Below are 288,358 nucleotides of genomic sequence, written 5' to 3'. Positions count from 1 at the left end.
TTCCACTCCGCTGGCTCCATTCGGAGCCGGCATCCTCGTGGAAGGGGGTTTCCCGCTGGGCGGGCGGGCAGCCTTCTGGCGGTCGCCCGCCAGCCCAGCGGGAAACTCAGAATGACCGCCGCGGTCTTTTGACCGCGGTACGGTCTTCTGGCGGTTCCCGATTAGAATGACCCCCTTAATCTCTGTATGTCAAGTACAAATACAAGTCCAATTCTCACAGCAGATAACCAATGTTAGAAATGGGATCTCTGCTTGGCAGTCAGTTAGTGGGGGCCCTCACTCTAGTCAATGTAAGGGAGTTACACTCCTAAGACAACTTCCTCATACCCCCTTGGTAGCTTGGCACGAGCAGTCAGGCCTATCCCAAAGGCAATGTGCAAAGTATTTGCACCAACACACACAGTATGTAGGAAAGTACCATATTTCTTGGCATGGTACCCCCAATTTTTGGTGTATGTCAGTATGTTTTTGCCTGTCTCACTGGGATCTTGCTAGCCAGGACCCTAGTGCTCATAGGTTGTGGCCTGAATGTGTATACCTGTGTAGTGCCTGTGTCACTGAGGCTCTGCTAATCAGAACCTCAGTGTTTATGCTCTCTCTGCTTTTAAAATTGTCAATGCAGGCTAGTGGCTAATTTTACCAATACTGTTTGGCACACTGGCACACCCTTATAAGTCCCTAGTATATGGTACCTAGGTAACCAGGGTATTGGGGTTCCAGGAGATCCCTATGGGCTGCAGCATTTCTTTTGCCACCCATAGGGAGCTCAGACAAACCTTTACACAGGACTGCCATTGCAGCCTGAGTGAAACAACGCACATGTTATTTCACAGCCATCTTCACTGCACTTAAGTAACTTATAAGTCCCCTATATGTCTAACCTTCACTTGCTGAAGGTTAGGTGCAAAGTTACTAAGTGTGAGGGCACCCTTGCACTAGCAAAGGTGCCCCCACATAGTTCAGGGCCATTTCCCCAGAATTTGTGAGTGCGGGGACACCATTACATGCATGCACTACATATAGGTTAATACCTATATGTAGCTTCACAATGGTAACTCCAAATATGGCCATGTAACATGTCTATGATCATGGAATTGTCCCCCCATGCCAAATCGGATATTGGGGAGGCAATTCCATGCACCCTGGGGGCTCCTCTATGAACCCCCAGTACTGCCAAACCAGCTCTCTGGGGTTTTCTCTGCAGCTACAGCTGCTGCCACCCCACAGACAGGGTTCTGCCCTCCTGGGGTCTGAGCAGCCCAGTCTCAGGAAGGCAGAACAAAGCATTTCCTCTGAGAGCAAGGTGTTACACCCTTTCTCTTTGGAAATAGGCATTAAAGGCTGGGGAGGGGTAGCCTCTCCCAGCCTCTGGAAATGCTTTGAAGGGCACAGATGGTGCCCTCCTTGCATAAGCCAGTCTACATCGGTTTGGGGAACCCCAGTCCCTGCTCTGGTGCGAAACTGGACAAAGGAAAGGGGAGTAACCACTCCCCTGTCCATCACCACCACAGTGGTGCTGCCCAGAGCTCCTCCACTCTGGAGGACTCTGAGTGACCAGTGCCAGCAGGTGATGTCAGAGACCCCTCCTGATAGGTGCATACGTGACTAGGTGACCAATCCTACTCTGATGGCTATTTAGGGTCTCAGATTACAACTTGGAAGAATTCATCAGGGTTCCTCTGCATTTCTCTCTTCGACTTCTGCCAAGGATCGACCGATGACTGCTCCAGGACGCCGGCAAAAGTGCAACAAAGTAGCCAGAAGACTACCAGCGACATTGTAGCACCTAATCCTGCTGGCTTTCTTGACTGTTTTATGGTGGTGCATGCTCTGGGGCTGCCTGTCTTCACCCTGCACTGGAAGCCACAAAGAAATCTCATGTGGGTCGATGGAATCTTCCCTCTGCTCCAGTAGGCACCAAACTTCAGCTTCACTGGTACTCTGGGTCCCCTCTCATCCTGACGAGCGTGGCCCCTGGAACACAGGTGGTAAACCCAAGTTACCCAGACTGTCCAGTATTCCAACTGTCCAAATTTGGAGGAGGTAAGTCTTTGCCTCCCCTCCCCAGACAGTAATCCTGTGCACCATGTGATCTGCAGCTACAAGGGATTCTGTGCACTTTCAAAGAAATCCTGCATGCACAGCTGAGCCTAAGTCCCCAGCACTCTGTCCTGTGATGCTAAGCTCCCTGAGTGGATCTCTGGTGTTGTGGGACCTCTCTGTGCAGTGTTGAGATGACCACCATGTTCAGACTTCTTGAACCCGTGTTCAAGGACTTCTGAGGGTGTTTCCTTCCTGTCCAAGGGCTCTCTAAGTTGCTGAGGACCCCCTCTGTCTCCTCTGCCAAGTGGCGACATCCTGGTCCTTCCTGGGCCCAGGCAGCACCCTTTTTCTTCAACTGCAACTCTTGCAGCTAGCAAGGCTTGTTTGTGGTATTTTGCCAAGGAAACAACTCTACATACTTCAGCTCACTGTGGGACATCTTCTGCATGAAGAAGAAGTTCTTACCTTCTTTCGTTGTTGCAAAACCTGCAGCTTCTTCCAACCGGAGGCAGACATTTTGCTCCTTCATCCAGGGTTTAGTGGGCTCCTGCCCCCCCTGGACACTTTAGGCGCTCTTGGACTTGGTCTCCTTCCTTTGCAGGTCTTCAGGTCCAGGAATCGGTCTTCAGTGCTATGCAGTCTATTGTGGTCCTTGCAAAATCCTTTATCACGACTTAAGTGGGTTTCTGGGGAAATAGTAGTACTTTACTCCTACTTTTCAAGGTCTTGGGGTGGGGTCTCCTTTACACCCTTAGTGTTTTCTTACACTCCCAGCAACCCTCTACACACTACACTAGCCTAGGGGTCCACTCGTGGTTCGCATTTCACTTTCTTAGTATATGGTTTGTGTTGCCCCAGGCCTATTGCATCCTATTGTGTTTTACAGTCTTTGAACTACTTTCTGACTGTTTTACTTACCTGATTTGGTTAGTTGTGTATATTTTGTGTATGTTACTTACCTCCTAAGGGAGTTTATCCTCTGAGATATTTTTGGCACATTGTCACTAAAATAAAGTACCTTTATTTTAGTAACTATGGGTATCGTCTTTCTCATGACATAGTACCTATATGATATAAGTGGTGTTGCATGAGCTTTGCATGTCTCCTACTAGATCAGTCTTGGCTGCTCTGCTATAGCTACCTCTATCAGCCTAAGCTGCTAGAACACTACTACACTCTACTAATAAGGGATAACTGGATCTGGCATAAGGTGTAAGTACCATTGGTACCCACTACAAGCCAGGCCAGCCTCCTACACAGTAATACAGTGAAAACACTACAAAATGGACACCACACCAGTTTTGAAAGATTAGTAATATCTATCTAAATCAAACAAGAAAAATCCAACATACACAAGTCAAGATATGAATTTTCAAAAGAATATGACCCTCATTATGACATTAGCGGTCTGGTGAACTCCACACCGGCGATGGCAGTATTACCACTGCCAGGCCGGTTGTAATGACTACCAAATTATGACCATGGCTGTGATCCCTCCCATAGACAACCAATGTACCACCCCAACCACCAGAGCAGTACGACCACTGAACACAGTGGTAGCAATCTCCAGGCAGGCGGAAGACAAGGAACCACTCACCATACTGTGACATAGCACAGTGCAAGGATTTCCAGGGTGGTAGCAAATCCATCAAAAGCCTGGCAGAAACACATCATATAAGAGGGTACACTGACCTCCAGGGACACAGAGGAGTCCGCTGCCACCATGAAACCAGAACTAGAAGACTTCCTGATGCTGTACCATGCCATGGCCGTCCAGGAGCACCAACACCGATAAGGATGAAGACGGCGATGGTGAGTACAGTCAACTATCACACAAGGGAGGGAGGGGAGAGTGACACACGCACAACACACATTATACACACATCACACACTGAGAACAATCTGCAGTGCAAATTGACAGTAACAGAACCCAGGAGCAAAGAAAGCTAGGACACATACCTCTAGTCCAACCACTGTCATTATTGTAATCATGTTGGAGAAGGAGCGTAAAGTTTAAAAATGGTAAAGTGCATATGTAAAATCAGGCCCTTTGGCCAGTACAAAATCCACATATGGCCACAGGACAATGTCCAAGGGCCCAACTTGACTCCAGACAACAACGGGCCTCCACTAGGCAGGGGCATCATGTAGGAAATAAGCAGGCACCTTAGGGAGCAGGGAGTTGGGGTGGTGGGGGGGGCTTCTTTTTGGGAAGTGGGCTAGAGTTACACTCTTGGGCCCCTTAGTGAAGGGGCCCAGCTGAAGTCTTAGGGGGAGGAACAGGGCTTAATTCAGTGCTGGAGGGTGGGACTTACGGGCAGGGCAGGGGGGAGGGGAAGGTAAGAGGTCAAGGAGGGAAAGGAAAAGCTTCTTAGGATAAATGGGGTGGGTTGTGGGAAGAGGTGTGGTACTGGAGCTAAAGGGATTGGTTGTAGGAGGAGGAGGTGTGCTGGACTGGGGTACAGGTGCATGGACAGTGTGCGTGAGGTGGATGGCTGCTGGGGGTCTTAGAGGGAGCGTTTGTGTGTCTATGGAAGGGGAGGTCAAACAGGACGTGTGGATGGATGTTGTTGTGTTGTCTGCAAGTGAGGTGGGTGTGCTGCATGAGGTGGTGATGGTGGTGGTGGTGACTGCGCATGTGGTGTGTGGGGTGCATGTCTGCGGGTCTGCTGTTGTGATGACTGTAGGCAAGGCTGTGCCGGTGGCAGGATCTGGGACTGTTGATGCTGTGCATGCAGGTGTGAGTGCTGATGTGACTGTGAGGGAGGAGGAGGATGGGGGAGGCAGTGGCCATTGTTGTGCGTGAAACTGTGGGTTGGCTGTATGTGTGCTTGTTGACTGAAGTGTGCTGCCTGTTTTATCTGTGCAAGTCTTGTCTGTTGTTCTGGGTGCATACTTGTCAGAATGTGTCCGTGGGATGGGGTGGGGGTGTGGAGAATAGGACTGGGAAGAGGTAGTTGGAGGGGGGACGGAAGAAACAGGGACACTGGCTGCCGTCAGAGAGGAGGCCAGAGCCTGAAATGATCTCTGTAGGACCGCCAAGCCACTGTGGATGCCAACTAGGAAGGCATTGCATTGCTGCATCTGGGATGCCAGCCCCTAGATGGCATTCACCATGGTTGACTGCCCTACAGAGATGGATCTCAGGAGGTCAATAGCCTCCTCACTCAGGGCAGCAGGGCTGACTGGGCAGGGCCTGAGGTGCCTGGGGCGAAGGAGATGCCCACCCTGCTAGGTGAGCGGGCACAGGCAACTGGGTGGGGGGCTTCTGGAGGGCAGTGCTGGTCCGAGGGTGGCGGAAGATAAAGTAGCTGGGCTGGTCCCCCACCACTGTGAAGCTCCCATCGTAAGAGGAATCAGAGTCAGTAGTATCCGTTCCTTTCCCCCTGTGGTGCTCCCCTCACCAACTGTTCCACTGGTACCCTCGGCGTCAGTGGATTCTGCATCCTGGGTCTCTTGGGCTGCAGCTCCCACACTCGCCTTTGCCCCTGCTTCTTCGCCAGATGATGCTAATGCACACATGGACAGGATGACAAAAGTAGAAAAGTGGGGAGAAAGAAAAGGATCACAGGGGCAATCATAGCACCTACAGCACAGATGGCATACACATCACTATCACTCACTGGGATGTTGAATGGGCAGTAAGGACCACACTTGCATACCATTGGCTAGGTACTCCAACAGGTAGGAGCCAAGCACTGTCATCTGCACACCTACTGGGGCCAACTAAGCCCTGTATGCCATGGAAATCCAGCTATCTAGCAATTTGAAATATGCATAGCACCCAACATACCTAAGCTGGACCATGCAGCAATGTCTAAACTGCCATATTGGGGCATCCACTGACTATAGCCTTACACCCAAATCCCCTGCCAGGCAACAAATGATGAATGTCACACACTGTACTCACCCCATTGTGGCTGCTGTGCTTCCCTCAAGCACCCATCCAACTCATGATTGGCCACCACCAGTATGTGGGCCATTAGGGGCGGCAGGCTCCGATGGGAACCCCTCCCTTGTTGGGAGGCTGTCCCCAGCTTGGCCTCTGCGGGTCCAGCGTCTCAGGTCCTCTCTCTGTTTCCTGCAGTGGGTGCTCCTTCATAGGTCGTTCCACCTCTTCTGAATGTCATCCTTTGTGCATGGATGTTGTCCCACGGCATTCACCCTGTCCACAATTCTCCGCCACAGCTCTACCTTCTTGGCAATGGAGATCTGTTGTACCTGTGCTCCAGACAGCTGAGGCTCTACCCTGACTTTTTCCTCAACCATGACCCGCAACTCCTCATCAGTGAAACGGGGGCGCCTTTGTGAGAACATGGGTGCTGTGTGGTGTGTGTATTGTGCAGAGGGTGATGTGTGATGTGGTTGGGTGTGTGGTGCGTGACAGATGAATGGGTAGTTGTGGTATGTGTGTGTAGTTCTCTCTGAGATTGGCATGGCAAGGTGTCGCAGTCTTCTCATGTTTGCAAAGATTTGTGGGTGTTGTGGGTGTGTGTTTTATAGTGCTGTTGGTGGGTGTGTGGGGTGTGTGTATTTGTGTCAGGTGTGGGTTATTTTGTTCTGGCCAATGTTGTCTTGTTGTGTTTTAGATTGGCCATTTTTGCCACGGCGGTGTGCACCACCAGTGGTTTATGGCAGTTGACTGCCGCTGTGGTGATTTTTGGGTCATTATTATGAGGGCGTTGTTTTGGTGGCGTAACAGAATGGGTGGTCATTTATAGTATTCAGTGGGTCTGGCGGATTTGTGGTTGTGGTTGGTTTCTGTCAGTTTTGTGTGTATGTGTCATAATCTGGCAGACGGATGTTCACCTCCGCAGCAGTATGTTGGCGGCAGTCATCCCAGCGGTATTCAGTATTTACCGCCAATGTCATAATGAGGGCCTAAGTGTCTTACTCTATAAGAAACAATGGAAATGTTGATTTCACACAAAGTACCTGGTTTGCACCAAAAATAAAGCCGCACTTGTGAGTGTGCACTGGAAAAGTCAGCGATGCGTCAATCCCTTGCTCACAAGTGATGTTGTGTGTCGTTTCTTCTCCGATCAAGTAGGTGATATGTTGTTTTTCAGCTCTGCAAGGGAGTAAGGCGTCGTTTTCCGGACAGGGCACCTCAGAACCATGCAGGTTCATGATGACTTTGTTGCCCAGCGATGATGCGTGAGAAATCTGGGCGCACGGTGTTGGAAAACCACGCTGCATGGGGTTTGCGACGTTATCAGCAGCTGCAAGCGGGTGTTTCATCTTTTCTCCAGCCACAATGCAGGTGGAGCATCAATTTTTGCTACAAAGCGGGTGGCCCATAATTTTTCAGCCGCGTTGCAGGTGGTGCATCAAAACTTTCCCTGCAGAGTGTTCTGTGCGTGGATTTCAGTCCTTGTTCTTCCAACCTCACTGCTGAAGCGCCTAGGGACTGGATGGGGCACCACATGGCAGGGCAGGAGTCTCAACAGAGAGTCCAGGTGCTGGGAGAGGAAGTCTTTGATGGCCCTGAAACTTCAAAACAGGAGGCAAACTCAGTCCAAGCCCTTGGAGATTCTTCACAAGCAGGAATATACCACAAAGTCCAGTCTTTGTCCTCTTTCAGGCAGAAGCAGCAACTACAGGCCAACCCAGCGAAGCACAGTCACAGGCTAAGGGGCAGCACTCCTTCTACAGCTCTTCAGCTCTTCTTGACAGAGGTTTCTCTTCGTTCCTGAAGAAATCTAAAAATCTGGGGGTCCACTACTTATACCCCTTGCTGCCTTTGAAGTAGGCAAACTTCAAAGGAAAGTCACTGGATTCAAGCAAGCCCGTCTAATGAAGGGTGATACCCTGAAACAGGTCGCAGGATGCTTGAATCCGGTCCAGGGACGACCTGGCTTGGCAGTTTGGGCTGGACTGCTCCCATAGGGAACAGGGTCAAGACTGATTTGCATAAGGCTGGGTCCGAACTGAGGTGATGTGGCAAGCAAAATAACAATGGATTAAGCCCAGATCTGTGACTTGGGGTGAATGTTTGAAAAGTTCAACACTCCGTCCGACATTTTATTTTGTGATATTGCCCTATATTTAGTAAAATAACCAGCATTTTTAATGAATTTCAAATCAGATAATGAGTGTATGTGCATTTTGTCTGTGTATATGTAAAAATTATTTCTGAAATCCGACAGAAATCTTACCATAACTGACTGAAAGCACCCTTATCCATATATTTTCCATAAAATACATCTAGTTTGGGGATTTATCACCCCAAACACAATCCTGCACCCACGTCCCTGGTTGAGGGTGAAGCTGAAGAAGATGCCAGAGGAGGTGGTGGGGTAAGTTGCTCATGGAATTTTATGTGTTATCATCATTTGGCATATAGACAAGAATCAAGATATCTTGGAAAGGCTTTGTATACAAGTATGGATAGACTTTGTCTTCAGGATGCTAGCTTGACTGGAAGCCCTAAGCACAGCAATGAGGGGTAATGTGAGTCAGAGGTATGCTGATGAGGTAAGCTCAAGAGTTTTCTTTGACCTGCCTACCAGACTCCAGAGGACAAGGAGAAGTGGAAGAGAGTCAGGATCCCACTTAAACAGGGTATATCAGAAAATGGGGAGGTCTAGTCTAAGAAGTCATGTTAGAAGACACTGGCATCAGAGGGAAAATGAAGGGCAGGGGCAGATACCTGCTAAGGGAAGAAGCATAATCTTAGGCTTGAAGTAAGGAAATTGAGGGAACTGCTCATAAGCAATTATCCCTAGCAAAACAGTCTCAAAGAGCCAAAAAGTACACAAAGGGAATCTCAAAGTTTAGGATGTACTGGCAGCCTTACCAGTCTTGGGGAAACAAGAGCCAGATTAGAAAAGTGGAGAGGAAGAGGCAAAAGGAAAGCCATTAGCCCAAACATGTCCACCTTTTCTCCAAGGAATTAAGGTCCTCATTACATCCCTGTGGGTTGGTGATAAAGTGGCCGTAATACCGCCAACAGGCTGGCGGTAGCTACTGCCAAATTATGACCATGGTGGTGCGAACTTACATAGACAGACACTTTAACACACCGATCTCCAGGTGGAATCAACAGCCACCAAGGGGATAGCCGCCTACAGCCAGGCGGAAGTCAATGTTCCGCCCATCATATTAAGAGACACGAATCCGCCAACTTTTCTGGGGCGATACCAACAACATCAAAAGCCTGGTGGAAACAGACTCACCTTGGTAGACACAGGGAACAACCACGCCACCATGGAGCCTGAACTTCAGATTTTCCTAATGATATTCTGTGTCCTGCTCCACCTTGAACACCATCGTCAGCGAAGACGACAACAGTGAGTAGAGCTGCCTAGCACACAGGGGAGGGAGGGAGGAAAAAGAGAGTGTCAAACACACGCACAACACACCCACCCACCCCCAACACCATGCACACAATCAGATGGAGTAATAAAACAAACTTACCCCGTACCCTTCAGGAATAATGCAAGGATAACAGGAATTGATGAAAGTGAGTGTAATAAGATAAATACAGTAGAAATATGAAAAATCAATCTAATGGAGTATACAAATGTACAGTTCAAGGGACACTGCCCAGACCTCAATGTACGTGGGCCACAGGCCAAAGTCCAAGGCCCCACTTGTCACCTGCACCAACACGGAAAGAACACTGCAGGGGCATCAGTTGGAAAATAGGCAGACACCTCAAGGGGACGGGAATGTCCACATGCTCTGGAGGGGGAAACATGGTCTGTGCTTGGTCCTGGGGAGTGCTAGGTCACAGTCTTTCAAGTGGGTGACTTGCCCACTGGCTCTAGAGGGGGCAACATGCCCTGTTCTTGGTGCTGAGGAGTGTAAGGCCACAGTCTCTCAAGTGGGTGACTTGCCCACATGCACTGGAGGGGGCAACATGCCCTGTGCTTGGTCCTTGGGAGTGCAAGGGCACAGTCTCTCAAGTGGGTGACTTGCCCACTGGTTCTGGAGGGGGCATCATGCCCTGTGCTTCTGATCCTGGGGAGGATGGGGTGAGTGGGTGCCATACCCACTGGTTCTGGAGGGGGCATCATGCCCTATGCTTCTAATCCTGGGAGGATTGGGGAGTGGGTGTCATACCCACTGGTTCTGGAGGGTGCATTGTGCCCTGTGCTTCTGATCCTGGGGAGGATTGGGTGAGTGGGTGGCTTAGCTACTGGTTCTGGAGGGGACATCGTGCCCTGCGCTTCTGATCCTGGGGAGCGCAAGGTCACAGTCTCTCAGCTGGGTGTCATTCCCACAGGATTTGCGGGGGCAGGCTGCACAGGAGCCCAGGGAGGCAGGACTAGATACCGTCTGCCGGTGGTGACAGCTGCTCAGTGGTGGTAGTGGTGTTGCTGCAGCCTCTGGTGGGGGGAGGCTCCATCCCATCCCCTGCAGCCTCAAATGGCTGCTCACTGGTGGTGGTGCTGCTGCTACTGGTGGGGGAGGCTCCAGCTCATCCCCTGCAACCTCGGATGGCTGCTCACTGGTGGTGGTGCTGCTGTTGGTGGAGGGAAGCTCCAGCCCATCCCCTGCAGCATCGGACGGCTGCCCACTGCTGGTGGTGGCTGTGCAGCTGCTGCTTGTAGTATTGGGGGAAGCTCCAGCACATCCCCTGTAGCCTTGGATGGCTGCCTACTGGTGGTGGGGTTGCTGGTGCTGCTGGTGTTGGTGGGGGGAAGCTCCAGCCCATCCCCTCCAGCCTCGGATGACTGCCCACTGCTGGTGGTGGCAGTGCTGCTGCTGCTGGTGGTTGTGGGGGGAAGCTCCAGCCCATCCCCTGCAGCCTTGGATGGTTGCACAACCATGGTTGGTGGTGGGGGCTCCAACTGAGTCCCTGCACCAGGCCACTTGTCCTTCCTGCCTGCTGGTGCAGGCCCCTTGCCCTTCCTGACAGCACTTGGGGCAGGCTCCTTGCCCTTCCTTGCAGCACATGGGGCAGGCTCCTTGCCTTTCCGGGCAGCAGCCTTTGTGTATCTTGGGAAGGGAGGACAGACACAGTGGGAGAGGACACACAGGACGTGTGCATGGCTGTTGTAGTGGTGTCTGCAAGTGAGGTGTGTGTTCTACTAGGTGTGGTGGTGATGCTGGTAGTGGATGATGGTGTAGTGCATGCAGGTGTGAGTGTAGATGGAACTGGGAGGGAGTTGGAGGAGGAGAAGGAGAGGGACAGAATGGAGGCAGTGGCTGTTGGTATGTCTGCATCTGGATGGTGTTTGTGTGAGTGCCTGTGGGATGATGTGTGGTGCTTCTGTTCGCCTGTGCCACTCTTGTGTGTTGTTTTTTTGTGCATGCTTATCTGCCTGTGTACTTGGGATAGGTTGGGGATGAGGGGAATGGGATTGGGAAGAGGAAAGTTGGAGGGGGTCGAAACAGGAACAATGGCTGCCATCAGAATGGAGGCCAGAGCCTGGATTGATCTCTGTTGGGCCGCCAAGCCAGTGTGAATGCCCTCCAGGAATGCAGTCGTCTCTTGCATTGGGGCTGCCAGCCCCTGGATGGCATTCACAATGGTTAACTGCCCTACAGAGATGGATCACAGGAGCTCGATAGCCTCCTCACTCAGGGCTAACTGGGGCAGGGCCTGAGGTGCCTGGGGCGAAGGAGATGCCAACCCTCCTGGGTGAGCGGGCACAGGAAACTCGCTGAGAGGCTGCTGGGAGGGCGGTGCTGGTACAGGGGTGGTGGCTATACCTGTAGCTGGGGTGGTCACAGATGTGTCTGCCACCACCAGGGAGCTTCCATCGGAGGAGGTATCTGTGTCAGAACTGTCCCTTCCTGTCTCTGTCGTGGTGCTCCCCACGCCCTCCGGGCCACTGGTGCCCTCACCATCGGTGGACTCTGCCTCCTGGGTTTTGTGGGATGCAGCTCCCACCGTCACCCCTGCCTCTGCTCCTCTGCCAGATGATGCTAATGCACATTAGGAGAGGGTGACAAAAAAAATGGGGGAAGAGACAAAAGATACACTTGGTCAATGGCTGCACCAACACCACTGTTGACATCCACACCACTGTCACACACAGGGAAGAGCCCTAAGAACAAAGCAATGTACTACCAGTAATAATGCTAGCCACCAGGGCATGGGGAGAGGCACATACCACCAACTGCAGCACACCAAGCACCCAAACAGCCCTGACCAGTAGTGGATGCCTACAAGCTAGGTAGCAGGATTATCACTTCAGAACCCTGCCCAACATGGGACCTACTCTGCAAAGTCAGGCCCGGCCACTGACACACATCCCCCACCTGGATATGCCCCTACCATGTGTAAGTTGTAATGATGGGAACTGTACTCACCCCCTTGTGAGTGCTGTGATGCCCTCAAGCGCCCATTCAGCTCTGGATAGGCCACCACCAGTATGCAGGCCATCAGGGGCATCAGAGTTCGGCGGGCACCCCTTCCTCGTTGGGAGGCCATCCCCAGCCGGGCCTCTGCCATCTTCCGTGCCCAGCGTCTCAGGTCCTCCCACCGTTTCCGAAAGTGGGTGCTCCGCCTGCCATAGACTCCCAGGGTTCGCACATCCTTGGCGATGGCATGCCATATACCCTTCTTTTGATGGGCGCTAACCTGCAGAGAAATACACACAGGAAAAGGTATTAGTTAGAGCGTGCTGCCTGGTGCACTTATGGCCCACTATATCTCTTCACATCTCCATTTGCACACACAGGTCCCAGCACTCAAGCTGCATGCCGCAAAGGGGACATCCACCAACCCCCCCTACACAAGGCCTTCGCATACACCACTCCAAGCATTCATGCCCCATGCATCATGTTCACAATGTACTCACCTGTTGGTCTGCAGGCCCATACAGCAGTCCATATCGGGGTAGGACGCCATCCACCAGTCATTCCAACTCCACTGAGGTGAAGGCAGGGGCCCTTTCCTCAGTCACACAAGCCATGGTAGATTCCAGACACAGGTCACAGCAGCACATGCAGTGTAGGCCCTCTCCTGTTGAAGGTCAGATAGCAAGTGAGTGATCAGATAGAAAATGACGGTCACATCCGCGGCGGTGCATATCGTCACCGCCGGCCTACATCATGTTGGACCTGGCTCTTTTTGCAGGGTCATCCCCAAAGTTTTTGCCTCCTTTCTCCTTTTTTTCTGACCTGTTTTTGTTGGCTTTTTAACTCTGAGCACTTTACCACTGCTAACCAGTGCTAAAGTGCATATGCTCTCTGTGTAAATGTGCTGTTAATTGGTTTATCCATGACTGGCATATTTGATTTACTAGCAAGTCCCTAGTAAAGGGCACTAGAGGTGCCCAGGGCCTGTAAATCAAATGCTACTAGTGGGCCTGCAGCACTGATTGTGCCACCCACATAAGTAGCACTGTAATCATGTCTCAGACCTGCCACTGCAGTGTCTGTGTGTGCAGTTTTAAACTGTAAATTCAACTTACTAACCCTTCCCTCTTCCCACATATAAGACACCCCTAAGTTAGGCCCTAGTAGCCCCATGGGCAGGGTGCAGTGTATGGTTAAGGTAGGACATATACTATTGTGTTTTATCTGTCCTGACAGTAAAATATTGCCAAATTTGGTTTTCACTGTTGCAAGGCCTTTCTCTCTCACAGGTTAACCTGGGGGCTGCCTTTAAACATGATTAAAGCGTAGCTTCCTTTTGAGAGTAGATAGACATGTGGAGTTTGGGACCTCTGAAGTCTCAATTTAAAAATACATCTTTAAGTAAAGTTGGTTTTAAGATTGTGTGTTTGCAAATGCCACTTTTAGAAAGTGGGCATTTTCTTTCTTGAATCATTTTTGTGATTCTGCCTGTTTGTGGATTCCCTGTCTGGGTTAGTTTGACAGTTGGGCTGTTTTCACCTCTCTCCAGACAGTGACACAAAGGGGGCTGGGGTGTAGCCTGCATGTTCTGATGAGCCATCTGTGCTAGGAGGAAGGGGATGAGTGGATACTCGCACCTGAAAGGGCAGTGCCTGCCCTCACACGATGCAGACTCTAACCCCCTGGTGTATGTCTGCGGCCTGGCCTGGGCAAGGCAGGATTTCACAATCAAGAATCAAGTGAGACTTTTTCTTTGAAGTAAGCCTACTTCAAAGGCCAAAATGGGTATAAGAAAAGGACCCAAAACAACAGACTTTAGACACTTCTTGGGGCAGATACTCTATCTCATGGACACTTCCTGGGGAAGAAAACTGGAACCAGAACCTGCATCCTGCCAAGAAGAACTGCCTGGCTGCCCAAAGGACTTCTTTCTGTGAAGGACTGCTGCCTTGCTGTTGCCCTGCTGCCTTGCTGCTCTCTGGCTGTGGTGAAGAAGTGCTCTCCAAGGGCTTGGATAGAGCTTGCCTCCTGTTACCTGAAGTCTCAGGACCAAAAAGACTACTCTCTTGCAACTGGACTTCTTGTGCAGTGAAGATTTGACACAAAGCTTGATAAAATCAATGCACAGCATGCCCCACGGTGAGAAATTCATCGCACGCCGAACCAGAACGACGCAGTGCGACTTCGCAAGGAGAAGATCGACGCAGAACCTGTTTTGCAACTGGAACTTTGACGCACGGCCCACTGGATCGACACACAGCCAACCTGGGATGATGCAGCCTGACTTCCAGAGGGGAAACCGATGCAGCGCCTGCCATGCGGGAGAAAATTCCATGCAATGCCCACCGGATCGACGCAGCACTTGTGACTTCACTCTGCAAGCCCAGGATTCCACGCACAGACCTCGGGCTTCTGAATACCCCGCAACCTGAAGAGGAGCCACGACCGAGCACCGGAAATCGACACGCAGCCATCCCTGCATGGAAACTAAGCGATGCATCGCTGTGTGAGGCCCGAAAAAACAATGCACGCCCCTTTGTTTCCACGCTTCTCCTCCTCTGCAGCCCTTTGCAGAGATTTTTCACGCAAACCAGGTACTTTGTGCTTGAAAGAGACTTTGGCCCTCATTATTACTTTGGCGGTAACTGCCGCCTACTGCCATGGCAACGGTCGCCAACATGCTGCGGCTGTGGCTACCAGCCATCTACGTGCATTATGACCGTCAACGGTATTCCACCAGAAGGCTGGTGGAATATCGCCGATGGTCATGGCAGCGGAAGGCGGTAAGGCGGCTCTGTTGACAGCAGCAACGCCAGCAAAACACCACTGACCGTATCATGAGCAATGATACGGCCTGGCGGTATTTTGCTGGCGGACACTGCTGCAGACAGAAGCGCCACGCCCCATCTCCAGCCGGAGGACCCCTTGCAAGCAGGTAAGTCGGGTTCTCCGATAGGAGACTGGGGTGGGGGGTGTTGTGTGCATTTGGGGGTGGGGGTGTGTTTGTATATTTTGGTATGTGTGCATTTGGGTGTGAGTCGCATTGAATGAGTGCGTGAATGACTGAATGTGAGTATGTTGTGAATGCGTGTGTGCGACAAAGTATGTTTGTGTGTGTTGTGGAGTGTGGGTATGTATGTGGCATGCGTGGGTGGATGTGGGTATGCGTCTGTGCATGTGTGTATATGGGTGCGTGTGTGGGTGTGTACATGTGTGGGGGGGAGGGTGGGGGAGGACCCTGGGGAGGGAGAGGAGGGCTGAGGAGACCCCTATCAGTGCCAGGGAAGGGATTCCCTGGCATTGATAGTGCCTACTGCCATGGTTTTCATTGCAGTAAGATTGGCACGAAAACCATGGCAGTAGGCGGGGTCGTAATCCCGAAGGTGGGATTGTGACGGCTGCCGTGCTGGAGACCGAAGTCTCCAGCCCAGCAGCCATTACTCCCCTAGCAGTTTATGTGTTAAAGTGGCTGTCTGTGATGGCGGTTAGTGGCAGGGTCAGAATCCCATTTTTTTTACTGCCGGCCTGTTGGCGTTATTAACGCCGCTTTAACAGTGTCGTAATGAGGGCCTTTGTTTGCTTTAAAAAGACTTAAGACACTATGGCCCTCATTCTGACCCTGGCGGTTTGAAACCGCCAGGGTGGAGGGCAACGGAAGCACCGCCAACAGGCTGGCGGTGCTTCCAGGGCTGTTCTGACCGCGGCGGTAAAGCCGCGGTCAGAAAAGGGGAACCGGCGGTTTCCCGCCGGTTTTCCCCTGGCCCAGGGAATCCTCCATGGCGGCGCTGCTTGTAGCGCCGCCATGGGGATTCCGACCCCCTTCCCGCCAGCCTGTTCCTGGCGGTAAAACCCGCCAGGAACAGGATGGCGGGAACGGGTGTCCAGGGGCCCCCTAACAGGGCCCCACAAAGATTTTCACTGTCTGCTATGCAGACAGTGAAAATCGCGACGGGTGCTACTGCACCCGTCGCACCCCTGCAACTCCGCTGGCTCCATTCGGACCCGGCTTCATTGTCGCAGGGTCTTTCCCGCTGGGCCAGCGGGCGATCTTCTGGAGATCGCCCGCCGGCCCAGCGGGAAAGTCAAAATGACCCCCTCGGTCATTTGACCGTGGTGCGGTCTTTGGACGGTTTCCACCCGGTGGGCGGTGCCCGCCGCCCGCCGGACTCGGAATGAGCCCCTATATATCACTTTTCATTGATATCTCTACATTTACTTATTGAATCTTTGATCGTTTTGACCTGCAAATATCCAGATAAATATTATATATTTTTCTAAACACTGTGTGGTGTATTTTTGTGGTGCTATATTGTGTTATTGTATGATTTATTGCACAAATACTTTACACATTGCCTGACTGTTCAGTGCCAATCTACCAGAGGGTGGGCACAGGATAATTTGGATTGTGTGTGACTTACCCTGACTAGAGTGAGGTTCCTTGCTTGAACAGGGGGTAGCCTGACTGCCAGCCAAAAAACCAATTTCTAACACATCACCATTGGCCACTGTACCCCACAGGGCCGAATAATAACCAATGACGAGTTGCACGGCGGTTCCCGACCGCCAACCGCAACGGCGCACAACATCAGCGGAATTACCCCACTTCCACCTGTCCCTCCACACAGGACAGGGGGATGCCATTTCAAGGAGGGGGAAGGCCCTGGATAATAACTGCGCCACAGTTCAAAATTGGACCTACAGGACAAATGCCACTTATACATTCAAATTTAACATCATGCATTGTACTGTTGTGGCTACAATGCACTGTTTGTGACCTACTCCTCATTCTTTTGCCCCATGGATTGCTACCGCTGCAGATGAATAGGGAATGGAGACATACCCCTGTGTACAGACCCCGGGTGGACTTGGCAACAAGGGAGGACAAGCACATTATCCCCACCTATAGATTTGACAGGGCCACAATCACAGAGCTATGTGCACAATTGGAGTCTGACCTAATATCTGATAACCGTCACCCCACTGGGATCCCCCCTCTTGTGCAAGTCCTATCTGTGCTCCATTTCTTGGCAACTGGTTCTTCCCAAGTGACAGTGGGCTTGGCAGCAGGAATGTCACAGCCAATGTTTTCAATAGTGCTCACAAGAGTGTTGTCTGCCCTGATTAAACACATGTGCAGCTATATTGCTTTCCCCCAGGTTGAGGATTTGGCCACTGTGAAAGCTGACTTCTAAGCAATGGGACATATCCCCAACATCATTGGGGCAATTGATGGTACACATATTGCATTTGCTCCCCCCGCCCCTGCAAAATGAACAGATGTTCAGACATCAAAAGAGTTTTCACTTAGTGAATGTCCAGATAGTGTGCTAGGCAGACCAGTACATCTCCCATGTCAATGCTAAGTATCCAGGGTCGGTGAATGATGCCTTTGTCCTGAGGAATAGCAGCATCCCAAATGTGATGGGCCAACTACAGAGGCACAGGGTGTGGCTAATAGATGAGACTTGGTTCCCACCCAGTATATTTTGGGGGTATGGGTATGGTGTGGGCCATATGGGATAGTGTGTGGCTAAATGTTGTCCCTCGATATTGGCAGGTGACTCAGCTTACCCCAACCTATCATGGCTACTGACCCGTGTGAGGAATGCCAAAGCAAGGGCAGAAGAAAGTTACAATGAGGCACATGGGCGAACAAGGATTATCGAACGTACCTTTGGCCTCCTGAAGGCCAGGTTTCGGGGCCTCCATGTAACAGTTGGATCCCTGTGCTACTCACCCAAGAAGGTCTGCCACATAATCGTGGCATGCTGCATGTTACACAACCTAGCCCTCGGATGCCATGTGCCTTTTCTGCAGGAGGAGGAGGAGGCTGGAGGCGAAGGAGCCGTGTGGCAGCAGTGGACCCTGTGGACAGTGAGGATGAGGAGGCATAGGATGAGGATGAGGACAACCGAACTGCAGTGATTCAACAATACTTCCAATGACACACAGGTAAGACAGTGTTACTTCATATTTCATTGTGATTTTATGGTTTATCTTTGGAACTGGCATGTTGTTATTTCCCACGTCTATGCCCACTCACGTTACCCCTTTGGCAACTCATTTTGCAACTCATTTTGATGTTGGTGCTCTACTATCGCTCCTGGTGTGATCACTGCAGCCAACCACAGGTCTTTCCTATCTGAACATTACTGTACAGGTGAATTGCAATGTCTGAACCTGGTTATACGAATACATACTCCATACTTGTAATTTTTCAAAGGGTGTTTATTTAAGTGCTAAGAAGTAGAGGGGCAAGTGCAATGGGCTTGAGTGATGATGGAGGAAAGTCCAAGGGGACATATGAAGGGCAGCAATGGCAGTTCACGGTGGACAGGGTGATAGTGTAGGACACAAGGGTGACAATCAGGAGAGTCTTATTTCCTGGCGGGAGTCTTGGCAATAGTCTCTGGCTTCTGCCTGAATCGCAGGGAACGTTTGCGGGGTGGTTCTCCCTTTGCAGAAGGAGGGGTGCTGGTGGCCTGTTAGTCATGTGGCGGGGCCTCCTGTCCACTTGTGACAGAGGAGGTGGAAGGCAGTTCAGATGTCTGGCTCGTGGCATGGGCCCGCTGCTGTAAGACTGCCTCCCTCATGATGTTGGCCATGTCTACCAGCACCCCTGCAATGGAGACCAGGGTGGTGTTAATGGCCTGCAAGTCCTCCCTGATCCCCTGGTACTGTCCCTCCTGTAGCCGCCTGTTCTCCTGCACGTTGGCCAAGATCTGGCCCAGCGTATCCTGGGAATGTTGGTATGCTCTCAGGATCTCAGTGAGTGCCTCCTGGAGAGTCGGTTCCCTGGGCCTGTTCTCCCCCTTTCACACAGCAGTCCTCTCAGTGTCCCTGTTGTCCTGTGCCTCTGTCCCCTGAACCGTGTGCCCATTGCCACTGACCCCAGGTCCCTGATTGTCTTGGGTGCGAGTTGTAGCCTGAGGTCCCTGTAGTGGTGGACACACTGCTGATTGACGTGTCCTGGGGGCAGAGGTATGAGTATGTTAGGTGGGTGCAGTGGTGGTGTTTCCTGATGGCGGAGGCTCTGTGGTAGTGTGTGACTGGGCCTGGGTAACTGACTGTCCAGAGGTCCATGATGGGCCAGATTGGTCATCCAGATCCAGGTGACCAGAGTTGCTGTCATCACTGTGGGCCTCCTCTGTTAGGGTACTGGATAGTGCTGTCACCTCTTCGTCACTGACATTGGCTGGGGTGCCTGTGGGGATTTAAATGCAGTGTTTCTGTATGTGACATATTGTGCATCAGTGGGTTGCCCTGTTTGGTTGTATTTGCCCTGGCATCTTTCACTTGTGTAAGTTGGTATGAGGTGGGCTAGCTGATTCTCTCTAGTGTGCACGCTTTAGTGATAGGTGTCCATGCAGGTCTTTGAGTTGTATCCATGCATTGGTATGGCATGCAGGGCTTGGCATTGGGATGAGTGATATATGATGGTGGGGTGTGTGGGAGATGGTGGAGTGATGGGAGAGAGTGGGTGAGGTTGGGGCTATGAAATTGCATGCAGGTAGGTGGGTGATAGTATTAAAGAGTTGACTTACCAGAGGCCAGTCCACCTGCTACTCCAGCCAGGCCCTCAGGATGCATGATTGCCAAGACTTGATTCTCTCATGTTGTTAGTTGTGGGGGAGGAGGTGGGGTCCACCGTCAGTCCTCTGTACAGCGAGTTGGTGTCTTGCTACAATGGAACGTACCTTCCCCCGTAGGTCGTTCCACCTCTTCCTGATATCACCCCTGGTTCTTGGGTGCTGTCCCACAGTGTTAATCCTGTTCACAATCCTACACCATAGCTCCATCTTCCTTGCAATGGATATCTGCTGCACCTGTTCTCCAAATAGCTGTGGCTCTACCCGGATGATTTCCTCCACCATGACCCTTAACTTCTCCTCTGAGAATGAGGGGTGTCTTTGTGGTGGATTGGGTGTTGTGTTAGTTGTGTGGGTGAGGGTGTAGAGGAGATGTGTTGGGGTGTGTGATGTGGAGTGCGTGAGTGGTGTATAGGTGATGGTGGTGTGGCTCTGGTCTTGTCTGTGTTTGTGGTGTCGGTCTCGTGTCAATGTTTTGCAATTGTAAAGGGTTGTGGGTAATGTGGGTGTGTGTTTTATAGTGGAGTGGGTTTGTGGGTGTGGTGTGTGTATGGGTGTCAGGTTTGTGTTGTTTGAATTGTCCAATGTGGTGATGTTTTGTATGTGTGTGTGTGTGTGTATTTTGAGCGCAGCGGTATGTACCGCCAATGGTTTACCGCCATTGAATGTCCTCCATGGTGATTCGTGGGTCATAATGTGGTGGTTGTTGTTCTGTTGGAGTAACAGTGTGAGTTTTGATACCGCCAGTCTATCACTGATCTTTGGTGTGGCGGGATTGGGTGTGTGGCTGAATAGTGACTGTAGGAGGCTGGCCTGGCTTGTAGTGGGTACCAAAGGTACTTACACCTTGTGCCAGGTACAGTTATCCCTTATTAGTAGAATAGAGGTGTTTCTAGCAGCTTAGGCTGATAGAAGGTTGCTATGGCAAAGCAGCTTAGGCTGAACTAGGAGACATGCAAAGCTCCTACTATACCACTTATATCATATGCACAATATCATAAGAAAACACAATACACAGAGTTACTAAAAATAAAGGTACTTTATTTTTAGGACAATATGCCAAAAGTATCTCAGTGAGTACCCTCAGTAAGAAGGTAAGTAATGTACACAAGTTATATGTACACAAACCAAAAATAGATAAGTAAGAGTCAGAAAAGTAATGCAAACAGTGTAGAATTACAATAGGTTGCAATAGGTGAACATAGGTCTAGGGGCAACACAAACCATATACTCCAAAAGTGGAATGCGAATCACGAATGGACCCCAGACCTATGGGAGCTTGTAGAGGGTCGCTGGGACTGTAAGAAAACAGTCAGGGTGTCCAAGATACCCCACCCCAAGACCCTGAAAAGTAGAAGTAAAGTACACCTACTACCCCAAGAGAGCACAATAGTCGTGATAGGGGGATTCTGCAAGAACCACAAACACCAGCGGTGCACTGAAAACGGATTCCTGGACCTGATGACCTGCAAAGCAAGGGGACCAAGTCCAATAGTCACGACAGTGTCCAGAGGGGGCAGGAGCCCAGAAAACCCCAGATGAAGGTGCAAGGAAGCTGCCTCCAGATGGAAGAAGCTTGGAGTTCTGAAAGAAAGAAGAGGACTAGGAACTTCTCCTTTTGAGGAAAGATGTCCCACGTCGCGACGAAGCTTGCAGAGGTTTTCCCACACAGAAATACTACAAACAAGCCTTGCTAGCTGCAAGGGTTGCGGTAAACATTTTGGGTGCTACTGAGGACCAGAAAGGACCAGGATATTGCCACTTGGAGGAGGAGACAGAGGGGGCACTCAGCAACTCAGAGAGCTCTCACAGAAACAGGCAGCACCCACAAAAGTACCTGAACAGGCACTTGGAAGATTTGAGAACGGAGTCCACACAGAGTTACAAAAGAGAGTCTCACGACGTCGGAGGCCAACTCAGCGGGTTGTGCACTTCAGGACAGAGTGCTGGGGACCCAGGCTAGGCTGTGCATGAAGGAAATCCTGGAAGAGTGCACAGACGCCGGAGGAGCTGCAAATCACGCTGAACACAGCGCAGGTTTGCAGTCTAATGTGGGGAGGCAAGGACTTACCTCCACCAAACCTGGACTGAAGAGTCACTGGACTGTGGGAGTCACTTGGACAGAGTTGCTGTGTTCCAGGGACCAGGCTCGTCAGGATGAGAGGGGACCCAGAGGACCGGTGATGCAGTCTTTTGGTGCCTGCGTTAGCAGGGGGAAGATTCTGTCGACCCACAGGAGATTTCTTCAGAGCTTCTGTTGCAGGGTGAAGGCAGGCTACCCCCAGAGCATACACCACCTGGAAACAGTCGAGAAATCTGGCAGGATTAGGCGCTACAATGTTGCTAGTAGTCGTCTTGCTACTTTGTTGCAGTTTTGCAGGTGTCCTGGAGCAGTCAGCGGTCGATCCTTGGTAGAAGGCGAAGAGGGGGATGCAGAGGAACTCTGGTGAGCTCTTGCATTCGTTATCTGAAGAATTCCCCAAAGCAGAGACCCTAAATAGCCAGAAAAGGAGGGTTGGCTCCAAGGAAGGAGGATTGGCTACCAAGAGAGGTAAGAGCCTATCAGAGGGGGTCTCTGATGTCACCTGCTGGCACTGGCCACTCAGAGCAGTCCAGTGTGCCCCCAACACCTCTGTTTTCAAGATGGCAGAGGTCTGGGACACACTGGAGGAGCTCTGGGCACCTCCCCTGGGAGGTACTGGTCAGGGGAGTGGTCACTGCCCTTTCCTTTGTCCAGTTTCACGCCAGAGCAGGGCTGGGGATCCCTGAAATGGTGTAGACTGGCTTATGCAGAGATGGGCACCATCTGTGCCCACCAAAGCATTTCCAGAGGCTGGGAGAGGCTACTCCTCCCCAGCCCTTCACACCTATTTCCAAAGGGAGAGGTGTAACACCCTCTCTCAGAGGAAATCCTTTGTTCTGCCTTCCTGGGCCAGGGCTACCTGGACCCTAGGAGGGCAGAAACCTGTCTGAGGTGTTGGCAGCAGCAGCAGCTGCAGTGGAAACCCTGAAAAGGCAGTTTGGCAGTACCCGTGTTCTGTGCTAGAGACCCGGGGGATCATGGAATTGTCCCCCCAATACCAGAATGGTATTGGGGTGACAATTCCATGATCTTGGACATTTTACATGGCCATGTTCGGAGGTACCATTTTTACGCTATACATAGGTAGTGACCTATGTATAGTGCACACGTGTAATGGTGTCCCCGCACTCACAAAGTCCGGGGAATTTGCCATGAACGATGTGGGGGCACCTTGGCTAGTGCCAGGGTGCCCATACACTAAGTAACTTGGCACCCAACCTTCACCAGGTGAAGATTAGCCATATAGGTGACTTATAAGTTACTTATGTGCAGTGGTAAATGGCTGTGAAATGACGTGGACGTTATTTCACACAGGCTGCAGTGGCAGGCCTGTGTAAGAATTTTCTGAGCTCCCTATGGGTGGCAAAAGAAATGCTGCAGCCCATAGGGATCTCCTGGAACCCCAATACCCTGGGTACCTAAGTACCATATACAAGGGAATTATATGGGTGTACCAGTGTGTGAGCTTTTTTTCAAAAATTCTCCAATCTTTTCCAAACTTCTGGGGCTTCATCCAGATGTTCTTTTAAGGTTCTTTTGGGGTCCACAGCTCACCCCAAGGGTCCAGAAGTTCTGTGATGGTCCTTGGGGGTGCGGACTTCAACTCCCAGAATGCACCTGGCGCAAACTCCTTTTTGGCCACTGGACAGTGGTCAGCTGGTCACTTTTTCAGGAGTTGGTGCAGGGGACTCTGGTTAGCAATTTTTCACCTGTAGCAAACAGGGAGTCCCTCCTTGAACCAGTGGAAGCCAGGCAAAGTCCTTCTTGTGGTGAAGCCCAAGTGTGCAGCTGGTGCAGTCATTCTGAGTGCAGGGTCCAGGTGCAGGCCAGGGGTCCAGCAGGGCAGGTCCTTCTTCTTCTTGTAGTTCTTTCTTCTTGAAATTTGGTGGGGATCTGAGGCGTGGGTGCAGGTCTGCCAGTTTTATCCTTGCTCCTGGGTGAAAAGCAGAGGGGCCCTGGTTCTCCAATCAGGGACAGGGTCGTCCCCCTGTGATGACCACTTCCCAGTGTGGCAAAAATCCATCCCAGAAGGCAACAGTCTCTAAAAATCCAAAATGGATGAATCTGATTTTTGGAGGAGAGATCTGGCTGAGCCCACCCACTGGTGTGGCTAAAAATCATAAACACACCCCTCTCCTGCCCTCTCCTAATCTAATCAAGGGGGCACCTAGCTGTCTGTGGTTGCAGGATGTGGGGGTGTTGCTGGGTGCTCCAGATGTCCTTCTCTGCCTTTGAAGACCAGTTTGGCAGCCCTCCCCCTTCCTGCCTCACCATGTGCTGAGGGGAGATTCTCTCCCCCAAGCACATTCCTTTGTGTGAAGTCAGGCCACTTCACACCTCATTAAAGTAGCCTGGCAGAAGCTGCTGCAGGCTGGCCAATCAGAGCACAGGAGCAAAAACAATGCAGAGCTGAAATTGGCAACTTTTTAGGTAAAGTCTAAACTTTTTACCTGCACTAGTTATATTAAATCCAACAACTGGAAGTTGTGGGATTTATTATAACAATCAATTTGATACCAAATTCTTGGTATGTAACATTTAAGGAGACTTTAAAATTTAAAATAAAGTCTGCCCATTCTAGCCTATGAAGGCCATTTACTTCAATGAGGGAAAAACGAATTTGGCTGTTTTTACCTCACCAGGGCTTATAAATCCATTTTTATAAAGTCCCTGCTTATAGTTACATGGCACCCAGCCCTAGGGGCACATAGGGCACACCTTAGGGGTGACTTATATGTAAAAATAAGGTATTTTAAGACTTTGGAAGTACCTTTAATTCCAAAGTCGAATTTGCATATAACTTTAATTTAAAAGCAGCCAGCAAGGCAGGCTTGCTTTTAAAATGACACTGGGCACCTCAGCAATGCACCTAGGTGTGCACCACCTATGCTGTGGTCCCTAAACCTACATGCCCTACCATATACTAGGGACTTATAGGTAGGTTAACTTAGCCAATTATAATTAGCCTAATTTGCATATCCATTTTACACAGAGCACAGGCCCTGGGACTGGTTAGCAGTACCCAGGGCACCATCAGAGTCAGGAAAACACCAGCATAAAGTGGAAAATGGGGGCAAAAAGTTATGGGGCCTCTGCAATCAGCCCCAGTTTCTCACACAACCCCCCCCCAGCCCACACGCCCAGGAGACTCAGCCCAACCCTGGGAGAGTCTTCCTGGCTTGTTAGGCGAGGAAGACAGTGAAGAAAACTGGCTGTCCCTTTGCAGGGCCTACTCTGCCTTATATCCTCCTGTCAGGGTCACTCCCTCTGGGTAGTGAAGCCATCCCAACAGTAAAAGGACCCAACCCAAACTGAAACTTCCCTCTAGGGGGGTCTTCCTCCTCTCTCTCTGCCAACTTGGGTAGTGAGGTGCCCACCTCCCCTACTCCTAACTTTGCTAGGGTAAGACCTAGCTTACCCAAAGAGGTCACCCAACACTTGAGCAACCCCACCATGACCAACAGGGTCAGGGGGCCTACTTTGCTATTGGCCTTGGGGTCTGCCTCCCAGGCCAAGTACAGTGCTGCCAGGAAGGCTAGCACCCAGCAGAGGCTACTGACAGCTGTCAGTACCCAGTACCACACCCTAAGCTCTCCACTGACAGGTGGCTGAGCTGCTTTAGGGGCATCTTTGGGGTCCTGGCACCCCTCTTGCTGTCTAGAGTGGGGGGCTACCACCTCCTGTGGCAGACACCCTCCTTCCACTCTCCCTTCTGTCAGTGCAGGGGCAACACCTTGCATCTGGACAGCTGCCTGACTACTCAGGACTTCCTTGGGGTCAGGTGAGGCCTCACCAGTGCCAACTCTGGGCTCCCCCCCTACTGGGGCAGAAGGCCTTTGGCTCCCTGGAACTCTCTTTAAGAGTGGCCTACCCTTCCTTTTCTTCTTTCCTTTTCTTGGGGACCCCTGTCTCCTAACTGTAGGGACTGACTCCCCAGGACTTTGGGTTGGGGGGGCGCCCTGGGCAACCACCCCATCTGTGACCAGACTCACCTCTGGGAGGTCATTGCCCAGGATACAATCTAGGGGAAGGTCAGCACTGACTACCACCCTAATCCAGTCAAGGATACCCTCCCTCTCTAGGGGCACTATGGCTACAGGTTTGGAGGTGACCTCCCCTGTGGCTATCCTGACTTTCTTTGTCTTTCCTGGGACATACATGTCTGGGGTCACTAACCGGTCACTCACTACAGTGTGACTGGCACAGGTGTCTCTCAGGCCAGTGGTAGGGATCCCATTCACTTGAATGTGGTGGAAGTGCCTACTCCCACCCTCAGGGATCACCAGCTTACCATCTGGTCCTGTCTCCCAGCACAATGCTAGGAGGACTTCATCATCTGAGGAATCCTCCTCTATGGCTACACTGGACAGCCCAGTGCTAACCACTTTCTTTGGACAGGCTGCATCTCCTCTGAAGTGACCTGTCTGCTGACAGTCAAAGCAAGCCCTACTGTCCAAGAGCTTTTTTAACCCTGGGTCTCCCTGTCTCTGCATGTCAGAGTGGGAGTGGGATTTACTCTCCTCCTTCTTAGGGTTCTGGGGTACAGAGGGAGTCTCTGTGGTGGGCTTACCACCTCCCTCCTTAGGTTTTTGGGGACCTGTCCCCCCCTTCTTGGAGTCTCCCCCCTGGGACTTGACAACCACCCTGGTTCTCAACCACTCATCAGCTGCCTCCCCTAGCTCTCTAGGGTTGGTCTGCTTAGAGTCCACTAGATGCTGGCGTAACCTTTCTTGGATACAATTGGTCAAGATGTGCTCTCTCATGATCAGATTGTATAACCCCTCATAAGTATTTACTTTGTTGCCAATAATCCAGCCCTCTAGTGCCTTTAGTGAGGTGTCCACAAAGTCAACCCAAGACTGGGTACTGACCTTCTGGGTGTCCCTGAACTTCATTCTATATTGCTCTGGGGTCAGACCAAACTTCTTGGCTAAGCACCTTTTCATACTAGGGTATGAATCTGCCTTCTCCCCCCTTAAGGTCAGAAGCCTATCCCTCCCTGAGTTGGGGACCAACTCCCACAAAAGGGAACCCCAGTATTGAGGCCTAACCTTTCTCATTTGGAGTGCCCTCTCAAAGGCCTCCAGCCACTTATCTATGTCATCCCCCTCTACATAAGCAGGGACCACCCCCTTGGGTAATCTGGGGCAAACTCCCCCACCCATGGACACCTCAGCTTCTTTATCGCTGCTTCCATCTCTTTTTTCTTTGTATGCCCACTTTTTCTTTTCTAGGGCCAGCTTCTCTGCTTCCAAAGCTATGTAGGCTAGCTGGGCTTCCAGCTCTCTTTCCCTGATGGATGGGTTCTCTCCTCCTGAAAGGACCCTCTTCCTACCACTAGCTTTGGGTCTGCCCCTAGTGACTGTATCCAGTGAGGACCGTTCCTCCTCTTCCTCACTTGGGGTCTGATGCCTTCCCTCCCCTGAGTGGTTAGAGTTAGCATCTTCCTCTTTTTCTTCCCCCTCTGGAGCTTCCTCTGTGCCTAGCCCTTTGGCCTCAGCCCATGCTGTCAGGGATTTAATCAGGATTTGCTTCCTGAGATCAGTGGTTGCAGGCAACCCTCTCTCAATACACAACCCCCTAAGCTGGACTACTGTCAGTGTGGGTAGGTTAGCCAGATCAAGCTCCATGGTTCCCTAGTTTTGTGTCAACAAAAACTTTTTGCAAAAATTGGAAACAAGAATTTAGAAAAAATTACAAAAATTCAATAATTGAAATTAATCCAAATTAATTAAAAAAAAAAAAAAAAAAAAAAAAAAAATTAAAAACAATTTTTGCACTAGGACAATTTAAAGGATTTTTAATTTGTTTTATCTAAAACTGTAACGTGATATTGAACACAAGTACAGGATCCCGTCGCTGCTTCCAATTATGTTGGAAAATGGGTTATTGGTAGGGCAGGTAGGTACCTACACCTAGCAACAAGCCACAAACCTCCACAAAAGTACAGTTAGGTCTCAGTAAATTAATCCCAGCTCTACCCTTGGTAGCTTGGCATCGAGCGTCAAGGCTTAACTTAGGAGACAAAGTGTAAAGCATTCAGATATCACAAAACAGTAATTAAATAAAACACAGGAAACAGTTTAAAAATCCAAAACCAATTTATAAAAATAGCTTATATTTTTTATCTTTAAAATGACACAAAAACGATTAAAATCGGTTCAGGGGAACCGGAGATATGAATTTTTAAAGTATTATTATTTTCTAGCGCTTAGAAACAAAAAGCGCCAATCGGGTCATCTGGTTGCACCAGGACCGGGGCAAAGTCAAACTTTCAGGCCGACCGCGATGGAGCCCTGCTCGGCTACAGGTCGCGGGAGGCCTCGGTTAAAAAGTTACCTTCTGACTTAGTCTTTATTTTGAAGTTTTTCTTCACCGGGACGAACCTGCCAGTTGGATCCGACCTCCTGGAGCCCTTGTCCGGATACGCGAAGTCGGTTTCCTCGGTGGTGATTTTTACCTTCGGACTTAGTCGTTTTTTCGAGATGAAAATCCTTCGACCGGGGTAAACCTGGATCTTGATCCGACGTCCGTGGAGCCCTTCTCGGATACGATGGCTGGAAGGTCCCGGTCAACTTTTTACGTTCGGACTTAGTCTCTTTTTTGGATGTTTTTCTTTACCGGGACGAACCACGAAGTCAGGCCGGGTCGCGGTTGAGGCAAGCCGGCTAGAATTTCCGCGTCGGGTCGGTCACTTTATGGAGCTTTTTTTCAAAAATTCTCCAATCTTTTCCAAACTTCTGGGGCTTCACCCAGATGTTCTTTTAAGGTTCTTTTGGGGTCCACAGCTCACCCCAAGGGTCCAGAAGTTCTGTGATGGTCCTTGGGGGTGCGGACTTCAACTCCCAGAATGCACCTGGCGCAAACTCCTTTTTGGCCACTGGACAGTGGTCAGCTGGTCACTTTTTCAGGAGTTGGTGCAGGGGACTCTGGTTAGCAATTTTTCACCTGTAGCAAACAGGGAGTCCCTCCTTGAACCAGTGGAAGCCAGGCAAAGTCCTTCTTGTGGTGAAGCCCAAGTGTGCAGCTGGTGCAGTCTTTCTGAGTGCAGGGTCCAGGTGCAGGCCAGGGGTCCAGCAGGGCAGTCCTTCTTCTTCTTGTAGTTCTTTCTTCTTGAAATTTGGTGGGGATCTGAGGCGTGGGTGCAGGTCTGCCAGTTTTATCCTTGCTCCTGGGTGAAAAGCAGAGGGGCCCTGGTTCTCCAATCAGGGACAGGGTCGTCCCCCTGTGATGACCACTTCCTGGGAAGTGTGGCAAAAATCCATCCCAGAAGGCAACAGTCTCTAAAAATCCAAAATGGATGAATCTGATTTTTGGAGGAGAGATCTGGCTGAGCCCACCCACTGGTGTGGCTAAAAATCATAAACACACCCCTCTCCTGCCCTCTCCTAATCTAATCAAGGGGGCACCTAGCTGTCTGGGGTTGCAGGATGTGGGGGTGTTGCTGGGTGCTCCAGATGTCCTTCTCTGCCTTTGAAGACCAGTTTGGCAGCCCTCCCCCTTCCTGCCTCACCATGTGCTGAGGGGAGATTCTCTCCCCCAAGCACATTCCTTTGTGTGAAGTCAGGCCACTTCACACCTCATTAAAGTAGCCTGGCAGAAGCTGCTGCAGGCTGGCCAATCAGAGCACAGGAGCAAAAACAATGCAGAGCTGAAACTGGCAACTTTTTAGGTAAAGTCTAAACTTTTTACCTGCACTAGTTATATTAAATCCAACAACTGGAAGTTGTGGGATTTATTATAACAATCAATTTGATACCAAATTCTTGGTATGTAACATTTAAGGAGACTTTAAAATTTAAAATAAAGTCTGCCCATTCTAGCCTATGAAGGCCATTTACTTCAATGAGGGAAAAACGAATTTGGCTGTTTTTACCTCACCAGGGCTTATAAATCTATTTTTATAAAGTCCCTGCTTATAGTTACATGGCACCCAGCCCTAGGGGCACATAGGGCACACCTTAGGGGTGACTTATATGTAAAAATAAGGTAGTTTAAGACTTTGGAAGTACCTTTAATTCCCAAGTCGAATTTGCATATAACTTTAATTTAAAAGCAGCCAGCAAGACAGGCTTGCTTTTAAAATGACACTGGGCACCTCAGCAATGCACCTAGGTGTGCACCACCTATGCTGTGGTCCCTAAACCTACATGCCCTACCATATACTAGGGACTTATAGGTAGGTTAACTTAGCCAATTATAATTAGCCTAATTTGCATATCCATTTTACACAGAGCACAGGCCCTGGGACTGGTTAGCAGTACCCAGGGCACCATCAGAGTCAGGAAAACACCAGCATAAAGTGGAAAATGGGGGCAAAAAGTTATGGGGCCTCTGCAATCAGCCCCAGTTTCTCACACAGTGTGCCAATGAGAATTGGTAAATTTAGTCACTAGCCTGCAGTGACACATTTGGAAAGCAGAGAGAGCATAAACACTGAGGCTCTGGTTAGCACAGCCTCAGTGATACAGTTAGGCACCACACAGGGAACACATACAGGGCGCATACTATGAGCACTGGGGCCCTGCCTGGCTAAGACAACATACATACAGTGAAATATGGGGGTAACATGCCAGGCAAGATGGTACCTTCCTACAGTGACGGATTGGTGTGTGTGTGTCATAATATGGTGAACGGATGTCCGAGGCTGCGGCGGTATGTTGGCGGCAGTCAGTGGGATTTACCACCAATGTCATAATGAGGGCCTAAGTTCTCTGAGGGAGCCCTTTACTGAGTATAAGAGTGGGTCAACACAGGGTGTGGCTGAAACATCTATATCTGATTTCCCTCACCACAGCCTAAATCAATGTGCAAAATAGAGAAAAAGGAAGCTAGTCCTCGGTGGTGTATATCTTGTTATTTACCTCCAGTTAAAAATGTAGGCCCCGATTTAACACAAAGTGGCCCAGTGTGGTGCTGCGCCAAAAATAGCAGTGCCACGCTGCACCACTTTTGAAATTCAGGTATTCACCATATTCACATAAATATAGCACATCTCTGCGTTTCCCCACTGTCGGCGCTGATTTAAGCTGCCTATGCCAACACAGGCATCCTTGCACCATAGTGCCGGGGTGTCAGCGCTGAGGGGTTAGATTGTTTATGTTCAGGAAGGTGTTCCTTCCTGCACATAAACAATCTATAATGGTGATTTGGCACTTCTGTGTGTGTTGCAAAATACAGTGCAATATAAGAACCAAAGCTTCTAACTTTTGTAAACAGGACCTATTGTATGTAGTTTCTATGTCTTATCTTATGTACAAATCCGTCTTAGAATAGTTTATATGTTTTTAACAATTGATTCATATTATTTTAGCATTTAGCTTCTTGTATAGGGCAAGATCCAGACACTATTTTAAGAGTCTTGTCTTAATTATTTATGAAACTTTTTACGTAGTTTTATGAACCCTTTTTTTTATATAAGCAGTGTACTAATTGCCAATGTTTTTTTTTACCTGATGGTCTATGGTTTTTATCCTTCTGTATGTATGATTATTTTTTAATTTCTCAAATGATCCAAACCTGGACCGAATAAACTATTGATTGATTGAAGAACCAAAGCTTCATTTTGAAATGGTTGTTTATGTGTATGAAAGGACATGGTTAGAGCGGCAGACCCTGAAGCAGAGATCTGGCTCAAGACCAGGGTTCAAGTCCCGCTTCGGCAGATCTTGGGCTCAATTCCCTTGGACCAGATAATTCTCGCCTCGGTGCCTAATCTAATTAATGGGTCCCACTCTGCAACTCTGGGCATTAGCTTGCTTAATCTCCACAACGGCCCCACCAGCGCTTGGATGCCTGGCTTCACCCTGGGGGTGCCCAGGAGTGGGCACCTCACAGGGAAAAGCCAGGAGGGGTTCCATAGCGGTATGAGTACAGCGCCTTGAGACCCTAACGGGTGAGTAGTGCGCTATACAAGTGCAAAGTTTACAGTTTACATCTTCCTGGACATAAACAATCATCCATGGCATTTTGCTTCTTCTATGTGTGCTGCAGAATGCAGCACACATGGAAAAAGTAAAGACTAGGAGGAATAAAAGCAATCCTTCTTATTTTGTCATGCTAATGCCATCCATGGGAGGTGTTCGTTTTTGACACTGCCACACATTTACATTTTCTCATAAATCTGGGGCAACGTAAAAAAAAATGGGTGTTGCGATGCAATGGCCACTGCAACACCCATTGCACACCCCTTTGATGTGAAAACTGTGTCAGAGGGGCCCATATTTACAAGGACCACAAAAAGTGGAGTTACACCTCCTTGTAAATACGGAGCAGTGGTTAGCGCCACCGCTGCGTCCTGAAAAAGTGATGCTTCGGTGGCGATAGAGGCTCTTAAATATGCCCCTTAATTTCAGTATCATTGACGTTTTAGAGAGTGTGCCAAGAGAGTGGTCTCAGTTCTTACAGAAACAACACAAAGTATGTCACCTCAAAAGGTTATAGTAGTAAAACCTCAAGCAAGATACAGGAGATGGGAACCAAGAAGTAGGAGTTGGGTGCCACCTTTAAAAAAGAGAAGTGGCTGGTGAGAGATTACTCAATCCCAAACATCTCTGCCATACAGGTGCATATTGCCTTCATCCCTTTAGCAATTGTAGCAAGTGAGAGCTCTGCTAGGAAAAGACTCCCTCATAAGTCGGCAGAGAAGAAGATATGATGAGAGCCACGAGCAAGAGATTTTAACTAAGTTGAAGTCAGAGTAGTACCAATGAGTGCGCAGTGCATTTGATGATAATTTAGACAATCTGTATGCTAGGAATTCTAAGCTGGCTTCAAATGAGGTGGAGGATATGATCTAGAATAGCACACAAGCTACTGCTACAATTGAGGCTAGCAATTCTCTCCTTTCTGAAAAACTTGAAATGGTGGAAGATTGTGCTACATGGAATACGTTAAAGGCATCCCTGAAAACTCCTTAAGGGCAGATCTTAGGGATGGATGTATCAAGCTCCCAGTTTGCATTTCTTAGATAGTGCATTTTAAGAAAGAAATTACTATTTGAGAAATGCAAAATAGGATGTATGAAAATTGCGATTCGGTAATAGCGATTTCTTAAAAATCGCAATTGCTATTAGTGAATCGCAATTAGGGAATGGGACTCCATTTAACCCTATGGGCCTACAGGCCCACAGGTGTGAATGGTTTTGCATTTCTGAATTTGCGAATTCCTGTTAGGAATTTGCAAATTAGATAATGCAAATCCCAAGGTGCTGGGGGTCTAATGCGCCCCAAAAAAATATTTGTGGACATGTAAAGTGCACACATGCCTTATGGGCATGTGTGGGCTACATGTCATTTTTAAAAAGGCATTTGTAATGCATTTTTAAATATTGCACATGCTTACCATCAAACTTCAATTCATGATAATTGCATTTCCTAAATGCCAATGCGCATTTAGGAAATGCATGATACATGTGCACTGGTAATCACAAATAGGTATTCCCTATTTGAATTACCTGCGATTCCCTAAATGGAGTTGCAATTTCAGGGAATCGCTATTTTAGCAATTCCTTGAAATTTCACTGCAAATGCCTTTCATACATTCTGAAAGGCATTTTTGAATTAGCACCGTTTGCGAATGCAAAAACCTTTTATACATCTGCCTCTTAATTCGGTTGCTGTACAGCTGCTTTTGAAATTGGTGCTGAATGGTACTTCTAATGAAGAAATCAGGAAAGGGATACAGAGGGACCATAAAGATTCTTTTAAGTTAGATCCCACTAAAACTAAGCCTAGAAAAATGTATTAAACTTCATGACTAACACTCTGAAGGACTAAGGTTTGTAACTTTACCTTGCATTAAGACACTGGAGGTTGATGGAATTAGTGTTTCCATTTGGTCCAAACTCTCTGTGGTGAAGGGAGGTAAGAGATGGGAGCAGGCAATAGGTTAGAATTTTGCAAATTCCCTGCCACTTTCAAGGTCATGTGGAACAAAAAGATGTACAACCTAAAAAATACAGAGGAGAAGCAGATGAATGGCTGTGCAGAATGAAGGGTTTGAGTGCCTTTACACTGAGTAAAGATTAAATTGACAGTAGCGTTTAATTAGCTAAGTTTTGTTTCAAGAGGTTGGAGGTGCCACTAAGTTTGGCATTTTAGATTGTCACAGTTTCATTAGGTATTGCTTCTGCTTTCAGATAGAGTATTTCTAAGGAGAGTTTTCTTAGAGGTCTCCATGATGGAAGCCTTGATTCTTGGGGCGTTCCCAGGGGAGGATAGAGAGAGGCTTAACATTTCATCTGAGGGGCTGTGATGGAAGGGAAGAAGGTCATCATATCTTTGGGTACACAGAAAGTGGAGAGATAGTGGGGATCTCCCTTCTCCTAAAACTTGATCTTGGAATGTGAATGGGTTAAGGAGAAGTCGAAGACCAATAGACAGCTGGAGTATATGTTTCGAAAGGGGGCTATTATATGTTACAAGAAACATTTTTTACTGAGAGTGAGATAGCAAACTGGATAAAGAATGGATGAGTTATCTTATCATTTCTCTCCAGAATACTCTGACATGAGGACCCACCTTCTTAGTCAAAGTAGGCAACAGTACTTATTTGATCAGATCTCAGCTGGACGTCACTAACAGATTGGCTATCACATCCTTCTCTGTATAGGGGTCTGGTATGAGATTTGTTTTAGTGTATGGACAAAATGTGGCTGATCTAATAAGCTACTAACAGATATTTTTCAATGTAGCTCCTTTTCTCTCTCCTTTCCCGCACTTGTTATGGCAATTTTAATGCAATTTAATATGAGGAGTCAGATAGATTGAACCTATGTTCTTATTCTAAGGCTCATTAAAAAAATGAGCGAAACCAATATCGCTGTGCGCAAATTTGGACCTAAGTGATACCTGCAGAGAGTAAGGGCCAGATGTAGCAAATTCCCAAATTGCGACTTGCAATTTGCGAGTCCCTGCGACTCGCAAATTGCAAGTCACAATTTGGGATGCAGAAAGGTGTCTCAGACACCTTCTGCCAGTCGCTATGGGGTCGCAAAGACCCACCTAATTAATATTAATGAGGTGGGTCGCAATTTGCGACCCCAAAGCGAGTCAGGGCACTCACGTGGATGGAGGCCTGCTGTAGTCAGCAGACCTCCATGTCCGTGACTGCTTTTAAATGAAGCAGTTTTTCTTTTTTCAAAGTGCAACCCGTTTTCCTTAAAGGAAAACGAGCTGCACTTTGAAAAATAAACCGAAACCTTTTGTTTCGGTATTTTTCAGGGCAGGTAGTGGTCCATTGGACCACTGCCTGCTCTGAAAAATTATTTATTTTTTGGTCCAGTCACAAAGGGGAAGGGGTCCCATGGGGACCCCTTCCAGTTTGCGACTGGGTTACCATCCACTTCAAGTGGATGGTAACTGCACTTTCATTTGCGACCGAGATTAATTGCATACCAGTGCGACTCGCAAATAGGAAGGGAACACCCCATCCTATTTTCGACTCGGAAATGCATTTTGCCAGTCGGTTCCGACTCGCAAAATGCATTTCGCATAGCAAAGTGTCTTTAGCGACTCGCAAATGGCGATTTTCGCCGTTTGCGAGTCGCTAACGCTTTGCTACATCTGGCCCTAAGACACACCAATACTAGCTGTTCTTTTTATTCTGCCAGGCATAACTATTTTCTGAGGCCAACTAGTTTCTTATATGTACTAAGATATCAGCCGGAGTGTGAAAGATGTTTTATCTTATTACCCAGTTATGAGTCTCTGCTATGGTGGAGTTAGATTTTCAGCTTTTAATGGTGACCAAAAGTGGGATTGTGGTGGACACTGAGGCGATTAATAATATTTGAGCGAGAGGTGATGCAAAAGTTGGTCTCTGCAACCTAGGAGTATTTCCACTTTTACCAGTGCTCAACCTGTGGTGTGGGATTCTTGCAAAGTATATCGCAGCAGTTGCTTGATAACAGGAAATAAAAAATCAACTCAGGCTCCATATATTTCTCTTCTGTAATCACTACAGGCCTCCACAAAGGGTTCATACAACTAAGTATGGTTTCGGTGAGCAAAAATTTCCAATCCTGGTTAACAGAATAATAAATGCTGAAATCTGATGTCCATAAAAGATACTTGCAAAATATGGACATTTTGGCCAATATGGTAGAATTTACAAATGTTTGGTTATGGTTTTGTATACTATATATGGTTTTTGCTGATGAGCAACGAAAGCCTTTGGGAAAACCGCATTATAGAGCATAGCTATAAAGGAAAATGGTGCTAATGAAAAATGGCAAAACACAATGTAAAAATATGAAAAAATATTTGTATACTGAAAGTGCATTAAAAATGTTTTTGTATTGAATTGCTCTGTGCTGGACGACTGATTTGCCTGATTCCTGATTGAAGGCAGCACCTCCCTTTCTCCAAATGAGAAAATGGTGCAATTGGAAACTAATACGCATAGCGTTGCAAAGCATATTGATTTTAATGTACTGTAATATAGTATTATTTTAACCTTTCTAGAGACATCGTTCATTTTTGTTACATTTATCAGTGAATTGTTTAAATTTTTTGTTCTATGTAAGGCAGCTGATTACCTTGTACTTGTATTCACAATTGTTTCAGGCTCCTTCAATTCACAGGCCCGCGCCGTGATTTGTTCGAAATCTCAAATGGGCCTAGCAACTGGAGTTAATGGGTCACTTAGGAATTGTTGGTAGCAGGAAAGAATCCGACCTGGACATTTTCCCTCGAGGGCTGCGACTGCTCAAAGCTCCTGAATTATCGGTGCAAACCCTCAGTCAAATGGGGAATTACCAAATTTATTGGATGCAACAAAGCACATATGCTCATTCCCCTGGTTATTTTCCATTTCCTAGTAGGCCGCCAGAGTGCCTCTCATATGGTAGTGATTTTTGGTTCTTCTGACACTTCCCACTCCCACCTCAAAAGCCCCCTTCCTCCCACTCCTTTCTGACCCTGTTAACGGGTCACTCATGAAAAGGGACTCAAATGAGTAATACCCACATCACTCCAAAGATGCAAGCAAAAAAATGGATGCCCGGTGAATTTCTGAGGCAGAAAGAGACGTCTGACACGAGCTGGTTGTGGTTCCAAAGTTTTAAGCATTGACATGAATCTGTGAAAATGGATCGATTTAAAGACTTTAAAGGACCAAAGAAATCATCTGAGATGGCCGATTGCGAAATCATTGCGTATCGAAGTAACATGAAGAATGTTTATATTTGCATTATTAATGTTCAAACCACAGCCAGCATGTGTTCTTTACTGCATTTCTTTCCAGTAGCAATGATGCTATTTGGTGAAATGTAAGCAATAACTTACAGTCAACACAGGGAATTGCTTGTAGTTCACCCTTTGGACTGAAAACAAAGATGCAGATGGGAATGACCATTACTGAACTACCAGAACAGAATTCAATTGGTTAGGATAATTAATGACTTTGCATTAATGCACATTGTTAATATAGACTTTCACCTGATGTTGATTTTATTTGCAGGACCAATCAGAGTGCATTTCCATTCATTAACTCTGAAGAAAGGTTCAGATGGTGCAATCATGATGTACTTGCGTAGTTTTTCCAATAAGCAAACATTTTTTAGCTTTGTAAATAGAATAAAGGACTTTTAAGCTCACTACATGACTAATGACATTTTTTCTATGAATTCATTTTGTTTGCCTACAAATCTGACTGAGACGCACCCAAGGGAGATATAGAGCCAGATGTATGAAAGCATTTACTGGGAGCAACCCTGTGATTCTGTGACAAGGAGGGCTTGCGACCAGTAAATGTGTTTCTCGAATGTAGTAAGCCCATTTAGTAACTCAATAACAGGTTTCTGAATCACTAAATGGATTTAGAAACCCATACCGAACCAGTATATGGAAGAGGCGTGTTAAGGACGCCCTTCCAAATACCGTTTTCTAATGGCATTTAATAATGTTTATTAATGTTTTGCCACCGAAATCTGGTCGAAAAAATTACTATTTTACCAACACCTCAAAGAAGGTGGTAACCCATTCACAAAAGGGGAAGGGTCTGCAAGAGACCCTTTCACCTTTGTGAATATAGAAAATACATTTTTTTAGGAGTAGACAGTAGTATGTGGGACTATTGCTTACTCCAAAAAAAGGTTGTAAAAATGTTCATTTTTGGCAATGAATCATGTATGGAGCGAGAGCTGGCAGTAGATGCAGGCTTCTGAGAGGTAACTGGTGTGCTCTATTTTAAGAAGGTTGTTAGGCCTGTCTCAGAGCCTATTTTGCGGCAAGAATGGTGGTGTAATGTGGGGGATCCCAACTCATCCAAGAGGAGGCCTGCTAGCCAGCAAGATGGCCATTGTGCCGCCAACTAATAAAGTTCAAAACTGGGGCTCCCAATCCTCCCCTCACCACTGCAAGCTGGAGTTTATGCAACGCTACACGGAGTCTGCCTCCATTCTAGAGGAATGGCATGTGAGGTGCGGAATGTGTTACGGGGTATATACACTGGAAGGTTGTGGAAAAAATAGGGAAGTTGGGAGAACCTCCCCATCTTGGATAGTGATCCTCTGCCCTGAAAGATGAGTGTATGCGTGCTCCAGAATGTTAATTTGAGGCAGAGGGAGGCCAAGGTCCTAGTAAGATTGCCATTGAATAAGCCCTGCACAGTACAAAGATACAGATGCCCAGATACTAGAATGTGTTTCCTTCCCATTGTATAAGATGAATATCGATAGTTAAAAGCTTTGGTGGGCAGACTGGGCTGAGGGGAAACGGGCATGACTTAGTTCATTCCCGAGGTGGCCCAAAACTCCTCTAGGGTGGCTCCAATCTCTTCTATTCGATGACGGATGGTGTGAGAAAGTAGCCTCTTTCTAGCATGGTTACCCCCGCTTTTGGCCTGTTTGTGAGTGTCAGTGTGTTTTTCGACTGTGTCACTGGGATGCTGCTAGCCAGGACCCCAGTGCTCATAGATAAAAACCTATATGTCAGTGTGTTTTGACTGTCTCACTGGGGTCCTGCTAGCCAGGACCCCAGTGCTCATAGTTTGTGGCCTAATGTGTGTTGTCAGTAGTGCTTGACTGTGTCACTGAGGCTCTGCTAACCAGAACCTCAGTGCTTATGATCACTCTGCTTTTAAATTTGGCACTGTAGGCTAGTGACTTCATTTACCAATTTCAGTTGACACACTGGACCTCCCTCATAAGTCCCTTGTATATGGTACCTAGGTACTCAGGGCATTGGGGTTCCACGAGATCCTTAGGGGCTGCAGCATTTCTTTTGCCACCCATAGGGAGCTCGGACAAACCCTTGCACAGGCCTGCCATTGCAGCCTGCGTGAAATAACGAACACGTTACTTCACAGCCATTTTCACTGCACGTAAGTAACTTATAAGTCACCTATATGTCTCACCTTCACTTGCTGAAGGTTAGGTGCAAAGTTACTAAGTGTGAGGGCACCCTTTCGCTAGCAAATGTGTCCCCACATAGTTCAGGGCCATTTCCCAGGAATTTGTGAGTGTGGGGGTGTCATTACACGTATACACTACATATAGATCAATACTTATATGTAGCTTCACAATGGTAACCCCAAATATGGCCATGTAACATGTCTAAGATCATGGAATTGTCCCCCCATTCCAAATCTGGTATTGGGGAGCCAATACCATGCATCCTGGGGGCTCCACCATGGAACCCCAGTACTGCCAAACCAGCTCTCTGAGGCTTGCACTGCAGCTACAGCTGCTGCCACCTCAGAGACAGGGTTCTGCCCTCCTGGGATCTGAGCAGCTCAGTCCCAGGAAGGCAGAACAAAGCATTTCCTCTGACAGCAGGGTGTTACACCCTCTTCCTTTGGAAATACGTTTTACAGGCTGGGGAGGGTTAGGCTCCCCCAGCCTCTGGAAATGCTTTGAAGGGCACAGATTGTGCCCTCCTTGCATAAGCCAGCCTACACCAGTTCAGGGACCCCTTGTCCCCTGCCCTGGCACAAAACTGGGCAAAAGAAAGGGGAGTGACCACTCCCCTGTCCACCAACACCCCAGGGGTAGTGCCCAGAGCTCCTCCAGTGTATCCCAGACAACAGCCATGTTGCTTTGCAAGGTGTGGGGGCACTCTGGAGGGATCTGTGTGGCCAGTGCCAGAAGGTGACGAAAGAGACCCCCACTGATAGGTCCATACTTGCTAAGGTAGCCAATCCCCTCTGAGGGCTATTTAGGGTATCTCCTGTGGGTTCTCTTCAGATTCTGCTTGCAAGTTTCCTTCAGGAATCCTCTGCAACTACTACTTCATCCTCTGACCTCGGATCAACCACAGCCTGCTCCAGGAACCGCTGTAACAGCAACAAAGTGTATACAAGGGATACTTTTCTTCAGCAACTTCAGCTACAGCCAGCAACTGCAACAGTTTCCACGGTGTGCATGATCTGGGGACTCCCTGCCTTCATCCTGCACCAGAAGGACCGAAGAAATCTCCCGTGGGGTGACAGAGTCACTCTCCTGCTCATGCATGCACCTTCTAAGATGATGACCAGTACCCTTGGACTCCTCTCACAGCAACGAGCGTGCCCCTAAGGACACAGAGGGTTGGCACCTTTGACATAGATTGTTCTGAGGTCATGCTGACGCAATTTGGAGGAGGTAAGACCTTGCCTTCCCCTGAGACCGATGGTACCCCTGTATACTGCGTCTTCTTCACCTCCTGACATCTCTGTGCTCTATTTGCAAAATTGTTTCATGCTCAGCCTGGCCCAGGTCTCTAGCATTCCATCCTGTAATGCTCAACTCACTGAGTTGTTCTCCGGCTGCGTGGGACCTTCCTTTGTTGTGCTGCACCAACTGCATTTTGCACCTCTTGTGTCTCTGTGTCGTGGGACACCTGTGGGTGCTGCCTGGCATCTTGAGGGCTCTCTAAAGTGCTGAGAGCCCCCTTTTCCTCCTCACACAGAGTTGAGGCCCCCAGGTCCCTCCTGGGTCCAGCCAGTGCCATTTTGATGCAAAACGCATATTTGTTGTAACCAAGGCTTGTTGGTGACTTCCAACACGAAATCACATCTGCATCCATCTTCACATTGTAAGACATCTTTTGCATCATGCAGGAACCTGGTGGCATCTACCTAGGGTGCATTCCTGCAGTCTTCCACTAACCAGGGACTCTTTTTTTGTACCCTCTTCTGGGTTGGCAGGGGTTCCTATCCTTCCTGGAACTTCTTTCAACTTCTGGACTTTGTCCCCTTCTTTTGCAGGTCTTCAGGTCCAGGAATCCAGCAGTTGTTGTTTGCAGACTTGGTTAGTTACTGCAATAATCCATATCACGAGGTGTAGCGTGTCCTGAGAAACAGTACTTTACTCCTGCTTTTCTGGGCTCTGGGGTGGGGCAATTTACTTACCTTTACTGTATTCTCACTCTCCCAGCAATTCTGCACACACTACACTTGTCTAGGGGGGAATTTGTGATTCGCATTCTGCTTTCTTAGTATATGGTTTGTGTTTCCCCTAGACCTATTTTCTCCCATTGCATTCTATAGCATTTCCTATTGTTTGCACTGTTCTATGACTAATTACTTTTCTAATTTTGGTGTCTAGTGTATATATTGTGTATAATACTTAACTCCAGAAGGAGTATTGCCTAAGATATTTTTGGTACTGTGTCACCCAAATAAATACCTTTATTTTTGGTAACACTGAGTATTGTCTTTACTTGTGTATAAGTAATGTGCAACTATAAATGGCATTGCATGAGCTTTGCATGTCTCCTAGTTCAGCCTAAGCTGCTCTGCTATAGCTATCTCTATCAGCCTAAGCTGCTAGAACACTACTACTTCACTAAAAAGGGATAACTGGACCTGGTATAAGGTGTAAGTACCCAAGGTACCCACTACAAACCAGGCCAGCCTCCTACAGATGTCATGAACATAAATGAGCACATCACCTGCATAAAGTGAGATGGCATGTAACTCATGACCCAGTGGAATGCCCAATGCCCTCCCATCCTGTTGCAGCATTGTGCTATTGGCTCCATTGCTAGATCAAAAAGGAGTGGAGACAGAGGGCAACCCTGACACAATCTTCTTCTGATTTTTATAGGTTCGTCAATGAGCTGCCCAGTCTTTACACTGGCCACGGTGTCTGTGTAAAAAAGACATATTAGGTGTAAGAGCCAGCCTGTGATGGAAATTTTCGACAGCATTGCAAATGTAAACTCCCAATCCACCGTGTTGAATGCTTTCTCTAGGTCTAATGCTAGGAAAGCTGCATGAGGCCAGTGAGTCGGAGCTTGTTCCGTCACTCTGTGGAGTCTGCATATGGTTAGGCTGGTCGTGTGGTTTGGGATAAAGCCACATTGGTCCTTGTGAACTAGATGGGGTAAGCAATCTAGAATGTGCAGAGCAACGGTTTTACTAAGTATTTCATAGATGGTCCCTAGCATAGATAGGGGATCTTTATTTCCTTTCGGTAAGGAGAAAATCAAGGATTCTCAGAGAGCCTGGGTGACACTGTCTTTCTCTAGAGCACATTGATATAACTTAAGCAATGTGGGGGACAAAAGATCCTTATAGGCCTTGTAAAACTCAACGGGAGTCTATCTAGTCCCGGGGTCTTACAAGTAGCAGCCATTGGTTGGGGCCCTTGATCTCTTGCTCTGTGAGAGGTCAATGGAGGCCTTCATGAACCGTCGTAGTATGACTCTCTCAAGGAAGCTTAGCATATGGTATTTGCGATTAATGAGAGGAGGATTGTATAACAGTTTGTAATGGACTGTAAACATTGCATGAATGTCCGCCTGGGTGGTGATGAGGCTGGTCAGGGATTATCGAATTATGGTGATCAGGGCAGCTGGTGTCATGCTGCATAGGAGCCATGTCAGCAGTCAACCAGACTTATCTGCATACATCCTTGCCTGGTAAGCTCAAAAGTCAAGGCATCTAAGTTGCTCAAACAGGCGAGCGTGATGATCCCTGACCTCTTCCAGTGCATGCCATCAAAGGAGTCCCAGGGACCTTTGTCTTCAGGGCACCCAGAGACATTTCCAGCAGAAAGATCATTATGGAGGTCTGTCTCACTCCCACTACAGTGTTAAAACATTGACCACAAAGTACTACTTTTAGGGCTTCCCATTCAATGAGCCTTGTGTTGCCTATGCCCCAGTTCTCCTCAAGGTAGTGAGAGAGCACCTCCCTAGTCGTGTCTCAAAACGTACTGTTCTTCAACGCTGGCCTGCTGGAGTTGCTATGTGGGAAGGGGTGGGAAAGGTACACCTCACTCCAGGTGGAGCTGAAGTGGGCTGTGATCAGAGAAGGTCTTGCCTAAGTACTCTGCGCTGGTGACTTGTGAGTGGATAGTCAGATGGTAGAAAATGTAATCTAGGTGCACGTGTAGATCATGGGGGGGATGAATAATTGGAATAGTGTGGAATAGTGTGTTGTCTTAGGGTGAAGAGTGTGCCAGCTATCTAGGAGATACCAGTGTGTGAGGCACTGTGTGAGTCCTGCCACAATAGGAGAGGTTGGCAGTGGAGGGTGAGAGCAGTACAGGATGGGGTTTAGGATACAATTGAAATTGCCTCCAATAATCCAGAGGATGTGTGCCGATCTGGTGAGAACGACTGAGATGTGGGCGAGAAAGGGCTGCTGCGCTACATTGGGCATGTAAATGCCAAATAGGAGGAGGGAGTGACCATATAATCGTCCCTCCACCAGCACCTATCATCTCTCATAGTCTACCCTGTAGCAGGCAAAGGAAGGGGACTGTGGGTTCAGATCTTTACAAGGGCACCAAGGGGAAAGCCCAAATATGTAGTGCAGTAGCATTGGTTGTGACATCCCTTCTGTAGCCAGGAGGCATTTCCCCTCTTCAATGTGTGATTTTTGGAGGAATGCTATCTGTGTAGTGCAATGCTTAATGTATTGCTGTGTAATGTGTCACTTGTACGCTGTCCCCATAACTTTGGCATTCTACATGAGTATCTGCAACCTGGTCATGTGCCCGTAATACTATGGGAGGTATGCTTTGCCCAAGGCACGGGAGTGGTGCACTGTTTGACCTGTTGAAACTGTGAAATGAAACTCCCAACTCCCCTTCCAGAGCAGACGTGGGAACTGCAACTGCCAAAACTATCAACTAACAGACCCATAGGTGGGGAACACCAGCATACATAGCCGTGTAAGGGACTCTGGTAAGGGAGGACAATCTAGATGGTGACAGAGGTTCTCAATCTGTCACTAGTCAGCCGACAAGTGAGAAGAGGTGTAGACAGTTCCTGGGCCTAGCACTGTTATTCATTTTGACTTTGTGAGGTGTAGGATTCAGGAAAAAAAAGTTGCCACTTGGTGTAGCAAGGGTGGTCTGCAGAAGTACACCTGTAAGGACAATTAGGCAATTGTGTGCTGGCTGTTCATACTCTTCTGACTAATGTCTCGGCAGTTGGAGGGTAAACAGCTGGTAGGACCACCGATGGGGCACTACCAGTAAAGGTGTCAGAGCTGGTTTATGATTGGGAGTCATCAGTGATATGCACTGGGGGTGAACAACGTTCTGTGTCCGAACTGTTTACTGCTGACAATGCCTTGATCTGTTCCTCACAGGCCTGGGAGGCAGCACCATCTGCGTGTGTCCCTCCACCTCCACAGTTTTGTCGTTGTCTTCATCTGCCATGACCAGCAGGTCTAAAGCCTTGTGTAGGGGTGAAAGGGACGGAGGACTTATAGCAGCACTGTTCCACCCAGTTCCAGGCATCCGCAGGCTCTGTGAAGAAACAGATTGTCGGGATTGCCAGCACTTTTAGTTTAGCCAGAAGCAGGAGTGAGTATATGAGGCCCACCTGAAGTAGACTTTTCTTGACTCCCATAAAGGAAAACCTTGCTGCACCACCACCATGTAGTTGGAGAATAAAAAGATCCACGTGTTATCTTACAAAAGTGGGGCTGCTGTGTGCAATGCCCATAGGATAGTTTCCTTGTCTCTAAAGTTCAAAAGTCTGAACACAACCAGTCTGGGGCTGGCGACCCCAGTGGCAGCTAGATTGCGGTGGCTCAATGAGTGTGCTTAACCAAATAATGGGCAGGAAGCTTTATGGGGGCTATTGTTTTTTTTTTCAGCCACAACCCAAAGAATCTTACTGGGTCAGAGCCCTCCGCCCGTTCAGGCATTTCAACCATATGGAATTCGCTGCATTGGCAAGTTGCTTGCCCATTTCACAGTGCAGGACATGCTGCCCAGGTAAGGACCATGCAAGAGGAGGAGAGCAAGAGGAGCTTGTGGATGTGCAACAATGTCAAAATGTTGGCACCCTCCTGGCCTCTAGTACACCACAGGGAATCCTGTTCAGCAGCATGAGCAGTCTCAGCAGTATGGGCTGACAGATGTGTCTGCAAGTCTGGGGGTGTGGTCCAGTGAGGCAAAACAGGCAAAAACAGAGAGGTAATTGCAGCAGAAGGGAAGACCGAAGGGATAGGCTCTGAGGGTGCAGGTCCAGTACATACAGAGACCTGCAGCTCCTCCCCAGGTGCCATCCAGGAGGTGCCAGAGAGAGGAGAACAACCATTTCCAAGTATCTCTGCATGTCCAACAGAGTTGTAAAGGCAATAAAGCAGTGAGGAAGTTTTATTGTTCTGGGCCATCAGGAGGAGATATTAATGGGCCCTGTTCTCCTTACAGTGGTGCTGAATCACTTTGCTTACCAATGTCACTCCCCTTGCATGGGGGCTCACCTGGCTACCGTCTTTTTGGTGCAGGAGCTTATAGTATATGCAAATGACTCAACATGGGTAGTGGTCATTCGCAGGGGGAACCAACCCAGAGCATCAAGAACACTGCCCCCACTGCTCTCCTCGCTGGTCCATGCCCAGATGCAGAGCGCACTCCCCTGCCAGCAGATAGGCACACTCCCAGCTGGCAGATAGGCAAGCTTAATAATGCTCCACAGGAAGAGGCCCCACATCACAGTCCAGATGAGCAGAGGTCGTAGGAGTGTCACTCCTCACTGATGGAAGGGGTCACCTCGCAGCCTGGGGCTTAAGTAGCCACCAGGTTGCCCTCTGTAAAATAGGGGTTGCTGGCTCTGATTTGACATGCAGGCCCCAGGCCCAGGCTAAGAGCAAATTCGGGCAGACAGTCAGGCCTTTGGGCCAAGGAAACAGCCAGGGAAGTTGCTCAAGAGATGCAAGGGGGGGGGGGCAGCACCCCTCAGGCTGACATGAGCAGGGCCGTCATGGTCGGGACCAGGGAGGATGATGATGGATCTTGGGTAAGTGTGCAGAGCTGGGCTTGAATGTATCTGTAATCTTGACGCAGTTGCCCACGCCCTGTCTGAGAGTAATAATGTTCTATGTGCCACCTGCCTTGATGCATGTTAACTTAGTGTGTTGTGAACTGAAAGTAATTGAGTGTGTAATTCAGTAAGCATAGCTAGGTTTAATGTAGCCCTCTGTTATCATGAGTTTCTTAGCTTCATTTTTTGTGCAGGCCAGCAGAGTTTGACATGCTAACTTGTCACATATTTGCTGTTACTCAAGTTATAATAGTCAGAGAATACATTTTACATTCTCTGCTCCACTGTGCCTAAATAGCTGCTTGTATATTGATCTTTTCCAAATCAGATAGTCACAACACAGCAGATCACTATGCGCCTTAATGAACTAACAGAAGCATTGCTCTCTATACAATGTAACAAATGTATGAATCAAGTGGAAAAGGGCCACCTATTGCTTCATAGAATGTAATGCTAAGGAGAGAGACTAGAAACTGGGGTCTCTTTTTTTGAAGCCTACAGGCATGCAAGGGTGTTTAAATGCAAATATGATAGAATAATACATCAAGCTGTTAGTCAGCATTAATTAAATTAGGTAATGTGAAATGTACGATGTCTGAGGCATAGCTATTTCCATTTTTGATTTCTGAGGTGTTGCTGTTACTGTTACTCATACAGTAACACAGTGAAGACACCATAAAAGAACTCCACACCAGTTTAGGAAAACAGAAAATATTTATCAGAATAAAATAAGATCAAAACGACAAATATCCAATATTCACAAGTCAGGATATCATGTTCTAGAGGTTTAAATGCCTTTTAATCCACAAGAATAAGTGGTTATATCCTTTTAACACACAGTAAGTGGAATGCAACAAAAATAATGATGCAGAGGGCCACATAGGAGGAGATGTGCTGGAAAGTAAAGCAATGCATTGTTTTTTTCTGGCGCAGCAAAAGCGATGGGTTGATTATTTCCAAATAACAAGATAATGCATCTATTTTCAGGAGTCCAGCCTTGGCTCCTCACTGCAATACACGGATCTTTTGACACCCAGGGATGAGGTGTTAAAAATCCAGGATGTGCTAGTAGAGTGGAGCAGGCCCTGTATTAATCAGATAGGCAAGGCAGCAATTTTTCAGTGGTGAGATAGGTGCTGTGTCAATTTTTCCAGGCTTTGCATCGATTTTCTGATGTGCAGGATTTTCTCTTTTTGGGTGAAGTCCTTGATGTCCCTGAGACTTCAGAACAGGACGCAATCTCAGTCCAAGCCATTGGAGAGCACTTGTGGGGGAAGTAGGATTCCTTCCAACAGAGTCAGGGGTCAACAGGCAAGCAGAGAAACAAGCAGGAGAGCAGCCCTTCCCGAAAAGCAGTCCAAATGAGTTCTGGAAAGCAAGGCAGTCCCTCTGATAGAGACCAGTTGTAAGTCCAGAAGTGTCTGAATTAGGGGGTCCCAGGCTCAGTACATATGCCCACATGTGCATTTGAAGTGGAGGAAAACTTCAAAGAGTGGTTCTGAAGTGTACCAGTTCTCCTTTCAACACAATTGTGCCTGCCAGGAGATCTGTGGAGGGTTATGATCCCTGTTTCTGAGGTCAGGACACTAGCCTTTGAAGTGTAATGGAGAGACCCTCCACCCTTCCTGCCCAGGAAGATACATCAGTATGCAGATGAATGCAGATGCAGCTGAGTGCTCTGTGTTTATGGCTGTCTGGGTGGGATGCAAAAGGGAGCTTTAAGCCAGCACAAACCAGATGTTGATGGGAGACAGGTTACAAGGCACAGAGAGCAGTAGGTGCAAAGATATGCCTGCTTTAATAAAAGTGGCATTTGTAAAATAGTATTGTGAAATCCAACTTCACCAGTAAGCAGTATTTCTCATAACCAATCCAACCATTCCAAGCATGACAATGTAATTCCTCTAAGATCACAAATTGCCATGTAAAAGCATATCAGGGAATTTCTAGTGCTGGCCTATAAGAGGAACAGGCTTCACAGTAGTGGAAAACGAGTAGTGAACAACGACTTAGGGAGTTTTTCACTACTAGGACATGAAAAGCTTAGAAGTACATGTTCTGCCTTTTACTTACATAGCACCCTGTCCTTTGGGCTACCCAGGGCCTACCTTAGTGGTGACTTATATGTAATAAAAGGGGAGTGTAATGCTTGGCAAGTAGCTTTAAATTCCAAGTTGAAGTCTCAGTGAAAGTGCACACACAGGCCTTGCAATGGCAGGCCTGAGTCAAGGTTAAGGGGCTACTTATGTGGGTAGAAAAATCAGTGCTGCAGGTCCACCAGAAGCATTTAAATTACAGGCCCTGGGCACATGCAGTGCTCTTTACATAGGGACTTATAAGAACATTAAATATGCCAGTCAGGTGTGAGACAATGTTACCATGTTTAGGGGAGAGAACACAAGCACTTTAGCACAGGACAGCAGTGGTAAAGTGCACAGAGTCCTGAAACCAGCAAAAATGAGATCAGAAAATGTAGGGAAGCAGGTAAAAAATTGGTGGAGGACCAACCTAAGGCTTTCAAGTCTAACAACCTGATTTACATGAGTGCATTGAAGCAGTTTATTATTTGGAGTAATCATTAACTTGTCAGGGTGCACACCAATGTCACTAAATTAAAAATAACTCAACCTTCTGACAGCTATGGCACAAACCAGACAGGTTTAACTTAAGGCAATGTGTAAAGTATTTATGCAGCAGCAAAAGACTAATAAAGTCAAAACACCAAACAATAAAAATCTCAAACAAAATAAGGAAAACAGAGTAAAAATGTATAAATAAAAAGGGGATGTGGATTTTGTTACTTTTTAAGAGCCAATGATGGTCTATGGATGTAGTAGACTAGGAGCTAGGGATGATTTCAGGCAGACCATGATGGACAGTGGGTCAGATACACGACGTTTAGAAATGACCGCCAAGCAGGCGGTCATTTTCATGATCCACCATCAATGTGTTTCCTGTCAATGCATTTTACAGCTTGGTGAAAGCCTCTATCAACATGCCGGAGCCTTGCACCAATCTGTTTTCTTTTTCATTTTCAAAAAGAAAATCACAAAGCTGATTTTTGTTTTGAAAATAAAAAAGATAAGATCTCCCTTGGTGAGGGGGGCATTCTATGTCAACAAAATTGCAGATTAGTGTCATGTCACTAAGTAACTTTTGTCTAGGTGCAGATTAATGTATTGTCGGTAAGCAACGGTTGTCTATTAGCAATCATACCAGGAGAAAGTGAGAGTGAGTAGTGTCTCAGCTGATATTCCCCACAGCTCCAAGGAATCAGGGTTAGCTTGTGTAGTCCTTGGCACTTGCTAGAGAGATGGCTAGAGAGATGGCCTGAGGAACAATGACATTCTGCTTCAATAGACAATTGAAATCAAGCTCCTTTTCTCAACAATATGGCGATTGGTGTTTCTGTTTCAGAGAAGTGATCAATGAATTGTCAAGAGAAATTCTTTACCACAGAAAACTTTGGCTCATGCTCACAGTATTAGGAACCTTCCACATCTGAATTGCCTCCACTTTCTTGCCATCCATGGTGATACCAGTAGGTGTTATGATATAGCCAAGGAATTTTACTTGTGAAGGGGAAAATGCATTTTTCTAGCTTGGAATATTGTTGTTTTTGTCTAAGACATTATAATATGGGTTAATAATTATTGACGTGCTCTTCCAAAGTTTCAGAATTAATAAGAATGTTGTTTATGTCCGCTGCTGCCCTGACTTCCAGATACTGGCATTGATGAAGTATTGGAATGCTGCGGGGTGAGGCATGATAAGATACTCATAAAGACCAAACCTAGGGCCTCATTTACAAACATTTGGTGTAGGGCAGTGCCGAAGTCTTTTAGCTGTAGTGCCCTACGCCAAATCGAAAGGGCAGAAATGCACTGTATTTACATGTTACAGTGCATTTCTGTCTTTTCAGCCGGCACAGAAATTGCTGTCAATGCAGGCACCCTTGTACCATAGTGCAAGGGTGTTTGCATTGCTGGTAGAATTGTTTTGTGCAGGAAGGGACACCTTCATGAACAGAAACAATCAATGGAGGTGTTTTCCTATTTTTATGTGTGCCGCAGAAAGCAGAAATAAAGCTATTTCTCATTATTACGTCCACTTTGGAGATGCCCAGCTTTGATGCATTCCCAGATCTACTGATTTTTGGAAATCTGGCAAAGTCAAAACCCATGGGTGTTGCATGGTGAAACTCACTGTAACATCCATGGAGCACCTACTTGAAGTAGAGAAATGGCAACACAGTGTTTGCACTGCCTTGTTCCACATCTATGAGGCCATGCAAAGCCACACAGGGTGGCTTTGCATGGCCTCATAGAAATGATTGAGAGGCCTGCACCACCAAAGCATCATAGAAAATTGATGCCCTAGCGGTACAGGCCCCTTGTAAATGTGGCCCCCAGTCTGGAATACCGTCTTCCACTCACCCCTTTCATACCTGGTACTAGGTCTGAAATCTGAGAAGTTTCTGGAGTTTTGCCCTCACAGAGGTGTTTGGAATTTCCTACGTCCCCGTGCTGATCCCAGTCTGTCTGCTGTCACAATAGACTAGGGTGCCGTTCTTTGAGTGAGATCTTAGGTAGTGTCTTATAAGTTCTAGTGTTGCAGTGCACCGTTCTATCCCCCATTCTGCTTTGGATGGTCCATCCTACCAAAACTTAGCCCCTCTTTGTGTGGCTGCAGGAAAGTAGCCTCTTTCTAGCTTGGTTACCCCCACTTTTGACCCATATGTCAGTGTGTTTGACTGTGTCTCCTGGGATCCCGCTATCCAGGACCCCAGTAGTTATGCTCTCTCCCCTAAATTTTAGTTGTTGGTAACTGTTATCACTGTGTTTCACCCACAATTGGCACACTGGTGCCCAATTATACATCCCTAGACTATAGGGTACCTAGGTACCCAGGAAATTGGGGTTCACTGGAATCCCTATGGGCTGCAGCATATATTTTGCCACCTATAGGGACCCAAGCAAAGGGTACTGCAGGACTGCCATTGCAGCCTACGTGAAAAGGTGCAAGCACCCTTTCACTGCCACTCTTCACTGCACCAGGTCACTTATAAGTCACCCCTATTGCAAGCCTTCCAGCTCAGAGGGCAGGGTGCAAAGTACCTGTGTATGAGGACACCCCTGCACTAGCAGAGGTGCCCCATGAACTCCAGGCCCATTTTTTCCCAGACTTTGTGAGTGTGTGGACATAGGTCAATACCTATGAACATCTACATAATGGTAACTCCAAACATAGGCATGTTTGGTATCAAACATGTTGGAATCATAACCCAAAGCATTTGCAAGCATTGCTTGTATGATTCCATGTACTCTGGGGGCTCCTTAGAGGACCCCCAGTATTGCCATTACAGCCTACTGAGGGATTCCAGGCAGCCCAAGCTCCTGCCACCTCCCAGACAGGTTTCTGCCTTCCAGTTGCTTGAGAAGCTCGAGCCCAGGAAGGAAGAACAAAGGATTTCCTTAGGGAGAAGGGTGTTACACCCTCTCCCTTTGGAAATAGGTGTTTGAGGCTTGGGAGGGCTAGCATCCCCAAGCCACTAGAGATGCTTTGAAGGGCACATTTGGTGCCCTCCTTCCATAATCCAGTCTACACTGGTTCAGGGAAGCTGAGTCCCTGCTCTGGTGCAAAACTGGACAAATGAAAGGTGAGTAACCACTACCCTGTCCATCACCACCCCAGGGGTGGTTCTTAGAGCTCCTCCAGAGGGTCCATGGGTTTTGCCATCTTGAATTAGCTGAGTGGCCAGTGCCCGCAGGGGACGTTGGAGCCCCCTCCTGATAGGTGGTCACCCAGCTAGGTGACCAATACCTCTTTCAGGGTTATTGAGGGTCTCTCCTTTGGGTGGTTCCTCATATTTTGATTGGAAGACTCCAGCAGGAGTCGCCTACACCCTCCACTTCGACTTCTGACCAAAGAAACTGCATCTGGACTCTTCAGGACCCTACAAGCTGCATCAAAGAAGCAAGTCACCTTCTGAAATACTGTATCTCCAGCTCATTCTAGCAACTGCACCATTTTCCTGGTCATGTATCCTCTGAGGAGTGTCCATCTTCAGACTGCATTAGAAGCAAGATGGAATCTCGCTTGGAGTGAAGGAGTCACTCTCCTGTTTCTGCAGGCACCAACTGCGACAACGACCGGCTGCATGGATCCCCTCTCCTGCTGACCTGTGTGGATCCAGCATCACACGTGGTGGACTGAAGTGGTCCTGATGGTCCTTTCTTCCAACTTTCTAACTTTGATGGAGGTAAGACCTTGCCTCCCCACACAAGGCAGTACCCTTGTGCACAACGTCCTTTGCAGCTGCCAAGGCTTGTTGGCATCCTTCCTCCCAGATCTTCATGCATCTTGAAATTCCATCCCACAGCACTCTATCCTGCGATGCACAGTTCCCTGAGTGGTTCTCTGGCAACGTGGGAGCCTTTGTCGTAGTGCTGCATGGGCCTCTTCTGCGACTTTCCTGTCCCTGTCCTGTGGGACTCCTGTTCACGCTGCCTGGTCTTCTGTGGGCTCTCTGTGTTGAAGAGGGCCCCTCTGACTCCCCCTCCTGGGTAGAGTCCACCTGGTCCTTCCTGGTCCCCGGCAGCACCATTTTCCGCTAACTGAGAGCTTTCCGTGTGCCAAGGCTTGTTGGCAGACTCCGACAATGCAAACCCAACTGAAATCCTCCATCTGACGTGGGACATCACCTGCATCCTCCAGGAACCCGACTTTGCCTTCTTGGGTGCAGTGCTGACTCTTCTTCTTCACCTGTGGTTCACCTTTTGCACCTTCATCCTGGTGGGTAGGGGCTCCTGCCCTTCCTGGACTATTATGTTCTTCTTGGACTTCGTTCCCTTTTTCCATAGGTCCTCTGGTCCAGGAATCCACTGTTGGTGTGTTGCAGTCACTTCTGGGTTTTGCAATATTCTTCTTTACTTCTCTGTGTGTGCTCTGGGAAACATACTGCAATTTACTTCTGTTTTCCTGGTCGTTGGAGTGGATTGTGGTACTTACCTTTGGGCTTTTCTAGTCCTCCCAGCTCCCCTCTACACACTACACTTGCCTAGGTGGGGGACCGACTTTCACATTCCACTTTCTTAGTATATGGTTTGTGCTCCCCCAGGCCCATTTCTAACTATTGTGATTTTCAATAATTCCACTGTTTCTTAACTATTTCTATGCCTATTTCTGCATTATAGTGTATATAATTTGTGTATTACTTACCTAGTCTCTATGGTATTTTTGGTATTTGTGTCACCAAAATAAAGTACCTTTATTTTTGTAACACTGAGTGTTTTCTTTCATGTGTTTAAGTACTTTGGGGCATATTTATACTCTGTTTGCGCCGGAATTGCGTAATTTTTTTTGACGCAATTCCGACGCAAAACTAACTCCATATTTATACTTTGGCGTTAGACGCGTCTAACGCCAAAGTCCATGGAGTTTGCGTCATTTTTTAGCGTGGACACCTACTTTGCGTTAATGAGATGCAAGGTAGGCGTTCCCGTCTAAAAAATTGACTCCGAGGCATGTGCGCCGTATTTACACTCCCGGGCAAAATTCATGCCCGGGAGTGGGCGGGTCAAAAAAAATGACGTACGGCCGCTTTTGCGCCGTTTTTCAGCACCTGGAAAAGGCAGGCGTTAAGGGACCTGTGGGCTCGGAAGGAGCCCAGAGGTGCCCTCCCATGCCCCCAGGGACACCCCCTGTCACCCTTGCCCACCCCAGGAGGACACCCAAGGCTGGAGGGACCCATCCCAGGGACATTAAGGTAAGTTCCGGTAAGTATATATATATTATTTTTTTGTGGCATAGGGGGGCCTGATTTGTGCCCCCCTACATGCCACTATGCCCAATGACCATGCCCAGGGGACAGATGTCCCCTGGGCATGGCCATTGGGCAAGGGGGCATGACTCCTGTCTTTGCTAAGACAGGAGTCATTTCTATGGGGTTTGGGAGTCGAAAAAAATGGCGCAAATCGGGTTGAGGCGAAAAATTTGCCTCAGCCTGACTTGCCCCATTTTTTGACGCCCAAGCTCCATATCCCCCTACGCCGGCGCTGCCTGGTGTACGTCGTTTTTTCCACGCACACCAGGCAGCGCCGGCGGCTAACGCCGGCTAACGTCATTGATTAAATACGGCGCCCGCATGGCGCTTCAGAATGGCGTCAGCCGGCGCTAATTTTTTTGACGCAAAACTGCGTTAGCGCAGTTTTGCGTCAAAAAGTATAAATATGGCCCTAAGTGTGACTACAGTGGCATTGCATGAGCTTTGCATATCTCCTAGATAAGCCTTGGCTGCCCATCCACAGCTACCTCTAGAGAGCCTGGCTTCTAGACACTGACTATAATACACTAATAAGGGATACCTGGACCTGGTATGAGGTGTAAGTACCATATGTCCCCATCACACCCCACGCCAGCCTCCTACAGTGGCTCTCTGGGAGAAATAACCATACTTGTTTATTTTTTAAATAAAATGCACCCTTCCCTGTGGGATGTTTAGGGCCTACCCTAGAAATGACAGATATGCATTAAAAGGGATGTTTAGTCTTGGCAACAGGTGTGTTTTGCCAGGTCAAAATGGCAGTTTACAACTGCACACAGGCTCAATGTCAGACCTGAGACGTATTTAAAAAGGGCTACTTAAGTGGGCATCAAAATAAGTGCTGCAGGCCCACTAGTAGCATTTAATTTACAGGGCCTGAGTCCTTGTAGCACTGATTTACTAGGGGGTTATAAATAAATTGAATGTGCTAGTTGGGTTAATGCCAATTTTACTATATTTAAAGAAAAAGCACACGCACTTAAGCATTGGTTAGCAGTAGTAAAAAGCGGAGAGTCCTAAAAGCAACCAAAATATATTCAGCAAAACAGGAGGGGTGAAGGCAAAATGTTTGGGAGTGACCCTGCAAAGAGGGACAGTTCCAACAAGAAGATATTCCTAGACTCGTGACATAGGTAAGATCCATAAAATTCCCTATGGACCTCATAGTCTAGAAGTATATGAAGAGACTCTGTGAACAGCAAATAAAGTGAGGATGACTGGTACGTGAAAATTTGAATAGTTGTTCAGTTGCATGACAATAACTAAATGAACTATGGATTGTGCAGTAGTAAGTAGGAATCTACCATTACTTGAAGTAGCTTTGCTCTTCGCATGACCCTCTAGGGTCCCTGTGCAGGTCAGGACTGCTACTTTAGCTCTGTGTTATTCTCGCTTCTCCTTTGTATGCAACTCTACCAATCTGCATAGGCTCAGGATCCTGTATTGTTGCTTTTGCATTACCATCACTCATTTGTTCATTAAACAGTACTACGTTACCCTCACTTTTTCCTCTCTCAGACCATCTGTCTGAAAGTCTATTGTCTAGTTTGACCACTAGATCTATAACATCTTCGCAGACTTCAGATGAAGCAATGATCTGTGCTAGTAAGTCTATGAGCTATTCCATCAAGCCTTGATAAAATAGGAAAGTGCTTTATGACTCTGGCCAGTCTGCTTCTGCACCTTGATAGTTAAAATAAGTCAAGGTATTTTATCAAATTCATGTTCCTTTGTTTAAGCCTCACTAGTTCTGAGTCTACTGCTTGCGTGCCATATAAAATCAGCTGGCATTGGGTCATTAAGGTTTTGGATTTGTTAGGCTCTCTGCTAAACCTTTCTTGTGGTGCTAGAGGTGCCAGTGGGAGAAGGGTACCTACATGAACCACAGGGTCCCCTCTGGTAGCTGCTGTAACTGGCACACACAGAACTACGTTTGGCTGGGACCCCAGGAAGGTTGCTGGACTTAGTTGTGATCTGCCTCAAGGTTCTACTGGAGAGGGTAACCTCCATGGATCATCTCCCTCTCGTGCCATATTCTACATGTCCTGCAAGTAATGTACTGTCTGACTTAATTCCTGTATGGTTCCTTGTAACTGGGCTAAGACTCTCTTCATTTCCTTGCTGTCCTCATGTAAAGCAGTCAGCAAACTAGATCACCTAAAGTAATTCCCTATGGATCCATGTTGCCTGCCTGTCCAGCTTGGGGCTTGTTATCCTGTCAAGAGTCTGACACTAACTTCTGCTCTCTATCCTGGAGGATTAGCACCTATCTGCTGAAAAGCTTAGCGGCACTCCCCACTATCTTCCTAGACCAACCTTGTGTAATACCACATAAGCCGGTACTAGAAGTGTAGGGGAAGTGGGTAAGAGAACAATCAGAAGGGAGAAGAACATAGGGTGGGGTATCATCTCCACTAGGTTTGTTGCCGAGAACATGTTGTCACTCTAATGTAGAATAAGAGAATAATATCTTATAATATCCTATCCCTTGTGGATTGTGTCCAATACCCCCACTACTCTTGAGTAACCATTCAAATGTATTGACTGACCATGCAATTCTCCTTTTCCCCGCATTAACTTTTGTGGGGGTGCTGCATTTTGTGCTTGGTTTGCTGTGAAAGAGATCATAAACATTTAAGAACGACCACTAACTCTCCCTACACATCATTTAGGTATTCCCGCCTTCTCTTAGTGCAATCTTAGATACCTGTACTCCCTTCTAGGGAGTTTTAACTCCAATCCTTGGACTGCTCTATCACACCTTACATTTCCAAATACGTTCTGGACACTTTCACACTGAACTGCAACATAATACAGTACTAGTATGTCCCTGCATAATGTGCATTACTTGTGTTGCACAACTGTTTGATTGTATGCCTAGTTTCCACAGTAGTGCACTTGGTCTTTAACCTTTAATCATGTCTTTTATTTCCATAGAGTTCCTGGACAACATGACTTCCTCAGAGCGCTATCAAGGTAAGCTTCCAGTCTTAGTAACAATGTGTATGCAAATATGTGCCTGAACGTTACCTTCTATAAGTGGTTATAAGTCTTTAATGTTCCTTTTGTTCCTTAAAGGTGATGTAGCTGTATCCCCCCAAGGAGAAGTCAGTGTCTGCAAATAAAAGAGGTGAGTCATGCAGCAAGTGTTTCTTGGCAAGTACTGTGTTGGAAGCTGGACAGTTTTTGACACAGAGCTCCTGGCGAGACAGCAGGATAATGTGCACATGGTCGCGTGTTTGTGATAACTTCTTGTGAGACTGCGCAAGTATTAGGATGATGGCCTTGTTCTGGTGGAGGTGCATAAGCACTCCTTTCAGCATGCAGTGCTAGTGATCAGTTTGTGGGCAGCGTGTGTATGGTGCATGTTTGGAGGTATTTTGAGTGTCCTCACCTAGGTGTCTGCTGTATTTGGTGGCTTCCCAACATCAAGTCATTGCAGGAACATGCTAACTTTATTTTGCACTTGTTCACATTTAAATACCAGGTACCCCACCTTGTGGGCAACAAGATGTTCTTTGCGCTGACTAAATTATATTTACAAGCAGGATTTTTTAACCTGTCCAAAAATAATTATTGTGACAGGTTTGGCACCAGGTTTTATCCTGCTTCCATCAGGCTACACATGATAGGCCTGAATCCATGTTTTACATGCTCACTCTGAGGATGGCACCATAGGTGTTGCAGTCCACTGGTGGCACTTACCTTCCAGGTACTTTTTCTATACCATACATTAGGGACTTATGGGCAACTTAAATATGTCAATCACAGATAACCTGATTTTGACATTTTTAAAGGAGGAGTACAGGTACTTTACTCCTGTTAGTGCACAGAGTTTTCAGTCCAGCAAAAATATAGGGTTCAAGAAAAGGTATAAAATCACCGATGATCATGCAGAAAAGGCAGATTTTCTACAATAGAATACAACAAAATACATTATGAAATGACACTGTGTGTGTGTGTGTGTGCGTGTGTGTGTGAGTATATGCATGTGGCAGATGTAAGAGATTCCCTGAAACATATATCTCACTCTTATTTCATATTAGCATTGGTATAACCCTCAGAAATTCAGGAGTAAGTAACACTTACAGGAAAAACTTGTGAATTGAGTTGATGATAGCATTATCAATACTAGTAATATTTGTATTAATAAATATAACAAAAATTATAATTCCTATTGAAAAGGAACTTGAAGCACGCTTTTTCTTTTTTATAAGTCATGAATGCATTGCAGGTCATTTGTGTCATCCTATAAGTTGCATGACTATGTGCTGATATGGAACTGTACACATTAAATGTAATTTTTTTATATGCCATGTAACCTTGTCAGCTACATTTCGATAATCATTAATTAGATTTTTGTAGGAAATTGGCTACTGTTTGAGGGGAGTGAAGCTGTACTCAATCAGCAACCACAATTCTTGCCAAGGTGAAGCACAAGCAAAGCCTGAATTAACCTGTGCTCAGTTCTTTGTTCGTTTGGCACTAAAGCAGTCAGGTTTAACTTATTGGAAATGTCTAAACTAGTTATGCTGCACATAAACAGTAATAACATGAAAACACAACACAAGAAAAATCCCACACCAGTTTATAAACTTAGAGTGAAATGTAATAAATCATATGACACCAAAACAACATAAATCCAACAAGTGGAGAGATGCAATTTTAAGGATTTAGATTAAAAAAGTGTTTTATGCATGAAGTGTCAACCAGGAATATCTGGTCATTCAAGACTGGGACAAAGTCACAAGTTGACGTTGACTGTGATGGAGAGCAGGCCGGATACAGGAACCAAGCTGAACAAAGTACCTCCAATCCTGGTTGTGGAGAGTTGTGTCATTTGTGAGTGTGCTGAGGCAGAGCTTTTGTAATGTGCAGTTCTGGTAGATGACAGCTCCTCTTCCCTATCAAGTTAGAAAGGGCCCATCCTGCCAACACCCAACCCCCACCTTTGTCTCACTCTCTGGGAATAAAACACAAAGGCCAGCTACACATAGTCATGTGACCCAGGATACAGCTTACAGGCACCAGGGTCTGATGTATCATTTTTTTGAACAGCGATTATCTCATTGCGATTTTCTGCAAATCACAATTAGGTAATCGCTATTGGAATGTATGAAACTCCAGGAGTTTCATTTAGCATTTCCCAATGGCTTTAATCCCTTGGCCTTATGAAATGCGCAATGTTGTTTTACCTGACCTTATCCAAATAAATTCATTATAAAACAGCTTGTATGGTCACTGTCATACTACATATGAGACAACCTTTGTTTGTTTACCCTGAGAATGGCCTGTATGCCTTTAACATTGTTATGTAAATTAATTCAGTTCTTGCCTGCCTTAGCCCCAAATCCCTATATACACATTTCATAAACATCTTGACTTGTACATTCTTCAAGTATCTTGCTCCCCCTGTTTGGAAGTGTCCTCTTATTTGAAAATGTTACAAAAGAAATCATCCCCAGAAGTCCTGAAAAAAATAAACAAAGATTTTTTTTTTCTTTTTTCACCACAATTTCCAAAAGATGATTCCTGTCTGTTTTGTTCCTTTGCCCGGCTTCCAGTTTCCATTTCCTGCCCTGTATTCTTTAAATATATGTTTTCTGTAGGAAGCTGGCTGTCTATATGGTGCAATAAAAAGAAGTTCACTGTGCAGAGATTCCAGTGGATCCTGAATCGGTTTGCACAGTCCAAAGAAGATAGGACTAATGCTCTATTTTGTGGTAGTGTGGGCGAGCAGTTAGGCTTATAAGACGGTAGTGCAAAGCATTTGTTGTACTCACAGAGGCAATAAATGAGAAACACAGTCAAAAAATATATCTGAGACCAATTTAGAAAAATAATTATTTTTATATGTGTTTCAAACCCAAGAACTTTGTAATCAGGTAAGTAGACTTTTAAGCTTAAATATTTGCAATCTCAGAAATCCACACAGTACAATTTTCAGAGTTCTCTCAATGTTATCCTATTGAGGAAAACCGAGTTCAGTGAACACAGAGTTAATGACGACATATGATGGCGATCTCAGTAGGCAAAGGTAAGTATTGGGCACTGATCAAAACTAAACCAGCAGTTCACACTGGGCAGCACTGGGGGAGCCAGGATGCAGGGATGCAGTAAGGTATTGGATGCCCAATGGTCATCCATGGGAGTTGAACCTTGAGACAAACAGGCTGCATGCTCTGGCTAGGAAGCCAATCAGGGACAACAAGCATGTAGGTAGTAGACTTGTGGTGCTCGGCGACATAGGTACACCTTTGGTCCTTTATTTCTCCAGGGCCCAGGAGCAATGGATGCAGGGGTGTCTTTAGGTGGCAGCTTTCTTTGTCTTGGAGCACTTGAGTCAGGGGTACTGCATGTTGAGTCTTCAGGTGTTGTTGGGGAGTCCGGCGTAGGGGACCCATGGTGAACATAAGCTCAGAGGAGCTGGGGGACATTGTTGGCACCAGTGACCCACCTCAGATGGGGTCAGGGGCGACAGGTGCAGTGGTTGCTGGAGGTGTTGGATTTTCTCTCACCACAAGGATGCGGGAGAGGGGTCCTGTGTGCAGAGGCTGCAGGCGTCTCAGTGAGTCCAAGATGGATGAGACCACAATGGATTTGGTCTCTGGGCATTTGGGGACCCACGCTGGCACTGTTAATTGGCTTCACCTTGGGTCGTGGACGTCGGGTGCAGTGGTCAATTCAGGTGTTGGGTCTTTGGTGTTCCAGGAGCGACAGAGTCTTTTACTTGAGGTTTCTTGTTGCAGAGCAGGTCTGCTGCTCATGGGAGACTTGAGCCTTTATTGAAGGAAGGACGAGTTGGCTTCATTCTTAGAGGTCAACAGGCAGTACAGCATTGTCAGCTGCTCCTTCTTTTCCTCTTCTAGGGGTGCAACTCTTCTTTGTCCTTGTCTTCTTAGGTTGTCAGGATCGGAATTCTAGGGTTCCGGGGTGCCATTTAAATACTCAATTTAGGGGCATCACAGGGAGTGCCAGGCAGTAGCCAATGGCCTGCCCATCTTTAGAGTGACTAAAACCTTTCAATGACCACTTCCGCTTGGAAGTGGGCATAACCCTAACCCTAGTGGCCTAATTCCTTCCAAACAAGATGCAGGAATTTAAAAAGTAGTGTCCGTTTCAGCTCATCCATCTTAGGGGTGTGACTGGCATGAAGTGGCCACACTTCCTAACCTGCTTAATTTTTCTGCCTGTGCTACCGCCAAAATTGGGGTCAGGACAGTGGGGTCGGTCATCTCCACCATTTGCATTACAAAGGTGGCTAGGACTTTGAAGCTCCCCGCCCTGGAATGTCTACCCTGTCTGGGTGAGGTGATGACACCCCCACCCAGTGCAGGCTTTTGTCTCAGGTGCTCTAGAGCAATGGCTTTCACTTTGGCGGGCAGAAATGCATCTGTGGTGGCAAAACTGGTCAGGACCAGCCAGTCAGTATGCTAGTAGCTGTTAGGTTTTCGGTGGGCACCTCTAAGGTGCCCTCTGTGTGCATTTATTAATACATTCTCCACTGGATTCAGTGAGGGTTTACTATTCTGAGATGTTTGATACCAAACATCCCAGTGTCCAGAGAAGCCATCATGTAGCTGAGGAGCTCGCAATTACCAGTGTCCGGCACATGCATTCAAAATAGCTTTCCTGTTCACTTACTATGTCTCAGATTCGACAGAGACAGAGACATAGCAGGGGCATATCTGCTTGTGCATATATGCCCTCACATGTGTCCTGTTGCACCCTGTTTAAGGGGTGACTTAGACCTGGTACTTGCAGTGATAGTGGATCTGGCACACAGGGATGTGTGACAGGTCATATTTTCAATTTAGCCTGCACCAATGCACACAGTCTGCAATGGGAGAACTGTGTGGCTTTGGTGAGGGGTCCCGGGGGGTGGCACAATTGGTCCAGCAGCCCTCAGGGACCTTGCTTAGTACCTCAGGCCCTGGTTACCAAGGGTACCACTTACTATGGACTTACAGTGGGTGCTAAAGTGTGTGCCAATTGTGCAAAACATTTGTGCAGTTTTGGGGAAAGAGATCTGGCACTGGGGACCTGGTTAGCAGAAACCCAGTGCACTAATAGCCAAAGCCACAACAGAAACCAGACAAAAAGTGGGGGCTAGCCGTGACAAAAAGGGTGCTTCTATTTTCTCAAGTGGTTTGTTGTGTCCATAAGGTGATTTGGCAGCACTTTGCTACCTTTTGCTAAGTTTTGTATTCATGATGTATACTCAGTAGTGAAACATTTAGGTCTCAATTTACAAATCGTTCGCTGCAACTTTCTCTAGTGATGCAGCTTGACTCCGAAATTGCGAGAGTCAGTCATATCTAGGCGTACTTCTGACTTACTCCTGGAATTCAATAATCAACCAGCATTCTACAATAGTAAGTGACACCTACTTATAGCAAAGGTCGGTCGTAAAATTGAGCTTCTCTACTCATCAGCAGAGATGGAGGTCTATACTACAAACTAAAGGTATTCCCAGTTAATAATGTATCAAATAAATAAGATGCTAAACAACGTTGTGTATGGTCACAGGTGCATGTGAGGGTAAGAAAGCCAATTAGAAAAGTGAAAACTGGGGCTGTAGGTTTACAAAAACGGATCTTTAAAATGCTGTAGAATAAACATGAAGTCTCTGAATATTGAACACTACATCTAGACTGATTATTGGAAACAAAGGATTTCAGCATCTTGAAGCCAGCACGCTGAGACCTTTTAAAGGTTTTGTGCCATACTATTTAATAGTTTACTGTGTGTGACTTGGGAAGAAAGTTACTGTTCTGTGTGCAGAAGCATCAATATACATTATTTATAGAATAGAATATTGAAAGTCCTAAAGCACAAGCTGTTGCACGGTATATCCATGCGAGTTTTGAATAAAATACCAATTGGTTTCCATAGAAACTAGATAAAGTGAGGTATGGGAGATAATTATTCTTGAAATATTTGCAAACGATCGTACATTTTCTTTGTTTTAATCTGCGTCTTGAATAATGTAAGCTACAAAATGTCCAAAATGTACAGTAGCAAAAAGTTAGAGTTCTCCTTTTAAATTGGCCTGAGTGCTGCGCCTTTCTTAATTCTTAAGAAGAGCAAATCTATCCAATTGCAGCAACCCGCAGAAGGATCTCGGGGCTTCCAACATAGGTATATCTACAGAATCCATAGGGAACAGCAAAACATACAAAATATCTGCTGAAAATACACATACAGAGAAACACAAATATGTGTATGTTTATTCACGCACTAAAGTATATTTGCATTGATACTAAATATGTTTTTTTCTCTTTCTAGTGTGAGAAATAAAAATGGGAAAGCATACTGACTGCATTATCATGGAAAAAACGTTTCATAATAAATTGAAATTTCCTTCCAATCCAAAATGCTGTGAAATTGAGTTGCAGGAGAGAAGTGACCTAATACACAATTCTGTATAAATAAATATGTGTTTGCGAAATGTCTTGGTAAAAGTGAATGAAGTGGGGTGGGTGAATTGACGAAGTTTTAATTACACAATTTGCACAGGTTGTATGTCCCATGATAAATGCAACATTTTGCACTGTATTATGAAATGCGCCTTACATTTCAGGTGCTTATTAGGATGGGGAGTTTGTTTGCACGTAGTTTCAAACTTTTTTCTTGTCACATTTTCAATTTTTTGACAATTGTGAACAATTTAAAAAAAGTCATTCTTCATTTGTATGCTCATGTGCTAGTCATTGTAACAGATTAAACACAGGGGCCAGCCATAAAGAAGCTTTGAAAGAATCAAGAGCCTTTTCAACTCTTAAGGCTTGCACAGGCTTGTAGAGATTTATTGTAAATATTCAGACTTATTCCAAGCCTATTTTATGACTGTCTCTGATTGAAAATACATTGTATTCGGGAAACTTTCAGACCCACCGGATATGCCACAAATTTCCAAACACATGATGTAGATGTGAGGCACTTTGAAGTAAAGCATTTTGCTTCCCGGGAGCCATATTTTTTGTGAATTTAAATTGTATAGGAAGAACAAGACTCGGAACGGCGGACGGCTGTTTGAAGATTGGCATTCTGCACCTATCTGGTCCTCGACCCCCATGCTACAACAATATGATTTCGGTGACCTTAGGGCGACCTGCTCAGAGGTCGCTAATCGAAAGGTTGCATCGGATTCCACAAGCAAATAAAATCAAACTTGTTGAGTAAAGCTCGTTGGAGTGATGTGCCTTTTGTCCCCTGACTGATTCGTGAACTCAAGAAATATCCAGTTTCCAAGTTATTTAAAGAGCACTACCATAGAGAAAAAGTGAGAGTATCAAACTCTCATCCAGACCATGAATGAATTAATAATGGTCAGGATATTTATATAGCACACATCACTCAAACAAGAACATCCTGGCGCTAGCTCAAATACCCATTATTTAATTAATACATGTAAAATAATACAAAAGAATAGAACCAACAAAGGAAGGCATGATACAATAAGAGGAAATAAATGCAACCAATACCATTCAAATTGTTTTAGCCTCAGCTGGACCATATCAAAAGAACACATTTGAAGACACTGGTACATTGATCTGAGGACAGATTCAAGCTATGACAATACCTTCACAAACCTTGAGATTTTCACCAATTCATGCTGTCTATAGGGCATGCTCCCACTGAGCTATTCAGAGGACCTGTTTGAACATTGCCTCTGATATGCCCCTGCTTCATTGAACCTAGTTCTGAACAACCTCTGAAGTACGAAGGCTAACTTTCTCATTGATGTCAGCCTCCAACTTTGGACCTTATTTAGAATCTGGCAGATTTGATAGCCATCACAGTATCCTAATGTAATAGTAATAAGTCTTTTGAGATGGAGGTGGTGTCCACCAATCTCTAAATCATGCCCTTTGTCTCCTCAGGATCCAGCTTGTTTCTTAATGCAGCCCTTATTCAAAGAACCAAAAGAAGTAAGTGTGCTGTATCTAAATATGTATCTACCACAAAATACTTTATTGGGCCTTCACAATATCCTTAATTCACGAGGCAGTAATCCGAAACCATAAATCAAGATTTTCTTTATCTTTATCCCAATTACCACTCATCTTTTTAGGGTATTGATGGAACACAAGTGTGCTAATTTCATATCTACATTAGTCAGGACCTTAAATTGTTTTGCTTCTCCCTACTTTTTTGTGTTTTTTATTTTTTGTATGGTTCATGAAGTGTTAAGTTCTGAAACGTCCTGAGCTCCCTGATGGAGAACAAAGAAGTTTCTTAAAGCTATTGGTTTGCCCCTGTTTGTGAATAGCTGACACTGAGTGTTCTGGATAATCATTACAAAGCATTGTACTGTATTCTTAGTTAAATATGTATTTGCAGCTTTACCTGGTGCAAACAAGACCCAAGAGAGTGCCAGGATGCTGTACATAACTTTGGAAAAAAAGCAATCACATATAAGAAACATGCCATAGCATCATTCAATTAATAATTATTTAAAAGAAGAAGTCAGTAAGCAAATTGTTTTTCATTTGTGCAGAATTTACAAAGTTCAGTATGCTTCATGGTTGGGATAATGTATAGTATTAGCAACTATGTATGCCTAAATTGATAGTTCTATTAAGCATAGACAAGATGCAGAAAGGCAGGCTTAGTAAAGGAGAACAATGGGTGAAGTAGAGTTAGGTTTTGTCTCTGCCTGTTGAATAAAAGGATCTTTCGTTGTTTTTTTAATAGTGGGGATGTATGTGGTCCAGTATATAGGTATGGAGATCAAGAATTGTATTGATTTTAGGTCCACAGTCCAAGAATGACTGACAGTTTTCTTTATTTTATGAAGCTGCGATAGCCAAGTCAGTCAAGGTTTTGTTGCTTGAATCATGTTTTCCTCTTGCAACTGTCAATTTGCCTGACAATTTGTATATTGTATCTTGGTTGGATGGTTGCTTTAGGGCTTTCCGGCCCAGTTTGATATGCTCATAGTGATGCAAGATGCAGAAAACCTGGCTGCCACATGAAGGAGAAAATTCAAGGAGACAGTGCAATTTATGGGAGTCATTTAAGTAGAGGATTACTTTAGTCCACTCTTGACAGTACAAGGGCCTGAGCTACATTTTTTAAGCCATGCTATAGTATTGAATGTTTCATGTTGTAAGGAGGCACAGTTTTAGTGAAATCCTTGTGAGGTTCAAAGTTGAGTTTGCCATCTTTGCGAGAACATGGAGAATTTTTCTTATTTTACAGTCATGGTGGATACTATACAGGCGATCGGCCAAGTGATATGGAAGTGAAAGGTTCAAGTAATTTCAGGATGGAGAAGGAAGACCATGAGGAAGTTAGCAGGATAAAACCAATTTTATGCGGATTTCATTGGAGGCGGTATTGCAACATGCAGAAATGGGTCTCTTACTCTCTGTGCTACTGGAATGAAGCTAGGCTGGCTGATCAGGGGTGATACCCCGAAACCGGACCCAGGATGCTTGTTTTCAGTCCAGGGAGGACCTGGCCTTCCCATTTGGGAAGACTGTTCCCATAGGGAGCAGGGTCAAGAATGATTTGTATATGGTTTGGTCCAAACTGGGGTGGTATAGTGAGCAAAAAAACAATGAATTTAACCCAGATCTGAAACTGGGAGTGAATGTTTGAAAAGTTTTAGCACTATGTCCATCAACTTTTTGTTTTGCAATAGTCACACTAATTGGCGAGGGTATGCCAAGACGTGGGTCCCTTGCTCGCTGTGCCACTGGATTTAGGCTACGCTGGCTGATGAGGGGCAATGCCACAAAACTGGTCCCAGGATGCTTGGTTTTGATCCAGAAGGGACTGGCCTGGTAGTTCGTGCTGGACTGTTCCCTTTGGGATCAGATCAAGACTGATTTGCATATCGTTGGGTCCAAACTGGGGTGGCATGGTGAGCAAAAAAAGTTGGATTTAACCCAGATCCGTGACTGAGGGTGAGTGTTTGAAAATTTTCAGCACTCCTTCAACCATTTTTTTGTGTTGCTACAATATTAATTTTCTACCTGCCTTACTTTTAAATACCTTGGACCCAGCTTTGTGAGCTACACAACATACATATGTGTGACTTACTAATATTTAAACGGGAGGCCTTTACGTATCAAAAAAGGTATTTTGACTAATTGCGCTGCAGGTTTTTCACAACGGCGGCCAGAAAACACAGGGTAGTCCCATAGTGTTGTTTTCATTGCCACAGTAGTGGATGGCAAAATAGTTGCTCCAGTCCACAAATGGCATTTAACGTTCAGGCCCTGGGTACACTTTTTCCACTATATACTTGGCATTTACAGGCAAGTTAAGTGTGCCAATCAGGAATATGCAACATTTAACCGTCTTTAAAGAGGGGCGGGGCACAACAACTTTACTCCTGTTTAGAAGGGGTATAACGCACAGAGGTCTAAATCCGGCAAAAATAGAGTCCAGAAAAAGATGAAAATCTGGGGTGACCATGAAATAATGTGGATTTCCTACACAGGTCAACCCAGACAAGAGCTAGGTTAGACAACTCAATCCCTTGATGGGCTTCACTGCTCAGGTGATAGAAGGTGAACAATTCACTGCTTCATCAGTGCCACTTGTATGTTCTATGGCCCGCTGAACCTTTTGTATCCCTCTCTGAATCTCTGCCTCTAGCCATTCACTGCAAGGTCAAGAGGCCTGCCTGAGCCTTGCGTAGGCCTCACTTGTGGCCATGGACCGGGCAAGAAATTGCCCACCTGCTCTGGCTGTCTCTCTGGCCTCCTAGTTTTCTCTAAGCTCTTTCTCAATTTCAGGGGTGAGGCACTGAAACTGGTCTTTCAGGTAGGAGTCTGTATACCAAGACTAAATATGTGCCTGACAGACCAGGATTTCAGTGTATGTTAAAGGTGGAACATGTACTAATGTGTTTTACATGTCCTAACAGTGAAAGACTGCTAAATTCAGCTTTCACTGTTGCAAGGCCTATCTCTCTCATAGGTTAACATGGGCTCTGCCTTTAAATATCAGTAAAGCTCAGATTTCCTTTGGGAGCAGGTAGAAATGTGGAGTTTGGGATCTCTGAGCTCACAATTTAAAAATACATCTTTTAGTGAAGGTGGTTTTTGGATTGTTAGTTTGAAAATGGCACTTTTAGAAAGTAGGCATTTGCTTGCTTAAACCATTCCGTGACTCTGCCTGTTTATGGATACTTTGTCTGGGTCAGTGTGACAGTTGGGCTGTTTGTGAATCCCAGCTAGATAGTGAGAAAAGGGAGCTGGGGTGTAGCTTGCATATCCTGATGAGCCATCTGTGCTAGAGTGGAGGGAGAAGTGGTCACTTACACCTGAACGGGCTGTGTCTGCCCTCTTACAATGCAGTCTCCAACCCCCTGGTGTATGTCTGGGGCCTGACCTGGGCAAGGCAGAATCTTGTGAACAACAGAGATTTTCCATTATAGTAGGCCTACTTCAAAGGCAGAAAGGGGTATAACTATTGGACCCAAAAAACCCAAATTTTCAGATTTCTTCAAGGATTCAAGAGGAACCTCTGCCAAGGAGAAGAGCAGAAGAGCTGAGGAGAAGTGCTGCCCCTGCCTGTGACTGTGCTTTGTTGGGCTATCCTGCAGTTGCTGCTTCTGCCTTTGAAAGGGGGCAAAGACTGGACTTTGTTGTGCATTCCAGCTTGAGAAGAATCTCCATGGGCTTGCCTCCTGTTGTTGAAGTCTCAGGGCCATTAAAAACTTCCTCCGCCAGCACCTGGACTCTTTGGCGAGACTCTTGCCCTGCCAAGTGGTGCCTCATCCGGTCACTGGGCTCTTGAAATCGAAGCCGGTGGAAAAGGACTGAACTCCAAGCAAACACTGCAGTGTGGGGACATTTTCAACATTAAACGATGCACCGCCAGCCTTGCGGCTGAAATCAATGCTTCACCTGCATCGCAGCTGGATAATGGCGCAAACCCCACGCAGCACGGTTTCCTGACACTGTGCAACCGGATTTCAACAGAACATCGGTGGGGGTGAAAAATCAATGCAAAACCTTCCCGGACCCGAAGTGCCCATCTGGAAATCAACACATCGCTCTCTTGCGAGGGGCGGAAAAATTATGCATCGCCGGCCTAACTGGAGAAGGAAATGACACACAGCCTCACTTCCGAGTAAGGAATAAATGCATCGCTGAATTTTACTATGCACTTGCAGCTTTATTTTTTATGCAAACCAGATACTTTGTATAACAACATCATTCTCACAGTTTTCTAAGGATTAAGACTCTTATTTTTTTTAATTCATATCTTGACTTGTGTATGTTAGAATTTTGTTGTTTTGGTCTTGTTTCATTTAGATTAATATTACCTATTGTTCTAAACTGGTGTGGTGTCCATTTTGTAGTGTTTTCACTGTATTACTATGTGTGTTGGTACAAATACTTTACACATTGCTTCTGGGGTTAAGCCTTTCTGTTTGGGCCAAGCTACCAAAGGAGTGAGCGGGGGTTACCCAGGTGTGTTTCTCTTTTACCCTGAGTAGAATGAGGGTCCCTGCTTGGACAGAGTGCAAACTGATTGCCAACCGGAGACCACATTTCTAACGTTGGTGATCAGCGGTTGGGATTGGACTTGTATTTGTACTTGACATACAGTGGTTGAGTGTACACTACTGTTTTCAGTGCAGGCCATTATGTGACCACATACTACTTGTCTTGGTGATTTTTTCTTTTTCTCTTTTTTGGACTTATTCTTTCCTGCCTCCATATTTTTGGTGATGCTTTTGTTGTTTCTTGAACTTCTCATTGGGAACTCTTTTTTGCCTTGGAACTTTGCATCTTTGAGAGAACCATGCCATCATGGCTCAATCTGGGGATTCATCAGCTGTATCTGCTAAAGCTGTTTCTGATTTGGAGAAACTGGAGGGGTATACAGTGGCTCAACTGAAGCACTTTTAGAAGGATCTTGGCTGTCCCATTAGGAGCTCCACCAGGAAGGATAAGCTGCAAACAGCACTAAAATCCAGGGTGACAGCCAAGGATGCTGAGGGGAACACAGAGGAGGAGGATGAGGGTGGGGAGGTGCAGAGTGTTCACTATGGGGTAGTGGATGTGCCTGTTATACCTAGGGGGAGGGTCTCCAGGGCAGGTAGCAGTGTGTCATCCAAGGGTCTGACTACTGAAGAGTTGTAGGACAGACAGGCAGAGAGGGCTTACAAGCTAGAGTTGGAGATGCTCAAAATAGAGATGGAAGGGAGGAGACTGGCTATTAAAGAGAAAAAATTGCTTCTGGCTAATGAGCTCAGTTTGAGGGAGCTGGACCAGAGAAGCCAGTCTAGTAGTGATGGTGGCAACAGAACCTTAGTGTAGGTACACATTCTAAAGGACTTAGTGAAAGATTACAAGAGGGAGAATGGAATATATCTGTGGTTTAAGGGGTATGAGTCTGCTCTCCACATGAACATGGTCCCTAAGCACATTGGAGGGGGGTGGGACTGTGGAGCACTTTGAGGAAGAGGGGAGGGACACTCTGACATCCTTAGGGGATCCCCAAGGGCACCTACTCTATCATGAAGGATGCCCTACTCACCAGATATGGTCTCACCCCTGAGAGGTACAGGGATAAGTTTAGGTCCTACAAAAGGAAGAAATCCCAAACTTGGTTGAAATGTGTTGACTCTTTTTGCAGGTCCTTGGATGGTTGGGTGAAGGGCAGCAAGGTGACATGAGGGGCTGTACAATTTGATTGCTTGGGAGCATTTGTCCAGTCTTTCTTTTCCAGAGCTGCACCAGCACTTAATTGACAGCGAGCTGACTGACCCCACAAATTTTGTACAGGGAGTGGACCGGTGGGAGAGCACCAGGGTCCAGGAGAGGTGTGGGGAGACCATGCCAAGGGTGGACAGGGTCCCCATCAGAAGAAGTGGGCGGTAAGAGTAAATGGGAAATTCTCTAAAGGTCCACAACCTAGTTCCCAGGGTAAGGATTCCCAGCCCTCAGTAGAACAGAAACCATGGATCTCTACAGGGAAACCTGCAGAGAAGGGTCACCACAAGTGCTTTGCATGTGATCAGGTGGGCCACATCAGGGGTGACCACAATGTCCCAAGGGGACACAGGCGAGGAGTTGGTTCCAGGTGTGAGATGGCCCTTGTCTCACTAGGAGACAGTGAGATGGTCCATGATGTGGAGGATTCCCCTTGGAAGGAGGTGCAATGCAGGTCTCACTTGGAGATGTTGGTTCTGCATGGGTGGGGGTGTGTTTCCACCTGGTCCATGGCAGGCAATCAGGATGACCAGGCGACCCTGGAGCCTGAAAGAGTGGCTAAGGTGTCTGTCAGAAGGAGGAAGGGCAAGGAGTTTGGGAAACCAGTCCTAAAAGTTCCCATAGTCGAGGAGGAGGCTGAACCTGAGGGGGAGGCTCTTGAGCCTACAGGTGAACATGTGGACAAACTAGAGGCTGTCCCTGAGCTGACTCAGTGGCAGCAGGAAGGGGGACCCACTAGGGAAGCATTCTGTGAGGCACAGATGGTATGCCCTGCTCTGGAGCCTGGATCACATTTGATTTACTGGGAGGACACCCTCCTGTACAGTGAGCCTAAGGTTGCTGAGCCTGGGTCAGCCCATGTGCTAGTGGTACCCCAGTGATTCAGAGCCTTCCTACTGGGTCTGGCTCATGATGTGCCTTTGGTGGGACATTTGGGGCAGGACAAGACCTTTGAGAGGCTTGGCACCCACTTTTACTGGCCCCAAATCCGCAGGCACTCAGATGCTTACTGCAGGTCTTGCCAAACCTGTCAGGCCAGTGGCAAGAGTGGGGGGAAATGTAAGGCTCCCCTCCTACCTTTTCCAGTTGTCAGCATCCCCTTTGAGAGGGTGGGTATTGACATTGTGAGACCTTTGGACCACCAGGCAACCTTGCGAAACAGGTTTATCCTGGTCTTGGTGGACCATGCCACACGGTACCCAGAAGCCATTCCTGTGTGATCAATCACTACCCCTGTGGTGGGACGTGCGTTGATGGGTGTTTTTACCAGCATGGGGTTCCCCAAGAAAGTGGTATCTTATAGGGGTACCAACTTCATATCTACTTATATGAAGGCTCTGTAGAAGGAGTTTGGGGTGACATATAAGTTCAGCACTCCTTACCAACCCCAAAGTAATGGTCTGGTTGGGAGATTCAACCACACCTTGAAAGGCATAATTATGGGCCTGTCAGAGCCCATGAGGTGGATGTGGGACATCCTCTTGCTATGCCTTCTGTTCGCCTACAGGCACGTGCCTCATAAGAGTCTTGGTTTTAGTGTCTTTGAGTTCCTTTATGGCCACCCTGCCAGGGGACCTTTGAGTCTGGTGAGGGAGGGCTTGGTGAAAGTCTCCAGTAAGCCCCTCCAGGATATATTCAGTTACATGCTGGCTTTCAGAAACCAGACAGCCCACTTCCGGTGGCTTGCTCAGGAGAACCTGGAGGCAAGCCATGAAGACATGAAGTGCTGGTGTGATCAAAATGCCACTTTGGTTGGGTTCCAGCTGGGGCAAAATGTTTGGGTGATGACCACAGTGGAGCCTAGGTTGCTCCAAGATAAGTGGACTGGGCCTTTTGAGGTGGTGGAGTGCAAGAGCAATGTCACCTATCTGGTGAACTTGCGGACTCCCAGGAACCGTTTGAGGGCCTTGCATGTGAACCACCTCAAGCCTCACTTTGTACGATCTGAGGTAACCATGCTCCTGGCAACAGATGATGGGGTGGAGGAAGAGAGTTAGCGTCTTCCTGACCTCCTGTCTGCCAAGGAGAAGGATGGGTCTGTGAAGGGTGTGAACCTCTCCCCCTCACTGACCTCAGAGCAACAGAGAGACTGTCGCCAGGTGTTGGGACAGTTTTCCTCCTTGTTTTCCTTGACCCCAGGGGTCACTCACTTGAGTACACATTATGTGGACACCGGGGGCAGTCCTCCTATGAAACATAAAGGTTGCAGAGTGACTGACAAGGTCAGAGCTAGCATCAAAGATGAGGTATCTAAGAAGTCAGCATTAGGGATTATTGAGTTTTCCAGTGGCCTCTGGGCAAGCCCTTTGGTCTTGGTCCCAAAGTCTGCTGCTCCTGGTGCCACCACAGAACTCAGGTTCTGTGTGTATTACTGGGGACTCAATGCGGTCACTAAAACAGATGCGCACCTCATCTCCTGAGCTGATGAGCTCATTGACCAGTTAGGGCCTGCCAAGTATCAAAGTATTTTTGATTTGACTTCCGGGTATTGGCAGATTGCCCTAGCTGAGGGGGGTAAGGAGAGGTATGTATTCTCCACCCCAGATGAGCACTACCAGTTTAGGGTGATGTCCTTTGGGATGAAGAATGCCCCTGCCACCTTTTAGAGGTTGCTCAACCAGGTGTTTGCTGGGCTGGATGATTTTAGTGCAGCCTACCTGGATGACATTGCTGTGTTTAGCTCCACTTGGAAAGAGCACTTACAGCAGCTCTGTAAAGTGTTGGATGCCCTACAGAAGGCAGGCCTCACCATTAAAGCAAGTAAGTGCCAAATAGTGCAGGGTTCTGTGGTGTACCTGGGACAACTGGGAGTGGCCAGGTGGTACCCCTACAGGCAAAGATTCACACTATCCTAGCTTGGGAGCCTCCCAAGGCCCAGACTGAGGTGAGAGCCTTTTTAGCTCTCACACTATATTACAGGATGTTTGTCAAGGGGTATGGCACTATTGTTGATCCCTTAAATGAGCTGACTTACAAGAAGCAGCCCAGAAACGTGATCTGGACTGAAGCTTGCCAGACAGCTTTTGATGCCCTGAATGCAGCCATGTGCACAGCACCCATGCTGAAGGCCAGAGCTTAATTTGTGCTAGTTGTTCCCGGTGCGGAGCACCTGCACTTATTTTTGTGTGCCGGCGCATATTTTTCTGCCTCATGCAATTACTGCGAGCAAAAGACACAAATGGGAAAGACGGAGGAAGAGAAAAACAAAAAAGCGTCACAATGTGAGAAAGAAGAAAGCTGAAAGAGTGAGCTGAAGGGACAGAGAGTGCCTTTAAATGGATTGAGGATGCCCGAGAAGGCTTCAGAATGACTCTGCCTTAGTATTCCGTGTTCGCACATTTAATTGCAGCAGCCGTTTTTTAAGAGGAGGGCTTTGAGCACCAGCACCTTTTTATTTACAAATTAAGCACTGCTGAAGGCACCTGACTTCTCTAAGGAATTTGCTGTGCATACAGATGGTTGAGAGCATGTTGTAGGAACAGAACTATCACAGCTAAATGAAGAGGGCCTAGGCTAGCCTGTAGTAGCCTTCATTAGTAGGAGATTACTCCCACGGGAACGTAGGTGGAGCTTTTGCTGTGGTCTGGGTGCTGAAGAAACTTACACCCTACTTGTTTTGATTGTTAAAGCCAGCAAAAATGGGATCCAGGAATAAGGGAAACTCTGGGGAAAGGTAGTTTTCCTTCACTGATGATAACAAATTGCTCAGAGGAGAGATCATTTTTCAACTAAAGAGGATAAATGTTAAATAGCTTATAACAATATGGCAATTCAACCTTAATTCCTTTGGGAATTTGTGCATCAAGAGCCACAATCTTCAAAATCAGTCATTTAATAATAATATGTTGGATTTTTCTCAGATTAAGTTGCATAACAAAATATTCTGAAGGCTAGCTTTTACATTGTTAATTTATTAGTAATTGTAGTAATTTATTGTGATACACCATTAGTGTTGCATTTATGTAATATACATTAGTAAAGAATATACACAAATATAACCTGCACTATTTAATACTTACGTACGAACGTCAAAGCTTTTCTAATTGTGGAGCCCATATAATTTATTTTCATTTACATTATTTTCTATTTATTATTTAGTGGAGAGAGAGGAGCCTCATTCATGCTGCATTTTAAAGCCACAAAAAGATGAAATCCCTCCCTGCTGTTGTCAGACTTTAATTTTGAATGCCAGAAGTCATTTTAAAGAAACAATTGTTTGAAGGTGCACACAAAATCAGTGGGCACAATACAAATCGAGACCACTTACACACATACACACACCTACACAAACACGCGCTTTCTTTCTCTCCCTCGATCCAACATGTGATCTCAGAATTATGTTGGCTATCCTACTATACAACCCACTGCAAAAGAACATCTGAAGACGATCTGTATGCCGAGACATTAACTATAATGGTGATAAAGTATATTTGTGCCACATCTCCACAGGCTCGATTTCTGTCCAGGAATAAAATGTGTGCCCTTCAATGCTGGGCTTTGAGAAGCCAAAGAAAGATAAGGGTGTCAAATTTGAATGCATTGTTGATTCAATTCATTTGGTCTAAGGTATATATTAGAATGATTTTGCTGATCATGAACCAATGTTTGAAAGTTCTTAATTTACAATAAGGAAACTAACTAGAACAAGCATTTGCGTTGCAATGGGTCATTTGTTCGACTTAAAACTATTAGCGTTGTGAAGTTCTAAACTGACTTTTCTTGACACATAAATTGAAACTGAAAAGTAATACAGTTTTACATAGGTGAGCCAATTTAAAGCGCCACGCCATGATCATGAGCGTGAAGGAGCACACAAAAGGAAACAGAAGTTTGCTCGTAGTGAAATGTAGCGGCAATTATGCAATTCTCTATGTAACAGGGTCGATGTCATGCAAAGCGCTCTACTACTGCCCAGAGGGATCGTGATGCATAGGACATAAAAAGAAAAGGTAGTCCAGAACCCATGTGGAAAACATGGTTCCTCGTATGTTTTCAGTAGTTTATCGGTGCTGTCGAGGAGGGCAAACATGAGAAAAGGCATGACGTATGAAATCAAGCAAATTTTAAAAAGACAAGCCCAAAAAACAACTAAACTGATGGGCGTGACATAGGCATGGTTGAAAGCCCACAGAGAGATTACAACACTGGCCAGAGCGCTTACATGCTCTACCCTTAAAATATGGATATATTTAAAACTAAAGTGTAGAGGGTTTCAAATAGAAGTGGTAAGATTTTTAGTGGGCTGCCAAACGCCCCATGACTTCAGCTATTTGCTGCTTCATAGCCAAGAACAGTTTTTATACTGGATTGTTTACAGCAGTTTACAGACCATGACATTGCTCAATTTGATGCAATTTCTAATATTTATCTCATTACACGGACATAACTGCTTCGGTCTACTCCTGATGAAATGTCAAAGTGTCACACATATGGTATTGAAATGTCACACATAACCCCTCCAAAAACACTGGAAATGTCATACACAAATCCAAGAAGTGGCTGCCATGCTTCAAAAGTTCTTGACATGATGGCTCCACTGAATAACTTCTAAACCTTCAAGATACGAACCACGCTAACTAAAGGTTAATTGTTGGTACTCCGGAAGAAAAGGCCAATTCAATGACTTAGAAGAATACATTGAGGAACAATTAGCATGTTTGAGTCAAGTTTGTTTCTGAGTTTTTGCTAAAAATACAGGGCAGGACAGGCCTTTTATTTCACCCGGCATTTCTCCGGTGAGTAGGAGACCTTGGAGGTCGGTTTTGAAAGCCTAGGGCTGCTCTTGATGTCTCTGTTATTTTGCTTGCCTCCTGAAGGTTAATTACAGCAGGCATGGGAGGCATTAAGAAAGGAGGAAGGGGAAAGGTAAAGAGAAAGTGATTAGAGAGGGAGAAGAGAGAGAGAGGATGGATCGAAATCGAGAAATGATGCAAGGAGATGAGGTGAGGGGGGCTAGCTTGTGCAATTTTGCCAGGACTACTTTTGATTTTCTGGTCCACCCCTGCCCAAACAATTTCCTAATGTTAATTACCCTTTTAATGTGCATTAAGGATAGTGAATTTGGACTGGCTTAAATTCGATGCTTGTACTCACCCTAATTTAAAAACAGGTAAAGGTGAATAATAATGTATTGACTTTGTGCTTGGTTGTTTATTTTCACTTTACTGTTTTATACAGAAACACTATTGCTTGGCATACAAAAAATAAATACAATTGAAAGTAGTCCAAGAAGGCACCGGGAGTAGAGAGGAGCACAGTACAAACTTGGGTTGAGTGGAGTTATAGGAGGCAAATAGAAAGAGCATGGAAGATGAGGTAATTGGGGGGTGACATTGTATGGAATTCCTTTTAAGGTGTTTCCATCCATGAAATGCTATTCCAGCACAAACAGACAGCCCTTTTAGCAAGTGACTAAAAGCATTGGTACATTAGTAACCTGTAGCTGATGGGAACTGTTCAAAATCCCCTTCCTATATTAACATGTATGTGTACTTTGTGTAGTGCTCATGGTGTATGTTGTGTAGTATGAGTTGGTAAAGCTGTTGTAAGACATTGATTTTGTGGTTGCGAAGTGTAGAAGTCCCACTCAAAGAATAAAGACAATCTTTGTCAGGGTGAAGCACTGAAGTCACTAAATAATCCTGTGCTTAACTCCCTTGAATTTTGGCACAAAATCAATCAGGTTTAACTTCAAGGCAATGTGTAACGTGTCTGTGCTGCACTCAAACAGTAGGAATGAAAACACAACAATAGAGTAAAAAATGACACCAAAACGACAAAAATCCAATCAGTTTTTGTAATAGGTGAAATAGCACCAAAAAGCCCAAAGGGTCATTCGTGATTATTTGGTCGCACCGGCCCAGAGGAAAGTCATAAGTTTGGGCAGACTGATGATGGAATTCAAGTGGGATACAGGGACAAAGTTAGGCCTGTTGAAGAGTTACCTTCTCAAGTCTCCTGGAAAGAGCAACTGTTCACATTGGCATCGGCCGCGAGGAGGTCATTGTCGGCGCAAGGAGTGGGCCTGGGATTGTGGGTGGTCTCTGCTATATCTTGAAGAGCCACTTGTCACTGAAGCTTCTCATTGGTGGTCCACACAGGCTATCGCTGTCAGTATGAAGTGCAGGTCTTGCTGAAGCCTTGCATTGGCAGTCAAAGTGCAAAGGGCAGGTTCTGTTAGAGATTTGTGTTGGTAGTCATCAAGGGCAGACAATTTCAGCACAACAAGGTCACTTTGCGGTCACCATGAGACCAAAACATCTATATCTTCACATTTTCACTCTGATGCCAGTCAAGGGTCCCAGTCCTGGCGGACACCTCATGTGGCTTAAGACTCACAACATTTAAGATCAGTAGCAGGGCTAGGCAGGTCTAGACAGCCCTAGTTGGTGCTGGAGACTGGGCAGTTGCAGAGAAGCCTCTGGAAACTTGTTGTGTCCCTATAGCACAAGCCAGAGGTAAGCCAATTGACCCTTGGAGTCACTTCAGTGGGTCCTGGGTTCAAGGTGAACAGATCCAATCTTCTGCCTTCAAACAGCAAGGCTGTCCTTCTTTTGAATCTCCCATAGCTCCAACAATGTTCTGATGGGAGATTCTGAAGTTGCCACTTTTCTCCACAGTGCCAGCTGCATGTGAGGGAGGCCCCTTTTGTCTAACCTTCCCCCCTTCATGGATTTTGTGGGTTTGGTGCCAGATATTTTAGGGTAACAAAAGGTAGGTTGGCCTAGGAGTGAGCTGTACTTGTCAGTGGCAAGGCAAGTAGCCCTTAGTAGTCAGTAAGGGGGTTAGGAAGATCCAAGACCATTTGAATCTCAGGGTGGCTGAGTACATCCTGCTTAAAAGAGCAACACCCTGCCCTACAGCCAAGAGCCTTTTGTCTCCAGTTCTAAAAGAAATACACAAAACATCACAGGAGAGCCATTCACAGTCATGTGACCTGGACATTTGCAGAAAGACACTTTTGGTTCAGGCAGAAAAATGCCAACTTCCTAAAAGTGGCATTTTCAGAATAATAACTTAAAGTCCAATGTTACCATTGAAGAGAACTTTGAAAAAGAATTCATTTGAGAATACACAGTATATCTATAGCTGGTCCCAATCTGTAGTTATCACTCAATAAGTGTAATAAGGTAACCCAGTGTTTGGAGAGCTAGCTTACATCAGTGAAAAATGACTTTAAGTATTGTTCACTGCCAGGAAAGGTAAAACTTAAACATCTATGTCCTACTTTTTGAATTCCATGCACCTTGTTCTATTAACTTTTAGGGCCCATCATAGGGGTGATTTGTAAGTATTAAAAAGGAAGGTGTAGGCCTTGGAAAAGCTCTATTTTGCTAAGTCAGAATGGGAGCTTAAAACTGCATTACAGACTGCAGTGGCAGGCTTGAGATGTTTTACATAGGCTACTCTGTGGGTGGCAAAATGAGTTATGCAGCCCACTAATAGCATTTAATTTTCAGGCAATGGGGGGCATACATATGGGGATAGTGAGACAGTGACTATAGACATTTAAATAGTCATACACACACATTTGGCATTCAAAATGCACACAGTACAGCATTTTTAAAAATAGAGTGCACAAATAATACAAAACAACCTTGGACATTTCCAAAGTTTTTTTCTGCCAAAATATAGTGCCTGAAAGTGGGGAAGTTTTAGTTCTTTAGGCTCACAAACAAGTTTTGCAGACTCTCACAGGGGTACAAAAGCAGCCCAGGATTGTTTTCAGCTCGTGTTACTTCAATTTTACACAACACTGAACCAGAGGTATTGTTCAACAAATAAGACGGGTGAGCCGCATTGTTGTGGGATTTGCCAAATTAGGCTACAAATTTGATTTCAGAAAAACAAAAATAGCCTTCCTTAGTGTCCTATTTTTGGGATATGAATTAGCAGATGAAGGCAATAGCCTTCTGCCCATATTTCTAAACAAGTTGCACAATTGCAACCACTGAACACTAGCAAAAAACTCTAGACATTGTTGGGCTTTTTAAACTTTGGCAGAACTTACATTCCAGACTATGCACAACACATTGAACCATTATATGACTTAATACGTCCAGATTTTTCAAGTAAATTTTGGACAGTCGAACACACGTATTGTAACAAAACATGCTTGCAGGTAAACAATTACTTAAAAGAGACAACAAAACACATTTGGTCATCATAGAAATTGCTGGTGCCTTTGGTTTCACCAATGCAACATTCAATGAGGGTGATACTGTCCCCATAGCATACAAATCACATCTGTATTCCACAGCTGACCAATGTTTTGCTCCCACAGAAAAAATGCTGACTGCTGTTCAGATGGCTGTCATTAAAGAGAGACCGCTGGCCCAGGGGAAATGCATCATTGTTGTATCTCCGGTCCGACCCCTCGAGGCTGTCACAAAAGCCAGTATCCCCAATGCCAAGGCACTACATCCGCGCTGGATTCAATGGGCAACATCTCTGACAGCCACTAATGTTGGTTATGTTTTTAATCCTAAATTACAAACTCAAGAAATTCTCCAATATGAACTAGAATACCCAGTTCCAGCAAAGACATTGCCTATTGAACAATATCAAACAATTATGTACACTGATGGCTCAGCCCAACCAGCAATAGACACCAAACAACAATACTCCACCACTTGTGCGGTTGTGAGTGTCTACATGAAGGATGGTGAATTCCATCCACAATATACCTGCATGCAGTACTTAGGGGACTGCACTGCACAATTAGCAAAGCTAAAGGCTGTGTTGATGGCACTGGAACACACGGATCCAGGGCAGTTAATATTAATTGTCTGTGATTCGCACTACTGTGTCCACGCCTTCCATGATTATCTCCATTACTGGCACCAAAATGGTTTCAGAGATTCAAAATGCAACACCATCAAACACACACTCCTGTGGGGAAAAGTAGAGGATCTAAAAGAAAAGCTACCCAATATCCATGCAGTTCATACATTGGGACACCAACATGTTGGAATGCATGTTACAGGCAATACCTTGGCTGATGAAGCAGCCAAGTCAGCAGTAGCTATGTCTTCTGTTGCCGCAATAACTCTTTTACGGACGAGGTTGGATGATAAAACATTGGCTGCTTTGAAAGCTTTAACTGAAAGCAAGCCCAAGCCAAAGGCATATCCTGCCAAGTATTCCAACCGAACATCTAGCCTAAATACTGCCCTAGTAACAAAACCAGAGCTGGGTGATCTTGTGATCCCCAACCAAGATCAATGACCTGAGTTCACAAAAGCAGCCCATGAGGGAGTTCCTTCTGCCTATGCTGATGTGGCTGCTACTATTTCACTATTACAAGCGTGTTTCTGGTAGCCAAGTCTATATAAAAAGACCAAGCAGTGTGTCCTTTGCTGTGACATCTGTCAGCAAATGAAAAGGTCCACTGTCAAACACCTCTTAATTTCCAACAAACCTTTACAGTGTGTGCACCAGGATCGTTGTGGTCCCATGACACCCGATGGTGCATACAAATACATGCTTGTCGCTGTTAACTCATTCTCCGGATTTCTTTGGGTATGGCCACAAAGCTCTGCTGACGCTCAAACTGTTATTAAAGATTTGCAAGTCTTTTTCTGCGCACATGCAGTTGTGGCTTTCCACTAGGACCAGGGCCCTGCTTTTGCCTCCAAGAAATTCAGGGACACCATGGCTTTGTCAGGGGTCCAACTGTATTGTTCATCTCCGTATCATCCAGTGGGAAACAGTATTGTGGAGTGACGAAATCAGGACTTAAAGCAATCTTTAACAGCAAGAGTGTTAGGCAAAGGTCATAGTTTGCTTAATCACCTGTATGGAGCCTGGAGAGCACTTAATAATCTGCTCAGAAGGTCCCTGGGAAGGCGTACCCCATATGAATGCCTATTTGAAACATAAATGTATGTTCCAGACCTTGATGGTCCTGGCGCGGAGGTGCAGATACACCTTTTGCCATAAATAAATGTGTCTCTGTCTTGCTAGACTAACAACAGTTCTGTGACGCCTCCTTGGAAATAAGGGATGCACCAATAACACCAACTGGCTCGATTCCAAAAGTTGGGGATTTGGTACGTGAAAAGATTGCTGTGAAAAAGGAGTTTGGTCCTTCTTATCGTGCACTAGTTTCAGTCCTGGGAATGCCTGGTTCTAAAGAAAACTGCTTTGTCTCCATTGTCAATGTCAGGCTACACCATATGGCCATTCCTGCAAATCAGACCTAGACGGCTCCCTCTCACTACAGACCAGGATGTCCCTCTACAGGTTTTGAGCAGCAATGCTGACTCTTTGCTGAGCTGTGGAGGGTGGAAAATGATCTTTCATTAGTTCCAATAACTTCTTTTGTGACAAGCAACATCAACAATAATGAGCAATTGTTCTCAAATCCAACTCAAATGGATGGAATCATCTACTATGAACCACCAAGGGAGACTTCTGCCAGTTCTCCTTTTCTAGATATATTACATTCTACTGGTCATATAATAATGGAGAACATATACATATCTGCCAAAGAAATAGACCTAGTAGCGGTCTATATCTTTTGCACAATTTGACAAATCTTCACAAAATGTTCTAAAAAAAAGTGTGCCAGTGATTCATGTTGTGCACAGAAAAGTTTGGGGTGATCTGTCAGGCGGTGACGTGGGGGTCAAGAAAAAGGGGGTGGGAGGTCAAAAAAGTTGGGTTTCCTATGTTAACTCCCTTAGGACTTTTAGAAACAACTACAGCCTGATCCACTGGATGGAATTACACCAAATTTGCCAGAAAGCTAACTTTCGTCTGCAGATTACACATTCACTTATTTGCTGTAAAGCCATTCAGTAGTTTTTGAGAAATTTAAGGAAATCCAAATTTGTATATCTCAGGGTGGAACAACTTCATGATTAATGATGAGCTTATGCCGGGAAATGCAAAACTCTGATTGGCTCCCAACACTTCAAACCAGAAAGTGTTGGCAGTCATTGTGGTACTCAGCTTCAGTCAACTCCCACAAAAAAGTTTAACAAAAAAAAAAGACAAGGGGACCAAGGTGGAGTCACCCTAGCCCCTTAGCTCTGGTGCTGGGGTCCGAGGGACCCCCAAGAGCTAAAAAAACATTTTTCTTCTAAAACATTTTGCCATGAATTCAAGTAAAGATTGTTTTTTAAAAAGACAAGCGTGTACTCCTGTACTTGTTTTTGACAAGCCGCCGGGTGGGCCACTTCCCAGGGACATTCATATTCTGGACGCAGGGGGGCTGTCTGGGACTCCCACTGCAGCCCTGGGAACCACCACCTCCCTGGAGTGATTTACAAAACGGATGCAGTTGGCCCGCCTGACCCCCCCGCTGCCCTAGGGTCTGCCATCTCCCCAGGGCATTGATAAAATAATGAGAGGGCCAGTTTCAGACCTCTGCAGCCCCAAGGACCACCACCTCCCCAATGCTTTCATTAAATACAGTACAGAGGTGCCATGTGACCTCACCGCAGTCCTGGGGACCGCCCCCTTCTGAGGGCATGAATAAAATAATGAAGGGGGTCTGTTTTGGACCCATGCAGCCCCAGAGGGGCAGTACACTTTGGAGATTGGCTGTGCAGGTCCCATCGAGGAGCTATAGATGGCCCTGGGGACCGCCACCCCCCAGGGCTGGCTCCTGCTATATTCCATGGTGCTAACCCCCAGGACATAGCTATTTGCTCGGACTTGGTGGCAGCTTTGACAGCCGTCGCCAAGTCAGTGCACACGCTTCACTTTCTGAAAGTGAGAACTGTCAAATAGCTCTCAATTGCAGAAACTGACATTTTCATCTGTTTCCTTGCATGCACGTATGTGTCCAGGGAAACAGATGAAAACCTTGCTCCCACAAGCAGGGAGCTGCTATTGAAAGCAGCTCCCTGCTTGTGGGAGCATTGCCATCTCCCACAGGATGCAGGGATCCTGCTAGGACTGCGGAGGCCTTGAAGCACCCCCCTTGGTCCTCTCAGTCTCTCTTGCTCCCTTCCATCCCATAATGGGATGGAAGAGAGAGAAAGAGATGGCCACTCCAATGGTCTTTGCATGGAATGACTTCTAAAAGTTGAAGGTTCAAATCCTAGTATATCATGGCAGTTTGGCTGTTTATTTACTAGTGTCTTGACTGTTAAACCTTCCTAGTGATGGAACTCTCACATATTCAAGCTCTTTAGGTTGACTGTCATAGATTCATAGATATGTCTGGACACGGCAGAGGATGGAGTCAGCTGTGGCATAATGGATAAGGTATCAGACTCTTACACTGAAAGTTGAGGGATCTATTTTGTGTGTCTGTGGCATTTCCCTATTTTAATTTGTTTTCAACTTCAAATGTTTAAGGTTCAAAATGAAAGGACATTTCAATCATTTTAATTGACAAATACACTTGTCTTTTCAATTTGTCCTGCAATATCTCATTATAAATATATAATTCATCAAAGACTAAATTGTCCTCTCTCTCAATCTCTCACTTTCTCAGGGTTGGGTGGTCAGGGGGGTGGGCCACAGGGACTGGCCCTGCGAGCAACCATACTATGCATTGCCAAAGGCCATGTGTGGTGCAAGGATGGGTGGTTATAGAGCATTGTCCCAGGGCTTACCTGCTGAAGGAAATAGAAATTCACTGAAAAAACAAAGGTTACAGGGATGATAGTTAGGTTCACATTTTAAATGTACAAAACCATAGAAATTCACCTGTTAGCTTTTGCAAATAACTATAACTCGTGCACTAACGTAACTATAACTCATGCCCTTGCCATGCATTTCTAAGTACCCGTCAAATTACGGCACTCATGACATCTTTGATAAGAATACTGATAATACCAATGTAATAGTTACAGTGAAATTATGGACGAAAAAGCTGTGCATGGCACATTTCTAACATGCTTTCTTCCCTGAGGCACAGCACAAGAAATGTAATTACAAACAAAACATTGCTTCCAACAAAGTTTACATTAGGCCTTCCTAATCCCTGTGTGTTCTTTGGTTCCCGTGCTCAATTGTGAATATTGCCTAGTGATACATATGGTGAGCAGGAAAATTGAAGAATTTGCTTTTGCAAATTTGGTGCATGCTCAATGAGAAACATGTTTCTAAGCGCTCTGAGATGAGATGGTCTAAAAATAAAAATATTTCACACAGATACAATTTGGATGCAGGATTTATCAATATTGGCAGAGTAACCCTATACAATGTAAAATATTCTATAAATAGTTCATTGTAGAAATACTTAAGAATCTGGGAATAGAAAATTCAGTCATGAAAGCATGGGTTATGGTGGCCTGACAGGCAGACACTATTTGAAGAAAATGTAACTTTTACGTGAATTTGTTGTGACACAGGGTAGAACTGGGACACAAAATAGGGATGGCACTAAAATAAATGTGTCCCCATTAGGAAACCAGGGGCTGCATTACTAATAGTATGTGCCTGCTATTTGACACTGCCTGGTGCACTACGGTGTTACAGGAGCGGCTGCAGACACTTGTTCACCCCCTTCTGTATTACTGATACCACTAGCATGCATGTAGCACCAGTGCTGTCATGAGAAAGCAGTCTCTCATTTAGGTGCGTGACTCCATGTAATGCCCGCACCATATTACAGTAGTGGGCAAATACACAAACAGGCCCTTAGGAAGTACACTCACAATGTGCCCCAGAAAGGTGGCACACTGTGCATACACCTCGTGCACCTTGTGCCTGTCTGTTACATGCAAAGCTTAAGGTAATATCGGAGAATTCATAAGTAGAAACCAGTCTACCTGGTCACGAAATAGGCCCACAAACTGCTAAAAACTACCCCACGCACTGGCCTGGCAAATAAGCCCTTCAAGCACTGTCAGATTGCCATATAGGCTAGTATGATCCCGTGTGACCACAGAGAAAATCCAAAGCATAAAATAGTGAAGCATAAAATAGCAATTCCCTTTAGAGAAAAATGACAATTAAAAGGCTGGCATTCCAAGAAGGTCGGTAATTGGAATCAGGGGCAAATCTGAGCCTGCACCCAGATCGGGATTAAAAGTAGTGGTCACTTTTTCACTTTGTCTCCTGGACAAATTGCGGAAGGTAATTGATGCTGTATGTATTTTGAGTAGTGGTGCAATATTCTGTGATTCGCAAATTAGATCAGGTGAAAGTGTGGAATATTCCCACACTTTTTCCAGTCTGAGTTGAAAAATACAGAATGTGCAGCATCCATAATAATTCACAAGGTGCAGACTTCAAAAATGGTTTGTCATTGAGAATCATTGAAATCCCTTACTCATGACATAAATGATGACTCATCGCAGATCCTAAACATTGAGGGGGTCATTCTGACCCTGGCGGTCCATGACCGCCATGGCGGAGGGCGGCGGAAGCACCGCCAACAGGCTGGCGGTGCTTCCTGGGCGATTCTGACCGCGGCGGTAAAGCCGCGGTCAGAAAAGGGGAGCCGGCGGTTTCCTGCCGGTTTCCCGCTGGCCCAGGGTATCCACCATGGCGGCGCTGCTTGCAGCACCGCCATGGGGATTCCGACCGCCTTCCCGCCAGCCTGTTTCTGGCGGTGTCCGCCGCCAGAACCAGGATGGCGGGAACTGGTGCCGTGGGGCCCCTGGGGGCCCCTGCACTGCCCATGCTACTGGCATGGGCAGTGCAGGGGCTCCCTAACAGGGCCCCACAAAGATTTTCACTGTCTGCTTTGCAGACAATGAAAATCGCGACGGGTGCCACTGCACCCGTCGCACCCCTGCAACTCCGCCGGCTCCATTCCGAGCCGGCTTCATTGTTGAAGGGGCTTTCCCGCTGGGCCGGCCGGCGGTCTTCTGACGGTCGCCCGCCGGCCCCACGGGAAAGCCAGAATGGCCGCCGCGGTCTTTTGACCGCAGAGCGGTCTTTCGGCGGGAACCGCTTGGTGGGCGGCGACCGCCGACCGCCGCGGTCAGAATGACCGCCTGAATGACCACCCTCTACATTTTTATCACTTTCAATGGTTTTTGGTCAGGTTAAATGAGATGATATAGAATTAGGTCTGAGGGTGGCATTGGAATGTTTTATGGGCAAAATGCTGAGTTGTAAATAGCGGGAGACAGAAATATTGGAAATAAAATATTGTGATATAAAAAGTATTGTACTGTAAAAATATAATTGCCAAGGATATTAATTTTTAGGTAAGTAATATTGTTTTTAGAAATATTGTTGTTTTAATAGTTTTCTGGCCCTGCATAAGTACTTCAAGGAAGAACTACCAGCATGCACCTATCCACCAAGGTTAAGGTGAACCGCCTCCCACAACGATACAGTGCGAAGGTGAAAGAGAGCAAAACAGCATTGAGCCATGCCACTCACCAATAAAAACAAATTGGAAGTGAGGATCTTCATTACAAATGTGCTACAGCTAGAAAATTATACAACAGGGTTGTATGGCAGCACAAAATCTAACAACAAGATTTGCAATGGCTACTCCTATACAGATTCTTGAAAAACTGCAACTAGGCTCAATTCTGTCTGTATATTAACAATTTGAATGGTCACTCCCATGACACATGAAATGGAGTTCCCGCTGATATATGGATCATACATATTCAAGAACTGTACTGCATGTCTTTTATAAGGGTCACTTGTGTTAATCATCCTGACCCACTGGTTACTGCAGCACTTAATCAAATGGAAGTCAAAAACACATGATGGCACAGCATCAGCCCTTTACCAATTCGGACGCATGGGGACAACAGCCGCATGACCAAAATCCTCAGGAATATAAAGAAGGATGGGGCCCTCTGCCCAAATGGGCTGCCCCACCATTTACTCAAGGAGGACTACGCATTATGGGCATCTCTTCTGTCTCACTTTTACCAGCACTGCATTGCAACTACCACAGCCCCTGGCACTTGGAGAGGATTGATGCTTCAAAGCAATACATAAAAAGGGTTACAATACAGTTGTATCAAATTACAGAATTATTGTACTGCTGGACATTAAAGCCAAGGCCTATGCAAGTCTATTACTAACCGACTGAGGGCCTCATTATGAGTTTGGCAGACTGTTAACCACCATGGAAGTGGTGGAAGACTGACCGCCATCAGGTTGGCGGTTGGACCGCAAGATTACAAGCCATGTGGGCCTATGGAGCAAAGACCGCCACCGTCAGGCAGCACAGACTGCCATGGTCATGAGGCTGCACAAACAGGCTGGCAGCCTGTGTTGCCACCAGACACATTATGAGGTTGCATACTGCCAATGTGACCATGGACTATTAAGGGAGACACTCACCTGCAGGCAGCATTAAACGTCCGGTGCAGTCATGAAGCGCATCACGCACATCCTGCTGCTGATGATGATCATTGAAGGTTCACAAAATCTATGCAGCCATTTGAACAACCAACCATAAGTACACACACCTACCTGTGTCATTAACTGTTACAACAGATTGTTGCGCAGTCGTCCACATCATATAGGGGGTCATGCTATGGGCACCAAGTACATGTCTCATTGTGTATACAGTCAGAATCCTACATAAAGATGGACATATTCACAGTCATAATATGCCTCCTTTGGGCAGGTCACTCACAGTGCACTGCCACACTACACAAAACCACATGTCTGACCATCTAATGCACAGGGACAGTGAAGGGTACACAACATTGTCACAACATTGTCTCACACAACAACACACCAACATCACATCTACAAATACAACTCACACACTCACATTCCTCACATGCCGTGAACTGTCGTAACATTCAATACATATTTGTTTGGATGTGGCATGGAACACAAAGAAAACTACCACTAAACAACCCTGTAGTGGACACACACATCACACTCATTACAGCACACTGGAAGGACAATGGAATGCACAATAAACGGAGAGACAAATAGACAAACCTCACTATGCAAACAATACCTGCAAATTTGGGATGGGGCCAACAGGAACGCTCAGGAAAGGCGGCTGCACTGGGGCATATATCACATTGCACATGCCCATAAAACAACATTTGCACAGGAAATGGCCCTATGTGTAACTCAGGGACAAACAATACTAGAACCAAATGACATGCCTATCTGTACAGTGTGGAAGTGCAAGTCAACAAAGCACATACAACTCCAACTGCCTCCGATATACTTTTACAGGAACTAGCTGCAAGGTACACACAGCTAAATGGACATATGCACAGTCGATTGCAAACAAAGGTAGCACAGCTGAACACACCCCATGTCTGTACAAACAAAACTCAAGCTGACACACATCAGATGAATACATGATCCATTACAAGGAGACAAGTCTAACACCGTACATGCTCACATTGAACAAAACAAGTATGAAATGCTTACCATAACAAACAGTACACAATGCTATGATACCACCATTGCATTTACAAAAATATATCCATACACTCAACATACAACCTTGTCTTGGGAGACACCAGCACAGATACTTTAAACAACTGTAAAAGGAGCAGCAAGCAAGCTGAAACACATACAACTCCAGGCAGATGACACAAGTTACTCAGGAATAACAATAAGGTAGAAAAGGAATTGCAAGACCAATGTATACCCCAAAAAATAACAACTGTTTTGAGTTTATTTTTATGATACATGACCATTGGCCAGTCCATTGTATTGCCCATAGTAGCACAGTATTGTGCCAACACTTGACTCCTAACTGCCACGGAACCTCCACAGGAAGTGGCATCAAGTGGGCAGGCAGGCACCTCAGGGATCATCCCTGTGGGGGTGGGGGGTTTGGATTTGGGAGGAGGTGTTTGGTCTTGGGTTTTGGATGGGTAGTCTGCTTTTTGTGAGGAGTGGGCGGTATGGGTGCTTACAGGATTGTCAGTGAAGGCTGTAGAGTTGGAACGGAGGGGTTGAAAGGTAGGTAGGGGGGCTCTTGGGTGTGGGAGGGGGGTGGAGGGAACAGGGGAAAGGTTAAGGTCAAACATTAAAATATTCTTAGGGACACGGGAATGGTCATCAGAAGGGGATCGAGATTTGGAGGTTGAGGGAGTGGCTGTCTGCTGTGTTGGTGTGGATGTTGTGTGTGCATGCTCTGGGAGGTATGCTTATGTGTTGTGGGTGTCTGTTGGATGGATGACTGAGTGTGCTCATGTGTGGTGGAGGTGCTGGGGGATGGAGTGGTGGGTGTGTGTGTGTCTGTTGGGGTGGTGACTGCGGGCCTGCTGGATGTGGTGGACGACTATGCGTATGTTGTTGTGGTGTCTGCAGGTATGTGGTTTGTGGTAGATATCTCGGGGGTCTGTTGGGGTGGTGTCTGTGGGTATGATGCATGCGGTGGGTGTGTGACTGACTATTGGTGTAGTGCCCATGGGTATGCTGGATGCTGGATGTGTAATGCTGGTGGTGACTGTTGTGTCTGTGGGTGGCTGTTGTTTGTTTGTGTGCCAGTATGTTTTGTGGTGCTTGTGTTTGTGTGTGCTGCTCTTGTGTGTTGATGTTAATGCATGTGGATCTGTCTGTGTGCTTTGGGTAGTAGGGGGAGGGGGTTTTGAGGTTGGAAGATGGAGGTGTAAAGGGGGGTGACTGGCTGCCATCAGTGAGGAGGCCAGAGCCTGAAAAGATCTCTGTAGGCTAGCCTTGGCCGCATGAATGCCTTCCAGGAATGCATGTGTCTGTTGTAGCTGAGTTGTCAATCCCTGGATGGCTTTCACAGTGGCTGACTGACCCACAAAGATACTTCTCAGGAGGTCAATAGCCTACTTACTGAGGGCAACAGGGGTAACAGGGACTGAGGCAGAGGTGCCTGCGGCAAATAAGATGCCCACCCTCCTGAGTGAGCGGGCCCAGCCAACTGGTTGGGGCGCAACAGGGAGGGCGGTGATAGAACAGGAGTGGAGGACAAAGATGGTACAGGGGGATGCCCCAATGGGTCCACCACCATTAAGGAGTGTCCGTTTTTAGTAAGATTCCGATGATGAAGATGATGTCCCTGTCTAGCCCATGACCTCCCCTTGCCTTCCCGGATACAGAGTCCCTCTGTGCCTGTGGTGTCTTGACCTGAGGTCCCGTGACCAGATGCTTTCCCACTCAGCTGTGCTCTGTCTCCTTCGCTTGCCGATGCTGATGCTGCAAATACAATGGGAATTAGGGTCATCACATGTATATTATCACACTTGAAAAACAGCTCTGATTAGCAAACATTACAAGGCTATTAAGTAGGCCCCAGCAAAAAGCTCCACCTAAATGCCCCCTACATGTACCATACCATATACATGCATGCCATCTTAGCTGTCAACAATTGCCCACAGGAAAATCAGGATCTTAGGAGGGGTAGGTGGAGAGCTCAACTCCACTGGTGGAGCTAACGGAGTTTGTGTCACTCCGCGCTCGGCTAGGAGCATGTAGTTCACCCAAAAACTTCACTAGCCCCGCCAGCGGAGCAGAGCTCACCCGGTGCGTACTGAAGCCCAGTTAAGGGCTACACAGCGCAAATGCAGACAATTTGCACTTGCACTGTGTAGCCCATAACTGGGCTGCACTGTGCAGCAGTGATGGATCCAGGGCCAGGTTCCCCTCTGCCAGAAGCCCAAGAGCAGGGGGCACAGGGAGGTAGAGAGCCAGGCCGCTGCAGAGGATGACGAGGACCCCCTGGACGACCCAGGTAAGTCTTTGTGTCTTTTCTTTTTTTTCCCTGGTTTGTACACACTGGTGCACAAACAAGGACTGAAATGGCAGCTTTTGCTGCCTACAGCCCTAGCCTGAATTCAGGCCAGAGCCGTAGGCAGCAAAAGAACGCTGCAGTTTCAGGCCTTTTGGCTGGCCACGTGTTCAGTAAAAACAGGACAGACCAGTGCACAAGAGCCTGAAACAGCAGCTTTCACCACCTACGGCCTTCTCCTGAATGTGCCCGATCTTGGAAGCGCTAAGCAGTGTCAGGTCTGGCTAACCAGGCCCGACCCTGCTTAGCGCTTCTGAGATTGGGTACATTCTGGACTCCGTGGCTTACGGAACTCCACCCCTGCAGAATTCCACAGTTTTTAATCAATTCCATGGAATTCCACAGAGTGAAACTCTATGAACTCTGGTCAGGCCCAGATCCCAGACAGCTACAATTGCATGGCAGAAGTTGTGCAATCACAATAACCATTCACCATTCACCAAGTAGGAGACTCCATCACCCTCAAACCTTTGCCCCATGGAGTACACATCAGTTACTTGTAGGCGTACAATAGTAGGCCAATGCCAAATGCATTTTCACAGATCCCATTCAAGGTCAGGAACACATCTATTTGTCACATACATGATGACCCAACATTGAGAAATGATGATACAAAATCCTGCCATGTTGATGACAAAAGTCCAAAAGCCTGGAGGAGGTGACATGGAAATACCCATGTCACACTGGAAAGATTTCAACAATGCACACTTCACCAAGTGGTACTTGTCCAAAGAGAGTCATGGAGGTAGCATACATCTTGCTCACAGACTTCACATGTGACATGGATATAGATACTGTAGACATCATGTGCAATATGTCAGGAAAAGATGACCCAAAAATCAACAACACAGTGAATCAGCAAGCACCAGGGTAATTGCTCTACTGTATGGCACCCCTTACAATGGCATATTCTAAGTGCATCAGTAGATGCTATTAGTCCCTAGGATGTTGGAGAGTCCCAGAGATTTAAAACTACTTGTTGAAGGTCCTCAATATGGTGCTCAATTGGAAGCTACATCAATGTCTCCATTATGGTCATACAGACCCAGATGTCTGTCTGTGAATGCTTATCCCCATACACATGTGATTTCACCCTTAACTGTAAGTCACCCCATGATCCAGACCAACAGTCAGGGCACAAACATTACCCATTACATATGTGCAGTGCACCTTTCCACATGATGCCACCATCAAGGGCATATAATTCACATTAAACTCTAGGCCTACCTGTCATGTCCCTCATTGCTACTGTAGTTGTACATGCCAAATTACATGCTATGATGGGTGAGGGTATGTGTCAGCCTATAAACAATAATGACACACTCCTGTATGTGGCACATGAAATGTACCCCAATGTAAATGTACTATTCCACAAACAGTTTGCCATGCACATATATGTGAGGGAATACAGACATCATCCCATCAACATAGATAGTGTAAGCATGAAACAGCAGCTTAGAAATGTTTTTCAAAAGAGAGAGGGATACATGCTGACATGTAGGTACAAGGAATGTTGGCAACAGTGATGACACAAATCTTGTCAATTGATATTTCACCAAGGGAAAGTATTGACCTATAGCTGCTTTCAAAGAACAGTGTAAGCTCTTTCACATGTATGGTGGACATCTTCACATCACAGACTATATTGAGGAAGCAGCACCCATCATATACTGAAGGCAAATAGCCTCTGGGAGGCAGATGCCTTAATACACATTTACCCGGACACATGCTGAGGACAGTAATTCATCACCCTCTTACCTTTGGCCTATAACATTTAGGAGTAGTGGTCTCTTGAATAGAAATTACACACACTCTAACAACAAACAGTAGCTGTTTGATCAATTTACCCAGCCATATGTCATCCCTGCACAGCAAGTGGTTTGTGGATTCCAGCAGTTGTGTCCTAGGTCCCTGGGTCAATATGCAAGGCACATCAGTATACACCACATGACATGTCTACACAAACTGTCACTCATATATTGTGTGACACATGGCTCATCCCTAACTGTCAGGGGAGCTGTCAGAACCTAAGTCATTCTATGCAATGTGACAGGAAGGCATATACCCTGTTCTCACCCCCTTGTGGCTTTTGTGCTTCCCTCAAATGCCCATTAGGCTTTGGATATGCCACCACCAGAATGCAGGCCATTAGGAGGGTCATGGTCCAACGTGCACCCTGCCCACGTTGGGAGGACATCACGAGCTGGACCTCAGTGATCTTCTGGCCCAGCATCTCAGGTCCTCCCCCCTTTTCCTGCAGTGGGCGCTCCATCGGCTGTGGACCCCCAGGGTCCGCACCTTCTTGACGATGACGCTCCATAATCCTTTCATTTGATAGGCGTTGGCGTGCATGGATGCAAAAGACAAATCAAGAGATCATTATCACAGTTTCATCACAAATGTTTGAGGCACATACATAGCAGTACCGTCAAGATAGGACTTACCTTTTTGTCAATATTCCCAAGTGTGACACATGCAAGCCAATAGGTTCAGGGACATGACTACACACATACAATTCTCCATCTGCAGACAAACACATTACTCTGCTCAGGCCCTACAATGACTAGGCAAGTTTGCTAACATCATGTAGCCCATGATCTAGCAACCTGACTGTGATGAGAGCCACTATGAAACAGTACACACCTATGTGGCTTCTGAAGGGTAAACTCATTTGGCATGGATGGACCAACACATTCTCATTCTGTAAGAATGACTCTGTAAACATTCCCCAGAAGTAACAGCCAGAGTACAAACTCAAACATTACACAGGGGTAGCAATGAAGGGACTGGCATGGTGGGTACAGGAAGTTTCTTCCCTGTCCATGTGTGGACATGTGCCATAACAAATGGAGACTCATGCCACAGAGCACTCTTTTGGACATATGTGGCTATCTACAGAGATGGCATCCAACAAGCAAAGGCATGTGTTGTATAGTTTCTGCTATGTGACCAAGCTACTGAGTCACACGTCATTGACTCTCAGGAACCAACACACTGGCCCTCATTCCAACCCTGGCGGTCTATGACCGCCAGGGTGGAGGGCAACGGAAGCACCGCCAACAGGCTGGCGGTGCTTCCAGGGCCATTCTGACCGCGGTGGTAAAACCGCGGTCAGAAAAGGGGAACCGGCGGTTTCCCGCCGGTTTTCCCCTGGCCCAAGAAATCCTCCATGGCGGCGCTACTTGCAGCGCCGCCATGGGGATTCCGACCCCCTTCCCGCCAGCCTGTTTCTGGCGGTTTACACCGCCAGAACCAGGATGGCGGGAACGGGTGTCGTGGGGCCCCTGGGGGCCCCTCCACTGCCCATGCCACTGGCATGGGCAGTGCAGGGGCCCCCTAACAGGGCCCCATTAAGATTTTCACTGTCTGCTTTGCAGACACTGAAAATCGCGACGGGTGCTACTGCACCCGTCGCACCCCTGCAACTCCGCCGGCTCCATTCGGAGCCGGCTTCATTGTTGCAGGGTCTTTCCCGCTGGGCGGGCGGGCGCCCTTTTGGCGGTCGCCCGCCGGCCCAGCGGGAAAGTCGAAATGACCCTCGCGGTCTTTTGACCGCGGTGCGGTCTTTCGACGGGGTTACTTTGGCGGGCGAATGACCCCCACTGTCTGCACTGTAAGGCTGTCAGTTATCTGATAAGCCTGTATAAGATAAATATGACCTGTGTGAAGGTGACAACAGGGCTGTGGGAGTATGTATATGGGCATTTATAAAGCGCATTCCGGCCTTGGCATCGAAGCGCTAAGAGGACATAAAGGAGAAAAAGATGATTGAAGGCCAATAGCCCTATCGAGGAAACAACCAGGTTTTCACCCTCTTCCTAAACATCGAGAAGTTCTGTTCTTTCCGGATATCAAGCGGTAAACCATTCCAATATCTGGCAGCCGCTACTGTGAACGCTTTATCTCCCCACCTAACGCTGCACGTCCTACAAAGTAAGAGACCTGTCATGAGTCAAAGACACACATTCACAATGACACTAGGGACACATATGGACTGGATTAATAACTTACCTCTGTACCCATTCCCAATCTAATCAAAGGAATGAGGCATTCTGGGCAGGATTTGCCACCAGAGCCTCATAATGCCCACATGACAGGATCTGCTGGGGTGCAGAGAGTGGGTACAGTACCATAGTTGCATAGTCACAGTGACTCTACCCCAGCCTAGACTAGGACCCATACTGAGAGATGAATTTGACAGGCCCTGTTCTCTGCAGGCTGAGCTGACAGAACCTACATGATACTCCATTCCCATCACTTCCATGCATGACATTACATCATATAGTCAACAGCCATTTGGCAGGTGGTGTGTGTGGCAACCTGAAGGGCAAAGTGAGTCATGATATGCCTACCAAATAACAGTTTAGTAAGGGGAAATGTGTTAAGAAATTTCTATAGCACCATACACATTAGTCACATTACTCTCAACTGACTCATACAACATGCATACTCTGCTAATGCTGTCATGCACATAATTATTGTCTGACATTTAAAACAACCATTAGGATGAGAAATTAGTGGATGGCAGTAACGTCTCCTCACCTAGATATGTGCATCCAATTCAAGGAGGATCTAGGACCCCAAAAAACTTGCACAACACAATGTGACTGAACTTAACATAAGGCACTGGCCAACAATACCTGTACATTGTCCATCCCATTAATGCCTCAGAGACTGCGACTACAGGCACATGACTAGTCAAACTGGCAAACATGGCCACATTCTAGCCTGTGAGGGAAAGGAAGGTAAAGTACAGAGAAAAATGGGCACATGAGGTACTTACCTGCTCCTCTAGTGCACCATAGAGCTGTTCATACAAGGGTAGAACCTCATCTAATAGCCTCTCCATCTCCTCTGGAGAGAAGGCAGGGGCCCTATCACCTGCAAGATGTGCCATGATTGCTCCACAGCAGCTCAGGTAGTGGAAGTCTTGCTGGCAGCAGTGTCAGGAGTCAGTGACAGAATCTGTAGTTCATGGCGGTCACGTCCGCCACATATGTGGTCATCACCTCCAGCAGACACAGCCATTGGCCTGCGACCACCACTGGCAACAACATTGGCCAATGGCTGGGTATATTGCAGTTGCAACTGCTTACTGGCATGACGCCTTCTGCCAGCACTGCTCCTAATATCCAGTGGAGTAGTTCAGGCAGCTGCCATTTTGGAGGCATGAAATGCTGTACTAGGCTTCACAAACTGTGTCACACCCCCATAAATGTTGTTTTGAGCTTACAGACATGATTATCCTTATTTGGTATGTTGGCCATACTAATCAAACACCATTGTAGTATGTTGCAGGGAACAGAAGGCATCTAACTTTGGGCAGGGCGAGCTCTAGGGCAGTGTGACTGGTGCCACCGCACCAGGTGCTGACTTTTGGAAGTGACACCATGTTTGCAAATCTATTATAGTTTTTAAAGCCCCTGCTGCAGCATTTCTTGCCTCAGTAAATATTCAGGCAACAATGAAAATGTCAAGATGACCCTGGAGGTTAACGTTCTTCCTGGAAAGAGTTTGGAGTTTTCTCTACTGGATGTTTTAAGGTAGCACTGTGGGATAAAATGTCTCCTGCAAAGAACATGTACCATGTAGATTACAAAGTGTACATGATGCAAATGGGTCAGTGGGTTAATGCTTTTGTCAGAGAGGTCCTTTTATTACTAATAGAATGGGAGTAAAAATTGTAATATAGAACAGTAAGCTATTAACAGTCATCAAATAACTCCATCTATTCCTCAAAGTACAGATTAGAGCATTATATTTCTACCCAGTCTTTCATTATCCCAATGATGCAAAAATACTTCATTTGGGTATGACTCATTTCTTGTTATTAAAGAGAACCCCCAACCATGATGTTACCTTTAAAACTCTGAGTTTGTGATTCTCCAGTATGAGTACTCCTAAACTATACAGCATATCAGTATGGATGACATGTGACTCTTACTACTTTTAGTGGTCTGTCTCATGTAACATTTCTTATACACTGTTTTGCAAACTTATGACTGATTGTCTCTGTGTAGTGTGTGTGCGATGTAAAGTATTTTGACTCCCTATACTGAAATGAGTGGCACTACAAAACTAATTAAATGCATCGGAGAGAGAGCATTTATGGGCACATAAGGGGCACAGTTAAAGGGTGTTAGTGAGGGAATTTGAGGCATAGGTGGTCACTGGGAGACGCCAACATACACTGTCGCACAAGGTGGCTCCAGTGCTAATGCCAGCCCTGACAGAGGGGCACAGTCTTCCTCTGCCGATGGTCATTTGGGCAGTAGGGATATCAAGTCACATTTTGAGGAGCATATTTGTGGCACATCTTTGAGTTTGGTCCAGATACATGTGTGAAAAACCATGGGGGTAACATGTGACCGTTGTGTTATTTGCAGCTATGATATGTACTGTTAACCATGTTGATCCTTCTGAAATGCCTAGTCACATGATATCAATGACATGCAGCATGCATGTTGCTGTGGACACAATTGTCATACATAGGTATCCAGGGAGAGGGAGGCTGCTCCAACTTTCTATCTACCCTCCACTGCCAGACCTTCAGACCATGGAAGAAAGACACATCATAAACTGTAAAACTTTGTAAACTGTAAACTTTGTACTTGTATAGCGCACTACTCACCCGTTAGGGTCCCAAGGTGCTGTACGCATACCGCTGTGGAACCCCTCCTTGGTTTTCCTTGTGAGGCGCCCACTCCTGGACAGCCCCAGGGTGAAGCCAAGCATCCAAGCGCTGTGAGGGCCATTGTGGAGATTAAGCAAGCTATTGCCCAGAGTTACAGAGTGGGACCCATTAATTAGATTAGACACTGAGGTGAGAATTATCTGGTCCAAGGGAATTGAGCCCAAGACCAGCCGAGGTGGAAATTGAACCTTGGTCCCGGACCAGATCTCTGCATCAGGGTCTCCCACTCTAACCATTGTGCCACACTTCTCACAGCTGCAACATCATCCTTCTTTACCATCTGAATCAGCAAACAATAGTGGACTAATGTCACCAGTTGGAGACAGATCTGATGCCAGTTATTAATTATCCAACCAGCATACCACCCATTGTATGTCACAACAGTATTATACTTCCTAGCCACAGGGTCTTTCCAACATACAGTGGCCCTGTTAGCTGGCATTTCCCAAACAATGGTTAGTCTGGTGTTGTAGGATGTCCTCTCAGCAATCTTGAAACACCTGGACAGCTACATCCAGTTTCCCCTACTTCAGAATTTAGCCCATGTGAAGGCTGACTTTTATGGTTTTGCACACCACCCACATATGGTGGGGGACATTGATGGGACACATGTTGGCTTGGACCCACCACATGCCAATAAACAAGTGTATCGCAACACAAAGAACTTCTATTCCATCAACCTTCAAGTTGTCTATTTGGCGGATATATACATTTCACAGGTCTGTGCCCGTTATCTGGGTTCAGCCCATGATTACATCATAATGCAGAACAGCACCATACCCCAGCTGATGTCACAACTGTACCCAGAGAGGGCCTGGCTGGTTGGTAAGATACATCTGTGTGCAATGTCAGGTGCTATTATCATGAAGTGAGAGACTCATTGTTGCAAATATGTCCCATTCCTTAGCAGGAGACTCCGCATATCCAAACCGTCCTTCGTTGTTGATGCCAATAAGGAATCCAACTATGCCAGGAAAAGTCGGTATTGGGAAGGACTTTTGGGCTCCTGAAGGCTAGATTTAGGTGTTTGGACTGGACAGGTGGAGTCTCCTGTACTCACCCAGCAAAGTGTGTCAACTCACTGTGGTATGCTGCATTCTCTACAACATTGAGCTAAGGAGGGGCAGCCTGCAGTACCACTGGGTGAGACTCCTGAAATGCCAAGTGAGGATGATAGTGGTGAAGAGGAAGGAAGAACTCTTCAATAGCCAGTTTTCATGAGCCTAAGTACATCATGTGATGCAATAACTGTGACTGAATGAAAAACTGTAGATGTGAAGCTGAGTGCTTTGAAAACAACTAGAGAGCAGATCTCTGCAGTATTCAGCTAACTGTGATTGAAAAGTTAGCTTTTGACAGCTCCCCACCTTGATTTTGCTCCTTCGTTTGTGTCAGTCTCATTGCAATGTCATTTCCTTTCCATATGCTAGCTCTCTGTTTTGTGCAATAGGTATTTTTTCATGTCTACACTCCTTGTTTTGTCTTTGTACAGGTACCTTCACTATGACATCTTCATGTGGGCATTTCAGAGTTGTGACACTGACAGGTATCTGATGCAGTTGTGACATACAACGTATACATGGACTATTCCAGGTAAAATATGTCACAGATTTAGGGCATAGGAGACCTCTGCCAAGGCAGCTTGAACAGTGTTTGGGTGGAAGGACTGAAGTGCACATTGTGTCTGTTTAGTGTGCTGTGTTGGGCTGATCGCATCATCTGTGTGATCATGTAGGCAGGAAATATGTTGTATTAAATTGCAAGCAAGGCATTAACCCTTCACATAGGCTAATCACTATTCTTGTATGATCTGTTTGTTGCTGTAGATTTGTTTTAACATTGCATGCCATAGGGCCTGTGCCGCAATACTGACATATCTTTATGTCATACCACCAGAAGCATGGTCATTGGATTATGATTGGCCTGTGATCAGGGACTGTTGTACAGTCCTATATCAGTATTTTGGTTTATGTGATGTTGGATTTTTTGGGTGTGGTATGTGACAGGGCTCAAGCTGGTGACACCATCCACTTTTCTATTTGCCTATTCTACGGGGTGATGTCTAAGAAGGACCTCCTTTCTGTGGTCTGGGGAGATGTACCTTGGTATGTGTACCATGACACAATATGAGTCAGCCATTCTTGGCTATGACAGTCCAGACATTTCAAGAGCCTTTGTGCTGTACACTGTAGTAAAATGTTTCATGTGTGTGACCAGACACTTGTAGAAATCTGTTTTTGTGTGTTGGTAGTAATTCTTAGCTGTGATTCTGTAACATATCCCTTCCTACATTAGCATCCTGTGTTTTCCTCATTTGTTTCACATGTTCTTACATCTCTACATGGCAACAAGTGGAACAGGAGCAAGCAGACAATGACGTGAAAAATGGCTCTATTGAAAAATTGTGCAAAAACAGATATGGGGCATGATGGAAAAGAAAAGTGAAGGGTTCAGTCATGGTGGATGTGAGTCGAAAGTCCAATGTACTCTTCCTATTGGAAATGGAAGGTGGTTGAAGAACAGTCAACAAAGTGAATATGTGGCACATAAAGGAGGTCATTTTAGAAGAGGTTACTTACTGACAGTGGTGGGTGTCTTGCACCTCCTGGAGTCTTTGGGGGATGTCCCCACTTTCGTGGTAGGGGGGATCTGCTGCTACAGAGCTAGAGGTGTCTGGAGCGGGATCTTCCCCTGACAGAGCCTCCCTTCCAGTGGATGGCACCGATGAAGGACCTGGTGTTGATGCACCAAAAGAAGGGGTAGTGTGTTCTTGCCAATCCTTGCTCAGGGTGGTGCTAATGTCCCTCAGCACCCCTGTTAGGGAGACCACATTGGTATTGTGGGCCTCTCAATGTTCACGCATTTCCCAATGGAAGTCCCTCTGCAGCTGCCTCGTTTCCCAGAGTTCAGCAAGTACCTGGCCCATCACGTCTTAGTACTCCTGATAGAACCCCAAGATGTGGTAGATGGTGTCCTGGCCAGGAGCATACCTAGTACCCTCATCCTGCTGCCCCACAGTAGCCTTCCCACGCACCCTTCCCCCACGGGCCTATGCCCTTGCCACAGGGTGGCCTCTCCCGCTGGTTCCTGGACCATCATTGTCAGCGGTGTAATGCTGTAACTCAGAATCCTGAATGGGGGGGCACAAGATGGTTGCCACTGTCCTAGGGACACAGGTTGAGGGACGAATGGCTGCCTGTGATGTTGAGGTAACTGGACTGGGAGGTGTTGATATGGCCACAGTGAGACTCAATGTCAGTATCTGACAAGGTTGTTCAGATAGGTCAGAACTCTCCTCCGCGTCTAAACATCCATCAGTATCATCTTCACTAAGGGCTATATCCATGGGGGTAGCAGCAGTCTCTTCAATGGCCTCTGTGTGGCCAGTGGCAGCTTGACCTGTTGATATGAAAGATACAATGTTACTGGTTGTGTTGTCAACCCTACCTTGAAAGGTTTACAAATACATTTAGCAAAACATTTGTTCATCGTTGATTTTCAGGTTATCCTATTGTGATAGGTACACATAGCATTTGTTGTATTGACCTGTCTTTTGTGAAGCATGCAAATTCCATTTAAGTCAAGCAGCTGCTTACGTGTGCAGATCATTGGCCCTTCAGAGGATGGCCTGAGAATGCCATCTTGCCACCAGTGCAGGCCAAAGAGTGTCTAGGCAAGATATGTCTTTGGCCATTTTGAGACCTAGCTGATTGTTATGCAGGAAGACCTATGAGATTGTTATATATGTGATTGGAGTCATTATGGGGTCAGTACATTGTGAATGTGTCTGCTGCCAGTACCATTCTGGTGATGCATCTTGAGGCCTTTGGGATAATTGATCTACACACTGGGTAAGGTGTCCTTCCTGTCCCCAATAGTTTGATCTTGGGTTAGCAGATCAAGATGGAGCTAGGTAGCTAGAAACATCTCACAGTTGTGCATGATCTGCATCTCGGTCCCTCCAAGGTGAGTAAACTTCAATTTGGAGTTAGCAGGCAAAGGTATTTGGACAAGTGACCACTGTTCTGGTGTTTGAAGTTACTGAAACAATGCCTCCTGAAAGTTGCAGTCCTGTTACTTTCCATATTAAACTCACTTGACAGATGCTGTCCACCCAGGTGATTGAACTTTAATTGAGATTTCATAAATTGATGGAATTTGGCAAGTGAACATTGTTTTTATGTTTGGAGTTAGGTACACAGGCCATTTGTGTTTCTCATTTTGGTCACTACCTCTACTTCCCTCCACCATACATATGTTGTGCTCTCAGATGAGTAAACTTGATAAGAAAGTTAAGACACAGGGGTATTTTGGCATGGGAACACTGGCCTTGTGTTTGGAGTGGGAGAGACAGAGCCTCCAGGCTTTAGCAGACAAGTCTCTCCTACTTCATACTCTTCATAACTGACATCTCCACAGGCGAATACACTTCATTTGTGAGTTCATAAAGAAGGGTTTTTGGAGAATAGAACACTGCGCTGATGTTTTGAGCTAGTGAAACAGTGCCTCCTGGGAGTTGCAGTCAGATCACTCCCTCTACTACACACCCTTTACAAATGTTATCTTCCCAGATGATGGCACTTCAATGGAGAGCTTATAAACAGGGGTAGTTGGACAAGTGGACACTGGTCTGGTGTTTGGAGTCAGAGAAGCAGTGCCTCCTGGGAGTTGTATGTATGTCACCTTCGCTGGTCCCCAATATTTCACAAATGTTATTCTCCCAGCTGAGTAAACTTCATTTGGGAATTGACAAAAAGTAATTGACTAATGTTCTGGTGTTTGGAGTTGCTGAAACAGTGCCTGCTGGGAATTGTAGTCATGTCAGTCCCTGTACTAGATACACTTGACAGATGGTATCCTCCCATGTGAGTACACTTTAATTGGGAGTTCAATAACAAGTGTATTTGGTGAAGGAAACACAGGGCTGGTGGTTTGGGTGACAGTAACAGTGCCTCCTGGGAGTTGTAGTCATATCACTTCCTGTACTACACACCCAATGCAAATGTTACCCCATCCCAGATGAGTACATTTCAAATGGGATTTGCAAAAACAGGGGTCTTTGGACAGGTGAACACTGGGCTGGTGAGTGGAGTGAAAGTAAAAGTAGCAAAAGGTGAGCAATGAGCATGCATGACATAGCATGTTGGTGTCATGTTTAGTGTTGTGACTTACCAGACTCCACTCCCCCAGGTATTCCTATCAAGCCCTCAGGACACACGATGGCTAAGACCTTCTCCTTCCAGGGAAAGAGATGTAATTGGGCACTTGGATGGCCATCACAAGTCTCTTGGACTGCAGCTGGTCCCTGAAGAACAGGGAACTGACCTTTCCCCTGATGTTGTTCCACCTCTTCCTAAGGTCCTTCCTTGTGCACCCGGTGGTGCCTACAGCATTCACGCTGTCAACTATCCTGTCCCACATTTCCATTTTCCTGCTGGGAGGAGAGTGATGGACCTGGGCCCCAACCAATTGTAGCTCTACTCTTATGATTTCATTCACCATGACTCTCAACTCATTGTCAGAAAAATGTGGATTTTAGAATGTGAAATGATGGTACATGCCAAAAAAAACTAAAAGTGACAGTGACCTTAAGAGGGGAAGTAAAAAAGGGTGTGACTGGACAAAAGTATGTGCTGGGTGTGAAAAAAGATGGTGAGAAAAAAGTGGCGCCTAATATCTGTGCTGCTGTGCTGTTTTATTGGCTCTGGCTTGTGTGTGTTGTAGTGTCAATGCAAAGGACTGAGGTATGTGAAGGGATGTGTTTTATAGTGTCAGTCATGGCAGTGTTTGTCAGCTGTGTTGTTTTCAAATCCATCCAATGTGCCTTTGTGTATTACTTTTGTGACCACGAACAGCTGTGGTCGGACCTCCATTGGTTGACCACACTTACCTATTCCCTCACTCTCGACAGCAATTCGATGGGCCACCATTGATCTGGTGTGTGGGCTGAGCTCTGTGGTCCAAAAGATTGTCTGTGCACTGTAGGAAAGTACCATCTTGCCTGGCATGTTACCCCCATTTTTCACTGTATATATGTTGTTTTAGTTGTATGTGTCACTGGGACCCTGCCAGCCAGGGCCCCAGTGCTCATAGTGTGCCTGAATGTGTTACCTGTGTTATGACTAACTGTCTCACTGAGGCTCTGCTAATCAGAACCTCAGTGGTTATGCTCTCTCATTTCTTTCAAATTGTCACTAACAAGCTAGTGACCAATTTTACCAATTTACATTGGCATACTGGAACACCCTTATAATTCCCTACTATATGGTACTGAGGTACCCAGGGTATTGGGGTTCCAGGAGATCCCTATGGGCTGCAGCATTTCTTTTGCCACTCATAGGGAGCTCTGACAATTCTTACACAGGCCTGCCACTGCAGCCTGAGTGAAATAACGTCCACGTTATTTCACAGCCATTTTACACTGCACTTAAGTAACTTATAAGTCACCTATATGTCTAACCTTTACCTGGTAAAGGTTGGGTGCTAAGTTACTTAGTGTGTGGGCACCCTGGCACTAGCCAAGGTGCCCCCACATTGTTCAGGGCCAATTCCCCGGACTTTGTGAGTGCGGGGACACCATTACACGCGTGCACTACATATAGGTCACTACCTATATGTAGCTTCACAATGGTAACTCCGAATATGGCCATGTAACATGTCTATGATCATGGAATTGCCCCCTCTATGCCATCCTGGCATAGTTGGCACAATCCCATGATCCCACAGGTCTGTAGCTCAGACCTGGGTACTGCCAAACTGCCTTTCCCGGGGTTTCAGTGCAGCTGCTGCTGCTGCCAACCCCTCAGACAGGTTTCTGCCCTCCTGGGGTCCAGCCAGGCTTGGCCCAGGATGGCAGAACAAAGGACTTCCTCTGAGAGAGGGTGTTACACCCTCTCCCTTTGGAAAATGGTGTGAAGGCAGGGGAGGAGTTGCCTCCCCCAGCCTCTGGAAATGCTTTCATGGGCACACATGGTGCCCATTTCTGCATAAGCCAGTCTACACCGGTTCAGGGACCACTCAGCCCTGCTCTGGCGCGAAACTGGACAAAGGAAAGGGGAGTGACCACTCCCCTGACCTGCACCTCCCCTGGGAGGTGCCCAGAGCTCCTCCAGTGTGCTCCAGACCTCTGCCATCTTGGAAACAGAGGTGCTGCTGGCACACTGGACTGCTCTGAGTGGCCCGTGCCAGCAGGTGACGTCAGAGACCCCTTCTGATAGGCTCCTTCAGGTGTTGCTAGCCTATCCTCCCTCCTAAGTAGCCAAACCCTCTTTTCTGGCTATTTAGGGTCTCTGCCTTTTGGGATTCCTTAGATAACGAATGCAAGAGCTCATCCGAGTTTCTCTGCATCTCTCTCTTCACCTTCTGCCAAGGAATCGACTGCTGACTGCGCTGGAAGCCTGCAAAACTGCAACAAAGTAGCAAAGACGACTACTGCAACTCTGAAACGCTGATCCTGCCGCCTTCGCGACTGCTTTCCTGGTGGTGCATGATGTGGGGGTAGTCTGCCTCCTCTCTGCACTAGAAGCTCCGAAGAAATCTCCCGTGGGTCGACGGAATCGTCCCCCAGCAACCGCAGGCACCAAAGAACTGCATCACCGGTAACCTGGGTCTCCTCTCAGCACGACGAGCGAGGTCCCTTGAATCCAGAAACTCTGTCCAAGTGACTCCCACAGTCCAGTGACTCTTCAGTCCAAGTTTGGTGGAGGTAAGTCCTTGCCTCCCCACGCCAGACTGCATTGCTGGGAACTGTAACTTTTGCAGCTACTCCGGCCTCCGTGCACTTCCGGTGGAAATCCTTTGGGCACAGTCTAGCCTGGGTCCACGGCACTCTAACCTGCATTGCACGACCTCCTAAGTTGTCCTCCGGCGACATGGGACTCCTTTGTGCGACTTCGGGTGAGCACCGTTTCACTCCACTTCATAGTGCCTGTTCTGGCACTTCTGCGGGTGCTGCCTGCTTCTGAGAGGGCTCCTTGTCTTGATCGATGCCCCCTCTGTCTCCAGACGCAATTGGCGACATCCTGGTCCCTCCTGGGCCACAGCAGCATCCAAAAACACTAACAGCACGATTTGCAGCTAGCAAGGCTTGTTGGCAGTCTTTCTTCAGGAAAATACTTCTGCACCACTCTCCACTGCGTGAGGGATCCGTCCTCCAAAGGGGAAGTTCCTAGCCCTTGTCGTTCCTGCAGAATCTTCAGCTTCTACTGTCCAGTAGCAGCTTCTTTGCACCCACAGCTGGCATTTCCTGGGCATCTGCCCATCTCCGACTTGCTTGTGACTTTTGGACTTGGTCCCCTTGTTCCACAGGTACCCTCGTTTGGAAATCCATTGTTGTTACATTGCTGATTTGTGTCTTTCCTGCAGAATTCCCCTATCACGACTTCTATGTCCTTTGGGGAACTTTAGTGCACTTTGCACTCACTTTTCAAGGTCTTGGGGTGGGCTATTTTTCTAACCCTAACTGTTTTCTTACAGTCCCAGCGACCCTCTACAAGGTCACATAGGTTTGGGGTCCATTCGTGGTTCGCATTCCACTTTTGGAGTATATGGTTTGTGTTGCCCCTATCCCTATGTGTCCCCATTGCATCCTATTGTAACTATACATTGTTTGCACTGTTTTCTAATACTATTACTGCATATTTTGGTATTGTGTACATATATCTTGTGTATATTTGCTATCCTCATACTGAGGGTACTCACTGAGATACTTTTGGCATATTGTCATAAAAATAAAGTACCTTTATTTTTAGTATATCTGTGTATTGTGTTTTCTTGTGATATTGTGCATATGACACTAAGTGGTACTGTAGGAGCTTCACTCGTCTCCTAGTTCAGCCTAAGCTGCTAGACACCCTATACACTAATAAGGGATACCTGGGCCTGGTGCAAGGTGTAAGTACCCCTTGGTACTCACTACAAGCCAGTCCTGCCTCCTACATGCACTGGTTTAGAGTTGTAAACAACACAGGTCACAATCACAGGGCTATGGGGCCCCCTTTGGCCAGGTCACTGACACTGCACCGCCACACACTACAAAACTTTCGATGAGTGCACATCCAAATCACAGGGAGAGTGATGTGTTCATAACATTATGTCACACAACTGCAGATCCTCATCAATCTCACACAAACAAATTGAAGAGACACCCTCACATTGTTCACGTGCCATGGCCTGTCATGGTACAACACATACATTTGTATGAATGTGTCATTGAACCCAAACACACCTCTTCTGCAACATCCTTGTAATGGACTCACACATATCACCCACATTGCAAGAGAATGTAAGGTGAATGTGATGCAGAATAATTTGTGTAACAAATATCCAAAGCACACAATATAAACAATCCCTGCACAATAGGTATGGTGGCAAAAAGGGGACCCCAAGAAGGCTGCTGCCCTGGGACACGTTTCACTTTGGACATGTCTCTAAATCAATATTTGCACAGCAACCATGGCCTGAGGAATATCAGGGACAATCACTAGCATTACCAAGTGTCATGTCCATGTGGCAATTGTGTTAGTGCAAGACTAAACAGCAAATGCAGCAGTGACAGCATGGGTCACACTGTTAGATAAAGTAGGTTGAAGGTACACACATCAAAATGGACACATGTCCATTCAATTGCATAGGAAGGTAGCACAATTGAACACCCTCCATGCGTGGATAAGCAAACCTCTATCCTGCACACATGATAAAAATGTCCCGTCTACATCAGGGGGAGAAATGAAACACAATAGATGTTGACAGTGGCCAAGCCAAGATTAAATACTCACCATATGAAACCATACCCAATGCAATACCACCCCAATTGGATTAAATCCCACACATCCATCCATCTAACATTTTCCTATGTCCTGGATGAGTCCAGCAATGCTTCCAAAGTCAGATCTTCACCATTACATCAAAAGGATTATCAGTAAGTGTTAAACAAACACAACTGTAGTCATACATCACAAATTACACATGAACATCAAAAAGGTATAAAAGTAATGGCAGGACCAATGTTTAGCACAACAACCAAATTAACTTTATTGACAAAACACAAAAAATGGAGTAAAGGCCAATGGCCAGACAATGAAAACATGTGTATAGCACACTGCTGTACCCTAATACTCGCTTCACTAATCACTGCCACAGGAACCTCCACAGGAAGGGGCACCTAATGGGCAGTCTAGGCACTACAATGATCACCCTTGGGTGGGGGGGTTGGGTTTAGGATGGGTAGGTCTTGTTTTGGGAGGCAAGGGCTTTACTTTGGGATGGGTGCATTTCTTCTTGGATGTGGGTGGGGTATGACTGGTTCCGAGGAGGGCAAGTGTCACTGGGGAGGACTTAGATGTGGAAGACATGGGTTGGGTTGTGGGCAGGGTCCTTTTGAGTTTGGAAGGGGTGGATTTTACAGGGTTAAGGGCACGGCCAAACAGGAAATATTTCTTGGGGAAATGGAGATGGTGTACAGGAGGGATTAGAGGTTGGGAGGTTGAGGAAGTGCCTGTGTCTGCTGTGGCTTTGTGTGTTTTTGATGCCAATGGGTGTGTCTCTGAAGTATGTTTTTGTTTTGATGGTGTGTGTGTGTGTGTGTGTGTTGGGGTGGTGTCTGAGGGTATGGTAGATGTAGTTGTTGCATCTGTGTGTGTTGCGTGGTATCTGGGGGTATGGTTGATGAGGTGGGTGCATCTGTGTGTGTTGGGGTGTTGTCTGGAGATATGGGGTTAATGGTGGCTGGGTCTGTGGGTGTTGAGGTGGTATTTAGGGGTATGGTGAGAGTGGTGGCTGTGTTGGTGTGTGTTGGGCTGGTGTCTGGGGTCATGGAGTGAGTGGTAGCTGGGTCTGTGGGTGATGGGGTGGTGTCAGTGGTATGGTGAGAGTGGTGGTTGTGTCATTGTGTTTTGGGGTGGTGTTTTGGGGTATGTTGGATGTGGTGGTGGTAGGTGGGGTGAGTGAGTGAGTGCTTGAAAACTTGTGTGTTTTGTGGTGTTGTGTTTATGTGTGCTGCTTCTGGCTATTGAGGTGTGTGCATACGTATGTATGAGTGTGCTTTGGACAGGAATGGGGGTAGGGAAATTGGATGGAGAAGAGGAAGGTGGTGAGGGGAGGTGTGTGGGGTGGAAGGCTGCAGTAAAGGGGGCCAGAGCTTGAAAAGCTCTCTATATGGCAGACATAGCACTATGAATGCCTTGCAGGTATGCAAATATCTGTTGTACCTGGGTATCCAACACCTGGATGGCATTCAGAATGGCAGTCTGACCCATAGAGATGCTCCTCAGGAGGTCAATAGCTTCTTAACTCAGGACAGCAGGGGTAACAGGGACAGGGGAAACTAGTGGTGGTAGACAAGGATGGAACAGGAGCAGGTCCTTAGTGTTCTGCTACCACAAATACGTGCAGACAAGCGACTTTGTGCATTTGCTGCTGAAGGTGAACGGAAATGTGGTTTTCCTTCATTTGACAGGATAGGACAAGTAAGAGATGGTTTCTCTGAGAACTCGCTGTCTATAAGGGATCGCACTAGCGTTACTATTTTCCATTTTGAGTTATACATATGGTAATCAAGCCTCTGGATATTTTAGCATTTTAGCTTGCCATACTCAATTGCAGGAGAAGCGCTTCACCTTCACTCTAATACTATACGGTACGCTGAAGGGTTAACATGGCTGTAATATATGATGTTGAGACTTACCCACATTTTACTTATTTGACATTATACGGAATCAGAGGTCCAGCCCACATGCTGGAGGTAATATGACGTACATGTGTGATAGTTCCATCTTCTCTCCTTGGGAGATAAGTTTAGGGAGTGGGGATGTTTCCCTCCCTCACCTTTTCGCGTGGCTGTTTATTTATGACATTCAACTTTTTATGGAGCCTGCCTTGGGATTATTTTTTTATTTAGTCACACCTTTCTTCTTTTTATGTCACTAGGTGGCTGGTGTAGTGCACATGGGTAAGGGTAGTCTGTGCATGGTATTATGACTATATACAATTGAGGTGTGTTATTGCGTATCATAATGTGCTGGAGGGATATCTCTGATATATATTTTTTTATTTAAATCAATTTTGGATGAGAGCATCTGGACACTGATGGCATGTATTTTGTGAAAGCAGGAATGTATTCTCCTTAGTTTGTATAATTGAAGATATAACTATGAAGTGTTTGTTTTTGGTCAAGAAACAAGTTATAGCTTATACTGTTTTTTACTATAGACTGCAGAAGATAGGACCATAGTCTCCTTTTTGTGGTGTTTTTAAACAAAGTATTGTGCATTGATCGTGTGCCCTGAAGAAGGTGGGTGACCAAATGGTCACGTGGCACCAAAACATGTGTCGGCACGACCTTCTGGTTGGACAAGACACCTTATCCTTTCTCTCTCTTTGGAACCCGCATATTATCAACTGAAATACTCTATTCTGGGAATGATGCTTTCTGTCATTCGATTATATAAGGATGTACTAAGTAAACTAAAACCAATTCCATGAAGTTGTGACAATATTGTGATTTTGAAAAAAAGGGAAAAAATACATAATTGAATTATGCAATATATTTGTTTGTGTTTTTCGTTTTTGGGGGGGGGGGGTCATTCTTGTTTGAATTGCCTGACTGGTATCAATCTTACGTTTTTTATTTAGTGAGTTAGGTGTGAGAGTGTTTTGAATGGTATGTTTGATGTTTTTATTTATTAGGGAGTGCAACAGTTTGGTCCTACAGTTTAGTTAAATTATTATGAATGATGGTAATTAAGTATATGTAAGAATATCAGTAAATAAAATAAGTATTTTGTGGTTATAAAGTGTTTGATTATTTGTTTCTCACTTCACCTCTCTTTTTTCATCTTTGGAGGGATTCCATTTTGGAACCAGTTTAGGAGGTAGGTTTTCTTTCTTGTGCTTTAGATTTTGTCCCTGTCCCACTCCTTTATTCATCTTTCCCAGGGATCCCTTTAGGTTTTTCTGCCAGTCATGTCCATCATTGCACCTGCAATCATTCATGAGCAATGACATGGAGTTACGACGTAAGGTATGTGTGACCCAACAAACAATGTCAACACACTTCTGACTGTGGTACCACATGAACTGTATACCCATAATACACAAATATTTGTAGAGAGAGATTTTGGGATGCACACATTTGACATTTGGAATCAGACATCATCCCATGAAGACAGGTAGAATAGGTAGTAGTAGTAGTATTCTTTATTCGGTTCATAAAAAAACATAAATGCAAATCACAATTAAAATACAATACATTCCTGCAAACGGAACAAATTAATAAGTGAAAAGGAATAATAAAAAAAGATAATATAAAAATACAATGAACCAATTCTCTAACTGTTAATCTCTCTACAGCGCACTTAAAGATGAATACAAATAAAACAATAATAAACTGACATAAAATCCTGCATATCTTCATTGTAAATATAAATATACTGAAAGAAATCGCAATTTGCTAACCTACAAATACAGACGTCATCCATGTAAATGAAATAACTATTATCAAAAATTAATTCATCTAAAAGTTGTGAACATAAAATCAATATCCAAGCCCAAAAAAGTGACTTTATGACCCAACAAATCAATTCAACTAGGCCTAGAAAGCCTGCACCTGATACTCCGTGCAATCATCTGGTATCTGGACAAGGCATAAACCAGCCACCCTCTAGTGTCACTTTTGAGGATCCGCGTAATGAACCTCAACTGCCCTGATTAAAAAATAAGACAGATTGGAAGCAACCAGATCTTTTTAGCCTCATTGTAGTGGGGACAAAAGAATAGGAAGTGCTCTTTTGAGTCTTCGCTATTTTGATAAAGAAGGCACGCTGGAGAAATGTTTGTCCCTTTCCCTCTACTACAAAAACTATTGAGGGACATTATACTATATCTAAAGTTAAGATGCAAGGATTTTGCTTGGGAGGGCTCAATCACATTAATAAAATCCTCATAACACAATGAGTCTTTAAAGACCAAAAATCTACTATTCAAATCCCCCTAACTGGCTGTATCAAGCCATGATTGGTGTACATGAGTCTAGTATCTTTCCTTGAGAAACATTATGGAGCTTTTACTGATGCTTAGAGGGTTAGCCCACTGATCACCCATGCACAATGTATTTAACTAAGATCTCATATATCTCAGCCAAGGGATACAATCACTGCAATTAAACTCCAAACTCTCAAACAGTGATTCTTGCAGTGGGACTGGTGTTTTGTTTGACCAGACTCGCATCCAGTTCACCAAGGGTCTGAGTGCAGCAACATGCACAATATTGTGTAAACCAAGATCCAAGGGGATCAAGAGGTGGGTTCTGGGTTAAGTTCACAGCCAATCTCATAAAACAATTTTCATCTCTTTATACACTGCCAAATTATAAGTTCCCCATAACTCTGCATCCTAGAGCATGGCACTAACCCCTTTAGCTCAATAGATTTCCACAATGGGTCTTACTAGTCTGAAGCTGCATGTTTTCAATGTCCTCAATTAAGTAGGTCCAGTTTGTTGAAAAGAAAACTGACTTTTAGTGAGCCAATAAGTTAGCAAAACTTATTCAGAAGTAGTCAAACTCTTTAATTTGTTCTAGGTACATTCCACCCAACTTTACTTTGCCACTGAAAGATTTATGGGGATTGAAAGTCATACATTTTGTTTTATTGATATTTATTTCTAATCCCAATTCATTGCAGGACACAGAAAATCTGTTAAGGAGGTTCTGGAGTCCCACTGGTGTCCTTAAAACCAATAGAGTATTGTCAGCAAAGAAAAGTGAAGCTACTGGTGTACTAGCTAACTTAGGTGAATCTCCATTACACCCAACCAACCAACTCTATTAACCCATTAATGTACAAAGTAGAATGAGTTGGGGCCAGGACACACCCTTGCCATACACCTCTATCCACATCATTATGCTCAGTAAGTTTCCCATTCTGGCCCCATCTAATTTGTGCACAATTATTGTGATGTAGCCTTATAATGACATATAAAAGGTAATGTGGGATACCCTACCGATCCAATACATCCTACAGTTTTCCCCTGGGAATCAAATCAAAGGCTGTACATAAATCCATGAAAACCACATACAAATGTTCTCTTTTAATTAGCACATATTTCCAGCGTAAATCTAGACAATTTGTCTACAGTTCCAGTATTTGCTCTAAATCTTGCCTGGACAGCATTATTTTCCTCTATCCAAATCAATAATCTATCTAAGACATGCCTACTAAACAATGTTTGAGATAGTCTATAAGATTTATAGGCCTATAATTGTGAGAATCTGATTTTTCTCCCTTTCTATATATTGGACCACCTCTACCCTAAGCCATGTGTCTGGAATTTGTGCACCTTCCATTATTGCATTCAAACATGTGTTCAAAATAATGCACTAGACCCCCTCTTTCCAAAAGGAACATATCACCTGGAATTGTATCCAGACCAGGAGCCTTATTCCTCTGTAAAGTTTGGAGGGCTTGATTAGTATCCTCAAGACTGAAGAGCACCATTTCAGACTCCCTCATAGTCCAAGAAGGAGCCTGACCTAAAGATCCAATTATCCCCCTTGTTCCTCTAACCTTGATCAGCATATAAGGAGCTGAAATGCCTTTCCCATACCTGCGGTTGTATATAGGAGCCTTCTCCGGTAACCTGCCTCCTAGTAACTTTAGACACAAGATGCCAAACAACTTCCTCTCCTTGTTAATGGCTGATTGCAATAACTCTCTCCAGTACGTTTTTCTCCAAATCCCTTTTGGCCATCCTTTGAACTTCTGCGTGCAGCCTCCTTTTATAGACCACCAATGCTGTACACCCCATCTTCAGAGCTTCCATAATTTCCCTTCTAGCTGCTTTACAAGAGGCGTTATACCATTTGATTTATTTTTATTCAAGTATTTTCCTTTCCCCTGGCCCTTTAGTACTTAAAAGAAAGCAGGGGTGATGTTTCCAAACATTTTACAGAAAGTAGTCACACCATGATATTTATCACCCCCACAATCTCTTATCTCAATGAGGGCCTTTGCCACTTCTCCATAAATACTGGTCATGGCCTCTGCACTGTTCTCAATTGTGGGCCATTTAAACTTCCTTCTATTGTTAGTGGTAACAATGGGGAAATCTATTACTTCTGTCAGAGGAGTACTAGTCATAGGCTGCAAAAGATCCAAATCCAGTTCCGCAGCCAAAGCATTATTATTACTATCCAATTTTTCAATAACAACCATATCTCTCATGTACCTCCAAGATGGTAAATCTAGCAAGATGTAGTCAATTTGCGTACAACAATTGATCCTCTTAAATGTATGCTTGAACTGCTTATCTGAATTAGAGCACTGTTGCAGGCTGCAATCCATGTTTAAGAGTTACTAAAGAGACCTGAAAGGTAACTTTAGTTTGTCTTGCCAGGCTAGCAGTCCCTAGCTTAAGGATACCCCACACCTGATCTTTCTCTTTTGAGCCCATAGTCAGAAACAATGAGGGCTCATAGGTGATATTGAAATATCCAGTCACAAAAAGAAAATCATGGCCCTTAGTTTGATCCAATAAGTCATCCAGAACAGTAATTGTATATGACTCCTGGTGCTGTGAGACAAATCTGTCATAAACATTAACTGCTAATGATGACTTTTACATTCTTGGGTGATATGACTTGATGGCCAGTACATCGCTAGATTTGATATCTGTTCTTTTCAGATCACACTGGTGTAGGAGGCTGGACTGGTTTGTGGTGGGTACCAAAGGTGCGTACACCTCAAACCAAGTCCAGTTATCCCTTATCAGTGAAATGTAGTCAGTGTCTAGAAGTCAGGCTGTCTAGAGGTAGTTGTAGGCAGAGCAGCCAAGGCTGAACTAGGAGACATGCAAAGCTCTTGCAATACCACTGTAGTCACACAGTACTTAAACACATGAAAGACAATACTCAGTGTTACAAAAATAAAGGTACTTTTCTTTAGTCACACAATACCAAAAATACTTTGTAGGCTATAACCATTTAGGAGGTAAGTAAATCACACAATATATACACTAGGAACCAGAAGTACACAGTAGGAAAATGGTGCAAATAGTGAAAAACATCATAGGTTTCAATGGGCCTAGGGGAACACAAACCATATACTAAAATAGTGGAAAGCGAAAGTCGGTTTCCCACCTAGGCAAGTGTGGTGTGTAGAGGGGCGCTGTGTCACAGTGCCCTTTCCTCGGGATCTGCACGCTGCTGACCAAAATGCCCACCTCCCGGCGTCACCAAATCAGAAAGCTATCAGAGCACAAAGTATTGATGAAGCCAGGCGGGGGGAAGGGAATTAGGGTAGGGAACTGCAGGGAGAGAGCTCTGAAAAGAAAATGGTTAGGACAAATATGCATAAACTCTTTCATAACAGTATAAACTCACCAATAGAACTTGGAACAAAGGCGTCTCTGTGATATCGGCTTGAGACCCTTTGTGAACTGGGCGTAGCCCCTTCTTTGAATCATGGAACAAGAACGAACTGCAATCTCTGTACCTAAAGATGGCAAGAGCTTTGGACTATGATTATACTCTGAATATTAACCATGTAACAATTATGCTTTCATAACATAAACGTTTGATCTCAGCCTAGAAATGCACAAAGATTTAAATATGTATCTCACATATTGTGCGTCCCAAAAAACAATGAAACTACATCTTGCTATTCTCAATCGCTTTCACATTTGCAACTGAGGCCTGAAAAGTTTTACTAATTGAACTTGAAGTGCTTTGATCATCATGCATGAAGCGCTTTACTTATTATGCCAGGGGCGCTTCTACTTGTTTTGCCTGAAGCGCTTTGCTCGTTGTGTCAAGGGGTGCTTTATTTGTTTTGTCTGAAGCGCTTTGATTGTCGTGCCAAGGGGGCTTTACTCGTGTGGCCTGAAGCGCTTTGATTGTCATGCCAAGGGCGCTTTCCTTGTGTGGCCTGAAGCGCTTTGATTGTCATGCCAAGGGTGCCTTCCTTGTGTGGCCTGAAGCGCTTTGATTATCTTGCCAAGGGTGCTTTACTCGTTTAGCCTGAAGCGCTTTGATTGTCGTGCCAAGGGTGCTTTACTCGTTAAGCCTGAAGTGCTTTGCTCATTGTGGTAAGGGGGCTTTACTCATGTGGCCTGAAGCTCTTTGATTGTCGGGCCAAGGGCACTTTACTCGTTTAGCCTGAAGCACTTTGATCATCATGCCAGGGGCACTTTACTCATTTAGCCTGAAGCGCTTTGATCGTCATGCCAGGAGCGCTTTACTTTTGATCTAAAGTGTTTTGCTCGTTTTGCTAAGGGACGCTTTACTTTTGGGAGTAAACAACCTCCTTCAAGATTTGACTCATCAAGACCTTACCGATATGAGTATGACCTACTCGTTTTTTAATTCATCATGGAAACAAGGATACTCTGACATGCTGTCACTCTGCCATGCAGAAAATCCGCTTTCTTCAGAGGAACTCCCCACGAGGTCCGACTGCACCGAAGTCTTCAAAATAGTGAGCAATGTGCTTGGCTGTGGCTGGGCTTTATGGGCCTGCCACACCCCAAGATGGCCGCTGCCTCTAAAAACTTGGGAGTTGTAGTCCATTCATAGAATGGCATTGATAAGTGCATCTTGTCCACCAATGTCCTGACCCTGCAGCTACCTGAGCTTTACCACAGGGCAGGTGACTCTGATGACCACTTCTGGAGCAAGCGGGGATGAGAAGAGGCGCGCATGACGCACCGCAAAGATGCAAAGCTTAGCTCAGGGCAGGTCCTGGACCACGCACAGCCTTATTCCTGACACATTGGGAGTGTAAGAGAACACCAAAGGTTAGTTAAATACCACACCTCTGAGCCCAGGAAAGCAGGAGTAAAACACAGCAAGTTTCCTAAAACACGCTAGATGTAAGTGATAGAAGATAATGCAAGAACCAGAATAGACTGCAAGACACCAGTAATGGATTCCTGGACCTGAAGACCTGTGGAAGAAGGTGACGAAGTCCAAGAAGCACTGAAGAGTCCAGAAAGAACAGACGGCCCTGCTAACCGGGATGAAGGTGCAAAAGTGGAACCACCGGTGGGAAGACAAAGTCAGAATTGCACCAAAGAAGAAAGATGTGGGTTCCTGGGTGGTGCAGAAGATGTCCCACGGTGGAAGAATGAATGCAGTCTGGTTTGCGTTGCTGGATTCCACCAACAAGCCTTGGTAAATGCAAAGCTCGCGGTTAGCAGAGAATGGCGCTGCCCAGAACCAGGAGGGACCTGGTAGCCTCTACCCAGGAGAGGGAGAGAGAGGGGGCTCTCAGCAACTGAGAGAGCACTCAGAAGACTAGGCAGTGCACACAGGAGTCCCACTCCCAGGAGTCCCAGCTCGGGGGTGGGGTGACCACATTGAGTCCCCGATAATCTACACAGAACCAGAGTTCTGGAGTGGTACCAGGAGCAGCAGCTTTTGGGACCAAGACCACATGACTAGCCCAAGGGCCACTGGAGAACTCAAAAACCCCAAGAGCTAAAATTTTGGATACCACATACCTTGTCAGTCACCCTGTAAACTTTATGTTTCATAGGTGAACTGTCCCCACATCGTGTGTACACAAATGAGTGACCCCTGGGAACAAGGAAAACAATGAAGCAAACTGTCCCAACACCTGGTGACAGTCCCTCTGTTGCTCTAGAGTCAGTGAGGGGGAGAGGTTCACACCCTCCACTGAACCATCTTTCTCTTTGGGAGACAGGAGATCAGGAAGAGGCTCAATCTCTTCTTCCACCCCATCATCTGTTGCCAAGAGCATAGTCACTTCTGTCCTCTCGAAGGGAGGCTTGAGGCAGTTCACATCCGGTACCCACAAAAGGTTCCTAGGAGTCTGCAAGTTTACCAGATAGCAGACATCACTCTTGCGCTCCACCACTCCAAAAGGCCCAGTCCCCTTGTCCTGGAGAGCGCAAGGCTCAACCGGGGCTATCACCCACACTTTTTGCCCAGAATGAAACTCAACCAGAGTTCCATGCTAGTTGTACCAGTGTTTCATGTCCTCCTGGTTTGCTTCAAGGTTCTTTTGAAGGAGCTTCCTAAAGCGGGAAATCTGCTTCCTAAAAGCCAGCATGTAACTGAATACATCCTGGGGGGGTCTACCTAGAGGCTTTCTCCAAGCCTTCCCTAACCAGACTCAAAGGTCCCCTGACAAGGTGGCCGTACAGTAACTCACAAGTGCTAAATCCAAGTTCCTTATGTGGCACCTCCCTGCAGGCAAACAGAAGGCATGGCAAGAGCATGTCCCGCTTACACCTCAATGGTTCCTACAGGCCCACGATCATGCCTTTCAAGATGCAGTTGACTCTATCAACCAGACCATTTCCTTGGGGATAGTAAGGAGTGGTAAACCTGTAGGTTACCCCACACTACTGCCATACAGACTTCTTTTATGAAGATATGAAGTTGGTACCCCTATCAGATACCACCTCATTGGAGAACCCCATGCAGGTGAAACCCCCATCAATGCACATCCCACCACAGAGGCTGTGATTGACTCCAGAGGGATAGCTTCCAGGTACGGGGTGGCATGGTCCACCAAGACCAGGATGAACCTGTTACTCATGGCTGTCTTGGGATCCAGAGGCCCCACAATGTCAATAACAATCCTTTTAAATGGGTTGCTGACCACAGGAAATGGTTGAAGGGGGGCCTTACATTTCTCCCCTCTCTTGCCTCTTGCCTGCAAGTTTGGCAAGACCTACAGTGCGCATAAGAGTTCCTGTGCATTTGGGGCCAGTAAAAGTGGGTGACAAGCTGTTCAAAAGTCTTGTCCTGCCCCAAATATCCAGCTAAAGGCACATCATGAGCCAGACTCAGTAATAAGGCTCTGAAGCACTGTAGTATCACCAGCACACAGGCTGACCCAGGCTCAGCAACCTGAGGGTCGCTATATAGGAGACCACCCTCCCAATAGATCAGATGTGAACAAGACTCCTTGCCAGACGCCTAATCTGCAGCCTGTTGCTGCAAACCCCCCAGAGTAGGGTGTGTCTTCTGTGCCTCATGGAATGCTTCTCTGGTGGGTCCCTCTTCCTGCTGCCACAGAGTCAGCTCAGGGCCCCATCACTTCACTCAACTGTTCCCCTGAGGGCTTTGACGCATCCCCCTCAGGTGCAGCCTCCTCCTGGACCGTGGGAACATTTGAAGTGGGTTTCCCATGCCCCTTGCCTTTCCTCCTTCTGGCAGACACCTGGGCCACTCTTTCAGGCCCCACGGTCTCTTGATCACCCTGATGGGCTGCCATTGGCTGGGTGGACACACACACCCACTCAGGCAGACCCAACATATCCAAGTGAGACCTGTGTTCCACCTCCTTCCAAGGGGAATCCTCCAGGTCATTGCCAAGCAGACAATCTACAGGAATGGTTGGACTCACAGCTGCTCTCAAGGCACCTGAGCCCCCCATTTCAAAGAGAACCTGCGCCACTCTGCACTGGCACTCTGAGTTGTCTACTGTAACTACTTGGTGAAGTAATGGGGTTCTATCTGCTCTTCAGACATCAGGTGACTTCTCACAGTAGTCACACTGGCTCCTGTGTCTCTCAGAGCCTCCACCCTCTGTCCATTGAAGGTCACCCACTGACTGTCCTTCTTCATGTTTTCAGACACAAGGGCTCTCTGGACCATCTCACTGTCCCCTAGTTAGACATGGGTCATCTCAGCTGGCTCCCAGCCACCTGGAACCAACTCCTCCCCAAGCACTACACTGGCCAAACCCTTTGACTGAGCACCAGTGGGTCCCGTTGTCCACTTGGGACATTTGGGACCCCCCTCACATGACCCACCTGGTCACATGCATAACACTTGCGGGGACCCCCTCTGCAGGTTTCCCTTTAGAGAACCATGCCTTCTTTTCGAATGGGGGCTGGAAATCCTTACCCTGGGAACTAGATTGGGGCCCATCAGAAATCTCCTACTGTTTACCCTTACCTCCCCACTTCTTCAGAGATGGATGCTGCCCATCCATGGCATAGTGTCCCCCATACCTCCTTTGGACCTTGGTGCTCTTCCAGTGGTCTGCTTCCTGCGCAAGCTTCCTGGAGTCAGTCAGCTTGCTGTCAATCGAGTGCTGGCACAGCTCTGGAAAACAAAAACTGTACAAGTGCCCCCAAGCAATTAACTTGTAAAGCCCCTCATAAGTTTTTACTTTACTGCCCTTCACCCAATCATTCAGTGATCTGCAGAAAGAGTCAACACATTCTCATCATGTTCTTTTTGTAGGACCTAAACTTGCCCTTATACTACTCAGGGGTGAGACCATACCTTGTGAGTAGGGTGTCCTTCATGATGGTGTCAATGTGTCCCTCCCTTCTACCTTGAAGTGCTTCTACAGACCCGCCCCCCAATGTGCTTCAGGGACCATGTTCATGTGGAGAGGTGACTCATACCCCTTAAACCACAAGTAGATATCATCCTCTCTCTTGTAATCCTTAACTAGGTCTTTGGGAATGTGCACCCTCCTTTCAGGCTGCACTGCGGTACTGCTGCCACCATCTCTACTAGATTGGGACCTCTGATCCAGTTCCCTTAAACTAAGGTCGTGAGCCAGCAGTATCTTCTTCTCCTCAATGGCCAGCCTCCTCTCCTTCTTCTCCATTTTGAGCTTCTCAAAATCAAATCGGTGCACCCTCTCTGCCTGTCTGTCCTGCGACTCTTCAGGAGTCAGACCCTTAGAGGACACACTGCTACCCGCCCTGGAGACACTCCCCCCAGGCAATGCAAGTACCTCTACTACACTCTCATGGCTGTCTTGCCCATCCTCACCCTCAATCTCCTCCTCTGTGTGCCCCCCAACATCCTTGGCTGTTACCCAGGCCCTCAGTACATTTTGCACCTCCTCCTTCCTGGCAGAGCTCCTAATGGAACAGGCAGGATCCTTACTGAACTGTTTCAGGTGGGAAACTGTATAGGTCCCCAGCTTTTCCAACTAAAAAACAGCTCCAGCTGGTGCATCTCCAGATTGAGACCTTATGGCAAGTCAAAAGTGCAAAGTTCCAAGGCAGAACATAGAGTTCCCAATGAGAAGTTCAAAAGTAATAAAATGGAAGCAGATGAAGTCCAAGAAGATAAAAAAGCAAAATCACAAAAACAAGTGGTATTTGGTTATGCAGTGGTCTGCACTGAAAAAAGTATTGTATACTTAATCACTGCATGTCAAATACAAATACAAGTTCAATCCCATCGATGCCACCAATGTTAGAAATGGGGTCTTTAGTTGGCAATCAGGCTATACCCCTGTGCAAACAAGGACCCTCACTCTAGTCAGGGCAAAGGAGAAACCCACCTGGTTAACCCATGCTCGCCCCCTTGGTAGCTTAGCTCGAACAGAAAACCTTAACCCAGAGACAATGTATAAAGTATTTGTACCAACACACACAGTAATCCAGTGAAAACACTGCAAAATGACTCAACACTAGGTTAGGACAATAGCGAATATATATCTGAACAAAACAAGACCAAAATGACAAACATCTAACATACACAAGCAAAGTTATGAATGTTTAAGATTAAACTTCAATTTAGTGCTTAGAAACACAAATGCTTCAAATTGGTGATATCATGGCATTTTGACGGATTTGTTCCCACAATCTGACACCAATGGCGCTGGTCACGGAGTCACATGGACCCCCAGGTACAGTTCCTTGTGAAAATGATGAAACAAGCCAGTACACGGAGTCGGGGATTGCTTCGTCGCTGGATCCAAGGCAGTGTTGGTTCCAGTGCTAAGGAGTGAAGGAGTGGAGGTGTCACGAAGAGGTGTCGGATCCTTGCTGCGGAGAGGTGAAGGTGAGGCAGCATCGGTGTGAAGTGTTGAATCCACACGCATCCATCTTAGTTGTTTCCGGTAGTCACGACGTGGTGCGGCGACGTCCACAGAGTCGCGGATTTCAGCGAGGCTGCAGTGGCATCGGGCTTGCGGGGTCATCACACTCCAGCGAGGAACAAAGTTTAGATTGCAGTCAGCGTCATGAGATTCTGCAGCTGCATCAGTCCGGAGTTGTCCGAAGTCGGTTCACTTGGTTTTTCTTGGTTTTTCCACCAGCTTCTCCTTTCAAGGGCCCAGGATCTGGGATTAGGTACTACTTGGAAGGGTAGGAGTCTCAGCAGAGAGTCCAGGTGCTGGCAAAGGAAGTCTTTGATGACCCTGAGACTTCCGAACAGGGGGAAAGCTCAGTCCAAGCCTATGGAGATTCTTCTCAAGCAGGAATATACCACAAAGTCCAGTCTTTGTCCTCTTTAACCAGACATAAGCATCAGCTGCAGGATAGCCCAACAAAGCACAGTCACAGGCAGGGGCGGCACTTCTCCTCAGCTCTTCCGCTCCTCTTCTGGCAGAGGTTCCTCTTGGCTCCAGAAGCAAATCTTGAACAAATCTAAAGTCTGGGGTTTTGGGTTCACTACTTATACCCCTTTCTGCCTTTGAAGTTGCCCAACTTCAAAGACAAGTCTCTGTTGTTTACAGGATCCTGCCTTACCCAGGCCAGGCCCCCCACACACACCAGGGGGTTGGAGATGGCATTGTGTAAGTGCAGGCATAGCCCATTCAGGTGTAAGTGACCACTTCTCCCTGCACTCTGGCCCTGACGACTCATCATGATATGCAGGCTACGCGCCCACCTCCCTTTGTGTCACTGTCTAGAGGAGATTTACAAACAGCCCAACTGTCAGTCTGACCCAAACAGGGAATCCACAAACAGGCAGACTCACAGAATGGTTTAAGTGCAACTAAAGTGGCATTTTCAAACTAACAATCTAAAAACCAACTTCACCAAAATATGTATTTTTAAATTGTGAGTTCAGAGACGCCAAACTCCAGATCTTGATCCTCTCTCAATCGGAAACTACACTTTAAGAATATGTAAATACAGTCCCCATGTTATCCTATGAGAGAGATAGGCCTGGCTACAGTGAAAAACAAATTTGGCAGTATTTCACTGTTAGGGCATGTAAAACACATCAGTACATGTCCCACCTTAAACATACACTGCACCCTGCCAATAGGGCTACCTAGGACCTACCTTAGGGATGCCTTACATGTATAAATAGGGAAGGTTTAGGTCTGCAAGTGGGTACGCTTGCCAGGTCGAATTGGCATTTATAACTGCAAACACAGACACTGAAGTGACAGGTCTGAGGCATGTTTACATGTGAGTGGCACAATCTGCGCTGCAGTGCCACTAGTAGAATTTGATTTACAGGCCCCAGGCACCTCTAGGGCACTCTACTAGGGACTTACTAGGAAATCAACTATGCCAATCATGGAAAAGCCAATTACACATTCAATTTCACAGAGGGAGCACTTTAGCACTGGTGAGCAGAGGTAAAGTACCCAGAGTAACAAAAACAGTGTCCAGCACATAGCAACAAACTAGGAAGTGGAGGCAAAAAGTTAGGGGAGAACATGCCAAGGATTCCAGGTCTAACATGTGGCATTTCTAAAATAGTAACATCACCAATGAGCAGGATGTTCTATTACCATTCTGGCCACACTAAATATGACCTAATTACCCATTTCAGATCAGAATCTACCACTTATAAAGTATATGAGGGCAGTCCTAATGCTAGTCTATGAAAGTAGCAGGCCTCACAGTAGTGGAAAATGAATTTAGGAGTTTTCCAGTACTAGGACATATAAAACACATATGCACATGTCCTGGCTTTTACATACATAGCACCCTGCCCTATGGGTTACCTAGGGCCTACCTTAGGGGTGACTTATAAGTAGAAAAAGGGAAGTTTAAGGCTTGTTAAATACTTTTAGAAGCTTAGTTGAAGTGGTGGTGAAACCGCACACACAGGCCTTGCGATGGCAGACTTGAGACATGGTTAGGGGGCTACTTATTTGGGTGTCACAATCAGTGTTGCAGGATAACTAGTAGCATTTAACTTACAGGCCCTGGGTACATGTTGCGCACTTTACTAGGAACTTATAAGTAAATCAAATATGCCAATTGGGGATGAACCAATGTTACCATGTTTAAGGGAGAGAGCATATGCACTTTAGCACTGGTTAGCAGTAGTAAAGTGCACAGAGTCCTAAAACCAGCAGAAACTGTGTGAAAAAAGTGGAGGGAGGCAGGAAAAAAGTTGGGGGATGACCACCCTAAGGCTGTCAGGTCTAACACCAGGCATGAGCTTGTTTCACTAAAATGGCCTTGTCCTCTAGAATGGAAAGCATTTTGATAGTTTTGTTCATCACTTTTTTAAAGCTCAGATGGTCAGTTGACTTAACCCTGTTATGGTTAGTGACTCGTTGAGGTATACACTAGAAGCGCAAGAGCCCCTGTTCTGAAACCCTTTCCATACATGGAAGTTCAAGGTGTTAGAAGCTACCTTCCTGACTCTGTAGCATCCACTAATATAAGCTCCACACCTCGCTAGAGTTTGCCCCAGAAGGCAGAATTTCAGTCTTATGTATGTTTTTGAAAAATATTAGTGTTGAACAATATTTTATTTCCAATACTTTTGTACTTACGATTTTAAGTATGGGGACACAATATTGTGGTAAAGGATTTTTTGACACGTTGGTTTTGTGTCAATGAACCAGAGAAACATCCGATTTTTGGTATAAGTGCTAAATCTGCTCGAGAATCCAGTAGGAGGTAATATGGCAGGGGATACTCCCTTAGTAGATTTCCTCCAGATTTAGCACATCCTCCACAAGTCAATGGATTTTCAGTTATATAAGAACTATCAATTATGCTTTATGCTGCTCCATTGTTTACTCTTCTAGTCCTGAATGCTGATCAATAGGAGTGCCCTCAAGAAATTTGGTTTGCATACCAGCAGTAAAGTCATTTTCACAAATTGTTACACTCTTTTTATGTAGGTGTATTGTACAGTCCCATTTTTCTACATTTTCCTAGTGGCTGATGAGGAAAAGTTCAACTGCGTACACAGTTCCTGAGGGGCATTGTGCAGTAAGGGTTGAAGAGGACTTTTGTGATATCGCTACCCTGTTTCAAACCACAATTTAAGCTCGTACACATTCTACACCCTTGCATGTAGCACTATCCTCCCATCAAAATGTTTTTGTGTATCAGCTCCTTGGATATGCAGTACTTATCACAACTAAGCAGAGGTGTGTATGGAAGCAAGAAAGGTGGTTCCTGATTACAACAAGATTACCAGTTGTCGTATACGATCCGTGAGAGACTTCACATTTCGGGAGCTTAACACCTCTTTCAGTACTCCCTGTTTTACAAATTCGTCAATAAGTTGAGCAACTTTCATGAGGGTGTCTTGTGCCATGTGGTATTGTGGGGTCTGGGGAAAGATTGCATTGGGCTTTACAGTCACTTTCACTGGTTCCACTCCTTTCATCAATCCCACCTCTTTCCCTGTCATGTCCCACACTTCCTTTCCGACTGTCTCCCGTAATTCAGCTGGAATATCTTCTTCAGTTATCATCGGGAAAAGACAAATCAGAGGATACTCTTCATCTACCGTTTCCATCTCATCCCCCTCTACACTGTCCTCTTCTTCCCCATCACTGCTCGTCTGGATTGTTATTCCTTCGTTCGAACACATGATCGAACAACCCAATTTGCACAATAGGTCTCTTCCTAACAGTGCTATCGGGCTTGAGTCACATACCACAAACTGATGTACCCCTTGATAGTTACCGATGCTGACTGGTACCGGATCTGTTATTGGGTTCGTCAGGTGCCTGTTTGCTACTCCCACCACTTGAACTGTCCTCCCTGAGAGTGGCAAATTTGGTACTTCACTGCTCTTAACAGTTGAACGTGTGGCTCCCGTGTCAACCAAGAACGAGACACGATGACCCATTACTCTTCCCTCTACGTACGGACCCTTTTGATCAACTTCCAAGAATGCTGCAAGCACACAATCTCCTTCTTCTTCTGAGCTCTCACTCTCCCATACATTGTTTATTCCACTCTCACTGTGTAATGGGAACTGTTGTACGGTGCCATTTGTACTCATTACCTGACCCGAGATCTGTGGAGGAACCATCACTTGCTGCTGACTCATTGGTGCCAAGGGTATTTGCATTTGCTGATTAGGTACCATAGGTAACTGCTGTTGCATTGGCTGCATTTGCGTCATCTGCATACGGGGCATCTGCATCTGCTGCGGCTGCATAGGTTGCAATCCCTGCAATTGATTTATGGTCTGAAAATTTGTGTTTGGACCTCTCATTTTTGGTCCCCTCATTGTCTGAAATGCATTGACATCATTGTTTTGCTGACCAACACCTACACCTGCACCTGCACCTTCCTGCACCACCATCGGGCACTCGCGTTTCCAATGACCTACGACTCCGCACACGTGACACGGCATCACCTTCTTCATTGCCTGCACACCCGTCACAACAGTGTTCAAATCTGGACCATTATTCGCAAAACCTCCTCTGCCTCTGCCTCTGGCCTGTGGCTGAAACGCCATGTTTCCCTGCAACTGCGGCTGCGGTTGCGGTACCTGCTGTTGGAACCCTTGCAACCCTTGCAGATCTTGCAAACCTGTCTGAGCTGCCTTAAGCTGCATCATCCTCACCTTCTCTTTCAACTTTTTCTGTTTCACTTCAATTTCGTCGCTACAGTATTTCGCATAATTCAACACCTCATCAATCGGTTTCGACTGCCAGCAAATCAAATGCGACTTTATCATCTGACTTATCTCTGGTCTCAGCCCTTCCACAAATCTGAAGACAAAATGGAGCATGTCCTTCGCCTCTATTGTTTCCGTGCCACTGTAGTTCTTAAACGCCTTCAACAACCTCTCATAGTAACTATGAATCGATTCTTTAGTCTCTTGGGCAGTTCGATCAATCTTCTGCCAATCCACATTTTTCGCGGCAACCTTCGTCTTCAAATGCTCAATCACCTTATAGTACAAGCTCATCACCATAGGTGATGGTGCACCCGTCTCCCTGTCTCTCTCTGGTTCACTTGTCGGCCAACCTACAGCTCTTTTGCAATCCTCCCACAAATCTGCCGGAACCACAATCTCAAAGAGAGTATTCAGGTCTTCCCAGAGGCATTTTGCAAGCTTCACAAACCTATCAGTCTGTTGATACCATTCAATCGGCTTCTCTCTCAGTTTGGGAAAATCGTCCGTAAAAGACTGAATATCGCTTCTGTGCCATGGTACATGTATTAATTTTCCCCCTGCTGTCTCCCTCATTGGTAACATGGTTACTGTCTCGCTGCTTTGTGGTCTTTTCTCATTATGCTCTGTAGCACTGTCCCTCCTCTTTTCCTTTCTCTTTACCCACCTGCTTTCCCACTTGTCTAAGCACCTCCATACTTGTGCACTCTGCAGCAATTCTCTAAGGTGTGCCTTCATGCCTGCTGACCTCATGTGTTCAAAATCTGTGGCCCCAAAATCCAACCTGTAGCTCCTGCTCAAATGTTTTGTCTTGTCTATGTCAACCCCGTTTTTGTCAGCTATTTCCTGCAAGCTTTTATGTACCTTGTTCACTTCCTTCGTAATCTTTGGACATAGATACCTCAACTCTTCTTCCGAGTAGGACTCCAACCTATTCACACCCATAGTCCCTTCCACCAATTCTTGTGCTTCCATGTTCAGCCTCATCCTATTCAGATAATCTTCTCCTTTCCCACTGGCTGAGCCCTGTGTGGAATTCAGACTGTTGAACCACTGTGTCAGCTGTTGCGCATTTACCCCCATCAGTGTAGCGTTCACATCGACTGCCATTGATGGTTGCGGCAACTTTTCAGTGTTCGATGTTAGAGGTATTATCAGGGGGGGGCTCGACCTCACCAGTGTTGACTGAGCACATATGGGACTAAACTCCATCAGGGATCCGGGTCCAGTTGGCTGAGCCGCTATCGGAGTTATCCCTGGAGTGTTTTCTATGCACCTCCTTTCTGTCCCGTTCTGCAGCATTGATCCCTGACCGCTCATACCTAAATTAGGCTGACTGTACAGAGGTACCGGTGGACCTACAGTAATTGGTAGTGATATCGCATCTGGGTTTTGTCCATTTCCCATGTTCTGTGGCATGTTCATTCCCACACCATGGGTCATCATTGCCGGCATGCCCATCTGACTCCCCGTCATTTGAGCATGTGCGTTTCCCCCCTGCATCTGCTTTTGGGGCATCAAAAACTGAGTTGATTCAGCTTGTGCCAATGTCTGGTTGTGACCATTCTGTACTCCCCTTTACGGTTTGTTCTAGAATCATTCCTCCACTGTTGTCACTGCTGTAGTACCCTGGCATCTGCGGCTGATAATTTTCTGCTGGTTTCAACATGGGCACATCTGGATATATTCTCCTAACCTGCGGTATCTGCGGGGTGAACAATAAACTCGGGTCCTTAGATCCCGATGACGCTCCTGAACTCTGGGTTTCACTGTTCCGTACCGGTGCCGGAGGGGCAGAACTGGTACTTGGACCTTGTCCATTCTCCGCATAAGGTGGTGGACGGTCGTTCAGCAATTGCATTATTAACTCCTCATCCTCTAACTCCTCTTCTCTTCTCAACTTTTCCTCGTCCTCTCTATCCTTGGAACACTTCCTGTCTGTCTTACAGGTAGCTTTCTTACCTGCCTCCCCTTCTTCCTTAGTAATTGCCGGAAACAATTTTATCCCCTGCAATACATCAGACCTCCACACCTTCTGTGCATTATCCCACCTAGCATCCGCTAGTGTCTTTTCTACCTTTCTCATCCTGTTCTCGAACTTATTTTGCTGCTGCTGTCTAGCCATCAGTTCCCAAATCGCTAGAGCCTCAAACTGGGCTGGCCTTGGAGGCACCTTCATGTCGTACATCGTGAATCTCAAATTCTCTAGAATCCTTATATTGAATGTCCCATGTATCGGGAACGCTACGCTCCCATGTTTCTCTGTCAGTTTGTGCCATTGCTTTAGCCATAGACACGGAGCTACCCCCTTCTCTTCCATTACAATGTAAGCTGGTGTGCCTTCGGGCGGCGTCTCCTCTCCTACGCTCGCTTTAATGTAGGACTCCCCCTTCATCGCACTCCTAAATGCTTTAAAGAATTTCATTTTCTCGTCTTTTATTTCACAAAGTTTGTAATCAATAGGTGACTTTAATTCCCGGAATACTCTTCGCTTGCCTTTCCCCTTCCAATCGAGCCCCACGGACTGCGTCCAATCCGTGCGCAACCCTTCTCTGCAACCAACCTATCCCAGCGCGGCTCCTAGTGACGTCACACTCACACACACTGCGGCTGACAAAGCCTTGCGGCTAGTCCTCCTTCACTCAGCTCCTCTCGTAACAACTTCTTGCATGTATCGCGAGCTACCAAAAATAAAACAGATCTGTCGGTTTACTACAGGAAGGGTAACACAATCGCTTCAGGACCTTAGGGATTTTTCACTAGCCTCGGCAGTTATTCCATCTTTCTGGGTCCCCACGTTCGCAAGCAAATCTGACCCGCAGATCTACTCTCAACTTGTCAATGATCTGTTCTAGTGCACTTAGAATCTTGTCAAAGCCCGAAGTCGAAGTTTCTTTCACTCCCTTACACACGTACCGACTCGTTGACCACGCCCGATCAACCTACTAAACCGCCCAGACCACAACATGGATCAACATACTCCGGAGTCTCTTGAGCTCGCAGGGCCCGTCTCAACAACAACAACCACGTTGACCTTTTTATGCACAAAGCGACACATGCACATGAAGTTCGACGACTTCCCTACTCTCACACTCGGAGTCGCACCTCTGCTATTTCTATGAAGTTCGACGACTTCTCTACTCCTACACTCGGAGTCGCACCTCCGCTATCTTCTAAAAAGAAAAAAAAAAAATCCTCGCAACCTTTTCACACACCCTGCGGCAATAAGCTGTGCAAGCGCAAAACCCTAACTTCACTCATACCATCACTAGTACCGCCAACGCCGAATCCACACCTCCATTCTCTCCATTCGCAAGCTCCGAGATCCCGGGAAAGTCGCGGTGGACCTAGCCCATCATCATTCTGTCAATCTGTTTTACCCAAAAAAATCTAATTCAACTTCTCGAGTGGGGTCTCAAAATGCGTAACCGTTAATTCAACACCATGTACTTTAAGAGAACAGGGTCCCAAAAGACGAAACCGTCCTCTGCTACCATCTACTGATAGAGCGGTCCGTACTAGTAATTTGCCTGTATTTTGGACGCTCTTTAGGCCGATGAATCTTTTGACTAAGTGGAACTCTCTGTACCCTATATCGATCAATTTCCTTAAATCAATAATTAATAACGAACATAAGCAATACCTTGATCAACATAACACTTAACAATTAATCCAGAATACATTTCGGCGAACCCTGACCTTTCAGTCAGGAATAACCACACCAGTTTATTCAAAGTTAGTGAATTTTATTTCCCTATATTAACAAAGCTAGCACAATATAAATGTGTCTCAACACCAAATGATAAACGTAAATGAACATTAATAGCTGTCCATAGCGGCGAAACAGGTGCAATCTATGTAGCATTTGAATCACAAGGCATTCGATAATAGCAATGCAAATCACTAATACGATAATCTGTAATGAACTAATCGCATACATTTAGTCAGCATAACAAGATCTCAAATTGCATCATGCGACATATGGAATCCTCGTCTAACCTCAAATTAGCATCGGCATGTGGGACTTCATGCAAAAACAATTTAGCAACATTAATTTAGAAAAACTCCTAACTAGGGCTCTTATCAAAATCAGCAGTTGGTTACCTAAAGGAAACATAATGCAATTTTACAATTTCCTTTCATATTTACCAATTACGATCAGCAATCAAGGAAGTCTTCGTCTCACAGGTACCGTTTCTCGATCAGCATGGGACGGGGCAAAAGGGGCAGGGGTGGACGGGGCAGTTGCCTCACGGCGGCAAGGTAAAACTACTACTTCATGCAAGGGATCAAATCACAGTTAAAGTCTCTAGGGCAAGAATCATTAACGTCTCTTTCTCTCGATTAGAGAAAGCATCAAAGTCTCTTTCAAAATGGCGTCACAGCAAAGTGGGCAATAATAGCTACGAAGTCTGCAAAATGGCGGGATGTCCAATAATGGCCGTAATGATCTACAATGGCTGATAAAGGCTACTTTCTTCTCGTGCACCTAGTTTTTATAGACAACAGTTCAAATCCAGTAGGGTCTTCCATTGGAGGGTTCATAGGTTAGCTTCAAATTGTCCAATCAAAAACGACAGTTCTCAAGCCTTTACTTAAGCATACATTATCCTTGGAGATGGGTACGCAAGTTGCAACATTGTATACCAATTAGCTCACTTTCAGAGCCTCCATTGTCCGCACCTGCAGATCGACCTTGGAGTAAAGAGAAAATATGCAAAGCTGGCACGAAACCTTAAGATAAGCATGTGAACGATCTCAATGGAAAAGTACAGCTTCAAGCAGAAATACACGTTTAATAGCACATTGGAAAAATACGAGCATCTAAACCGTGAGACCAGGCCACTAGGCCGAAGCCTGCACTAAAGTAATGCTAAGCTAAAACAATTCAAACAAGCAAATCATAGCACACGTTTACGACTATGTCGGATTAGTGCAATTCTAATACACCACGTTATATAAAGCACGCTTATAAATGTTGGCAAACTACTCTGAGGGCACATTTTGTCCCCGTACATTCTTTATTAGTTCGGTTAAAGTCACACATGATTATTTCACACTACGTTTACGTTAATAAATGTAAAACCTTCATTTTCTGCTTCATCAGGGGTCAGGGTAGATATGCTGGATATGTATATACTCTTAAGTGAAGCTAAAATAGTTGGAGCCGCAGCTCTACCAAGTAGGGGTCTTGTCACTCAAGAACACCCTGTCATTTTAGCAGAAGCAAAAGATTATGCAGTAATCTCTTCTTAGGCACACACTGCAATATTGTTCTCTAAATGAAAACATGGTATATACTAATACAAACCACCTTGTAGCATCTTTGCTTCCCATTTTAAGTATGCAGAATCTCAAGTTATTGTTTGCTCATTATAATACATTGTTTGATGTTGAGTGATGGTCGCCTGCCTCTCTTCCCACCAAAATTCTTTTGTTACAGACTGCTGAGTCTTTTTTTTGCTTTTTGCTTTTTGATATGCTAACTCTGCCTACTTCCTCTGATATAGTCATTTCTCTTTTGTTAGCTGCCTGCTTAATGTCAGTTCAATCTAGTACTTAGTTTATCCTGGGGGTTGTTGGCTGTGCAGCAGCTCTCATTTGTGGTCCAGGACCCACATTTCATCATCAGACTTTGAGAACGTGAGAAAAGTGAGAATGAAAAGAAGGAAGAGAAAGATGAAAAACAACGAAAAGAAGGAGAAAATAGAAAGGAGTAAAGATTGTGTTGGGAGACTCATTTTCCTTTGTTGGCTTCAAAATCTGGAATCTGCCCTACAATCTAACTTGTGAAACTTCTTAGGTTCCATAAGGCCATCAAAGCCTTCTTTTACTGTTATTCTTATGTATTTGGCATGTTTTCTCCTGTGCCAGGAAGCCTTTTAAGATGAACTTTAGAACGAAGGCAGATAAACATGGATTGATGGATGGGTGGACCATTCGAGAGTGAACTAAAGAGACTAGAGTGTTGGACGAAAGAGACATGAAATAGAATCAATAGCTGAAATAGGAGGCTCCTAAGAAAAACTATGGGCCTCCACGCTTCAAGCACTCTTGAGCTACTTCTGTGAATCACGAACCTAACAAAGAAAACCATTAAAAGCGTATGCAACCTTAATTCTTCAATCTACAGACCTTCCAGACCGAAATCAAACTTTGGGAGAGAAGGCGGCAAGTGACCGTAGCATATTCAACTCCGTAAAAAAACATGCCGAGCCGCTGTTTTTGAAAGCAGCACGCAATTAGGTGTTTTCAATAAAGAGTGGGTCCTTTCAAAGGATGGTTGTGTATGGCACTCTCTCATGAATGATGACACCTGTGGCATAGAGATGTCTAAGCCACTTGAGAGTACATTGCCTTCCTGTGTTTTGCTCTGCTATCCGAAGTGACTCTATTGCAAGTTACCATGGTGACTTTCTCTACTTTAGAGTGAAAATGCAGATCACATCTGCTCTACACACAGAACGACTTAAATCAAGGTCGTGCATCAAGATCCATGGTCTGTGAGCACGGCATCTGCAGTACTCTAAATTCAAAAGAGCCTGAACAGAGTAACATTTATGCGCCTTTAATTCAAACCCTGGAACATCGATTTAGCAGAATAAAGTGTACAGATACGGCTCATTAGACACCCCGAAAGCGTCTACTGATGTACACGTAAGGACCGTGTCAAAAGTATAATTTTTACATTCTGCTTGACTCTTCCGATCTTTTTTCTTCTTCAAACTAGTTCTATGTTTGGCATGAACACGTGTTTCAGGACTTTATTTATGAAATTCGATTTACAGTCCTGCTTCAAAGTTATATCCTACAGTGTTTGTGTATGGTTAAACGTTCTATTTTCAGATAAACCATGCACTTCTTTTCGACCTACACACTATAAAACAGACCAATTGCCCCACTTTAATAATAAAATAATCGAATGATTATGTGTAGGGGTGTTTAAGATAATTTGGCTTATAAATGTTCGAAAGCAATTCTGTTCCCTGTAGAGAGCCACCTGAGCTCATCTTCTCAGGTGGTGATGTATGCACACAACATCTCGATTGCGTGTGGCCGAGCTGATGAATGAATGTGATCTTAGCTGCTCCTGGCTAGTCCCGCAAGGCTCTATCTGTAGTGAATAAGCACCAGTCTAGTGTTGTGGTGGTGTTCCATGAACTACATGCACAGGGGCGCTTCTGGGGCCATGGCAGACCGTGGGGATAAAATAAAGAGACAGGGCTGAGTAAGGCAGTCTGCGCCACCTCTCACCCTTTAGATGTGTGTTAGTGTTATTGCCAGTGGCATACCACGCGGTCTTCATTGCGCGTGCCTTGTCAGCGCAGCGCACCACATTACATTGGCGATGAGGGTAGGAATTTGACTCCCCTGCACATCGGGGAGTCCACCCTGATTCTACACGGTAGCGTGGCTCACCCAAGGAGGGAAGAAAAATAAATAAATAACAACAGAGACAGAAGGCTACTAATTGTAACCTGACTCAACTTACAGGCCATAACGAGTGAACAGTGGCAGAACAGTACACACCAGGGACTGACACCCTAAAAAAAAAAAAGGTAAACAGAAGAAAATAAAGAACTGCAACCAAGGAGAAAGTAGTGACCCCACTAGCCCAATGGTGGATAACCAGGCACAGGTGGCTGGCCTCACCCAAACCCAGCCACAGCACAACATGGTGGGTGCCGTGCCATCGTTTAGTGAACTGGCGATCCCTTCAACTGCCTCGCCACAGTGAAAGATTTGGATTTGCAGGCTGAAGAATTAATTCATAGCCACCAGGCAGCGTGACAGAGCTGTTAAACCGTCGCTGCTACTCCATTTTGGGAATGACTAAATCTACAAACTGTTTAAGAATCTGCCTGACACTGGGGCCATGGATGACTATGATGCGGCGGTGCATGCACATTTTGATCCGCAACTTAACCCAGTCTTTGAGTGCTTCAAGCTCCGACAAGCACGCCAAAGGGAGGGGGAGTTGATCGACCAATTTTACACACAACTTCGAGAACTTGTAAGCTCCTGCACAGCGTAAGATCAACCCAAGGAAATTCGTGCACAGATCATTCAGGGGTGCAGAAGCAAAATCCTAAGGGGCCTCATACTGAGACAACCCCACCTCACCCTGGAAGGCATATTCATAATGGCGTGGTCTCATTACCTGTTGGTGGCCAGGGTGGATGAAATGGATCTCACCAACGTGCTAGCGGCTGAAAAGCAACAGGCCATGAAGGTGGAACGGGCTGATCTGGTGAAGACCCAACAACTGAGAAGGAGTAACTGCCCCCCCTCTATGATGAAGCAGAGTGGACAATGTGACTACTGCGGTATGGAAGAACACTCCCTGAAGGCATGCGCAGCATGAGGGAGGACATGCTCTAATTATGGGCGACCAATCCGTTTCACGGCTATCTGCAGACGAGGCTATGGAGACAGAGGATCAAGGGGTCGACGGGAGTGGCCCAAGGCAATCAAGAAACTGGCGATAGCAGACTGTAGACCACACGATCCACAGACCCAGGCCAGCCTGCGATGGGTCAAATACTCCTCGGAAGAGGACGAGGATGAAGAGGCATTCCTAATATCATTCAATGAAAACCTAAAGTGACAGAGAAGGCTCCAGCTGACCTGTGAGACTGACATCGAGGGATCCACTGTGATGGCACTCATAGACACATGGGCCTCGGTAAATGTGATGGGCATACAGCAATACTGACACCTTCAGCCTCGGCCCCCATTGGTGAACTTTAAAACCAGGATTTTCACATATGGGAGCAATACTCCCCGGTTGCTTAAAGGAAAAATATCTATAACAGTCAAGGCAGGCTGCCGGGAAATTCAAGCCACGTTTCATCTCATAGCTCGTGAAGCAGACATCTTGCTCAGCAGTCACTCCTCTGAAGGCCTGGGGTTGGCTTCTTTTTCACAGTGCATGATAGACATCCAAGTTGACGATCAGCTAAAACAATTTCCTGAGCTGACCACCAGCCTAGGATGCCTAATGGCTCCTCCAATCCATCTTCCTTTAGACAAAACAGTCAAGCCTGTCACTCTCAGACACCACGCATCCCATTTCATCTTTGTCCGCTGGTGGAGCAGGAACTTCAAAATATGGAAGAACTTGGGGTAATCGAAAGGGTAACAGGCCCACATCATGGGTGTTACCCCTGAAGATAACTGAGAAACCAAAACAACCGGGGAAGATAATATTCTGCATTGATATGAGACTCCCCAATGCTGCAATCAAGCGCAAGAGACATATTGCACCGAACATTGATGATATAATTGCTGACTTGAATGGGTTGAAATGGTTTTCCAAACTTGACCTCAGTGCAGGCTATCACCAATTGGAGCTGGTAGAAGAAAGCCGCTACATATCAACATTTTCCACACAGCTTGGTCTGAGACGATACAAATGACTCATCTTCGGAATATCCTCAGCAGCTGAGATCTTTCAAGATGAATCATGAATGTGAGCGATGACATTCTGATCCATTCGGCCCAGGCTAAAGTACACAGTAGACACATGAAAGCAACACTGCAGCAACTGTGGGAGCATGGCTTTACACTCAATAGGCAAAAATGTTATTTTTTCAAGTTGACTATTGAATTCTTTGGATATATCTTTAACCAGAGGTGTATTAAAGTGGACCCAAGGAACTCTCTGGCAATTAAACAGGCAGCCGCTCCTAGGAACATGACGGAGGTGGATGCTTCTGCAGGAGGGTCACTTACTGTCGTAGGTTCATCCCCAAATTGGTGACCATATCAGAACCCCTGAGAGTGCTCAGGAAAACCGACACCCTGTGGCAATGGGGTACCCGAGAGGAAAAAGCGCTCCGGACTCTGTATTCGGCACTACTTGATGATACTATAATGGCCTACTTTGACCAAAAAAAGAGGACAGAGTTGATCGTTGATGCCAGTTCAGCGAACTTAGGTGCGGTTCTAACTCAAGAGGACAACCCAGAACAGTGGGCACCCCTCGCGTATGCTAGTAGGTCTCTCACACCGACGGAACAAAGATATGCACAGATTGCAAGAGAAGCCCTGGCGATAAAGTGAGCATGTCAACACTTTCACCTATACTTGTGTGGGAGGCCGTTCACAGTGGTCACTGACCATCAGCCCTTGTGCCATTATTCAGAAGTACTGCTCTCCACCAACCTCTGAGGATTGAAAAATGGGCCGTGCGACTGCAGCCATACTATGGGAAGGTTGTGTACAGGCCAGGAGCAAGAAATCTGGTGGATTTTCGGTCTCAACATCCAACAACAGCAGGATGATGGTCTCCATGATGCTGAGGATGAGGCCACAAAGGCACATGTCAGCACAATTGCGAGCAACAGTTGCCCAAAGTACATAATTCTAGAAAAAATCGCAGAGGCTATTGGAGATGACGTGGTGCTGATGAGGGTGAAAGCATCCTTAGGAAAGGGATCATGGACTGACTTCTTGAAAGAAATCGGTGGGTGGCAGATGCTGAACAGGAAAAACTGAGAAAACTATGGAGAGTTTGTAGTGAGCTCAGCTCCACTCAAGAAGGACTGGTACTCGGGGCACATTGGCTGGTGATCCCCAAAAGTCTGCACCACCGGGTCACTAAGATTGCTCATGGTGGCCACCAAGGCAGAGCCAAAATGAAGGCCTGCATGCAGGAAAAGGTGTGATTCCCAGACCTCGAGCTGGAAGTGTAGACCCTAGCAAGACAGTGTGCTGGGTGCCAGCTCACCAGTGCCCCAGAAGCACCAGCTCCCATTGAGACAGAGGATGCCTGTGACAAGCCGTGGTCTAAAATTACCCTATCCTTTGGCAGTTTTCCAGATGGGCGTGTCACCATGGTATTGGTGGATGTGTACTCCAAGTATCAAGTATTGACCACTTATGCCAACGTAGTGCCTGTGCTTGAAAAAGTCTTTGGCATGTTTGGAATGCCTGGAGAAATTAAGACGGACAATGAACCCCCCTTTCAGGGAACTGACTTTCAATCATTGATGGAGGATCTTGGAATACATCACAAGCGCATAACGCCCCACTGGCCTCAGGCTAATGGGGAAATAGAGCTGTTCATGCGCACACTGAACAGGATGCTACTTATAGCTGTCCTTGAGACGCATGACCCCGAGATGACCCTTCACCGTTTTCTCCGAGAATGTCGAAACACCCCACACTGCACCATGGGACAAGGACAGTGGACGCTGATGTTTAATGGTGCAAGGCAAGATGTGTTACCTACCTCTCCCAAGTGGCAGCCACTCCTGTTTCAATGTGAGCACTCCCAATCCAGGCAGCGAAGAACAAATGACTGGGCAAGCTGAAGGAGGGGAGCTGCAGCCCGACACCTGCAGGTCAGTGACAAAGTGATTCTGAAAGACTGCAAACCGGGCTGGAACTTTGGCACGCCGTAAGAGTCTGTCATATAGATAGTCAGACAAATACAAGGGACCATGATAACCGCCCTAAGAGGACATGAAAAAGTGACTAGGAACATTAACTGGTTCCGTAAAGTGACCCTCACAGAAGAGCTGGAGGAAGGACCAGAGGTGGAACAGTCTATGTGGGAGATCCAGAGATGTAGCCCTACCCCTCAGGTGAGCAAGGGCCATGGTGCTGGTAGCAGGTTAAGAGATGGGGATCAGCCAGGGCCATCAGCAGGCAACGAAGAACCGGAGGCGGTGCTACCCCGGTCCCAGACATATCACCTGAGACCAAATGCGCACCCCAGCCAGAAGCTGAGGGACTTTGCGTGCTGAAAGGGTGACTGTAAATTATGATCCAGTTGGGGAGGGATATAGTGAACAAGCACTGGTCTAGTGCTGTGGTCGTGTGCCATGACCTGGATGCGCAGGGGCACCTCTGGGGCCATGGTTGACTGCATGGATAAAATAAAGAGGTGGGCTGAGTAAGGCAGTCCGTGCCAACACTCACCCTCTGCATGTGTGTGCGTGTTCTTGCCTGAGACGCCTTCATAGCGCGTGCCTTGTCAACGCAGCACACCGCATTTCACTATCCTGAGTTGGTGTCAGTCATTTCCTTGCATGTGGGGCCTAGCAGCCCTGCTAGTACGTTTACGTGGCTTCCCTTGAGACGGCACATTGGCAGCAGAGGATGGGATTGACAAGGTGCCTCACCTTGTGCGACCAGGCTGCAACATAGGGAAATCTGGGTGTTGCCTGCCCCTGTGGACCTTGAGTCCTGCCAGCCCTGCATCCCAGCTCAAGTGAAGCAGATTAAAAAGGAAACAATGCAACCTGGAGGCACCAACTGCACACTGCACCCAGAGTTAGTGACTGAAATTGAGCGGGCAACTGCAAGAAACTGTCTTGGCGAGGCCCAAAACACCAACCACATGTGTTGCTGCATTCCATTGAGGTGAGCCCCAAGAGTTGTGGCCGCGGGTGGTCACTACAATACAGCAGCATTGCCACGGTGATGGGGTGAAAAGTAGGGAATAAAGGAAGAAAAAAAAAAGAAAAAACACTCTATTTTGAATGCCTCAATTTATACACATAAAAAACTGTTAAATAAACTGTACTGAAAAGACAACCAAGATGCAAATAAGATAAGTCAATCACAGAGAAAGGGAAGGACACTGCTGGTAGCACAAGAAAGAGACAGCACGGCTGGGCAGAGGAAGAAAAAGTACAGTAAACACTCTGTCAAAGAATGACTGTTGCCTTGGTAGCACCAAAAGTACACTGGTGGCAACGAAGTAAAGAGAATAGAGTACATAAACACACCGCAGAGTTGTGAGCAACCAACATGGTGGACAATGTACATGGTAATGGTGCCCAAGGGGTAAGCCCAGCCCTAGCCGTTGCAGCTACAACAGCACATACGGTCACTGGTGCCCTTGCACCATTCAGTGAGTTGGCAGGCCCTGCTACCGCTGCCCCCAGGTGGATGATATGGTTGGGCAGACTAGAGAATAACTTGAGAGACCCAAGAGAAAAAAATGATGAGGTCAATTGCTACATTTCGGTGGTGATCAGATCTAGAAGCTGTTTCCGCACCTCCCCATTACATGAGGTGTTGATGGTTCAACACACCGATTACGGCTCTGAACACTTATTTTGACCACCAACTGAACCCTGATTTTGAATGATTCTAGCTATGCCAAGCCAGACAGCAGGAAGAGGGGTCAGTGGACGTGTTCTGTGTTCACCTGCGAGCCCTTGAAAGCACTTGCATGGATGATGACCAAGGAAGTCAGAGCTCAACTAATTCAAGAGTGCAGATCAGCACACTTGAGACGACAGTCAGGAATAATTCTGGAGGACATGCTGATCTTGGCTCGCAAATAGATCCCATGCAGTGCGAGGGCAGAGGAGATCGAGGTGGCATGCATCAAAGGAGCCAGCAGCAGGTTGTCACGAAAGCCCCCAGCAGTCGTGACTGAAATGGTGGACACGATTTAAAGCAGACTGGTGACCCGCAGAAAGAGAGCGAACTTGGCCACCCTGGCATCATGCAGAAACTGTCGCCTAGAAAACCATACATTGGAAAGGTGCCCAGTAGCAGGCTGCACATGTTCAGTGAGCAACAATCCAAATCATTTTGCAAGAGTTTGCAGGAGCAGCAAGAGGGGACAAAGAGGAATGACGGGGACGTCTACCGACCAGGGCGCTTCGGCAACTCTCGAAGAAGGAGGAGAGGCTGAGGATGAAAAACAAAAGGATGTATTCCTCAACTCATACACTGCTCCCAACAACAAAGACCAAGGACCCCAACCTCGCTGCCATGTGATGATCACTGGCACAATGGAGCCAGCCCTGATTGACATGAGACATCAGTAAATATCATGACTCACAGGCAGTACCTCTTGTTAAGTTCACGTCAGCCCCTCAGCCCATTGTGGTCCGAATATATGCTTATGGAGGTTAAGAACTGTTGGTCTTCTTGGAAGCTATGAAATTATATGAGGCTACCCAACAGGACAATCTGCAGAGAGAGTCACAGAACGCTAATGATGGATGACATCATTGCTGATCTCAACGGAGCAAAATGGTTTTCCAAATTGGATTTAAATGCTGGGTACCACCAACTAGTGCTCCACCTTGACAGTAGATATATAGCCTCTTTTTCAAAACACCTGGGGCTGCGCCATCACAAACGAATTACCTTTGGAATTTCCTCAGTGGCTGAGGTCTTCCAGAATACAATAAGAGATACCCTATTTGGCCCTGAGGGAGTATTGAATATCAGCAATGATATTCTGATTTTCTGATCCACCCCAGCGGATCACCACAAGCATTTAAAGGCCACTCTACAACATCCAAAGTAAAGTGGGCTAAATCTGCACAAAATTAAATGTTCGTTCTTTGAGCCAAACGTGGAATTCTTTGGTTTTATGTTCTCCCAAGAAGGCCTACTAGTGGGTCCCAGAAAATCTGCAGCCATTAAGGAGGCACCAGCACTGAAAAACCTAACTGAGGTCTGAAGCTTCCTGGGCATGTCAGCTTACAGTGAACGGTTTCTCTCGCATTCATGAGTCATGCTCTGACTACCACAGAGGCTCGAAATGCGTAGATTGAGCAGGAGGCTTTGGCCATAAAGTGGGCATGCCATCACTTCCTTCTCCACTTATATGGCCAAGAATTCAAAGTGATCACTGACCACAAGCCACTTGTGAGTCTGTCCACAGGAGCTGCCACTCACGCTCCTCTGCCCCTCACCCCTCCCCCGCGGATTGAACAATGGGTGGTACAACTGTTGCCATACCGTGTCATCCCGACCTACAGGTCAGGAGCTGGAAATCCGGCTGTCTTTCTTTCAAGACATCTGTCTGCAGGGCAAAAGGCCAGGGACAATGAGTGTGATGGAGTGGAAGAGTTTGAGGCAGCATGTTCAAAAGTGTTGACAATTGATAATATCTGGCAAGCTGCTGTCAAAGATGATGGTCTCCAGCAGGTTGAGAAAGTAATCACGACTAATGCACTTCAGCTATTTTTGAGGGACGCGAAACAATGGCTTCCAGAAGAGAGGTCTAGACTCTTTGAACTATAGAAGGTGAGGGAGGATCTCAGCTCTATGGCAGATGTAGTCACCATGAGAGATGGGCTCATTGTCATCCCATGAGAGCTGGAAAGTCACCTCATTGCTTTGGCCCACAAAGGACATCAAGGAGTAGAGAAGCCTAAAGCCCAGATTCAAATCAAATTCTGGTTCCCGAGGATGGATGGCAAGATGGAAGAAGTTGCATGAGCCTGTCAGACATGCCCGCTCCTTTAGAGCCCTGCTGCCCCAGCTCCTGTGGTGAATGTGGTGGCTCCTGATACCACTTGAGAAAGAGTGAGCATGGATTTTGGCAGCTTCCCGAATGGGGGACTGTTGGAAAATGGGCTATTGGTAAAGGCAGGTAAGTACCTACACTTAGCAATAGGCCACTAACCTCCACTTAGGTCCAGTTAGGACTCAGTAAATCATGCCCAGCTCAACCCTTGGTAGCTTGGTAACGAGCGACAAGGCTTAACTTAGGAGATAAAGCGTAAAACATTCAAATATCACAAAACAGTACTTAAATAAAATACAGGAAACAGTTTAAAAATCTAAAATCAATTTATAAAAATAGATTATATTTTCATCTTTCAAATGACACCAAAACGAATAATATCGGTTAAGGGGAACCGGAGATATGAATTTTTAAAGAATTAATGCTTTCTAACGCATAGAAGCAACTATCGCTCGAAGGGTTAAAAAAGGTCACACTGGAAAGGAACGAAGTCCAGCGTTCAGGCCACCCTCGAGGTAACACTGTCACACTTACTTTCAGAAGTGTTTGATTCAGGAAAGTGGTCCACGGCACCAGCCAAGGGTTCAGAGGCTATGGGGTGCCTCTTGGGGTCTGGGACTACAACTCCCACAATGCACCTCTTCAACTTATGGAGTTGCTCCAAACGTCTCCAAACTTCTAGATCTTCTTTCAGATGGCCTTTTTGTGTCCTTGAAGTGTCCACAACTTGATCCAAGGTTCCAGATGCTCTGAGTTGCTCCTTGGGATTTAGGACTACAATTCCCAGAATGCACCTGGTCAGAATCTGAAAATGGCCACTGGACGCTGGTCAGCTGCTCTGCTTGCAGGACTTGATGCAGGGGACTCTGGGCAGCTCCTTTGTACCTGTAGCAAACAGGGAGTCCCTTTTTGAAGCAGTAGAAGACAGGTAAAGGCCTTTTAGTGGTGAAGCCCAAGTGTGCAGCTGGTGCAGTCCTCCAGAGTGCAGTGTCCAGGTGCAGGTCAGGGGTCCAGTAGGGCAGTCCTTCTTCTACTGTAGTACTTCCTTGGTAGAATCTGAATGGGATCTGAGGTGTGGGTGCAGGTCTTCCAGTTTTATCCCTGCTCCTGGGTGAAAAACAGGGGGGCCCTGGTTCTCCAATCAGGGACAGGGTCCTTCCCCCTGTGATAACCACTTCCTGGGAAGTGTGGCAAAAATCAATCACAGGGAGCAACATTGCTCAAAAATCCATCATAGCTGAAAGTGATTTTTGGAGGTTACATCTGGCTGAGCCCACCCACTGGTGTGGCTAAAAATCCTAAACACACCCCTCTCCTGCCCTCTCCTAATCTATTTAGGGGGCCACCTAATTGTCTGGGTTTGCAGGATGTGGGGGTGTTGCTGGGTTGCTCCAAATGTCCTTCTCTGCCTTTGAAGACCAGTTTGGCAGCCCTCCCCCTTCCTGCCTCACCATCTGCTGAGGGGAGATCTCATCCCACATGCATAACTCTTTGTGTGAAGCCAGGCCACTTCACACTTCATCAAGGCTGGCCAATCAGAGCACAGCAGCAAAAACACTGCAGGGCTGAAGTTGGCAACTTTTCAGGTAAAGTTTAAAACTCTTTACCTGAACAAGTTATATTAAATCCAACAACTGGAAGTTGTGGGATTTACTATAACAATTAATTTGATACCAAACCTCTGGTATCTGTTACTTAAGGGGACTTTTAAAATTAAAATAAAGTCTCCCTATTCCAGCCTATGGAGGCCATTCACTACAATGAGGGAAAAATAAATGTGCAGTTTTTACCTCACCAGGGCTTATACAACTATTTTTATAAGGTCCCTGCTTATAGGTACATGGCACCCAGCCTTAGGGGCTCATAGGGCACACCTTAGGGGGGGGGGGGCTTATATGTAAAAATAAGGTAGTTTAAGACTTTGGAACTACTTTTAATTCCAAAATCGAATTTGCATATAACTTTAATTTAAAAGCAGCCAGCAAGGCAGGCCTGCCTTTAAAATCACACTGGGCACCTCAGCAGTGCACCTATAGGTGCACTACCTATGCTGGGGTCCCTAAACCTACATGCCCTACCATATACTAGGGACTTATAGGTAGGTTGACTTAGACAATTATATAATTAGCCTAATTTGCATACTGATTTTACACAGAGCACAGGCCCTGGGACTGGTTAACAGTACCCAGGGCACCATCAGAATCAGGAAAACACCAGCAAAAAGTGGAAAATGGGGGCAAAAAGGTAGGAGACCTCTGCAAGCAGCCCTGTTCTCTCACAGGGACTGACCATGAAAATGGTCAATGACCGGTCCAAATATCCAGTAGTGGAGCTAGTAGCCACCACGGCGTTGGCTAATGTCAAGCCATTGCTTGAAAAGGCTTTTGCAGCCTATGGCATACCTATGACCATCAAGGCTGACAATGGATCTCCTTTTCGGGGAGCTGATTTTAGCCAATACCTGTCAACATTGGGCATCAAACACCAGGAGATGACACCACGATGGCCCCAGGCCAACGGCACAGTCGAGAGATTCAAGAGAACATTAAATAAAGCACTCCGAGGGGCAGTAGATCAAAATCAAGACTGTGAATGGGAACTAATGCGTTTCTTTTGAGCCTACTGCAACACACCCTACTCTACGACAAAGTGCACCCCAATACATCTGATATTCCAAAGACCGGTCTGGGACAGCATTCCTTCAGGGCCAGGATGTCAGCCTCAAACCCCTTCAGTGAGGTGGAAGTGCATGGAAGGAGGAGAAAGATGAGGATGAGTGGACCAGACAGGCTGCCACCCTGGGTGGAAAGGTCATACCACTGTATGAAAGGGGATCACAGACTGTAACAACAGTGAATCAAACCATGATCACTGCTCAGAGAGGCCAAGAAGTAACCACCAGAAACATATTATGGTTTAGCCAGAACCAAGGCCCAGACCAATGAGAAGCTGAGGAAAAAGACTAAGTGGACAGTTTGGTCATGCCAATGCCAGCTGGTGACAAAAGTACAACCACTCCACAGAGGCGGGCAGAAGTTTCACAGCTGTAAATCCAGGAGCTTAGACCTCTAGGGAGATCATGCCCCAGTTAGAGAGGACCGTGGAAAACATGACTTCCCACTGACACGCTGCTATGATGCGAGCTAAGGCCAAATCCATCACCTAGCCAAAGGCTCCGTGTCACTGTCACAGGTGGTGATATATACACGCAACAGTTCGGCCAAGCTTGGCAGAGCTGATAAATAAATGGGGTCTTAGCCTCTAGTGGCTAGTCCCACAAAGTACTATCCTGAATCAGCGTCAGTCATTTCCTTGTGAGTCACACATGGCCTTGCGGCTCTGTTACCACCTTTACATGGCTTCAGAGAGGAAGAACACTCTTGGATGTGCATACTGGGTCCTATTCACAAAGGCGTTTCTGGATTAGGACTGATCTAGTAGTCTTTGAAGCACTATTTCATGCCTTTGCAAACTGGATCCAACATGAAGTTGAAATGTAAAGATTCAGAAGCAATGCTGGCTATATTGAAGACTCTGCATGCTTGCAATAAAGACCTTTTTGTGCCCATGTCAAATCCGGTAGGGTGCCAAGGCAGCCTTCATTATAGACTTTCGTGTCTCTGACGAAAATAAACAACGGCTTCTACCAAAGCTCCCTTGCATTCCTACTTTTATTTGACACATAACAAACGTAAACAGTTTTGAAAACAAGGTGGCGTACCCTGCATGCATTAGAACATCAAATCCAGAACTAATGTTTTTGCTATTGCTTCTTCTTTCGATGAACTTAGCATTTACAAAATTTACATAATCACAGTTTGACTCTCCGTCGTTTTCCCATTTTTTGTAATGCATCCCTCCTCACGTCCTGTGTCGGAATTTATTTACTTGTCCCTCCACAACTCATTTGTCTTCATTTCTGTCCGACCTATCCATTCCCCCATCTGTTCATGTTGAGAATCCCCCAATGAATACATTAGGCTGGCCATACTAGTCGAGTGCTGATTGTTCACCACACAGGAAGGGCAGATGCCTCCCTGACTAAGCATGGATGACAGGGGAACCTCATTTAAATTAACTGGTAAAGGCAGGTATGTAGTCATGCACAGGCAAGCGGTCATTTACTGTTTCCCTTAATTAAGGCACACCACACTTATGAAGCCATGTCAGTCACCGTAGTTTATTAAACAAGAGAGGTCGGTATTGACCAACATGTGATGAGTGCACTGACCAGTGCCATCGCAGGGCACGTCAGTGCCCATGTCGCTTTACTCTGATAAATGTGCCTGGGTATGAAATACACCTGCACGCACTGTGAAATGGTGACTGGGGTCAGCGAAAGGTTGTTGGTGTGTAAGGTTCACATGAGCATTTCGTGATTGAACTGGCTAAACCATGTCTACAATCTTGTTATTTCTATCAAGTCTTCATACAAAAAGGTGATATTGGTTGTAACTTTCACCTCTACTCCACAGTTGCTTGACCCTGCAAAAATATCCTTCAAGAACCCTTAGGTGACATATGCAAAAACTTTTTTCTAAATTTAAAACAGCGAGTATTCTGCTAGCATCGCTGGTTTCCATTGCTTAGTGGTCAAGTGTATTCCCACTGGCACAGGGACATTGGATTTCCACATCATTATGTCTGTAAAAAAATCTACACAATTTCAACAGTACTAGTGTACCTCTTTTCTAATTCCACTTCTTGCCTTGCTTATTCAACACATTTTTTTATATGGAGCGCGAATAAATAAAAGAAATTCTGATATAATGGTAATCAATGCAATAGCGTGTAATTGCAAAACACCAATGCATTCAATCATCAGTTGCCTTACAGAGATTTTTTTTTAGTAAACATTATGCTCTGAATACATTAAGTAAATGGGGCACGCGGTGAGCATCTTTTTCAACGCCATTCACGGCGTCCCTTTACGCTTCACGCTCGCAATTCTGTGCTTCACTTAAAAAAATCTAATTTGACCTGCTCTGCAAAGCACTGTCAAGGCCCCTCAAACAGATGGGATCCATGAGATACAGCAATGGCGACGCATGGTACACTTCTTCTCAATGCTTCTAGCACGTCTGAAATTAAGCAATGCATATCTTTGCACAATAATATTGAGGAAACATAAGAAGTGCAGCGCTGCCAATCACATTATTTTTAAGCATCTTCCTTCGTGGTGTGAGCAGGGGTTGCATTAGCAAGAGATGAGTTTTTGACATGCTTCTAAACGAAATCAGTAGACGAGTAACCCAGATGAGCTCACTTAACAGCCAAATAACTCTTCCAGTTAGTGTTGCAATGTATTTTAGAAAGCCTGCTACCCTAAATACAACCAAAACTAGTCCCAGCACCACTTTTCTTGCACTCCTTAGTGCCCTCTTAACGGCACCATGTGTGTGCCATATTTATTATACAGTGCACCATGGTGGTAGTTAGGGAACTAGCATCAGAATGTTTGACACTAGTTTGACGCTTTGCAGGATTAGCGTAAAAAATTCTGGCACTAATCATGCAAAGTACCCAGAGGCCCATTGAAACCAATGGGAGTCTTATTTTAACGCCTGCTCTGAGCAGGCGTTAAAAGTGCCGAAAAAAATTATGCAAAGAAATCCCTTAGATTTCTTTGCCCCATTTATTTCGCCCCCCCTAATGGTTGCAGAGGTGCCTTATAGAACTAACAAGAATATTGCCTTCCCAAAGACATGGTAGTCCTAATTGTGTATAGTTGTCTGATTGCTTTGTTTAAAGAACAGTGGTGATGAATTTTTCTACCTGTAGAATATTTTCACGTCAGTAAACTTTAAAGTTGCCAGTTCGGTGGCATTCTTAAGGTTAGGCTCATATTCCAGCGCCGTGAAAAGGCATCTGAAAAATGACTTCTGTTCTGGAAAAACCAAAAAAAAGGTTCTTATATATGTAATAATGTATGTGTGACATAAGTTATTGAATGTGGGAAAAAATAGTCCCTTGTATTCCACTGAAAGCCTTTCGGAATGGGCATGAGTCTAAAATACTGATCTGGGCTAATTCACAATGACACTGTCTGAAAACAATGGCTGAAGATGGTTGAACCAAGCAAGTCAAAGATTTAAATGTGCCCTTGACCCAAAGCCAGTTCTATGTTCATTGACATTATTGTTCTGGCAATATCTTTGCCTCATCTAAAAAGGGTTACAGGTCTGGCAATGAAAGATACAAACTTAAACATTTTATAATTAGACAATAGACATGAGTCCCTGATTTTTTTTTTTAAATGAAGCTTTTGTGGTGCAGCACAATGGGCAAAGCACTAATTGCAGAGATTTGGGTATAGTAAATATTTATGAAATGGATGAAAATGTCTGCTAAATGTGGCAAAACGTATATGCACGTTCACAAATGTATCAGTTGGTTAGTAAGATCTACAATCCTTATTTATAATAAGTACAAATCAAACGTTATTTTTTAAAGTTATAACAGTTCAAATGCTCCTAAAGTGACCTTAACTGTTAAAAAGTGTGACTAGGCCAACTTTGTTGAGTTAATGTAAGTATGGGAAAGATCTGTGAGTGAAATGCAAACTTTCTAATATCAAAAGACTGAAAACATCCTTCTAAAACAGAAATATTCTTTTTATTTCACTGTTAGGATGAGGTACAGGGGCATAACAGAGCTGTGGAGTGTTGGGACCCTAGGGTTTCCCACATTTGAAGGAATCCCCTCAACCCACACTGAAGTGAGTGCATCTGAGAACAGGGTGAACAGGTCTGAGCAATGCACAGCAGGTCCGGTCCTGATTATCTTCAGCCTTTCTTTGGGCAGGTAGCAGTGTTGTGTCAATCTCAGACACAAAAAAGAAACATTTGCAATGTATAGCCTTTGTTACTTGCCCTTGCAGAGAGGCCTGGATGCCCCCCTTCTAGTGTCTCTCAGTGACACTTAGCACCTGAGTGCAGAAAGAAACAGTCAATAGAAAGGCGACTAGGAGCAAAGGGAGAAGCCACACAGAGAGACTGCTGAGTGAGAGACAGAGAGATAGATGCCAGAACTGTGTGTGTGTGTGTATGTGTACACGTATGTGCACATGTCTATGTAACGCATGGGCGCTGAACCCCAAATATCATCTTAATCTTAATATTTTGAACACCCCAAATACTTTGACCCTGAAGCCTCCAATACATCTGCTGGTTAGAGACTACACCCCTCATGAAAACACAAACAGTCTGGCAGACTAAAACAATTTATATGAATACAAAACTGATAACTGAGTTCTAGACCAAAAATAAGGTAAAGATAGACATATTATAGAAAATTTAGCAAATTAAGTTGAGAGAAGGAATACTTGATAATGCCATGAAGGCTCAATTACAGCAATATAGAATCATACAACTGAGTCCTAATTAACCAATGGAAGCAAAACCCTGAAAGTCAAACTCATAAACAGTATCAACAACATCCCAAAACATTCAGGGGAAATGGGCAAAGTCTCAGGGAATACACCCACCATCAGCAGTATGCATCATAAAATGGAACAGGAAAAAGAAAAATGCCCTTAAGGAAACAGAATGAATCCCATAACATTTCAAACAAAATAAACCTCAAATAGCAAGACCCAATATCTTTTTATACACAAATCCCACTTCTATTAGCATGATATCATCATAGGGTTGCATTGGCAAATCAAAAACACCAAGATAAAAATTAAAATTAGGGAATTATTTAGCACTTTAGCACCCATTTCTTAAGGAAAGAGAAATCTTCCACATACTCTCTCAGCATCTGCTCTCCAGAGGTGATCAGCACAAAATGAAACATTTCTCAACAATGGCTTATAGAATTAACACCAACACATCTTTAGCGGAACTTCCAGTGGAAACCCTTGAATGTGATACTTTGGGTACACAATGGAAGTCAAAACACACACTCCCTACCACAATAGTCAATTCTAAGTCATTGACATAATTCTTTTGATGCCCTGCGGAAACAAAATTAGAGATGGTTTGCAGAAAGACACTGACTGGGAGGAAGAACGAGCATGAGCAAGATGAACAGAACACCCTAAATTCCATCCATATGAAAATAAATGGCATTTCATACGAAAAATTGGCATAACCATTTGCCAATTACATTTCTAGGTGACTAAGTACACTCATTTCAAGTGCATCATTATCAATTCACCAATTAACATCTGCATGCATCATTTAAACCTCACGATTTCAGAAATAATTGTTCACTCAACATTGCACATTTGCACAGTTGTATATTTTATAAATGCTACTACACACCCCTCTTATTCTGATTAAATATTCCCTAAAACCTCAATTAATATATTTATTAATCAATCATTAATCTTTCGCAGTCTTACTCTTCTTTGCTAATTGAACATTCTCCTCCATTTTCTTCATCTGTTGGAATTCTCTATCTCAGTTAGAGTCTATTTTGAAATCCTGTGATCTTCCCTTTTCTCAAAAAAATTCTTCATAGCTTCTACTCTTACTATTTCTAGAATATTTTTAACTACACCTTCTATTATTGATTGTGAAACTCCATCACCAAAATTACTAAACCACTCATATACTTTCCTAAAGCCACACTCTATTTGCTTTATCCAAGATATTATTGCTTCCTGGAAACCAAGGTATTTACTAACCTAATCTAATTAGTCAAATGACTTACATTAGTGATACAAGAATCAATTTCCCCACTATCATCTAGGATTTTAATACAACACTTCTTTGCCTCAATGACCTTACATGCATCGCTCTCCTTCACCAGGAATGCATCTAAGGCGAGACAGATTTGCATCACCATTGCTCTTATCGCTAACATATCTATATTTACTAATTTAAAGTATCCTGCAGTACCTACAAAAAGTATATCTACAACTCTAGACAATGTCCTAATCTACACATCATTGATAGCCATCCCCAATGGAGGAACAATAAACCCTAAAATAGCCATGACTACTTGATTAAAATGTCTTCTCACCCTACTCTAACCATGTTCCTCTCCTAATTATTCCACATGTTATATTCTAAGGAAAAGTAAGACTAAATAAGATTAACCCATCAAATTCTATTGTGGCTTGAAATAAGTAGTCCTTGCATGAAGCATCCTCGACATGGAATCAAACCAGGATTTAAGGTACTTTCTTCAGCAAGCCCAACATGGACCCTGTATTGGGCAGATGCTCCATCGCGGACGGGCAGAACTTGTGAATTTGTCCCAGTCCAGCATGACCAAATAACCACAGTTGGTGCTTTGTGCTTCAAGGCACAATTTCCACCTACATCTTTAAAATTGTATATGTGTGCTTCTACCAAATGGGTTTTGCTGTTTTGGGCTCAAATAAGTGGGATTTTTCCTGCATTGTATTTTCACTTTATTACTGTTTGAAGCACTGCATAAATACTTAACACATTGCCTCTAAATTAAGCCTGACTCTTTTTGTGCCAGTCTAATTGAGGGTTAAGTACAGGTTAATTTGGGTGTTGCTTGTGTTTCACCCTGAGAAGAATTGTGATTGCTGTTTGAGTAGGGTTTCATCCCCTCAACCAGTAACTCAATTTCTTGCACTCTCATAGCAGGTTCTTCTCCAGTGAAAAGATTTCCACTAACCTCATTAGTCTTGGCACCTATAGTTTCACCAACAAACTCTACTATTTCTCCTTCTTTGGAACTATGCTTTATTAATTACAACTCACCTTCTCTATCTTGCTCGAACGTCAACCTTGGATATAACGTTGAAAAACAAAATGATCTAAAGCTTTCCATTGCTCTTCCAAATTTCCAAATTTGTCACCACCTTTAAACCCTTTTCATTACATACACAGATAAAATCAAGCTTGTCACTACTTAATAAACATGAATAAAATTCTTTCAAACTAGTATTAGATTTGGTTTGCGCAATCTCTCTCAAGTACTTACCATACTTATTACATTCACTAATAAATAAAGACCCATTATATGAATTCAGATATAGAGAAGAAACTAATCGTTATTAATAATAGATACAAGCACATTGCACAAAAGGGAATCTACACTTCGGCATAGATAGTTACTTCACCAACTGAATCAGAAAGAAAAATACACAAAACATAACAGCTAACTTTCTTAATTTCAATGTGCTCTTTCATAACTACATGCTTTTCATGTGAAGGTACCACTTGCTTAATCTCTTTATTACTATGCCTACTTGTAGCTTCAATTGTTATTTGCTCTGAAGCATTTTCACCTAGGATCAATGAGCATACCAACAGGCCAAATAATACTAATAGTATCATTGTTCATATTATTATCCTTTCAAGTTTACATCATCTGCTTTGTCCCAACTTCATGTTAAACAATAAAAACACACTTTTCATGGCAAAAATGAATAATGTTTTCCAGTCAATATTAAAAAATTAAAAGTCACAATTTATCAGTCTCTGTGGTATCATTCTTTATAGATTTCCCTCCTTCAGTTATTTCAGGCTCTAAGGCCAACCTTCTCAAAGTTCTCCGGCCTCATGTCTCACGAAGTTGATAATCATCAAATTTCCATATTTAATAAATTAAGTCTGTTTTTTTCTCCTCAGGGTGGCTCTTCTTCTGTGTCAGTTTCTACATATGACCCTTTCTCAAAACTATGACTGCACTTATTTATTTGGAAATAGCAATCTTCATCAGTATCTTCCTCTTTCCCAATTTCTGATTAGAAGCTCTCTTTCTAGCTAATCTTTAAGCTGCCAGTAATTCACTCTAATAACTTCACAGTTCAAATGTTGCTTTGGATCTTTTTTTCCGAATCACAGTGTTTCCTATTACAAGTTATTTTCTGAGTACTTTAACAACTGTCTTTTAATCTCCTTCTTTCTCAAAACTTCATTTAAAAACTGAGCTTGCACTTGCCTCAGTTTCTCTCTTGTTTGCTTTTTTCACAGCAAATCTTCCTTTCCTCAGAGGGTGTCTTTTGAATTCAAATTTTCAACTGCAGCTCCTCACCACTTTGGTCAGGTACTCCCTCTTTTTTCTGGTACTCAAGCTTTGTGCTTTGTGCTTTTGCAAGTGAACCTTAGAAGCTTCAGGTTCTTCTTCTAAACTTTTGCTCACCTGAAACTGCTCAATCTTTATGTCTCTCTGTTTGTTCTTCACCAGTTGCAGAAAAATCTACGCCGCCCTCTGGATACCATCTGCAAATCTAAGTTTAACCTTGATCATGTTCAGTGCAGTTTAAATCACTTTTTTTCAATTTACCTTAATATAACATAAAATCACATACAATAAATAGATCAATAAAAACAGGAAAAATCATTGTAACCTTTCAATGGGAAGAATGAAAAACTCCCAGTAGAAACTATGATATATGTAAACAAACTGTATGATTCTCTAAAAAATGTACGTAGAGTAAAGCCAGCCTCACCTGCATAATACCTAATGGCAGCTGTAAAGGGTGAATATACTTAGATCGGAGGTTTTGAAGTTGGGACAAATTAAAATGATGTGTAAAGCACTAAGGGGGTGATTCTAACCCTGGCGGTCGGTGTTAAAGCGGCGGCCAACCCGCCAACAGGCTGGCGGTCCAAAAAATGGAATTCTGACCCTGGCGGGAACCGCCAACACAGCCCGCCAACTTAACACTCCGACCGCCGCGGCGGTACAGACAAACAGCGCGGCGGTCACCGCCAACAGGCAGGCGGCAGACAATGTACCGTCCACACTATCATAACTCACCAATCCGCCACCTTTTCCGGGGCGGGAGCACCGCCGATAAAAACACGGCGGAAACAGACTATGAACGGGAAAACGCTCACCAAAACACACTCCACGAGTACGGAGGACAGCATGGAACCCGAATTAAACATCCTACCTGCTCTCGTCTACCTTCTCATCTACCACGAGTACGAAGTCCGGCGCAGACGACAACGGTGAGTACTGCACCTACGACACACGGGAGGGGGAGGACGAAAGGTTACGGGCACACACATATGCGACCCCCCCCCCCCCAATCATGTACTCACCAATGCAGAGCACCAAGTCACAGTGACACCACCCAAACACCCCTGAAAAATGCTAGGACATAATCATATTTGGAATAAATATTTATGTACCAAAAAGCTCCAGAAAATTAGCGTACAACCATGAAAGATATCCACAACAAAACAAATGACATACACATCAGTGTATAACTGAAGTACCAAGTCCTGCACATCCTACGAATTCAGCATGTCCGTGGGCCAAAGTCTTGAGAAACAAGGGCAAAGCCCACACAGGAGACCTGAGTCCTTTGGAGAGAACACTGCAGGGGCATCAGATGTAAAAACTACAGGCACCTCAGGGGGAAGGGAAGGGGGGGGCACCACAGCCACATGAGTCCACGACGCCAGATCCACGAGGAGCCACCATGCCCACGGGACCATCCTGGGGAGTGCAAAGCCACAGTCTCTCAATGTCTCTACAGTGGGTGGGCTGCCCACTGGACCATCCTGGGGAGTGCAAAGCCACAGTCTCTCAATGTCTCTACAGTGGGTGGGCTGCCCACTGGGCCATCCTGGGGAGTGCAAAGCCACAGTCTCTCAAGTCTCTGCAGTGGGTGGATTGCCCACTGGACCATCCTGGGGAGTGCAAAGCCACAGTCTCTCAATGTCTCTACAGTGGGTGGGCTGCCCACTGGACCATCCTGGGGAGTGCAAAGCCACAGTCTCTCAATGTCTCTACAGTGGGTGGGCTGCCCACTGGGCCATCCTGGGGAGTGCAAAGCCACAGTCTCTCAAGTCTCTGCAGTGGGTGGATTGCCCACTGGACCATCCTGGGGAGTGCAAAGCCACAGTCTCTCAATGTCTCTACAGTGGGTGGGCTGCCCACTGGACCATCCTGGGGAGTGCAAAGCCACAGTCCATCAGGTGGATGACAGTCTCCACTGGTCAAGGAGGAGGCATGGTGGGCACAGTGAACCATCAACGGTGCTTGAGACGGCGGTGCCCTGTTCAGCGGTGCTTGAGACGGCGGGGCCCAGCGGAGCGGTGCTTGAGACGGCGGGGCCCAGCGGAGCGGTGCTTGAGAGGAAGGGCCCAGCGGAGCGGTGCTTGAGAAGAAGGGCCCAGCGGAGCGGTGCTTGAGAAGAAGGGCCCAGCGGAGTGGTGCTTGAGACGGCGGGGCCCAGCGGAGCGGTGCTTGAGAGGAAGGGCCCAGCGGAGCGGTGCTTGAAATGAAGGGCCCAGCGGAGCGGTGCGTGAGAGGAAGGGCCCAGCGGAGCGGTGCTTGAGACGGCGGGGCCCAGCAGAGAGCGGTGCTTGAGAGGAAGGGCCCAGCGGAGCGGTGCTTGAGAGGAAGGGCCCAGCGGAGCGGTGCTTGAAATGAAGGGCCCAGCGGAGCGGTGCGTGAGAGGAAGGGCCCAGCGGAGCGGTGCTTGAGAGGAAGGGCCCAGCGGAGCGGTGCTTGAGACGGCGGGGCCCAGCGGAGCGGTGCTTGACAGGAAGGGCCCAGCGGAGCGGTGCTTGAGACGGCGGGGCCCAGCGGAGCGGTGCTTGACAGGAAGGGCCCAGCGGAGCGGTGCTTGAGACAGCGGGGCCCAGCGGAGCGGTGCTTGAGAGGAAGGGCCCAGCGGAGCGGTGCTTGAAATGAAGGGCCCAGCGGAGCGGTGCGTGAGAGGAAGGGCCCAGCGGAGCGGTGCTTGAGACGGCGGGGCCCAGCGGAGCGGTGCTTGAGAGGAAGGGCCCAGCGGAGCGGTGCTTGAAATGAAGGGCCCAGCGGAGCGGTGCGTGAGAGGAAGGGCCCAGCGGAGCGGTGCTTGAGAGGAAGGGCCCAGCGGAGCGGTGCTTGAGACGGCGGGGCCCAGCGGAGCGGTGCTTGAGAGGAAGGGCCCAGCGGAGCGGTGCTTGAAATGAAGGGCCCAGCGGAGCGGTGCGTGAGAGGAAGGGCCCAGCGGAGCGGTGCTTGAGAGGAAGGGCCCAGCGGAGCGGTGCTTGACAGGAAGGGCCCAGCGGAGCGGTGCTTGAGACGGCGGGGCCCTGTTCAGCGGTGCCTATCTCCACGGCGGGGCCCTGTTCAGCGGTGCTCTTCTGCACCGCGGGCCCTGTTCAGCGGTGCCTATCTCCACGGCGGGGCCCTGTTCAGCGGTGCTCTTCTGCACCGCGGGCCCTGTTCAGCGGTGCCTATCTCCACGGCGGGGCCTTGTTCAGCGGTGCTCTTCTGCACCGCGGGCCCTGTTCAGCGGTGCCTATCTCCACGGCGGGGCCCTGTTCAGCGGTGCTCTTCTGCACCGCGGGCCCTGTTCAGCGGTGCCTATCTCCACGGCGGGGCCCTGTTCAGCGGTACTCTTCTGCACCGCGGGCCCTGTTCAGCGGTGCCTATCTCCACGGCGGGGCCCTGTTCAGCGGTACTCTTCTGCACCGCGGGCCCTGTTCAGCGGTGCTCATCCAGCAGGTCAAGGGAGCCAGACCTGGCCTGGACTCCCTGTTCAGTCGCCCTCGGACCGTGACGTTTCTGAACCCTTCGGGGACGGCCTCCTGGCCTCCTTAGTGTCCTCCTTCCCAGCTGGGATGTGGCATGTGGGGTCCACCTTCTCCGCGCTCCTGCTGCCCTTCCGCTCCTTTGATGGGGCTCTCGGGCCCTTGCCTCCCCCAGATGGTGTGGGTGGTGAAGTGGCCGCACATTGCTCCTTGGGGGCAGCCCTGTCGGTCCTCGCACGGCGGTCCTTGGTTTTGCGGGTCCTCTTGCCGGGGGGGGGGCTGGACGTGTCCTTGCTGCTGATCGATGTGTCACTGCTGGCAAAGGGTGGGCTCCAGAACCCAGGCACAACAGTGACACCCGAAGCTGGGCTGGTGGTGGCTGCGGTGCTCTTGGGACTCTTTGAAGATGGATGGGGGAGGTCATCGGGGGGAAAGAGGTTAAGGTTAGCCAGGAAAAGTTTTTTAGGGCCAAGGTAAAGGGTAGGAGAAGTGGAGATGGAAGTGGAGGTAGAGGAGGTGGTTGTAGGAGAGTCAGGTGTGCTGTCATTGGGTGAAGGTGCTGGTGCTGTAGGCTGTCGTGAGGTGGATGGCTGTTGGGTGGGTGGCTGCCTGCGTTTGTGTGTCTTGGAAGAGGGGGTGACAGACACAGTGGGAGAGGACACAGGGGACGTGTACATGGCAGTGGGGGTGGTGACTGCACGAGTGTGGACTGTACTGGAGGGTGAGGTGGTGATGGAAGCACTGGCTGATGTTGGGGTGCATGCAGGTGTGAGTGTAGACGTCACAGGGAGGGAGGAGGGAGACGAGGAGGAGGGGGACACAGGGGTGGCAGTGGCTGTTGGCATGTCTGCATCTGGGTGTTGCTCGGGTGAGTGTTTGCGGGATCTGTGGTGCTTGTGTTTGGATGAGCTGCTCTTGGGTGTTGAGGTGTGTGCAGGCTGGTCTGATGGTGTGGATGGGATAGGCTGAGGAACAGGAGACAGAGACAGGCTGGAGGCAGTCAGAAGAGGGAGGCTGGAAACAGGGACAATGGCTGCCGTCAGTGCTGAGGCCAGAGCAGTGAACGCTCGTTGATGGGCAGCCTGACCCGAATGAATGCCCTCCAGGTACGCATTGCTCTGTTGCACCTCCCTTTGCACACCCTGGATGGCATTCAGAAGGGTCGTCTGCCCAACAATGAGCGTCCTTACCAGGTCAATGAGCTTCGCACTGAGGGCAGCAGGGGCAACAGGGGCAGGGGCTGAGGTGCCTGGGGCGAAGGAGACGCGCGCCTTCCAGGGCGAACCGGCACGGAGCGAAGACTGAGGGGCTGCTGGGAGGGCGGGGCTGGTGCGCTGGGTGGCGGCTGTACCTGTAGAGGCGGGGGGCACGGATGTTGCCGCCACCCCTAGGGAGCTCCCATCCGAGGACGTGTCGCTTTCGCTGCTCTCACCAGCGGTCCCCGTCGTGGTGCTCCCCTCGCCCTCCGGATCACTGGTGCCCTCGGTGTCTGTTCCTGGGCCCACCGGGGCCTTGTGTCCTGCAGCTCCCTCGTGCTCCGATGCCATATCTCCTCCGCCTGATGATGCTAATGCACACATGCACAAGAAGATGAAGAGAAAGGGTGGGGGGAGAAAAAAGAAGACCAGGTTGAGTGCATGCAATGTCAACACCGTTGGCGGAGAGGACAGACACAGGTGCCTAATGCACTAAGCCGCGCATTCGGGGTACACTACTCAGTACTACTGACTAAGACAACAGGCCAAGAGACGTCAAACGCGCACATGGGAGATGCTGGACCTTCAATGGCTGTACTTGTCACCCTACAGAGGTGGGGGCCGGGGGCACAGGGCCATGCCTAAGGGAGAGGACTACACTACAGAAAGCGCCCTGGCCTAATGTCACCCACAGCCCTCCTCCCCCACCCAGACGCCTCCACTGCGCAGAAAGATAGGAGAATGTGCTGATACTCACCCCCTTGTGTCTGCTGTGATGTCTTAAAGCGCCCATCCAATTCAGGGTAGGCCACCGCCAGGATCCGGGACATCAGGGGGGTCATGGTGCGACTGGCACCCCTCCTAGGTTGGGAGGCCATCCCCAGCAGTGTTTCTGCGGTCTTCCTTGTTCCGCGGCGGATGTCCTCCCACCTCTTGCGGCAGTGGGTGCCCCGTCTGTTGTGGACCCCCAAGGTCCGGACATCCTTGGCGATGGCACGCCAAATCTCGATCTTCTGATGGGCGCTGACCTATTAGACATGTACAGGGTGGAAAGGAGGAAATCATCAATGGCCTGCATGTTAGATGTAATTGGCCCCCCCCCACCCACTTTGCCATATGGCACATGCTCTCATCTGTCGGGCGTTGCACTCCTTATTCGCCCCCCACCCCACCAACTTACATCCACCCCAATCCACACAGGCATAGCCCATTCCATTAGCACCCGGGGTACTCACTTGTTGGTCTTAAGGACCGTAGAGTAGCGCATACTGGGGGAGGACCCCATCCACGAGCTTGTCCAATTCTTCAGACGTGAAGGCAGGGGCCCTTTCCCCAGTCGCAGCAGCCATTGTATCTTCCAGACCGAGGTCACAGCAGCACCTGCAGTATAGGTCCTCTCCTGTGGATGATCAGGTCTCGAGTGATTAAGCAGATAGAAAATGGCGGTCACGTCCGCGGCGGTGCGTACCGCGGCGGTGCGTACCGCGACCGCCGGCGCACTTCGTTATTGGCTCCTGAAACCCATAGGCTTCAATGTTAACCAATGCGGCTTTGCGCCGCGGTCTTCGACCGCCTACCGCCACGGTGTGCCCCGCCAGCGCAGTGACCTCACATCCCATTGTCCCACTTCACAGGTCAGGCAGCCGCCATTTCAAGGGCCCACATGGCTTAATTTTGACTGCGACACACAGGCCTAGGCCTTGCATTGCCACACATACACGCCTTTCAACCCATTGCCATTCTTTAACTGTGCAAGCTGTCTGTACGTACCTGTGGTTTGGCTGACTCTGTGCTCCATGTTGTCCTTCCTAGGCACCGTCCGCTGGGACTTGGGATGAGAAGGAGGAATCCTCGCGTGTACTGACCGCTGGTGGACCTGTCGACAATGGAAGAACGCCATATAATCCTTCGATACCGACTTGACCGTGCCACTATCCATGAACTGTGTGCCCAGCTGGAGCCAGCCCTGATGTCCCCCATCCGCCAACCCACAGGGATTCCCCCTCTGGTGCAGGTTTTGTCAGTCCTCCATTTTTTGGCCAGTGGGTCATTCCAGACCACAGTGGCCATGTCATCTGGAATGTCTCAGCCTATGTTTTCTAAGATTTTGAGCAGAGTGTTGTCTGCCCTGATGAAACTCATGCGGAGCTACATCATTTTCCCCGAGGAGGGTGACTTGCCCACAGTGAAGGGTGATTTCTATGCCCTTGGACATATCCCCAACATCATTGGTGCCATTGATGGGACCCATGTGGCTTTGGTACCCCCAAAAGACGATGAGCAGGTGTACCGAAACAGAAAGAATTATCATTCGATGAATGTCCAGGTGGTCTGTTTGGCTGACCAGTACATCTCCCATGTAAATGCCAAGTTCCCAGGGTCAGTGCATGACGCATATGTGATGCGAAATAGCAGCATCCCCTATGTGATGGAGCAGCTACAGAGACAACGTGTGTGGCTAATAGGTGACTCTGGTTACCCCAACCTGCCGTGGCTACTGACCCCAGTAAGGAATCCCCGGACAAGGGCAGAGGAACGCTACAATGAGGCCCATGGGCGTACAAGGAGGGTGATTGAGCGAACCTTTGGCCTCCTGAAGGCCAGGTTTAGGTGCCTGCATATGACTGGTGGATCCCTAATGTACTCACCAAAGAAGGTGTGCCATATCATCGTGGCGTGCTGTATGCTTCACAACCTGGCTTTGCGACGCCAGGTGCCTTTCCTGCAGGAGGATGGTCCAGATGGTGGTGTTGTAGAAGCCGTGGAGCCTGTGGAGAGTGAAGAGGAGGAAGACTCTGAGGACGACACAGACAATAGGGACAGAGTGATACAACAGTATTTCCAGTAACACCCAGGTAAGAATCACCCACGCCATTTCACAATTGCTTCTAGCCTCCTGCATCTATACTTTCTGTAGTTCCCCACAGATGTTTTTTATTAATTTATGCCTTTCCCTTCCCTTCTCAGTGCTGTCTGACTCAGTACCTGACTTCTGCTTGGTTCGCCCATGAAATACAGCGTATTGACATTGGTATGTTGTCATGACTAATTGACAGAACAGAAATTGAACAGTAATATGTTATCCCTTTGTTAATAATACAGCATGACTCAAAACAGGTTTGTGTGCAAAATGTGATTTATTTACAGTGCTAGATACCGGTACATGTGATTCTAAGGGTGATGGGTGGGGGTGGAGGAATATCCATGGCAGAGTCCAGTTCTCAGTCTCACAGGTGCATTGTTCTTTTGCCTGTGGAAGGATGGAGCATAGGCAGTTCATGGTTGGACAGGGTGGCAATGTGGGACAGTGGGAAGACTTGAGGGGGTATGTCCTGCTGGCGGGGGTCTTGACATCCTACTCTGTCTTTTTCTTTGGTCTCAGGCTCCTCTTACGGGGTGGTTGTTCTTCAGCAGGAGGTGGGGTTCTGGGGGGCTGTCGAGGTGTTGGGACCTCCTGTCCACTAGCGCCGGCGGAGGTGGTAGGCTGTTCCTGGTCCGGCCTAGTGACAGGGGCCCTGTGTGGTGCACCATGGTCCCGCAACGCGTCCTCTATCCTGTGGAGGGCCAGGACGATGGTCCCCATTGTGGTCCCGATGATTCTCAGCTCCTCCCTGAACCCCATGTAGCGTTCTTCCTGCTGTGCCTGGATCTCAGTGAACCTGGCCAGTACCGTCGCCATCGTTTCTTGGGAGTGGTGGTATGCCCCCATGATGGTGGTGAGGCCCTCTTGGAGAGTGGGTTCCCTGGGCCTCTCCTCCCCCCCCTGTCGCACAGCAGCCCTCCGAGCTGCCCGGTTTCCCCCGGCCTCTGTCCCCTGGCCGGTGTGCCCGCTCCCACTGCCCCCAGGTCCCTGTTGTTGTTGGGGTGTCGGGTTAGCCTGGGTGCCCTGTAGTGGCGGACACACCGCTGATTGAGCTGTCCTAGAGACAGAGGCATGGGCCTGCTGGGTGGGAGCTGTGCTGGTGTCGGCAGAGGGGGTCGGGTCTGGTGTGGCCTGTGTCTGGGTGAGGGGAACCGACTGCCCAGAGGTCCCCGATGGTCCGGGCTGGTCATCAGGTTCACTGTCGACAGAGCTGCTATCCTTAGTGTGGGCCTGTTCCGGTGGTGGGATGGACACTTCTGGACCCTCCTGGCTGGTGTGTTGTCGTTCGGGTCCTGCATGGGGTAAGAGAGTTTGGTTATTGTTTCTGTGTGTGCAATAGCATGCGTGTTGTGGGTGCCCTTGTCCCCCAGTGCAGGCATTCCCTGGAGGGAGGTGTTGTGAGGGTATTTAGTGGGGGGGAGGGGTTAGTGCAGTGGTCATGCTTAGGTGATGGGTGCCCATGGTTTGTGTTGGCATGCAGGAGTTGGTGTTGGGATGGGTGGGTTGTGCTGGTGAGACATTGTCAGGAAGGATGTGTGCTGGGGGGTTGGGGGTGAGGGTGGGGGTGTGGGTTGGCATGCTGGAGGGGTGTGGGGGATATAGTAGTTGAGATGGGACTTACCAGAGTCCATTCCTCCGGCTAATCCTGCGAGGCCCTGAGGATGCAGGATGGTCAAGACCTCTTGCTCCCACGATGTAAATTCGGGAGGGGTGGGTGGGGGTCCGCCGCCAGTCTTCTGGAACGCGATGTTGTGCCTGGAGACCATCGATCGGACCTTCCCCCGTAGGTCGTTCCATCTTTTGCGGATGTCCTCCCTATTCCTGGGATGCTGTCCCACCGCGTTGACCCTGTCCACGATCCGCTGCCATAGCTCCGCCTTCCTGGCTATACTGGTGTGCTGCACCTGCGAGCCGAAGAGCTGGGGTTCCACTCTTAGGATTTCCTCCACCATGACCCGGAGTTCTTGTTCCGAAAATCGTGGATGCCTTTGGGGTGCCATGGGGTGGTGTGGGTGAGGTGTGGGGTGGTGTATGTGATGAGGAGTGTGTTGGTGAGTGGTGCTTTGTGCTACTATGTGGTGTGTGTGATGGTGTAGTGTGCCTCAGTGTGTCTTGCTTTGGATTGTCTGCTGTGTCTCCCTCTCCTTCTCTCAGTAATTGGGGTCGCAGGGGTTTGTGGGTGATGTGGGTGTGTGTTTTATAGTTGGTTGATTGTGTGGGAGTGGTGAGTGTATGTGTATCAGGTGTGTGTTTTTCAAATTGTCCAATGTGGCTGTGTTTTGGTGATGTGTGTGTATTCTGACCGCGGCGGTGTGTAGCGCCAATGGAATACCGCGTTTGAATGACCGCCGTGTGGATTCGTGGGTCGTAATGGCATGGGCGTATTTCTGTTGGCGTGACGGTGGAGGTTTGGTCATCTCCAGTTTATCGCTGCCCGCCGATGTGGCGGGCTGCAGTGGAGGACGGATTTTTGGAGGTTTGGCCGTTGTGGGTCAGAATGACCGTGGCGGTTGACCGCGGCCGCGGCGGTGTTATGGCGGTCTTCTGACCGGCGGTAAGGGCATTTTACCGCCGAGGTCAGAATCACCCCCTAAGTGTAGTAACATTGACACAAGTACTCATAGCAGGCTCTGAGGGTTTATGTCAGCCAACCAGCAACTGGGGAACTGGGGAAACAGATTTAAATGAAAATACAACAAAAGCTGGCTATGGAAGACTAGCATGTCAAGCGATAAGTTCACTATCACTTGAAATTCATGCTCAAGAAACTGTATTTGGGTTATCTGTTTTCGCCCCATCCACTGTTTCAGCTACTCTTACGTGCAGTGTGGACCCACTGAGGCATTCCAGCACACTTAACTGCACTGTTGATGGTCAGGACCACTTGAAAAGGACCACTCCAATGCTCACCAAAGAAGCCGCTTTGAATGTGCATGCAAATGAACAACTAATCACTGGCATTCAAACCATGAAAGGGTGTATCTTTGTAGTCTTCTTTAGCTGCATTCACCAGACAGGAGTCAGATTTCACCACATCAGTCAGACTTTTGCAAGAATCCAGTTTGACATCGCCGGAAACCAGTGTAGCTGAAAGCACGTGTGTGCATGCCTCACTGCTCTACCCATGATTATGTCATGGGGTGACAGTCCTGTCTTTCTGTTCAGAGTATTTCTCATATTCATTACCACTAGGGAAAGTGTGCTTGGCCATCTTAGTTATGTCAAAGCACAGTTTATTCTTGAGAGTGCTATTTGTAGTTTTTAACACACCTGAGGATTGATTGATTTTAAAAGTTTCACAAATTATCTGTAGCACATCATTCTTGAAGTGTGTCCCACAATTAGTTTCAATAAAAGTTGGGAGGCTCAATCTTGGTGTTAATTCTCCCAACAACAGTTTGGCATGTGTAAGGCTATCTGCCCTCCTAATGGGAAATTTCTCTACCCGTTTTGAGAACAGGTAGGTCACTACTGAGATAAACTTTAAACCATTCCAATGTGGCATTTCAACAAAGTTTGCCTGCAATCTCATAAATAGGCCCTATAATTTGTCAGTGTGATTCATGATAATAACAGTCCTTTTACCCAGTTTGTTCAGGTGACAAACTAGGCAGCGGTTACATAAATCTTTAGCAACATGTTGAAATCCTGTGTTTTCCCATTATTTAAACAAACTCTCTCTTCCTGCATGAGTCAAAATATGTTAATATTTACACAAAAGTTGCAACATCAAGACCAGTAGAGTATATTTTTGCTCTGAATTTATATTCCAATCATGATAGTTATTCTTATAACCCAATTTTTCAATTTCATGTTGTCATTCCAGGATCATCTTTTTGGAGATCTCTCAGCTCACTCAAATGAGTCCGCACCAAATAGATACAATTAACATTATTTGTACCCTGTACACTTAAAAAATTATCATTTTCATTTTCTTGAGCAACTGATTCTTTCTGCAAAAAGCAAAATCTTTCTGAGACTTTGTGAGAAAATTGATGGACTCTCTGTATACCCTTGTGGGATTCTACACTTTACAGGAACTAAGAATCAAAATGCAATGTTATTGAAAAGAATGCCATTTGCTCATCATATTTGCTCATCATATTTGCTCATCATATTTGTTTGATAATGTGACCAAATCCTTGTTAGGATTATGGGCCTGGCACTTTACAACTGCTACATCTGTAGGTTGGTTTCTGGATTGCATTCAATAAATACAGTATGTACATGCTGTTCTTTATTGGATCACCTGAAGATGTTGCCCATAATCATGAGCACTAAAACCATACTGGCTATCTGTATAAATCAATACATCCAAATGTTCTGGCAAGCAGTAAGCTCTAGTCAAAGCAATTAACTGTGCTAGGTGTTGTGTTAGGGTTATATCAGGTAAAGAGGATGCTTCGAATGTCTCTGTGATAAAGCACCCTGCATGGGCAGCTCTCAATCCTCCATATTGGTCTCTCAAACAGGAATTGTCAACAAACAATAGCAAATCTGACGATTCTAAAAGAGTTTGTGTCATATCTGGTCTTGGTTTTGTGCATAATCCTGTCACTTCAATGCAGTGATGTCCCATTTCAAAATCAAGTGCAGTATGCCTGTCCTCACATTTGTCTGAAATCAGAAGCTCTTTTGAGTCTCTTTCAATTTCTTAAATGATTAAATGCACTCATCATCAAATGGTACCAGATCTGATTCACCATAACAGGTTAGCCTTACTAGAAACTTGGGACTCAGAGAAAAGTATGTGATCCATTGTCTACAATATCCAACAAGTGTAAGAAACATTAAAACCTCCTTCTGGATGGTTGGGGGTCTCATTTTTAGAATTTAAGAAAAGTGTTGTTTTGAAATGTTTCACACACCTTTTTGAATATAGTGTCGAAGATAAATAACTTCCTTTTCACAATACTGCATTTTTGCTGGGTAGACCTTATGTCCATTGACATCCACATAAATAAACAATGCAGTGCTATCAGGCTTTCAACTGTCCTTTGTCTCAGATGCTATTAAGAGATTACGTATATTCTGAACCAGAATTGAGTTACATGCCAGTTTTAGACTCACCAAATCTTTCTGAGAATTTGTGAGAAAATTGATGGACTCTCTGTATACCCTTGTGGGATTTTACACTTTACAGGAACTTTAAAAAAAAATGTAAATGCAAAAAGGAACTAAGAATCAAAATGCAATGTTATTGAAAAGAATGCTTGGCAACCGTCAGTGACTGTGTACCATTCTGCTTCTACTGGAATCTGGAACAATATTACTGCTGGATTTGGTACCACTGGACAATAAGGAACACGCTATTTATATTTTTGGGGATCTTGTATAATCCTCCATTTGCTACTCATCTTTTTAATTCCAATCACAGGAGAATTGCAAGATCCACAAAGCACTTCTTGAAGAATTCCTCCTTGTTCAATCATTTCTCAATTACTGGTTTCATTTCATCTTCAGTCTCTTTAGTTAGTCTGTATTGTCTCGTTTGGGGAAAAATGTGATCTGAAATCCATTACCTCCCCTCTCACTTTACGTTTTAAATCTGGAGGAAAGTCTTCTTTTGTCAAAACTGCACACATTTCTACTCTGGCATCTTCTGAGCTCATCTTCTAAACAGAACCCTCACCCCATGTTTCTACTGTAACACCATCTAGTGTATAATAAATAACATACCTTTTCTTGCAAAGAAGATCACTTCCAAGCAAGTTCGCTGGGCTTGAATCACACAAAAGACACCAATGATTATTTTCCAATTGTCATATTTTAACTGGGACGTTTGATGAAACCTGATTAACAAAGTCTTTATTGCTGATTCCTGTAACTTGGACTTCTTCTCCTCAGAGAAATACCGCTAAATGAACTGTAGAATGGGCAGTCCCATTATCAATCAGAAGTGAAATGGGATGACCATTGATTTGTCCATCAGTATATGGTCCACTTTGATGTTCCTCCAGAACTGATCCAGGTAAGCAGTTCTCCTCTCTTTCAGGCATTGTCATTGTGAACTGCTATTTGCCATTTCGTCAGTAATGATCAGTAATGATCATACCTTTCTGCTGATAACCTGCATTATATGGCATTTTATTTCTCACATTCTGTTGCTTTACTGGGGCTGTTGACATTGGTATTTGAAGCATTTTCTGACTGCATATTCTGCCCAAACTTCTGCATACGTGGCATCATAATATTTCTCTTTACCATTTGATTTCTCCCTGAATCATCCTGAAATGCTTCTTGATTCTGTCCACATTCTCTTTTCCAGTGTGCAATCTAGCAACACGTATGACAAGTTGGACTCTTCTTCAACATTTCAACATTTCCTTTCATCCTGTTGAATTTACCTCCTTGCATCACCTGAGTCATTTCATGCAGACCATTTCGCACAAAACTCATATTTGAACCCATTTGGTTCATCTATCCTCTTTCATATTGTTTTATTTGAACAACCATCAGCTTTTCCTTCAATTTATTTTTTTCTCAATGTAATCATTACTTTACTTTGCCAATTTAAAAATCTCATCATTACCATTTGTCGACCAACACAGCTCACTCTTTTGAAAAAGAATACCTATTTCTGATCTTAGTCCATTAACGAAAGCAGACCAAAACTCTAACATCACCTTTCTCTGGATTCTCTACTTCACTATGTCTCAAACATCTGCATCAATCTCTCATAGTGAGAATGTACTGATTCTTTTGTCTTTTGTGTCATTCTCAGAATATTTTCCCAACTTGTATATCTCTCAGGGATTTTTTTTCCAGTACCCAATCACTCCCTTATATTTCTCAGCTACATATGCAGATGCATTATTAGGACCAAGACAAGATGATTCCTCCAGTGGCCATCCAACAGCCAGCTTCCACTCTAACCACAAATCCCCAGGAACAACAATCTTCAAGAATTTAATTTAGATCAGTTCATAATATTGGTGAAATTGTGATAGCTTATGGATTTCATTATACCACTTCCCTTCTCAATTCTGGAAAATTATGTGTAGAAGCATATACATCTGTCCTTGTACAAGAAACATGCATCAACTTCCCTCCATGTACCTCTCCTAAAGGAAACTCTGCAAGACGGCTCGTTCCTGCTTCTGAATCACTTGCTATTTCTTGCCCCTTTGCTCCAATTGCCCTTCAATTCCTCTTATTGACTGTTCCTTTGCTCTATTTATTGACATCTCCTCAGATTTCCCTCCAGTCCTCTCAATCAAGTCTTTAATATGAGCTATCAAAGTAATGTCACATCTCTTTACTTTCATCACCAGTTAGGCTCATTTTGTAATTTTGTTTTGTATCTTTCATGCTACTAATGTTACTTTCTAATTCATCAGCTAATTATTCCAGTTTGTCATGGGCTTCATTTGGCCATTTCCTTAATCAAATACCTCATTTCATCAGCATTTTAAGTGAATATTCTGCTAAAATCCACATTTCCTTTCAAAATCTTTCCAAATTCTATGTTTAGGATTCCAATACAGATTTCTTTAGAGGGTGCCTCTACTAACACTGTCCCTTCAGGTACAACCTATGTCTGATCTTCTTGTGCCCTAGTCATACTCATACTAGGCAGTGCCATTCCCTCTAATACTTCTGATGGGTCACTCTGTGTAGCTAGCTCTCATAAGAACTTGCACTGCCCCAGCATCTTCCCTGCCAATCCCGACCGTAGTCTGAGTTGATTCCATCTGTCTACCCATATAGAGAGGCGGCTTCGAAATAAACAATTCATTGTAAAATTTGTCATTATCATCGATTTCTTGTTCTGTTTTTTCTCTTTAGTTTTATCTTGTTCTAATTTTGTAACTATATCTGGAAAGGTCTTAGCATACTCCATCATATCTCCCCTTTTGCTTCCCAATCTTGTTTGCTTTTGAAACAACCTCTAAATTATTTATTTTTATGTTTTCTTGTCATTCTCCTACTTGGTCAACATAATATCTTTTGTATTGAGTGCCTCAAACTGTCTAGTTCCAAACTTTGGTTTCATATTTTACATTGTTTGTCTCAAGAAATCTATTTTCCTAATACTGAATGTACCTTCCATTGCAAACTGTAATGCCTCATCGTGCTTTGCATATTCCTTCCATTCAGGAATCCAAATACATGTATAACGTCTGACTTCTTCCATCATTTCATATGCTACTGTGCCTTCACTCTGCATTTTCTTCCTTCCTAGGCTTAGATTTTGTAAATAATCTACCCATACTCACACTTGTCAAACTCAAATCAACCTAACAACTCAAACAAAAGTAAAAAAAAACGTAAACAAAGAACTTACAAACTGTCAAAGGTCAACCTATTACAGTGTGACTAGGCCAACTAAATACCAATCGGAGCATGGCCCCATAAATGAACAATCAATCACAGTACAATTCTTTTGTGAAATCAGAAAACAATTGTGTAATCATGTTAAATCACATTTAATCAATAAACCTTTGCCTATTTATCCTGGTAAGGAAAATGTAAGTCAGTTTCTTAGTTAAGATAACTCATTAGCAAACCAATAAACTCATTTCAAGTGCATCTTTATTAATTGACTGGTTACATCTCTATTCATCAATCAAAAATTTCAGAAATAATTTTTCACTTGACATTGCCCAGTTGCACAGTTGCAGATTGTTAGAAATGGGTTCTCTAGTTGGCGGTCAGTTTGCACCCTGTCCATGTAGGGACCCTCACTCTAGTCAGGATAAGGGAGATGCTCTCTCAGATCTGCTCACCCCCCGGTAGGTTTGCACAAGCAGTATTGGCTTATCTCAGAAGCAATGTGTAAAGCATTTGCACAAAACACAGAGGAACACAGAGAAAACACTACAAAAGGACACCACACCAGTTTTAGAAAAATAGCCAAGATTTATCTAGAAAAGAAGACCAAAAACAATACAAATCCAACATACAGTAATAAATATATGAATTCTGCAAAAGTTACTTAAAAAGACAGTTCCTTGAAGTTGATAGCTCCACCTGGGGCTATCTCGGCATCGTGATGAACAAAACCACGGCATTGCGGGCCAGCTACAGTGTCGAGAAGACCAGCAAAAAGTACCTTTGGAATTGCAGGGCATTGTGATCCTCGCAATGAGATCCGGAGAGCGGCGTCGCTGATGTCGTGGTGTCGGTTCCAGAGTCAGTGTGAGGGTCATCAGGCCCTTGAAGTCACACGCAGATCAAACTCTGGGCTGATGAAGTCAGGAATGCTGGTGTGGATGACGTCTGGGCTGAGGTGTGAAGCAGAACGATGCGACGGGCAGTGCCTACAGGTCACGATTCAGGCAGCAACTCAGTGACGGTGTCCAGTGGCGTTGGTGAGTCCAGGGCTGTGGTGTACAGCGGGGAGGTGCAACGTGCTGTGTCACCAGGTCACGGTGCAGGCAGCGGCGTCGTCATTGCTAAAGCACTATCATTGGTAGGCCCAAGCCGGCGGTGCGGGATAGGATGGTGCTTTGTGAACCTCACGAGTGGTGTCCACATGCCACTGTTCAGGCAGGGATGCCAGGTGACGACACTAGAGTCGATGGTACTTGTGTCGGTGGACCGGGGCTGCGGTGCCGGACCGGACGGTGCTTCGTGTACCTCATGAACGGTATCCACAGGCCACAGTGCAGGCAGCAGCGCCGGTGTCAGCAGGAGCATAGTCATCGGAGATGCCCATTCTGTGGTGTGAGCAGGCAATGACAGATTGCATGGCCCACAGGTCACAGTGTGAGCAGCGGCTCAGTGAAGTCGTTCCATGATGGCTTCAGTGAGACCAGGGTTGCTGTGCGAAGCGGGGCAGTGTGGCTCAGTATGGCATCGGCAGATCACGGTGCAGGCCAGTGGCGTCGTTGGCGGCATCTCAGTGGTTTTTCTTTTTTTACAGTACAGAACACACAGTTCCCAGTGCTGCAGGTAGAGGAAACTGAAGTCTTTGGTGTCCTTGAGACTTCCAATAGGAGGCAAGCTCTACTCTCAAGCAGGATACACAGCAAAAATCACCATTTGCTCTCTTCTAAGGCAGAAGCAACAACTACAGGCCAATCCAGCAAAGCAACACAGCAAAGGCACAGTGCTCCTCCTCCAGCTATTCACTCTTCTCATTGGCAGAGGTTCCTCTTAATTCCAGAAAGATTCTAAAAGTCTGGGGATTTGGGTCCACTACTCATACTCTTTTCTGCCTTTGAAGTAGGCAAACTTCAAAGCAAGGTCTCAAGTGTTTGTCAGATCCTGCCTTATCCAGGCCAGGCCCCAGCCACACTCCAGGGGGTTGGAGACTGCATTGTTTAAGTGCAGGCACAGTCCTTTCAGGTGTGAGTGACCACTCCTCCCTCCTCTCTAGCTCAGATAGCTCATCCAGATATGCGGGCTACACCCCAGCTCCCTTTGTGTCACTGTCTAGAGGAGGGGTGTAAAGAGCCCAACTGTCAAAATGACCCAGACAGGGAATCCACAAACAGGCTGAGTCACAGAATGGTTTAAGCATGAAAATGCCTACTTTCTAAAAGTGGAATTTTAAAACTCACAATCTAAAAACCAACTTCACTAAAAGATGTATTTTTAAACAGCAGTTGCAGAGACCCCAAACTCCACATTTCTATCTGCCCTCAAAGGAAATCTGCTCTTTAAAGTTATTTAATGGCAGCCCCAGTGTTAACCTATGAGGGAGATAGGCCTGGCAACAGTGAAAAATGAATTTGGCAGTATTTCACTGTTAGAACATGTAAAACACACCAATACATGTCCTACCTATTAAGGATACTGCACCTTGCCCCAGGGGCTACCTAGGGCCTAACTTAGGGGTGCCTTACATTTATTAAAAGGGAAGGGTTGGGTCTAGCAAGTGGGTACACTTGCCAGGTCGAATTGGCAGTTTTCAGTGGCAGGTCTGAGCCATGTTTACAGGGCTACTAATGTGGGTGGCACAACCAGTGCTGCAGGCCTACTAGTAGCATTTGATTTACAGGCCCTGGGCACCTCCAGTGCACTGTACCGGAGACTTACCAATGAATTAAATGTGCCTATCATGGATAACTCAATCACCAATACAATTTACATAGGGAGCACTTGCACTTTAGCACTGATCGGCAGTGGTAACGTGTGCAGAGACAATAAACCAGCAAAAACAGAGTCTAGTGTACCATACAAACAGGTCAGAAGTCAAAAAGACACGGGAGACACATCAAAAAGCTGCCAGGTCTAACACTGAGTTTATAGACACCACTACACACACAATGGGGATTAGCACATCCCCCAAATCCCCTGTGGTGCAGGAGGAACCCAGGACCCTTCAGCCATGCAGCTTGCTTGTCCTGATGTCATACAGTATGCAGCAACCTGCTGTATTGATCATGCAGAGATATTGCTACATACTGACATTGCTTGGAGGAGATGCAAATAAGTTCTTTTTACATTTTAGGAAGCCACTGATTGTACAGGAAGCAATGCCAATGTCTTTTCAGTTGCAAGAGTGGCTGAAGGTATCTTGTATAAGTGATGAACATATGACATAAGGCAGGTTTCAGTTTGTTGACTGTGGACCCTCCCAGATCCAGCCTGCCCCCAGTAAGAGTCCAGCATCTACTACAGAGGTGGCAACCAGAAAAGAGCAAAAGGGCAATGTGTGGGCTTGATGCATTCTAGGCCTGCTGCATCCTTCAGCCAGGTGAAGTTGCCAGTATCCAGCTACCAAAGGTGCTAGACTATTCAGTGTCCGCAAACAGCAGAGTCCACCAACAGCCATTTTCTTTTTAGCTTGATGTGTCAAAGGGAGGCAAGGTGTAACCTGCAGGACCTGGGCATATTGGCCCATACCACAGACTAGTTTCTTATGCCTCAACAACCGGTCACCACCAGACTTAATAAAAACTCCAATAGCCCCCGCAATGTGACATGGGGAGTTCTTCACTGGGGCCTCTGGAAGAGCTGAACAAAGACAATGCCTAACAGCTGATGGAATTGAAGTAGGAGTGCATGCTTGGATTGGCCTTTCAAGGGTAGGTTTTAGCCCCTCTTATAGTGGTATCTGACTAAGTAAATGCACCTGAATTACGTGCACATCGTGCAGCTAAGTACTGCCTACTTCAAGCAGAATTATTTTGTGACTCTGCCTGAAGGAAGTGACTGCAAATAAAGGAAGGGACTGTACAGAATGTTTATTTACATGCATGTCTGGTACCTGTCATACAGTTGCATGTACACACCTATCTATTTCCTTTGAGTATTTCATGGAAAAGATATACATTTTGTGGTGTTAAGTTGTTTGGATGAAGACAGCTGACAGCATATAGAAGGTAGGTTCATAAATAAATCCTGGATATTTGTCTTCAGGAGCTCAGATTTTGAAGCTTTGCATCAGTTTTACTTACTTTTTTCTCTGCTTTCATGAGACACAATGATCATGTGATGGTGGTGGAAAAATGCATCTTTACCAATAGTGGTAAACACCTCATGCTTGATGTGGCTTGTAGTCCTTTAAAGAACCTCTGTACCATCTAATCATATCACATACAGAGCACATACTAGTGAGTTTACAAGTCTAACCTACATGTTCTTATCTAAACTCCCTCCTTTTATAATGTCATACTAGGCTGACATAATTTGTGTATTTCTACAGTTTTCCATTTTCTTCCTTCACTTTCTCTAACCCACTGTCTCTCCTTGGGGCTTCTAGGGTGTATGCTTATGAAACGCATTGTGCTTGTCTGTGCACGCAGGATAAAAGTGTGAAAATGTGTTTGAAAGTGTGCACAAGAGTGTAGGAAATTGGGTTACCGGTGAAAGGGGGTGAAACTTTACTCCAGCAGCAACCACAATCCATGTCTGGGTGAAACACAAGCAAACCCTGTATTAACCTGTGCTTAATCCTCTGGTTGCTTGGCACAAAACAGTCAGGGTTGAATTAGAGGCAATGTGTAAACTATTTGTAGGAAAGTGCCCTTTTTGTATGGTCACCCCCAATGCTGTTGGCTATGCCTCTGAAAGTGCACTGGAGCCTGCTAACCAGGCATCAGTGCTAGTACTGTCTCCATAAATCTGAGATGTATAAATTGGTATTCCTAGTTGGCAAGTACTTTAACCCCCTGCTAACTCCATATTGTACAGTATCAGTGGTACCCAGGACATATGTGTTAAAGGGGGTCACCATGGCCTGAGGCACTGACTGTGCACACTGTGTGACTCAAGTACACGGTTGACAGCAAGCCTGTCCTTGCAGACTGCAGGAAAAGTGTAAACTACTCGAACCTGACCTTGCCCTCCCCATGTGTGGCATGGTCAATGCACTGCTTTTAATATATACCCGTCACCACTAAGGTAGGCCTCCTGAGCCCAGGAGGCAGGTACATTATGTTAAAAGAGTGGAAGTATAAGCACATGCATATATGTCTCTATAGTAGCCTTTTCAATTAAAGGCTACTATAAGTGGGCAGTGGGTCATTGGATAAACTTGGCTAGCACCCGGGCAGCACTGAGAATGCCAACTCCATAGAAATCCCACTGTAATATGTCATGTTTGGTATCAAATAACTTGTCTCATTAAAGCTGAGTTGAATCCGAAGTCAGATTTAATGTGACATCCACCCAGTTTACTACCTTAGAGATTGCCCACTTGGTTGACCTAGCATTCCCTGTGCCCCGGCTGACAGCCTATAGCTGTTGCTGTCAAAGCAGGATTCTGGCTCCTTAAAAGGCAGTTTGAACACTCCACAAGTCAGAAACAAAGGCCTTACAGAGCTGGAGGTGTCACCTCCCTCCCTAGCTGTAAGGCTAGTAAAGTGGCACATCAAGATTGTGAGCTTCAAAGGGCACACTTCCTCTGATAAACAAGTGAGCTGTCCTCCAGAGAAGGACAAAGCTGTCCCCCTGCCGTAGGCACATTTTCACCCAGGGAGATGGGAAAATTAGATACTCAGGAGGCGTACACCCACAGAAGGCTAGCCACACCCCTAGGGTGGGCAACCCATCTGTACAGTTGAGGATAGGCTTTGCCTTATTTGAAAGTGGCAAAATACAGGGTTCTGTGTGGGAAAGATGACACACATCCCTGATGCAGTCACCTCAGGGACGGATTAGCCATTCGGACTAGTAGCTCATTGACAACTGGTTCCCATACCCATAACACTCCTAAATCTTAAATCTAGGATTTAAGGGGCACCCCTGACTACAGAATGTCAGATCTGCTCTGAACTGTGACCAATGACAAAGAAGATGCCCATGTCTGCGATGCCAGGACTGCACAAAAAAGGGGTGCAAAACTCAGCACTTGTGGCAGCCACCCTGCATCTGCATGACCAAGACTCACCCCAGCCAGAGACAGGTTCCAAAAGTAAGGAGAAGCCCTCTCCAACCCAAAGGCATCACCAGAACTCCCTTGGGCTAGTGGTCCTTATGCCCTGCAACCTGCAGATCGAAGCAGCACTCCCAAAACCAAAAGGTTACTGGCCATCGGGCCTGCAAAGGGATCGCCCAAAATTTTATGGTTTAGTGACTTCTGGGAAATGTAGTCTTGACCTCCAGCAAGTTTTGGTGGCCTAGCAATTTCCCCCAGGCTCCAGGATGACAAAGTATCCAAGCACTGTGTTTGCCTCTGCTAAGATTTGTTGGTGGCCAGTCCTGCTACTGTCCTCTTTTTTCAGAGAAGGAACACCCCTGCACCATGAGGGAGCACCACTGCAACTTCAACCATTCACTTCAGTGGCTCCATTGTCAAACCTTTCCATCAGTTTCCTCACCAGCACCATCTCAGTGGTAAAAACAGCACTAGCATCTCCCATTCAACACCACAAATAGCCAATCACACCTCTGCATCTGAGACGCCTAGGTGGAGTTGTTCTGCCTGGTGAAACCTGGTTCAGGGGCCCACACTAGCTTAAACCCAGTGGGCTCCCCTGAAACCGACCTGCAAGTGACCGATTGTCACTAGTGTTTTTCTCCATTGACCTCAATAATAAAGTTTGACAGCTTGTAAAGTATTGATTTATTTTTCACTCTAAAAATCAGAACTCTAGCTATATGTATCTGATTAACTTTGTTTTGGGGTCTAAATGATTATAAAAAGCTGTTTTATTTTTATAAATTGGTTTTGGATTTCTTTTGTGTCATGTCATTTACATGTCGTCCATATTGGTACTCTGAAATGCTTAGCACATGCTGCTCTAGTAAAAGACTACTCTTTGCCGCACTACCAGGATTGGGCTAGGGATTTATTAGTGTGAATCCAAAAGACCCAGTTTGGGATATTGTGTGAATATTGCATAATGAGACTTACCCAGCCTTACTGCAGAATACATTATTTGAGATCAAAATGACAAAAATCCAATTAGTAGAAACGGAGATATGCAGTTTTAAGGATTTAATTAAAAACAGTCCTTAGAAGCACAAAGCACAACTGTGGTTATCTGGTCGCCCTGGATTGGGACACAGTTCAGGCTGACCACAATGGAGCATGGGCCAGATGCAGGGACCAGGTTAGGCCCATTGAGCAAAGGACCTTAAATCCAGGTCGTGCAGCACTGCAAAGTCCTGCATTGAGGATGCATCACACAACAATGGCTGCAATTTCCTGCTGTGGGGTAGCAACGATAGGCCCTGCATTGAAGAGGCATCATGCAGCAGAGGTTCACATGAGCTGTGAGGCTAACATGTAAGGCCTTACATCAGAAATGCGTTGTGCAGCAGTGGTTCTGAAGAAGATGCAGGGTCCTGCATCTGGGATTCGTCTTGCTGTGGCCATTCTGATTCAAAGCTGCAAGGTGATGCGTCACACTGCATTGGTTCTGACCAAGAGACCACAGCTGGGCTGGCAGAGCATGTTTAGGGCCATGTCCAAGGGTTCAGGACTGAGGTGGCACCACTTGGGGGGCAAGACCCACAACTGATAGAGTCCTGGTGCTAAGTTCAAGGTTTATAGAACTTTTTCTGTCCCTGAGGCTTTGATCAGGAGGCCAGCTAACTCACCCTTGGGGGTCCAAAGTGGCCAGCTGGAAGCAAGAGAACTGCCTTAAACGTAACATGAACAAAATGTAAATCTTGATTTTTGGAATCAAGAGCTCCCTGTGGGACTCCTCATAGTGGCCACACAATATAGGACCCATGGATGTTTTGTAGTGTTTTCTGGCAGACAGTTGGGGTCCAGCACTACAAGGCACAGAAGCCCTGCAGGGAAGATGGAGACAACCTGTAGCCTGCACTGGGTAGATGCCTGATAAACTGCCGCTGTTTCCCATGGCCCAGGTCATTTACTGGTGTTTTCTGGCAGAGTGGGGGGGCTAAGACTACAAGACCCAGAAGCCCTGAAGGGAAGGCAGAGGCAGCCTGTAGCCTGTTCTTGGTGGGTGCTTTATAAGCTGAGATGTGGGGAGCACAAAGGACACACCCAGGTTCGGGCCTGGGAAAAGACCTGGCCAAGAGAGGTCCCATCTGCACCTGAAAAAGACAAGACTGGGCCACATCTCTTAGTCTCAACTCTCACTTACACCCCTGCCTCCCTTTTCATCATGGGCAAGGGTAAAATCTCGCCATCACAATCCTCCCCAAAGAGAGCCCATGAAGGCCCATACATACTAACGTATGTGAACTCAGCAGTGGGGCCAGAACTTGGCATAGCGACTGGCTCTGCCATGCTGGGGATTTCCGTTACTCCTTTAGCTCTCATAGACCCTCATCCCAAGAACTCCCCCAGCTCTGCAACAGAACTTATTACTATTTTGTCCACCTCCCCTCTCCTCTGCCCTAGGCCTACCAATATGAAAGTGACTTTTCACGAGCAATGTGTCTCCAGCTCACTTGACCCTTGTGCTCTACCAAGAAGAAAGGGTAGCTTAAAGGCTCTGACCCAGGGCAAGGCCTTATCTTTCAACCTGGGTGTTGACAATTTTTCTTGCGCTTCATGTACCTCCCAACTGGGCAGTAAGTTGAAAAATGTTGAAAAGCTTATTGCTGAATCTTTCAAGAAACAGGATGTCTAGTGTTGAAAAACTTCTTGGAGATCTCTCAGCAGCTATTCCTTCTACTATCAGATTGCCATCTATCGTCTCAACTGTCCCAGCTGAGTGCATTTCCCCGGCCCTGGGTTTCATTCGACAACTAAACCTCCTTGTGACAATTCTGCTGTGCCATCAGGGATTGTGGGATTAAAACATCAGTCAGTGTTTTTTCTTTCTGAATCTTCGAGATTCTTCGAGTGACAAACCATGCGACGGTCCCCTTATACAACTCACCAATGTATTTGACACTACATTACATCCTAGTTTAGGGATCATCCTGACTGAAGGGAGGCCGAACTCGGGCAATAAAGTGCATTTGTTTAACAGAAATCAAGTGTGTATAGATCTTCCCCCAGCAGCTCTTATTCAACTGAAGGCAAGCCACAATGAGGATTGCTATCATCTTAGGAACAAGGTTGTTTACTAGCTCCACTGTCATGTTTGAACATATTAATATGGTCAGACATGTTACTTTGCTGGGGAAGAGTTCTAAAACTCTGTCTGGGAACTGCATCATCATTAATTTCAATAACGATCTTAGCGAGAGAAATATTTTTAGGTCACTAAGTCTGAAGCGCAATCTCATAACAAGTATTACCCCAGTACTTTTGGAATACTTTTATAATCATCTTTGCTCTTTTTCAAGCTCATGCCATAGTTCTCCTTGCATAGCTTGACCTTCCTGAGGCACTGCCTCTTTTCCTTTCAACCCTGTTGAATCTCACAGTGATATGTTCAGTGTACCTATTACACATTTCACATTCTTATGACCCCTTGAGCACCCTGGATACTATTGATTGACTCACTCCTTTGTCTGCATCTTCAGAGCTGGAGGATCTTCCATCCTCTGAGCCTAAGAGTCGTTTTAATAACTCCCCTTGTCATTTAGTTTGTAATTCTCTTGTTGTTGCCAGTCTTAGGGATGACCCTTCCGGCTGGCTTTCCTAAGGAACTATAGGCCTGATTTAGATTTTGGCAGAATCGTCTGGCCGTCGATTTTCCCCCTGTTTTCCTGCCTGCCACCTTGGCAGTCCACCCGCTCTTTTGAGATGTTGGCGGTTCCATAGACGACAGTCAGTTAACAAACCACCATCACTGCCAGGATTGTACACCTGTGTCAACAGCGCCATTGGCAAAAGCGGCTCCAGTGGCAAAAGTGGGACTCCAGCCACTTTTACTGTCGGCCCAATCACGATGTGCCTTTCCATTGACTTAACTGTGGCGGCTAAACCTCCACATCTGAGATGTCGGATTGGAGGGTATATAAGCACAGGGCAACTTTTTTCAAATGTTCTCTTTTCCTGCTACCATTAACTCGATCATACAAGTCCTACTTTGCTGCTGCTACTGGACCAGGATGAAAATCTACCCCAGAACCGAAGGTAAGTGACTGTTTTACCTGTTATTATCCAAATTATCTGTGTACATTATCTCTGGACTCATGCATGTTTAATAAATATCTGCAAGCAGTAGTACAATGATGTGCAATGCATATGTGTGTAATGTGGTAGTTTTAAAAACTTATAATTAACACTCACCAGTCTGGTCCTAACAATCTTCAGGCCCATGGACACCAACAAAAAAAGTAACATCAATCCCTATTCCGAAATGTGTCCATACATGTGTGTAATCAGTTTCCCTAAACTACTATATCAAATAAATAAACAGTACATATAATTGTAACAAACATAAATCCAATATAATGTTATAATTGCACTACACAATGCAACAAGATGGTTTACACAAAATGTACAACCAATGTCTCTAAACTTCAAACATGTCATAGATATATTAAGGTAACATGTCCTCCTTTTGCATGCAATTTCTGTTAAACATTAGATTTAATTTAACTGAAAAAGTGTAATTTTCCTTATGTAATGCATATGTGTACATTATCATACACACATATCATGCTAAAGATACAAAAATATAAACATGTATACTTTTGGTGTAAGTGTCCAGTCTCATGATGAATGCTTGCACCAAAATTAACATGTCCTTCACAAATGTCCAACATTAATGTATGCAGTATATACATGTAAAAAAAACTGTGCTTGTCAGAAATTAAAATAAGTGCAAGTTCTACACATTTGCATAAATAGCATTGTCCTTCAATCACTAATAATCTAAAATAAATGCCAGGACAAAGATATTGAAAATAAACGTGTTTCATCAATGAGATACGTCTCTTATATTGAATGTGAACTAAAAATAATATTTTCCAAATATTCTAGCATAGGATCTGTAGGCAGCAGGCTTAGAACTTGCATCCTAGATACACTACCAAGTGCAACCTCCTCATTAAGGAGTGTCCAGTGGGCAGAGCAGGCACCTCAGTGAGGGGTGGGTTTGGGTCTGACAGGGTGCAGGGACAGTAAAAGCATCTGGAGAAGAAGGGGTAGAATGGTGGAAAAGGATGGGGTCTGGGAGGTAGAGGAAACAGGAGTCTGTGTTGTGTAAGGGTCTGTTTGTTGCACAGGGACAAGTGGGTCTGGTGTTTATGTTGCATGTTTAGGTGGGTGCATCTTGGAAGGTATATTGTGTTTGGGTGAGTGTGTGTATTTGCATGTGGTGGGTGTTGGGGTGTATTTGTGCCAATTTGTGTGGCTGTGTGTTTGGATGTGTGTCGTTTTGTAGGTGTACTGTGGTCAGTTGATTGTGAGCGTGTACATCTGGTGGGTGTTGTTTTGTGTGTAGGTGTGTGTGTGTGTGACTGTATGTGTTTAGATGAGTGTGATGTAGATGTGGATGTTGTTGTGGTGCTTGTGGGTGTGCTGGTGTTTGTGGGTGCGGTGGAGGTTGGGGTTGTTGTGGTGATGGTGGGGTGCATAAGTCTGTGGTGGGTTGGTGTTATGGTTGTTGGTGTGGTGGTTGTGTATATGGTGGTGGGTGTTGTGGGTATGGGTGTAGTGGCTGTGTCTGTGGGTGTAGTGATTGTGTCAGTGGTGGTAGGTGTTGGGGTTGTAGTGGGTGTGGTGATGGGTGGTGTGATACCGGTGGATTGAGTGTCAGTAATGTGTGTCTGTTGGATGTGTGTATGCCTGTGTTTTTAGTATGTTTTTGTTTATGTGTGTGTGTGTGTGCTCCTTTTGTCCATTTCAGTGGGTGTGTGCAAGGATGTGAGTGAGCTTGGGATTGGGGTGAGAGGTGTTGTATAAGTTGACAAAGGGACATGAGCAGAGGCAGAAGGTGGGGTTGGTTGGGGGCTGTGGTCATTGCAGAAATATCTGCATGCCAGATATGGAACTATGATTGGCATCCAGGAATGCAACCATCAGCTACATTTCGGACCTAAGTCCCTGCATGCCATTCACAGTCACTGTCTGGATTACAGAGATGCTGTGTAAGAGGTCACAGGCCTTTTCACTGAGAGTAGCCAGAGGGACACGAGTGGGGGGGGGTACCTGCAGCAAAGAAGACACCACCCCTTTTAAGGAGGCAGGTTTTACCAGCTCAGATGATAAGCAAGAGAGAGGCTGGAGATGGGAATTGGGTGGCAGACAAGGATTCAGATGGGACAATTCCTGTCGGGACTGCCACCACTAGGGACTGGTCTTGGTGGAGGCCTCCAAAGATGATGTTGAACTGATGGCATCTGTGCCAGTCCTCTCACCCTCCATGCCACTGACTCTGTTGGTGTCAGGTGTGTCTGCACCTGATGCACAGTGGCTTGCTGCATGGCCAATGTCTCTTTCACCTGCTTTGGAAGATACTTAAATGACACACACAACAATTTTAACTTATCTGTGCAAATCAAAATGGTCACAAGATTATCTATCAAAACATTTTCTAATTTTAGTTTGTCACCTGCTCAAAGGCTAGAAAAATTAGGTATTCTTTAACATTATCCAATGCATGTAGGGAATAGATTATGGACCCATTTGCTCATAGTTTTTTAAATGAACATCATTAGTACCATTTCCTTTTAGATCATTTCACATAAACACTTCAAATTACACATGGATTAGAGTAACACCTCTGATGAATCATAATGATTGTTTTGAATATTGAACATATGTCCCAAAATATTATTATCTTGAGAAAAAAACTTAGCAATATGTACATTGTCCATCTTCAAAAAGTTATTATCAGTAACGCCTGTGCTCCAATACTGACTTAAAATCTGGACATAAAAAGGACACAAAAATGTTGTTTGGGTATGTGTAATTCTGTCAGCAAAATGGACACAATCCTGTATGTGGGCCAACATTACATCCTCACATTTGTGATGGAGCATCGCACCTGACAGAATCCACAATTGTGGCCTGTGTGGTACAACTGTCCCTCATGACATAGACAAAATCCAGGTACCTCTTTTTTTCTCATGCAGGCATTTGTTTGTTCAAACCATTCCTTGGGTTGAGATAATGAATCTAATGGCAACCTTTAACACAAATTATTACACAAAACACTTCATCATAAACCTTTTGAAAAACTTATACCTTCCAGAAATCCTCATGTGCATTAGATATGTGACAATCATTATGTTGTTAACATAAATCATTGCTTTGAGAAAAATAGTTAACTGACGATAAGGAATTTTTAATTATGGTACCTCCTTGATGTTGCTGTTATGCTCTCAACAGCCCATCAAGGTCTGGATAGGCCACCGCAAGTATGCTGGCTGTGAGGGGGGGTCAGGGTCCGGTGCACAAACTTCTCATGCACTTCCAGTTGAGCTGGACTTCAGATGAATTTCTGTTTCAGCATTGTAGGTCCTCCAACTTTTTATGGCAATGAACGCTGCACCACTGCAGAGTCTGCACCGCCTATATATTGCCTTCTTCTGATGGGTTTTGACCTGCATGGATAAGAAAAAAGTTTTAAAAAAAGTTTTGGTGTGGATTTGGATTTGGTTGTCTGTATTGCTGTGACACAATTTTTAACATCTCTCATAGGCATTTGTAAAAAGTCATTAGTGATTATTTAACAACATTTTACTTTTCCTAGGATATACTAATTTGTAGTGACCTGTTGAGTACCGTCAGCATTTTCAAAGTTCGCATTTTACTAATCCAGGCCACAAAGACCATCTAGGCCAAGGGTCTAAAACCTTTCCTCTAGGAACTCCTGAGCAGGTTGAGTCATTATGAGCAACTAAAGGCTCAACAACTTGTACAATATTAGCACACACACCCATGCACAGCTACATTGGCTTAATATAAAATGTTTTTAGAGGCAGGTACTACAGTTTGAAGCACATGCAATGACTAATGGCAGTCCGGAAGGGTCCCATGTGTGTCAGTGATAGCATGGTTTTTGGTGATGTATGAACAAGTGTGTCTAGAACTGGGACATACTTGTATGGGTGATTGAGAGCCATTGTTATTTATATTTGCACCACAGGATATACCTTTCCCTATCTGTGGCAGCATTACATGGGCAAAACAGGCAGACACTCATCTTTCAGAAAAGTGGGATGTAGTTTAAATTGAAACATAATCATCATACAACTCCATAACTTGAAAGTTTCTTCTTGCACTTTACATTTCTCCCATTTCAACCTATGGCTATGGTTTTTCACTTATGCTGCTGTACCGTGCCTATTGTCCACTCGAAGTATGGGGCATGCAGATTGTCAAATAAAATCTGGATTTGTGTGTACACTGAACTGAAAAGTGAGCTCATTAATTCAGATGACTTTTCATTACAATTTACAAACATTTCAAACATTGTCAAACATCATTATGTCCTGTGCTAAATTATTCAGTTCATTACTCTCCAATCACAACACTTCACTCAGGAACAAAAAAGGACAAATTTGCTTTTGTGTGAAGAAGAAACAAGCTGCTTAGAAAACAAGTCCTATTCAAACATGTGCCTGCTCCTCTGGGTTCCCATACAGCTGGCTGTACAGGGTGAGTAACTCCGTGGAGAGGAGTTGCAACTCCTCAGGGAAGAAGTTAGGTGCCCTGTGACCTGCTTTGCCTTCCATTCTGACTCATAGAGGTCAGAAATAGCAACAAAAGTGAAGGAGATGTTGTTACCTGCAGTGTTAAGAGACAAGTGAGATTTTTTTTAAATGTCCAATACAAGTACACTGTGTACGCGATCTGTGATGGAGATGGACATAGTGTTAGAAATGGGGTCTCTGGTTGGCAGTCAGTTTGCAATCCGTCCAAGCAGGGACCCTCACTCTAGTCAGGGCAATATAGAAACACACTTAGATAATAACCCCTGCTTACCGCTTTAGTAGCTTGGCACAAGCAGTCAGGCTTATCTTAGAAGCAGTGTGTAAAGTATTTGTACCAACACACACAGTGATACAGTGAAAACACTGCAAAATGGACACCACACAAGTTTAGAAAAATAGGTAATATTTACCTAAATCAAACAAGACCAAACTACAAAAATCCAACATACACAAGTCAAAATATGAATTTTCAAAAGAATACGAGTCTTACTCTATAGAAAACAATGGAAACATTGATTTTACACACCGTACCTGGTTAGAGTCAAAGTGAGCATTGTAAAAGTCAGCAATGCGTAGAGTCCTGACCCATAAGTGAGGCTGTGCAGCGTTTCTTCTCTAGTCGGGTAGGTGATGTATCGTTCTTCTCCCTCTCAAGAGAGCGATGCATCGATTTCTGGACTGGGAACCTTGGATCTACACTGATTCACAATGACTTTGATGCCCCGTGATGATGAGTGAGAAATCTGGTCACACAGTGCTTGAAAACTGCGCTGTGTGGAGTTTGCGTTATTATCAGCAGCTGCAAGTGGGTGTTGCGTCGTTTCTCCAACAGCGTTGCGTCGATCTCCCAGCTGGGATGCAGGTGGAGCATAGATTCTTGCTGCAAACCAGGTGGCGCGTCATTTATCAGCCGCGTTGCAGGTGGTGCATTGAAAAATGGAAGCTTGGCACAAACAGTCGGCTTATCTCAGAAGCAATGTGTAAAGTATTCGTACCAACACACACAGTAATACAGTGAAAACACTACAAAATGGACACCACACCAGTTAGAAAAATAGGTAATATTTATCTAAATCAAACAAGACTAAAATGAAAAAAATCCAACGTACACAAGCGTGCGTGGGAAAAGTCAGCGATGTGTTGATTCCTTACTCGTAAGTGAGGCTGTGCGTAATTTCTTCTCAGGTTGAGTAGGCAATGCATCGTTCTTCTCCCTTGCAAGAGAGTGATGCAATGATTTCCAGACTGGGCATCTCGGATCCGTGCCGATTCCCAGTGACTTTGATGCCCAGGGATGATGAGTGAGTTAGAAAACCTTGCGAACGGGTCCCTGCACAGCGTTCTGTGCGTGGATTTCAGTTCTTCTTCTGCCAACTTCACCTTTCAAGGGCCCAGGGACTGGATAGGGCACCACTTGGCAGGGCAGGAGTCTCAGCAGAGAGTCCAGGTCCTGGCAGAGGAAGTCTTTGATGGCCCTGAGACTACAAAACAGGAGGCAAGCTCAGTTCAAGCCTCTGGAGATTCTCTTTCAAGCAGGAATGCACAACGAAGTCCAGTCTTTGTCCCCTTTCACAGGCAGAAGCAGCAACTACAAGATAGCCCATCAAAGCACAGTCACAGGCAGGGGCAGCACTTCTCCTCCGCTCTTCAGCTGTTCTACTTGGCAGCGGTTCCTCTTGGTTCCAGAAGTGATCTAAAGTCAGGGGTTTTGGGACCACTACTTATACCTCTTTCTGCCTTTGAAGTAGGCAAAATTCAAAGGAAAATCTCTGTTCACAAGATCCTGCCTTGCCCAGACCAGGCCCCAGACACACACCAGGGAGTTGGCGACTGCATTGTGTGAGGGCAGGCACAGCCCATTCAGCTGTAAGTAACCACTCCTCCCTCCATTCTAGCTCAGGTGGCTCATTAGGATACGCAGGATACAGCCCAGCTCCCTTTGTGTCACTGTCTAGAGGAAATTCACAATCAGCCCGTCAGTCAGTCTGACCCAGACAGGGAATACGCAAACAGGCAGAGTCACAGTATGGTTTAAGCAAGAAAATGCCCACTTTCTAAAAGTGGCATTTTCAAACAAACAATTTAAAGGCCAACTTTTCCAAAAGATGTATTTTAGAATTGTGAGTTCAGAGACACTTAACTCCATATTTTTATCTGATTTCAAAGGGAATCTACACTTTAAGAATATTTAAAGGCAACCCCCATGTTAATCTATTAGGGAGATTGGTCTTGCACATTGAAAAACCAAATTTGGCAGTATTTCACTGTTAGGACATGTAAAGCACACCAGTACATGTCCAACCTTTAACATACACTGCACCCTGCCCATGGGGCTACCTAGGGCCTACCTTAGGGGTGTCTTACATCTATACAAAGGGAAGGTTTGGGCCTGGCAAGTGGGTACACTTCCCAGGTCGATTTAGCAGCTTACAAATGCACACACAGACACTGCGGTTGCAGGTCTGCGCCATGTTTACAGGGCTACTAATGTGGGTGGCACAACCAGTGCTGCAGGCCCACTAGTAGCATTTGATTTACAAGCCCTGGACACCTCTAGTGCACATTACTAGGGACCTACTACTACATCAAATATGCCAATCATGGAAAAGCCAATTACACATACATTTTATACAGGAGCACTTGCACTTTAGCACTGGTCAGCAGTGGTAAAGTGCCCAGGGTACCAAAAACAGAGCCCAGCACACAGTCTAAACATGAGAAGCAGAGGCAAAAAAGACAGGGCAGACCACGCCAAGGAATCCAGGTCTAACACGTGTCCCCCAACTGAAGGTGGGAAGAATTACCCTACCTCATAGGAGTTCTCATCACTAAAGCGAAAGAATCCAGACAGACCATCAGCATTGGTGTGTTCTGTTCCAGGGCAGTACTCCACCGTAAAGTCCATCCGCTGTAGGGAAATAGACCACCTCAACAGTTTTGTATTCTCACCCCTCATCTGCATTAACCATCTGAGGGGCCTGTGGTCACTCTGAACCTGGAAGTGAGTCCCAAACAAGTAGGGTCTTAGCTTCTTCAGCGCCCAGACCACATCAAAAACTTCACGCTCCATTGCACTCGACCTACGTTCTCGGGAAAGTAACCTCCTACTAATGAAGGCTATAGGCTGGTCTAGGCCCTCTTCATTTAGCTGTGATAACACTGCTCCCACACCATGCTCTGAAGCATTAGTCTGCACAACAATTTCCTTGGAGAAGTCAGGTGCCTTCAGTATGGGTGCCGTGCACATGGCTGCCTTCAGGCTATCAAAAGTAGTCTGGCAAGACTCATTCCAGATCATCTTTCTTGGCCCCTTCTTGGAGGTTAACTCAGTCAAGGAAGCAACAATAGTGCTATACCCCTTGACAAACCTCCTATGGCAAACGGTGAGACATAAAAAGGCTTCTCCTCAGTCTGGATCTTGGGAGGCTCCCAAGCCAGAATGGTGTTAATTGTTGGCTGTAGGGGTGCCACCTGGCCACTCCTCACCTGGTGTCCCAAGTACACCACAGAACCCTGCCCTATTTGGCACTTGCTAGCCTTAATAGTGAGGCCTGCCTTCTGGAGGGCCTCTAACACTTTGCAGAGGTGCTGCAAGTGTTCCTCCCACGTGGAGCTGAGCACAGCAATGTCATCCAGGTAGGCTGCACTGAAATCATCCAGTCCAGCCAACACCTAGTTGAACAACCTCTGAAAAGTGGCAGGTGCATTATTCATTCTTAAGGGCATTACCCTAAATTGGTAGTGCCCATATGGGGTGGAGAATGCAGACCTCTCCTTGGTCCCTACAATCAGCGTAATCTGCCAATATCCAGATGTCAAGTCAAAAGTACTTAGATATTTGGCAGCCCCTAACCGATCAATGAGCTCATCAGCTCGGGGGACGGGGTGCGCGTCAATCTTAGTGACCACATTGAGGCCCCAGTAATCCACACAGAACCTGAGTAATGGAGTGGCACCAGAAGCAGCAGCTTTTGGGCCAAAGACCACAGGGCTGGCCCAAGGGCTACTGGAGAACTCAATTACCCTAAAGGATAACATTTTGGAAACGTCATCATTTATGTTGGCCCTGATGTGTCAGTCACTCTGTAAACTTTATGTTTGACAGGAGGGCTGTCTCTGGTGTCTACATCATGTGTACACAGATGAGTGACCCCTGGGGTCAAGGAAAAGAGAGAGGAAAACTGCCCTAACACTTGGCCCTCCGTTGCTCTGGGGTCAATGAGGAGGAGAGGTTCACATCTTCCACAGACCCATCCTTCTCTTTGGCAGAAAGGAGGCCAGGGAGAGGCTCACTCTCTTCCTCTACCCCATCATCCATTGCCAGGAGCATTGTCACCTTTGTCCTCTCAAAATGAGGCTTGAGGGGATTGACATGTAAGACCCTCAAAGGATTCCTGTGAGTCACTAGATAGGTGTCACCACTCTTGCGCACCACTGTCTCAAATGGCCCAGTCCACTTATCTTGGAGAGCCATTAGGCTCCACTGGGGTCATCACACAAACTTTCTGGCCAGGCTGGAACTCAACCAAAGTGGCATTCTGGTCGTACCAGTGAGTCATATCTTCCTGGTTTGCTTCCAGGTTCTCTTGGACGAGCTTCCTGAAGCAAGCTGCTAAAGCCAACATGTAAATGAATACATCCTAGGGAGGCTTACTGGAGGACTTCTCCAAGCCTTCTCTAACCAGTCTCAAAGGTCCCCTGACAGGGTGGCCATACAGTAACTCAAAAGGGCTAAATCCAAGACCCTTTTGAGGTACCTCCCTGTAGGCAAACAGAAGGCATGGCAAGAGGATGTCCCACTTACGCCGCATGATCACCCCTTTCAAGTTGCAGTTGAATCTCTCAACCAGACCGTTGATTTGGGGGTTGTACGGAGTGGTGAACCTATATGACACTCCACACTCCTTCCACAGAGACTTCCTATATGTTGATATGAAGTTGGTACCCCTATCAGATATCACACCCTTGGGGAACCCCAATGTGGGTAAAAACCCCCATCAAAGCACGTCCCACCACAGTGCAGGTGATTTAACTCAAAGAAATAGCTTCTGAGTACCAGGTAGCATGGTCCACCAAGACCAGGATAAGCCTGTTGCCCAGGGCTGTCTTGGGATCCAGAGGACCCACAATGTCAATACCGACCCTTTCAAAGGGGGTGCTGTCCATAGGAAGAGGTTGGAGGGAAACCTTACATTTCCCCCCACTCTTGCCACTTGCCTGACAAGTTTGTCAAGACCTAGTGTGCATCTGAGTGCCTGCCATATGGGGCCAGTAGAAGTGGGTGACAAGCTGTTCCAAGGTCTTGTCCTGCCCCATATGACCAGCTAAAGGCACATCATGAGCCAGAGCCTGTAGGAAGGCTCTGAAGCACTGGGGTACCACCAGCACAAGGGCTGACCCAGGCTCAGCAACCTTAGGCTTACTATATAGGAGGCCATCCTCCCAGTAGATTAGGTGTGAACCAGACTCTTTGCCAGATGCCTGGTCTGCAGCCTGCTGCCATAAACCTTCCAGAGTAGGGCATGTTTTCTGTGCCTCACAGAATACTTCCCTGGTGGGTCCCCCTTCCTGCTGCCACTAAGTCAGCTCAGGGACATTCCCTAGCCCAACCACCTGTTCCCCTGTAGGCTCCAGGGCTTCCCCCTCAGGTTCAGCCTCTTCCTGGACTGTGGGAACTTCTGGAGCAGGTTTCTCACGCCCCTTGCCCTTCCTCCTTCTGGCAGACACTTGGGCCACTCTTTCAGGCTCCAGGGTCTCCTGATCACAGTGACAGGCTGCCATCGACCAGGTGACACATACACCCACCGAGGCAGACCCAACATCTCCAAGTGAGACCTGTGTTCTACCTTCTTCCAAGAGGAATCCTCCAGGTCATTGCCAAGCAAACAAAATATAGGCATGGTTGGGCTCACAGCTACTCTCAATGTACCTGAGCCCCCCATTCAAAGGGAACCTGCACCACTCTCCACAAGTGCTCTGAGTTGTCTACCGCAACTACTTGATGAAGTACGTTTGGATCTATCTGCTCTTCAGACACCAGGTGACTTCTCACAGTAGTCACACTGGCTCCTGTGTCTCTCAGAACCTCCACCCTCTGTCAATTTATGGTCACCCACTGACTGTACTTCTTAGTGTTCTCAGACACAAGGGTTCTCTGGACCATCTCACTCTCCCCTAGTGAGACAAGGGTCATCTCTGCTGGCTCCCACCCACCTGGAACCAACTCCTCCCCAAGCACTACAATGGCCAAACCTTGTGGCTGAGCACCAGTGTGTGCTGGTGTCCACTTGGGCCATTTAGGGACCCCCCTCACTTGTCCCACCTGGTCACAAGCATAGCATTTGCAGGAACCCCACTCTGCAGGTTTCTCTTTGGAAAACCACAGCTTCTTTTCAACTGGGGGTAGGAATCCTTACCCTAGGAACTAGGTTGGGGCTCTTTAGAGAACTCTCCTGTTTAACCTTACCCGCCTTATTCTATTAAGAGGGACCCTGCCCGCCCTTGGAGTGGTCTCTCCCATACCTCTTCTGAACCCTGGTGCTCTCCCACCGATCAGCTTCCTGTGCAAGCTTCCTGGGGTCAGTCAGCTTGCTGTCAATCAGGTGCTGGCCCAGCTCTGGAAAGCAAAGACTATACAAATGCTCCCAAGCAATCAAATTATACAGCCCCTCAATTGTTGCTCCCCTACTGCCCTTCACCCAACCATCCAGTTACCTGCAAAAGGAGTCAACACATTCCAATCATGTTTGGGATTCCTTCTTTTTGTAGGATCTATACTTGTCCTTATACTGCTCAGGGGAGAAACCATACCTGGTGAGCAGGGCATACATCATTATAGAGTAAGTGAGCCCCTGAGGATCCCCTAAGGATGTCAGAGTATCCATCCCATCTACTGCAAAGTGCTTCCCCAGACCCGCTCCCAAATATGCTTTAGGGACCAGATTCGTGTGGAGAGAAGATTCATACCCCTGAAACCTCAGATATATGTCATCCTCCCTCTTACAATCCTTCCCTAGTTCTTTTGGAATGAGCACCCTCCTCTGTGGTGCTGCACTGTGGTACTGCTGCCACAATCGCTACTAGACTGGATCCTCTGATCTAGTTCCCCGAAACTAGGCTCATGAGCCAGGAGCATCTTCTTCTCTTCCATGGCCATCCTCCTCTCCTCCATTTCCCTCTCCATTTTCAACCTAAGCTTCTCTAACTCCAGTTGGTGAACCCTCTCTGCTTGTCTGTCCTGTAACTCTTCAGGAATCAGACCCTTGGATGACACACTGCTACCTGCCCTGGAGACCCTCCCCCAGGCATAACAGGTATATACATCTGCACCTCCCCATCTTCATCATCCTCCTCTGTGTGCCCCCCAGCCTCCTTGCCTGTCACCCAGGCACCCTTTTGCAGCTCCTCCTTCCTGGTGGAGCTCTTAATAGGACAGGTAAGATCCTTACAGAACTGTCTCAGTTGAGACACTGTGCAGCTCTCCAGTTTCCCTAACTCAAAACAGCTCCAGGCGATGCATCTTCAGATTGAGACATGAAGGCAAATCAGAAGTACAAAGTTCCAAAGTAGAAAAGAGTTCCCAATGCAAAGCTCAAAAATCAACCAAAAGATCACCAAAAATATGGAAGCAGGAAAAATTCCAAGAAGAGAAAAACAACAAACAAGTAGTAAGTGGTCACATAATGGTCTGCACTAAAACAGTAGTGTACACTTAATCACAGCATGTCAAATACAAATTCACGTCCAGTCCTCACCCCTGATGACCAGTGTTAGAAATGTGGTCTCTGGTTGGCATTCAGTTTGGACTCTGACCAAGCAGGGACCCTCACTCTAGTCAGGACAATGGAGAACCATACTTAGATAACCCCTGCTTACCCTGTTGGTAGCTTGGTACAATCAGTCAGGCTTATCTCAGAAGCAATGGGTAAAGTATTTGTACCAACAGACACAGTAATAAAGTGAATACACTACAAAATGGACACCACACCAGTTTAGAGAAATAGGTAATATTTATCTAAATCAATCAAGTCCAAAATGACAAAAAACAACATACAGAAGTCAAAATATGAATTTTCAAAAGAAAAAGAGTCTTACTCCATAGAAAACAATGGAAATGTTGATTTTACACAAAGTACCCAGTTAGCCGCACGAGTGAGAGTGCGTGGAAAAAGTCAGCGATGCATTGATTCCTTACTTTTAAGTGAAGCCGCGTGTCGTTTCTTCTCTGTTTGAGTAGGCAATGCTTTGTTCTTCTCCCGCCCAAAAGAGCGATTTGTTGATTTCCGGACTGGGCACCTCAGATCAAGGCTGATTCACAATGACTTTGATGCCCAGGGACGATGAGTGAGAAATCCGCTCTCATGGTGTTAGAAAACCGTGCGAACAGGTCCCTGCACGGCGTTCTGTGCATGGATTTCAGCACTTGGTCTGCCAACTTCACCTTTCACTGGCCTAGGGACTGGATAGGGCACTACTTGGCAGTGTCAGGAATCCCCAGGGTGCCTCCTGCGTTATCTGTCAGCATCCCCAGGGATTAGGGTTAAATCATATCTCAGTTCTTGGTTAAACCTTCATGTTTCTAAGTAAACATAATGTGCTGTGTTATACAATTGGTTTTATAAATGCTTGTTTTACCAATGCTTATTTGCTAATGTGAGGAGGTGTAGGCATGTGCTTCTAATTGGGTGTGGTGTAGACATGTGCTTCTAATTGGGTGTGGTGACTCATCCACATGTGGAAACTCAACTGCCTTCCTGATTGGCGTTAAATAGCAGAGTGAAACATGCCTCCCTTCTTGGCTTCGTTTTGCTTCCTGATCTCACCATCTGATTTGGCAATCCAGCCCTTGATGTCATCCTCGTATTCAGGACTTCTGAGGCAATTCTTTTCTTCATTCCAGTACCAGCTGACACCAGGCATTCCTCCAGCACTCCGGAAAAGACTGCAGCTAAATGACTAGTATTCTCCAGGGAGTTTGTTGTTTGTGCGCCGCACTTTCCTAGAACAGCTGTTGTATTTCAGACCTCGTATTTTTGCAGAGTGCCTATATTGAAGAGACAAATGCATTTCTGAACATTCTACATTATTATTGTAGTTACTTGCCTAAATGTGCTTCAGGAAATCTGCTTGAGCTCAAGTACTACAAAAAGTGAAAGGGCAATTTTAAAAGAGCATTTACGTGACTTTTCTTTCTCTAATAGTATAACTCTCAGATTTAAATTGTGTCAGTCATGCATGTGTTTCAGGTTTGAGGAATTTGCTTTTGAAGGGTTTTTCACACACACAGTGAAACCAAACCAAACTGTGCCACCCTAACTGTTTAAACCCAGAGTGGACATTTGTATTTCTTGGATTGTTTTTCTTCCTTTTAGTTTAACCCTATTCATGCAGGAAAGTTATACATGTTATAATTAATGTCCTTGTTTGTCTTTGCACAGTTCTAATTGTAGTGTGCAACAGTGAATCTCTGTGAAGCCATCCCGAGTGTCGCAGTACTTATTGTTTTGGAACTCAGTTTGGATTTTTGGTAATGCAGTGTTAGTAATTGTGCAAACAGTTATTATTATCCAAGAAAAGTGCTGGAGCATCCCGGTGTTCTTCAACCGCTCCTGTGCCCATATCAGAAAGAGAGAGATTCAGTTTCAAGGAAGTTGAGTGCACTAACTCTACTATCACTCTGACAACAACGACCTGCCCCCCGAAGATACAGGGTGGCTGGCTGGACCGGCAAGACGTGGCAGTGTTTTGTCTCTTTCTCTTCCACTCCCCCTTTCCTTTTGGGACACCTGCCGGGGTTTCTGTGTCCTCCAGGAAGTGCTGAGAGGTGTTCCAGGAAGTCGGGGGCATACCATCACCCCTGCAGACATCCTGCTTTTCAGGTGAGTGGCCCCGTCTCAACAGGCAGGGCAGGAGTCTCAGCAGAGAGTCGATGTGCTGGCAGAGGAACTGGTTGATGGCCCTGAGACTTCAAAACAGGAGGCAAGCTCAGTTCAAGCACTTGTAGATTCTTCTTCAAGCAGGAATGCACAACAAAGTCTAGTCTTTGTCCCCTATCCTGATACTACCACAGTGCATTGAAATGATCCTGTGGTCACAAAATGTAGTACTGCCATGATTTTGAAGATTGGTGTAATTCCTGTGGAATTCCCATGTGAGGCAGAATGTATGGCTCCAGCTGATGACATGACTCAATAATAGTTTGCCTATTTAATATGCTTATTTGGATTATTTCCCATTCTTCTGTGTTCAAGGTCTTGGAGTGTCAAATTCTAAATGGCACAGATTATTTTTGTAATGCATGGGTTGTAAAAAGTATCTAAAATTTGGACAAATAATTGTTACCTGCAAATGTATGACACCAATACATTGAGATTTCTGGTTCTTAAAGTTCTTTTGAAATGGGAAATACATAACCTAATTGCTTCATATTATTTTTGTTTGGTTCTTATTGATTAATAGTTTATTTTAACTAATGGTGGAAGGAAGGCATAAGAAAGAAATACCACAACAAAACAACACCTGTCTTTGACTTTGTGTAATGTGAATTTATTTTATTAACATAAACTGATTAGAAATAATTCAAAACATAAAACCAAAGGGAAAAAAAGAAATAAAGTCCATCATGGTAGATGAGACTATTTTTGTTGAGCTCATTTTGACTGAAGATCAATGTACAAAATACTACTGTACTTAAAAAAGGTAAATGTGTCCATGAAATAGTCCACAGAGTGAATGGTAGACAGACACAGGAGGAAATTAGGTTTGGTGTCTCTTGGAGATGGTGTTGGAGGTCACGCCCGACTATTTTGGTGGTCTGGACAAATGTCCCCACCTGGGGAGGGCACAATTGTAGGGGCTGGGGTGAGTCGAGCAGTTTCCTGTTGTGGCAGGGCCTCTCTGTCTGTGGCTGAGGCAGGTGTATTTTGTCTTGAGGTTGAAGGACCACAGACAGGGGTAGATGGTAAAGGAAAAGCCCTGCACATATGATAGTAAATGTCAAACATCACCCCAGTCAGGGAACACAAACATGAGTTGTGATTCTGCCTCTCTACCTTGTGCACCCTCTGCACCTGCCTCATGTCCCAGAGCTCTGTAAGGACCTAGTCCATCATGTCCAGGGACTGCTATAGTACTCTAAAGACTTGGTCACTGGTGGTCTGGGTTACAGTGTCCCCAGCAGCCTCACTGTGCTGACCCACCGATTCCCTCTACAACCCCTATCCCCACTATCCTGTGCCTTGACAGGGTGGCCCATCCAACTTGGTCCTGGCAGAACTGGAGGTGATGTTTGCTCAACAACAGGCAGAACTGGGGGGCACAAAATTGTTGTACCATTCCTCTGGACACAGGACATTGTAGTATTCATTGCCTGAGGTGTTGTTGCAGCTTGGTTGGGAGGTGTAGGTGTGGGCCAAGTGAGACTCACTGGAGCTGTCTGCCCAGACAGACCAGATGGACCAGGCAACTCCACATTATTCGGACTTGAAGGAGTGGTGTTGTCACTGCATCACAGTAGTTGTAGTCATTTGCAATCACCATTGACAATACATGTTGAAATGTGAGTTAAACATATCTATTTAAATATCAACAGTGAAAATGAACACACATTTGCAATATGTACACACATGTGTGAATGATGTAAATAGGTGAAAAAAACACTTACAAGCACTATTCCTTCACGTCTAAATAAATGGAGTTTGGAACCTGTTTTTTAAATACAACAACATACATTGAAATAAAGTAAAGGAGCTAGGCAAATACTAGGGGTGATCCATGGAGAACAGCACACATTCTGACAAAATATATTGAGCATTGTTAAAAAGGGGCATACAACTATGATGCTAATATTTTGTATAAAACAAGATATTTTGCTGAATTACTCTTAGATATGTATGATTTGATAAGGGTCTTAAAACATTATGAACAGCTAACTTAAGAGAAAAATACTACATTTGTGATTAGTGAGACATTGCTAAGTTCAAGTTACCAGTCTCCATTCCAGCAGGGATTCCTGTCAAGCCTTTCGAGTGTTGTATCTGCGAGATCTTTTCCTACCAGGGAAAAAGTTGTAAGGGGAACCACCACCAGTCCACTGGGCCTCCAGGTGACACTTGGGGGCTAAGGAACACACTAGTTTCACCTCTTCTTAATTTCCTCCTGTGTGCACAAATTGTTTGCTACAGTATTCACTCTTTCAACTATCCATCCAATAGCCACAGTCATAGTACAATGCCAAACAGGTCCTGCGACGGACTCCTGCCATCAGGGGACTGCCGCTGGTACATCATCATCACAACTGTGTTATCTAAATATGGTTGGCGCAATCCCACCATCCCAACGGCGACAAAGTTCTATACGCCAGCATTGGAGTCCACTGCAGGATACTCCATAAATGCAGATGCAGGTTGAACTGCCATAGATCTAAATACGGTCATCGGAACTCCATCAATCTGATGGAGTACTTGGGACCACGGCTGCAGTGGGACGGCTGTAATCCTGCCAAGATCTAGATAAGGTCCTCTGACATTATTTGTCTACAAGAGACCTGTGACACAAGTCACAGCCTTTCTTTGATGGCTCTAGAAGTTTTTATGTGCCCTCTCAGCATTCTCAGGCTCTGGAGAGCCAAGGGTGGTCTTGCAACCTTAGCCTCACTTGTTCTTCGGTGTAAAAATAGACCAAGTAGATCTGGACTGCCCCCATTTGTTAGCCCTGTGGTTGTCCTTCTCTAGCTTGGGCGTGTTCTTTGTTATTCATTTTTATAATGCCAACAGCCTTCTTCATATTACCAGAACTGTTAGCACAATTGGATCTTTGCTTGATAGCTGCCGTCAACCTGGAAATGTTTTTACCCTTGTTGTTTTGATAGGTGATTTTAATTTTCACTGCTGTAATGGCTGTTGATTAAATGATGGGTTCCTATACTCTCTATCATACACTCACTTTGTACATAGCACACAAGGAGAGTTATTTAATACACTGGTGAGATATTTCAACTTATCCCTACTGTGTGATACCCAGCACATCATGAGGACAGTGTTCTTAAACCAACTTTTACAAGGAGAGGTGCTTCTCCTGTCATAGATTACATCTTTGTCTCCACCCCATTGTTGCAACTGTTGATACTCTTGAATGTGTTATGGTATACTAGAAGTGACCACAGTCCCTTTTTTTCCTCCCTGTCATGAAAGCATCATACCAATTTCTCCTGGAACTTAACTCAAGAGCAGTTATCCATACATTACCAGGAGCACATATTTAAATGGCATGGTACTGATCCTGAACCCATTCATTGTAAATTTCCCAGTCGCTGCTTTGATTCCTTTGTGTCATTTTTCAACCCTCTAAATGTGGTGAAGATTTCCCTCCATGTGTATGAGATCATAACAGACAGGTTGCAGTCCTTCTCATTTTATCTTGTTCAAATCAGTTGAATTTATGTCAAATGGTTTGACTGCTTTTGTATCAGGGCTCATGGTGCACTTCTAGCAGCCCTTAAGGAATCCTATGGTTTGATGCAGAGTTGCCTCCCTTAGAACGTAGTACAAAGACACCCTTGAAGTAGAAAACATGCAATGGAACTAGAAGCCTGGCACAATCTTGTATATGCCTGTGTATCTGGGTCCAGTGCTAATTTCTTGGAGATTGTGAACCACCCTCTATTTATTATTGAACAGGGTATCTCTTTGTCACAGAATATTATGGCCAATATGTGGGTTAAACATTTCAAGGCCATTTATGATAGATCTTGTTCAGCTATAGAATACGTAGAGGTCCTCTGACATTGACATCTATGTCTGACCTTTCTCTTTCTCTTGACTGAACAGAAGTTAGAGACATAATTTCAACCTTGATAATCATAAGCCCCCCAGACTCTAATGGAACGCACACAGACTTTTTAAAATCTAATATACCGTTGTGGGCCCCTATTCTAACCATTTATTCAAAATCAGTTATTCAGCACAAACTCCCCAATACCTAGTATACATCTGTCATTGTCCCTGTGTACAAAAAGGCTTGAGGAATGACCCTCAATGCTATCACCCGATCCATCTGATAGACTCTGAGGTAAAAGTAATTGGTACAGTGCTGCTATCCAGACTGAGTACTTGGGCCAAAGCCTATGGAGTACTTTCATATATCCAATGTGGATTTAGCCCTGGAAGGGCACACAAGATCAGTGCCTTAAACTGTATTTCTTAATCAATTAATATGCTGTGGCAAAATCTGGAGCTGTACATCTTTTTTTTATGAACCTGAGTTCTGCTTTTACAGAGTCAACAGAGATAAGCTGTGGTGTATCATACTAGACGTGAAGGTTGACAAAAACATTGTCCTGTTTTTACGTGACTTGCACACCAGTCTGAGAACATCTGTCAGGTTAAATCTGAATGGGGAATGCACCAAGCACTTTACAGGTAAAAAAGTGGCAGACAAGGTTGTATTAATTTTTTATGTTAACAAATTGCAGCAGAGTTTTATCTGTGGGTGTTGTCATCTCCCTCTGCTGAATGGCCGTTCCATTCCTGCTCTATTGTATGCAGACAATACCGCCTTAATCTCGAGGACTGTGCGAGGCCTTCAAATCCTATTGGACCTCTTCTGCAACTACATGTATTCATTTGCTCTCAGTATCAACTCAGCCAAATCACGCACTATGTTACTAGGTCCCAGAAGCACCAAAAGCAGAGCTCATGTTTGTAAAGGTCACACACTCACCAGAGTCTAACCTTTTTCATACCTTGGTAGTATGTTTGACTCCTCCCTCACTTGGTCTTCCCTGGGTAAGAAGACATGCATTTGTAAGAAGCATTGCTGCTATTTTTGGTTTGCAATCAGACTGGGTCACAAATCAGTTACGGCTATGTCAGATATTTATAAGGCCAAGCGTCTACTTATAGTGCCTTATGGTTGTGAAATTTGGGGTTGCTCTAACATTGCTTCATTGCAACGTGCTGAGAACATGTTTCTCGGAAGCTACTTGCACTGCCCAGTAGCTCACCCACTTTTATTGTTCCTGGGGCAGGAGTTTCTCGTAGACACAATCCAACTGAGACCTCTCATATTTTGGCTGACTGACTGAATCAGGCTGGAACTAGCATTTAATAGGTAAATATTTAATGACTGTTTAGATTTGGATGGTGTTTCTGCATAGACTGGATTACCTATGTTCATGATTGTCCGTTTGTATTAGGGCATCCCTTTCTCTTCAGTTCCTTTGAGAGCATTAAAAAGCTGATTTTACCTGGATCAAAGCAGCCTTTCGCAGACAATTGCATGTGAAAAGGGAATCTCTTGCTCTAACCATGGCATCAGTCATGTCATACTGTCTTTTGCAGTCTTCTTTGTGAATAGATCCTTCTCTCTTGTATTACATGTCTAACACTCATTGTTATCTGTTACCTCATTTCAGGCTAAACATGGAATGGTCAGTATTGTGGACTGCCCCCCATGCGTTTGTGATGCCACACCTACCCAAGACACTATGCACTGACTTCTTTTCTGTCCTATCTATAAGCACCTTAGATATCATTTTCTAAAGCCAATTTTAGTGAGAAGAAAGTTTACTTAGACAAGTCCCACCTTATTGCTTACAGTTATTAAGTGATTCTTTTATCTGGTATTCTGTTGCTTCATGGTTGATGACTCCTAATGTCATATATACAGTATATATATATATATATATATATATATATATATATATATATGTATATTAGCAAAAGTATAGAGTATATATGTATAGAAAGAGAGAGAGAATATATAGATAGATAGATAGATAGATAGATAGATAGATAGATAGATAGATAGATAGATATATATAGAGAGAAAGAGAGATAGCTAGATATATGTATATACATATATATATACACATCTGTATATGCCTATATATATAAATTTGAAAAATCGGATAAATCAAGTAATGAATCAAGGTCAACTGATAATGAATCCAGTGAAGGAGAATCAACCTCAATAAATACACAGGGAGTAAAATTAACTTTGTTAAACGAGATGCGCCTCGCCCTCCAACAACAATCCAAAGATCAGCAAGTCAAAACAAGAGGGAGAGGAAGAGGACGAGGCGCAAAAGGAATAAACCCACACGAAGGGGACAAAGAGGGAAGACAAAGAAAAACCAGGGCTCAAACAGCGGCAACTTTCAAGAGCTAAATATTATTAATCTTTCCACCAGAGAAATGTCCCAATCGGAGGAATCTGTCCTAAAAAAGGGGCTACAATTCTGTCCCTCTACAGATTTGGATTTAGTACAAACACGCATAGACTTTTATAAGTATATACGCAAAATCAAACTTGCCAAAACCTTTGCGGAAACTAAAATGAAAGAGAAAAATGATCCACCAACACAGGAGTATGACCTTACTGTGGGAGATAAAGAGACGTTGATGACTCTGGTGAATTTAGATCTGGGAAACAAACCATTGGAAGTTACTGAAATAGTTAAACCCCTTGGGGCGGGCCTGACAGATAAAAGACCACCTTCCAAGTTTTACCCAGCACTACCAGCAGGGAATAAAATAGATTTATTTGCGGAGATGGTCATTCATGATCTTTATAAAAAGAATTGGAATAAGAAAGAGGAGAACTTAACTATACCAGAGAAACAGGCGTTGCACAGACTTCAGATGGAAACAATGGTTGAAATCAAACCTGCGGACAAAGGTGGAAACATTGTAATACAAAATAAACAGGATTATGTGAAAGAAGCGATGCGGCAATTGTCGGATAAAACCTGTTATGCACTTGCTACTGGGAACCCAGTAATAAAACTGAAGGAGGAGATAAATTTGTGTATCTTAAGGTGGGAAGATCAAGGCCTCATTGATCAAGTAGAGGCAAAATATTTGTTAGTGGAACATCCTGTAACTCCAACAATATACTTCCTCCCTAAAATTCATAAAAATTTGCAACATCCACCAGGTAGACCTATAATATCAGCCAAAGCATCTCTATTAGAACCTATGTCAGAATACATAGATTTCTTTCTAGCACCCTTGGCAAGAAATTTGAACTCCTATTTACGTGATACAGGAGACTTACTGTTACAATTGGAAGGGATACCTTGGCAGGACACCTATAAATTAGTAACAATGGATGCAGTTTCGCTGTACACGAACATTGAACATCAAATAGGAATCCAGGCATGCAAATTCTTTCTCAACCAAAGGAATATACGTTTTTATCAACACAATGAGATGCTTCTGGAAATGATTAACATTTGTCTAACAAATAATTATTTTTTGTTTAACCAACAACTGTATCTGCAAATTAAGGGCACGGCAATGGGTTTTTCTTTTTCTCCCAATTTTGCGAATCTGACGATGGGATGGTTTGAACAACGAATAGTTTGGGCAGAAGAAAACGAGATTTACCAACAAAAAGTAGTGACTTGGTTGAGGTTTATTGATGACCTTTTTCTTATCTGGGATGGTACTGAGTCAGAATTTGATGAATACTTTAAGATCTTGAACTCTAATGTAGCCAAACTTAATTTCACCTACGACATCAGTGCAACACGTGTGACATTTCTAGATACAGAAATTTATGTTAAAGAGGGGACAATTCAGACTTCATTGCACAGGAAAATAACAGCTACGAACTCCATATTACATGCTAACAGTTTTCACCCACCACGAACAAAGTGGAACATTCCCTATGGTGAATTTCTACGAATAAAGAAAATCTGCTCAGAGCCGGAAGAGTGTGAGAAGCACTTGAAATTAGCGGAGGAGAGATTCCTGGCAAGACAATATCCGAAAAAGTGTTTAGCTCTGGCACAGAAACGTGTGAAACAATCATCAAGAGAACAACTAATTCATGGAGGAAACCAAGCCATTAAACATGCCAAACAACAACAGCTGAGGTTCATAACAACATACTCATAGAGTGCTACACAAGTTCGTAAAATCTTGGAAAACCATTGGGCAATTTTACAAATGGACCCAATAGTGGGGGAAATCATGGGACAATACCCATTAATGACTTTCAGAAGAACAGCAAACTTAAGGGATAAATTATCGCACAGCCATTTCCAAACTACAAAAGCAAACTGGTTACAGAAAACTGGCTTTTGGAAGTGCAGCAGTTGTAAGGCATGTAAAATTGGGGTGAATAAGAAAGAGTACTCAACAAATACTGGCATGGAGAGAGTGATACGTAAGCACTTGAACTGTAAAAGTCGATTCACAGTATATGTGATTGAATGTCCTTGTGGGTTGAAATATGTTGGCAGTACCATATGTGAGACTAAAAAGCGAATTTTAGAACATATTCGAGCAACTATCAATATAGATAGGAGCTATGCAACAGCGAGACATATGGAACAGAAACATGATAGCAAGTGGGAACTCATGACATTCTATGTAATTGATCAGGTACTAAAATCAGAACGCGGTGGTGACAGAGAAAAGAAATTGCGTCAACTAGAATCCAGACATATACTTGATATCCGATCTCTCACCCCGCTAGGTTTAAACCAGGATGAGGAGTTATTTGTACACCTATAAGAGTTGTCATAGCTCATAAGATGTTGCCATTCATTTATTTTATGTTATTTCCACCAATTGATAAGATGCTTTCTTTCCCGTTGTCATTTGTCAGATAGACATACAATTTTGGTGCTATCAATATAAATTGACTGAAGGAATAATACCCAAACATTAATTTTCTTCCATCAGAGGTGCAGGATTTAGCGAGGGCCTTGTTTAAAAGAAACTTTGGGGATTGTGCTATTGTAGGTAACATGCAATACATGAATATGAATCCAATGTGAATATAAATAAAAAACTAATGAGGGCCCCTATATTTTGTTAACACACCTCAGAAATTGTTTTGAAGTCTCCATTAGTCGCTGAAACAAGATTTTATGACATATATTTAAAAATAATTTGATTTAATGAAATGCTATAAACTACATATACCAGAATGCAATGTGGAACTCAGTGAAAAACACCTTGGATTGTAGTCAAAACACTGTTACAATTTGGTAAATATGTATATAGAAAAACATTTAATTTTTCTTTGTTAAAGTATATATATTTAGTGATGTTATGGAGTAACTCTTGATAAGTGGTGTAACTTGAGTATTTTTTCTGTTACTTTGGAGTACTTTATTTTAAGCGCCGAAATTAGCACACAGGAAACACCTGTGAACAAGGTCTGGTGAGACCGAAACGCGTCAGGGGATTCCTGTTTGTTTGTTTATGATCTCACTAATGTATTAAAAGTTAAGGTATTTTTGGCACAACGACAGAGTGCGGTTTTCTCTTGCTAAAACAGAAAGAGAATCTTGTTTTTTGAAAATATGGTTGTCCTGCCTCAAACCAGCACCACCGGAGAATTAAGTGCGCCGTAACACGCAGATCAGGACATCTTTTCTTTCATATCTTATATAAATATATATATATATATATATTTATATATAAATATATATGTATATATAAATATATACGTATATATATATATATATATATATATATATATATATGTACAACAAAAATTTGTCCTAAACGAAAGCGCACTTACAATAGGTCATTATGGAATGTAGCAAAGTCAGCAACTTACCCGGTTATTTTACATGGAATCTGCCTACCTTAGGTAATGAACTCTGTTTTTATTATTTAACTTGGCTCCAACAACCCACTTGGGAAAATATTATAAAATGTGCAGGACTACCTTTACCAGAATGCACTTTTCAACTCACTTTACAGGCCCACTGGGGCAGAACTTGTATTTAACAGAGTAATCAGGTCCCTGCAATTAAAACCAGCTGAGCAGCCATGCACTTGGTCTTTGAACAAGGAAGGGGATGTCTGGAACACTTTCAGCACTGGCTTCAGGAGAAACACTACAGACTACATTTCTCTGCTGATAAAGGGATGAACCCAGAAACACGTGTCCAGAGATGAATGAAAATATAAGGCAAGGAACAATGAAAATCTCAAAAGAATTCACTGTAAGTTGCTGGCTTTGCCATATTCCCTAATACATAACCTGTTGGGAGTGCGCTTTCATAGAGGACAACCCTTGTTTGCATACATATCTATATCTATGTATACATACATATATAATACATATATATATACATATATATATATATATATATATATATATATATATATATATATCGTGTGTGTATATATATATATATATATATATATATATATATATATATATATATATATATATATAGTTTCATTTTTCCTCATTTTTTTCTTGAAACTTACTTTTATGGTTTGATATTTTAAACTGAAAAAAGTATATTGATCATGATGCTGATGATGAGGTCCCACTCCCACAGACCACACCAGAACACCAGAAACCTTAGCATCGGTCTCAATGACAAACTCACATTGAACAAACAGACATCCTCCTGCCTCATTCTCAGAATGCTTTGCAAGATTTTCAAATGGATCTTTACCCACACGATACACATATTCACCCAGGCCTTTATAACCAGTATACTTGACTGTGGCAGTGCACTCTATGACAGCATCTTTAACCAGCTAAGGTAAATACTCCAGAAGCATCCTAGATGTCCTCAGAGACACTCACATCACTTCCTACCTGACTGAACTACACTGGCTAAGCATCCATAAATGTTTTCAATTGAAACTGATCAACCACTCCTACAAAGCCCTCCAGAACACAGGGCCTGCATACCTCAATGAGTGACTTACTTTCTACCACCCTTTCAGTCAGCTACACTCCACCTCTCTCTTGCTCACACGGGTTCACAGCATCCTCAGAAGCAAGTCAGGAGGTCACGCCTTCTCCTTCTTCGCTGCCAAGAACTGGAATGAACTTCCTTAACACATCAGTCCTGCTAATTCACTTCTCAGTTTCCTCAAGAAACTGGCTGTTCAACTAGGAGCACCGCCCAGCCTATGTCCCTGCTCTGGCACCTGGATACCCTCACAGGTGATAAGTTGCTCCATACAAATCAACATGACATAGCATAACTCTAGTGGTTCTGGGTTCAACATTATGGGCCAATCCTCACTCAAGACTCAGGGCAGTTGAGCAGCAGAGTAGCAGTCCTTCTTGCAGAGCAGCACAGCACTCCATCTGAGTCTTTCACAGACCTAGAAGTGTACTGAAAGGTTGAGTCTGTGGGTCCAATATTTAATCTTATACTATTTATACTGCCAGGTTTTATGTAGGAAACATTTCTAGAGGTTTCCACCCCCAGCAGTGCTTGGAATTTTCAACGTCCCTGTCCTGGCCCCAAGTTGTCTTCAGATTCCCAGACACCGATTCCCCCTTTGTCTCACTGTCTAGGAGCAATACACAAAGACCAATGGCCATCTACACCTAGTCATGTGACCCAGGATACAAGCTTAAATGTAAAATGTTTACTCAATGTTATTTTATGTGAGAAGTAGGCCTTGCAGTAGTGAAAAATGAATGTAAGACCTTTTCACTACAAAGGCATATAAAACTTAGAAGTACATGTCATCCCTTTTACATACATTGCACACTGCCCTATGGGCTGTTCAGAGCCTACCCTAGGGTAACATATGTATTAAACAGAAAGGTTTATGGCTGGCAAAACGTTTATTTTGCCAGGTCAAAATGGCAGTTAAAAACTGCACACATGGGGTGCAATGGTAGGCTTGTGACATGTTTAAAAAGGCTACTTGAGTGGGCAACACAATCAGTGCTGTAGACCCACTAGTGGTATTTCATTTACAAGCCCTGGGTATGTAAATGTTTGCTAGGGACTTACAATAAATTAAATATGCCAGCTGTGTGTAAGCCAAATTTCCCATTTTTAAAGGAGAGCCAGAAGCCCTTTAACACTGGTTAGCATTGGTAATGTGCACAGAGTCCTAAGCCAACAAAAATAGGTTCAGAATACAGGATGGTTAAAGCAAAAGGTTTGGGGGTGACCCTGTAGAGAAGACCAAGTAAAAAAAAAGTGTATGTGAGAAATTGTGTTAGAGATTATTAGTGCATGTGTATGTAAATGTTTAAGTGTTGATGAGTAGGTGTGTGTGTGTAAGACAATATGTATATTTATGTGACTGCAAGGATGTGCAAAGTTTATCAAAGATAATTTTGGAGACAGAGCTTTCAAAAGTCAGTCTCAGCCTTGCTACATCCATGTTCAAGAGTCTACTTTGGATATGGTAACTTGCAACACTTACTTTAAAGAGAGATGTGCAGAACTGCCCTTCCCCATCACCACTATTTAGCAATTATTACAGATTTCTTTTTAAAGACCCTTGATTGAGACCTCCTCAAACCCTCCTATGAAGGTCATATTTAAGACAGATCAGTCTTTGATCAATGTTGCTGTCTTAATGTACTCCGAGATACACAACTTATGACCTATTTGTACAAAATGTCCTATAGAGAGATCATCTTAGCCTATCTATAAGTATAGTCTTTAATTTTAGTAAATTTCAAAGAACATTAAATTAATAAAATCATTTCTACCCTTCCCCAATGAAAAACAGAGTTTGCATGTTGCAAACATCATTGTCAGCTGAAGACTATTAAAACTTTCTACATACAGAGGAGGCTGAGAAGACATACTAACATTCAGCATTTGAAGTGCATTCATTTTAAGGTCCCTGACGATATCCTTCAAGGATACCTATTACCCTCTGTTGCACAACTGTGAGTAACACACTCAACATTCTACCAAAAGACAGACTACGTTTGTGTTAAGTAATGGTCCAGCTATGTGGGCATGATGGAGAAGCAACCAATTGAATAAAGGGTATGAATGCTCCTTTATTGATACCCAAACAGCCATATTCAGAAAGATTAGTTACCTTAACATAAAAGATTTTAAGGGGAGGAGAAACAGTGTTAAAATAATTCAGAAAGTTAATGTAACTGATGTAGAGTTCTGTACGTAAGTCTTTCAGTCTTTCCTTCATTTGCCCTAAGATGTATTCAAGATTCATCCTGAAACCTGATCATTTCCAAGAAACTTGTGAACCTTTATCATAGGAACAGTAGGAAATGAGAAGTCATGTGAAAAAGGACACTGCCAGTTTGAGGATGGAAAGAGGCTTTTCTGTACATAACGTAAGATTAAAACCCTTGAAGAATAATTCAATGGGTTGATATGGCAGCAACATTTACATAACTGCAATTTTAATAGATAATGGAACTGAGGTATGGGGAGAAGGATTTTGCCCAGGGTCACACAATTTGTTTGCAAGTGGAAGCCAGAAGCATATACCTATGAGAGGGATGTCTGGTCCTTTGTATTCAGTTCTGGTTCACATGTAAATCTGACTTTTCTGTTGTAATGACATTTAAGATATTATACATATTTTTTAGACTGTACTGACCAATAAGGAGAAAGGTAGAATAATTAGGTGCCTTTTATACATAATAGAAGAAGACTATGCTCATTAAGGAATCAAACTACATACAAGTGGTATGTTGTGTTTAAAGTTGTCTTATGTGTGAAACCAGAAACTAATTATTTTTATTATTTTTACATGAAATATGCTATATTTCAATATTGCCTACTTGTATACCTGAAAGCAAAATAAAATGCTTATAGAACAGATCTTGTGTTTGACAGTTTACATACCAGTGAAAATAAAAGGCCAACAACATGTTATTTTAGCAGCTATACTAAGAAATCCACATTCACCCATTTATCACCATTGTTCATGACAGAACTATTTTTTACCTTCATGTCTCTGTAAGGAGAGGGAAATCCTATCAGCCTCCTACTTTGTAAATCAATCTCATAACAATGACTTTGTTTATATGTAGCACTTCATACTGCTGTAAATAATAAATTAATAAATAGTTCCAAATGGAAGCTTGACCGTGCATTGAAAATACATTTCTTTTTTGCTTCGATTTGGATTTTTTTTCTTTTGAATCAACAATCAAGGGTGGCCTTTAGTGGATGTGTGGTGGGCTATTGCATACTAATAAAATGTGATCTATGTACACAGCAATTAGGTATAAGAAATGATGAGTTAATGAGCGAGCAGTAGAAAGAGGTAATGTGCACAGAGATGGCACAAGGGAGAGATAAGGTAAAGTGAGAGATGAGAATGAGAGTTAGGTGCATTAGAACATGGAGTACAGAAAGCTGAGATGGACACAGATTAGTGAGGTGCAGAGAGAGAGAGAGAGGTGGGTAAAGAGAGAAGTAGAGCTAGTCACATACTGAGAGTGGTAGAGAGAGATGAGCTCATAAGAAAGAAAGAAAGAGGAGAACCATTTAAGGCTAAGACAAATTGGGCAGCTTCCCTGTGTCGCCACCTTCCAAGGGGCACCCTGGTAAAGTGATCAGGAAGTTTCCAACTGTAACAATGTAACAATGATGCACATGTACATTCTAATTTGACAGGTGGTCACAGGCATATCGCAGATGCTTGCTGTGCATAACCAGTCCCCCTTTTTTATGTCTCTCTCCTTGCTTCACATTATATTTCTATCACTACCCTCTCTCTTTATCCCTCTCTGGCTATTTGCATCGATACACTTGCAAGTACCTTCTCTCTATTTCGAATCTCTCTACTTCACCTCTTTCTACTTTTCTAATGAACTTATGTCTCTCCATGACTCTCCAGAACTCTACTATTTTACCCTTTTCTTTACCTCACCTTTTTCTCTGCACACAGTTGCTGCACAATCTTGGAGGGCTTTCCTCACTGTGTGCAGCTGTAGCCTGACCCCTAATGGTTCCCTTGTGGTGAGATGCATAATGTTCTCCAAGAGCGGACAGCGGTGTGGGCGGGGGCTCTTCCCTTGACAGGATGGACTGGGGGATGTGCCCCGCCCCTTCATGAGCTTCAAAGGAAGATTACTTTGTCACTGGCAAATGAAGTTTACATCAATACCTGCCTCCCCTTTGTTTCTGTAGTCAGGTTTACACCCAACCCAGAGGGAGGAGGGGAACAAAACTGAAATAATTTAGGGGGTGTAAGCAGGCTTGCCATCCAAACACAGGTTAGCATTCGGCACTAAAGTGGACCCTACATACCACTTCTCAGAACACTCCTGGGTCTGAAAAGATTGGAAGGATAACTGCCCTGTTGTCTGTAACCTGAAAGAATTGATTATCTTGAACCCAGGACCCTACTAGTAACCCCAAAGGTCAGTTCGCTGACCTCCTGTTTGAGCTATAGGGACACAATAACCTCCCAGAGGCCTCTCACCCTGCAACTGCCCAGAGGACCAGTTCCAAATGTACCTTTCCAGGACCCTGCTGCTGGACTCTGAGTCAGCTCTACCCCCAAAGTAGTGTCCGTTCCCAGTCCTGGACCCTTGGCTGGCATCAGAGTGTTCACCTCCTGTCCCCAAACTGCAAGACGTTAGACTAAGAAAGATTTTGATAACTTTCTGCCTGGAGAACAGGTGAGACTGGGATCACTGTCGAAGCTCTAGCCATTGAAACACTGCTCTGACTCAGCTTGCTGATTTGGCCACTGAATGAGAGCTGTCTGTCTAGAGAACTTAATTGGGACTGACGTTGAGCAGCATCTGATCAACTGTTCTGCCCTTCTTCAGACTGAGAGGAAAACCACATACAAGGAATGCAAAGAATGCAGCACCCATAGTCTGAGTAATGAATTTATTAAGGCCCAAGTTTCATGCACAGAGAGAATAATGTGAGCTTTCATTTCAAATGCAACAACACACGTATACATCTTTAAATGATCACAGCAATAGAATAGTAATGGTTACTGGAACAAAGAGCATGCAAAACTTCAACAATTAATATATATATTGTGACTGCATATTAATGTATGTACACTGCAAAGCTAAAACTAATAATTAAAAATGCATCACGATGGGGCTTGATAGCAACATCATCCCTTCATCTGCCAGCTTCAGGTCGCAGAACCCTAACAACCGAGGCAGAGGGAGTCTACCACCCACAATGGGATTCGGAGCAAGGCATCCCAACTCAGAACAGTTCCTTCTACTCTCAGCTGTCAAACTTCTTCCCCTTATATCTTTTAAATAAACTGCAGAGGAGAATTCTAGAACCCCCCCATATGTTAAGTTGTTATTCAAATGCTGGCTTTACCAGGTCAGTGTTGAAAAAGCACGTTTAGAGAGTGGCCAAATCCCAAGGTGCACTTCCGAGACTGAGCTGTTCCCTGCTTTACCATAAACATTCTCATCCTGGTACATCCTTATCTCCCTCACTGCTCCATGTTATATTTCCGTCCTAGCTGAGAAAGAGCAAAAACACGTTGCACAAGCTTTGCGTAGAAGAATACCTGCGCCACTAATGTGACAGTGTTTGCAGACAAGCTAAGTACAAAATGGAGTCAGTGGTCAAGATGGAGCTGGTGGTTAAATACAGATAGCATTACATCAACATCGAGGCCTTCCTGGGCACAGACTTTGGACCACTCTGAGTATTCCCACCTTCAGCGACAACCCCACCAGAAGCCTGCAGTTTAACAACCTGCTATCATCGATCCCAGCTTTGGATCTAGCTTGCAGCTTGTCCTGACAACAACTCATCAATAACTACTTTTTCTCAATAAATGTTTCCAAGTCAGAAGATAAACTTTCCACCAAAATGAACCACATCCTTGTAACCGACCCCCACCATATTGCAGTCAACCTTAACTTCTGACCCTGTCTAGCACAACCAGCTAACCGCAGATGGCATTTTGTGCTTTTTGACACTATTTCTAATTTTAATTTTAAATCATTTTTCCAGCATTATTTATTTGCAATTGAGTTGTTTTGGTGTCATTTAATTTATAATTTGTTTCTACATTGGTTTGAGATTTTTCTTCAGCTGTTTTTTCACTTTGTTACTGTTTGAGTACAGCACAAATACTTTATACATTGCCTCTATTTAAACCTGTCTGCTTTCTGCAAAGCTACCAGGGCCTTAAGCACGGGTTCTTTGAGTGATTCTAAACCATTGCATTATGAGCTGGTTGCTTTCTGTCTGTCATGTGTGGTGAAACTCATGAGGATGACTTTATAGTGAATTTGGGTTTTACTTTGGGAGTTAAGAATTTATCAATTATCTTTCTGGAACAATAATCATGGTCACAAAAATGTCATAGACATCTTGTGGTAATGTTGGCCTGAGATACTTGAGGCAGACGAGCTGATAATGCTTTTCCAGGCAGCAACCGATTCATTTCTTAATGTTGAATTCTTGAGTAGTTGTTTCATTGGATTCATGTTTCTTTCAATTGTCTCAGGTTTTGTTATGTCAAAGTCTATGGTTCTAAACATGACAGTTCTATATGGTCTTCAGTGTTATGTCCTTAGGTTCTATTATGTTCCTTAACTTTTGTAGGCTGTGTTGAGGTATGTTTTTAAGGATCATGTATAAGCAGTGGATTATTCTCTGCATAGGTTCTTGGAAGGCACAAGTGACAGTCTAAAAGAAGAGAGCATCATAGGCCCATCCAGGAGGAGCTTCCTGCTCTAGCCACCCCCTTTTCCCTCATTGTTTTGTTGCCCAGCAGCTGTATACCAGTGGTTGCTTCCTGTTCTTCACAGATCTGCATACAGTTTTGTTCAACAGCTGGAAGTCAGAACAGAAGTCACAGGGTCACTGAGATGCTGAGCCACTGAACCAGAGAGCCAGGTAGAAGAGCCATAGTGCAAGGAGTCACCAAAGCCTGCAGCAGGCTGCGAGGAAAGGCATAGGGAGGTGGGCAATGGCTGCTGGAGTGTGGCCGTGGAGTGTGGGGTTCTCCCTCCTTGGGAGTTCTGTGGCACATGTTCAGTGCGTGTCCCTCCCCTCCTGTCCTCCATCTTGTTTAGCCACTTGCCACTGCCGCCATCACTGTCACCATCAAAGTACCATCTCAGCACCACAGGACTGGGCTCATAACATTGCAGCTAGGAGATGAGCCTTGGTGAGTTTCTTCGGAGCGGAGTGGAGTTGAGCTCGAATGATGCTAGAGTGGAGCTGAATTCAATTCTCCGACGGCAGTAGTGAGTGCAGCTACCGTAGTGAGCAGTCTCTGGGAGTGAGCCCCGGGTCCTCACAGAAGCGGCCTGGCCAGGTCCGGGTGCAGCTTGTGAGTGATCTCTGTGTGCCCCACTTATTGCCATGTTCACTGGCACCATTGGGTTCTCGGATGGGCTGGATGGCAAGGTGGTGCAGCCTGCGAAGTCCAAAAGCCTGAAGTGGAAGCCCTGCCATTTCTGCCAAGGGATCTGAGGGAAGTGGACTGTGTGAGTCTAGTGCACCTACCACCTCTTGAATCCTACCAAGGAAAAAGATATTGGTCTCTGGCTGGTGAGGCTGATGGGTCAACGTTGGAGCACTGTTTTCCACCCAATGGTAACCATCAATATTAACCAGTAGCCCATTAGACTTGATAGGTCACGCGATCAATGGTGTGAGACATTTCATCGCAACATTACAATATCAGCGCAAACATAAATTTTACAAACCATTGGCTGATAAGGAACATGAGGTCATGTAGGGTTAGACAGCAAATGGTACAAAAATCTCAGAACCAAAAGAAACCACAAAGGAAATGTAAGGTTACTGTCATAGAGGTCAATAAGGGTAAGCCTGATATCAATCAAACAGCACCATTAGTATCACCCCATTCAAGCATTCTTTAAGAATTCAGATGGCACTGGCACATTTACCTTCATAAAAGATTCATCTGCTGTCATATACTCTAGAACTGAAGGCACGGAGGACCTTCCAATTCCTCTTATCCCTTTAAAGCTGGCTCCTTCCATAATTAATTTGGATCAATTCCTAGATTCTGATGTCACTCAAGGCGTGCTTAGAAACCCCCCCCCCCCCACCAAAATGATCAACAGCCCAACATAGTTACGGTTAAGGTTGTGGTTCACACCTGTAAGCTTCAGACAGCAGTCGGAGCATCGGCCTCACAGCTGCTTCCGGAATTAAGTGATCAGACTACTACATCCATGGCATTACTGCATAATGTAAACCATCAATATTCAACACCAAGAACTTCAAAGCCCAGTTTTATCATGTTCTTTAAAAAACTGTAATGCTAATTGCAATGATGCATATATCTCTAATGGTGTGATGGAGAATTCCTAGTTTCACTCAACTTCCATAATGAATGACTAGGATCTAGTGGAGTTCCTGGAGGTGAAAATCTTCAATATGACTAACATCCATGAAACGCGTGCACCCTCACAAAAGCAGGTTCCATCTGAGCTGCCGTGGTGAGTGCAGGAAGATCAAGCTAACACTGAATCAACATTAAATGCAGCTATGCCTTCAATTATAGAAATCTCTAGCCATTTAAGTGATGTGCAACCTGATGCTGCCATTGCTGCAGATGGGAAGAGGACTAACATCTCTAGGGTACACTTAAATAGTTATAGCAGTGATACAACCTTGAGCATGACCACGGATGCCACAATAAGGTGAAGTTGGACAACATCTTACTGTTATACTCTACCCTGTTAAGCACTTTGCAAGCTTCAATTGCAGCATTGAATATGCAATCAGACAAGCTGGATCTCCAGATCATTCTTATGAATGTCATGGCATCACTCATTGCAGACATTAACACAAAACTGGAAAAGCGAACCCATTGGTCGTCAATTGCCCAGGTTCTTATCCATCAGTCACAACAAGACATATGCAAATGTGGCACAATCATTGATAAATTGAATATTCTACCAGCCATTCTAACTGGTATTTTGGAAGAGTTAAGCCCAAAGGGCCACACACTTTGAGTCTCTAGAGACAACATCATCAAAAGAAATTGCCCAGGCCATTGATGTTTTTAGTGTTGTACAGGCAGCTCTGTCTCCTTTGGACGTCCAACTAAATAGCAAAGTTCAATTGACTATGCTGTAAAAAAAAAAACAAGATCAGCTGATTCTAAATTAGTAGTTGTGGTGCAGGCAGACCTGCTTTGTAAAGTGGATCAAGTCAACCAGGAAACCCAAATGGTTCTCCACCACTTCAGTAAAAATCTGTGGATTTCAAGCTAAGCAAAATCAAACACCTAAGTCAGTGAAAATCACGCAGGGTTAACTAGCAGCATTTTCATTAACATCAACAAGACCTGCAGATTTTAACCCCTTCGCTGCCAGGCCTTTTCCCCCTCCTGTGCCAGGCCTTTTTTTGCCTATTTGGGGCAGTTTGCGCTTAGGCCCTCATAACTTTTTGTCCACATAAGCTAACCAAGCCAAATTTGCGTCCTTTTTTTCCAACATCCTAGGGATTCTAGAGGTACCCAGACTTTGTGGGTTCCCTTGAAGGAGGCCAAGAAATTGGCCAAAATACAGTGACATTTTTTATTTTATTTTTTAAAATGGAAAAAGTGGCTGCAGAAGAAGGCTTGTGGATTTCCCCCTGAAAACGGCATCAACAAAGGGTTTGTAGTGCTAAACTCAGCAGCTTCCTAGCTTTCAGGAACAGGCAGACTTGAATCAGAAAACCCAATTTTTCAACACAATTTTGGCATTTTACTGGGGCATACCCCATTTTTGCAATTTTTTGTGCTTTCAGCCTCCTTCCAGTCAGTGACAGGAATGGGCATGAAACCAATGCTGGATCCCAGAAACCTAACCATTTCTGAAAAGTAGACAAAATTCTGAATTCAGCAAGGGGTCATTTGTGTAGATCCTACAAGGGTTTCCTACAGAAAATAACAGCTGAAAAAGAAAAATATTGAAATTGAGGTGAAAAAAACATCAATTTTTCTCTACGTTTTACTCTGTAATTTTTCCCTGCAATGTCAGATTATGGAAAGCAATATACCGTTACGTCTGCTGGACTCCTCCGGTTGCGGGGATATATAGGGCTTGTAGGTTCATCAAGAACCCGAGGAACCCAGAGCCAATAAATGAGCTGCACCCTGCAGTGCGTTTTCATTCTATACCGGGTATACAGCAATTCATTTGCTGAAATATAAAGAGTAAAAAATTGCTATCAAGAAAACCTTTGCATTTCCAAAAAGGGCACAAGATAAGGTGCTGAGGAGCAGTGGTTATTTGCACATCTCTGAATTCCGGGGTGACCATACAAGCATGTGAATTATAGGGAATTTCTCAAATAGATGTCTTTTTTACACACTCTCCTATATTTGGAAGGAAAAAATGTAGAGAAAGACAAGGGGCAATAGCACTTGTTTTGCTAATCTATGTTCCCCCAAGTCTCCCGATAAAAATGATACCTCACTTGTGTGGGTAGGCCTAGCGCCCGCGACAGGAAACGCCCCAAAGCGCAACGTGTACACATCCAAAATTTTGGGAGAAAACAGAGGTGTTTTTTTGCGAAGTGCCTACCTGTAGATTTTGACCTCTAGCTCAGCCGGCACCTAGGGAAACCTACCAAACCTGTGCATTTCTGAAAACTAGAGACGTAGGGGAATCCAAGAAGGGGTGACTTGCGGGGCTCGGACCAGGTTCTGTTACCCAGAATCCTTTGCAAACCTCAAAATTTGGCTAAAAAAACACATGTTCCTCCCATTTCTGTGGCAGAAAGTTCTGGAATCTGAGAGGAGCTACAAATTTCCATCCACCCAGCGTTCCCCCAAGTCTCCCGATAAAAATGATACTTCACTTGCGTGGGTAGGCCTAGCGCCGGCGACAGGAAACAGCCTAAAGCGCAACGTGGACACATCCTAAATTTTGGAAAAAAACAGAGGTGTTTTTTGCGAAGTGCCTACCTGTAGATTTTGGCCTCTAGCTCAGCCGGCACCTAGGGAAACCTACGAAACCTGTGCATTTCTGAAAACTAGAGACCTAGGGGAATCCAAGATGGGGTGACTTGTGGGGCTCTGACCAGGTTCTGTTACCCAGAATCCTTTGGAAACCTCAAAATTTGGCTGAAGAAACACATGTTCCTCACATTTCTGTGGCAGAAAGTTCTGGAATCTGAGAGGAGCCACAAATTTCCTTCCACCCAGCGTTCCCCCAAGTCTCCCGATAAAAATGATACCTCACTTGCGTGGGTAGGCCTAGCGCCCGCGACAGGAAACACCCCAAAGCGCAACGTGGACACATCCAAAATTTAGGAAGAAAACAGAGGTGTTTTTTGCGAAGTGCCTACCTGTAGATTTTGGCCTCTAGCTCAGCCGGCACCTAGGGAAACCTACCAAACCTGTGCATTTCTGAAAATTAGAGACCTAGGGGAATCCAAGGAGGGGTGACTTGTGGGGCTCGGACCAGGTTCTGTTACCCAGAATCCTTTGCAAACCTCAAAATCTGGCTAAAAAAACACATGTTCCTCACATTTCTGTGGCAGAAAGTTCTGGAATCTGAGAGGAGCCACAAATTTCCTTCCACCCAGCGTTCCCCCAAGTCTCCCGATAAAAATGATACCTCACTTGTGTGGGTAGGCCTAGCGCCCGCGACAGGAAATACCCCAAAACACAACGTGGACACATCACATTTTTTCATAGAAAACAGTGCCTACCTGTGGATTTTGGCCTCTAGCTCAGCCGGCACCTAGGGAATCCTACCAATCCTGTGCATTTTTGAAAACTAGAGACCTAGGGGAATCCAAGATGGGGTGACTTGTGGGGCTCTGACCAGGTTCTGTTACCCAGAATCCTTTGCAAACCTCAAAATTTGGCTAAAATAAAAAGTTTTCCTCACATTTCTGTGGCAAAAAGTTCTGGAATCTGAGAGGAGCTACAAATTTCCTTCCACCCAGCGTTCCCCCAAGTCTCCCGATAAAAATGATACCTCACTTGCGTGGGTAGGCCTAGCGCCGGTGACAGGAAACACCCCAAAGCGCAACGTGGACACATCCTAAATTTTGGTACAAAACAGAGGTGTTTTTTGCGAAGTGCCTACCTGTAGATTTTGGCCTCTAGCTCAGCCGGCACCTAGGGAAACCTACCAAACCTGTGCATTTCTGAAAACTAGAGACCTAGGGGAATCCAAGGAGGGGTGACTTGCGGGGCTCGGACCAGGTTCTGTTACCCAGAATCCTTTGCAAACCTCAAAATTTGGCTAAAAAAACACATGTTCCTCACATTTCTGTGGCAGAAAGTTGTGGAATCTGAGAGGAGCTACAAATTTCCTTCCACCCAGCGTTCCCCCAAGTCTCCCGATAAAAATGATACCTCACTTGCGTGGGTAGGCCTAGCGCCGGCGACAGGAAACACCCCAAAGCGCAACGTGGACACATCCTAAATTTTGGAAAAAAACAGAGGTGTTTTTTGCAAAGTGCCTACCTGTAGATTTTGGCCTCTAGCTCAGCCGGCACCTAGGGAAACCTACGAAACCTGTGCATTTCTGAAAACTAGAGACCTAGGGGAATCCAAGATGGGGTGACTTGTGGGGCTCTGACCAAGTTCTGTTACCCAGAATCCTTTGGAAACCTCAAAATTTGGCTGAAGAAACACATGTTCCTCACATTTCTGTGGCAGAAAGTTCTGGAATCTGAGAGGAGCCACAAATTTCCTTCCACCCAGCGTTCCCCCAAGTCTCCCGATAAAAATGATACCTCACTTGTGTGGGTAGGCCTAGCGCCCGCGACAGGAAATACCCCAAAACACAACGTGGACACATCACATTTTTTCATAGAAAACAGTGCCTACCTGTGGATTTTGGCCTCTAGCTCAGCCGGCACCTAGGGAATCCTACCAATCCTGTGCATTTTTGAAAACTAGAGACCTAGGGGAATCCAAGATGGGGTGACTTGTGGGGCTCTGACCAGGTTCTGTTACCCAGAATCCTTTGCAAACCTCAAAATATGGCTAAAGAAACACGTTTTCCTCACATTTCGGTGACAGAAAGTTCTGGAATCTGAGAGGAGCCACAAATTTCCTTACACCCAGCGTTCCCCCAAGCCTCCGATAAAAATGATACCTCACTTGTGAGGGTAGGCCTAGCACCCGCGACAGGAAACGCCCCAAAGCACAACGTGGACTCATTCAATTTTTTGAAAGAAAACAGAGGTGTTTTTTGCGAAGTGCCTACCTGTAGATTTTGGCCTCTAGCTCAGCCGGCACCTAGGGAAACCTACCAAACCTGTGCATTTCTGAAAACTAGAGACCTAGGGGAATCCAAGGAGGGGTGACTTGCGGGGCTCGGACCAGGTTCTGTTACCCAGAATCCTTTGCAAACCTCAAAATTTGGCTAAAAAAACACATGTTCCTCACATTTCTGTGGCAGAAAGTTCTGGAATGTGAGAGGAGCTACAAATTTCCTTCCACCCAGCGTTCCCCCAAGTCTCTCGATAAAAATGATACCTCACTTGCGTGGGTAGGCCTAGCGCCGGCGACAGGAAACACCCCAAAGCGCAACGTGGACACATCCTAAATTTTGGGAAAAAACAGAGGTGTTTTTTGCGAAGTGCCTACCTGTAGATTTTGGCCTCTAGCTCAGCCGGCACCTAGGGAAACCTACCAAACCTCTGCATTTCTGAAAACTAGAGACCTAGGGGAATCCAAGGAGGGGTGACTTGCGGGGCTCGGACCAGGTTCTGTTACCCAGAATCCTTTGCAAACCTCAAAATTTGGCTAAAAAACAAGTTTTCCTCACATTTCTGTGGCAAAAAGTTCTGGAATCTGAGAGGAGCTACAAATTTCCTTCCACCCAGCGTTCCCCCAAGTCTCCCGATAAAAATGATACCTAACTTGCGTGGGTAGCCCTAACGCCGGCGACAGGAAACACCCCAAAGCGCAACGTGGACACATCCTAAATTGTGGGAAAAAACAGAGGTGTTTTTTGCGAAGTGCCTACCTGTAGATTTTGGCCTCTAGCTCAGCCGGCACCTAGGGAAACCTACCAAACCTGTGCATTTCTGAAAACTAGAGACCTAGGGGAATCCAAGGAGGGGTGACTTGCGGGGCTCGGACCAGGTTCTGTTACCCAGAATCCTTTGCAAACCTCAAAATTTGGCTAAAAAAACACATGTTCCTCACATTTCTGTGGCAGAAAGTTCTGGAATCTGAGAGGAGCTACAAATTTCCTTCCACCCAGCGTTCCCCCAAGTCTCCCGATAAAAATGATACCTCACTTGCGTGGGTAGGCCTAGCGCCGGCGACAGGAAACACCCCAAAGCGCAACGTGGACACATCCTAAATTTTGGAAAAAAACAGAGGTGTTTTTTGCGAAGTGCCTACCTGTAGATTTTGGCCTCTAGCTCAGCCGGCACCTAGGGAAACCTACCAAACCTGTGTATTTCTGAAAACTAGAGACCTAGGGGAATGCAAGGAGGGGTGACTTGCGGGGCTCGGACCAGGTTCTGTTACCCAGAATCCTTTGCAAACCTCAAAATTTGGCTAAAATAAAAAGTTTTCCTCACATTTCTGTGGCAAAAAGTTCTGGAATCTGAGAGGAGCTACAAATTTCCTTCCACCCAGCGTTCCCCCAAGTCTCCCGATAAAAATGATACCTCACTTGCGTGGGTAGGCCTAGCGCCGGTGACAGGAAACACCCCAAAGCGCAACGTGGACACATCCTAAATTTTGGTACAAAACAGAGGTGTTTTTTGCGAAGTGCCTACCTGTAGATTTTGGCCTCTAGCTCAGCCGGCACCTAGGGAAACCTACCAAACCTGTGCATTTCTGAAAACTAGAGACCTAGGGGAATCCAAGGAGGGGTGACTTGCGGGGCTCGGACCAGGTTCTGTTACCCAGAATCCTTTGCAAACCTCAAAATTTGGCTAAAAAAACACATGTTCCTCACATTTCTGTGGCAGAAAGTTGTGGAATCTGAGAGGAGCTACAAATTTCCATCCACCCAGCGTTCCCCCAAGTCTCCCGATAAAAATGATACCTCACTTGCGTGGGTAGGCCTAGCGCCGGCGACAGGAAACACCCCAAAGCGCAACGTGGACACATCCTAAATTTTGGAAAAAAACAGAGGTGTTTTTTGCAAAGTGCCTACCTGTAGATTTTGGCCTCTAGCTCAGCCGGCACCTAGGGAAACCTACCAAACCTGTGCATTTCTGAAAACTAGAGACCTAGGGGAATGCAAGGAGGGTTGACTTGCGGGGCTCGGACCAGGTTCTGTTACCCAGAATCCTTTGCAAACCTCAAAATTTGGCTAAAAAAAAAAGTTTTCCTCACATTTCTGTGGCAAAAAGTTCTGGAATCTGAGAGGAGCTACAAATTTCCTTCCACCCAGCGTTCCCCCAAGTCTCCCGATAAAAATGATACCTCACTTGCGTGGGTAGGCCTAGCGCCGGCGACAGGAAACACCCCAAAGCGCAACGTGGACACATCCTAAATTTTGGGAAAAAACAGAGGTGTTTTTTGCGAAGTGCCTACCTGTAGATTTTGGCCTCTAGCTCAGCCGGCACCTAGGGAAACCTACCAAACCTGTGCATTTCTGAAAACTAGAGACCTAGGGGAATCCAAAGAGGGGTGACTTGCGGGGCTCGGACCAGGTTCTGTTACCCAGAATCCTTTGCAAACCTCAAAATTTGGCTAAAAAAACACATGTTCCTCACATTTCTGTGGCAGAAAGTTCTGGAATCTGAGAGGAGCTACAAATTTCCTTCCACCCAGCGTTCCCCCAAGTCTCCCGATAAAAATGATACCTCACTTGCGTGGGTAGGCCTAGCGCCGGTGACAGGAAACACCCCAAAGCGCAACGTGGACACATCCTAAATTTTGGAAAAAAACAGAGGTGTTTTTTGCAAAGTGCCTACCTGTAGATTTTGGCCTCTAGCTCAGCCGGCACCTAGGGAAACCTACCAAACCTGTGCATTTCTGAAAACTAGAGACCTAGGGGAATCCAAGGAGGGGTGACTTGCGGGGCTCGGACCAGGTTCTGTTACCCAGAATCCTTTGCAAACCTCAAAATTTGGCTAAAAAAACAAGTTTTCCTCACATTTCTGTGGCAAAAAGTTCTGGAATCTGAGAGGAGCTACAAATTTCCTTCCACCCAGCGTTCCCCCAAGTCTCCCGATAAAAATGATACCTCACTTGCGTGGGTAGGCCTAGCGCCGGCGACAGGAAACACCCCAAAGCGCAACGTGGACACATCCTAAATTTTGGGAAAAAACAGAGGTGTTTTTTGCGAAGTGCCTACCTGTAGATTTTGGCCTCTAGCTCAGCCGGCACCTAGGGAAACCTACCAAACCTGTGTATTTCTGAAAACTAGAGACCTAGGGGAATGCAAGGAGGGGTGACTTGCGGGGCTCGGACCAGGTTCTGTTACCCAGAATCCTTTGCAAACCTCAAAATATGGCTAAAGAAACACGTTTTCCTCACATTTCGGTGACAGAAAGTTCTGGAATCTGAGAGGAGCCACAAATTTCCTTACACCCAGCGTTCCCCCAAGCCTCCCGATAAAAATGATACCTCACTTGTGTGGGTAGGCCTAGCACCCGCGACAGGAAACGCCCCAAAGCACAACGTGGACTCATTCAATTTTTTGAAAGAAAACAGAGGTGTTTTTTGCGAAGTGCCTACCTGTAGATTTTGGCCTCTAGCTCAGCCGGCACCTAGGGAAACCTACCAAACCTGTGCATTTCTGAAAACTAGAGACCTAGGGGAATCCAAGGAGGGGTGACTTGCGGGGCTCGGACCAGGTTCTGTTACCCAGAATCCTTTGCAAACCTCAAAATTTGGCTAAAAAAACACATGTTCCTCACATTTCTGTGGCAGAAAGTTCTGGAATGTGAGAGGAGCTACAAATTTCCTTCCACCCAGCGTTCCCCCAAGTCTCTCGATAAAAATGATACCTCACTTGCGTGGGTAGGCCTAGCGCCGGCGACAGGAAACACCCCAAAGCGCAACGTGGACACATCCTAAATTTTGGGAAAAAACAGAGGTGTTTTTTGCGAAGTGCCTACCTGTAGATTTTGGCCTCTAGCTCAGCCGGCACCTAGGGAAACCTACCAAACCTGTGCATTTCTGAAAACTAGAGACCTAGGGGAATCCAAGGAGGGGTGACTTGCGGGGCTCGGACCAGGTTCTGTTACCCAGAATCCTTTGCAAACCTCAAAATTTGGCTAAAAAAACACATGTTCCTCACATTTCTGTGGCAGAAAGTTCTGGAATCTGAGAGGAGCTACAAATTTCCTTCCACCCAGCGTTCCCCCAAGTCTCCCGATAAAAATGATACCTCACTTGCGTGGGTAGGCCTAGCGCCGGCGACAGGAAACACCCCAAAGCGCAACGTGGACACATCCTAAATTTTGGAAAAAAACAGAGGTGTTTTTTGCAAAGTGCCTACCTGTAGATTTTGGCCTCTAGCTCAGCCGGCACCTAGGGAAACCTACCAAACCTGTGCATTTCTGAAAACTAGAGACCTAGGGGAATGCAAGGAGGGGTGACTTGCGGGGCTCGGACCAGGTTCTGTTACCCAGAATCCTTTGCAAACCTCAAAATTTGGCTAAAAAAAAAAGTTTTCCTCACATTTCTGTGGCAAAAAGTTCTGGAATCTGAGAGGAGCTACAAATTTCCTTCCACCCAGCGTTCCCCCAAGTCTCCCGATAAAAATGATACCTCACTTGCGTGGGTAGGCCTAGCGCCGGCGACAGGAAACACCCCAAAGCGCAACGTGGACACATCCTAAATTTTGGGAAAAAACAGAGGTGTTTTTTGCGACGTGCCTACCTGTAGATTTTGGCCTCTAGCTCAGCCGGCACCTAGGGAAACCTACCAAACCTGTGCATTTCTGAAAACTAGAGACCTAGGGGAATCCAAGGAGGGGTGACTTGCGGGGCTCGGACCAGGTTCTGTTACCCAGAATCCTTTGCAAACCTCAAAATTTGGCTAAAAAAACACATGTTCCTCATTTCTGTGGCAGAAAGTTCTGGAATCTGAGAGGAGCTACAAATTTCCTTCCACCCAGCGTTCCCCCAAGTCTCCCGATAAAAATGATACCTCACTTGCGTGGGTAGGCCTAGCGCCGGCGACAGGAAACACCCCAAAGCGCAACGTGGACACATCCTAAATTTTGGAAAAAAACAGAGGTGTTTTTTGCAAAGTGCCTACCTGTAGATTTTGGCCTCTAGCTCAGCCGGCACCTAGGGAAACCTACCAAACCTGTGCATTTCTGAAAACTAGAGACCTAGGGGAATCCAAGGAGGGGTGACTTGCGGGGCTCGGACCAGGTTCTGTTACCCAGAATCCTTTGCAAACCTCAAAATTTGGCTAAAAAAACAAGTTTTCCTCACATTTCTGTGGCAAAAAGTTCTGGAATCTGAGAGGAGCTACAAATTTCCTTCCACCCAGCGTTCCCCCAAGTCTCCCGATAAAAATGATACCTCACTTGCGTGGGAAGGCCTAGCGCCGGCGACAGGAAACACCCCAAAGCGCAACGTGGACACATCCTAAATTTTGGGAAAAAACAGAGGTGTTTTTTGCGAAGTGCCTACCTGTAGATTTTGGCCTCTAGCTCAGCCGGCACCTAGGCAAACCTACCAAACCTGTGCATTTCTGAAAACTAGAGACCTAGGGGAATCCAAGGAGGGGTGACTTGCTGGGCTCGAACCAGGTTCTGTTACCCAGAATCCTTTGCAAACCTCAAAATTTGGCTAAAAAAACACATGTTCCTCACATTTCTGTGGCAGAAAGTTCTGGAATCTGAGAGGAGCTACAAATTTCCTTCCACCCAGCGTTCCCCCAAGTCTCCCGATAAAAATGATACCTCACTTGCGTGGGTAGGCCTAGCGCCGGCGACAGGAAACACCCCAAAGCGCAACGTGGACACATCCTAAATTTTGGAAAAAAACAGAGGTGTTTTTTGCGAAGTGCCTACCTGTAGATTTTGGCCTCTAGCTCAGCCGGCACCTAGGGAAACCTACCAAACCTGTGTATTTCTGAAAACTAGAGACCTAGGGGAATGCAAGGAGGGGTGACTTGCGGGGCTCGGACCAGGTTCTGTTACCCAGAATCCTTTGCAAACCTCAAAATTTGGCTAAAATAAAAAGTTTTTCTCACATTTCTGTGGCAAAAAGTTCTGGAATCTGAGAGGAGCTACAAATTTCCTTCCACCCAGCGTTCCCCCAAGTCTCCCGATAAAAATGATACCTCACTTGCGTGGGTAGGCCTAGCGCCGGTGACAGGAAACACCCCAAAGCGCAACGTGGACACATCCTAAATTTTGGTACAAAACAGAGGTGTTTTTTGCGAAGTGCCTACCTGTAGATTTTGGCCTCTAGCTCAGCCGGCACCTAGGGAAACCTACCAAACCTGTGCATTTCTGAAAACTAGAGACCTAGGGGAATCCAAGGAGGGGTGACTTGCGGGGCTCGGACCAGGTTCTGTTACCCAGAATCCTTTGCAAACCTCAAAATTTGGCTAAAAAAAAAAGTTTTCCTCACATTTCTGTGGCAAAAAGTTCTGGAATCTGAGAGGAGCTACAAATTTCCTTCCACCCAGCGTTCCCCCAAGTCTCCCGATAAAAATGATACCTCACTTGCGTGGGTAGGCCTAGCGCCGGCGACAGGAAACACCCCAAAGCGCAACGTGGACACATCCTAAATTTTGGGAAAAAACAGAGGTGTTTTTTGCGAAGTGCCTACCTGTAGATTTTGGCCTCTAGCTCAGCCGGCACCTAGGGAAACCTACCAAACCTGTGCATTTCTGAAAACTAGAGACCTAGGGGAATCCAAAGAGGGGTGACTTGCGGGGCTCGGACCAGGTTCTGTTACCCAGAATCCTTTGCAAACCTCAAAATTTGGCTAAAAAAACACATGTTCCTCACATTTCTGTGGCAGAAAGTTCTGGAATCTGAGAGGAGCTACAAATTTCCTTCCACCCAGCGTTCCCCCAAGTCTCCCGATAAAAATGATACCTCACTTGCGTGGGTAGGCCTAGCGCCGGTGACAGGAAACACCCCAAAGCGCAACGTGGACACATCCTAAATTTTGGAAAAAAACAGAGGTGTTTTTTGCAAAGTGCCTACCTGTAGATTTTGGCCTCTAGCTCAGCCGGCACCTAGGGAAACCTACCAAACCTGTGCATTTCTGAAAACTAGAGACCTAGGGGAATCCAAGGAGGGGTGACTTGCGGGGCTCGGACCAGGTTCTGTTACCCAGAATCCTTTGCAAACCTCAAAATTTGGCTAAAAAAACAAGTTTTCCTCACATTTCTGTGGCAAAAAGTTCTGGAATCTGAGAGGAGCTACAAATTTCCTTCCACCCAGCGTTCCCCCAAGTCTCCCGATAAAAATGATACCTCACTTGCGTGGGTAGGCCTAGCGCCGGCGACAGGAAACACCCCAAAGCGCAACGTGGACACATCCTAAATTTTGGGAAAAAACAGAGGTGTTTTTTGCGAAGTGCCTACCTGTAGATTTTGGCCTCTAGCTCAGCCGGCACCTAGGGAAACCTACCAAACCTGTGTATTTCTGAAAACTAGAGACCTAGGGGAATGCAAGGAGGGGTGACTTGTGGGGCTCGGACCAGGTTCTGTTACCCAGAATCCTTTGCAAACCTCAAAATATGGCTAAAGAAACACGTTTTCCTCACATTTCGGTGACAGAAAGTTCTGGAATCTGAGAGGAGCCACAAATTTCCTTACACCCAGCGTTCCCCCAAGCCTCCCGATAAAAATGATACCTCACTTGTGTGGGTAGGCCTAGCACCCGCGACAGGAAACGCCCCAAAGCACAACGTGGACTCATTCAATTTTTTGAAAGAAAACAGAGGTGTTTTTTGCGAAGTGCCTACCTGTAGATTTTGGCCTCTAGCTCAGCCGGCACCTAGGGAAACCTACCAAACCTGTGCATTTCTGAAAACTAGAGACCTAGGGGAATCCAAGGAGGGGTGACTTGCGGGGCTCGGACCAGGTTCTGTTACCCAGAATCCTTTGCAAACCTCAAAATTTGGCTAAAAAAACACATGTTCCTCACATTTCTGTGGCAGAAAGTTCTGGAATGTGAGAGGAGCTACAAATTTCCTTCCACCCAGCGTTCCCCCAAGTCTCTCGATAAAAATGATACCTCACTTGCGTGGGTAGGCCTAGCGCCGGCGACAGGAAACACCCCAAAGCGCAACGTGGACACATCCTAAATTTTGGGAAAAAACAGAGGTGTTTTTTGCGAAGTGCCTACCTGTAGATTTTGGCCTCTAGCTCAGCCGGCACCTAGGGAAACCTACCAAACCTGTGCATTTCTGAAAACTAGAGACCTAGGGGAATCCAAGGAGGGGTGACTTGCGGGGCTCGGACCAGGTTCTGTTACCCAGAATCCTTTGCAAACCTCAAAATTTGGCTAAAAAAACACATGTTCCTCACATTTCTGTGGCAGAAAGTTCTGGAATCTGAGAGGAGCTACAAATTTCCTTCCACCCAGCGTTCCCCCAAGTCTCCCGATAAAAATGATACCTCACTTGCGTGGGTAGGCCTAGCGCCGGCGACAGGAAACACCCCAAAGCGCAACGTGGACACATCCTAAATTTTGGAAAAAAACAGAGGTGTTTTTTGCAAAGTGCCTACCTGTAGATTTTGGCCTCTAGCTCAGCCGGCACCTAGGGAAACCTACCAAACCTGTGCATTTCTGAAAACTAGAGACCTAGGGGAATGCAAGGAGGGGTGACTTGCGGGGCTCGGACCAGGTTCTGTTACCCAGAATCCTTTGCAAACCTCAAAATTTGGCTAAAAAAAAAAGTTTTCCTCACATTTCTGTGGCAAAAAGTTCTGGAATCTGAGAGGAGCTACAAATTTCCTTCCACCCAGCGTTCCCCCAAGTCTCCCGATAAAAATGATACCTCACTTGCGTGGGTAGGCCTAGCGCCGGCGACAGGAAACACCCCAAAGCGCAACGTGGACACATCCTAAATTTTGGGAAAAAACAGAGGTGTTTTTTGCGACGTGCCTACCTGTAGATTTTGGCCTCTAGCTCAGCCGGCACCTAGGGAAACCTACCAAACCTGTGCATTTCTGAAAACTAGAGACCTAGGGGAATCCAAGGAGGGGTGACTTGCGGGGCTCGGACCAGGTTCTGTTACCCAGAATCCTTTGCAAACCTCAAAATTTGGCTAAAAAAACACATGTTCCTCATTTCTGTGGCAGAAAGTTCTGGAATCTGAGAGGAGCTACAAATTTCCTTCCACCCAGCGTTCCCCCAAGTCTCCCGATAAAAATGATACCTCACTTGCGTGGGTAGGCCTAGCGCCGGCGACAGGAAACACCCCAAAGCGCAACGTGGACACATCCTAAATTTTGGAAAAAAACAGAGGTGTTTTTTGCAAAGTGCCTACCTGTAGATTTTGGCCTCTAGCTCAGCCGGCACCTAGGGAAACCTACCAAACCTGTGCATTTCTGAAAACTAGAGACCTAGGGGAATCCAAGGAGGGGTGACTTGCGGGGCTCGGACCAGGTTCTGTTACCCAGAATCCTTTGCAAACCTCAAAATTTGGCTAAAAAAACAAGTTTTCCTCACATTTCTGTGGCAAAAAGTTCTGGAATCTGAGAGGAGCTACAAATTTCCTTCCACCCAGCGTTCCCCCAAGTCTCCCGATAAAAATGATACCTCACTTGCGTGGGAAGGCCTAGCGCCGGCGACAGGAAACACCCCAAAGCGCAACGTGGACACATCCTAAATTTTGGGAAAAAACAGAGGTGTTTTTTGCGAAGTGCCTACCTGTAGATTTTGGCCTCTAGCTCAGCCGGCACCTAGGCAAACCTACCAAACCTGTGCATTTCTGAAAACTAGAGACCTAGGGGAATCCAAGGAGGGGTGACTTGCTGGGCTCGAACCAGGTTCTGTTACCCAGAATCCTTTGCAAACCTCAAAATTTGACATTTCGGTGACAGAAAGTTCTGGAATCTGAGAGGAGCCACAAATTTCCTTCCACCCAGCGTTCCCCCAAGTCTCCCGATAAAAATGATACCTCACTTGTGTGGGTGGGCCAGGTGCCTGCAACAGAATAAGTCCCAAAACCTGAAGGGATAGAAGGGATAGTTGGGGGAGCCACGCAAGCCACACCTCCCTGGACTCCTTGGAGTGCCTATTTAAAAAAAAATTCTGGGTTTTGTAGGTTTCCCTACATGACAGCAGCACCCTGGACCAAAAACATAGGTGGGCCCTCCCCCCCCCAAACACAGGCATTTTTGAAATATATCACTTTGATGTGTGCACATACGTCCGTGATGTGCCAAACACCAAAATTGTGAAAAGAAACACACTTAGGTTATGTGAAGAAGACCCCTCACCCACCAACCAAGTTGGTGGCATGCTTCATCATCGGGGTCCCACCCGAGGCACCTAGCGTGTCACAGGTGTGCTGCGATGCCTGATTACAGCGGGTTTTGTCTTTTTTTACAACACATACTGGTTGGATTTGGCACGAGGGTGAGTGATGGTTCAGTGGATCAAATTTTATTAACAAGAGATTTCACAAAAATGAAATGCACTGCTAATAACTGAAAGGCAAAAAAGTGAACCAATGACTCACAGCTCGTGAGCTGTAAAGCCGCGACAAGGCACCAACCGCTTTACAGACCATTCACACACCTTTTATACATGACACGCACAAGACCATTCACACCGCCAGCCACGGGCCCAGCACATTACAACACTCACATCGACAGACCGCGCCACTCAAGGGCCCATCACTTACATACGCCCACATGCCTGATACAAGAATCACACCAGCTGATGGGAGTGTGGACTGCCGTTCGGCTGGCACCGCCAGCCAAGCGCCACCCCACACACACCGCCAGCCAAGCGCCACCCCACGCACACCGCCAGCCAAGCGCCACCCCAAGCACACCGCCAGCCAAGCGCCACCCCACGCACACCGCCAGCCAAGTGCCACCCCACGCACACCGCCAGCCAAGCGCCACCCCACGCACACCGCCAGCCAAGCGCCACCCCACGAACACCGCAATCACTTTTTTTTATTTATAAACAACAAAGAAACTACTAATTATAAAATAAGCACAAAACTACAAACACAAAAGCTCTAACTAAATACACAACAGATGCCAACCGTGAAACATATGAAAATATAAAACAGACAGCTTACGCTCAAGGTATTTCCCAGATTTTTTTTTGGGTATGGTAACTTCTGTAACAGCCGGGAACACACAGGCCAGGCTTTGAAGGGCATTCGGGGCAGTACATCCGGCTCTCCCTCCGGATTAATCTCCGGGCACATACTCTACATTTCTTTGTGGGCATGTCTTTTTTGGGAGTGGGAGGAATGTGATCTGGAAAGTGCCGATCTTTCAATCTAGCCACATCCTCCACCACTTCTACTCTAGGAACTCTTGCCGGTTCCACCACAATAAGGCTTTCTATCACCGACTCCTGAAATTTAACAAATGTCATCCTTGACTCGGGTGAACAATCCTTGTATACAATAAAGGCATTAAAAGTTGGCAAATGAAATAAATGTAGGGCCAACTTTTTATACCACACATATGACTTACGAAGAGCAGTGTAAGGTTCTAACCTCTGATCTACTCTATCAACACCACCCATGTGCCTATTGTAGTCCAAAATGCACGCAGGTTTGCGCACTTCCGCAACCTGACCCCAAACAGCCACAGGGGAAGTACTCTCATCATGGATGGTCGATAGCATGTACACATCCCTCCTGTCTGAAAATTTCAGAGCTAGCAGCTCATTATTCCGCAAGGCACTGCACTGTCCCTTCTCAAGTTTTTTACAGACAAGCTCCCTTGGATAGCCTTTCCGGTTAGAACGGATTGTGCCACAAGCAACAGTGTCCACCCTAAACAACTCCTTGAACAACTGCACTCCAGTGTAGAAATTATCTACGTACAAATGGTGACCTTTGTTAAACAGCCGTTTAGCAAGTTCCCACACAATTTTTTCGCTAACTCCAAAAGTGGCCGGACAACCAGGAGGGTCAATACTGGAATCCCTACCAGTGTAGACCCGGAAATTATACACATATCCTGTACTGCTTTCTGACAGCAGATACAATTTAATCCCATACCGTGTCCTCTTACTAGGAATGTACTGCTTAAAAACTAAACGCCCCTTGAAAAGGACCAAAGACTCGTCCACACTTATCTCTTTGCCTGGGACATAGACCTCTGAAAACCGATCCACAAAATGATCAAGGACAGGCCTAATCTTAAAAAGGCGGTCACAATCAGGGTGATCTTGTGGCAAGGCTAAAGCATTGTCTACAAAATGCAGCATACGAAGAAGAAGCAAATACCGATTACGTGTCATAGTTGCAGGAAATATAGCAGTTGCCATCAAGGGACTAGTAGACCAATAAGAAGCCAGTGACGGCTTCCTGATCAACCCCATCAAAATAAAAAAACCTAAAAACCTTTTCATCTCTTCCAGATATGTGGGAACCCAACGAGTAGCTCTAGACTGAGGCTTAAGTCTGGCAGCGTTGTCCCGCAAATATTGCTCTGCATACACATTTGTCTGCTCCACAATCTCTTCCAAAAATACATCGTCCATAAACAAGTGAAAGAAATGGACAGGCAGAAAGTTTTCCGTATTAACTCTACACCCTGGGAGACCAGTAAATGCAGGTAACTGTGGCTGCTCCATGTTTGGGGCAATCCAGGTGTCAGGTCTTCCAATGGGAAACCCTGCAGCCCCAGGCTGCTGCACTCTTGGCACATCAATGTCCTCCTCTAACACAGGCCCTTCATCTGCACTGAGAGTAGCTTCCTCATCAGAAGAATACTCTTGGACAGAAAACTCACTTCCAGAATCTCCTGCTTCCTCCTCTGCCTCAGATGCCGTAATCATGGTCTGAAGACGACTCAAAGAGCATGCGAACAACCTGCTGAGCGGTCACTTTGCGGCTAGCCATGATCCTAACAACAAATGGATTGCCAACAACAACTAGCACTAAAATAAGTAATAAACAAAGTGTAGCTTTATCACAAAGAGTTATGTTACAAAAAACTATACCACACAGTTGCCTGAAATAGCTACTCACCAAGCAACTACTCTGCAATCACCAATGATATCCCACTAAAAAGAAAAAAGAAAAAAGCAATTTAGACATATGACAACACAAACACCACTGTGCTCAAATCTAAGGACAATGTCAAACACACAATACTGCATTTAGTACACCACCTACAAACATGTCAACAATACTCCTTTGGAGTAAATTGCGTTCACTTACTTAAAACATGCAACTATGCAAACCACAGGACAACTACTGCCAAAACCACAAAGATCCACAGCAAAGGAAGCAAAAGCGTTGAACTAGAAGAAAAAGAAGAAATAAATTGTTAAAATCACAAATACAAATACTTTGCCAGTTGACAAACACCCCACCACCAAGAACTTAGAAGTTGTCCCTGGTACCTAAGTGGATCCTGCCCCCCTCGGGGTAGATGGGCGTAAAAGAATTGGCCAATCTGACCCCAAGGGGGGCAGAAATAGGCAACACCTCTGTGCCCCCTTTCAGGGGGCGACCCTTCCCCAAGGGGGCACCCCCAGCACAACACAAAACAAAAAAATCCCTGCCGTATTGGTGGTCCCTGCCCTCCTTGGGGGCAGATGGCCCTACAAAATTACGGGCAGAGATGGGCAATACAAATTTTCCCCACCTTAGGGGGGTGACCGTTGCCCAAGGGGTGCCCCCAAACACACACCAAACATAATCCCTGGCACCTAGTGTGCTTCCACCCCCCCGGGCCAGATCGTCCAAAAAATGGCTGGTCTGCCATTGGGGGGGGGGGGGGCGAAACAGAAAAAAAAAGCTCCCCAGGGGAGTGACCCCTGCCACAGGAGTTGCCCCCAAAATAAACAATAAAAACAAAATCCCTGGTGTCTAGTGGTTTTCGCCCCCCCCCGCCCCCGGGGGGGGGGGGCAAAATACAAATAAAAATTGCCCGGGGGGGGGCAACCCTTGCCCAAGGGGTCGCCCCCAAAAACACACATAAACAAAGATATCCCTGGTGTCTAGTGGTTTTCGCCCCCCCCTGGGGGCAGATCCGCCGAAAAAACTGCAGATCTGCCCCCGGGGGGGGGGGCGAAATACAAATAAAAATTGCCCCCGGGGGGGGGGGGCGACCCCTGCCCAAGGGGTCGCCCCCAAAAACAAACATAAAAAAAGATATCCCTGGTGTCTAGTGGTTTTCGCCCCCCCCTGGGTGCAGATCCGCCGAAAAATCGGCGGATCTGCCCCCAGGGGGGGGGCGAAATACAAATAAAAATTGCCCCCGGGGGGGGCGACCCTTGCCCAAGGGGTCGCCCCCAAAAACACACATAAAAAAAGATATCCCTGGTGTCTAGTGGTTTTCGCCCCCCCTGGGGGCAGATCCGCAGACAAATCGGTGGATCTGCCCCCAGGGGGGGGCGAAATCCAAATAAAAATTGCCCCCGGGGGGGGCGACCCTTGCCCAAGGGGTCGCCCCCAAATTTAGGCACAAAGAAAATCCCTGGTGGCTAGTGGAGATTCCTGCTCCACGATCGCGGGCCCTGCCCGCGATCGTGGAGCAGGAATCTTGAGAAAACAGACACAGGAGGAAAGGAAAAACCCTTTCCTTTTCCCCCATGTCTGTTTTCTCAACCCCCCCGCCCCCCAAAAACGGAGAGGACTCACCTGTGAGCTCCTGCTCCGAAGACGCGCTGGAAGCAAATGGCTTCCAGCGCGCCGGCAACACTAGATGACGTCAGCGCGCGCGTCATCGGATTGTCGTGGGGGGCGGGGGTGGAAGGGGAAGGTCTGCCCCTTCCATCCCCGCCTGGGGGGGGAAGGGGGGTGCACGGGGGGCGCGCTAGCGCGCCCCCAAGTTCCCCTGTGCCTAGGACCAGATGATCTCGTCCAAGGCACAGGGGAACTTTAGCCTTGGACGAGATCATCTCGTCCAAGGCACAGAAGGGGTTAAACAGTTCGAAGATCAAGAAGACAAGCTGTTGCCATTGGGCCCACCTGAAACTCTCCAAGTAACTTTTGCAAGTTTAATTAAGCCCCAGTGGTCTTATTGAAAGCGCACAGACCAATCTGGCCAGAATGGCGAGTTAAGGATCAAGTCAAACGAATGCCCCACAAGGGCGTGTTGGGGGGTGGCCCCTTGGGCAAGGGTTGCTCCCCCTGGGGGCGCAATGTATTTATCGTCATTTCTGCCCCCCTTGGGGGCAGATTGGCCCTATTTTTAGGACGATCTGCCCCCAAGGGGGGCAGAAAGCCACTAGACACCAGGGATTTTATTGTTGTTTTTTTTATTTGTGTTGGGGGGCGGCCCCTTGGGCAAGGGTCGCCCCCAGGGGCCCATATGTATTATTGGGCAGTTCTGCCCCCCTTGGGGGCAGATATGCCTATTTGTTTAGGCCTTTCTGCCCCAAGGGGGGCAGAATCCCAAGAGCGCCAGGGATATTATATGTGTGTATGTGTGCTTTGTGTGGGGTGGTGGCCCCTTGGTCAAGGGTCGCTCCCCCTGGGGGGGCCAATGTATTTATTGCCATTTCTGCCCCCCTTGGGGGCAGATTGGCCTTATTTTTAGGCCAATCTGCAGGGGGGCAGAAAGCCACTAGACACCAGGGATTTTATTGTTGTTTTTTTTTATTTGTGTTGGGGGCGGCCCCTTGGGCAAGGGTCGCCCCCAGGGGCCCCTATGTATTATTGGGCAGTTCTGCCCCCCTTGGGGGCAGATATGCCTATTTTTTAGGCCTTTCTGTCCCCAAGGGGGGCAGAATCCCCATAGCGCCAGGGATACTATATGTGTGTGTGTGTGCTTTGTGTGGGGGTGTAGCCCCTTGGGCAAGGGTCGCCCCCCCCAAAGGGTGCAATGTAATCTGGGCAATTTCTGCCCCCCCCCCCCCCCCTTGGGGTAGATTGGCCTATTTTTTTTAGGCCCATCTTCCCCCAAGCAGAGAACACTAGATACAAGGGAAAATTTAAAAATGGTTAGTGGCGGAGTGTTTGTCAACTGGCGAAGTATTTGCTTTTATGATAATAACAGTTTTTCTCCTTTTTGTTCTAATTCAAAGCTTTTGCTGACTTTGCTGTGGCTTGTTGCAGTTTTGGCAGTAGTTGTCCTGCGGTTTGCGTAGTTGCATGTTTTAGATAAGTAAATAAATTTACTCCAAGTGAGTATTGTTGCCATGCATGAATGACATGTTTGTAGGTGGTGTACTGAATGCAGGATTGTGTGTGAAATTGTCCTTAGATTTATGCACAATGATTATCGTGTTGTCTTATGTCTAATTTGCTTTTTTGTTTCTCTTTTTAGTGGGATATCGTTGGTGATTGCTGTGGCTGTGCAGAGTAGTTGCTGGTGAGTCAAGCTTTTTCAGGCAAGTAAGCAGTATAGTTTTTGAGTTTATAACTCTTAGTGATAAAGCTATACTTTGTTACTTATCTTACACAGTGCTGGTTGTTGGTGGTGTATTTGTCCAGTTAATTTTTGTAGGAAGGATCATGGCTAGCCGTAGGATGACCGCTCAGCAGGTTGTTAGTGTGCTTTTTGAGTCATCTTCTGACCATGAATATGAGACTGACTCTGCATCTGAGGCAGAGGAGGAAGTGCAGGATTCTGGAAGTGAATTTTCTGTCAGAGATGAATCATCTCATGATGAAGCCACTCTCAGTGCTGATGAAGGGCCTGTTTTAGAGGAGGACAGTGATGTGCCAATGGTGCAGGAGCCAGCGGCTGAAAGGCTTCCCATTGGAAGACCTGACACATGGGTTGCACCAAACATGGAGCAGCCACAGTTGCCTGCGTTTACTGGTTTTCCAGGGTGTCGAGTTAATACGGAAAACTTTTTGCCCGTCAACTTTTTTGAGTTGTTTATGGACGATATATTTTTGGAAGAGATTGTTGAGCAGACTAATTTGTATGCAGAGCAGTTTTTGAGGGACAACGCTGCCAGACTTAGGCCACACTCTAGAGCTAGCTGGTGGATTCCCACAAATCTGGAAGAGTTGAAAAAGTTCTTGGGTTTAACTTTTTTGATGGGGCTGATAAGGAAGCCATTGCTGTCTTCATATTGGTCTACTAGTCCCTTGATGACAACTGCTATATTTCCTGCCATCATGAGTCGTAACCGGTATGAGCTTCTTCTTCGGATGTTGCATTTTGTAGATAATGCTTTAGCCTTGCCACAAGATCATCCTGATTCTGACCGTCTTTTTAAGATTAGACCTGTCCTTGATCATTTGGTAGATCGGTTTTCAGAGATCTATGTTCCAGGGAAAGAAATATCTGTAGATGAGTCTTTAGTCCTGTTCAAGGGTCGTTTGGTTTTTAGGCAGTACATTCCTAGCAAGAAGGCACAGTATGGAATTAAATTGTATATGCTGTCAGAAAGTAGTACAGGATATGTTTATAATTTCCGGGTCTACACTGGTAGTGATTCCAATATTGACCCCCCTGGTTGTCCACCCACTTTTGGAGTTAGTGAGAAAATTGTGTGGGAACTTGGTAGACGACTGTTTAACAAAGGTCACCATTTATATGTAGATAACTTCTACACTGGAGTTCGGTTGTTCAAGGAGTTGTTCAGAGTGGACACTGTTGCTTGTGGCACAATCCGCTCTAATCGGAAAGGCTATCCAAAAGAGCTTGTCTGTAAAAAACTTGAGAAGGGACAGTGCAGTTCCTTGCGGAATGATTAGCTGCTAGCTCTGAAATTTGTAGACAAGAGGGATGTATATATGCTAAGCAACATCCATGATGAGAGTACTTCACCTGTGGCTGTTTGGGGTCTGGTTGCCGAAGTGCGCAAACCTGTGTGCATCTTAGACTATAATAAGCACATGGGTGGTGTTGATAGAGTAGATCAGAGGTTAGAACCTTACACTGCTGCTCGTAAGTCTTATGTGTGGTATAAGAAATTAGCGGTTCACTTGTTCCACTTGGCAACATTTAATGCTTTTGTTGTGTTCAAGGATAGTTCTCCAGAGTCAAGGATGACATTTGTGAAATTTCAAGAGTCTATCACAGCTAGCCTTGTTGTGCTGGAACAGGCAAGAGTTCCTAGAGAAGCAGTGGTGGAGGATGTGGCTAGATTGAAAGATCGTCACTTTGCTGAGCACATTCCTCCCACGGCCAAAAAAAACTTTCCTGCTAAGAGATGTAAAGTCTGTGCTCGAAGAGGTATCAGGAAGGAGACTAGGATGTACTGCCCTGATTGTCCTTCAAAGCCTGGGCTGTGTGTGGGTGGCTGTTTCAGGAGCTACCACACACAGAAGAATTATTGGGAAATTCCGTGAGCGTAAACTGCTGTTTTAGATTTTTATATGTTCGGTTTCACGGTTGGCATTAGTAATGTATTCAGTTAGAGCTTTTGTGTTTGTAGTTTTGTACTAATTTATGATTAGTGGTTTATTTGTTGTTTAAAAACAAAAAAAAAGGGATGGTATGTGTAGGGTGGTGCTTGGCTGGTGGTGTGCGTGGGGTGGCGCTTGGCTGGCGGTGTGGGTGAGGTGGCTCTTGGCTGGCAGTGTGGGTGGGTTGGGTGTGGTGGCGCTTGGCTGGCGGTGTGGGTGGGTGGGGTGGCGCTTGGCTGGCGGTGTGTGTGGGGTGGCGCTTGGCTGGCGGTGTGTGTGGGGTGGCGCTTGGCTGGTGGTGTGGGTGGGGTGGCGCTGGGCTGGCAGTGTGGGTGGGGTGGTGCATGGCTGGCGGTGTGTGTGGGGTGGCGCTTGGCTGGCGGTGTGGGTGAGGTGGCGCTTGGCTGGTGGTGTGGGTGGGGTGGCGCTTGGCTGGTGGTGTGGGTGGGGTGGCGCTTGGCTGGCGGTGTGTGTGGGGTGGCACTTGGCTGGCGGTGTGGGTGGTGCTGGGCTGGCGGTGTGGGTGGGGTGGCGCTTGGCTGGTGGTGTGTGTGGGGTGGCGCTTGGCTGGCGGTGTGGGTGGGGTGGCGCTGGGCTGGCGGTGTGGGTGGGGTGTTGCATGGCTGGCGGTGTGTGTGGGGTGGCGCTTGGCTGGCGGTGTGGGTGAGGTGGCGCTTGGCTGGCGGTGTGGGTGGGGTGGCGCTTGGCTGGTGGTGTGGGTGGGGTGGCGCTTGGCTGGCGGTGTGTGTGGGGTGGCGCTTGGCTGGCGGTGTGGGTGGGGTGGTGCTGGGCTGGCGGTGTGGGTGGGGTGGCGCTTGGCTGGTGGTGTGGGTGGGGTGGCGCTTGGCTGGTGGTGCCAGCCAAACGCCAGTCCACACACTCATCAGCTGGTGTGATTGCTGTATCAGGCATGTGGGCGTATGAAAGTGATGGGCCCTTGACTGGCGCTGTCTGTGGATGCGAGTCTTGTAATGTGCTGGGCCCGTGGCTGGCGGCGTGAATGGTCTTGTGCATGTCATGTATGAAAGGTGTGTGAATGGACTGTAAAGCGGTTGGTGCCTTGTCGTGGCTTTACAGCTCACGAGCTGTGAGTCATTGGTTCAGTTTTTTGGCCTTTCAGTTATTACCAGTGCATTTCACTTTTGTGAAATCTCTTGTTAATAAAATTTGATCTACTGAACCATCACTCACCCTTGTGCCAAATCCAACCAGTATGTGTGGTACAAATGACAAAACCTGCTCCGCTGTAATCAGGTGTCGCAGCACACTTGAGACACGCTGGTGTCTCAGGTGGGACCCCGATGATGAAGCATGCCACCAACTTGGTTGGTGGGTGAGGGGTCTTTTTCACATAACCTAAGTGCGTTTCTTTCCACAATTTTAGTGTTTGGCACATCACAGACGTATGTGGACACATCAAAATGATATATTACAAAACTACCTGTGTTTGGGGGGGAGGGGCCTCCTGTGTTTTTGGTCCTGGGTGCGGCCTTCATCTAGGGAAACCTACCAAACCCAGAAATTTTTTAAAACTAGACACCCCAAGGAGTGCAGAGAGATGTGGCTTGCGTGGATCCCCCAACATTTTTTACCTAGACGCATCTGCAAATCGCAACATTTGCTTAAAAAAGCATATTTTCCTGAGTTTTGTTTGTACGATCACCGCTCCAGCACAAAATTCCTACTCCCCAGTGTTCCCCTCAGTCTCCCAAGTAAAATGACACCTCACTTATGTGGGTCCCCAAAGCAGAGTCAGTCTAAAGATGTATAAAAGAATAGTCCTTATAAACTCGCTGTGCTATCCCCTCTATCTCTACAAGTTCTGGGCCTTATTCTGTTGCAGGCACCTGGCCCACCCACACAAGTAAGGTATCATTTTTACCGGGAGACTTAAGGGAACGCTGGGTGTAAGGAAATTTGTGGCTCCTCTCAGATTCCAGAACTTTCTGTCACCAAAATGTGAGGAAAACGTGTTTCTTTAGCCATATTTTGAGGTTTGCAAAGGATTCTGGGTAACAGAACCTGGTCAGAGCCCCACAAGTCACCCCATCTTGGATTCCCCTAGGTCTCTAGTTTTCAAAAATGCACAGGATTGGTAGGTTTCCCTAGGTGCCGGCTGAGCTAGAGGCCAAAATCCACAGGTAGGCACTGTTTTCTATGAAAAAATGTGATGTGTCCACGTTGTGTTTTGGGGTATTTCCTGTTGCGGGCGCTAGGCCTACCCACACAAGTGAGGTATCATTTTTATCGGGAGACTTGGGGGAACGCTGGGTGGAAGGAAATTTGTGGCTCCTCTCAGATTCCAGAACTTTCTGCCACAGAAATGTGAGGAACATGTGTTTCTTCAGCCAAATTTTGAGGTTTGCAAAGGATTCTGGGTAACAGAACCTGGTCAGAGCCCCACAAGTCACCCCATCTTGGATTCCCCTAGGTCTCTAGTTTTCAGAAATGCACAGGTTTCGTAGGTTTCCCTAGGTGCCGGCTGAGCTAGAGGCCAAAATCTACAGGTAGGCACTTTGCAAAAAACACCTCTGTTTTCTTTCAAAAAATTGGATGTATCCACGTTGCGCTTTGGGGCGTTTCCTGTCGCGGGCGCTAGGCCTACCCACACAAGTGAGGTATCATTTTTATCGGGAGACTTGGGGGAACGCTGGGTGGAAGGAAATTTGTGGCTCCTCTCAGATTCCAGAACTTTCTGCCACAGAAATGTGAGGAACATGTGTTTTTTTAGCCAAATTTTGAGGTTTGCAAAGGATTCTGGGTAACAGAACATGGTCCGAGCCCCACAAGTCACCCCATCTTGGATTCCCCTAGGTCTCTAGTTTTCAGAAATGCACAGGTTTGGTAGGTTTCCCTAGGTGCTGGCTGAGCTAGAGGCCAAAATCTACAGGTAGGCACTTTGCAAAAAACACCTCTGTTTTCTTTAAAAAAATTGGATGTGTCCACGTTGCGCTTTGGGGCGTTTCCTGTCGCGGGCACTAGGCCTACCCACACAAGTGAGGTATCATTTTTATCGGGAGACTTGGGGAAACGCTGGGTGGAAGGAAATTTGTGGCTCCTCTCAGATTCCAGAACTTTCTGCCACAGAAATGGGAGGAACATGTGTTTTTTTTTGCCAAATTTTGAGGTTTGCAAAGGATTCTGGGTAACAGAACCTGGTGCGAGCCCCACAAGTCACCCCATCTTGGATTCCCCTAGGTCTCTAGTTTTCAGAAATGCACAGGTTTGGTAGGTTTCCCTAGGTGCCGGCTGAGCTAGTGGCCAAAATCTACAGGTAGGCACTTCGCAAAAAACACCTCTGTTTTCTTTCAAAAAATTGAATGAGTCCACGTTGTGCTTTGGGGCGTTTCCTGTCGCGGGTGCTAGGCCTACCCACACAAGTGAGGTATCATTTTTATCGGGAGGCTTGGGGGAACGCTGGGTGTAAGGAAATTTGTGGCTCCTCTCAGATTCCAGAACTTTCTGTCACCGAAATGTGAGGAAAACGTGTTTCTTTAGCCATATTTTGAGGTTTGCAAAGGATTCTGGGTAACAGAACCTGGTCAGAGCCCCACAAGTCACCCCATCTTGGATTCCCCTAGGTCTCTAGTTTTCAAAAATGCACAGGATTGGTAGGATTCCCTAGGTGCCGGCTGAGCTAGAGGCCAAAATCCACAGGTAGGCACTGTTTTCTATGAAAAAATGTGATGTGTCCACGTTGTGTTTTGGGGTATTTCCTGTCGCGGGCGCTAGGCCTACCCACACAAGTGAGGTATCATTTTTATCGGGAGACTTGGGGGAACGCTGGGTGGAAGGAAATTTGTGGCTCCTCTCAGATTCCAGAACTTTCTGCCACAGAAATGTGAGGAACATGTGTTTCTTCAGCCAAATTTTGAGGTTTCCAAAGGATTCTGGGTAACAGAACCTGTCAGAGCCCCACAAGTCACCCCATCTTGGATTCCCCTAGGTCTCTAGTTTTCAGAAATGCACAGGTTTCGTAGGTTTCCCTAGGTGCCGGCTGAGCTAGAGGCCAAAATCTACAGGTAGGCACTTTGCAAAAAACACCTCTGTTTTCTTTCAAAAAATTGGATGTATCCACGTTGCGCTTTGGGGCGTTTCCTGTCGCGGGCGCTAGGCCTACCCACACAAGTGAGGTATCATTTTTATCGGGAGACTTGGGGGAACGCTGGGTGGAAGGAAATTTGTGGCTCCTCTCAGATTCCAGAACTTTCTGCCACAGAAATGTGAGGAACATGTGTTTTTTTAGCCAAATTTTGAGGTTTGCAAAGGATTCTGGGTAACAGAACCTGGTCCGAGCCCCACAAGTCACCCCATCTTGGATTCCCCTAGGTCTCTAGTTTTCAGAAATGCACAGGTTTGGTAGGTTTCCCTAGGTGCTGGCTGAGCTAGAGGTCAAAATCTACAGGTAGGCACTTTGCAAAAAACACCTCTGTTTTCTTTAAAAAAATTGGATGTGTCCACGTTGCGCTTTGGGGCGTCTCCTGTCGCGGGCGCTAGGCCTACCCACACAAGTGAGGTATCATTTTTATCGGGAGACTTGGGGAAACGCTGGGTGGAAGGAAATTTGTGGCTCCTCTCAGATTCCAGAACTTTCTGCCACAGAAATGGGAGGAACATGTGGTTTTTAGCCAAATTTTGAGGTTTGCAAAGGATTCTGGGTAACAGAACCTGGTCCGAGCCCCACAAGTCACCCCATCTAGGATTCCCCTAGGTCTCTAGTTTTCAGAAATGCACAGGTTTGGTAGGTTTCCCTAGGTGCCGGCTGAGCTAGTGGCCAAAATCTACAGGTAGGCACTTTGCAAAAAACACCTCTGTTTTCTGTGATGTGTCCACGTTGTGTTTTGGGGCATATCCTGTCGCGGGCGCTAGGTCTTCCCACACAAGTGAGGTATCATTTATATCGGGAGACTTGGGGGAACATAGAATAGCAAAACAAGTGTTATTGCCACTTGTCTTTCTCTACATTTTTCCCTTCCAAATGTAAGACAGTGTGTAAAAAAGACATCCATTTGAGAAATGCCCTGTAATTCACATGCTAGTATGGGCACCCCGGAATTCAGAGATGTGCAAATAACCACTGCTTCTCAACACCTTATCTTGTGCCCATTTTGGAAATACAAAGGTTTTCTTGATAGCTATTTTTTACTCTTTATAATTCAGCAAATGAATTGCTGTATACCCGGTATAGAATGAAAACCCACTGCAGGGTGCAGGTCATTTATTGGCTCTGGGTACCTAGAGTTCTTTATGACCCTACAAGCCCTATATATCTCCGCGACCAGAAGAGTCCAGCAGACGTAATGGTATATTGCTTTCGAAATCTGACATTGCAGGAAAAACTTACAGAGTAAAACGTAGAGAAAAATTTATGTTTTTTTCACCTCAATTTCAATATTTTTCTTTTTCAGTTGTTGTTTTCTGTAGGAAACCCTTGTAGGATCTACACAAATTACCCCTTGCTGAATTCAGAATTTTGTCTACTTTTCAGAAATGTTGCGGGTTCTGGGATCCAGCGTTGGTTTCATGCCCATTTCTGTCACTGACTGGAAGGAGGCTGAAAGCACAAAAAAACTTAAAAATGGGGTATGTCCCAGTAAAATGCCAAAATTGTGTTGAAAAATTGGGTTTTCTGATTCAAGTCTGCCTTTTCCTGAAAGCTGGGTAGCTGGTGATTTTAGCACCGCAAACCCTTTGTTGATGCCCTTTTCAGGGAAAAAACCACAAGCCTTCTTCTGCAACCCTTTTTTCCCATTTTTGTGAAAAAAACTAAATTTTCACTGTATTTTGGCTAATTTCTTGGCCTCCTTCTGGGTAACCCACAAAGTCTGGGTACCTCTAGAATCCCTAGGATGTTGGGAAAAAAGGACGCAAATTTGGCATGGGTAGCTTATGTGGACAAAAAGTTATGAGGGCCTAAGCGCGAACTGCCCCAAATAGCCAAAAAAAGGCTTGGCACCTGAGGGGGAAAGGCCTGGCAGCGAAGGGGTTAAACAAGAGTGTGTTCACTTTCCGCATTTCTTTAACCTTTTCTTGGCAGACCTGTCTCCTAGGCTGGACAAGACTAACTCGCACCCACCAAAACTGGGGTCACAAGCTATACCACACCTTTCATATCTAGATGACATTGTTCTATTGCGCCACATGAGTGGGTCTATGGAGATCAGTTAACACATTGGCTGAATTTGCTTTAGTCAATAAATTGGAAATTAATACTGCTAAATAAAAAAACAATGGCTGTGTGGAAAGCCTTTGGACCCGCTGCTAATCTCAAGTTAGCCCATAACATTAGAAGAAGTTACTTATAAATACTTGAGCCTCCATGTCATAATAAATTACACTTTTCGGCGCATAAACAAAATATGATACAGAAATGAAAAGCACAGTCCTTTGCCTTCTGCTCTATTGCCAAGAAGCTGGATGGGCCATCAATTAAACCATTACTGGCAGTTATGACTGTAAAATTCCTTCCAAAATTGGCCAACGGGAGCACTGTAACATATAGGAAAGATGCCCTAATTCTGGAACAACAACAAACTAAAATCTACAAGCTCGTTTTCGGCCTTCTACAGAGTGCATCACCAGCTCAAGCTAGATTAGAATTTGGATTTTTGCAGCAACGGTTGGCAAGAAAGTACATCACCATCAAAAAATTTTAGAAAATATGATCTAACTATTTGAGCCCATTAGTTAGTGATTATGGCACTCCGTGGACAATGATCCAAATTCAGTATACAACCATTACCCAAAGTCCTCCTTTAAGGAAATGCACACGTCTGACTTATGGAACTCCAACCTATCCTAGTCTCTCTTCTGCCGTGCAGTGGATAGACTCACACAAATTGCACTACTCACTGGATGACAAGCTTAAACTTGCAGCTTAGTCACATGTTTGGATAGTTATGCATAACTATAACTGTTTGCAGCCAGTATTGCTTTTGAGTATGGCATATCCAACATATCTGAAACGTCAGTTACTAGCCTTATGATTAGGAGCCTTGTAATCACTTGCCGACCAGTGTGTGTGGCGACAGCACGGTGAAATATCATGCAGAATTTGTGGTGCTCTGAAGGAGTGTATTATACAGTTGGTCAATATTTGTCTGACACTAAAAGAAGTACGTATCCAACTGTGAAACTCGCCTTTGTCGAGCGAGATGTATGATCTTGTCGGCCTGCTATAATGAAAGGCCTTTACCCAGCGGATTCAGAGATAAATTGCAAAATCCTGAAATTTATTTTGATACATGCTTAGCTTCTGAAAGCACATTTGGGTTTACCACTTCTGCACTATTCATACACTTTTGGCTGATGTTTGATTGAATTTAATGGTTTCTACTGGGCAAGTTTCACAAGTTAGCTGCTCACATATTTCTGTAGTACACTTCATTCAGCGTCCATGTGTTACAAGTGTCTGATATGGAGATTATTTTATCATTTTGCGGTTTCTCGAGTGCTCTAGGCTCGTAGAGACGTACGAGTGCTAATTAGCGTGTAAGGCCCAGTGCTACCAGTACCTGCATTCAAAAGATGTTTGAATAGCTTGCAGGCATTATATAGGGAATAGGGAATCTAGGGGCATATTTATACTCTGTTTGCGCCAAATGTGCATCACAAATGTTGACACACATTCAGCGCAAACCGTGCACCATATTTAAACTTTGATGCCCGAGCCCGATAACGCCAAAATTCCGCTGTGTGCGTCATTTTCTGGATGCGGGAAACCGCCTTGCGTTAATGACATGCAAGGTAGGCGTTCCCGTCCAAAAAATGACTTAAACTCCTGTGCGCCTTATTTATGCTACCACGCAAAAATGATGCACAGCCGGGAGGCGGTGTCGGAAAATGGTGCACAGCCCGATTTGCGTAAAAAAATAACGCTTGGGTCAGGGAAGGCGTTAAAATGGGGCAAACACACCTGTACTGAAAGAAAACACACAGAAGCAACAGTAGAGCTCCAAAAGGAAGACATGGAGATGCTTTTCATCCAGCATGCATGCAGACACGGAGCACAGGACCAACAACAGCAGCTTCCACAACACCAGCAGGGACCCCAAAGGCAACGCAGAAGGCAGGAGAGGATATTCCGCACCAGGACAACCATTCTGGGACTCTGCCAACAAGACATCATTCAGAGGTACAAGCTTAACTGGCAAGCCATCCAGTAGCTGCTACACAACATTGAACCACAGTTGGCACCCAGCTTGCAGACACCCCGCACCATTCCACCAGAAACCAAGCTGCTAGCTGAACTCCACATGTTGGCAAGTGGCTCCTTTCAAACCACTGGCGCCATGGTTGATGGGATCTCACAGCCATCATTCTCCGCCTTCCTACTCAAGGTACTGGATGCTATCATCTCCCTCACACCCCACCACATCAGCTTCTCCAACACACAGGCGAAGCAGCAGGAGACAAAACAGGGGTTTTACCAAATTAATGGCTTCCCACACGTCTTTGGTACCATTGACTGCACACATGTCCGCATTGTGCCACCTGCTGCACCCGAACATCTATACCGCAACAGGAAGCACACACACTCCATCAATGTGCAGGCCATTGGCGATCACCGGGGTTTGATCACCAACATCGTGGCAAAGTATCCTGGGAGTGTACATGATTAATTCATCTTCCATCACTGCACCATCAATCAACACTTCCAGGATGGACGATATGGAAATGGACTACTTGTTGGTAAGTACAGAAACCCAGTTATATACATACTGCACAGCAACCCTCTAGGACACACAACACACACACCACGACATCGACACGTGGACAGGAACACACTGAGGTTGTGACACCGCTAGGCATGTTTGATATCCTCACCCAATGGGAGACACACCTAGGGACAAATGACAGTTCCAAATAACAACAGATGCCACTCCAGAGCCACAAGGGGACAATTTAAAACAACACAATGACAAAGACATGGCCCCAACTGGCAGTACAATTTGGAAGATTAATCTTTCAATATCACATCAATAACACTCAATCCAACACCCTTCAAACCAATATGTACTGTGTAAGGGGTGTGTAATGTTTTTTGCTGCAGGTCAAACACCATGACACACATAGCATGATGATGACTCAAATGAAGGTCACATGCAATCATTGAGGCTGTACCAATATCTCACAATACTCCTGCTCTCACAATGCCCACTACCAGTAAGCAAGTGGACTGTGCGAAGAGCACATATTGATGGGACAATATTGAAAGTGCACATTCCTACACATACGTATTGCGACAACTTAACACACACACAACAGATGTACTGGCATACGGACCTTCTGAAACTCTAAATGACAACCTGACAACCAAGTTAGCCATCTGAACTAGAACATGCTCAGTAGTATAGGTACACGTTACAACCTGAGTCGACTTGGCAAGGGCAGAGAAATAGGTCTGCAGTGAACTTGTCACAAATGTGAAATTAGTGCATAGTCAATTGTTAACACCTCCGTGTTCACGACGTACAGACATGTGTTGCACATTGTCACCTTGCAAAACCTAACGGTCTCACTGATGGTTAAATAATTCTATTGCATATGTGAAATTGGATGGGATGTCCAGGGTATATAGATGCAACTGTGTTAACACCACTGTCAAATTGATTCTGTGTATGGAAGTGTGATGTCACCCCCAGTTAAGACACAGGGACACCTATTTCACAAGTCACAATGGAAAGGAGTTCACACTGTACTGCAACTCGGCAAAAATACTGCTGACATCTGGTCAACAGCCAAACACCCGTTCAGATAAGGAAACAACCCAAAGCTGATGGTACATCCTAGAAGCCTAGGATTCCACACAATAACACAAACACCGATGAGTCACAGACAACACAAGAGAACAACTGCCATGCAAAGTGATATTTATGGTGCAAGGTACATCAACATGTTCTCACTCATTTTCTCTTTCAGCTGATTAGGGCTATGGGATCCAGCCATAGATCATGACCCCATTTGCAAACCCAAGCACTGCAGCAGAGCGTGCCTATAATGAGGCACATAGGAGGACACGCACCATAGTTGAGAGGATCTTTGGCATCCTGAAGTCAAGATTCAGGTGCCTCGACATCACCGGAGGCAGCCTCCTATACTTACCTGAAATGGTGTGCAAAATCATTTTGACTTGTGCCATCCTGCACAACAGATATGTAAGAAGGAACATTCCCCTATATGAAAACGACCCACAAATGCCTGAAGAAGAGGAACAGGAGGATGCTGTCCATCAACATGAGGGGGACCATCCAAACACAGCTGCAGGATTGCATCGGAGACAACATATTGTCCAAAATTTCTTTTAACTCTACTCATCCATCACCACTGTCTTACCATATGTAAATAAACACCTAATCACTATATCATGGTCTGGGTAATCATTTTTGCATAACATTTTCTCTAACTATCAGAATCAGAGTGTAGCCTCATGGAGCATTGCTGAAATACAGATTAGGACACAGAAAAATTCCAAAACTAGTTTGATGCGTATTAATGTACAGCCACATTCACTCACAGTGTAAATGACATGTATCCTGTACATTTCACATTTGAAGGGCAATAGCAGAGGACAACACCTATTTCACATATACATGTTGGCAACATAGTTCATCGCAGCATATGGCACACAACTAAGATACCATCAGTCAATAAGGGAAAAAAATGCCTCATACATGAGGCAGTGGATGTGCTATTGCATTTTGTAACAGGAATGTATGACCAGACCCTTGACAGCAGTAAGTTTTACATGACCTATCTTTGCAAGGACTATGTGTGACAAGATTTCCATATAAGCAGCAAATTTATAGCACAAGTGCCCCAAGTATGACTACCATTGCTCACATGACATCCCCTGCACATGGCAACCCATGTCCTAAGTCCAGCCACACCCATGTTCCCTGTCTCAGCCCACCCTTCTTCAGAGGTCCCTGGAATGGGAATATGTGTCCCCAGATAATCCCTCCTCTACACACACCCAGACACACAATGTTAATCCAGTGTGCTTCCCTCTTTAGTATGGTATGCCATAGTCATTGTACTTCTGTGTGCATGGACGTCAGGTTAAATAATTCACTGGCTTGTAGTCTGTAGAACCTGTAATTACCTGTACATTGCTTACCATGTGAAAGGTACTGTTGGCCCTTTGAACTTGAATCTCAGCTACAGGACTTGTGAGAGACTGATGCTGCACACAGCTGTGAGTACCTCAATGAAGACCAGCCATTTGAACATGCACTGCCCTTGCAGCTGCCTGGAACAGCATAGAAGCAGCCATTTTATCTATAACACTGTTATGCATTGCCGTATAAATGAGCTGCGTAACACAGCCCTTGGGTTAATGTGTTACGTTCCAACACACAGGACAAACACAGTTTTCCGTTTCCACTTTCTTGTTCCACCTTTGACCAGTCTCAGTCTGACCACTGTGTATTTACCTTGTGAATGGATCCTGATTGACCCTGCATCCTGTTAGCCTGACTGGCTCCTGTCTTTGTGTTACCCTAAAGGTTCCTTTTGACTACATTTATATCATAGTTGCTTTCCCAACCCTCATCTTCCTCCTCGGGTATTGTGTCTGGTGGGTCTACAATGCACACTCAAATATATTATATAGCATAGTCAGTTTATTCATCGTACCATGGGGGGGAACTTGTCTCCAAATAGCCGAATCATGGCCTATCCCTTGTCTGGGTTTCATGTATGCTTGAGTGACAAATAGTGACAGTGTACCATGGCTTTATGCATGGATTGGGTATGATGCCTCCAGCACAACAAACAATGTCAGATAATGTGCATGAAATGTCTAAACATGTTAGGACCCTGACAGTCCACACACTGATTCACATTGCTCCCAACATATTGATGGGGCTTGTGTGGTGAATAGCTGTGAGATTAATCAGCACAGAGGCACTGATGTTCCCAGATGCAGTGGAATTTTAGAGGCCAACCTGTGTACAAATGTTGTGATGACACCTGCCGGTATCAGAATCCTGAGACATTAACTTTTTCAGCACACCAAGGTTGCCCTGTTGACAGTCTCATAACACGTCTGCAGTGACAGGGTTGGACCATCCCCATGTGTGTTCTCAAATCCTCATTGGCTTTCCTTCTACTGATCTGAGAAGGATACTTTTTAGATACAGGAAATGGCTCCACAGACTCATGACTAGACCTGCACGTAACTGTGGCAACATAGACCCCAATAATTATACAGGCTAAACATTGGCGCACACACATGAACAAGACACCACTGTGCATTTTAACACTGGAAATATGTGAACATGTGCTGCTTGGTTTGCTGGTCCTCCGCTGCCACAGGAGAGACATGGCTCAGTTATATGACTCCAACTGTGGTGTAACATTACAATTGTGTATTATCATTGGGACTCCGTGTCACAAACACGGTACCCACATAGTATGATCCCATGCCTGACTCATGGTGGGTAAACAAACAAGTACCTAGGAAGTAGTATCCAACATTCCAGGACATTTGATGGCTACGTTTTGGAACATTGCCATGAACAACTGTCTGCAATCTATCCAGTGCATGCTTTGTCATTGGTGGTGTTTATGTTCCAAAAAACCTGGTAAGTGCACACAGCAGTTGTTACTATGTGTATGACTAACACATGTCCTCTCTAATTTCCACACTGACTTGCATCTGAGGGTTGGACACATTGACTCCATATGCATACAAGCAGATTTGCAAAAATGCATCTTGTAATGGTCACACAGTGGGACAACAACAATAGTAGTAGCCAAATCACACACATTGACCCATAGGCATTGAGTTACTGTATTGAGTTGCGTCACCTTGCTATCCTCTCATGGCGCAAAACATGCCCAGACTGGGTAATACATAATTGTATCCCACACGTTGGCCATCTATTGCGTCAGTGAAGAGTGAAAATCCAGTACAACAAGTAGAGGATCATGGTACACAGTGGTATGATCTGTCACATGTTGCCATACACCGTAATGCCCAATGTGGGTGCAATCAGTCTATCTCTGTATTGTCACAACTGTCATGTACCATTACGAATGAGAAACGACCCAAACCCAGTTAATGACAGAAATTTTGACGTATATGCGTCAAAAGAAGACACACTTGCATCAAAAAATGATGCATATGCGTCGAAATATGACGCTCATTGCCATGAAACATCCATTGGCCCCGAGCAGTAATTCCCACAATGTACCCCGTAAATTGGTTAAGTTTGAAACATATTTAACAATATGGATGCAGGGTTATTTCTAATCATGTGCGTTAAAAAAAATTACGCACAGACTGTAAGAGTCATAATATTTTGACCCATGACAAGAAAAAAGCACCGCATTTGAGGCAGGAAGTGATGTAATAGGATATCCTGTTTACAGAATTGGTACAGTGGGTGTACTTTCACTTTCACGTTGCAGTCTGTGATATTTACTGACTGTGTGGCTGTGTTTAGACTTGTCTCTCTGTGCATTTTGTGATTTTGTCTCTAGTGTGGTCTTTAAGTTGTCTTTTTGTGTTTCATAACTGTCTGTGGTATCCTGTCTGAGTGTGTTTTGGTCATTGTGTTGTCAAAATTTGTCTTTGTTGTGTTGGGAGTCTGTTGTGGGTAGTGGTAGTTTGGGTATAGTTGGGCTGTGTTCTTAGTTATTTTGCATTTTCCAGTCCTACTTTCCCTCTATTCTCCTTTGTACCCCTTTATCCCTTTTTTTTGGTGCAATAATGGTAGGTAGGCCTCGTCTTGGAAGGATGGGAGAGGAGGCGCTGGGTGAGTTTATTTGGCTGGTGTGCCACTTCCTACCCTTAATGATAGAGGCAGGTGGCTGTGTGATCCAAGGCTATCACACAGAGGCAAGGAGGCTCCGGTGGGCAAAGGTGTTGTACCATCTGCAGAGAATATACAACACACCGCGCAATGACCATCAGCTGAAGCACCGCTCGGCTGACCTTTTTGCCAGGGAGCAAGACCTGCTGGACCACCTGGGGATTGTGATTGGTGGCCCTGTTGGTGAGTACAAATCAGAGTAATGTGCACGTTTAAATGCTCTGTAGTGACAGTAGCTGATTTGTTCATATGCTGGAGGCAATGTTTTTGAACATGTGGAATGCTAGTGAAACATACAGGGCCATGGGCCAGATGTAGGAAAGGTTTTTACCCATTCGGTGTCTATGGGAAAAAGTGTTTGTACATATGGCCCCATATTTCTACTTTGTTAGCACCGCAATTGCGACCTGTTTTGAAGCAAGAGCGGCGCAAACTTACAAAATACAAATGTATTTTGTAAGTTTGCGCCTTCTTTGTGTCAAACAGCAACAGAAATGCGGTACAAAATTTGTATAAATATGGGCCACAGTTGCCTGTGAGGTATACAATATTTCCTACACATTACCATCATTTGTTGATGCAACAGCTAGACTAACTTTCAAAACACAACAGGAGCCTGTAAATTAGTGCTGCCTTCACGTCAATTGATGATGGCAGTGTGGCTCAAACATATGTTTCATGTGTGGTCTGTGAGTGTATTAGGAAAAATTTTTTGGAAATTCAGAATTTTTCAAGAAATAATGTGTCCCTCAATTGTTTTCAGATACATGTCTGAACTGGATTCTGACACATACGTAACAAGTTATAGCTTACCTCCGGTAACATCTTAGACTGATATTTTGAGTTTGTAGTGCTGCATTTAAATTAGGGATGGCTGGCAAAAGGTATGCACACAGGTTCATATCTCTATGGTTGGTGCAACTTACCATAGCTGGGGCACCTCAAATGAAGAAAATGATACAAATTGAGGGCTAACAACTGTCCCTGGCCCTCTGTACATTGTACCTGTGTGTTTAAAATTGGTCTTAGTCACAATGTCTGGGTGACTGGTATTGCAGTCCTCACGGAAAGTGGCTTTGCATGTCTCTCATGGACACACATGATGAGAGGAATACACTCCATGAATTTGTCTGCTCACTAATGAAGGAGCATGTTTGCCACCACATGGCAAGGCGTTATCGCTATGAAAGCTCCTCCGGAGTGAGGAGGGCATCTGCTCAAGGGGGCCCTTCCGTGTCCACCACAGCCACCAGCACCACTACTACCACCCAGGTGGCACCAACAGTAGCAGGGACCTTTGCTGGACCATCAACATCGACAGCTCCAGGACCTGTCACAGCACCACCTGCACCTCAGCCTACGGACATGGCACTGACAAGGGCCCATACTTCCACCACTGGCACCCAGACCACCCCTGTTGCAGTCATAGACCCTGCAGCTTTTAACCAGATGCAACGGAACTTGGACCGTTTGTTACGTAAGATGACCAGACTGCAGCAGGAGGTGGCACAAGCAAATCGGAGGGTGCATGCCATCAAAAAGACCCTGTGGAGGGCCAACTTGTAGGCTTATACTCAGCCATGATTCCCTCCCCTCCCTTCTCTTTCCTGGTTCTTTAAATTAGTGGGTTTAGGAGGCTTAGTGTTAGGTTAGTATAGGCTGTTAGTTTAGTTAGTAGTAGTGGGTGGGGGTATCATACTTTTTACAACTGGTTTTTATTATGTGTGTGGGTGGGTAGTGGACGATGTTGGGGTTTTGGTGCTTAAACATTTTTTATAAAAATAAATATATATATATATATATATATTTGTTTAGTATAAGATAGTATGTGTTAAGGTTAGTATATGTTGTCCTCCATGTGTCCCGTCTTATAAGGCGGTTGGGGGGTTGATGTTTAGATCATTTAGTTAAATGTGACAAGTAAGTTTAGCTTAGGTTAGTTAGGGACAGTTGTGGGTAATGTGTAGTTAGAGTAGTTTAGGTTAGGTAAGGTGTTTACCCTGGTTTTAGCTTCTGTTTTTACTGTTTAATAAATATCTAGGTAATCCTTTACAGTATGTGTCAAATGCTTGTAGATCAGGGCCTTGCCATGAGTGAACAGTGTCTATTTTGTATTAGATTTTGTGCCCCATGCTGCAACCATATCCCAGCTGTTACATTGGCAGCTACACTAAAGCTACTTAGCTAAGATTCGGCCACCCATTGCACCCACCACTCACAGTTACTATGAATCCCAAAGTGTGGTTATTTTGTGATGTATGTTTTCAATGTCACATACTTTGCTAACAGATTTGATATTGTGTACACTGTGTTAAGTCTGCCTGCAGCCTGATGTCCAAGCGAATCCTTATAAGGTGAGTGGTAGTATGCTCTCATGTAGTATGGTATACATAACTCACACCTATCATTTGTTACAATGTTCAGCCCAGTGACTTATTTGTATGGCAACTCATACACATACATTCATGCTGTTTGGTGTGTGTTGGCTAAAAATTGGGGCAAATGTCACATACGCAAGTTTTGATTTTCAGTAAAAATTGAAGGCACTATTTTCTGGCTTAGACATCCCTTGAGGAAGCATTATTCTGTTTAACACAGCATTTTGGTGTATAGTTTATATTTTCCTCTGAAATAACCCTCAGGGAGGGCAGATGATGGTACAATTCAGGCCACTGTGCATAGTTATCAGCCAAGGTTCGTTCAGGTCAGGTGTATAGACAATCAATGATCAACAGTGGTGTAGTGCTATATGTACATTGTCCACGATTGTGAGTCCATTAGTGTGACATCTTCCATTGTGATCGTACACAAGTGCAAAAGGACATGTCATTGGACATGCTTGGGTGAAATTTCAGACAGTGCAGAGGGACAGAATTTGGCAATGAGTTAGTGAGAGACAATCACAGGGCAGGGTGACAAGATAAACAGCGGGTTGAAGAACAGTGCTTGAGTACAGTTGTTGCAAGACTGGCATGTCACAAAGCACAGGACCTTGGTAATAGGTGGCCATGTGTCAGGGACTAGTGCTACCTGGTACTCTTACGGGTGAAGGTGATCTGTTCCACGTCTTCATCTTCTGATGTGTGTGTTGTCTCCTCTGCCCTTGGTGGTGGTGGTTGTGAAGGGGCAACATACACCTCAGTGTTTGAAGATGTGGAGTCAGACATCCCGATAGTTGCTAACTGTGGGGCTCTTAAGGGCAGTACTACAGCAAGGATGAGCTGCTGGTTCTTAAGAATAGCAGCCGCATCACTGTGGTAGGCAGCCAGGTTCGGCCCTGAGGGGTTCAATATTGCATTTGTGCACGCGTTGACAGGATTGTTGTTATAGGTGTTGGGTCACCTCTATTACAGCTGTGCTGATTTCCTTCAACCTTTTTTCAAGTTCCTGCAAGAGTGTTGTTCGCCCTTGCATAGCTGCTGCCTGTTCTTCAGTTGACATCATGCACAAACGCATCCCCTCTAGGCTGGCTGCCATAGTTTGCATCCCAACCCACACCTCCTTGGCCAGCTCCCACTGTACTCCAACTACAGTTCTCTCAAAGCTGGTGCCAGTGTCGTCAGAGTCCTCAGCTGTGTTGGAGCTGGCAGGTCGTACAATTGGGGTGGTGGGAGGGTCCTCTGTGATGGCTGCTAGTTCTGTGCTCCTCCTTGTGACTGAAGGTGGGGTCTGGAGGGTTCCAAGGACATCTTGGAGGGTCTGCTGGCTGATGTTTGTCAGCTCGTCATCCATGACATCAAGGTAGTCCTGGACAGGCATATCCGCAGGAGAGCCATCGTCCTCTGCAATGAGATATGGTACAATTAGTGTGTCTGTGTTGTGGGCTTTGTAATGTGACATCCCTGCCTTCCGATTATTTTCACATTGTGATCTTGGTTCCTGTTCATTGTTCATGTCTAGAATATAAGCATTCTCCCAGGCCTATGCCCCACCTGCATGTCACATGTATAGTGGTCAGTTTGTGGACTTGTCAGCATCACATCCTCTAGGTGTTGGGTCAGGCCAAATTGTGAATTGCCACCTTCTTGTCCTACTAAACCCTCAGTCTACTTCCATTCTCATGGTGAGGCCTTTCACTGGCTGTGAGTGTTCTGATGGCACTAGCACCACACTTAACAATTTGTACCTGCCCCAGTCTCTGATCTTTCACATCCACCTATATGTAGTTGAGATCTAGCATATACTATGTATAGCTTTGTTATGGCACAATATGGATGTCAGCATTGGTAATGTGTACTGCTGACGTTGGGGAATGTGTGGTACATTGGATTGCACTGATAGTCCTAGCAGTGTTCCATTTCATCCTCTGTGCAGGTGTATTTCTGTAACCAGTTACATGTGTCCTCCCCCTCAATGCTGTTGTCTGAGCAGTATGACATTTGGGATGTTGCATGGTGGCATTGGAGCTATTGTGACCCAGGCACAGGGTGGACCCTGACATATGCAGCATGGCTATGTCATTAGTGATGTGTACCTCCTAATGTTAATGACAATGGCTGATGTTTGTAGCAACTTTGGACAATCACATTTGACTGGTTTGGAACATTTGTAATGATTTCAGGGGATTGATAACGTTGTCATCCTGAACTCTCTAATTTGGGTGTGTTTGATCCATCGGGACGTTACTGCCATTAGCTACTTGACCTACACACACAGCAGAGGTGGTAGAGGCAACTGTCATCAATGTTACATTCCACTTGCAGGTATGGCCAGAGGTTGTTAATTGGGCCCTAGTTACTGTAGGAAGAATACTGGCTGCCGTGTGACAGGCTGCCAGTTTTACGTTGTACCCTGCCCTCCTGGCCTGGCTTTACCTTTGCAACATCCTTGCCATGGCAGCATACCCACTATGCAAAGGTTGTTGGTGGTGTGTAATAGTGAGCAAAAACAACAAGTGATGGACGGAATGCTGAACATTGTCAAACACTCACCCCCAGTCATAGATCTGGGTTTAATCCATCGTTCTTTTGCTCACCATGCCACCCCAGTTTGGACCCAGCCATATGCAAATCAGTCTTGACCCTGTTCCTCATGGGAACAGTCCAGACCGAACTGCCAAGCCAGGTCCTCACTGGACCGGAAACAAGCATCCTGGGACCGGTTTCGGGGTTTCACCCCTCATCAGCCAGGCTAGCTTGAATCCAGTGGCATGGGAAGCACGGGACCCACGTCTGGGCATACCCTTCCCACTTAGGGCGACAAAGCAAAAACAACAAGTGATGGACGGAATGCTGAACATTGTCAAACACTCACCCCCAGTCATAGATCTGGGTTTAATCCATCGTTCTTTTGCTCACCATGCCACCCCAGTTTGGACCCAGCCATATGCAAATCAGTCTTGACCCTGTTCCTCATGGGAACAGTCCAGACCGAACTGCCAAGCCAGGTCCTCACTGGACCGGAAACAAGCATCCTGGGACCGGTTTCGGGGTTTCACCCCTCATCAGCCAGGCTAGCTTGAATCCAGTGGCATGGGAAGCACGGGACCCACGTCTGGGCATACCCTTCCCACTTAGGGCGACAAAGCAAAAACAACAAGTGATGGACGGAATGCTGAACATTGTCAAACACTCACCCCCAGTCATAGATCTGGGTTTAATCCATCGTTCTTTTGCTCACCATGCCCCCCCAGTTTGGACCCAGCCATATGCAAATCAGTCTTGACCCTGTTCCTCATGGGAACAGTCCAGACCGAACTGCCAAGCCAGGTCCTCACTGGACCGGAAACAAGAATCCAGTGGCATGGGAAGCACGGGACCCACGTCTGGGCATACCCTTCCCACTTAGGGCGACAAAGCAAAAACAACAAGTGATGGACGGAATGCTGAACATTGTCAAACACTCACCCCCAGTCATAGATCTGGGTTTAATCCATCGTTCTTTTGCTCACCATGCCACCCCAGTTTGACCGGTTTCGGGGTTTCACCCCTCATCAGCCAGGCTAGCTTGAATCCAGTGGCATGGGAAGCACGGGACCCACGTCTGGGCATACCCTTCCCACTTAGGGCGACAAAGCAAAAACAACAAGTGATGGACGGAATGCTGAACATTGTCAAACACTCACCCCCAGTCATAGATCTGGGTTTAATCCATCGTTCTTTTGCTCACCATGCCACCCCAGTTTGGACCCAGCCATATGCAAATCAGTCTTGACCCTGTTCCTCATGGGAACAGTCCAGACCGAACTGCCAAGCCAGGTCCTCACTGGACCGGAAACAAGCATCCTGGGACCGGTTTCGGGGTTTCACCCCTCATCAGCCAGGCTAGCTTGAATCCAGTGGCATGGGAAGCACGGGACCCACGTCTGGGCATACCCTTCCCACTTAGGGCGACAAAGCAAAAACAACAAGTGATGGACGGAATGCTGAACATTGTCAAACACTCACCCCCAGTCATAGATCTGGGTTTAATCCATCGTTCTTTTGCTCACCATGCCACCCCAGTTTGGACCCAGCCATATGCAAATCAGTCTTGACCCTGTTCCTCATGGGAACAGTCCAGACCGAACTGCCAAGCCAGGTCCTCACTGGACCGGAAACAAGCATCCTGGGACCGGTTTCGGGGTTTCACCCCTCATCAGCCAGGCTAGCTTGAATCCAGTGGCATGGGAAGCACGGGACCCACGTCTGGGCATACCCTTCCCACTTAGGGCGACAAAGCAAAAACAACAAGTGATGGACGGAATGCTGAACATTGTCAAACACTCACCCCCAGTCATAGATCTGGGTTTAATCCATCGTTCTTTTGCTCACCATGCCACCCCAGTTTGGACCCAGCCATATGCAAATCAGTCTTGACCCTGTTCCTCATGGGAACAGTCCAGACCGAACTGCCAAGCCAGGTCCTCACTGGACCGGAAACAAGCATCCTGGGACCGGTTTCGGGGTTTCACCCCTCATCAGCCAGGCTAGCTTGAATCCAGTGGCATGGGAAGCACGGGACCCACGTCTGGGCATACCCTTCCCACTTAGGGCGACAAAGCAAAAACAACAAGTGATGGATGGAATGCTGAACATTGTCAAACACTCACCCCCAGTCATAGATCTGGGTTTAATCCATCGTTCTTTTGCTCACCATGCCACCCCAGTTTGGACCCAGCCATATGCAAATCAGTCTTGACCCTGTTCCTCATGGGAACAGTCCAGACCGAACTGCCAAGCCAGGTCCTCACTGGACCGGAAACAAGCATCCTGGGACCGGTTTCGGGGTTTCACCCCTCATCAGCCAGGCTAGCTTGAATCCAGTGGCATGGGAAGCACGGGACCCACGTCTGGGCATACCCTTCCCACTTAGGGCGACAAAGCAAAAACAACAAGTGATGGACGGAATGCTGAACATTGTCAAACACTCACCCCCAGTCATAGATCTGGGTTTAATCCATCGTTCTTTTGCTCACCATGCCACCCCAGTTTGGACCCAACCATATGCAAATCAGTCTTGACCCTGTTCCTCATGGGAACAGTCCAGACCGAACTGCCAAGCCAGGTCCTCACTGGACCGGAAACAAGCATCCTGGGACCGGTTTCGGGGTTTCACCCCTCATCAGCCAGGCTAGCTTGAATCCAGTGGCATGGGAAGCACGGGACCCACGTCTGGGCATACCCTTCCCACTTAGGGCGACAAAGCAAAAACAACAAGTGATGGACGGAATGCTGAACATTGTCAAACACTCACCCCCAGTCATAGATCTGGGTTTAATCCATCGTTCTTTTGCTCACCATGCCACCCCAGTCTGTAATAGTGAGCCCCAGGTTTCCTTTGAACGGACCATGCCCTGTGCCGTGCTCCTTTACCCATTCCACTCCCTGAATAGCATGACTTAAATGCATTGTGTAGTAGGTATGTCCACCCCCCCTGCTTACAGTTGACATTTGTGCAATTCAATTTCCCATGCAACTTACCCTGCATGTGTGTTGTCTCCTGGTAGTCTGCGCTGTCCTGTCCTTGAATCCCTGTGACAATCTCCTCAGGGATGACGGCTGCAACCATCTCCTCCATGTGGTCCAGGGCCTCCTGCAGTGCTGGACTCCCACCTCCAGTCTGCAGTGCTGTCTTCCTGTTCCTTGCCATCTTTTCCTTGGTCCTGTGCTTGCAGTCATGCCAGTGTTTCTTGCACTCAATGACTGTTCTCTGTACTTCTGCCACACTGTTGATCTTGTCAACAATTTGTTGCCATATTGCCTCTCTCCTACTGATTGGCAACTTTGAGGTGACAAACAGTTGGTGCTGGTGTTCCATCACCTCCTTAACCAGAATTTCCTGCTCCTCTGCACTGAAGCGACACTTTCTTTTCTTCTTCTCCCTGTCCTGGGTCTTCTGTGGGTCCTCCTGGCTGGTTCCTGGTCTGTTGTCATCTTCCTGGGGTCTGTGCAAGCATCTGGGATCCATTTTGGCTCTCCTTAGCACATTTTGCAATGTTTGCGCCGCTTTTTAATGCAATTGCGTCAAAAAACGTCAGACATCCGGTTTGCGACTTCGTGAACCAACTCACAGTCATTTTTGCAGCGTTAACGTCGTTTTTCTTGATGAAGTGACGCATTGGTTTGAGCAAAAAAAAATGACTCACACCTGTGGTTTGCGCCGCCGTGCGTTAAAGTATAAATTTGATGCCCGCACAGCGCAAAGAAATGGCATTAGCCGGCGGTAATATTTTTGACGCTACAACTACATGCCTTTTGAATATGTTTTAAAATGGCAGCAGGCACTATATAGGGCATTCACCATCTATTGATTAGGCACTTTTTTACATCATTTGTCGTTTTCTTCGCTATATGTGTATATTATTGTGTTGCTTGTAGCACTGAGTACTGATGAGTACTGTATTCAATTCTTGCATTACAACTTGTACTAGCAGTGTCACGTAGGGATTAGTTGTTTATATCTTTTTAGATGCAAATTGATTTTAAGGAGTTTTATGGAATGCAACTTATCCCTTGGAAGTTTACTTGTGCAGCACCAATTCATTCACGTTGAATAAGTTTACTAGTGCCGTTACTAAAAGTATAATGTGTGATAATTGTTATATGTTTCAGCCACTGCTATTATACATGTAACGGTTTTAATTAACTGCATATGTTCAATAAATAAGTAGAAAAACAAGTGTATGAGTTTGGTGGACTTTTTTGTGCTGACAATTGTGTAAGGGTATCAAAGAGAACTGCGGGTAGTCCGCTAGTCAAGTTAAATACATTTTGGGATGAAAACGGGCTTTAAGTTCAGAAGTTTAAGGACCTGATTTATATTTGGGAGGAGTTGGAGGACATTACCTCCTCTGCACTGACAGACTCACACCCACCAAATTTAGAGATGACCACCCGCACAGCAGTCATCTCTGTATATTGAAAGAATCCACCAGCATGCTGGTTCCTTTCAATGTAAAAAATTTTTGGTAGGCTGCCACAGTTGGTTTTCATGGCAGTTTAACTAACTTTTTCAAAGTTTTTGTTTTACGGAAACAAACTCACAAAGTGGAAGATCTTTCTGAAACCCCGCCAAAAAAAAATAATGACCCACACATTATGGATGTTTTCTCACAGGATTTGGGGGTCATCATTGTTTGTTTCTGTCAAGTGTTGCACTGGGCTCTGCCCCAGTAAAACCCCTGGATTTTTTGCCTTTTTAATCAGCCCGTGTTTTGGACTTTTTACTGTGGATGAGCCTCACCCACGGAAAGCACACTGTAAACAGATTACGCATGTTCACTGCCAGTGTCTCCCTTTTAAGATGAGGCCACTTCAACGCAGCAAGGAGAAGGGGCACTTAGCTTGTTACACCTGAACACGTGTGCACATGTGTGTGGGCTGCACGTGGAAGACCACTGTGGTGCCCTGCCCGGTAACAGAACGCAGGTAGATGGGATAGGTATTCACCTGGGAACTGCCTCATGAGGGTAGTTTACATTAATAGGAAAAGTCAGTGTGCTTTACTATTTTAACTATAGTGACACTCCAATATACACATAGGGAGGGAAATGCCATAGAGTGTAGTTTTCCTTCTCCTTGGCATACAGAGACCATTGATGTCTTAAATTATAATGTATCCTGTGTGAGAAAAAAAAATATGCAACTTCCAAAATGATAACTGTAGATCTTGAGGGTCATTCAGAGTTTTCGTATTCTCCTGGCTCAGTTCAGGACCAGAGTCCAGACCAATTACCACCACTTCTCCTTGCTCCTGAGGAGAAAATGAGTGCTGCAGAATGCACTGTATCAATCACTCAGCTGTAACCCTGCACCAGGATGGGCCTGCCCAAGCCCAATCAACAAACAAGAGTGCCCAGTCAACTGCAGTTAAACCACCGGGGGGGGGGGCTTTTTAAATTCTACTGTGCAGTCCCTGTCAGTGACAAGATGTGGCAGCCCAGCATTGGCTTGGGAGTACCTATCTTCAGGAAACATTCCTCTCCCCTTTATAGGCTCTTGCAGAAGGGGTAGACTTTCTCTTGCCTGCAGACTTTCTACCTGCTTCACTGCTGGTACCTGGTACTACCATGAAGAACTCGAAGGTGGAACCCCTTGACCGCCACTCAAAGACCCAGGACTCTGTCCGGTTGATCTCTGGACCAGTGGGTCGCCTCAAGGGCCAGTGGGGCTGGCCCCCTTACTCCCCCTGAGGATAAGTGGGGGGAGGCACTGGACTTTTATGCACCCACCAACAAAGCCACATAGGAGAACTGGCGCAGGGAGCCAGGAGGAGCAGTTTATGGAGGAGTGCACTGCTTTAGGGTTGTAGCAAGTGTCACTGGTGGATAGAGCTTGCCACCAGGAGTATAATCAGTCAGTCAGTCAGTCAGAGAACTTTATTCGGCAGTTGCCATAAAAGTGCATACAAAAACACATATTACAAATCTATAAATAGTATAAAACACATTTAGATACCATAAAAACATTATCTGAAAACAACATATAAACATCCGATCCAAAAAACCCTTGACAGATGACAAATAAGTATACTAAACAAAATTAAAATCACAGAAATACAAAATTTACAGATGTTATCTGAAAACAAAAACTACCTTGTAATAATATGCAGAGATCTCTCAAAAACATATAGGAATTAAAACGGAATAGACCTTTTCCTGATACTTAAAGAAGCTGTAACAAAATTTAGTACATGGTGACAAGTTTGAATATCTGGCAGTCTCTGAAAATATAATAGAGCTTCCTTATAATGGATAGGTCTAAGATGACAAAAAATTGGTAAAATAAAGACCTTTCTGGGAGCAGCATATAGAGAACAAAAGAGAAATAAATTAGAGGTACTCTGCTTTGATTTGGAATCACAAGGGCAGAGTGGTAAATCCTTTTGCCAAATACATGGTTTAGGAAAGGCTACCTTAAAATGAATCAAATTAAATCTAAAAAATGTTAAAAGAGGGCTTATTTTAGAACTTGAAAACCAGATCAAATAAGGTTCCAGACATGGGACCGTTGCAATCCGGATATAAGGATCAAAAGATTTCCATTTCAGGGAGCTATAAAATCTCAAATCTGATATATACTCAAAATAAGTTGATCTCAAGACAGACCTAGAATTTGTGGTTAACAGTTGGGGTTCTTCAAACATATACCTGAGCCCTAGCTTCTCAGAAGGAATTTTGCAAAAACACAAGCCAGGGAATCCTATTTGAGTTGTCCAACTGTAAACAGTCAGAAATACAGTCTTGAACAAGTTTTGCCGCTGGGTTCAGCCAACATCTAATCCAGAGCAATAAAGGAGTAATAGAAACCCTGTCCTCCAAAAAACATTGACCAATTTCCTCATGACTGATGATGTCTGCTATACACTTTGGTACCGTCAGTAATCTATGTAGGAATTTATTTTCAGCACTTTGGAGGGAGGGTACTTTGTTACAGCCCCAAACACCTGCCCCGTATAGGACTGCTGCAGCACACTTGGAATTATATTGGGGGTCATTCCAACCCTGGCGGTCGGTGATAAAGCGGCGGCCAACCCGCCAACAGGCAGGCGGTCCAAAAAATTGAATTTTGACCCTGGCGGGAACCGCCAACACAGCCCGCCACTTTAACACTCCGACCGCCACGGCGGGACACACAAACAGCGCGGCGGTCACCGCCAACAGGCAGGCGGCAGACAATGCACCGCCCACACTATCACAACTCACCATTCCGCCACCTTTTCTGGGGCGAGAGCCCCGCCGATAAAAACACGGCGGAAACAGACTACGAACGGGAAAACGCTCACATATACACACTCCACGAGGACGGAGAACAGCATGGAACCCAAATTAAACATCCTACCAGCTATTGTCTACCTGCTCATCTACCACGAGTACGAACGCCGGTGCAGACGACAACGGTGAGTACTGCACCTACGACACAGGGGAGGGGGGAGGACGAAAGCTTACGGGCACACACATATGCGACCCCCCCCCCAACTATCTACACACCAATGCAGAGCACCAAGTCACAGTGACACCACCCAAACCCCCCGGAATAATGCAAAGACATAATTAAAGTGAGAAACAAAATTTATGTATAAAATAGGTTCTTTGAAGTCATGGTAAAATAGCAATATGAATTGTAAAAAATCAAGTAAGAACATTGCGAAACCGATAAACATAGGCAATATGGCGGTCATTCTGACCCTGGCGGTCAAAGACCGCCAGGGCGGAGGACCGCGGGAGCACCGCCGACAGGCCGGCGGTGCTCCAATGGGGATTCCGACCGCGGCGGTAAAGCCGCGGTTGGACCGGCAACACTGGCGGTCTCCCGCCAGTGTCCCGCCGCCCCATTGAATCCTCCAAGGCGGCGCAGCTTGCTGCGCCGCCGAGGGGATTCCGACCCCCCCTACCGCCATCCAGATCCCGGCGGTCCGACCGCCGGGAACCGGATGGCGGTAGGGGGGGTCGCGGGACCCCTGGGGGCCCCTGCAGTGCCCATGCCACTGGCATGGGCACTGCAGGGGCCCCCGTAAGAGGGCCCCTAAATGTATTTCACTGTCTGCTGCGCAGACAGTGAAATACGCGACGGGTGCAACTGCACCCGTCGCACAGCTTCCACTCCGCCGGCCCGATTCCGAGCCGGCTTGATCGTGGAAGCCTCTTTCCCGCTGGGCTGGCGGGCGGCCGAATTACCGCCGCGGTCTTTCGACCGCGGAACGGTAACCTGACGGCGGGACTTTGGCGGGCGGCCTCCGCCGCCCGCCAAGGTCAGAATGAGGGCCTAAGTCCTGCACAGTCACTTAATTTTCCACTGTCCGTGGGCCAAAGTGTATCAACACATGGGCAAAGCCCACACAGGAGACCTGAGTCCGTTGGAGAGAACACTTCTGGGGCATCAGATGACAAAAATACAGGCACCTCAGGGGGAAGGGAAGGGGGGGCACCTCAGCCACAGGAGTCCACGACGCCAGATCCACGAAGGGTCCGCCATGCCCACTGTGCCATCCTGGGGAGTGCAAAGCCACAGTCTCACAAGTCTCTACAGTGGGTGGGTTGCTCACTGTGCCATCCTGGGGAGTGCAGAGACACAGGCCATCAGGTGGATTACACACTCCACAGGTAATGGAGGAGGCAGGGTGCCCCGAGTGCAGCGTGAACACTAGCTCGACACAGAACAGGCACTGTCAATGGGCCAGCGGTGCTTGACAGGAAGGGCCCAGCGGAGCGGTGCTTGACAGGAAGGGCCCAGCGGAGTGGTGCTTGAGACAGCGGGGCCCAGCGGAGCGGTGCTTGACAGGAAGGGCCCAGCGGAGCGGTGCTTGAGACGGCGGGGCCCAGCGGTGCGGTGCTTGAGACGGCGGGGCCCAGCGGAGCGGTGCTTGACAGGAAGGGCCCAGCGGAGCGGTGCTTGAGACGGCGGGGCCCAGCGGTGCGGTGCTTGACAGGAAGGGCCCAGCGGAGCGGTGCTTGAGACGTCGGGGCCCAGCAGAGCGGTGCTTGAGACGGCGGGGCCCAGCGGTGCGGTGCTTGACAGGAAGGGCCCAGCGGAGCGGTGCTTGACAGGAAGGGCCCCGCGGAGCGGTGCTTGAGACGGTGGGGCCCAGCGGAGCGGTGCTTGACAGGAAGGGCCCAGCGGAGCGGTGCGTGAGACGGCGGGACCCAGCGGTGCGGTGCTTGACAGGAAGGGCCCAGCGGAGCGGTGCTTGAGACGGCGGGGCCCAGCGGAGCGGTGCTTGAGATGAAGGGCCCAGCGGAGCGGTGCTTGAGATGAAGGGCCCAGCGGTGCGGTGCTTGACAGGAAGGGCCCAGCGGAGCGGTGCTTGACAGGAAGGGCCCAGCGGAGTGGTGCTTGACAGGAAGGGCCCAGCGGAGCGGTGCTTGAGACGGCGTGGCCCAGCGGTGCGGTGCTTGACAGGAAGGGGACCAGCGGAGCGGTGCTTGAGACGGTGGGGCCCAGCGGTGCGGTGCTTGACAGGAAGGGCCCAGCGGAGCGGTGATTGACAGGAAGGGCCCAGCGGAACGGTGCTTGACAGGAAGGGCCCAGCGGAGCGGTGCTTGAGACGGCGGGGCCCAGCGGAGCGGTGCTTGACAGGAAGGGCCCAGCGGAGCGGTGCTTGAGATGGCGGGGCCCAGCGGTGCGGTGCTTGACAGGAAGGGCCCAGCGGAGCGGTGCTTGACAGGAAGGGCCCAGCGGAGCGGTGCTTGAGATGAAGGGCCCAGCGGAGCGGTGCTTGAGATGAAGGGCCCAGCGGTGCGGTGCTTGACAGGAAGGGCCCAGCGGAGCGGTGCTTGACAGGAAGGGCCCAGCGACGCGGGGCTTGAGACAGCGGGGCCCAGCGGTGCAGTGCTTGACAGGAAGGGCCCAGCGGAGCGGTGCTTGACAGGAAGGGCCCAGCGGAGCGGTGCTTGAGACGGCGGGGCCCAGCGGAGCAGTGCTTGACAGGAAGGGCCCAGCGGAGCGGTGCTTGACAGGAAGGGCCCAGCGGAGCGGTGCTTGAGACGGCGGGGCCCAGCGGTGCGGTGCTTGACAGGAAGGGCCCAGCGGAGCGGTGCTTGACAGGAAGGGCCCAGCGGAGCGGTGCTTGAGATGAAGGGCCCAGCGGAGCGGTGCTTGAGATGAAGGGCCCAGCGGTGCGGTGCTTGACAGGAAGGGCCCAGCGGAGCGGTGCTTGACAGGAAGGGCCCAGCGGAGCGGTGCTTGAGACGGCGGGGCCCAGTGGTGCGGTGCTTGACAGGAAGGGCCCAGCGGAGCGGTGCTTGAGACGGCAGGGCCCTCTTCAGCGGTGCCTGTCTTCACGGTGGGGCCCTCTTCAGCGGTGCCTGTCTTCACGGCGGAGCCCTCTTCAGCGGTGCCTGTCTTCACGGCGGGGCCCTCTTCAGCGGTGCCTGTCTTCACGGCGGGGCCCTCTTCAGCGGTGCCTGTCTTCACGGCGGGGCCCTCTTCAGCGGTGCCTGTCTTCACGGCGGGGCCCTCTTCAGCGGTGCCTGTCTTCACGGCGGGGCCCTCTTCAGGGGTGCCTGTCTTCACGGCGGGGCCCTCTTCAGCGGTGCCTGTCTTCACGGCGGGGCCCTCTTCAGTGGTGCCTGTCTGCACGGCGGGGCCCTCTTCAGCGGTGCCTTTCTGCACGGCGGGGCCCTGTTCAGCGGTGCTTGTCCAGTCATTCAAGGGAGCCAGACCTGGCCAGGACTCCCTGCTTAGTCGCCCTCCGACCGTGCAGTTGCTGGACCCTTCTGTGACGGAGTCCTGGGCCCGTGGGTGTCCTCCCTCACACCCGGGATGGGGCTTGTGGGGCCCTCCTGGCCCGCGCCCCTGCTGGCTGACGTCTCCGCCCTGCTGCCCTTGCCCTCCTTCGATGAGGCTCTCTGGCCCTTGCCTCCACTGGATGTTGTGGCAGGTGACGGACCAGGACTTTGCTCCTTGGGGGCAGCCGTGTCAGTCTTCTCACGGCGGCCCTTGATTTTACGGGTCCTCTTTCCAGGGGGGGGGGGCTGGCTGTCCCCTTGCTGCTGGCCGATGTATCAGTGCTGGGAAAGGGTGGACTCCAAAACCCGTGCACAAGGCTGACACTTGAAGCAGGGCTGGTGGTGGCTGAGGTGCTCTTGGGACTCTTAGCAGATGGAGGGGGTGGGTCAGGTGGGGCAAAGAGGTTAAGATTGGAGAGGTAAACTTTTTTATGACCAATGTAAAGGGTAGGTGTAGTGGGTAGGGGAGTGGAGGAAGAGGATGTGGTTGTAGGAGAGTCAGGTGTGCTGTCTATGGGTGCAGGTGCTTGTGACGTAGGCTGTGGTGAGGTGGATGGCTGTTGGGTGAGTGGCTGCCTGCGTTTGTGTGTCTTGGAAGAGGGGGTGACAGAGTAAATGGCAGTGGGGGTGGTGACTGCACGTGTGCGGACTGTACTGGAGGGTGTGCTGGTGATGGAAGTACTGGCTGATGGTGGTGTGCATGCAGGTGTGAGTGGAGACATCACAGGGAGGGAGGAGGGAGACGAGGAGGAGGGGGACACAGAGGTGGTAGTGACTGTTGGCATGTCTGCATCTGGGTGTTGCTTGGGTGAATGCTTGTGTGATCTGTGGTGCTTATGTCTGGATGAGCTGCCCTTAGGTGTTGAGGTGTGTGCAGGCTGGTCTGATGGTGTGGATGGGATAGGCTGAGGAACAGGAGACAGAGACAGGGTGGAGGCAGTTAGAGGAGGGAGGCTGGAAACAGGGACAATGGCTGCCGTCAGTGCTGAGGCCAGAGCATTGAACGATCGTTGATGGGCAGCTTGACCCGAATGAATGCCCTCCAGGTATGCATTGCTCCGATGCACCTCCCTCTCTACCCCCTGGATGGCATTCAAAAGGGTAGACTGCCCAACAATGATGGTCTGTAGGTGGTCAATGACCTCCTCAGTGAGGGCAGCAGGGGTAACAGGGGCAGGGCCTGAGGTGCCTGGGGTGAAGGAGATGCCCGCCTTCTTGGGCGAGCTGGCACGGAGCGAAGGCTGAGGGGCTGCTGGGAGGGCGGAGCTGGTGCGCTGGATGGCGGCTGTACCTGTAGAGGCGGGGGGCCCGGATGTTGCCGCCACCGCTAGGGAGCTCCCTTCCGAGGACGTGTCGGTGTCGCTGGTATCACCACGGGTCCCCGTTGTGGTGCTCCCCTCGCCCTCCGTATCACTGGTGACCTCGGTGTCCGTACCATGGCCCACCGGAGCCTTGTGAGTTGCAGCTCCCTCGTGCTCCGATGCCAATTCTCCTCCGCCTGATGATGCTAATGCACACATGCACAAGAAGATAAAGAAAAAGGGGGGGGGAAATAAAAACAGGTTGAGTGCATGCATTGTCAACACCGTTGGCAGAGAGGACAGACATAGGAGCCTCATGCACTACGCCGCGCAATCGGGGTACATTACTCAGTTCTTGTGACTAGGCCAACAGGTCTATGGACAACAATTGCGCACATGGGTGATGCTGGACCATCGATTGCTGTACTTGTCACCCTACAGAGGTGGGGGGCGGGGGCACAGGGACATGCCTAAAGGAGGGGACTACACTACAGAAAGAGCCCTGGCCTAATGTCACCCACAGCCCTCCTCCCCCACCCAGACGCCTCCACTGCACGTAAAGATAGCAGAATGTGCTGGTACTCACCCCCTTGTGTCTGCTGTGATGTCCTCACGTGCCCATCCAAATCGGGGTAGGCCACCGCCAGGATCCGGGACATCAGGGGGGTCAGGGTACGACTGGCACCCCTCCTAGGTTGGGAGGCCATCCCCAGCAGTGACTCGGCGGTCTTCCTGGTCCCGCGGCGGATGTCCTCCCACTTCTTTTGGCAGTGAGTGCCCCGTCTGTTGTGGACCCCCAGGCCCCGGACTTCCTTGGCGATGGCACGCCAAATGTCGACTTTCTGATGGGCACTGACCTATTTGACATGTACAGGGTGGAATGGGAAATATCATCATTTTTTCTGCATGTTAGGTGTGATTGACCCCCCCTCCCCAACCTTGCCATGTGGCACATGCTCTCATCTGTCGTGCCTTGCACTACTCATTCTCTCCCCACCCCAACATCTTACATCCACCATACACAACCCAGGCATAGCCCATTCAACGTGCACCCAGTGTACTTACCTGTTGGTCTGGAGGACCGTAGAGTAGCGCATACTGGGGGAGGACCCCATCCACAAGTTTCTCCAACTCTTCAGAAGTGAAGGCAGGGGCCCTTTCCCCAGTCGCTGCAGCCATTGTCTCTTCCAGACCGAGGTCACAGCAGCACTTGCAGTATAGGTCCTCTCCTGTGGATGATCAGGTCTCGAGTGATTAAGCAGATAGAAAATGGCGGTCACGCCCGCGGCGGTGCGTACCGCCCCCGCCGGCGCACATCGTCATTGGCTCCTGAAACCCATAGGGTTCAATGTTAACCAATGCGGCTTCGCACAGCGGTCTTCGACCGCCTACCGCCACGGTGTGCCACGCCAGCAAATTGACCTCACATCCCACTGTCACACTTCTCAGGTCAGGCAGCCGCCATTTCAAGGGCCCACATGGCTTAATTTCTACTGCGTCACACAGGCCTAGGCATTGCATTGCCACTCATACAAGCCATTCAATGCATAGCGATTCGTGTACTGTGCAACCTGTGGTTACGTACCTGTGGGTTGCTTGACTCTGTACTCCATGTTGTCCTTCCTAGGCACCGTCCGCTGGGACTTGCGAGGAGAAGGAGGAATCCTCCCGTGTACCGACCGCTGGTGGACCTGTCGACAATGGAAGAACGAAATATTATACTTCGATACCGACTTGACCGAGCCACTATACATGAACTGTGTGCCCAGCTGGAGCCAGACCTGATGTCCCCCATCCGCCAACCCACAGGAATTCCCCCTCTGGTGCAGGTTCTGTCAGTACTCCATTTTTTGGCAAGTGGGTCTTTTCAGACAACAGTGGCCATGTCATCAGGGATGTCTCAGCCTATGTTTTCTAAGATTTTGTCCAGAGTGTTGTCTGCCCTGATGAAATACATGCGGAGCTACATTGTTTTCCCTGAGGAGGGTGATTTGGCCACTGTGAAGGGTGATTTCTATGCCCTTGGACATATCCCCAACATCATTGGTGCCATTGATGGGACCCATGTGGCTTTAGTACCCCCAAAAGACGATGAGCAGGTGTACAGAAACAGAAAAAATTACCATTCAATGAATGTCCAGGTGGTCTGTTTGGCTGACCAGTACATCTCCCATCTAAATGCCAAGTTCCCTGGGTCAGTGCATGACGCGTATGTTTTGCGAAATAGCAGCGTCCCTTATGTGATGGAACAGCTACAGAGACACCGTGTGTGGCTAATAGGTGACTCTGGTTACCCCAACCTGCCTTGGCTATTGACCCCAGTGAGGAATCCCCAGACCAGGGCAGAGGAACGGTACAATGAGGCCCATGGGCGAACTAGGAGGATTATAGAACGGACCTTCGGCCTCCTGAAGGCCAGGTTTAGGTGCCTGCATATGACAGGTGGATCCCTAATGTACTCACCAAAGAAGGTGTGTCATATCATCGTGGCCTGCTGTATGCTTCACAATCTTGCATTGCGACGCCAGGTGCCTTTCCTGCAGGAGGATGGCCCAGATGGTGGTGTTGTTGCAGCTGTGGAGCCTGTGGAGAGTGAAGAGGAGGAAAACGACGGGGACGACACGGACAACAGGGACACAGTTATACAACAGTACTTTCAGTTGCACACAGGTAAGAATCACCCACGCCATTTTACATTTACTTCTGGCCTCCTGCATCTCTACTTTCTGTGTTTCCCCCCAGTTCCTTTTCACTGATTTTTGACTTTCCCTTCCCTTTTCAGAGCTGTATGACCCACAGCGTGACTTCTGCTTTGTTTGCCCATGGACTAATGCTTATTGACACTGGTATGTTGTCATCACAATGTAAATGAACATTATTGCACCGTTATGTGTAATACATTTGTAAAGAATACAAGCAGACTCCTGACATTTGAAGTGCAATTGGTGATTTATTTTAAGTGCTGCGTATAGGTCCATGATAGTAAAACGGTGATGGGTGGGGGTGGAGTAATGTCCATGGCAGAGTCCAGTTCTCAGTAGCACAGGTGCATTGCCCATATGCCTGTGGAAGGATGGAGCAGGGGCAGTTCAAGGTTGGACCGGGTGACAATGTGGGACAGTGGGATGACATCAGGGGGTATCGTTTGCTGGCGGGGGTCTTGGCATCCTACTCTGTCTTCTTGTGTGATCTCAGGTTCCGCTTGCGGGGTGGTTGATCTTCAGCAGGAGGTGGGGTTCTGGTGGCCTGTCGTGGTGTGGGGGCCTCCTGTCCACTAGCGCCGGCGGAGGTGGTAGGCTGTTTGTCATCCGGGCTGGTGACAGGGGCCCTTTGGGGTGCCACATGGTCCCGCAATGTGGTGACTATCTGGTTGAGGGCCAGGACGATGGTCCCCATTGCGGTACCGATGTTCCTGAGTTCGTGTCTGAACCCCATGTACCGTTCCTCCTGCTGTGCCTGGATCTCCTGGAACCTGGCCAGTACCGTCGCCATCGTCTCCTGGGAGTGGTGGTATGCTCCCATGATGGTGGTGAGGGCCTCTTGGAGAGTGGGTTCCCTAGGCCGGTCAACCCCCTCTCGCACAGCAGCCCTCCCAGTTGCCCTGTTTCCCCGGGCCTCTGTCCCCTGGACGGTGTGCCCACTACCACTGCCCCCAGGTCCCTGTTGTTGTTGGGGTGGTGGGTCAGCCTGGGTGCCCTGTAGTGGCGGACACACCTCTGATTGACGCGTCCTGGAGACAGAGGCATGGGCCCGCTGGGTGGGAGCTGTGCTGGTATTCCCAGAGGGGGTTGGGTCTGCTGTGGCCTGTGTCTGTGTGTGGGGAACCGACTGTCCAGAGGTCCCCGATGGTCCGGGCTGGTCATCAGGTTCTAGGTCGACAGAGCTGCTGTCATCACTGGGGGCATGTTCTGGGGGCGGGATGGACAAATCTGGACCCTCCTGGCCGGTGTGTTGGAGTTCGGGCCCTGCTGGGGTAAAAGAGTATGGTTATTGCTTCTGTGTGTGCCATGGCGTGCGATTTGTGGGTGCCCTTGTCCCCCAGTGCTGGCATTCCCTTGTGGGAGGAGTTGTGAGGGTGGTTTGTGGTGGGGGATGGGTATGTGCAGTGGTCATGCTTGAGTGATGGGTGTCCATGGTTTGTGTTGGCATTCAGGGATTGGTGTTGTGTTGGGTGAGTTGTGCTGGTGAGACATTGGCAGGGAGGATGTGTGCTGGGGGTTGGGGGTGAGGGTGGGGGTGTGGGTTGGCATGCTGGTGGTTGGGGGGCATGAAGTAGTTGGGATTAGACTTACCAGAGTCCATTCCTCCGCCTACTCCAGCGAGGCCCTCAGGATGCAGGATGTTCAAGACCTCTTGCTCCCATGCTGTGAATTCGGGTGGAGTGGGTGGGGGTCCACCGCCAGTCTTCTGCACAGCGATGTTGTGTCTTGACACCATCGACCGCACCTTCCCCCGTAGGTCGTTCCAGCGCTTTCGGATGTCTTCCCGGTTTCTGGGATGCTGTCCCACAGCGTTGACCCTGTCGACGATCCTTTGCCATAGCTCCGCCTTCCTGGCTATTGTGGTGTGCTGCACCTGTGTGCCGAATAGCTGGGGCTCTACCCTAATTATTTCCTCCACCATGACCCTGAGTTCTTGGTCCTAGAACCCGGGGTGTCTTTGGGGTGCCATGGGGTGGTGTGGGGTGGTGTTTGTGGTGATGAGTGTGGTGTGTGTGGTGGTGTGTGGTGTTTTGTGCGTGGATGTAGTGTGGGTGATGATGTTTTGTTCCTCTGTGTGTTGTGGTTTTCCTTCGCTGTGCTCTCTCTCTCTCTCGCCTTCTCTCCGAATTTCTAGTAGTGGGGGTTTGTGGGTGATGTGGGTGTGTGTTTTATAGTTGATTGGATGTGTGGGTGTGGTGTGTGTATGTGTATCAGGTGTGTGTCTTTCGAATTGTCCAATGTGGCTGTGTTTTGTAAAGGTGTGTGTATTTTGACCGCGGCGGTGTGTACCGCCAATGGAATACCGCGGTTTAAAGACCGCCGAGTGGATTTGTGGGTCGTAATGGCATGGGCGTGTTTGTGTTGGCGTGACGGTGGAGGTTTGGCCATCTCCAGTTTATCGCTGCCCGCTGATGAGGCGGCCTTCCGTGGATGTTGGGTTTTTGGCGGTTTGCCAGTTGGAGGTCAGAATGACCGTGGCGGTTTACCGCGGCCGTTAGCGGATAGAATGGCAAACTTCTGACCGGCGGTAAGGGCCTTTTACCGCCAAGGTCAGAATGACCCCCATAGTGTTTTCATCTGAGCAAGGGGTCTGTGACCTGATTTGTGAGTAAAGCGAAAAATCGCTTCATTATTCCTTGTCATCTGTTGGAACTTGAAATTAATGTGAGTCTTCCAAGACAAAGAGGAACTCATATACATACCTAAATAACAATTTTTTTTTACCTTCTTTAAAATATGTCCTCCCATAATAAATTGTTTGGACCTTGTTTTACGTGGGCCGCATGTCATAACAAAAGTCTTAGGGTAATTTACTTTCAAATCAAGATCCAACATAAATTTATAAAATAGGTCTAAAAGACCCTGTAAACCATTTGCAGTACGAGCAATTAAAATGGCATCATCAGCATATAATAAAACTGGAAGCAGTCTCTGGCCCATCTTTGGTACATCCTTACCATGTTTTACCAATGAATCATAAAGCCCATTTATATATATCAAGAAAAGAAAAGGCGCTAGGATACATCCCTGTCTTACGCCACTTGTTGACGGAATAGTAGAAGTTCTCTGACCAGATGAGCCAGTCTGGACTGAAACCATTAAATCTATATGAAGGCGTTTAATATGCTCCAAAAGGGACATACCACAACCTAAAGCTTCCAAAATTTGCCATAACTTCGACCTATTAACCAAATCAAAAGCGCGAGTTAAATCAATAAAAGCCATGTGAATGGACTCCTTTTTGGCTTTCACATATTTACAAAGTATCAAATGCAAGTTTAAAACTTACTCAACTGTGCCTGGACCAGGTCTGAAACCAAATGGAATTGGGGATAAAATCTGTGCCTCAGTCACCCAATCTTCTAAACGAGATAAGATCACACTTCTTAAAATCTTTGCCGTTGAATCAATAAGAGAAATAGGTCTGTAACAGGAAGGATCTTGTCTGTTTCCTTTTTTGAAGATGGGAACGATAGTAACCGATTTCCATGAAGTAGGTACATTACTATTTACCACACTTCTCAGCACATTTGTAACTAAAGGGCCCCAAAGATCAATTTCAGATTTAAAAAGATCAACAGGGACCCCATCAGGGCCAAGAGCCCTTCCCTGTCTTAGCCGATTGATGGCACCTAGGACCTCATGAAGATCAAAGGTAATATCTAAGGCCTTAATATTGGAGTCTGAGAGAGAGTGTGCAGTAAAATTATCCTCCATATACAGGTTCTCGTTATCATCATTTCCTGGGCAAAATACTTTCCTAAAATGAGTCACCCATACATCCTCTGCGATAAGGCAATCATCAGCTTTAGTGTTGTTGTCTGAAAAATATGGGTGATTTATCACCTTCCAGAATTTAGAAGTGTCCTTCAGCTCAGAGTCGGCCAGAAGTTCGTCCCAAGCCTTGGACCTAATTTCTGATTTCCTTTTTCCAAGAGCAGCCTTATATTCGGCTCTAGCTAGTTTAACTAATTGGCGAGAGGGGGGAACTGCTTTAAGAGCATCTTTAAGTTTTTTATTAACAGAAGAACACACAAAATCAAACCATCTATGAACAGCTGGGCCATTCAAAGACCTATCCACCACCAAGGTTTGCGAGATATCAGTACTTAAAAGTTCAAATTCATGGACTATATGTTCATGATCTAACTGCTGGGACAGACACATATTAATAGAATCAGTCCTAGTTCTTATAATTTCCTGGATAAATAATTTTGGATTTATTTTGTCCCATTTTAAGTGTAAGCCGCAATTTGAGTTATAAACAGTACTAGCTCTCAAACTTTTATTCTTAGGAACCTGATTAATATTTAAGTCCACATTAATACTGAGGGGATTGTGTTCACTGGCACAGTGAGGCGTGATCTTAAATTCTTGTATTAGATGATAATCAGGGGAGCCAATAGGTATATAATCAATGATGCTCACCTTTGGTTTCCCTGTAAAGGTTGGTATATTGCAGGCATCAGCAGCCAGTTTCTCCATAACGTGTACTAAATCAAACTTACATAAAAAGTAATTTAGAGCATCTCCTTCAGCAGTGTGAGTGAAATGAATTGATGACTCTCTGCCCTCATCATGAAAGGCACACAGTTCCGTAGGTTCCTTACAACACAAAGGAGTTTTGAAATCACCAATCCATAATACAATTAGATCACTAACCTGCAAATCATTTGATGAATCAATAAAATCTGCTACCTCCTCCAGGCATCCCATAAGGAGACCCCGGGGAATGTTATTATAAAAGTTTAAAATCAAAATGCCTTTCCGTCCTCTGATAGATACTAGAACAACCATAAAATAAGGGTAAGACCAAATTAAGGACACGTTCAATAGAGGGAGATGTAAGGATACGAGAACTAAAAGGCCGCCACGTGCTCTCCCCATTGGAGAGGTTATAGCTGGCTGACACAGAGAAGTAAATAAATCTAGAAGGAACATATCCTTAGACCAAGTCTCCTGTAGACAAATTATGTCATAGGAAGAAATAAAGCTCGTGCAATCCGAGTTGTCAATTTTGGACCGCAACCCTGCTATATTCCAACTAATCAGGGTTAGTGGTCTAAGCCCAAGACATGGTGTTAAATCTCTAGTATTTATAGGAGTTGACAAATCAAATATAGACTTTCCTGCATCCCAGATAAAATCATCATAAACATTCCCAGCCATTGATCTCACCATATTAATAGGGCAAGGGAAATCCGTGGCCATCAGTCAGTTGTTCTCATCAAGGTAATTAAGAGCCAAAAAGCGATTACTAATGGGCACATTTACCTGCAATTGGGACCTTACTGGGACAGATGGGTGGATTCTTAAGTCAGCAGTGGAGCGATGTGGTAGGAGCGAGGGGTCATAAAATTGACACAGAGGATGTATTTGGATCCTAGTAAGTGACCTGCTACATTGGTCGGAGTTAGCCAAAAAGTTATCCACTAAACAAGGATTTGCAAAATTTAAAACAACATAATCTCCCGCCTCCATTTTCTTTGAATATCCAACCCTCTTCACTGTATGCACAATAAGAATCTTATCATTATGGTGAAAATTAGGTTTGATATTAGATTTCAACAAATGACCAGCCTTCCTAATTAAAGATTGGGTGTCTTCTATTTTGGAACTCTCCAGAGAGGGAACATTTGATAAAACCAATACATACGGATTACAATCTGGAGGTAGGTGCAAAGAATTTACATGATTTACAGATTTATTATGTCAAGTAGCATGCAACCTAGAGGAACAAACTTCCATGGTCAGCCCCTGAGCAGAATCATTTACTAAGTTTCCTTGGCCAGAAACAACCTGTGAATTGGCTGAGGGAATATTAACTCCTTGAGATAACAATATAGGTAAGGGGTTGGTTTGATGTACCGGGTCTTGACTATGAATTTTTCCCGTACTTAGTAATCCTGGATTAAGTAACAGGGATAAAGTACTAGTCACATCATTACAAAAACAATCAAGCTTTTTAGTAATCATTGTGATAAGTTTCGCCTTTAATGTTGCACAAAAAGATTTGAGTATGGAATCTATAGCGCTTGTAAAATCTTCAGGGGCGCCCTTCTTCAGAGAACATTCAAGAATGGAAACCGAGGCAACAGGATCCTTAGCACTTCATTCCGGATGAATGGATGTTCTCTTTTAAGAGCCCAGATCCTTTTTTGTATTTTTAGACTTTTTCCCAGCTCTCCTCTTCTTCAAAGGAGGGGAATCAACTTGGGAGCAGGAGCTTTCTGGAGATGAGTTAACAAATAGGGTAGGAGAATTGATTAAATCTGTAAGAGGAAATGCATCATGACCCAACTGAATAATATTAGAGGACAAAGCCGGTAGTAAAGGCCCGATTCTTGGAATAGTTTTTATATGAACGACAGGCTCGAGTGGGGGCGGCTGAGCAGATTTCTGAACCGCCCCAATCCTTTCTTCTACTTGTTCTAATTCTGATTCAATAGCCCCAATTACAGACGATAAATAGCTAGTAATGGAGGGTTGGACTAGAGAGCCCTTCCCACAATCCCCCTGCTGCAGACTTGTTTTCCTTTTCCCCATGATATATAAAATTCCCAAAAGTGCCCTTAGGCAGCAATAGTAAAACCTTCTATCCTAGGCGTGGATACCACAAGACTGAGAACACTTGAGATAGGTTAAGAGGTACCAGGCAAAATAACCAGGCTCAGCCCCCGAGAACACTAGCTACTCCACAAGGCAGCGCAGTCTGCTGAAGCACTCCCCAACAAAGAATGATTCCTCACCAGGGGAAAGCAAGATCTAAAATTTAAATAATAAATTTGTAATCAAAGCTCCGTAATAAGTTACAGAGCCTCTAAATTACTGTAGAACGCATACAAACTAGTCCAGGCAAGGGTGCTTCGTTTAAAATAAGTTTGGAGGGCTACAGGTTCCTGCCCCCTACTCCCACTAGCCAGCAACGATGAAGCAAACCAGCGCGTCCCGCAGAGCAGAGTTAAATTAAGTTTAAAGGGGCTGCAGATTGCCGCCCCCAGCTCCAGTCAACCGGCAAAGATCAGGGAAACCTGTGCAAAGCAAAATTTCCCCTCTCTTCCCTTGGTGCAATGCACACAAGACCTCCTGGACTGCAGGCCTCAGAGGGGAGGCCCGGCCCGGCCTCAACCGGTCACAGACGGGCACAGGACAGGCCTGCCCTTGGCCCGGGCTTTGCCCGGGCACGTCCTGCGCAGCGGGCGCACTATCAAAATTTAAAGGGGCTTCTGGTTCCTGCCCCCAGCAGCACCGGACTCTCCTTGCCTCTGTAGCTAGTGCATCCCGCAGCAGCGGGCACGCAATAAAAATTTAAAGGGGCTTCTGGTTCCCGCACCTGGCAGCACCGGACTCTCCTTGCCTCTGTAGCTAGTGCGTCCCGCGGCAGCGGGCGCGCGATCAAAATTTAAAGGGGCTTCTGGTTCCCGCCCACGGCAGCACCGGACTCTCCTTGCCTCAGTAGCTAGCGCGTACCCGTGTATAATGAGTCAAAATCTGCCCAATGGGGCCAGGGTTATGGCACTTTAAAATTTGGTGACCTTTTCTGCCACCAAGGGCATGGGGTCCACTGCAGATCGGGTAAATTCTCCCACCGGGATGGGCCACAGCCCAGGGGATGGTGCAAGAAACCTAGATCTATTTTGTTGGGGGAGAGGGCACACTAGGGCTCCTTCCCCATGTTCCTAAATTGGTGGGATTCTCATTGCAGGGGCTGGGACTCCATCCCCAACCCCTGTGTATGCCTAGTTACTGGGTGAGCGCCATCACACTTCCCCAGAAGGGAGCAGGAAGAGCCCAGGACCCCATCCCTGGTCCCCGGGAGGCAGTCCCGGCATCAGCCGTCTGCCGACTGGAGCGCACAGACACACAGGAAGACTGCCGGCTCCTGGGGCAGCATACGGTCATGCTGCTGGCTCAGGGAGTTGGCAGGGGCAGCCAGGGGTGCCCAGGGTGGGACCGGGTACCCATCGAAAGAAAGAAACACAGCGCAAGGCTGCATTCCATAGAGAAAATCCATTATAAAATCAGCCCGGCTCTTCCCGGCTCAGCAGGAGAGCAGATACTATATTATTCACTGAACTTTGGAATCTCACCCCATAATGCTTTATGGGCATTTCTTTCAAAACACACATCTTCGCATGTGGTGGTCCTAGGACAATGTGACTACCACCAAGTTACTGAGCATGATGAACTCTTGCTCCTTGGATCATCTTCTGGGTCTCCACCCTTGCTTGAGGAGGGACCCCAAAATCATCACCATCCCTGGCTTTACTTGCACTTCCAAGCTCTCCCATGGATGGAGCTATTGCTCTACCTCTTGGAGTAGTCTTTCTGTTAGGGACCTTGTGTATAATACCATGTTAAAAGGCATGGAAGGTCTAAAATTTGTAATTCACTGTGCCCTCTAGATTCTAAATTCTTTTTAATGCAATTACACTGTGGTTATGCCCTCTAGGGGCTGAATGTATGGTTACACTGGAATGTTTTTTCACTAATCTATTTTTATTATGAGGCACTCTAGGGTCTGTTCAGACCATTACAGTCTAATGTCAAGTATAGGAAGAAATGCAAAAACACAAATTCTACTTCTGATAAATGTTTTATTGGATTTTCATGATGGTTTCATATGTTTTATTGATTCATCATTATTGCAATTAAAGCAACGATTCGTGCCAAAGTAATAGCCTTATTACACTATAACTATTTGAACTCACTGGATATGTTTGGGTGACCTCTCTAGGGGGTCACCAGTGGTTGCACAATGTATGTCAGCTATGGTATGCTCCGTCTGCCAATTTTTATTTGTAAAATATTGCGTAATATTTAGTCGTGTGTGCATAATAAATGTACTTCTTTTCTAAAGAAAAGGTATTGTCTAGACAATCTTTTATTCAGTGCTATTGTTGCATGCCAGTGACTACTAGCCCACACTACCTCCCTTGAATAGGCCTTAGAATGCTCTTTCCCGCTACCCTGTGAGAGTCAAGTGCTACAATGGGGTGTTTGGTTCCCACTGAGGACACTTGAGGAGCTATTACTTGTGCTGGCCATACAACTAATAGCTTAACTTCCAACATCGAGCCAACATGTTTTTATTGATTAAGATCCCAGCACACATCAACAATATAAAATAGTGTTACCACAGTCATGCTGTGAATCCAATACTACACTCATATAAAATAGTTAAAACAATTTAAAAAAAGATTTTAACATATTCTAACACACAAATTATTTTGGTGGTGTCCTTGTAAAATTTTACATTTCATCTTTGCTTGCTATGATAATATAAAATATAAAGGAGTTATATATCAATGACGTACTACTGAGACTGCAGGGCAATTATTGAGTGTGTGCCTTAAATCTTGAATACCTCTGTGCCACAAATCACACACAGCCTGTAGAATTCTACCAACAACTCTTATAGGCATTTAATTGTAGCACCCCTAAACTGAGTATCAATATAATCTGCCTAACGCCATGATCTAAGCTGAAAGATAAATCATTTTGTAAATGTGTATCATGTCAAACAACAAGCAGTGATTTATAAAATGTTAAATTCATGCAATGAATAATGTTACCTAAGTGACTTAATGCTGGGATAGACTTTTTTTTTTTTTTTTAAAGCTTAACTTGTGCAAGGGTTTAAGTAGCTAAATATTCCTCCTTACATTCCAATTTATTTGAAAAAATTAGATTTTTGTTAAAAGTGTTATTTTTTTTAGTGTTGCAAGTGTTTCCTGCCTCAAAATGTCTTTCTGTTGCATGACATAGGCTATAGCTCTGCACACTATGGCCCTGATTTATACCTTTTTTGAGCCGCATTTGCATCATTTTTTGACGCAAAAGCGGTGCAAATTTACAAAATGTAATTGTATTTTGTAAGTTTGCACCACTTTTGCATCTAAAAATATGACGCAAATGCGGCACAAAAAAAGTATAAATCAGGGCCTATGTTTGCTATTGCAATGGCAGATTAACTTGTAAGGTGGAATTCTAGTCTCAGCACCTGCATAGGGATTGCTTAGCCTACTGAAGCCAATTTATGAAGACTCTTCTCTTCATTGTGATCCAAAAATAACCACTGACTTATAGTTTTATATTCTAGAGCATATATGAGGTCAAAGTAATTTTATATTACATATGTCTAAATGTCTCTTTCTTGAGGATTTACTAAACTGATTTAAGACAGTTGCGTGCCCCATTGCCTTCTTTTTTGGATTTGTGAAGTGAGCTTTATTATCAAGATTTTGACAAAAAACTTTTCCTAAGTATATACCTTGCAATATATATATATATTGCAGCTAAATGCATTACACTGTTTTCTTCCTTTAAAAGACATTATTTTAGTCTTAATATATACATTTTAAGTTTATTTTCCTGCGTACTCATATAAAAATGTCAAATTACACTGTAGGCCTAATTGTGCAGGAACAAATAAACCCACATCATCTGCATTATTAAGATAAATGAGTCATAATATGCAACATGTGGATATAGGAAATTACACTTTCTTGGAATGGTTACCCCCTTTTCTTGCCTTATGTCAGTGTGTTTTATTGTGTTCACTGGGATCCTGCTAACCAGGACTCCAGTGATTATGATCTTTCCCGAAACTCTGTATTTCATCCCACAATTGGCACACTGGTGCCCCAATGCAAGTCCCTAGTATATGGCATCTATGTACGCAGGGCATTAGGGATCCAGGGGATAACTATGGGCTGCACCATATATTTTGCTACCCATAGGGAGCCCGAGCAAAGGGTTTGGCAGGATTGCCATTTCAGCCTGCATGAAAAGAGCAAGCACCCTTTCACTGCCACTTTTCACTGCACCAGGTCACTTATAAGTCACCCCCATGGCAGGCCTTCTAGCCCAGAGGGCAGGGTGCAAAGTACCTATGTATGAGGGCACCCTGCACTAGGAGAGGTGCCCCCACAAACTCCAGGCCCATTTTCCTGCACTTGTGGGGACACCATTTTATGTGTGTACTGGACATTGGTATTGCATGAGCTTTGCATGTCTCCTAGAAAAGAATTGGTTGCTTATCCACACCCACCTTTAGAGAGCCTAGCTTCTAGATACTGACTACACTAAACTAGTAAGGGATATCTGAACTTGGTATAAGGTGTAAGTACCATGTGTGCCATATGTAGCCACCACACACCGTGCCAGCCTCCTACATTGGTGGTGCAGAGGTGGGATAAGCACCTGCAATTGCCTTATTACTCTGTCACCTGATGCTTTCCACAGGGAAGACCATTCCTTAACTAGAGGTATTCATAGTACCTAGTGTAGAAAAGTTAGTCTCTAAAGTTTAGGTAGGCTAGGGTCAAGGCATAGCCCTTGCTCTAAACTTCTTTCTGAGAGACTAGGAGTTAGGTAGGTTAGGTATACCCTACACTATCCTAACACACACCATGTCTGCAACTGGATACACCTCTGAGGTCATGGACTCTCCCTATGAGAACCTGACCATCAAGGAATTGAAGGGGTTGTGGGCAGAGAGAAAGAAAGACATGGGGAGGAACCCAAATAGGAGTCTGCTTTTAGGCCTTCTCCTCTAGGATGACCAGGATCAAACTGGTAGCCAGGGAGAGGAGGAGGAGGAATTAGACCTTAACCCCTCTGAGGTAGAACAGAACGTTCTAGACCTAGGGGAGGGTACCTCAAAGGATCATCATGTTCCTAGCAAACCCACTAGCATAGCTGGGAGTGTGAAGGTAAGCCATACTGGTAGGGCCCCCTTTACACCTAGAAGGCAAGTAGAAAGGGTTACTTAGCCTAGGAATAGATCCACCTCTGCACACTCTCAAGTCATTTCAGTGTCTGAGGGACCACACTGCACCACTCCAGGAGATTACTTTATAGATAGGGAGCTCAGGAAACTGAGACTGGAGGAGACCAGACTGAGGCTGCAGCAGCAACAGCTAGCCCTAGATAGGGGGGCCTTGGCAGTGGAGAGAGAAAGGCAGAGGTTGGAGTTGAAACCCCATGGTGGCAGCAGCTCAGGTTTCAGGGATTGCAGGGTCAGCGAGGACTCCTTTGATTCCAGAAACCAGCGTAAAATTGTCCCCTTATACAAGGTGGGGGATGACATTTACAAGTGGTTTGCTGCACTTGAAAGGGCCTGTGAAGTTCAGAGGCTCCCTTACAGGCAGTGGGCAGCTATTCTCTTGTTGTCCTTCTCTGACAAGGGGAGGGATAAACCTTTCACTGTCAGAGAAGGTGATACAGATGATTACATTATTTTCAAAACTGCACTCTTAGATGGTTTTGGTCTCACCACTGAGCAATATAGAATATAGAATAAAGTTCAGGGAGACCTGAAAAGAGTCCTCACAGGATTGGGTAGACTTTGTCAACTGTTCTGTGAAAGCTTTGGAGGCTGGTTACATGGCAGAAAAGTGTCTGACTATGAGGGCTTGTACAATTTACTATTGAGAGATCATATTTTGAATAATTATCTGTCTGATTTGTTCCACCAATACTTGGTAGACTCAGATCTGACTTCTCCCCAAGAATTGGGAAAGAAGGCAGGCACATGGGTCAGAACAAGGGTGAGCAGAAAGGCTCACAGAGGGGGTGACAAAGAAAAGAAAAAGCAAGCAGGTAAGTCTCATGGCAAGGGTGGGGACAAAGATAAGAAAGAGCCTTCATCAGACCGGCAAAACTCTTCTGGGTGTGGGTCTAAATCCTCTTCCAATAACAATCAGATCAAAAAGCCTTGGTGCTATATTTGTAGAAACAACGGCCATAGGGCAGGAGACAGCTCCTGTCCTAAGAAAAACACCAAACCTCTCACCACTACTACCCCCCACTCCTACAACTAGTGCCCCTAGCAATAGCAGTAGTGGTGGGAAGACTAATACTACTAATAGTCAGTCCAAGGGTGTAGCAGGGCTAACTCTGGGAAGTGTAGTGGGGGCTGGTTTAGATAGGTAAAGCACTGAGGCTGTTTTAGTCTTTGATGGTGGCATTGACCATGCCACCCTTGTTGCTTGTATCCTTAATATGGATAAGTACAAGCAACAACCCTTAATCACTGGTGTTCAGGTTGAGGCCTACAGGGAGACAGGTGCCAGTGTCACCATGGTGACTGAAAAACTTGTGTCCCCTGAGCAACACCTACTTGGTCACCAGTACCAAATGACTGACACCCACAACAACAATGTGAGCCACCCCATGGCAGTTGTTGATCTCAGCTGGTGTGGGGGGTGGGTTACTGGTCCTAAAAAGGTTGTAGTGTCAACAGACCTACCTGTAGAGTGTCTGCTAGGGAACGACTTGTAGACTGCAGCTTGGGCTGAAGAAGAGTTGGAAGCCCATGCATCAATGCTGGGCATTCCATAACATATCTTTGCTTTATCCAGGGCTCAGGTCAAGAAGCACAGAGAACAGGGAAATGTGGATCCTGAAAGTATGGACCGAGAGCTTCCCAAACGTAGGGGTAGAAAGGGTAAGAAATATCCCTTATCCCTCCCTCCAGTGATGACTCCCCCTTTGAAGAGGGGGAATCTACTCCTTGGACAGAACCTACAACTGAAGAACTCCAAGATGAGACAGCTGACCTCTTAGGTGCAGGGGGGTCTGCAGGCAGGAGTTAAGTATGGCTCAAAAGACTTGTCCCACACTTGAGGTTTTGAGACAGCAAGCTGTCAAACTGGAGAGAGCAGATGTCAGTGACACCCACAAGGTGTAATGGGAAGACAACCTGTACTCAGAGCCTAGGGAGCCCAAGCCTAGTGCCACCAGGACACTGTTTATGTTAACCTTAGCACATGACATTCCCCTAGCTGGTCACCAGGGGCAAAGCAAAACTTGGGACAGGCAAGTCCCTCACTTTCACTAGCCCCACATATCTGAAGACACAAAGGAGTTTTGTTGCTCCTATGTCACCTGTCAAGCCAGTGGCAAGACAGGTGGCACCCCAAAGGCCCCCTTAATTCCAGTTCCAGTTGTTGGGGTACCCTTTGAAAGGGTAGGGGTTGACATTGTTGGTCCCCTAGACCCTCCCACAGCTTCTGGAAACAGATGTATTCTGGTAGTGGTGGAGCAGATATCCAGAAGCCATACCTCTTAGGATCACTACAGCTCTTCCAGTAGCCAAGGCCCTCCTGGAAATCTTTTCCAGGGTGGGTTTACCAAAAGATGCAGTATCAGACAGAGGTAGCAACTTCATGTCTGCATACTTAAAAGCTATGTGGAAAGAGTGTGGTGTAACCTAGAAATTCACCACACCTTACCATCACCATACAAATGGGTCGGTTTATCGTTTTAACAAAACACTGAAAAGCATGATTGTGGGACCCTCTGAAAAACTCAGAAGGAGATGGGATGACCTACTACCATGCTACCGCTTTGCCCACAGGAAGGTACCCCAGAACGGAGTGGGCTACAGCCCCTTTGAACTCCTCTTTTGTCACCCTCTTAGGGGTCCATTTGCTCTTGTGAAGGAGGGATGGGAACAACCCCTGAGGCCCCCTAAAACAAGACATAGTGGATTATGTACTTGACATAAGATCAAGGATGGCTGAATACATGATGAAAGCCAGTAAAAACCTTCAGGCCAGCCAAGAATTGCAGAAGCAATGGCATGACCAGAAGGCTGTCCATACTGTGTACCAACCAGGATAGAAAGTGTGGATCCTGGAGCCTGTGGCTCCCAGGGCAGTCCAAGACAAGTGCAGTAGACCACACACCATTGTGGAAAAGAAGGGTGAGGTCACTTATTTAGTAGAACTTGGCACTCCAAGGATTCCCCTCAAGGTACTTTATGTGAACTGCCTAAAGCCCTCCTGTGACAGGGGTGTTCATGGCTACTGATGAGGGACAGGAAGAAGAGAGTGACTCTCTCCCTGATCTCTTCTCCATGTCTGCAGCTGATGGCTCAGTTGTGGGGGTAGTCTTAGCAGATTGCCTTTCTGAGTCTCAAAAAGAAGACTGCAGAAATCTCTTAGAGCAGTTCTCAGAACTCTTTTCACTTGCACCTGGACAAACCACATGATGTGAACACACCACTGAAACAAGGGACATCCTGCCTTTTAAGAGTAAAATCTACAGGCAGCCTGACCATGTGAGGGACTGCATCAAAGTGGAGGTTTAAAAGATGATGGACCTAGGAGTCATTGAGCACTCTGATAGCCCCTGGGCTAGCCCAGTGGTTCTGGTCCCAAAACCCAACTCTCGGAATGGGAAAGGAGAGATGAGGTTTTGTGTTGACTATAGATGGCTCAATACAGTAACCAAACTGATGCTCATCCTATCCCCAGGGCAGAAGAGCTCATAGATACACTGGCCTCTGCCAAGTATCTTAGCACTTTTGACCTTACAGTTGGCTATTGGCAGATTAAGTTTACAGAAGATGCTAAGCCTAAAACTGCATTTTCAACCGTTGGAGGGCACTACCAATTCACAGTAATGCCCTTTGGTCTGAACAATGCACCTACCACTTTTCAGAGGCTGGTGAACACAGTCCTCCAAATCTGGAAGCCCATTGTGCAGCATATCTAGATGATATAGCTATCTTTAGCTCAACCTGGGAGGATCACCTGGTCCACCTCTGGAATGTTTTGGAGGCTGTGCAAAAAGCAGGCCTCACTATCAAAGGCTTCAAAGTGCCAGCTAGGGCAGGAGACGGTGGTTTATTTGGTAAACATAGTAGGTGGGGAACAGATTCAGCCACTACAGGGGAAGATCCACACCTTTTTGGATAGGACTCCTCCTACTACACAAACTCAGGTCAGCGCCTTTTTAGACCTCACTGGGTATTACAAAAGGTTCATTAAGAACTATAGCTCCATTGTAGCCCCTCCTAATGACCTCACATCTAAGAAAATGCCTAAAAAGGAAATATGGACAGCAAGCTGTCCAAAAGCTTTTGAGGAACTCAAACAGGCAATGTGCTCTGCATATGTTCTAAAAAGTCCTAACTACTCCAAGAAGTTCATAGTGCAAACTGATGCTTCAGAAGTAGGGGTTGGGGCAGTTCTCTCTCAAATGAATACAGAGGGCCAGGATCAACCAGTAGCTTTCATTAGCAGAAGGCTGACCCCCAAAGAAACCATTGGTCAGCCATAGAGAGGGATGCCTTTGCTGTGGTCTGGGCCTTGAAGAAGTTGAGACCATAACTATTTGGTACTCACTTCATTGTTCAGACAGACCAGCTGAAAGGAGAAATCCCCAAATTGTTAAGGTGGTCTATTTCCCTACAGGGGATCATAGACCTGGGAATAACCACTCAAATGCAGATGGACTCTCCAGATATTTCAACTTAGACAATGAAGTCTCATCTGGGCAAGGTTAGCCTTCTTGTCCTTCGTTTTGGGGGGTGGTTGTGTAGGAAAGTACCCTCTTTCTTGGTATGGTTACCCCATTTTTTCTGCCTGCTGTCAGTGTGTTTGACTGTGTTCCCTGGGATCCTCCTAACCAGGACCCCAGTGATTTTGCTTTCTCCCAAAACTCTGTATTTCATCCCACATTTGGCACACTGGTGCCCCAATAAAAGTCCCTAGTACATGGTACCTAGATACCCAGGGCATTGGGGTTCCAGGGGATCCCTATGGACTGCAGCATATATTTTGCCACCCATAGGGAGCCCAAGTAAAGGGTTCTGCAGGACTGCTATTGTAGCCTGTGTGAAAAGGTGCAAGCACCCTTTCACTGCCACTTTTCAATGCACCAGGTCACTTATAAGTCACCCCTATGGCAGGCCTTCTAGCCCAGAGGACAGGGTACAAAGTACCTCTGTGTAAGGGCACCCCTGCACTAGCAGAGAAGCACCCACAAATTCCAGGCCCATTTTCGCGGACTTTGTGAGTGCGGGGACACCATTTTACACGTGTACTGGGCATAGGTCAACTTCTATGTCCAGCTATATAATGGTAACTCTGAACATAGGCATGTTTGTTATCAAACATGTTGGAATCATACCCCAATACTTTTGCAAGCATTGGTTGCATGATTCCATGCACTCAGAGAGTTCCTTACAGGGTGCCTAGTATTGTCATTACAACCTTCTGAGGTTTTCCAGGCAGCCCTAGCTGCTGCCACCTCACAGACAGGGTTCTGGCCTCCTGTTGCTTGAGCTGCTGAGGCCCAGGATGGTGGGACAAAGGATTTTATTTTCCTCTCCCTTAGGAAATAGGTGTTACAGGCTTGGAAGGAGCAGTCTCCCCAAGCGACTGGTAATGCTTTGAAGGGCACATTTGGTGCCCTCCTTGCATAAACCAGTCCACACTGGTTCAGGGACCCCCAGTCCCTGCTCTGCTGTGAAACTTGATGAAGGAAAGGGGAGTGACTACTCCCCTGTCCACCACCACCCCAGGGGTAGTGCTCAGGGAAGTCTGGGAGCATCTGAGTGGCACGGGCAGACAGGTGACGTCAGAGCCCCCTCCTGATCTGTGGTCACCCAGCTAGGTGACCAATTCCTCATTCAGGGCTATTTAGGGTCTCTATCTTGGGTGGTTCCTCAGATTCTGTTTGCAAGACTCCAGCAGGATTCCTTTGCAAACTGCACTTTGACTTCTGATTGAGGAAACTGCATCTGGACGCTCCAGGACCCTACAAGCTGCAACAAAGAAGCAAGACTCCTGCAATATTGTATCCACAGCTTCTTCCAGCAACTGCAACATTTCCCCAGTTGTGCATACTCTGAGGACAGCCCATCTTCAGCCAGCACCAGAAAGAAGAAGAAATCTCCCTTGGGGTGATGTAGTCATTCCCCTGCATCTGCAGGCACCAACTGCAATGATGACTGGCTGCATGGATCCCCTCTCCTGCTGAACTGCATGGATCCTGCATAACGGGTGGTGGTCTGAAGTGGTCCTGACGGTCCTCTCCTCCAGCTGTCAGTCTTGGGTGGAGGTAAGCCCTTGCCTGGCCATGCAGGACAGTACCCCCGTGCACCACGTCATTTGCAACTTCCAAGGCTTCTTGGCAGCTTTTCCAAGGTATCTTCAGACATCTTGAAGCTCTAACCCCCAGAACTCCATCCTGTGAAGCACAGCTCCCTGATCAGTTCTCTGGCGGCTGGGGTCCCTTTTCATAGTGCTGCATGGGCTCCTTCTTCGACTTTCATGTCCCCACCCTCTGGGACTCCTGTGGGTGCTGCCTGTGCTTCTGTGGGCTCTCTGTGTTGGTGAGGGCCCCCTCTGAGTCACCCTCCTGGGTAGAGTCCACCTGTTCTTCCTGGTCCCGGGGAGCTCCTCTTTCCACTAACCGCGAGTTTGTGTGTGCCAAGGCTTGTTGGCAGAATCTGAAGACGCAAACCTGACTGCAATCCTCCTTCTGGCGTGGGACATCACCTGCCTCTTCCAGGAACTCAATTTCATCTTATTGAGTGCAGTGCTGACTCTCCTTCATCACCGTCAACTCATCTCTTGCACCTTCAGCCTGGTGGGTAGGGGCTCCTGCCCTTCATGGACTCTGCTGTGCTTGTTGGACTTGGTCCCCTCCTTCCACCTGCTTCCAAAGGTCCTCTTGTCCAGGAATCCACTGTTGGTGTCTTGTAGTCTCTTCTGGGCTTTGCATTATTATTCTTTTCTTCCAAGTGTGTGTTCTGGGGAATTTACAGTGATTCACTCCTGCTTTCCTGGTTGCTGGGGGGTCTTGTGTTACTTACCTTTAAGCTTTACTAGTACTCCCAGCTCTCCTCTACACACTCTAGCTACCTTGGTGGGGGACTGACTCTCGCATTCCAGTTTTTTTAGCATATGGTTTGTGCTCCCCCTTGGGCTATTTCTCTCTATTGTGATGTTCACTAATTGCACTGTTTTCTAACTGCTTTTATGCCTAGTTCTGCATACTAGTCTATATAATTTGTGTATTACTTATCCCCTAAGGGAATATAGACTCTATGGTATTTTTGGTATTTGTGTCACCAAAATAAAGTACCCTTCATTTGTGTAAGTACTATGTGTGGCTGCAGTGGTATTGCATGAGCTTTACATGTGTTCTAGATAAGCCTTGGCTGCTCATCAACAGCTACCTATATGGTGCCTAGCTTCTAGACACTGACTACACTACGCTAATAAGGGATACCTGGACCTGGTATAAGGTGTATGTACCATAGATGCCCACCACACACCACGCCAGCCTCCTACAGTGGAGGAAAACTTAATACATTTTCAAATTGGACTGGTAAGTCACAAAGATATGGGGAGGAGAGCAATGAGGTAAATGGGCAGTCCTGTTTTAGGCCATTCTTTGTTTCCATTTTTGGAGTTCTGCCCTTACTTCCTCCCACCAACAATCTGTACCATGCAGAGGAATGCAGCACTATAGGTAACCTCAGAGGGATAATCAAAGTGCTCAGTTTAGTCCAAAGGACCAAAGGGATAGTCTGTGAACTTTATAAAATGGCGTTGAAAAGTCAAGGAAGTTAGTGTGCAGGATTTGTGACTTATTTTCTTAACACATATTTATCTGTTAAATTCTGGACAATTGCAGTGTAATCCATCACTGCCTGTTCTCATGGGATAATTCCTTTACTGATTGCCCAATCCTGTAGATGTTCTATTATGCTTGCTGCAAAAATCTTTCCTGATGCATCCAGAAGAGCAATCCGGCAGTAGTTGGCTGTCAATGTTTGTGAGCCTTTTATATGGAATTATATCACATTCTTTCCTTCCAAGAGGAGGTGGTTTGACCTGTGTGGTAACAATATTTTAAATAATTGCCCCATTGCTCAG

Source organism: Pleurodeles waltl, chromosome 4_2, assembly GCF_031143425.1.
Source record: "Pleurodeles waltl isolate 20211129_DDA chromosome 4_2, aPleWal1.hap1.20221129, whole genome shotgun sequence".
In the NCBI taxonomy this organism is placed as follows: domain Eukaryota; kingdom Metazoa; phylum Chordata; class Amphibia; order Caudata; family Salamandridae; genus Pleurodeles; species Pleurodeles waltl.
Note: the sequence above shows the minus strand (reverse complement) of the source record.